At 39.7% G+C, this 288,358-nt stretch overlaps 4 protein-coding genes across 21 annotated transcripts; 1 reads left to right on the forward strand and 3 right to left on the reverse strand.

The window, feature by feature from the left end:
- Positions 1 to 45,905: 45,905 nt before the first annotated feature.
- Positions 45,906 to 70,316, reverse strand: PROKR1 (prokineticin receptor 1). Of its 4 annotated transcripts, none has more exons than XM_086326283.1 (3): positions 70,180 to 70,316; positions 59,424 to 60,068; positions 45,906 to 48,436 (listed from the first exon to the last, which is right to left on the reverse strand). In XM_086326283.1, the coding sequence occupies exons 2-3, from the start codon at positions 60,008 to 60,010 to the stop codon at positions 47,740 to 47,742; spliced, it is 1,284 nt and encodes a 427-aa protein (XP_086182409.1). In that variant the 5' UTR covers positions 60,011 to 60,068; positions 70,180 to 70,316; the 3' UTR covers positions 45,906 to 47,739. The 4 variants fall into 4 exon arrangements, with proteins under 4 accessions (XP_086182409.1, XP_086182408.1, XP_086182410.1 ...); XM_086326282.1 differs by lacking the exon at positions 70,180 to 70,316 and adding an exon at positions 64,256 to 64,439; XM_086326284.1 differs by lacking the exon at positions 70,180 to 70,316 and adding an exon at positions 63,712 to 63,841.
- Positions 70,180 to 205,722, reverse strand: APLF (aprataxin and PNKP like factor). Of its 14 annotated transcripts, none has more exons than XM_086326270.1 (10): positions 205,200 to 205,558; positions 190,194 to 190,265; positions 179,271 to 179,443; positions 172,569 to 172,713; positions 172,114 to 172,240; positions 163,633 to 163,817; positions 147,378 to 147,733; positions 140,997 to 141,122; positions 124,963 to 125,009; positions 70,180 to 70,406 (listed from the first exon to the last, which is right to left on the reverse strand). In XM_086326270.1, exons 1-10 carry the CDS (start codon positions 205,293 to 205,295, stop codon positions 70,333 to 70,335), a joined length of 1,401 nt encoding a protein of 466 aa, XP_086182396.1. In that variant the 5' UTR covers positions 205,296 to 205,558; the 3' UTR covers positions 70,180 to 70,332. The 14 variants fall into 14 exon arrangements, with proteins under 14 accessions (XP_086182396.1, XP_086182395.1, XP_086182401.1 ...); XM_086326269.1 differs by lacking the exons at positions 70,180 to 70,406; positions 205,200 to 205,558 and adding exons at positions 113,168 to 113,668; positions 205,597 to 205,722; XM_086326275.1 differs by lacking the exon at positions 70,180 to 70,406 and adding an exon at positions 113,168 to 113,668 and having other exon boundaries at positions 205,506 to 205,603.
- On the forward strand, positions 205,722 to 210,636 carry FBXO48 (F-box protein 48). Of its 2 annotated transcripts, none has more exons than XM_086326285.1 (4): positions 205,722 to 205,837; positions 206,514 to 206,656; positions 207,732 to 208,073; positions 208,646 to 210,636. In XM_086326285.1, exons 3-4 carry the CDS (start codon positions 207,768 to 207,770, stop codon positions 208,805 to 208,807), a joined length of 468 nt encoding a protein of 155 aa, XP_086182411.1. In that variant the 5' UTR covers positions 205,722 to 205,837; positions 206,514 to 206,656; positions 207,732 to 207,767; the 3' UTR covers positions 208,808 to 210,636. The 2 variants fall into 2 exon arrangements, with proteins under 2 accessions (XP_086182411.1, XP_086182412.1); XM_086326286.1 differs by having other exon boundaries at positions 205,836 to 205,985.
- Positions 210,637 to 256,014: 45,378 nt separating this feature from the next.
- PLEK (pleckstrin) lies at positions 256,015 to 283,260 on the reverse strand. Its single transcript, XM_086326287.1, has 9 exons — positions 283,156 to 283,260; positions 271,897 to 272,052; positions 271,474 to 271,655; positions 269,563 to 269,654; positions 267,433 to 267,617; positions 265,670 to 265,774; positions 259,955 to 260,038; positions 259,053 to 259,122; positions 256,015 to 257,721 (listed from the first exon to the last, which is right to left on the reverse strand). Exons 1-9 carry the CDS (start codon positions 283,195 to 283,197, stop codon positions 257,585 to 257,587), a joined length of 1,053 nt encoding a protein of 350 aa, XP_086182413.1. The 5' UTR covers positions 283,198 to 283,260; the 3' UTR covers positions 256,015 to 257,584.
- Positions 283,261 to 288,358: the final 5,098 nt, after the last annotated feature.

Below are 288,358 nucleotides of genomic sequence, written 5' to 3' on the forward strand. Positions count from 1 at the left end.
ATGCTGAGAGTAGTGACTAATTCTGGACCACAAACCAGCACTGTGGTTTAAAGAGCTCCCCTCCCCACCACCGCACAGCAGCCCAGCACGTGGGCAAACAATGACACACCCAATTCTACCAGCCTGGACACATTGGAGGAAGGAAGTGGTGTTGTGGGGAGGGGGTAGCGTTCTAATCCCAACACCGAGATGAGAGAAAGGGATTCCAGTCGCAGAAAGGTAAACGTGTTGTCTCTTGTCTACCTGGAGCTTTGCCACCAAGAGGAAATCTAATCCAACAGCTGGGCAGCTACATTGTTAGGCCCATCCTCTGTCAGCCAGCTTCTAGTTCCCGGAGATCACAAGATGTTCACAGGGTGCTGCCAGAACAGGAAATGACAAGGGCAGCTGATTTCATTGGTGATATAAAACCCGTGGTTCACATTGAGAGATTAACACAGTACAGCCAGACCCTGCTGCTGAGGGAAGGGAAGAGTTGGTGTGAGCATGGAACTTTAACTCCACACGTTGCTGATGAGAACAGTTTGACTTTCACACCCATTGCAAACCCATTTTCCCCTCATGATTTTCATAACAAACTTGTACAACTCATCCCATTTTACAGATCAGAAAGCTGAAGTATGGACTAGAGAGCTAACTTGTTTAAGAGTAAGGTCAGACATGTATGTGTTGTCCATGAGTTGTTGCAAACCTTAATAATCCCAAAACATACAACATAATCCTTAAAAGAAAGTATAAAATGCAAAATAAAGCAAGGGACTCATTTCTTTTTCTTAATTTTAATTTTATTTATTTTTAAAAACTTCTGTTGAAATATGGTTAATATACAATGTTGTGTTAGTTTCAGGTGTACAGCAAAGTGATTCAGTTTTATGTATATGTATATGCGTATACTAATACATATAAGAACATATGCATATTCTTTTTTTACATTCTCTTCCCTCATATGTTATTATAAGATATTGAGTATAGTTCCCTATGCTATACAGTAAGTCTTTGTTGGTTATCTGTTTTATACATAGGGATTCATTTCCTTTTTAAAGTATTTATTTGGCTGCTTGAGGTCTTAGTTGTTGCACCTGGGATCTTTCATTTTCATGGTATATGGAACCCTTAAGTTGGGGTACTCAAACTTTTATTGTGGTATGTGGGATCTAGTTCTGCAACCAGGGATCCAACCCAGATCTCCCGCATTGGGAGCATGGAGTTTTAGCCACAGAACCACCGGGGAAGTCTCAGGAATTCATTTCTGGTTGCTAGTTCTGATGGTAAAAAGAGGAGTTCAGTAAAATGTCTGAGTTTTGGCCAGTCTTAGAAAAAGAGTCGACATACTTTATATGCTATTCCAAAAAAGCTTTGTTTATGAAATTTTACATAGCCAGCACAAATTAAAACTTGGACACATTTTGAAACATCACTCTTTTCAGTGTTAATGGAGAGATGGTAGTAAAGTTGTCACCAAGGAATTTCATGTGTGGTTCCAGACACTTGGGCAGAAAAAAGAATGAAGACTTAAACCCATGGTAAGACCTTGGAGCTTGGGCATATGGTAAGTGTTTCTGCATTCAGTCTGTAAGCACAGCTGGATTTCTACAAAAGCTTATTTTAGGTTTGAAAGATAATATTGCTCAAGCAGAGGAGTCTAACAAGATCACCTTCAAATATTCCAGAACATCTGGTGGGGAGTGGGGGTAAGTGTATCAGAAAAGAGCCTACACATTTTACAGTCGCATAGATTTTGCCTACCTTTGCCAAAGGATGTTTGAATCTGGGGGATGGGGCAATCCTGAAAGCAAACTGTGGTCCTTGCCCTTTAAATGATCCCAATAACAAGGTGATTATGGCCACATATTGAGAGGAATTTGACCTCTGCCCATAGTACAGCTTCCAGAGCAAGTGTAAGAGAAAAACAAACTTTTTTTGTTTGAAAAAAATTTTTTTCTTAGAAAAACAAACAAATTGAAACATCTCCATGTCTGCCACCTCTGTTCTGTCCCAGCTTCATTTCTCTGCCCACAGTTTGCCTTGGAAGCTCATCAGAGTGGCATCTCACAAGTTGCCTCCTGCCAAGGGACAGCATTTCTGACTTCTGCAGTTTTAAGGATGGAACCTTTCCTGTCTAGGTGTGTGATTTCTAGAAATGGGTTGATCACTCAGTTGATAGCACACAGGAAGTCATTTGGGCTTTTCACCAAAACCATCACTTTAGTCTTTGAATAACATTTCAAAATTTCTTCTCAAAATTAACATGTGCTTTAAGATCAGTGGGCATAAAAGGGAACTGGTCAAGCCTGGATTCATCACTTGTGCTGAGTTAACAAGCCAGGTACCAAGGGGTGCTCGGTAGGTCTGGACTCATGAGGGTCTGGGTAACAGTCTCTGTGTTACTGTGATGTCTGAATCCCAGATTCTCATCTACAAGGACCAGATAATAATATCTACTATGGATAATTCTTGTGAAGCTTAGGCTTCATGGATGTACAGTGCCAGGACATAGCAGCATTGTTAAATAGTGACTTCCCAGGCGATGCTAGTGGTAAACAACCTACTTGCCATTGAAGGAGACATACGAGATACAGGTTCAATCCCTGGTGGGGAAAATCCCCTGAAGGAGGGCATGGAAACCCACTCTAGTATGCTTGCCTGGAGAATCCCATGGACGGAGGAGACTGGCAGGCTATAGTCCACGGAGTCGCAAAGAATCGGACACAGCTGAAGCGACTTAACATGCAGCATGCCCACAATGATAATAAGGCTGCCGCTGCTGCTGCTGCTAAGTCACTTCAGTCATGTCCGACTCTGTGCGACCCCATAGACGGCAGCCCATCAGGCTCCCCCTGGGATTCTCCAGGCAAGAATAGTGGAGTGGGTTGCCATTTCCTTCTCCAATGCCTGAAAGTGGAAAATGAAAGGGAAGTCGCTCAGTCATGTCCGACTCTTAGCGACCCCATGGACTGCAGCCTAGCAGGTTCCTCCGTCCATGGGAGTTTCCAGGCAGGAGTACTGGAGTGGGTTGCCAGTGCCTTCTCCGGATAATAAGGCTAACTTTCCCTAAAACAATGTCTGACGATGTGGAAGGCTGAATAATGGTCAGCCTATAGATTCCACATCCTAATCCCCAGAAACTGAAAATATGTGAAAGGACTTGGCAGGTGTGATTAAGTCAAGGATCTTGAGATGGGAACACGATCCTGGACTAGCCAGGTGGGCCCAGTGTCAACACCAGGGGTCTTCTAGGAAGGAGACGGGGAGATTATGTGAATATGGAAGCATGGTTGGAGTGAGGTGAGAAAGGCGCCACAAGCCAAGGAATCCAGGTGACCTCTAGAAGCTGGAAAAGGTAAGGAGACAGTCAGTCTTCCCTCAGAACCTTCAGAGGGAACTAGCTCTGCTGAAAGTGAAGAAATTGCAGGTCACTCAGTCGTGTCCAATCGTTTGCAACTCCATGAACTGTGGCCCACCAGGCTCCTCTGTCCATGCGATTCTCTGGGTGAGAATACTGGAGTGGGTTGCCATGCCCTTCTCCAAGGGATCTTTCTGACCCAGGGATTGAATCTGGGTCTCCTGGATTGCAGGCAGATTCTTTACAGTCTGAGCCATCAGGGAAGCCCTTCTAAGACCTTGAATTTAGCCCAGTGAGACTGGTTTTGGAGTTCTGATCTCTAGTATTATTCAAAATAAATCCAGGTTAAGTTACTGCGTTTGTGGTAATTTGTCATTAGAGCAAGCAAAAACTCAAAGATTCTAAAACTGATTTTCTTGGGTGGTTCATAAGCTAGCTTGGGCCAGGGAGGCAATTTCCAGTAAAACAATCTTTCCGTTTTTTTCAGAACAAGATTATAACCTATCCATGACATAGCTTTTACAGTATGGAGAGTGGGAAGAACAGATGCGTTAAAGCAGACCACGGAGCAGTGATTCTCAGACTTTTCTGTGACTTTGAATTATCAGGGTTCTTGTTAAAGTGAACCTTGTATGCCCCCCGCACCAGACCAGTAGATCTGCTTGCCCACTTCCTCTGGACCTCAGGCCTCAGCTCTCCTCCCGAGGGGCCCCCAGCGCTCCTGTCCACTGGCAGCTCCTGCACCCGAGGGGCCTGCAGTGCACCTCCTGCAAGGAGGGCTGCTACTCCTGCTGCCCTGGAGGCTGGGCGAGTGTGCCCGGGGCTGCTCTGCCTGATGTCGGGGAGAGCCTGCCGCAGGTGTCAGCAGAGCAACCGCAACAAATCTGCATTTTATTGTTTTCTATACACCCTGATTGTGTGCTACATTCCTTCTTCTATGAAATATGTGAATTGTAAGAAAAGTTGTTGGATTAAAAATAAATAAAATGAACATTCCGATTCAGGTTTCGGATGAGGCCCGAGATGCTGCGTTGCTAACACTTTCCAGATGATGCAACGTTGTGGGTCCCCAGATCAGCCTTTGAGTAGCCAGGCTCTCTAGAGGAACATGTATTTTTAAAAACTGAAGCATTGTTGATTTACAATAGTGTGTTGGATTCAAGGGTGTGGTAAAGTGATTCAATTATCTATATATTTTCAGGTTATTTTTCATGATAGGTTATTACAGGGTGTTGACTATATAGTTCCCTGTGCTATATGGTATTTCCTTGTTGCTTATCGATTTTATTACATAGTAGCTTATAACTGTTAATCCCATACTCCTAATTTAGCCCCTGTTCTCTTTCCCCTTTGGTAACCACAAATTTGTTTCCTATGTCTGTGAGTCTGTTTCTGTTTTATACATAGATTCATTTGTATTATTTTTTAGATTCCACATATATTTGTCTTTTTCTGTGTGACTCACTTCACTAAGTATAATGTTTTGTAGGTCCATTCATGTTGCTATAAATGGCAATATGTCATTCTTTTTAATGTGTGTGGGTGCATATATATGGCTTCCCAGGTGGCTCAGTGGTAAAGAATCCACCTGCCAATGCATGAGCCACAGAATGGCACCCTAGTCCAGTATTCTTGCCTGAGAAATCCCATAGACAGAGGAGTCTGGCAGACTACTCCATGGGGTCACAAAAAGTCAGACATGACTGAGTGACTGAGCCTGCACACGTGTATACACACACACACACACACATATATATATGTGTGTCTATGCATGTATGTGTATTCATATATATATACATATATGTGTGTGTGTGTATATATATATATATATATATATATATATATATATATATATATATAATCTTCTTAAGCCAATTGTCTGTTGATGGGTGCTTGGCTATGTCTGGGCTATTGTAAATAGTGCTACTACGAACTAAGGAGAATCTTCTCAAATTAGAGTTTTTGTCTTTTCCAGATATACACCCAAGAGTAGAATTGCTGGATCATATGGTAATTTTATTTTTAGTTTTTAAGGAACCTCCATATTGTTTTCCATAGTGGCTGCACCAATTTACATTTCCACCAACAGTGAACAAGGACAAAGGGAATACATTTGCTTGGCACCTTCCCAACTCTGTCCAGTCCTCAGACACCTCTTTGACAGGTGTCTGAGGCATGCCCAGGGCAGGTCGCATCACTCATTTCCACTCCTACCAAGTATATTCTACATATAAACTCAGTTGGCTCTGTTCCCAAGTGAGTGTGTCCCAAGGCAATACAAGCTGTACTTACTATTCTAATGATAGGATTAAGTTGATTACCTAAACCAATGAAATATGAGTGTGAAGAAAAAAGCAGAACTCTTTTTATGAAAATTAAGTTAATGGCTTTGGAAAGAGAGAGTGAATGTATGTCACTATCAAATACATCAAATCACAGATGGGTAAATGCAAGGGAGAATCATAAAAATCTCTACACTGAGTGTTTTAAAATGTGCCTTTAAAATTTCACTCTTATTTTAAAGAAACCACAACTTTTCTGCCAGTGCATTATAGACAAGATTTAGACAAACAAATATGCATCAGGAATATCCACCTACTTTTTAAGTGAAAATTTAAAAAATCAAGTGATTGTTGCCACTCTCAGTGGTGGGGATGGTGTACTTACTTATACTTCAGACCTTTGATTTTTCTTACACAACATTGCAGTCAGTTTTATCTACCACCCCTGTCAAGCCTCAGAACCATAAGCCTGTCAGAAGCTGCGGTTAATCTCTGTCTTTTGCAGAGGAAGAATCTGAAGGTCAAAAAGAAAGGCATATATTGACTAAGTTCTAGAGTCAGAAAAAGCCTCTCCATCCTGGCCAATCCTCAACAACCCAGGGTCGCTCTTCTAAACAACAGAATGTCACATTCTGACCTTTACAGAGAGAAAAAGAATCACATGTATTACTCAGTTAAGATCAAAGCGTAAATTGAAATAGCTGTGGCAAAACCACATCAGATTAAAAGAAGTATAGATTGGAAAATTATTCTATAAAGTAGAATACAGATGCCTATCCAAAATAGCTCTAGAGATCCCATGGCGGTTTCTCACCAGTGTAAGTGCTACTTCAAGATTACATCGTGTGATAATCTGTATGGGGAAAGAATCTGAAAAAGAATGACTATATGTATATGCATAATTGATTCACTTTGCTGTACACCTGAAACTAACACAGCATTGTAAACCAGCTATACTCAGTAAAATTAATAAATAAATCAATGTATGCTAAAAGAGATTACTTCATGTGGTTGAGGGTTTGGATAAAACTATACACACATTTTTTAATCCTCTTGTACTAGACAGTTGAAACTTCAGTTTCAATTACTTCTGGGAGGGAAGGATGTTGTCCCAAGCTCCAGGAAACGGTAGAAGCCACACAAGACGAGCTCAGGAGCCCTGCCGGGCTTCTCTACTGCCACACTGACTCACTGCAGTAGTCCTGTCTCTCTTGAAGGAGCCACATTTTGGGAGAAGCCACAGCATGAAAAAGTTAAGCATAATTTCCACATACGGAAATGCCTCACAAGGGTTACATGGATGTCCCAGAAGAGACCACTCTGAACAGCTCTCCTCTTTCTCTATGCACTTCCTCTTTCTTTCTCCTTTTGAAATGGGTTACCAGGGAAAATGGGTGTCAAGTCTCAATAAGAGCAAGCAAAAAAAACAGGACTTCTGATTCAAGTTGGCAATGCTAAGTATATTCCTTTTCTTGCTCTGCTCTCCTCCAATCTCATCTAAATGACAATATAAAGAAAACCAGGAAGAATGGAGAGCATAGGAGAGGATTAGCAGACTGAGAATTTTCATGACTCTCTGGAAGCGAGCCGATAGTTAGAATTATACAGAGGGATAGACACTGGCAGAAGGGATGTCAGCTCAGAACATGTCCAAGAGAAGCCTGCTGCAGAACAGGGGTACTGGACTCAGGGATGAAAATGATTGAACAAATGTTTATGAAATAAACTGCAGAGTAGGTCCATTCTCCTGTCCTCTCTCCTGTCCCATGCATACAACAAAAAGTCCACGGGAGGATAATTTCAGGATAGTTAATTTCAGAGCCCCAGAATATCATTAGGACATCAGATTCTTTCCACCTCTCAACTCCGCCCTGTTCAGTCTGTCACTTCACCCCACCACCAATAGATGCCACGGGAGTTCCACCCTCTCTCCTGGTAGAAGGACCAAGGATGCCTCCCATTCTTTCATGCATTCCTTTTAAGAGAAAGCACTCTTTTCCCAGAAGCCCCTCAAACAAACTTACCACATCTCAGTAACCAGAACAGGGTCACATGTCTATCCTAAGCCAATCGTGGACAAGAGGAATGTGATGCTGTGGCTGATTTAGGGCAGTACCTCTCAAACTTGAGTGTGCATCAGAATCGCCTGGAGTATGTGTTAAAACACCCATTGCTGGATCCCACCTCAGAAGTTCTGGTTCAGTAAGTGTCGGGATAGGGCCAAAAACTTGCTTTTCTGAGAAGTTCCCAGGTGATGCTGATAGTGGTGGTTACTGGGTTTGAGGAAGCAACCAACAGTGAAAGGCCCATCCTCTTTCAGCATTTTAAGTCGTTCTAATCTGACTTCCTGCCCACACGTTTTAAGTTAAGCCTTCTAGTGCTCACAGTACACCCTCATGCTTAGAGCTTAGTCATCTCTCTCATTCAGGGAAGTTATGATTGTAACCATCAGATGAACTAAAAGCAGAAATGGTCAAAAGTGGCTGCCCCTGGGGAGCAGGTGGGAGAAGAGGGGGTGGGAGGAAGTGATGAGATATTTTATTATGCTTATGTGCCCATCTGAACTGATTGGACTTTTCATCTATATTATTGCTTTATTAAGAATGCTTTTGTAACACATGTCTTTCTTACTAAAGAACATTTTCCCTCTCTTCTTTTTTCTAATCATCCATTTCTATGTATCAACATCAAGGTTGTGAATGGAGCTTAATGTAGCTTGGAGTAGCTATTGAGTGAGTTAAAATCATCATCATGAGCTTGAAAAAATATTTTTTATCATTTTTATTTTATTGATTTACTTTGACTGCACTGGGTCTTTGTTGCCGTGTACAGGCTTTCTCTAGTCATGGTGAATGTGGCTACTCTCCATTGCAGTGTGCAGGCTTCTCATTTTGGTAGCTTCTCTTGTGGAGCACTGGCTCTAGGCACATGGACTTCAGTAGTTGTGGTTCAAGGGTGCTAGAGCACAGGCTCAGTAGTCTCTAGCTTAGCTGTTCCAAGGCTTGTGGGATCTACCTGGACCAGGGATCCAATCCATGTCCCACGCATTGGCAGGGGGATTCTCAACCAATGGACCATGAAGGAAGTCCCGAGGTTGACAACATATTAACCTCTGGTTTGCACCAAAATTCATCTGAGGAAGAAGACTCTTCCCCTTTGGAAAAATAATTTGAAAAGAACCTGAGGAAAAATATCGCCTCCAGTGCTACTCAGCGTGAGTAGCTCCATCAAGGCCAAAATGAAGGCTCAAGAGAAAAGGGCTGAAATGACTTACAAATGAAAGGAGAAGTCATTGGACCTCCTCAGGAAATCCACTGGAAAGCAGAGAGGAGGAGAGAAAGCTGGGTGCCATTGAGAAGGAGGAATTGCATTTTGAGCTGTGAACTCTCACTTGGATCTCCTTCATCATTTCGCCAGGTCCTTCTTTCTGTTAAGAGTCTTACACATGCTTGTTTGAGTGAGTTTTTGCGGTGGAAACTAAAGCAGCTCTGTTTCACATTTGGCATGGGATGACCCAGACAACCCAGGAGGAAGCAGAAAGCCAAAGAGGCAGAGGGGACTCAGAGAGCAATGTAAGACTGGTCCACCCTAGGGAAATGTAGCAGAAATCCTGTTTTACTTTCCACAGGCCCAGTTACTAGAAGGTCAAAAGTAATTTAACCTATGTCTCGAGAGGAAGGTCAGCCCCTAGTTGACAACCCAGTTCGTTATGTAAGAACTAGAAAAAACCACTGAGTCCATATCAGGGAACAAATGTTTCACCCAGTTGACTGAGGGCTTTGACTTTAAGAAAACTGTTACCTGCTGCAGGGACATCTTCCAGAAAGAAAGAGTGGTCTGGGGTATCAAGAGTCACCTGAAATGGGAGCGAATGACCAAAAACTGATCAGGTCCTTCAGATGAAACAACTCTGAGCAATCCTAGGCTGATGTTCATCTATGCAAAAATCAGAACGCCAAGCCTGACTTATCACAGGGGCTAAGATAAAGTCCTACAACTGTTTTTAGCCTGATTTACTCTAGATCATTATCCCATTCACCATCTAATGAATAGGCTCTCCTCTTCCAATAACACTTCTGTTCTATTGGTTCTGGTCATCATTCTCCACTAATACCCAGAAAATATAATCTGAAGTTCTGCCACTAGAACAAAATTATTGTCATTATTCCATTTACTCAAGAACTTAATGGATTCTATTCAACAATAAGTCAATTCAAGTTTTGTATTTTTTTCAAAGTATTTCCATTTCTCTTTACAATTGCAAGGCTAGATTGAATTATATTTTTTCCTCCCTATATATGGCTGATTCTCTTCTTCCTTTATAAATTATCTATTTAACTCATTTGTAGACCTAGCATAAAATCAACCTCATGCTATCTGTCCTGAGTAATTAACTGTTCTTTTTTAAGATTAATGGAAGGGCTTGCCATCAGACTTTTCACTAAGTGCAGGCTGGTTCCAAATTGGGAAAGGAGTACGTCAACCTGCTTATTTAACTTATATGCAGAGAACATCATGTGGAATGCTGGACTGCATGAAGCACAAGCTTGAATCAAGATTACCAGGAGAAATATCAATAACTTCAGACATGCAGATGACACCACCCTTATGGCAGAAAGCAAAGAGGAACTGAAGAGCCTCTTCATGAAAGTGAAAGAGGAGAGTCCAAAAGCTGGCTTTAAACTCAACATTCAAAAAATGAAGATCATGATATCAGGTCCCATCACTTTATGACAAATAGATGGGGAAACAATGGAAACAGTGACAGACTTTATTTGGGGGGCTCCAAAATCACTGCAGATGGTGACTGCAGCCATAAAATTAAGCTTGCTCCTTGGAAGGAAAGCTATGACAGATCTAGACAGCATACATATTAAAAAGCAGAGACATTACTTCGCTGACAAAGGTCCGTCTAGTCAAGGCTACGGTTTTTCCAGTAGTCATGTATGGATGTGAGAGTTGGACCACAAAGAAAGCTAAATGCCGAAGAATTGACACTTTTGAACTGTGGTGTTTGAGAACACTCTTGAGAGTCCCTTGGACTGCAAGGAGATCAAACCAGTCAATCCTAAATGAAATCAACCCTGAATACTCCTTAGAAGGATTGATACTGAAGCTGAAGCTTCAATAATTTGGCCACCTGATGTGAAGAACTGACTCATTGGAAAAGACCCTGATGCTGGGAAAGATTGAAGGCGGGAGAAGGGGATGACAGAGGATGAGGTGGTTGGATGGCATCACTGACTCAATGGACATGAGTTTGAGCAAGCTCTGGGAGTTGGCGATGGACAAGGAAGCCTGGCGTGCTGTAATCCATGGGGTCACAAAGAGTTAGACATGACTGAGTGACTGAACGGAACTGAAATTATAACCTATTGGCTACCCACTCCAGTAGGTGGGTGGAGCCTGGTGGGCTGCAAACCACAGGATCGCAAAGAGCCATACACGACTGAGTCACTAACACTCATTCTAAGAAAAGAGCTTCTTCATCCATAGCCACAGGAATATTTGGCAAGAGGAAAGCCCTTGTTTCTCAGCTCCCTCTGCTGGCCTATCAGAAAACCACTTGTCCCCTTACTACCAGGGGTCCTGTGGTTTGTATGTGTGTGCTCAGTTGCTCAGTCATGTCTGATTCTTTGAAGCTTCATGGATTGTAGCCCACCAGGCTCCTCTGTCCAGGGAATTTTCCAGGCAAGAATACTGTTGCCATTCCCTACTCCAGAGGATCTTCCTGACCCAGGATTGAGCATGTCTCTTGTATTCGCAGATGGATTCTTTACCACTAGCGCCACCAGAGGGCTATTTTCTTGCCACACATGAGCTGATAGGGAAGTTAGATTCACATCAGCGGGGATCTCAAGAAGCCCAGTGCACCAAAAGATGAAGATAGGAGAGGGGTCTTCCCAGTGATAAATCTAACTAAAATGGAGATTCTCCAGCCCACCCTACAAAGAAGTAATCCTGAGATGGGCTCAGAGATATTTATTCTGAAAAAGAATCCAAGATGATTCTATTGGACCTCCTGGTTAGGAACCACAGGTTCTAAAAGTTCCCTTTTATGTTTTACATTTATTCTGGTTGTTACAGGTCAAATTTATATCTGTTTTACAGATTTAGTAGAGGTGGGGAAAGGCTAAGCATTAACCTGACCAAATATGCTTGGTTTTTAAAATGGTATGTACAGCCTTGCTTCCTTAGGCTGCTGCTGCTGCTGCTAAGTCGCTTCAGTTGTGTCTGACTCTGTGCGACCCCATAGATGGCAGCCCACCAAGCACCGCCGTCCCTAGGATTCTCCAGGCAAGAATATTGGAGTGGGTTGCCATTTCCTTCTTCAATGCATGAAAGTGAAAAGTGAAAGTGAAGTCGCTCAGTCGTGTCTGACTCTTAGCGACCCCATGGACCACAGCCCACCAGGCTCCTCCGTCCATGGGATTTTCCAGGCAAGAGTTCTGGAGTGGGGTGCCATTGCCTTCTCCGTTCCTTAGGCTAAAAGCCCTAATTACATGACCCTGTCTTCACAGTTCCTATTCTCCTGAAAAATTCTCAGAAACTAATCATAGCAATTTGGGGAAGCATTCAGCACTGCATACACCCAAACTTCTGAAGTTTTGCTGATTTCTTATCTTTGGTTTTCTCATTTCCTTTCCTTAAGGGTTTTGCTAGTATCAGTGCATTCCTCCTGAAGCTGGTGAGGAGTCACCCAATGACAAAAAGGTCATATCTCCCAACCTGTTCAAGCTGTTTATTGTTCATGATGACCAGGAAAATGAGGTGCTGAATGACACACACAGCATCCTGAGCCCACAGAACTGAGGTCTATACATCAATCCCATCCCTGGAAAGAGAAGAGATCTTGGCATGTCAGCTCAGCAACTGAGAGGCTGCTTCTCACTGATCAGGGCTTGACTTATGCTCAAATCTATCAATATTTTACCTCAGAGCTGCTATGAGAAAAACAGTTTCAAGGTTCCAGGTATACCCCTGACCTTAGCTAGATCCCTTGCAAATGTATGGTCTTGGTTATTTCCTACCAAGGGAAATAACTCAAAATTTGCCCCAATAACCAAGGGTTAGTCAAAGTACACACAAAACAAGAGAAAAAGCATGTCCATAATTTGCTTTATCTAGGAAAATATTATATACACATAATATAAAAAGGAACCAGCCAGAACCAAAGAATAACATACCTGAAATGAAAAACACATCAGAAGGAACTAACAGCAGAGTAGATGATACAAAAGAATGCATAAGTGATCTGGAAGATAGAAAAAAAGGAAATTAACCAATCAAAACAGAAAAAAAGAAAAGCAAATTAAAAAATGAAAACAGATAAAAGCCATCACAATATTGCAATTATCCTCCAATTAAAATAAATAAAATTTAAAAATGAAAACAGTTTAAGGGATCTCTAGGATGACATCAAGCATACCCACATTTGTATTACAGGGGTCCCAGAAGGAAAGAGAGAGAGAAGTGGTTCAAAAGTGTATCTGATGAAATTGCTGAAAACCTCTTGAACTTGAAGAAGGAAACATACCCAGGTACAGGAAGCACAGGGAATCCCAAACAAGTGAACCCAAACAGACTTACACCAAGACACAATCTAATTAAAATACCTATAGCAGGAGTGACTGGACCTGGTATTCTTTCAGAAAGCGTTGAGTACTACTTTAGAGGGTAGTTGAAAAGAACTGGAAATCTGGAACTCTGGAGTTTATCACAGTTATATTATCAAATTCTCAATGGTGTTTTTAAAATTGTCTTGTAAAATAAGGATTTTTCTCTTAGTGGTATAAAAGTTTTCCCCCAGTTTGTAAGAAGCATCTTTAGTCTTTAAAAAGACTAAAAAAAAAAAAAAAAAAAAAAAAAGATAAAGACAAAATGCTAAAGGCAGCAAGAGACAAACCGACAGTCATGTACAATGGAACCCCCGTAAGACTAGCTGACTTTTCTGCAGAAGGGCCTTTTTAGGCCAGAATGGAGTGGCATGGTATATTTTAAGTTCTGAAAGGGAAAAAAATTTAAACTAGGATAAGTAAGCTAGGATACTCTACCCAGCAAGAATATCATTTAGAATCAAAGGAAAGATGAAGACAAGCAAAAAAGAAGAGTTCAACAGTATTAAATTGAGCCTAAAAAAAGTTAAAGGGTCTTCTCTAAGAGGAGAATAAAAGGCTACAAAAAGAAGGAAGCCTCTCTAAAAAAGGAAAAATCCCTCTAGGAAATACAAATATATAGTAAAGGCTGAAGAACAGCAACCTCTTAAACAAGCTAGTACAAACATTAAAAGACAAAAAAAAAATATAAAATCAGCTGTAACTATAATAAACAGTAAGGGATAAATATAAAAAGGTAAAATATGACATCAAAAGCATAAGATGTGGGGGAGGGGAGTAAAAATGTAGATATTTTAGACTATGTTTGAATTTAAACGACAACCAGTTTAAAACAAGTAGATATAGTTAGAGGTCAACATGTATGAATCCCATGGTAACCACAAATCAAAAATCTACAATAGATACACAAAAACTAGAGAGAAAGGAACACTAGCATACCACCAAAGAAAATCATCAAATCACCAGGGGAGAAACCAAGGAAGAAGAGTACAGGGAAGAAGTACAAAAACAACCAGAAAACAAATAAGAAAACAAGTAAGTTTATTTCCTAAAACAAATAAGGAAAATAAGGAAACACCTATCAATAACTATTTTAAATGTCAGTAGACTAAGTGCTCCCAAGACAGAGGGTGGTTGATTGGATAAAGAAACCAGGCCCATGTATATGCTGCTTACTGGGGAGATTTTGGGAGAATAGCATTGAAACATGTATAATATCATGTATGAAAAGAAAAATCTGAAAGTCAAAAAAAAAAAAAAGAACTGTGAAGAGATTCACCTCACACTACAGACACAGGCTGAAATTGAGGGAGTAGAAAAGATATTTCATGCAAATGGAAATGACAAGAAAGCAGGGGTAGCAATATTCATATCAGACAAAATAGACTTTAAAATAAAGTCTGTAACAAAAGACAAAGAAAGACATTCAGTTCAGTTCAGTTCAGTCGCTCAGTCGTGTCCAACTCTTTGCGAGCCCATGAATCGCAGCCTGCCAGGCCTCCCTGTCCATCACCAGCTCCCAGAGTCCATCGAGTCAGTGATGCCATCCAGCCATCTCATCCTCTGTCGTCCCCTTCTCCTCCTGCCCCCAATCCCTCCCAGCATCAGAGTCTTTTCCAATGAGTCAACTCTTCGCATGAGGTGGCCAAAGTACTGGAGTTTCAGCTTTAGCATCATTCTTTCCAAAGAAATTCCAGGGCTGATCTCCTTCAGAATGGACTGGTTGGATCTCCTTGCAGTCCAAGGGACTCTCAGGAGTCAATGATAAAAGGATTAATACAAGAAGAGGATATAACATATATTAACATATATGCACCCAATAGAGAAACACTGAAAAATATATGCACCTAATAGAGAAACACCTAAATATGCAAGGAGCTTCCCCGGTGATTCAGTGGTAAAGAATCCGCCTGCATTGCCCAAGATGCAGATTTGACCCCTGGGTCAGGAAGATCACCTGTAGGAAGGCACTGCAACCCATTAGAGTGTTCTTGCCTGGAAAATATCATAGACAGAGGAGCCTGGCAGACTCCATGGAGCTGCAAAGAGTTGAACATGACTGAAGTGACTGAGCATACATAAATATGTAAAGCAAATATTAACAGACATAAAGAAATTAACAATAATACAATAATAGAAGGGGACTTTGACAGCCCACTTACATCAATGACATATCCGGGCAAAAAATCATTAAGGAAACAGTGGTTTTAAATGACGCAAGGTTGGACTCTTCATAGATACCTACAGGACATTCCATCCAAAAACAGCAGCATATACATTCTTTTCAAGTGCACATGGTACATTCTCCAAATGTTCCAACTAAAATGGAGAATCTCCAGCCCACCCTACAAAGAAGTAAGCCTGAGATGGGCTCAGAGATGTTTATTCTGAAAAAGAATCCAAGATGATCTTCTGAAAAAGAATCCAAGATCCAAGATGATTCTGTTGGACCATTTGATGTCTATTAAAATCATAAGATCACATGCTAAACACAAGTTTCAACAAATTTAAGAGGATAGAAATTATACCAAGCATTTTTTCAATTACAGTACGAAACTAGAAATCAATTTGATACTGAAAAACCAATGGGTCAAGGAAGAAATCAGAAAATAGCTCAAGACAAATGAAAATAAAAACACAACTCCCCAAAACCTATAGCATGAAGCAAAAATATTTCTAAGAGGTAGGTTTATAGAGATACAAATCTACCTTAAGACTGAATCAGGAAGAAATAGACAATCTGAACAGATTGAATGCTAGCAATAAAATTGAATTTGCAATAAAAAAAAATCCCAGCAAATGAAAGTCCAAGACCAGATGCCTTCACAGGTCAATTCTATAAAAAAACATTTAAAGAAGTATTAATATTTATCCTTCTCAAACTATTCCAAACAATTAAAGAAGAGGGAACACTCCCAAACTTATTCTATGAGGTCACGATTACCCTGATATCAAAACCAGATAAAAACAGTACAAAAAAAGAAAATTACAGGTAAAAATTATATTGCTTAGTTTTCAATTATTTGAAGGTGTTTCAGACAGGCTTTTATTTTTTTTATTTTTATTTTTAGTTAAGTTCAATTTGTTCAAAGGTATTTGTTTATACCTTATGTAATTTGAATCCTTTGTGTACACAGAGAAATCTCTCTCCCATGGTGTCTTCATGACTCCCTAGGCATGCACCATGATCTCTGCCCCGTGGTCTCTCTTCAGATCTCCACTGGGCACAGCAGTTTCCCCACCTATGGCTGTCATTACTCCTCCAAGCAGATCCTGCTCCAATGAAGCTCTGCCAGAGATGACCATCACTACCATTCCCCTAGGCTACCTGCTGTGAACAATGAGCCATGGAGCACCAGAGTCATGCAGTGTTCTAAAGAGGAATGAGACAGAATGAGTCCCTCTCTTTTGTGTTATGTTTTATATGAAAGATCTCAAAACAGGATTATCTTACATTTCTGTTCTCTAACAAACTAGATCCTCATAATAGAAATGACTGCTGGGGAGGTGGAGAACATGGTCAAAGGTAAATGCCAAGTCAACAATGCTAGAATTTCCAGAATTTTCCTTGTGGACAAGGAGGGTCAGAGGTTGAGTATTTATGCCTTCTTTGATTTCACCTGTATAGTACAAGGAAGACAGGATCTCTGGGAAAGGATCGAGGTTTTTGTTTTGTTTGATAGAGAGGAAGATCCCTCCACTACTTTTGTATCTGGTAAGGGGCTTTATTAAAAAAAATTAAAACAGGAGTGGTATTTCCTGAGGCTGGCACTAACAGATCTCAGTGGCCCTTCTTCATTATAGCTATGAGAAAACCCCTTCTGCTAGAAGTGGCCACAGTGATGACAGCCTTAACCTAGACCATGAGAATCCTTGGAAATGTAAGAACTAATGTGAAATCTCTGAGCAAGTGGTCTCAAAGACCTTGAGTGGCTCAACTCATCAATACCAATGACTCGGGAAAGGTCTGGCCTCCCCTATCATTTGCTGTTTGCCGCTCAAATTTCAGTAGGACTTTTATGTAACTGTCCAGAACGATCACCCCCACCTAGACAAGAATTTCCAGATCAGGTCCCTGTGAGAGACAAGAGTGAGATCGTCCTGCTCCAGCTATTGATAGAGTCAGGCTCATTCATTTACTCCTGCTGCTTAAAGCTTAAGGACTCACAGGCCAGGTGCAGAGAGAAGGTCCCAGTCAGCGACACATTTCTGTGAAAGCTTTGTTCTCAGTTGAGCACCTAGGGGCTTACCCCAAATCCAACAATACTGAAGATCTGGCTTCTCTCCCAAAATGCTTTACCCCTGTGGGTTCTCAGGACAGTAAACAAACCCTTTGCTGCACAGCAGCGCCCAGGCCAGCTGTACTGGGAACAACACAGGCCCCTGATAAACACCCTCTGAGGGGGAGAGGCATGTTTTACTGACCTTTATCTTAAAATCACCATTTGTTGGGAGGCACATCTAAAGGGCCCTTCATATTAGACATGTTGGTGTCAATTCCAGATGGGGTCTGCTTGTATCACACTCCTACAAGTGATGAAATATCTGTTTGGAATCAAAATGCAGTATTCCGATTTTAAAACAGAAGAACAAATTAAAACATTAACTCAGATTGGTTAATAGTTATATGGTCTTTTGTCACCTTTGAAGCCAAATATATGCTGTATTGGGCTTTATAGGGTCTTCCCAGGTAGCTCAGTGGTAAAGAATCTGCCTGCCAATGCTGGAGACACAGGAGACCCAGGTTAGATTCCTGGGTCAGGAAGACCCCCCTGAAGGGGGAAATGGCAACCCATTCCAGTATTCTTGCCTGGAGAATACCATGTACAGAGGAGCCTGGTGGGTGACAATCCATGGGGTCGCAGAATTGGACACAACTGAATATGCATATTGGCACGCATTTGTGCTTTGGTACTGCCACGATACCAGGAGCTAACAAACATTGAACACATGCGTGTGTCAGACATATAATATGTGATTTCATCTAACCCATGGCCTGCTCCTACTGGTCACTTCCTTCTGCTTCCACTGCAACTCTCCACCCCAGATGGGTTCAGGCCTCCAGGGAATGGACACAATGCAGTAGGCAGAAAGTAGCCACAGGCTTTGTTCCAGGCCAGTTGGGAATACACTTCTTCTTTATGAGCATTTATGCAAATACAATTTAAATGAAGCCTGACTCAATCACTCAATGGGAAGGCAAAGCAAGAAGAATTCAAAAAAAGCCTTGCAGAGAGAAGCTGGAGAGCCATGAATGGTAACTGGCCATCTCATTTCCTGCCAGAACTTTCTCATCACAGCACACCACTTCTCTGTCTTTCTGCTTTATCTATCATGAAATGAGAGCCTCATGACAGTTAAGCCCATAGCCCAGAGTTGATGATTAGATGCAATATTCAAAATCAGCTTCAACAGAACTAAGCTCTCACAAAATGGAAGAGGAAGATGGCTTAACTGCTCTGGTTTCAGTTCTTTTCCTGTGAAATGAATTGCTGGACTTCATTTTCTCTAGATCCCTTAATATTTAAGCCCGTTCCCACCCACCTGACCTAAACCTGCACAGGAGACTGTGTTTTGTGGCAGAAGGACAGAAGATGCACAGTTTGACTTTTGAGGAACACAGCTTCTGGAAAGCTCTGTAATTAACGTGTTCTCCCCAGGTGGCTCAGTGGTAAACTATCTGCCTACCAATGCATGAGGCACAGGTTCTATCCCTGGGTCAGGAAGATCCCCTAGAGAAGGAAATGGCAAACCACCAGTATTCTTCCTTGGGAAATCCCATGGACAGAGGAACCTGGCAGACCACAGTCCATGGAGGTCACAAAAGAGTTGGACACGACTGAACAACTGACCACACACACACCCCAAAGCGAACAATCTGTCCTTCCACCCGACTCCAGCCCCTGACCATAAGCCATTCACAGTATTTCTCTTCTCACTTACTTGAAGTAGAGGAAAGAACGATGAATCAAGGGTTACAAAAACCAGATTCTTATCCCAAATCTCAAGATTTATTTAAAATTAATACACAGAAAATAATAGCTCATATTAAATAAATGAATAATATGAACAACTGATATTTTCTAACCAGTCTATTTCCTACCATTTGTATGGGTTCCTCATGAAAGTAATCAAACTCAAAGTAATCGAAGGTTACGATGCCTTATTATAGTCTAGAAACTGTATATACTAACTTCTAGAGATTCAGAAATGAGAGATCACAATCTATTTTGAAAAGGGAGAAAACAGAATAAATGGTGAAAAGCAATGCAGTTGTAGTCAGCTTTCCTTTAAATTGCTGCTAGTTCAGTTCAGTTCAGTTCAGTCGCTCAGTTGTGTCCGACTCTTTGCGACCCCATGAGTTGCAGCACACCAGGCCTCCCTGTCCATCACCAACTCCCAGAGTTCACTCAAACTCATGTCCATCGACTCAGTGATGCCATCCAGCCATCTCATCCTCTGTCGTCCCCTTCTCCTCCTGCCCCCAATCCCTGCCAGCATCAGAGTCTTTTCCAATGAGTCAACTCTTCCCATGAGGTGGCCAAAGTATTGGAGTTTCAGCTTTAGCATCATTCCTTCCAAAGAACACCCAGGACTGATCTCCTTTAGAATGGACTGGTTGGACCATCATCAAAAATTCCACAAATAAATGCTTGGGAGAGTGTGGAGAAAAAGGAATCCTCTTACACTGTTGGTGGGAATGTAAACTGGTGCAGTAACTATGAAAAACAATATAGAGGTTCCTTAAAAAGCTAGAGTTATCATAATCCAGCAATCCCACTCCTGGGCATATATACAGAGAAAACTCTAATTCAGAGAGATACACACACTCCAATGTTCATAGCAGCACTATTTACAATAATGAAGACATAGAAGCAACCTAAATATCAATTGACAGATGAATGAATAAAGAAGATATGGTACATATGTACAATGGAATATTACTCAGACATAAAAAAGAATGAAATTATGCCATTTGCAACAACATGGATGGATGCAGAGATTATCATACTAAGTGAGGTAAGTCAGAGAAAGACAAATATCACATGATATCATTATATGTGGAATCTAAGAAAAATAATAGAGATGAACTTATTTACAGAAATAGACTCATAGACATAGAAAACAAGCTTATGGTAAATGAAGGGGAAAAGTAGGAAGGATAAATTAAGAGTCTGAGATTGTCAGATACATGCTACTACATATAAAATAAACAGCAAGGCCCTACTGTATAGCATAGGGAACTATTTTCAATATCTTATAATAAACTACAAAGCAAAGGGAAAAAATAGAATTCCTTATCTGAGGCTCCCACTCTTACCTTCTGTAGGGTCGGGAACCAGGCAGGAGGAGCCTATGGGTGGGGGGAATGCTGTTTGGTGCTCCTTCTCAGAGGAGCTGGGGAAGGTGGGCTAGTGTGGATGTTCTTATTTTCTGTATTGCTTTCATGGACAATTTCTCCAGGATCACCCAGATCCCTAAAAAGTACTGATACAAATCTGGTTATATTTTAATGGAAATTTCACATTTTTCTGGCAAATACAGAGTAACAAAAACATTCTTTCTTGTGTGTGTGTGTGTGTGTGTGGTGGGGGTAGAGACAGGGCACCATGAATAACTATGTGCCTAGACAGGCTCAGTGGCCCAGATGGGACATTGGTTGTATTCAGGGGGATCATTTCTATGGGAAACTGTAGAGAAGGAACACAGAAGTCAGCATTTTGTTGGAGGAGCTATATCATTTTGCATTGCCACTAGCAATGTAAGAGAGTTGCACCTCTTCCACATTCCTGCTATGTACATTGACTGAAAAAAAAAAAAATATATATATATATATATACAACCTAAACATTGAAAATTACATTTTATTTTATTCCACAGACTTACTGAAGAATTGAACCCAGGATATAGCCTCTCAGATAGCTCTGAGGGACTGTCCCAAAAAGGTAATGAGAAGCCAGGATATATAGGAGGTTCTGCAAAACAAAAACAAGTCAAAAAAAAAAAAAAATTAAAAGGTAGGTAGTGGAACATTGAAATTTTACTGCTAATTAGAGAAACAGACACCTCAAGTTAATGAATTTAAGTGCTTTGCTATGTATGGGAATATGTCTGGGCTTAATGAAATTACTCCTTTGATATGTACCTTAACGCCAGTATCTGGTTTTTCTCCATCCTGAATTCACTCAAGGTGCACAGTTGGGAGTGGTGGCAGTGGTTGATGGCATGGTGGCCACAACATCCTTTGTTTAGTGAATTGGCAGGTGAAGTTCTTTGTCCACATGTATAGTATTGTCCATTTGACTTCACGCTTCAGGATGTCTGACTCTAGTTGAGGGACCACGCCGTCACGGCTATCCAGGTCATTGAGAACTTTTTTGTATAGTTCTTCTGTGTGTCTCTTGCCACCTCTTCTTAATCTCTTTTGCTTCTGTTAGGTCCTTATTGTTTCTGTCCTTTATCGTGATCATCCATGTATGAAATGTTCCCCTGGTATCCCTAATTTCTCTAGTCCTTCCCATTCTATTGTTTTCCTCTATTTCTTTGCCTTGTTCTTTGAAGGCCTTCTTATCTCTCCTTGCTATTCTCTGGAACTCTGCATTCAGTTGGATATATCTTTCCCTTTCCCCATTGCCTTTTGTATTTGTAAAGCCTCCTCAGACAACCACTTTGCCTTCTTGTATTTCTTTTTCTTTGGGTTGGTTTTGGTCTCTGCTTTCTGTACAATGTTATGAACCTCCATCCATAGTTCCTCAGGCACTCTGTCTACCAGATCTAATTCCTTGAATCTATTCATCACCTTCACTATATAATCATAAGGTATTTGATTTAGGTTGTACCTGAATGGCCTAGTTGTTTTCCCTACTTTCTTGAATTTAAGCCTGAATTTTGCAATAAGGAGCTGATGATATGAACCAGTCAGTTCCAGGTCTTGCTTCTGCTGACTATATAGAGCTTCTCCATCTTCAGCTGTAAAGAATATAATCAACATGATTTTGGTATTGACCATCTGTTATGTCTATGTATAGAGTCAACTTTTGTGTTGTTGAAAGAGGGTGTTTGCTATGACCAGTGGGCTCTCTTGACAAAACTCTGTTAGCCTTTGCCCTGCTTCATTTTTTACTCCAAGGCCAAACTTGACTGTTGTTCTTGGTGTCTCCTGACTTTTACATTCCAATCCTCTATGATGAAAAAGGACATATTTTTTGATATTAGTTCTAGAAGGTGTTGTAGGTCTTCATACAACCAATCAAGTTCAACTTCTTTGGCATCAATGGTTGGGGCACAGACTTGATTACTGTCATGTTGAATGGTTTGCCTTGGAAATGAACCAAGATAATCTGTCATTTTTGAGATTGCACTCATGTACTTCATTTTGCTCTCTTTTGTTGACTATGTAGGCTACTCTATTCCTTTTAAGGGATTCTTGCCCACAGTAGTAGACATAATGGTCATCTGAATTAAATTTGCCCACTCCTGTCCATTTTATTTCACTGATTGCTAAGGTGTTGACATTCAATCTTGCCATCTCCTGCTTGACTACGTCCAATTTATCTTGATTCCTGGACCTAACATTCCAGGTTCCTATGCAATATTATTTTTTTACAGCATCAGACTTTACTTTCACCACCAGATACATCCACAACCAAGTGTCGTTTTTGCTTTGGCCCAGCTACTTCATTATTTCCGGAGTTAGTAGTAATTGCCTTCTGCTCTTCTCCAGTAGCATATCGGACACCTTCTGACCTGGGTGGCTCTGTGAATACCAGAAGAACTATACAAAAAATGTCTTAATGATCTGGATAACTATGAAGGTGTGGTCACTCACCTAGAGCTGGACATCTTGGAGTGTAAAGTCAGTGAGCCTTAGGAAGCATTGCTATGAACAAAGCTAGTAGAGGTGACAGAATTCCAGGTGAGCTATTTAAAATCCTAAAAAACGATGCTGTTAGTGCTGCACTTAATATGTCAGCAAATTTGGAAAACTCAACTGTGATCACAGGATTGGAAAAGGTCAATTTTCATTTCAATTCCAGAAAGGGCAATGCCAAAGAATGCTCAAACTACCATATAATTGTACTCATTTCACATGCTAGCAAGATTATGTTCAAAATCCTTCATCAGTATGTGAACCAAGAACTTCCAGATATACAAACTGAGTTTTGAAAAGGCAGAAGAACCAGAGATCAAATTGTCAACATTTGCTGGATCATGGAGAAAGCAAAGGAGCCCCAGAAAAACATCTTCTTCTGCTTCATTGACTGCACAAAAGCCTTTGACTGTGCTATTGTTCAGTTGCTAAGTCATGTCGGATTCTTTGTGACCCTGTGGACACCATGGTGTCCCTTTGCACACTAGGCTTAGCTGCCCTTCACTATATCCTAGAGTTTGCTCAAATTCATGTCCATTGAGTCAGTGATGCCGTCCAACCATCTCATCCTCTGTCAACCCTTCTCCTGCCCTCAATCTTCCCCAGCTTCAGGGTCTTTTCCAGTGAGTCAACTCCTCTCATCAGGTGGCCAAAGTACTAAAGCTTCAGCTTTAGCATCAGTTCTTTCAATGAATATTCAGGGTTGATTTCCTTCACTGTGAGTATCATAACAAACTGGAAAATTCTTAAAGAGGTGGGAGTACCAGACCACTTTACCTGTCTCCTGAAAATCCTGTATGCAGGTCAGGAAGCAACAGTTAGAACTGGACATGGAACAACTAACTGGTTCAAAATTGGGAAAGTAATACAATAAAGCTGTATATTGTCACCCTGTTTATTTAACTCATATGCAGAGTACATCATGCGAAATGCTAGGCTGGATGAATCACAAGTTGAAATCAAGATTGCTAGGAGAAATATCAATAACATCAGATATGCAGATGACCCCACTATAATGTCAGAAGAGCAAAGAGGAACTAAAGAGCCTCTTGATAAGGGTGAAAGAGGAGAGTGAAAAAGCTGGCTTGAAGCTCAACATGAAAAAAACAAAGATCATGACATCCAATCCCATCACTTCATGGCAAATAGAAGGGGAAAAGTGAAAGCAGTGATAGATTTTCTTTTGGGGCGGGGGCTCCAAAATCACTGCAGATGGTGACTGCAGCCATGAAACGAAAAGTCACTTGGTCCTTGGAAGGAAAGCTATGACAAACTTAGACAGTGTATTAAAAAGCAGAGACAACACTTTGCTGATAAACTTCAGTATAGTCAAAGCTATGGTTTTTCCAGTAGTCATGTACAAATGTGAGTTTAACCATAAAGGAGGCTGAGTGCCGAAGAATTGATGCTTTTGAATTATGGTGCCGGAGAAGACTCTTGAGAGTCCTTGGAGTGCAAGGAGATCAAACCAGTCAATTCTAAAGGAAATCACCCTGAATATTCATTGGAAGGACTGATGCTGAAGCTGAAGCTCCAATACTTTGGCCACTTGATGTGAAGAGCCAACTCATTGGAGAAGACCCTGATGCTGGGAAAGAGTGAAGCCAGTAGGAGGAAACAGCAGAGGACGAGATGGTTAAATAGCATCACTGACTCAATGGACATGAATTTTAGCAAACTCTGAGAGGACAGAGGAGCCTGGCGTGCTACAGTCCATGGGGTCGCAAAGAGTTGAACACAACTTAGTGACTGAACAACAACAATAGTATTGCTAATATTTTTTATTTTACCCATTCCAGTTGGTGAGAATTGACATCTTGTGGTTTTAATTTTCATTTTCTTAATATTTGATGATGTTTGAGAACACTTTCAAGTGCTTATTAGGACATATGAATCATATATTTTCTTTGGTGAAGTATCTATACAAGTCTTTTGTCATGTTTTATTGGGTTGTTTGTCATTTTTATTGTTAATTTTAGGAGTTGTTAAATACACTTTGGATTCAAGTTCTTGTCAGTTTTCTGTATTGCAAAAATTTTCTCCCAGTCTGTAACTTGCCTATTTCCTTAATGATGCCTTTAAATGTGCAAAATGTTTTGTTTTGATGAATTCAACTCATCAAACTTTTATTTTATGTTACTCTTTTCATGTGCTAATAAACATGTTTCTCAGAAAGAGACTCACAGACTTAGAAAATGGACTTATGATTACTGAGGGGTAGAGACAGCTAGAGACTTTGGGAAGGTCATGTACACACTGCTATATTTAAAATGGAAAACCAACAAAGACCTGTTGTGTACCACATGAAACTCTGCTCAATCTTATGTGCCAGACTGGATGGAAGGGAGGTTTGGGGGAGACTGGATACATGTCTTATGTTTTTTTTTTTATTTTAATTGGAGGCTGATTACAATATTGTGGTGATTTTTGCCATACATTGACATGAATCAGCCAGTGTACAGGATACATGTATATACATGGCTGAGTCCCTTCACTATTCACCTGAAATTACCACAACATTGTTAATCAGCTAGACTTCAACACAAAAGGGGTTTTGGTGTTAAAAAATTAAAAAAATTTTTTTTAGAAAGTCTGTTTCTGCCCAGGATTTTGAAGATATTCTACTGTCTTCTGGTTGAAGTCCTGTGGTTCTTGCTTATATTTTTAAGTCTTTGATCATCCAAAATTGAATATATATTGTTTGGACATTGATGGCTCTAAAATTTCTATCTCCAACTCCAATTTTTTTTGTGTCCTCTAGAGTTGTATCAGAGAAGGCAATGGCACCCCACTCCAGTACTCCTGCCTGGAAAATCCCATGGATGGAGGAGCCTGGTGGGCTGCAGTCCATGAGGTCGCTAAGAGTCGGACCCAACTGAGCGACTTCACTCGCACTTTTCACTTTCATGCATTGAAGGATATGGCAACCCACTCCAGTGTTCTTGTCTGGAGAATCCCAGGGACAGAGGAGCCTGGTAGGAGGCCGTCTATGGGGTCTCAGAGAGTCAGACACAACTGAAGCAACTTAGCAGCAGCAGCAGCAGCAGCAGAGTTGTATATCCAAATGATTTTTAAACTTCTTTATTCTGTATTAACACTTAAACTAAGTCTTTCCAAATGCTCAGTTGACTACCATCCCCAAACCTGATCATCCCCAGTGATTTCATCACATAAAATGTCATCATTTGCCCAGCTTTTCAGGAAAAAAACCTGCTCGTATGTCCTTCTATACCATATCTGATACTGATGAAGTCTGATTAGCTTTGTTTTCCAAAATATAATATGAATCCATCCATTTCTCCCCCTGCCTACCATTACCATCCTCGTCTATGATACTTTTATAACATATTTGGACTACTGCTTCCTAACTGGTCCGCCTGCTTCTACCTTTGTCTACCACAGTCTATTCTACACACAGCAGTGAGGCCAACTCATGTTGGTTATTTCCTTACTCAAATCTTCCACACACTTAAAACCAATATTCTTCATTACCTACAAGATCCCGTGAACTTGCTCTCTGGCTGCCCTGTTCCTAGCACCCGTTTCCCCCATCTATTCACTCGGCACCTCCACCATGGCCTTCGTGCTGTTCCTCACACACTCCAGCCTTTTTCTCCCTTGCAGGGCTTTTACACTTGCAGTTCCTTCAACCTGGAATGGTCTGCCCTAGATATTTCCACAGTTTTTTTCCTTTCACTTTTTTAAGGTGTCTGGTCATGTGCCCTTCCTCAAAGAAAACTTCCTTGACCGTCAATCTAAAATAGCCATCACCCCCTGCTCACTGTCAGCCTTTTTTTTTTCTTTCATGTTTTGCATCTTATATTCAATCATTTGTTAGTTTATTCCCTCTGTCAATCCCCACTAGAATATGAGCTTCATGAAGCTGAAACTTTAGTTGATGGTTTACCCCAGGAGTTCCAATATCCATGGCACCACTTGCCATATAGTTGGCCTGTAATGAATATCTGTTGAAAGAATAAATGACTTTCAACATCCTCTGCATCCCTGTGTGAAGGGGAATTAAGTTTTTCTAAAATTCCACTATGAGTTAGTTACAGAACCTTAAAGGAGATCCAACCAGTCCATTCTAAAGGAGATCAGTCCTGGGTGTTCTTTGGAAGGAATGATGCTAAAGCTGAAACTCCAGTACTTTGGCCACCTCATGCGAAGAGTTGACTCATTGGAAAAGACTCTGATGCTGGCAGGGATTGGAGGCAGGAGGAGAAGGGGACGACAGAGGATGAGATGGCTGGATGGCATCACTGACTCGATGGACGTGAGTTTGAGTGAACTCTGGAAGTTGGTGATGGACAGGGAGGCCTGGCGTGCTGTAATTCATGGGGTCGCAAAGAGTCGGACACGGCTGAGCGACTGAACTGAACTGAACTGAACTGAAGCAAATCCCTAGGACCAAATTCCTTTACTATTAATATAAAACATGGATTAAGTAATTGCTAGGGTCTCTTCCAGCTCACATACGGTCTAATGATAAGCCCTGAGATTTCTGTAAAGATTTTCATTCATTTAGGTGTTTTTAAATGGAACCATTCATAGCAAGTGGGTAGCAGGGGTGGAACCTGGGTTTACGGAGATTAGGCAATAATTGCTGAAATGGAGACCCAGGTCTATTGGATTGTTGGTTTCCTGCAGTTTTTCATGTACCAGGAGTGGTTCCCTCCAGGGTCATGTTCAGGGGTTCATGGGCTGGCAGGTAGATACTGATAAAATATCAAACATTGTAGGCACCTATTGTTCTGAATTACAGCAGACTCCAGTTAACATTTTGACACATATTATGGCAAGGTTTTCTCTTTTATAGTTAGGATAGTCACAACCCCCAAATATAAGAACTTCAGCAGATAAAACTTTCCAATTTCTCCTCCTCTACCACACACCAGCCCATCCTGTTATAAGACTCATCTTAATTTTCCTTATTTGATCCTAGCCCTGATTGGGTGCCATTTCCCCCTCACCCCAACTCATCCTCTATATTATTTCACATTCCTTTGTCTTATACACATAAGTTCATTGTCTAGTTGTGTTTCAACTTGAGAGGAAATATCTATCATGTCTATCATTTTGTCGGTCTATATCTCATTTTATTGGGCTCCAAAATCACTGCAAAAAGAAAAGCTATGACCAACCTATAAAGCATATTAAAAAGCAAAGACATTACTTTGCTGACAAAGGTCCATCTATTCAAAGCTATGGTTTTTCCAGTAGTCATGTATAGACATGAGAGTTGGACCATAAAGAAACGTGAGCACTGAAGAATTAACCTTTTGAACTGTGGTGTTGGAGAAGACTCTTGAGAGTCCCTTAGACATCAAGGAGACCAAACCAGTCAATCCTAAAGGAAATCAGTCTTGAATATTCATGGGAAGGACTGATGCTGAAGCTGAAGCTCCAATCCTTTGGCCACCTGATGCGAAGAACTGACTCATTTGAAAATACCCTGATGCTAGAAAAGATTGAAGGCAGGAGGAGAAGGGTTTGACAGAGGATGAGATGGTTGGATGGCATCACTGACTCAATGGACATGAGTTTGAGCAAGCTCCAGGAGTTGGTGATGGACAGGGAAGCCTGATGTCCTGCAGTCCATAGGGCTGCAAAGAGTCGGACATGACTGAGTGACTGAACTGAACTGATCTATCATGTTGCTTAAAATTCAGGGGAGTTTCACCATCTTTACGAAAATTAATTTCTAAAAAGGAGGAGCCTCCCTCAGGTATTAGCCCACTGTGAGGGAAAATAGTTGCTCTCCAAAGCACAGATGACAATTTTATGGGTAAGAAGTGTGGGTAAGAAGATGGGGCAGAGGTAGAATCAAAACTTTTCAAGCTCTAATAACAGCCTGGAGGCCAGATTGGGCTCTTTGATCTTGGCCATTGAGATCACAAAGGGAATTCGCTAAGCTTTATCAAATCAGGTCTCTTGAGGCTATTCAGAGTTAGGATGAGGTAGTAGTGATGTTATGTTCTGCAAGTTTGTGTCTCCCACAAAATTCATATGTTGAAAACTAATGCCCCATATGATGATATTAGGATGTGGAGCCTTTGGGAGTTCTTAGGTCATGAGGGTAAAGCCCTGATGATGGGATTACTGCTCTTATAAAGGAGACCCCAGAGCTACCCTCTGCCTCCTCCTTCATATGCAGACACAGTGAAAAGACAGCTGTCTATGAACCAGGAATTGGGCTCTCATCAGACACTGAACCTGCCAGCACTTGGATTTTGGACTTCCTGGCCTCCAGAATCATGAGAAATAAATTTCTGTTCTTTCCAAGTAACCTTGTCTATGATACTCTTTTATAGATGCCAGAACAGACTAAAACAAATAGAAAGAGCATTTGGCCCCAACCAAAAGAACCCAATCCTACCTGAATGTTGTCTCCAACCAGCTTTGTAGCCTACCTGTACCTCAGGCTTCAAGTTTCCAAAAGAAAATAATAATAAGGGGCTGAATATCTAATTACAAATAACAGATTGAATACTTATATGTATCTCTGATCCTTCCTAGTGCCCATGAAAACAACTGCAAAGGAATTTTTAACAAAGAAAAGAAAAATGAAAGAGGTAAAATAGCCATAGTATTTGGAAATTGGAAAACAGGTAGAGTTAGGTGTTCAAGAAGCCAAAATTCCCCAAATCAGTGAAAACAGCTTGAGAAAGAGCCCTGTTTGCACCACTGAATCCCCAGAAAATCCAGGAATTAGTAGGCTCTGGCACTTTGGAAGTGAGAGTAAAGATGAGGCTGAAAACAAGGAGATGGAAAGTGTGTGGAAGAGAAAATTGAACTCCAGATTTTCTCCCAACCTTAGACAGTTAAATGTCTTTCCCAGCTTATCCAGGAGAAGACCTGTTCTTTGGAGATCATTAAACAGGGAACTCTGGATTTATGGCATAAAGCACAGCTGATGGATGAATGGATAACACTCATTTGGCACCACTCGCAAACAGGGGGATTAGATGAAAGTTTATAGCCTGAAGGTTGAGAACTCTAGCTCTTTTTCATAAGATGGCACAGCTCAGCCTGTAATCTCCAAACTGGAGAATGGGAGATCCTTCTCTATGAACCTGATCACTCCGAGAGAAAAGAGCAAGTTAGATTTTTTCCCCAAAAGGTATAAGTTAACCAGGGATGCTAGAATCATGCCTACAGTAGACAAGCCTTTCCTCTGTGCTTATAAGTTTGCACAGCGAGTCAAGAATTCCCAGAGAGTTGAGGCAACCATCTAATGTAACAATTAGACCAAAGCAAACAGAGAAAATAAAAGCTGACCGTTATTGAGCATATATGTGACCTAGGCACTATTCTATACTTTATATGAATTTACTCATTTAAACCTTAAAATCAGCATTGGAGTTAACACTGTTGTTATCTCCATTGAAATAAAGAAACAGAGGCAAAAAGACAGTAAGTAACTTGCCCAAGGTCACACAGGTAATAAGTGGAGAAGCTGTTATTTCAACCAGGCAATCTGGCTTAAATCTATGCTGTTAACCACAAACCCAATAATAATAATAAGTTAGACATACGTTTTAGTAATAAAGGCAATTATTAGAAAATGAAACTTCAAAAATTAACAGTAATATAATCCTGAAGTTTTATCTAAGAAAATAAGAATCCTGAACAAGAAGAGAATGCTATTAAAATGGAATACTAAGAGAACCAATGAATCTCCTTAGCAATTAAAAATATGGAAACATACTCCTTGGAACGGAAGTCTTCCAGAAGCTAGAGCAAGTCATAGCTCTGCAGCTGGTCTCCAAGCTTCCAAACTTGGACCACTTACTCCAAGTTATTCTCAGTGCAGTGGGCAGAATGCTTAATTTTAAACCCTAGTTTAGACCCATATTAATTCCTTGCTTAAAGCTCTCCAGCTAACTCCCCTCACAGTTAGGATGAAATTCACACAGTTACTGTGGCCTGTGAGGTCCTGCATTGTCTTATGAATTCCTCACCAAGGGCAATTCTGGTCTTTCCCTCCTGACATTCCAGCCACACTAGTCTCTTGCTGTTCCACATCACAAGAACTTGCTCCTTCCTCAGGGGCTTTGCACTTGCTAGATCCTCTGCTTGTAGTAAAGCTCTTTTCCCAGATCTTGACAGAGCTCACTCCTTCATTTCATTTCAAGTCTCCAAGAAGCCAAGTAGACCTCGAACCTAAACCACCTCCAATTCCTTCAGACTTCATTCCATGAATTGTCACTTGCTGTCCCTTCACCCCACTGTACTTTATTTTTTAAATAATGGTTACCACTATCAGAAATTATGTTTATGCATGTGCTGTTGTTTGTTTAATTGATTGATTGATCTAGACTATAAGCAGCACGAGGGCTGGAACTTGGTCTTATTCACTGCTGAATCCCCAACACCTACATGGTCCTAGTACAGAGTAAGCATTAAATGCAAGATTTGTTAAATTAATAAATAATGTCAGATGGTAAAAACAATGATTCCAACTGCAATAACTTTTTATAGCTTCTCTGATTTTCGATCTGAAAAATAATAAAGTAAAAGTTTTTGCAAAACAAAAGAAACTGGTTTCATCTTTGTTAGGCCCTCAAGCCCTCAAGGGAGTAGCTGCAGACACCATATTTAGACTAACAGCATGCTCTGACACTTCTTCTGTGAGCCCCAGAGGCACCTCCCTTCTGTCAGAGCCTCAGGCACAGAAGAGGAGCAATATAGCACCTCTGTTAGCCAAGTATATAAACAAATCAGCTGCCGCCTAGCTTGTTATCTGCATATAAATAAAATGCTTTCACTGGGACACACCAAGGGAGAAGCACTCTCAGTCCCAAGTGAGCTAAATTCTCCAGGAAAGTGATTCTGTTTTTTTAAATTGAGGTATAGTCGATCTACAATATTATATAAGTTTCAGGTATATAGGAGTGATTCACAATTTTTAAGGTTATACTCCATTTACAGTTATTATAAAATATTGGCAAAAAAAAAAAAAGAAAAAAAGAATATTGGCTATATTCCCTGTATTGTACTGTATGTCCTTGTAGCTTGTTTATTTTATATGTAGTAGTTTGTACCTCTTAATCCCTATCCCTATCTTACCCCTTCCTATTCCTTCCCCACTGGTAACCATTAGTTTGTTCTCTACATCTGTGAGTCTACCTCTTTTTTTGTCATATTCACTAGTTTTATTTTTTAGACTCCACATATAAGTGATATCATACAGTATTTGTATTTCTCTGCCTGGTTTATTTTACTCAGCACAATACCCCACTCCAAGTCCATCCATGGTGTTGCAAATGGCAAACTTTCATTATTTTTTATGGCTGCTGCTGCTGCTGCTGCTAGATCACTTCAGTCGTGTCTGACTCTGTGCGACCCCGGAGACGGCAGCCCACCAGGGTCCCCCATCCCTGGGATTCTCCAGGCAAGAACACTGGAGTGGGTTGCCATTTCTTTCTCCAATGCATGAAAGTGAAAAATGAAAGTGAAGTCACTCAGTCGTGTCCAACTCTTCACGACCCCGTGGACTGCAGCCTACCAGGCTCCTCCGTTCATGGAACTTTCCAGGCAAGAGCACTGGAGTGGGGTGCCATTGCCTTCTCCATTTTTATGGCTGAGTAGTATTCAATTATACAAACATACATACATATATATGTATATACCACATCCTCTTTATTCATTCATCTGTTGGTGGACACTTAAGCTGCTTCCATATCTTGGCTACTGTAAATAAGGCAGCTCTAAACTTTGGAATGCATGTATCTTTTCTAATTAGTGTTTTCGGATCCAGGAGTGGAATTGCTGGGGCATATGATAGCTCTATTTTTAGTTTTTTGAAAAATGTTGATACTGTTTTCCATAGTGGTTGCACAAATTTACATTCCTACCAAAGATGGACCAAGGACCTACCAAGGAAAGTGGTTCTTGACTGATGGTTCAAGGAGAATCCTTTGGAGGAAGAATAGATCAACTAATCTGCCTTTTCACAGCTGGGACTGTTTCTCTCATCTCCAAGACATGAGGAGGAGCGGGGAGAGGAGAAGGAGGGGCGGGTGAGGAGGAGGAAGGACGGACTTTACATCACAAAGGAGGCTTTTCTAAGAAGAGCATTTATTCATTTAGACTGTCAACTCCTATGGGCTATCTACACTGTAATAAGGGTAAAGAGAGGACAATGAAAAGAAATTCAGTGGTAGTCAAAATATCTCATTTACCACAATAATAATCTCACTCTCTAAAAATGCAGTCTCCCAAGGAAGGCCTTGGCAGGCATTTTCAGCTTGACAAGGCAGATTTGGCAACTGGAGCCTGAAATCCAACAGCAAAAGGAATCCAGATTTGAGGGCTTTGCATGAAGGCAAGACCTACCCTGGAGTTCCCACAAGTGATTCTAGAGGCAGATGTGAGAGGGTTGAAAAGGAAAGTCTCAGGCAGCAATTTTAAGTAGAGTTTGGTGTCATCTAATCGTTCTGAAGGCCAGAAGTCCAAAAATCAGTTTCACTGGGCTAAAGTCAAGGTGTTGGTGGGGCTGACTCCAGGAGAAAATCCATTTCTCTTCAGCTTCTAGTGGCCTTGGCTTGGACCCCCTTCCCCATCTTCCAAGCATGTGACTCCAACCTCATCTTCCATGGTCACAGGGCCACCTTTCCTCCTTCTGTTTCCCACTTATAAGGACATGTGATTACATTTAGGGTCCACCTGGCTAATCCAAAACTACCTCCTCATCTCACAATCTTTGACTAAGTCACATCTGTACTGTCCCTTTTTATATAACAAAGTATTCAACAGGCTCCAGGGATTTGGGCCTGGGTATCTTCAGGGCCATTATTCAGCCTATCACAGTATATAAAGTAAATTCTATATACTTGTTAGAGGAAGGAAGGGATGAAAAGTGTCCATCAAACCAATCTTGAGACCAAAAAAAAAAAAAATTGAGGAAGCTAGCTCTATAATCAATGGATTCATTTATTATAGGGTTACTTACTTCCAGGGTGGGATCAGGATCCCATGGACGATGATCTGGAAGCACTTGAAGCTACACTCCACATAGCTAAGGAGCCGTGGGGACAATTTTATAGTTAACCTAGGAGATGGCAGTAGATGTTATGCAAACAGAAAGTACATTCCTAAGTGAAAAATTAATGAATGGGGGATTTCCCTGGTATTACAGTATATAGGAATCTGCCTGCCAACGCAAGGAACATGGGTTCAATCCTTGATCCCTAAAGATTCCATGTGCCATGGAGCAACTAATCCTGTGAGCCACAACTGCTAAGCCTGTGCTCTAGAACCCACAAGCTGCAACAAGAGAAGCCCCATATTGAGAAGCCCATGAACAGCAAGAGAGTAGTCCTCACTCACTGCAACTAGAGAAAGTCTGCACACAGCAGTGAAGACCAAGCACAACTAAAATAAAATGAATTAATTTTTTAAAAAAGTCATGAATAGGTAACTAGTCTCTCAAGTGCTGGGAATATGTCAGTGAAGGTTTTCATCATTGTTTGGAGATGATGGGCAGAGAGGCCACCTGATTCTAATGATTAAACAGTTATCTATTACGTGCAAAGCCATTGACCACAGAGAAGTGATTTATTACACAGTACAGTCCCTGGTAGGGTCAGCGAAGGACAGGAGAATCTGGAAGAGCCCAGGATGGTGTTAGCTCATGCAGTACTATATATGTATTGCATATATATTAATAATAACCACTCCTTGTTCACTGTTCATGGAGAAGACACCATTACATGATTGTTGATACTTCAGACTGAGATAAATTTGGCTTTCACAATGTAATTCCATATATCATTGGTGAGACTATGTCCTTACAACCAAAAGCAACCTTCTTCTCCCCTGTCAACAGACACACCCCAAGTGTGGATTGTGAATAATCCCTAAAATTAAGAGTTCATTTTTAGTAGAGGTGCACGTATATTTTTCCCAAAGATTTACTGACTGAATAGCACGTTCTCAAGACCACACATTAGGGCCAACTGCCCCTTACCTCCCTTTGAATGGAAGACATTAGACTTCCTGGCACAAGTCAGCTGAGGTGGACTACTGGTACCCACACTCCACCCCATGCATTAAAGACTAAAACCTCAGATTGTAAGTGAGTACATGCAAGCACACTAAGTCACTTCAGTTGTGTCCAGTTCTTTGCAACCCTTTGGACTGTAGCCTGCCAGGCTCCTCTGTCCATGGGATTCTCCAGGCAAGAATGCTGAAGTGGGTTGCCATATCCTCCTCCAGGGGGTCTCCTGGACCCAGGGATCAAACCCGAGTCTCCTGCAGCTCCTGCATTGCAGGCAGATTGTTTATCGCTGAGCCACTGGGGAGAGAAATATCAATAAACCCCTGGGTGAGAGATGAGAAAATTGTGCCAAAGGAAATGCATGCAGCCTGGTCCCAGACTGGATGAGCCTCTGTCTTCTATGTTGAAGGACCTCAGGAGAGGCAGACAAATGCTTACAACATGCAGGCCATCTGGAGCCCCCTTGTGGAGGGCACAGCCTACAGACTCAAGCAACAGCTGGTGCAGACTGGGCATGAGAGCCTGGCTCAAGTGATGAGCAAAAACCAAGAAGAAATTTGTGGGAGCTAGACCTTCCTTGGGAAGCCTCAGTAATACTTGAAAAGAGAATCACACATGAGGACTTGCTACTGTTATGGACAGGTGACAATGAAATGACAATTACACTAAGCAAATGTGATATTAGTGCACTCTCACAATTGGGGGAGGGGTATATTTGTTTGGTTTGGAAATAGGTTGCCATGGATACACTGACTCACTCCTAAGGACATTTTATCTAAAGACCTGACCTCCCCCTCAGGATCCAAAAGCTTTTTAACATGTCTGGAGGTACACGAAGAATAAGGTGTGGTTTATTTAACAAACTGCCATTTTCAGAGTCTACAGACTTTTTTTTTCTTGGTGGAACACAAAAATAACTACACTAAAACTCAAATACCTATTTCAATCCAAGGAGTCTATAAACTTCCGTGGATGTTTACATGAAGACGACCTTCTTTGTCCCATGCTTTTTCAATGCTGTTAAAAAAACAAAATGTACTCATTAGGTTGTGCATTATTTATTGATGCTCAGACGGCTCCTCCTTGAAGTTCATAGAAGACTTCGGTTGGCCCACTTCCTAAATAAAAAGGTCAGAGCTAGAGACATACATTTTAATGCCTCATACTGAGAACTGTTCTAACCCTGGGTTTCTGTGAGCTTACCTCTCAACAACAACAACAAAATCTATTAATTTTAGCTTTCTGGTACTTCAGAGAGCCCAATTTTGAAAAAGAATCACAGGTGCTCCATTATTTTCTCTCCACAGCCTCAGAGATCCCAACTTAGTGGTCAGTTTGAGATCTTTTCTAATTAGCAGTGTGGAGAAGCCGAGAGTTCCACTGGACATTGGAACCAGCAGACCTGTCTATGGTCTTTCAGCTTTAGAGTCAAGGACAAAAATTCAGAAACTTTGTATGCTTAGATAGAATTCTCATTACAAGATAACTAAATGGGGGCATCCTTGTCCTCAGACACTCCTCAACACAAAGGTAGTAGAGGGGAAAATGGAAGATCAGATAGGGTAGTTCCATCTCTCAGCAACAATATTACCACCCATCTTACTGGGTTAAGATGTGAAATAAAATCATGCTTGTAAAGCGCTTAATAGAGTCGCAGAGACACTTGATTAACTAGAAGCAATAGTATAATATATTATTATTATTATTACCACTACTACTATATTCCATAGCATAATAGCTGAAAAGAAAATTTAAAAAATTCTTTTTCTTACAAAGAAAAGCTTAGCTATGATAAGGAAGCATCTTAAGGTCAGATGAAAAATTTTCCTCATGTGTGTGGTACAGATTCAATTAGAATTGTTCAGATTCTGTTTTTATTAAGGTACTAATACACTGGAGAATGCTGAAATCCTGTTCAGGTAGTTGCATAACGTAACTTCCATTGAGAAGACAGTCATTGGAAGACAAATGTAGTCAGGCTAGTTGATACTGAGCCATTCTGGATACAAAGTTAGGTAGAAGCAGACCTCCTTAAATAGTAACATAAGGGACTTCCTTGGCAGTCCAGTGGTTAAGACTTCCTATTTCTACTGCAGGGAGTATGGGGAACCTACAAGCTACTTGACAAAAAAATTAAAATAAATTACTTTCACCTCACTTAGGAGAAATACAGAGCTAGTCAAGTGTTGGAAGGGATACCACAGAGTTACTACGGGCCCATTATCCTTCCAGGACTCCGGTCCTCCAAGCTTATACTGCAAGCCTTATTTTCATTGTACAAGATCGCTGCTGGAGCCTTCACATCTCATTCTAAATAATGAGATTTTGAAAAGGAAAGAGAAAGGCACTTTCCCCTGTTTAGGGAAATGAGTTTTCTACTTTCATAATTTTTCCCCTAGGTTTTACTAGCCACACATTCATCCTTAACGGCAAGGAAGACTGGGAAACATAGTCTTTACTCTGAAATAAAAGATCATTTTACTATGGAAAAAGGGGATATTAATGAGTTAAAGAAGCTAAAATTCCCAGTCACACTAAATTCATTCTTCTCTGAATATTTTCTCTCTCTTTCCCTTTTCATTCCTGGTTTTCCTTCTTTTATTTCTGAATGATCATTCTACTTTTCTGTCTATATTCTGTATTTCAACTTTATCCATTTCAAAGGCTTGAATTGTCGAGTTTGAGGCTAGGAAGGTGTTAAACCAGCTGGTTTGTGGTCCATTTCTCTCCATATTATCAGGGGGGTGTTCACAGGTGAGAAGGCAGATCGTTCAGTCTAATCTCCTTTTAAATCTCTTGATCACTGGATCTTCTATAATCAATGAATGATTTCATATGAAAAGAGTCCTCATCAGTAAAATTCTCTTAGCAGGATAACCCTGTTTCAGGATTACTTATGCTAAATGAAAATACAGTTTGTGCATTTATGCGTAAAGACCTCTAAAAAAGTCACAAAATCCCTGTGATGATCTGTGTAAAAAAAAAAAAAGAATTATTTCAGATTTTAAATATCCCCTACCCAATGAAATGACCCACAAATCTCAGTTAGAGACCTCATCTTTTATTTGGGAGCAAAGGCAATGTTGATATAGGAAGGATGTAGGTAGTCACTAGATTGTCCTAGAAAATCCCTCCTTGACCTAAGCCTCTGGATTTCTTGAGACTTGAGATCATTAGTAAACCTTGGTACTGAAAAGGAGCTCTAATTTGTGAGTCTAATTTGACAATTTGATCCTTTGTGATAATTAAGTGTGGATGGTAGCCACACTAACTTCCAATTTTCTCCTATATTCCTCATCAATAAAAACTTGATGGATATAGCCAAATATTTTACCAGTACCTCAAAATCAATATATTTAATAATAATAAAACTTATCTGCCCCCCCTTAAATCAGTTTCTTCTCCTGAATTTCCAGTCAGCCAAACTCAAAACATCAGCATCATCCCTCCCTGCTCCCCTTTCCTTACCTCCAGTAACACTTTAAAACCTTCACTCCATCCATGTCTTCCTCTGTATTTTTAACTCTCCTGTAATGATCTCAGATGGTAAAGAATCTGCCTGCAATGTAGGAGACCTGGTTTGAAGATCCCCTGGAGAAGGGAATGGCTACTTACTCACTCTAGCATTCTGGCCTGGAGAATTTCATGGACAGAGGAGCCTGGCAGGCTACAGTCCATGGGGTCATAAAGAGTTGGACACGACTGAGTGACTTTCATTTTCTTTAACTTTCTAATGATCTATCTGGTTCTAGTTCTTCTGGCAAAAATCCTTCCAACATACTAATCTTCCTATAGTACTCTTAACACGTATGATGGACTTTTAGGGAAATATGGTAAAGGAGACATAGGACCATAAAACCTAATGATATATATCACAACCATATATATATATATATATATATATATATATATATATATATAGTATATCTTTTAGAAGTGGTACCATGAACAAGGTGAGAAGATGAAATTTTGAAAAATAGTACAAAGGAAGTACATTCTGCGTGTGGGAGGTAGACATCTTAGAGGAACAAACTAAAAATTCCTTTCTGGGTTAAAAGCTTTTCCCACTACTATGGGTGATAACATACCAGAAATGAGAAAAATTGCAGGATTCACCATTTTGTTTTTCACCAACTGGGAAGAAGTCAAGAGAAGGTTTTAAGAATGACCACCCATGGTTAATATTTCTGAGAATGAAAAGTGACTTAGCAAAATGGAAAGAGAAAATTAAAAGTCAGATAAGAACTTGTTTTTAAATCTTACAGGGTGGGTAATCCATAAGAGATATGCATGATTGTCTTCTTTCACTAGAATTCATAGTGCTGTGATTGATACTCTACCAGCCAGGGAACTATCAGGAAAAATGGGATTGGGGGTTATCCTTAATAAAGGACAGGTTTGTAATGGTACAGATAGGACTAAGAAGTAACCAGGAGTAGTGAGCTACCTAAAGTCAGCAACAAAGGCAGCCAGGATCTCCCCCAGCCCTAAAGGAAAAGGGGAGGAGCAGTACCCAAGGGGACCAACAGCTATAGAATGTAGCCCCTGCGATCTGGAAAGTTGGGAGTCAACTGAATAAATTCCCATCTTTATTCTGTCTTACCCTCTGACCCTCTGCCAGTGTCTGCCATTGACTTAATCCAACAAGAAGCTAGAAGAAATACAATATATGGCTTATCAATGGTACAACCCCAAAGTCAATCTCCTGGGTTCTAGAACAGAGTAGAGGGAGGATTCAGAGAAGCAAAGAGGAAATTGTTGTTGCTTTTCATTCACTGTCCAACTCTAAAACCCCAGGGACTGCAGCACGCCAGGTTTCTTTGTCCTTCCCTATTTCCTGGAGTTTTCTCAAACTCATGTCCATTGAGTGATGCCATCCAATCATCTCATCCTCTGTCACCCCCTTCTCTTCCTGCCTTCAATCTTTCCCAGCATCAGAGTCTTTTCCAATGAGCTGGCTCTTTGTACCAGGTAGCCAAAGTATTGGTGCTCCAACATTGGCGCTCCAATATTCCAATGAATATTCGGGGTTAATTTCCTTTAGGATTGGCTGGTTTGATCTCCTTGCTGTTCAAGGGACTCTCAACAGTCTTCTCCAGCACTAATTTGAAAGCATCAATTTTTTGGCGCTCAGCCTTATGGTCCAACTCTCAAAGCCATACATGACTATTGGAAAAACCTTTCATGAAAGCCTTCAAGTTCTATTTTTCCACCAAATGACTAGTGCAGGAGAAAGAGAAATAGGAGGGGAAAAATAAGATGAAATTGGGAATAATTAATTTAGGGCAGATTATCATTGACTGAAGTGAAGATTCAGTGGCTTTCCTTGAGTTGAAGGAACAATCCCAAACCCAAGGTCAGGATGTGCACCTGTTTAGCAACAGTGAATCCCAGGATGCACGCGTGTGTGCTAAGTCGCTTCAGTCATGTCTGACTCTTTGTGATGCTATGGACAGTAGCCTGCCAGGCTCCTCTGTCCATGGGATTCTCCAGGCAAGAATACTGCAGCGAGCTGCCGTGTCCTCCTCCAGGGGGTCTTCCCGACCCAGGGATCAAATCAACGTCTCTTAACGTCTCCTGCATTGTCAGGCAGATTCTTCACCACTAGTGCCACCTGGGAAGCCTGAACCCCAGGATAGGACTTAAAATAATAGATAAAAGACGCAACCGACCAATCATGGCTATAAATAGTCCTGTCTTCCCATGGGGCTTCCCTGGTGGCTCAGACGGTAAAGCGGCTGCCTGCAATGTGGGAGACCCGGGTTCCATTCCTGAGTCATGAAGATCCCCTGGAGAAGGAAATGGCAATCCACTCCAGTACTCTTGCCTGGAAAATCCCATGGATGGAGGAGCCTGATAGGCTACAGTCCATGGGGTCGCAAAGAGTCAGACACGACTGAGCAACTTCACTTTTTTTCACTTTCCCATCCTAAGCAAAGCAGAACATGGAGCACATACTATCTAGCTGAAGCTCAAATGGAAGAAACAAACAGAGAGGACATAAAATCACTGTATTTGGCAGCAGAGCTGGTTCTGCCCAAGGTCAGTAAAATAAAAATTAAAAAAAAAAAACAAAACAGGACAACAATGCACATTTATGCAAAAAAGAAAGTAAGAAAGAAGAAAACAGAGGAAAAAGAAAGAGATCCTCCTAAAGAAAAATGAAGTCTACTATGGAATAAATAAATATCAAAGGAACAAAGAGAAACAAATACAGCAAATTTTGGAAATCTTAAACACATAGAGAGAATACGGAAACTCTGAAGAAAGAAATACATTTGTCAAACATAATGAAATAAAAAGATATATTTCAGAGATAAGGATACTCCACACTTTCAACCAAGAGTAAAGCTCTAAGGAGAGAAAGCTTGCTCCCTTAGTTACTTACAAGACACAGAAAGAATAAAAATAAAAGAAATGTATATTCAACTCAAGAATGTATGAAAGGGTCAACAATATTAAAATGAGGAAAATAGAAACAAAGTAAAACTATTGGGTTGGACAAAAGCTCATTTGGGTTTTTCCAGAACATCATGCAGAAAAATCCAAGGGAACTTTTTGGTCAACCCAATATAAGACCTAAAAGTAACAAAACAAAAGAAGCAAAGCAGTCATTTGATAGGTAAATCTGTCTCGTGTTTTCCATCAACCAAATGCCTGGTCTCTTTGAGACCAATTGCTAAAGAACAGGAGCTGAAATTGTGTTGTATTCATTTTTGTAACTTCACAGTCTAAGACAATATATGACTGTTAAATAATTTTATGAAAGAATGCTGAGTATCCAGGTTATAAGGAAAGAGACCATCTCTAGCTCCTTGAATGAATTTTTGCCACATGGATGAGGTTTGGGGCCACTGAGAAGGCACAGGACAGACAGTGGGTGAACCACAGAGCCTCTTAGAGGTGTTTTTTATAAGAAAAGTACCCCCAAAAAAGATCTGTTGATTTAATTCCATTCACATGCATGTGCGTCTTCCTTCCTGCCATGTCCTGCCATAAACACTGATGGTGGGCTTCCCTGGTGGCTCAGACAGTAAAGAATCTGCCTGCAGTGCAGGAGACCTGGGTTCAATCCCTGAGTTGGGAAGATCCACTGGAGGAGAGCATGGCAACCCACTCCAGTATTCTTGCCTGGAGAATCCTATGAACAGAGGAGCCTGGAAGGCTACAGTCCATGGGGTTGCAAAGAGTCAGAGACGACTGAGTGACTGAGCACAGCATAAACATTGATGGAAAAAATCCATTGTTACTCTCACTAACCTATAATTAAATTTTAGTAATGCCTGCTATTATGACATAAGCAACAAATCCCTTGAATATTAACATTCGCTGAAACTATTCCCAAGAGAAATGATAAGCTACTTTATATTACATTGCAGCTTGAAAAGAGAGCTCAAAATGTCATTCACATTCATCACTAATTCGAAAGCATGGTAGTTATTCAGTTCAGTTCAGTTCAGTTGCTCAGTCACGTCCGACTTTTTGCAGCCCCATGGACTGCCGCACACCAGGCTTCCTTGTTCATCACCAACTCCCAGAATTTGCTCAAACTCATGCCCATGGAGTTGGTGATGCCATCCAACTATCTCGGTAGTTATAACAACCATCATGGTAGTTAATAACCCTGATCTTAATCTGATAATTTAAGGCCTTAAATATTTAACTTAAAAAATTTAATATAAATATTGATGTTCTACTGGGGCTTCCCTGGTAGCTTAGATGGTAAAGCGTCTGCCTACAATGCAGGAGACCTGGGTTCAATCCCTGAGTCAGGAAGATCCCCTGGAGAAGGAAATGGCAACCCACTTCAGTATTCTTGCCTGAAGAATTCCATGGACCAAGGAGCCTGGTAGGCTATACTCCATGGGATTGCAAAGAGTCGGACACGACTGAGCAACTTCACTCAGCTATTATACTATAAATTTTAAAAAATATTTTGATAAGAGTATGTCCATATAATTTATTTTTTTGGCATACCTATGTATCTTATTTAATACCTTTTATCCATTACACTGTTTTGAGAAGGGGCTATGAACTTCAGATGTCAGAAGCACCCATGACATTCAAAGGTTAAGAACTCCATATCAGGGTCAGCTGCTAAGGGTAATAAAAACTTCTCAGAGAAGGAAAAATGAAGGTGGGATTTGGATTTTGAGAAAATCTGATTAAGAGATGATTTATCACAAAGGAGACAGGCATTTATTTGGTATACTAAAAGGCACATGGAAGATCATGCAAAGGCTGCAGTACAGACTGACCACAAGCTCGAGCTTGTGACCACATCGAGCTTGTGATCACAAGCCCAAGCTTGTGGTCACAAGCCAGAGCCCACGAGTGGAGCTTCTTGTGTTCAAATCTCAACCATTCACTCCTTGAGTGGCCTTGAGCAGCTCTCTCTTTCCTCATCTATAAAGTGAGAGTCATTCACACCCCCACCTTGGAGGGTCTCTTCTGAGAACTGTGCAAGATAATTCCTGTAACCTGCTCAGCTCAGCCCCTGACACATGGTGGATACCCCCCACTGCAGGTTTTTTAAAGTCAGCCAAATTTGTTTTCAACTTCCTCCTCCACATCCTTTCTGTACTTTTTCCGCCTAATAATGAGATACCTCTCTCACCCCATCATACAGACCGGCTTTGCAAAGCTGCTTTCTGTCTCTCCTTCCCTCCACCCTCTCCTCCTATCAGAACCCACTCTCAGATAAGCCCTGCACTATTGCTTATGTCTCTGTGTGTTTTTCAGCGCTTAGTTACCTCTTCCAGGGATGACAATCTTATCGTTGAGTGAGAAGCCTTTTCTCCCGGCAAAAGATCAATTTCGGTTTACTGGAGCAGATAAAAGTGGTTTCTCTTCCCATGTAAAGTGCTTGCCTTCTGCTTTTCTACACCCCACTTGTCCTGTTCAAGTCTGACCTTGTCCACAGTCTCTTTACCTCTCATCTTCACTTCTGATGCCACTGAATACATAGGCCTGCTCTTCATCTGGACACCAGACTAAGCCAGTCTTCTTTATCACTTTCCTCTGCTTTTCTAGGGCAAGGCAGCTATTCTCAGGGACAGGGGCCTCATACCTTTCTTTTATTTTCCTAGGGACCCCAAACTAAGCATTTAAAGAAAGAATGGCTATAAACGTTTTTAGGAGTTCTTCCCTAAAACCTCCTGATCTCCATGTCTGTGCTGAAAGTTCCCAGGGGTAGGATGAGTTAATCTTGGCTTGCAAAGGAACCAGGAATGTCTCTGTTAAACTCTTTAAGGGTCTCCAGAGAAGGTCTGGCTGGAGATGAACAGTCCTCTCAAGGGTTCTTGGAAAGGATCCTTCTCTTTCCAAGATTGATGCTCCCTACATTCATGAATACTGTGGTAGAAAATCTCTGGACTGGGCTTCAGGAGCTTTGGGGTCTAACCCTGGCTCTTACAGTTACCAGCTGAGTGATATTGAACTTCTCTTCCCCTCTCTGAACTTCAGTTTCATTACTTGCAAAATAAATCATTGGAATTTTATATTCTTACACTCTAGGAAGGGGAACTGGATTCATTCTTCATGAACACATTCCAAAATTAATCATATTTTTTAAGAAACAGGACGTGTGTTTATAATTTTCTGGCAATCTTACAATTTCTTGAGCATTCTTTTCCACATTGAGCATGGAACTTGTTTCACGCTTCAGGGCTTGCTATGCTGACTGCCATTTCATAATGTCTTTAAGAAATTATTCTTTAAATGTATACTCATTAGGCAAAACCTCTCAAAGTTTTACTCCAAACCTGCCCTCCTCTTTTATTTTGCTTAAGGAGATGGTTTGATTTTATAAAATCATGTGTTTATTCTTCTGTATGGGACAATGTGCGTATCTCTTTGCATACTGAAAGTATTTAGAAAATAGAAAAGAAATACACAAGTACAAGTGCCACCTTGTTGGATTTTCTACCAGTTTTTAGAGAAGCCATCAGCTGGACAGACCACTGCTCAGTTCAGTGACTCAGCCGCTAATCGGGAAGAGAGGTAGTACCTTAGGTTCATCTCCTGGCTCACTTTCCACGTGTGGACATTGAGCCTGTTCAAAGATTTAGCCTTAGTTTATGAGGACCAGCCGGAGAAGGCAATGGCACCCCACTCCAGTACTCTTGCCTGGAAAATCCCATGGACGGAGGAGCCTGGTAGGCTGCAGTCCATGGGGTTGCTAAGAGTCGGACACGACTGAGTGACTTCACTTTCACTTTTCACTTTCATGCATTGGAGAAGGAAATGGCAACCCACTCCAGTGTTCTTGCCTGGAGAATCCCAGGGACGGGGGAGCCTGGTGGGCTGCCGTCTTTGGGGTTGCACAGAGTCGGACATGACTGAAGGGACTTAGCAGCAGCAGCAGCAGCAGCATGAGGACCAGCATAAAGTGGTCCTCAGATTTCTAGTCTTGGCACTCAGGTGCTATGGATTTACCAAAGTAGATTTATAGGAGAAAAATTTAAACCAGCTAAATCTCTTTAGGATGGAGAGAAGTTCACAGGCAAGAAAAACATGAAATAGCATTGTTCTCAGAATTCATATGCGGAGAAGGCAATGGCAACCCACTCCAGTGTTCTTGCCTGGAGAATCCCAGGGACAGCGGAGCCTGGTGGGCTGCCGTCTATGGGGTCGCACAGAGTTGGACACAACTGAAGCGACTTAGCAGCAGCAGCAGCAGAATTCATATGATCATGGAATCAGCACCTATTCAGTGTTCACTCAGAAAACCATTACAGTGTAACTGGGAAAAGAATGAGGGAGGGAGGAAATTACAGGAATACTATGGTTAATAATTATATATATAGAGAGAGACTATTTATTTCACTTGATAATAACATTTTCATTCATTGTACAATCACAAATAGACATAATATCTAGAAATATTACAGACAGGCAAACAAGTGAAAATTTGATATTTTAGGCTGAAAATCAGGAAGAGGTTTGACTGTCACATGTAAAAAGCTCCCATTTAATATAGTCAACTCATGTTTAACATTCTTAATGGAAAAGATGAACATAAGGACAACAAATTACATCATTTTATTATTTTTCAGTTCAAAAATTAAACTTTCCTAGTTTTAGAATGCAATAGAATTGCCTTTCAAAGCAGACTGGCTTCAGGCTAATATTTTAATTAGTTTGCATTCTCTGAGAGTATTCTAGTTAAACCAGAGGGTAAATCTGCTGGATGATGAATAAAAAGAAACAGGTTTTAGAAATATGTCTTCCAGGCAAATATAGTAACTATTAAAAAAAAAAAACTTTGCCACCAAAACTCAAGAGTTGACTATATTTGGAGGGGGAAACAGCATACATACATCACTTAGATAGCATTATGTCAATAGATGTGCTGCTCTAGAATTATTTAATAAGAAGACAAATCCATTCCACGTCTATCCACCCCCATGAGATGAAACCAGACTGAGAAACAAATATCACACCCCCCAGATTCACGCTGGCTAGGAACAGGCATGACTGGTATCTCCATGATCAATCACAAAGATGCTCTGATTCTGAAGTTTCTAAAACTCTGAGCTCATTTTCTCACTGGAGACCTATCTACCATTTCTTTGCACAATTCCGCCACCAAATTTCAATCCCTTATTGTACCAATCTGTCATTAGGAACATAATACACATATAGAACTGCTAACAGGGGTAAAGGAATAATTCACACAAACAATATGAAAGGGGGAGATGGTGAGGATTCTAGATATATAAGCTGACAAGCTTTTCCTTTCCAGGGCACTACACATAGCTAGTAGTCCACTCTTGATTACTTGCATGGTTCAAAGAGTTTTCCCATATATTATCTCATTGGTTCTTCACAGTCACCACATTGGGAGCTGTCACAGGTATTATATCATCTTCATTGCCTCCGAGAGGCCTTACCCAGGCCCATACAGGTGATATATCCAAGGCTGGGTCGTATCTTCTGGTTCCAAATTTCCAAATTCAAAAAACCAAACAAAGGAGGTGGATTAAAAAGGCCCTCAATAAGCCTGCAGTCTCTGAATCTCACTGGTGCCAACCCCCAACCCCCACCGCCTATTTGTATGTTTCTTTCTTTCCTGGGTGCCCAGGGTGAGAGTCAGAACCAGAGATAGAAGGGAAGATTGCAGAAAGAGCCAGGAACCTGCTTTGTATTCTTGCCCCAGGCCAGCAAGTGTTAGGAGTGAACTCAAGCCTAAGAACAATCCCAGAGATAGGTTATCTCAGTGTCTGATGAGTAGCTGAGATGATCCAGAGAGAACTTCACCCTACAAACATATAGACCACAGTTTTAGGTGACTACTCAGGCTCCCTTCTGGAAAACCCATCATTCCACACTATGTCCCATCATTTTTTTGTGTTTGTTTAATCCCTATTTCTTTCTGCCAATCAAATATCATCAACAGATACAGATATCACCAGTGCCTACACTTTGCACAAATTAGATGTTCATTGAATGTCGGCCACTGGTGATGGTGTGGTCACACCAGTTTTAGAGATTCTGAGCTCCCTGAACACAGCACTGACATATTTGTCCATTTCTTTTGCCCTATGTGGCAAACCTAGAGTTCTTGGTTGATAGTGTGGGCTTAAGCACATTGTCAGGGGCCCAAAGGTCCTGTTCTGGAGTTATTTCAGCCCGATGCAGTCCACCTCTTCGGTGGCAGGCACCCCCGTGGTTTTGAGGTCAAGGTCCCCACTGGACTTGCTGCCATTGTAAGAAGCCTTCCAGTGGAGCAGCATAATCTTCTTGAAGTACTTGATGGTGTTATTCTTGACAGTCACGAAGCACACGGTGTTGATCATGCTGTTGCTCATGGCAATGCACTCGACCACGTAGAAGGCCGTGAGATAGTGTTTCTCCTTCACAAACACTGTGGGGAAGAAGTCCCGCACGATGGCGAAGCCGTAGAAGGGCGCCCAGCACAGCACGTACGCCGTTAGGATGCACATGAGCACCAGGACGGTCTTCCGGCGACAGCGCAGTCGCTTCCGGATCTGCTCCGTCTGGAAACCAGGGACGGCCTTGAACCAGAGCTCTCGGGAGATCCTGGCATAGCATAGGGTCATGGTGACCACTGGGCCCACGAACTCGATGCCAAAGATGAAGAGGAAGTAGGACTTGTAGTAGATCTGCTGGTCTACTGGCCAGATCTGGCCACAGAAAATCTTCTCCTGGCTCTTGACAATGACGAGGACCGTTTCAGTGGTGAAGTAGGCTGACGGTATGGCAACAAGAATGGACACCACCCACACCAAGGCAATCAAGCCCGTGGCTGTTTGGTACTTCATCCGGGGTCTCAGCGGGTGGACAATGGCCAGATATCTAGGATAAGGACACAGCTGGTGTCAACATGTAGTAAGGAAGTGCTGGAGGATATTATTTTTGCAACATTGAGACACAATCAAATGGCACCTATGGTACGTGGGCTTCCCAAAAAGGCAGACTTGCATGCCAGCTCCAGCCCCACATCTGACTAGCTGTGCAACCTCAGGCAAGTTATTTTTAATTGAAGGACAGCTGTTTTACAATGTTAATTTCTGCTGTATAGCAAATATACATCCCACTGCTATACAGTAGGACCTTGCTATTTATCCATTCTATATATAATAGTTTGCATCTGCTAACCCCAAACTGGTCATCTATCCCTGCCCCAACCCCCACCCCTTGCCCCTTGGCAAAAACAAGTCTGTTCTCTATATCTGTGAGTCTCTTCTGTTTCATAGATTAGTTCATTTAGGTCATATTTTATGGCAATCCACTCCACTATTTTCACCTAGAAAATTCCGTGGATGGAGGAGCCTGGTTAGGCTACAGTCCATGGGGTCGCAAAGAGTTGGACATGACTGAGCCACCTCACTTCACTTCTTAGATTCCACATGCAAGTGATACCTTATGATATTTATCTTTCTCTTTCCGACTTACTTCACTGAGTATAATAATCTCTAGGTCCGTCCTCGTTGCTGCAAGTGACATTTTTTTATTGTTTATGGCTAAGTAATATTCCATTGTATATATGTACTGCATCTTCTTTATCCATTCAGCTGTCGATGGCCATTTAGGTTGTTTCCATCTCTTGGCTATTACGAATAGTATGGGTGTGAACATAGGGCTGCATGTATCTTTTTGAATTAGCATTTTCTCCAGATATATGCCCAGAACAGGCAACTTATATTTAATCTCTCTGAATCTCGACTTCCTTATCTGCAAAAGTTTTTGCTTGTTTGTTTTTAAAGATTAAACATGCCAGTATATACACAATTTCTGGCACAGTTTTAAACATGGTATATACTCAATAAATGGTAACTATTATTATTAAATTTAATAATAACATGTCTTATTGGTTTCTAGCCTGGCACTATTCCCAGGTCCATGCTGTTTTCAGGGAAATTCATCCTAATTACCCCACAGTTTAGAGTTAATAGGACTTGAAAATTCTAAGGACTTGGGAAAATTTGCCTTTTCTGATAGAAATAGTGGGCAAGGTTTTGCTTTCATTCAACACTTTTAAATACATTAAAAACATTACATGCAAAGGTGAAAGAAACGCATGTGACCATTTATCTTATTCTTCAGGCTGGAAAATGCAGCTTAGTGAGAAATGACTGACTTTCTTAAGGTCATATACCATAGTACTCTCAATAGAAAACATTTAAACCTATCTCACATGGTTGATGTGAAAATCAATTGGGAATATACATGAACATGTTTTTTGAACCACAAAGCAACAGACAGTAAAAGATATTGCTTTTGTCCTTTCCCCCTAAACCACACTGCTGTTACCACAGTAGTCCACGAAAGAAAAGAGAGCATTTTCTGGGGGATGTGAGTCATTCGAGCAGTATGAAAGTGTCCTTCCCAGAGAGAGTGCACACACTTAGGCAGACAGCTTTGATTTCCTGGAAGACATTCTGTCTGGCAGGGGGTAGAAGCAGGAGAAGGAGAAAGATGGAAAGTGAAGTGGGAGGGAATGACTAATCAACACTGGAAATAAACATATCCTCACGCGTCCACAGCTTATTCCTGGTAAAACAAAGGGCAAACATGACAGGGGCCTAAAGAAAGCTAAACAATTCTGTTTGCTTTGCAACTGATCCCCTTGAGGTCATCTTACTTGGGATTCTGATTGGAAGAGGAGGTTCCTTCTTTTTTTTTTCATATCATATTTCTGCTGTTTCTGTCCACCCCATAACACAGACAGCCAGCCCCACTGAGTGTCACTTGGAGAGTTCACTGGCACAAGACTTCTGCTCTCTTCCAGATGTTAGATGAAGTTGGATGGGTTGGGTTCACCCTGGCCACCCAGCTGACTGCTTGACAGGTTCTACCACCAACAACAAACCCTGGCAGTCACCAGTCTCCCAGGCTGGATGCTGAGGGTGAAATGGGAAGGCCTGCAGCGTGTTGGCAGTGCCTTTGTCAGTGCATGCAGTGGACCTCCCAGAAGACCACATCACTCCTGCTGTTAGGAGGGCATCCCATCTGCTCTGAGTCATAACAAAAACTAAGAGTTTAGAGCTTTTGTTCTCATCATCTCTCTCCCTTATCTACCCCACCATGTTCTGCTGATTACTCTGTCAAAGAATGTTTTTGTATTCATACGTGCTTGCTATCTGAACTCACAATATACAATTCTATTCCTTCTTTTCCCACTAGTAATTTCCTAAGTTTTTATGATGTTTCAAACTCAGAGTGTTTTTTCAATGGCCATGTAGGAGAGAATACTGATCCAGGAATGAGAACATTAAGAATCTAATCCCAGCTTTGCCACAGACTTATTATGTGAATCTTAGCCCTGTGGACTCAATTTCCTTATCTGTGACATGGGAATATCAACTGCCTTTCCAAACTCACAGAGATACTGTGAGGCTCCAAAGTGATACTGCATATAAATAATAGACTATTAATATGCAAAATTGTTAGTATCCTAAAATGTATTTTTCAGAGCTATTTTATATAGCAAGCAATTTTCTTTCACCTGTTACTTGCAAATCCTGCATTTGCAAATTCTCTGCTATTTGGCTCTATTTTACTGGATCTACTTTATTGGATTTATTCATTTTTGCATCAACACTAATCTTCAGGGTAATCTGTGACTGTTCATCAGTTCATCCTGACATCACCCCACCTCCATCCCCAAGGTTAGCACCAGGAGGTGTGCAAGAGGCCTTCCAAATATATTTACCAATAAGGAAATTGCAGGAAACTTTCAAGGATAGCCACCAGTTCGGCTATGCTACACTCTGAACTCCATGATTAGTAAGTAAAAGTCACTCAGTCATGTCTGACTTTGTGACCCCATGGACTGTAGCCCACCAGGCCCCTCTGTCCATGGGATTCTCCAGGCAAGAACGCTGGAGTGGGTTTCCATTCCCTTCTCCAGGGGATCTTCCCAACCCCACGATTGAACCCAGGTCTCCTGCACTGCAGGCAGATTCTTTACTATATGAGCCACCAAGGAGGCATATTATTAGTAATACTTGCTTAAGTTTGTAAAGCAGCTTACAATTTACAGAGCGTTTTCAAATTTACTTTCTAGTTAGATAACCCCAACCCTATTGCTAAGGAAGAAAAGATACCCATCTTACAGATGAGCAAACTGAGATGGGAAGAAGTTAAATAACTGTCAAAAGCCATGCAGCTAGTAATTGACAGAACTAGGCTGTATATTGTCACCCTGCTTATTTAACTTATATGCAGAGTACATCATAAGAAACTCTGGGCTGGAGGAAGCACAGGCTGGAATCAAGATTGCTGGGAGAAATATCAATAACCTCAGATATGCAGGTGACACCACCCTGATGGCAGAAAGTGAAGAAGAACTAAAGAGCCTCTTGATGAAGGTGAAAGAGGAGAGTGAAAAAGTTGGCTTAAAGCTCAACATTCAGAAAACTAAGATCATGGCATCCGGTCCCATCACTTCGTGGCAAATAGAGGGGGAAACAGTTGCTGACTTTATTTTTCTGGGCTCCAAAATCAATGCAGATGGTGATTGCAGCCATGAAATTAAAAGATGCTTACTCCTTGGAAGAAAAGTTATGACCAACCTAGATAGCATATTCAAAAGCAGAGACATTACTTTGTCAACAAAGGTCTGTTTAGTCAAGGCTGTGGTTTTTCCAGTGGTCATGTATGGATGTGAGAGTTGGACTATAAAGAAAGCTGAGCGCCTAAGAATTGATGTTTTTGAACCGTGGTGTTGGAGAAGACTCTTGAGAGTCCCTTGGACTGCAAGGAGATCCAACCAGTCCATCCTAAAGGAAATCAGTCCTGAATATTCATTGGAAGGACTGATGCTGAAGCTGAAACTCCAATACTTTGGCCACCTGATGCGAAGAGCTGACTCATTTGAAAAGACCCTGATGCTGGGAAATATTGAGGGCAGGAGGAGAAGGGGATGACAGAGGATGAGATGGTTGGATGGTATCACCAACTCAACGGACATGGGCTTGGGTGGACTCTGGGAGTTGGTGATGGACAGGGAGGCCTGGTGTGCTGCGGTTCATGGGGTCTCGAAGAGTCGGACACGACTGAGCAACTGAACTGAACTGATACTGATGATGCAGATCCATCCATATCTTGTTCGAAATCCAGTGGGTTCTCCAGTGGGTATTCCATTTGTTCTTTCCATTTCCAACCAGAACAAGCAACCCTTCCTCCTTCCCTCCTGAAATCCTAGCAGCCCCTCTCTTCTTTTCATCATAGTCAGTTTCTACCTATAGATGTTCCAAAATGGAGTTAGATAGTTGGCAACTACTTTTCTTTGCTTAGGAGTATGCCATTGGCTTGACCAGTGTGTCTAACACTACAATGGCTCAGGTTCAGATCCACTTAGAGTCAGCATTTCCCAGAGAACAAAGAATAAAGGCTGCCAGACAAAGCAATGTCCAGCCACTAGCTGTGTGATGGCAGTGGGTTGTGTGATTAAGCAAAAAGGCTTGGAGCTCCTTTTCTGTCCCCGGGACTCAGCCCCAGATCTCATCATGGAAATGGTGATCACAGTGGCTACTAGGTGGCTCATGGGATGGGCAGCTAATGCACAACCTGCTCCTTAAGCAACCAATAAGCTCACCAGGAAGTATTTGTGCTTCCTAAGGCTGAGTGCTGTTCCTCCTGCCTTAGTTGCCTCATCCAGACAGTAGAGAAGAGCGGCCAACAGGCAGGCTGACTGGTAGCTTCCCCTAGATTCCAGGTAAAAGAAGGGACTCCAGTGCTCTATGTGCCTGAGATCCAAAGATACACCCCAAAGACTGTGCGGCTGTCTCCACATCAAAGGGGAAACCCAGACCTAGGGGACAGGGTGCTCTCAGGGTTTTTCTTAGTTCCCTGCTACCCTCAGGACTAACTCCCTGTACCCAGATTTTGTGATCCTGTAGAGCAAGGTCCTACTTTTTTTTTTTAATTTTATTTTTAATTGGAGGATAATTACTTTACAATATTGTGATGGCTTCTGCCATATGTCAACATGAATCAGCCATAGGTATACATATGTCCCCTCCCTCTTAAACTTCCTTCCCACTTCCCTCCCCACCCCACCCCTCTAGGTTGTCCCAGAGCACCTGCTTTGGGTTCCCTGTATCATACAACAAATTCCCACTGGCTGTCTACTTTCCATATGGTAGTGTATAATGTTTCAATGCTATGCTCTCAAATCATCGCACCTTCTCTCCCCCACACTGTGTTTAAAGTCTGTTCTCTGTGTCTGCATCTCCACTGCTGCTCTGTAGATAGGTTCATCAGTACCATCTTTCTAGATTCCATATGTATGAATTAATATACAGTATTTCTCTTTCTCTTTCTCACTTACTTCACTTTCTATAATAGGCTCTAGGTTCATTCACCTCATTAGAACTGATTCAAATGCATTCCTTTTAATAGCTGAGCAATATTCCATTGTGTATATGTATAATTTCTTTATCCATTCATCTGTCAGTGTACATCTAGAGTAATTCCATGTCCTAGCTATTGTAAATAGTGTTGCAATGAACACTGGAGTACATGTGTATTCTTCAGTTATGGTTTCCTCAGGGTATATGCCCAGTAGTGGGATTGTTGTTGCTAGTTTTATTCCTAGCGTTTTAAGGAATCTCCAGTCTGTTCTCCACAGTGGCTGTTTCAATTTGCGTTCCCACCAACAGTGTAAGAGGGTTCCTTTTTCTCCACACCCTCTCCAACGTTTATTGCTTGTAGACTTTTTGATGATGGCCATTCTGATGGGTGTGAGATGATACCTCATTGTAGTTTTGATTTGCATTTCTCTAATAATGAGTGATGTTGAGCATTCTTCATGTGTTTATTAGCCATGTGTATGCCTTCTTTGGAGAAATGTCTAAGTCTTGTGCTCACTTTTGAGTTGGGTTGTTTGCTTTTCTGGTATTGAGCTTCATATGCTTGTATATTTTGGAGATTAGTTCTTTGTCAGTTGTTTCATTTGCTATTCTCTCCCACTCTGAGGATTGTCTTGTCACCTTGCTTATGGTTTCCTCCTTTGTACAAAAGCTTTTAAGTTTAACTAGGTCCCATTTATTTTTTAGAGCAGGTCCCTGTTCTTTCTGATCTCTACTCTCTTACATTCTTTGCTCTGTCCCCACACCTCCTGTCCTCCCCGGATCTCACTCTCACCTCAAGCATTCTCACCTCTCAGCTTTTGCAAACACCATTCTACCCTCTTGGAAATCCTTTCTTCTTCTTTACTGATAGTCACTGGTTGAAGCCAAGTTAAAAATCTGCCTCCTGCATGAGGCCTCCTTTGACTCTTCTGGTATCGGATGATCTTCCCCTTTTCCAAATTTCATTTCAAACTGACGCTTTACTTCCCCTCTAACTCTTCCGTGTTAGTTCTCACCCCTCCCTGCGCCCTGGATGACAAGCTTCCCAAGAATAGGGATCATGTCTTACTTCTTTCATAACCTTTGCTGACTGTGAACTCCGGGTACTTAGAATCTTAATAAAACGTCACCCTCGACAAGTACCTAGCCCTGGATGAACAGAAATGTAATAGGCCACGGTGACAGTTCTCAAAAAAATTGCAACCTGTTTTTGAAAAACAAAACATCAATGTGTTTACCCAGCATGAGACTGGCAGGTGGTCTGGAGCTCAATAATAAGACATTGGAAAAGCAGATGAAAAGATTCCAGCCGTGTTCTGTAGACAATGGTGGTGTTAGAGGTCTTTCAAGCAAGAGAGGGAAGGGTGTATGAGGCAGAAGATGAATTTGGCTGTAGTCTTGCTTTCTTCCCTCAGTCTACAGGGCCCTTCTCACAATTCCTACAACCTTCAATTTTGCTCCCATCTTGAGGCCTTTGCACCTTGTGTCTGGAATACTCTTTCCCAGTCTTTACAAGGCCAGTTTTTTTTTTTCCCCTCCATCATTCAGAGATCTGTTTCAATATCTCTTCTGAGACACTTTTCCCGACTCCCACCTAGAGCATCTCCCACGCTCCGTCACTCTCAGTCTCTGCTTGTGTGTCTGTCTGTCTTATTGAAGAACACTTAATTTACAATGTTGCGTTAGGATCAGGTGTATAGCAAGGTGATTCAGTTATGCTTACATGTACTTGTTTTTTGGATTCTTTTTCATTATAGGGTATGTATAGTTTTGCTTTTACTCGGAGTATTTCTAATGTTCTGAAATTACTTTCCTTCTTTGCTTGCCTGACTGGTCTCTCTCCATCAAGCTCCATGAGTGCAAGGAATTTTTTTGCTTATTCACCATCATTTCACCAGTGTTTGTAATAGTATTTGTCACATTGAAGGCTCTCTATAAAAATGCATTGTTTGAATGAACAAATGAGTAAATGAATGAATGTTTAGGATAGATTGTGAGGGAGTAGGGTTGGCAAAGGGGCAGAGCCAAGAAACACTGGTGGCAGGAAGACCAAGAGAAGACTGTGATAGTTCAGCCCTTGCTGGAAAAGTGGGAGGTGGGAGCAGGGGCTGTGGGTGGGGGGTACTGTCAGGCCCTGGGAATAAAATGAATGGTGGAGAAAGGGAGAAAGCAGCAAGGACAAAAGGGATTTGCCAGGTTAGATGCCTGGGAGAACCATGGAACCAATAGTAGAGACAGAAAACAGGTAGGAGATAAATAGTTTTGTTCTACTATAACTTGAGAGCTGTATTTCTTAGAAACTTTGTAGTATTATTTCTTTAATCAAATCATAAAACAACCACTGTGATGAAAGCAAAAGAGGCGAGCCAATCAGAAATAGTCATAGGTTATCTGGTTCTGTTATTACTGTTCCTTTAAAGGGTAATTTACATATTATAACATCCGCTGTTTATTTAGTACTTACTCTGCTTTAAGCATTGTTCTAAAGAATTACAGAGTCCCTTGGACTGCAAGGAGATCCAACCAGTCCATTCTGAAGGAGATCAGCCCTGGGTGTTTTTTGGAAGGAATGATGCTAAAGCTGAAACTCCAGTACTTTGGCCACCTCATGCAAAGAGTTGACTCATTGGAAAAGACTCTGATGCTGGGAGGGATTGGGGGCAGGAGGAGAAGGGGACGACAGAGGATGAGGTGGCTGGATGGCATCACCAACTTGATGGATGTGAGTCTGAGTGAACTCCTGGAGTTGGTGATGGACAGGGAGGCCTGGCGTGCTGCAATTCATGGGGTTGCAAAGAGTTGGACATGACTGAGCGACTGAACTGAACTGAACTGAAAGAATTACATGTGTTATTTCATGTTATCTTTAAAGCAATCCAATACATTAAATTTTCTTATCATTCTTATATTATACATGAGAAAACTGAAGCAGAGAGGGGTCAAATAACAAAACCCTGAAGCCAATAGACAGTGCAGTAGGAGTTTAAACCCGGGCAGACTAACTTCTTGGGATTCTCTGGTGGCTCAGATGGTAAAGAATCTGCCTGCAATGTGGGAGAGCCCGGTTGGATCCCTCTTTGGGGAAGATCCCCTGGAGAAGGAAATGGCAACCCACTCCAATATTCTTTCCTGGAGAATTCCTTGGACAGAGGAGCTTGACAGGCTAGAGTCCATGGGGTCACAAAGAGTTGGACGTGACTGAACAATAGACTAACTGCTCATACCTTTCTTACAGAAATTTATAAAATTAAAGATATTTTTTATAACTGTGGGCATATTTGTTTTATCAAGATAAAAACTAGTTCCCAACAACAAAGTCAAACCTGAAAATCACTGATTAAATCCTGAATACATGAGGCCAAACAGGAATCTATTCATGAAACTGAAACTTGACATGTAAAAACACATAAAAATCTAAATAATTTGAAACAAAGATCACAATCATCACTAAATGAACTTAAGGCATTGGAGCAGTCAGTTAGTTGGCCAAGGCCATTGGATGGTCCCGTGCAGGTAACACCGTTTCCTCCAGTGTCTGGGTTCAAGTTTCCAATCACAACACTACTCTAAACAAGAGCAGTCCCCAGGATGCAAAGCATGCTTCCAATTAAAATCCCTACTGTAAAAGAAATGCCTGCAATATTTCAGACAAGCTGAGTTTCATATGAAAGTTGAATAAGAATTTGAAAGAGTTTGGTAGATGGAGGTGAGTTGATTGACATAATAATAGATAATATTATCTTACATGTTCAGAATAGCCCGATGTCCTGATTTTACCCTGGCTTCCATTCCCCTTGAAGCTGCTTCTTCCTTCAGTGTTACCCCTTTCCACCAGTAGGCCCCTCCCTGGTAAAATGGGTCTCACGCAGGCAGCAGGGGCCCACCCCACAGCAGGCATCTACCTACTCGCCCGCAGTGGCTGGGAGCACCCTCTGTGAAAAGATGTCCTACTAGAGCGAAACTTCAGGAAATGACCCCTTTGTTTTGTCCTGCTCGTGTGCTAAAAGAGATGGTGCAGCTTCCTCTTGCAGAAAAGTTCAGAGACAAGGTCTCTGGAGATCTTCCTCAACAGCTGTGAGGAGGACTTGGGAAGCAGGTGCTCCTTCCACATGTTCACCCAGAGTCTGTTCATGGGTGGACAGAACACCATGGGGCTCCATGGCTCACACTGAGGACCTCAGCCAAGCCTTCTTCAGGGATGACACTTCTGACACCTTCTACAGATGACAGACCAAGGGCTGATTAATGTGCTAATCCTCTGACATGCTTCTAGGTTTTAAAGCCAGGCTCCTTCTCAATCCCCTCTCAATCCCGGGATGTCCTGATTGCAAGGAGTGGGCCAGATGCCACCAGAGCCCTCAGGCCATGGGACACAGAGAGCATCTGTGGGTCAGGCCCTCTGGGTTAAGACGGAGAGGCAGACTGTTCAGATCCAAGTACACAGAGGCCCAGTCAGACCCTCAGGGTATCTGTCTCTACACTGCAACACAGTGTTTTATAATAAGAGTTCAACTTTGGGCAGAGGAGCCTTCAAAGACTGTCCCAAGGGCACAAAAACCACTCTGGTCCATTAGCACAGGTGATTATACTAAATGAAAAGCCTGAAGATATAAGATTGGCAAAGGCTGCTCTTACTGATTTTATTTATCTTACTAGAATCAGCTCTTCTGTACTGTTGCACACTAATGTATGAAAAGGAGCAAACTGATTATTGCAACAAAAACAAAGAGTAAGTAAGCATATGCTTTGTTTTGACTTGTTTTGTTTGTTTTTTCAAAACAAATTCCTCAACCTTCTTTAAAATCAACCAGTGTTAACACTGTTCATCTACTATAGTTGTAGTAGTAGTGTTAGTCATTCAGTCATGCTGGACTCTGTGTGACCCTATAGACTGTAGGCTCCTCTGTCCATGGAATTCTCCAGGCAAGAATACTGGAGTGGGTTGCCATGCCCTTCTCTAGGGGATCTTCCCAACCCAGTGATCGAACCCAGGTCTCCCACATTGCAGGCAGATTCTTTCCATCTGAGCCACCAGGGAAGCCCTAATCTACTATACCCCAATATAAAATTAAAAATTTTAAAATAATAATAACTATTAAAAAGTCAACTGGTATTAGTAGGGTGTCATGTTTAGTATAGTAGGTCTTGATGAGATAGAAACCTCCTTTAAGATTACCAAGTTGACTCAGGAGGTAACTGCCTGCAACTTAAACTTCTCCCTCCACACCTCCTGGTGGCTGTCTGCCTCTAGGCCTTGGACAGCACCTAGCAGCAAGTCCATAGCAGAGAGATCAGCAGCCTTCTGGCTACCCAACTCTAGGGGCCTCTACTATCTCCTGACTCCTTACAGCTAGAAAACTACAATTCTCACTTTCAGTAAATGGGCCACCTTTGGCCCCTCCATGCATCCACAGTTCTGGTGAACACAGATACCTCTCATCAGTCACAGCTGCCCTTCCTTGGTGGTCCCCACCCCCACTCACCTGTCGATGGCGATGGCCAGCAGGGCGTTGGTGGAGACGTAGAGAGAGACCGTGCGCAGGTAGTTGACAGAGGCGCACAGCACGTGGCCGTGCTCCCAGGAGAGCTGGCGCACCACGTAGTAGTCCATCTCGAAGGGGCAGCAGACAATGGCCACCAGGAAATCAGAGATGGCCAGGTTGGCGATGAGCAGATTGGTGAGGTTGCGTAGCTTCTTGTAGCGGGCCAGGGCAGCGATGAAGATGAAGTTGCCGATACCACAGACCAGCATAATACCCACCAGCGCCATGCCAATGACAATCTTGGCGGCAAAGAAGGTCCGGGAATTGGTCACATCCTCATCTTCATCCAAGGGCATATCATAGTCACCGTAGCTGAAGTTGAAGGGGAAAGAAGCAGCTTGGGCTCCGAGGGGGTCAAGCAGAGGGAAATAGTTGGTTGACGTATTGGTGGCATTCTCATCCATGACCCCCATGGTGATCTCCATCTGGCTGGTTGAAGCCTTGAGCCACACTCTTGGGAATTCCTCTGGGGTGATGTTGCTAGGCTGAGGTCTCCCTTTTCTGCTGAAACTCAGCTTTTCCTTCATGAGTCAGTGTGTCCCTGCAAACATCCATGGCATCCAGAATCCAAGCTTCATCCTAAGCCTTTGAAAGACATTACACACAAACCAGGCCAAATTTAAAACCATCGTGTAACCTAAGCTGGCCCATTAGGCACCTGCCCAGAGTGAGCACTGGGTTGGAATAGAGATAAAGGAACCAGGGGAAGAAAACAAAGGAATCCAAACCACATACCCACTCATTTAGGTAAGGTTAGATTGCTATAGAGACAAACAGGCACCAACTCAGTTTATTTCCATTCCACTGAAGATTCTGAATGTTGCACTTTTTCTCAGGGGCCAAAGTAAGGAATGTGGGGAGGCTGAAGAGAACCAAAGTAACCTGCTCCAAACTCCTTTCCTTGTCTCAACAGCCTGAACTATGTCCTTGTGAAATTGTCCCATTCTGTGGCTTAAAAGAAATTGTTCTGAATCCCATTGAAGAAGCAAGGCTTTGAGACAAACCTGACTACTCTCCATGAGCTGGCCTCCTTCCTTCTGGCAAAACACTGCTCTAAAATCACAGAGCCTATGTAGCAGCTGCCTGTCCCTCTCCTTACTGGGTTTCCTATTCCTACATCCAAGGCAGCTGAGACCCTAGAAGCCACACACAGCATTTACCAAGGCCTGTCCCCAGACAGGGGCTGCAGGGTGAATTCCCAGCCTAATCACCGAGTGACTTAGAAAGGGGACACCGGAGCAAAGTCCTTCCTGGGATGGTTGTGTGTCCTGAGATAAAGAGTTTAGACATCCTCCAGGCAAGAGCTCAATGATGTCTGTAAAGCATTGAGCTCCGTGGAGAGGGAGGGTGTTACACCCTGCTGCTAAGTCGTTTCAGTCATGTCTGACTCTGTGCGATCCCATAGATGGCAGCCCACCAGGCTCCCCCGTCCCTGGGATTCTCCAAGCAAGAACACTGGAGTGGGTTGCCATTTCCTTCTCCAATGCATGAAAGTGAAAAGTGAGAGTGAAGTCCCTCAGTTGTGTGCGACCCTCAGCGACCCCAAATGAATCAAGTTTAATGGTTATAAATGGGGTTGGGAATGGCACAATCAGACTGAATTTTAGAAATACCACTCTGATTACAAAGTGGAGAACAGGTTGGAGGCTTTTGGAATTTTGTGAGATCACAGTGATGGACAAGATGGACAGTAGGGGGAAGATGGAAGAGAGAGGGAAACAGAAAGGATTCAATGATAGACCATATGTGGGAGACTGGGAAAGCCAGAGAAGTTAAAAATATTTCCCAAGTTTCTAGCCTGAGCAAATATGAGGTGTATTTTTTTCTCCATCTACCCAATGTGGACATTAAGAGGTTATGTGACTAGCCCAGGGCTGTTCAGCTTGTAAAGATTGGAAATGTCTTTCTGCAATTATTGATAGTGATTTTTTCCCCTTCTATACAGTTTATTATGGCAACTTTCTAAACCCAATTGAAGTTTCAAACAGCCATTAATGTTTCATCTGTACTCCTACCTACTTCTCTCTGCCCCCTATTAGATTATTGTGAAGCAAAACAGATACAGGTATTTCACCTGTAAATATTTCAGTATATCCCTAGAAGATATAACTCTTGGGCTTCCCTGGTGGCTCCGTGATAAAGAATTTGCCTGCCAATGCAGGAGACACAGGTTTGATCCCTGATCTCGGAAGATCCCACATGCTGCAGAGCAATTAAGTCCTTGTACCACAACTATTGAGCTTGTGCTTTAGAGTCTGGGAGCTGCAACTACTGAAGCAGTTAGGCTCTAGACCAGGTGCTCTGAACAAGAGAAGCCACCACGATGAGAAGCCCGAGCACCACAACCAGACAATAGCCTCTGCTTGCCACAACTAGAGAAAACCGTGAAGCATTGAAGACTCAGCACAACAAAAAATAAATTAAAAAAAATTTAAAGTAACTCTTCCTTAAAAAAAAAAAAACCAAGATGATGCTTTAAAGAAACAACCATAACCACTGTTGCACCCTAGGACTGCAAGGAATTACTAGTGAGGACCCAAGCCTCCTCGGTCAGCTGCAAGGAAGAGGAGGGTCCACCTGACCCAGATGCTGTGGCTGGGGTATCAGGAGGGGTTGTCTGCTGCACCGATGGGGACAGAGAGCCAAGAGCTAGCCGGAGTCCCCATGTCCCCTGCACTCTCCCTGCAGACCCAGTCCGTCCCACAGTCTGCAAGAATCAGACCAGGTTGCTGGGATAGAATAAGAAGGCTGGAGTCTGCAGAGCTCCGTGGAGGGCAGGAAATCCGGAGAGGGAGGGGAAATGTGGGAGTCTGAGGTTCCTGGGACAGGGACACACAAGGAAGACTCCAAGGACCCCCAGGAGAGCTTGCTGTCCACATCCCTCAAAGGTGACACGCCTGGAGCCTACCTTTGGGGGTAGAATTAAAGCGCCTCTGCACCCTGGGGAGGCTCGGCCCCAGTTCCATCTCTCCCCCAACTCTTTGCCTCTATTTGCCTCAGATAGCTTTTTCCTCTTCTGAGCATCAGTTCTGCCCCTCTCAGGCCCTGCCCTTGGCCCCTGTCAGATGTAAGAAGCAGAATCCAGAGCCTAAACGGCAGAGGATGTCAGGCTTGCCACTCAGGCAGGAAGGACCCAGTCAGGGTGGGACAGTCCTTGTCCCTGGCGGGCCCTGTGTGTCTCCGAGGCAGGGCACCTCTGGAAAAGGCCCTGCAAGCTTGCTACCTGGAAGACTCAGTCTTTTTTAAAACAAAGAGCATAAAAACTTCTTGGGGAGACCGGGTGTTAGGAGCTTTGGGATTTCCCCCTTTATCCCCACCTCCCCAAGAGGAAGCCCACTGTCACACCTGGTGTCCTCTGGAGCCCTAGTGTTTAGCGCCCGCCCCCCTCCTCCCCAGACCCCTCCCATCTCTGGAAGCCTCCCTTCGCAGCCCCTGCTGGTAAGCCGTCTCCGGCTCGCAACTTTGTCCTCCGGAGCCTCAGAGGCCACACCTAAGGGCAGAAGGAGCGAGCAGCCCGGCTCCCGTGAAGATATGAGCACGAGTGTGAGTCTCTTGGAAAGCCCCCTTCCCACTCAAAAGCCCCCGCGCCCCAGAGGCCGGTGCCGCCTGGAATCCTTGGGGCATCGCTCCGGAGGGCGCGCTCTGTACCTGATTCATCCCGGAGTCCCCAGCCAGGCAGACGAGGTCCTGGGCTCTTTAGCCCGGGTCGGAGGGCACGAGCCACTGCTCACAGAAGCCCGCAGGAAGAGCACGGGCCCCGCTCGGGGCTTTCTCCTGGCTGGGCTCTGCAGGAGTTGCTCTCTCGCCGCCGCAGATCAGAGAACCGCGGCTCCGCGGCGAGGCCACCCCCGCCCCGCACTCGCTGTCTCCGCCCCGGGGGCCGCGGGGCGCCCGGGGCCCGGGTGGCTGGCTCTGGGAGGCGTGCTCCTCCTGGTCCGCGAGGCTCCGGGACACACCGAGGCTGGGAGGTTCGGGCTCCAGGCGGGGCCACGTCGGGGCGCCCAGGCCAGCGCGCGGCTGGGGACCCGGGAGTCGCCCCCGGGCCGGAGTGTCGAGGACGCAGAGGCGAAGCTGGAGGCGAGGACACGCCGCAGGGAGCGCGCGTTCCCTGGGCTCTCAGGCTCCGGAACGACCGCCCGGGGCGGGAACAAGGGCGGCGGCGCTGGGAGCGGGCTCAGCGCCGACTTCGAGGTACCCACCCTGCAGTCCCCGGGGCTCGGCCGCTCACCTGGTCTGCCCCGGAGCCACCGCCAGAGTGGGCGGTCGGGCTGATGAGCTGGCGAGATTTCAAAGAACCGGGAGGAGCCTTCCCTTCTGCCCACACCGCCCTCGCAGGACACACTGGGAGCGACTCAAACGTCGCTCCCCCGGGCAAGCCCGACTGGACGCGGGGGTCAGCTTCATTTCAGCCCTTTGACCCCGCTGTTAGAGGCTCAGAGAACTGCTTTCCGGAAAGCAAGGAAGTTGGAGGAGGGCAGCGGTGTGGATGCCGGAGAGAGAGGAGCCCCACCGCCCCACCCCCACCCATCCACCCATCCACCCATCCACCCAGGGATATCTGATCAAAAGGCTAGGATTCTCAGAACTAACTTACAGAGCACTGATCTCCTTCAAAAGTCTACAAATTTCTCAAGAACTTAAATATAAAATCACACTGGGTAGCCTTTCCCTTCGCCAGGGGATCTTCCTAACCCAGGTATCAAACTCAGGTCTCCCACATTGTCGGCAGATTCTTTAACAGCTGAGCCACAAGGAAAGCCCTATAAAATTACCTTATGATCCAGCAATTCCACTTCCAAAAATATCCAAAGCCGGGACTCAAATACTTGCACATGAATGTTCACAGCAGCGTTGTTTACATCAGGTGAAAGGGTGGAAACAACCCAGTGTTCATCAACTGATGAATGGAACTTTTTAAATGTGGTTATGGCAGAAAGTGAAGAGGAACTAAAAAGCCTCTTGATGAAAGTGAAAGTGGAGAGCTCAACATTCAGAAAACAAAGATCATGGCATCCGGTCCCATCACTTTATGGGAAATAGATGGGGAAACAGTGGAAACAGTGTCAGACTTTATTTTTTTGGGCTCCAAAATCACTGCAGATGGTGACTGCAGCCATGAAATTAAAAGACGCTTACTCCTTGGAAGGAAAGTTATGACCAACCTAGATAGCATATTCAAAAGCAGAGACATTACTTTGCCAACAAAGGTCTGTCTAGTCAAGGCTATGGTTTTTCCTGTGGTCATGTATGGATGTGAGAGTTGGACTGTGAAGAAAGCTGAGCACCGAAGAATTGATGCTTTTGAACTGTGGTGTTGGAGAAGACTCTTGACAGTCCCTTGGACTGCAAGGAGATCCAACCAGTCCATTCTGAAGGAGATCAGCCCTGGGTGTTCTTTGGAAGGAATGATGCTAAAGCTGAAACTCCAGTGCTTTGGCCACCTCATGCGAAGAGTTGACTCATTGGAAAAGACTCTGATGCTGGGAGGGATTAGGAGCAGGAGGAGAAGGGGACGACAGAGGATGAGATGGCTGGATGGCATCACTGACTCGATGGACATGAGTCTCAGTGAACTCCTGGAGTTGGTGATGGACAGGGAGGCCTGGCGTGCTGCGATTCATGGGGTTGCAAAGAGTCGGACACGACTGAGCGACTGAACTGACTGAACTGAACTGATGCATACGTTAGAATATATCTCATCCTTGAAGAAAGGAAGGAAGTATAAAAGCGTTGTTGAGGACGTGGAGAAATTGGACCCTTGTGTGCAGCTGGTAGAAACGTAAAGTGATGCGGCCACACTGGAAAACAATATGGCAGGACCACACACACAAAAAAAGAATTACCATATGATCCAGTAATTTCACTTCTGGGTATATCCCCAAAATTACTGAAAGCAGTGTCTGAAAGAGATATTTGTACACCCGTATTCTTAGCAAGGTTATTCACAACAGCCAAAAGGTGGAACCAGCCCAAATGTCTATCAACAGATGAATGCATAAATACAAATGTAGCTTGTATTATACATACAACAGAATATTTTTCTGACTTTGAAAGGATAGAAATTCTGACATATGATATGATATGGATTAACCTTAAGGACATTATGCTAATTGAAATGTCAGTCACAAAAAGACAAATGCTGCAAAATTCCATTTATCTGAGGTACCTAGATGCATCAAAATCATAGAGACCAAAAGTAGAATGGTAGTTGCCAGGGACTGGGGGGATAAGCGAAGGGGAGTTCCTATTTAATACAAATAGAATTTTAATTTCGTAACATGAAAAAAGTTCTGCTGGTGGATGGTGGTAATAGTTGCACAATAATATAAATGTACTTAATTCACTAAACTGCACACTTAAAACAGTTAAGAAGGTAAATATTATATGTTGTTACATTGTAACCCTATGGACTGTAGCCCACCAGTCTCTCTGTCCATGGAATTTCCCAGGCAAGAATACTGGACTGGGTTGCTATTTCCTTCTCCAGGGGATCTTTCCGACTCAGATATCGAAATGGCCATCTTCTCCATTGGCAGGCAGATCTTTACCACTGAGCCACAAGGGAAGCCCAAATATTATATGTATTTGACCACAATAGAAAAAAATGGGGCGAAAAAATGAAGTCTTGATATATGACACAATACAGGTGAGTCTTGAAAACATGTTAAGTGAAAAAAGCCAGACACAACAGGACACACACATGACTCCACATATATGAGGCACTACAGCAAGTAGATTTATGAAGACAGAGAATAGAATGAGGACGAGGAATAGCTAGTAATTGTTTAATGGACACAGAATTTCTGTTTGGGCTGATGACAAGGAAATGGATAATGGTAATGGTTGCACAACACTGAATACACTTCAGTTCAGTTCAGTCAGTTCAGTCGCTCAGTCGTGTCCAACTCTTTGCGACCCCATGAATCGCAGCATGCCAGGCCTCCGTGTCCATCACCAACTCCTGGAGCTCACTCAGACTCACGTCCATCGAGTCAGTGATGCCATCTGGCTATTTCATCCTCTGTCGTCCCCTTTTCCTCCTGCCCCCAATCCCTTCCAGCATCAGAGTCTTTTCAAATGAGTCAACTCTTCACATGAGGTGGCCAAAGTACTGGAGTTTCAGCTTTAGCATCAGTCCTTCCAAAGAACACCCAGGGCTGATCTCCTTTAGAATGGACTGGTTGGATCTCCTTGCAGTCCAAGGGACTCTCAGGAGTCTTCTCCAACACCACAGTTCAAAAGCATCAATTCTTTGGCGCTCAGCTGTCTTCACAGTCCAACTCTCACATCTATACATGACCACTGGAAAAACCATAGCCTTGACTAGACGGACCTTTGTTGGCAAAGTAATGTCTCTGCTTTTGAATATGCTATCTAGGTTGGTCATAACTTTTCTTCCAAGGAGTAAGCATCTTTTGATTTCATGGCTGCAGTCACCATCTGCAGTGATTTTGAAGCCCCCAAAAATAAAGTCTGACACTGTTTCCACTGTTTCTCCATCTATTTCCCATGAAGTGATGGGACCAGAGATCTTACCCATGTTTCACTCTTTCCAGGAAGCATTCCTTGATTCCCTGAAGGCTTTTCACACCTTTTCTTGCCACTTCATGCCTCTCTTTGAATGTACGGCTGTATACCAATTTGCTTTTTATCTTGAAGTTTCCTGCAGAAGGGCTCTGTCTCATTCTTTTTTTTTTTTTCCTAAATTGGGGTATAGTTGCCTTACAGTGTTGCTAGTTTCTGCTGTGCAATGAAGTGAATCAGCTACATACATATATATATACACATCCCCTCACTCTTGGATCTCCCTTCCCTCCCCACGTCCCACCCATCTAGGTCATCACGGAGCACTGAGCTTCCCATGCTATACAGCAGGTTCCCACTAGCCATGTGCTGTATACACGGCAGTGCACGAGCGCCAATCTCAGTCTCCCAGTTCACCCCCTCCCCTGCCCCATTCCCATGTCTGTTCTCCGCATCTGCGTCTCTATTTCCGCCCTGCAGATAGGTTCATCTGCACCATTTTTCTAGATTCCATATATGTAGAAATGTGGATGGACCTAGAGTCTGTCTTACAGAGTGAAGTAAGTCAGAAAGAGAAAAACAAACATCATTCATTTTTGAATCCTGTTCAGTATTGTTTCTCAGACTTTCCTGATCATTAGAATTATTGGGGGTGTTAGTTAAACATACAATTCCCAGTCCTGCCCCAAACAAAGGGAAGATAGAAAAGGCTTTTCAGACAATTGTTGACTTGTCATTCCAGATAACATATATGTGTTCATTCCACATAGTGTGTCTTCCCATTTACTCAAAAAATTAAAAGCAAAGCACACTGTGCTTTAGTTATCTATTTCCACATTCCAAATTATGCCCAAACTTCAGAGCTTAAAGCAACAAACAGGTATGTTCTCACCTAGTTTCTAAGGGTCAGGAATTTAGGAGTGGCTTACATGGGCAGTTCCAGGTTCAAGGTTTACCTTGGGATTGATGCCAAATTGTTGGCCTGGGTGATACCTTATCTGAAGTCTCAACTGGGGTGGAGGGGATCCACTTGCAAGTTCACTCACAAAGTTGTCAGGCCTCTAGGTTTCACTAGCTGTTGCTGGAGACTTTAGTTCCTCCTATTCATGTGGGGCTCACCACAGACTGCCCAAGTGACCTCACTACCTGTGGTTGACCTCCTCTTTTCTGCAGTATGTATTTGTCACACACACACCTCTTGCCACAGTGTGGGAGGGGACCTCACAAGTGCATGAATACCAAGAGGGGGATCACTGGGAACTGATTTGGAGGCCATCTTGGAAGCTAGGTACTAATGCAAAGCTAGAATTTTCTTATTTCCCCATCAAAAACCTGATAATGAATGGTTCTTGAGGCTAACAAAGTTAGCCACAATGAAGACTTTTTGACCTTCAGAGTAGGGAAGTACTGGGTGGCTTCTGGAGTTGGAGTCAGGAGGGCATAATTGGAATACCTTATTGGCCAGGACCCTGCTGGGGGAAATGGAAATATTAGAGGCAGACACAGTCTGGCAGGTTCTATGTACTTCAGGTCTTGATGGGGACTCCTTTGAAGGCCTTGGTCCCTACAGATCAGTCTCTGCCAAAGGCTTCAGGGGAGCTCCCTCCATCTGAGAAGCAGACATCCATCTGGCGGTCAGTTTTAATCATTCATTTCTGTGACAGAGTTAAACCCAGACTTATAGCAAAATCTGGAACTAAAAAGTTGTGTTTTTTTTGGTTCTTAAAAAAAAAAAAAAAAGCTAAGGAGAAGAAGGAAAGGAAAGGTGTTTTAAAAAATTTGGAACTCCAATAATGTCATTTTTTCCAAATTGGTGTCCCAAAGACACCAATGACCTGGAAGTTGTGTGTGTGTGTGATTAGAGTCTGCTGCCACAAAGGGCACGTGCTTTGCCTCATCCCGCCTACAAAGCAAGTCACAATACCTGAGAGAATGACATCCCGGGGAGCCCTCACCAAAGAAAACCGAAAGAAAGAACTGGTTTGGAAAGTATTTTTTTAGTGCTTTTAGGTGTCCCTCACCCCTAAACAATGTTCTTGAGCTACCTTGGATTTTTGTCTTCTCCTATTCCTGGTGGCTCAGATGGCAAAGAATCTGCCGGCAATGCAAAAAACCCGGGTTTGATCCCTGGGTTGGGAAGACCCCCTGAAGAAAGGCATGGCAACTCATTCCAGTATTCTTGCCTGGAGAATCCCATGGACAGAGGAGCCTGGTGGGTTACAGTCCATGGGGTTGCAAAGAGTTGGACACAACTGAGTGACTTACACTTTCACTTCACTTCATTCCACTAGTAGGAATCATCCCAAAGGCCCTTTGAAATTGCATTTCTTCATTGTATCATTCTATAATTAAGTTCCTTGGTTTAGACATGAAAATTTAACATCTTGGGGCTTTTTTCATGCAACTCCCATGATGCTCTAGCAAATGCCACTTAGAATCCCAGCTCAGGGAGGGCCTTAGAGGGCATTCTGTGAGCACTCATTTTGAGAAAGGAGCAAACCCATGCTCAAGAGGGAAGGCCTCTAGACCAAGGGAAAAGGCTGACTTCAGATCTCAGATTGGAATCCAGTCTTCTGAACTTCAGCTCAACCCTTGCTTCCCTGGCCAGCCATACCCACAATACACATCACTACCTATTCTCAATTTGCCCCTCTTTCCATGATCCTTGGCTCCAGGGTTCAGCCACAATTCCTCCTGTCTGGCAAATTTACTAAAACAGCTTATTTTCTGCTTTCATCAGATTTGTTCCCTGAGCATACACTCTCATTCTGTGCCATGAAAAAAATGAAGGATTCCTGGAAGACACCCAGAGCTGGCTCAGAACTCAACCTGCCTCCTTTTCCAATGACCTCCCCTATACTCAAGCCAGCAATGCTTGATCGGCTTCCCAAAGCCCACTCAGCAGGTCATTTGGACTGCTCTCTGCCTTCCTCTCCAGCTCCCCAAATCCCTCAGGAGGAGATGTGAAGAGAGATTCAGCTAGGCACAGAGACATGCTCTCATTCCCAAACACATCAAAGATGTCAAATCTCTTGTTAATTTAATTGGTTTGATGTCATCCCTGACAACTTTTAGTGGTTGACAAAACTATCATATGTTTATCTGGAAAAGTAAACAGATTATGGCATACAAACATGTTTTGCAAAAGAAGAGAAATAAGAGGAAATTTTACCTGTTAATATCAAAAATATGAAAGTTCAAGAAGGCAGCAGGTAATGAGTTTGAGCAGAAAGTGTGCCCACTGTGAAGATCTAGATACATCCCAGAGTTGCTGATGGACAGGGAAGCCTGGCATGCTGCAGTCCATGGGGTCGCAAAGAGTTGGTCATGACTGAGCGACTGAACTGAACTGAGCCTTGTCTTCGGGCTTCCCAGGTGGCCCAGTGGTAAAGAATCCATCTGCCAATGCAGGAGACACAAGAGACAGGTTTGATGTCTGGGTCAAGAAGATCCCCTAGAGGAGGAAATGGCAACCAACTCCAGTATTCTTGCCTGAGAAATCCCATAGATAAAGGAGCCTGGTGGGCTACAGTCCACGGGGTGAGCATACACACACACAGCCTTTGTCTTACTAAGTACACTGTACTCATATTGTCTACTAGTATTCTTTGTTTTAGATAGTTCATTCTTATAGTTTCTTCTAAGGAAAACAATAAATATTCATAACACTATAGAATAACAAAATGTTAGAAAAACGCCAAAGCCATCAAAACTGGGCCATCAGTCTCCTGGGGCTGTCGTAGCAGAGTACCACAAACTAAGTGGCTTAAAGCGACAGAAATTTATTCTCTCGTAGTCTGGGGGCTAATGTCCGAAATCAAGGTGTTGGCAGGACCATGGTCCCTCTGAGTCTCTAGCTGGAATCCTTCCTTGCCTCTTCCTAGCTTCCAGTGGTGACTGTCAACCCATGGTGTTCCTTGGCTTGCAGCTGCATCACTCTCATCTCTGCCTCCAGGGTCACATAGCCTTCTCCTGCACATGTCTCTGTCTTCATATGGCATTTTCCTCTTGTAGGGACACGAGTCATATTGGATGAAGACTCACCCTAATGACTTCATCTTAGCTTGATGACATCTGCAGAGACCCTATTTCAAATAAGGTTACATTCCCAGGCACTAGGGGCTAGGTTTTCAAAATATCTTTTGGGAGGACACAATTTAACCCAAAGCAAGTATATTTTGATGCATTTATGTATGATGGAATACATTTAGCTGTCAGAAATAGGACTGTGAAATGAATCTATGGTGTTATGAGTCAGGACAGAAGGACAGTGATTACCTTTGGAGAAAGAAGATCACAGGCAAGAGCCATCTTGAAGGTTTGGGGTGCTAGTAATATTCTTTTTCTTGATCTAGTAGCTGGCTACACAAATGTGTCCAGTTGTAAAAATTCAATTCATCCATAAGAACTTATGTACTTATGTCATGTACGTTTTTCTGAATGTAAAGTATATTTCAATGAAAAGTTACTTAGGACATAGTACTGTAAAAGGATATTGATTGACATGAAAAGATAGTCATGATGCATTACTGAATGGAAAAACATCAGGAGAAATATATGCACCCTCTAGAGAAGAAAATGTCTTTAAAATTGCTAACACTCAACTCAGAATAGAAAGAAAATACAAGTGTTCTATCCGTCATTTAAAATATTTTTATTTTTCTTATTTTTAAATGAATCTATATTATTTGTATAATGCTTTAAATTTTATAAATGAAAAAAGGGTGAATTAATCAATACAATGAATAGGAGAATCAACTATTAAGGGAAATCATTAATTTAGATCTTTATTTCACACTGTATTCTAAAATGCAATAAGTAAAGATGAAAGAGTTAAATTCAAAGAATTAAAAACTGAAAGAAAACACTGATTAAAAACATTTATGAAATTCATGAGATTTCAGGGTAGTGATGGTGAAGGCTTTATGAAGTAAAAAACAAAAAGGTAATAGATGATCTCCAAAGCAATGGATAGATTAAAAACATTTGAAAATCAGAAAAACTATAAACAAAAGTCAAAACTAAATGTCAAACTAGGAAAAATATTTATGGCAAATATTGCAAACAAAAGGTCAAGATTCTTGATATATGAAGTACTGTTACATTATAATAAGGAAAAAGCTGGTATCTAGAAAGAATAATGAGCAAAATATACAAATAGACAATTCATGAAAAAAAATGCCAATAACAATAAAAATGTATTTTAAAGTGCTTACTCTCACCAGTAATCAAAGAAATTTCATCTAAAAACAATGAGATGCAATTTTGCCTATCCCCAATTAGCCACAATCACAGACTGTAAAAATGGAAACTGGATCAGTAGCTTAATTTAAGAATTCAAATAAACCCTCTCACTTTGAGAATATCTTAAGCTTTCTCTGATTCTTCAGCCTTTCTTGCATTCTGCCAAGAGTTGCTTTATAATAAATGTGAGTTGATCCAGTTGATTTCACACAACCATTTTTCCCTCTTCTGATTTTCGATCTGCCTAACATTTGCTTGAACTGTAGCCACAGGCACAGAGCCAAGAAGATGATGTCATTCTAAGTCAAGTGTCAGAGTTCTGTGCTTCTTGTACTTGTAGAGAAATGCACAGGAGAAGGTGTAATTGATCTTTTACATGTTTTACTGAATAATGTACAAAACTGCCTTATATTCAGACCGTTTTCAAGTTATGTGTGTGTGTATGTGCATGTCTGTGTGTGTGTGTCTGTGTATGGTTTTGCAAGGGTGTGTAGAGGAGGTGGGAGACAAGTGACATACATGGCAACACCTGGAAGCACTTTTAACACTGGCCAGAAGCCAGACCGCAGTGCTAGAGTTCATCTAATGAAACTGCTCTTGATGTTAATTAACCGAAAGGGTGAAAGGAGTGAAGACTGAAACACAGTACACGACTTTTTGTAATTTAGGTAAAGTAGAGCAGACGTCATGACCTAGATGGAAGGGTCTGAGAAGAGTTGAAGCTGTTCAGACCAAAATGCTCTTTTGTATGGCAGAACTTCATCTCCTGTGGATGACATCGCCTCATCCAAGCTCAGGTGTGTCTCTAGACTCCATGCTCACTTGCACCTGCTCGTGCACTCTCTCTCCCCCCAACATCACATACTGTTCTCAAGAACAAAGAAATGTGTGTTCTCAAGAACACACATATGTGCTGTTTAATTGGGCATAGTACATAAAGTACATATTTTCAGGGTCTTTAAGTTTTGTCTGTGATCACAAAAGTAACATTTGTTGTTGTAAAACAAAATCTCAAACCATATTAAGTATAGAAAATGCAACTTCTCACACTTACCTTTATCCTTAATCCCATTTTTAGCAGTTTGGTGTAGGTATTTTCCTAAGAACAGAGTGTCTTAAAATCATTTTATACAGAATTTATTAATGCGATGCTAGCATATGTCAATATAGTTTAAAATACATGTAGACAGTAGACTATAAAGTCAAAAATGTTCAAAACACACACCTCATGGGAATTCCCTGGTGGTTCAGTGGTTAGGACTCTATTTCTACTGCTGGGGCCACAGGTTCAATCCCTTTTAAGGGAACTAAAATCCTGCTTGCCACAGGGTGCTACCAAAAAAAATACCCACCTAAGGGTCAGAGCATTAGTCTAACATTCTATTGGTGAGCATGGTTTGTTAGAAGACTCTCTATGTATATTTTTTAAATAAAGAAACCAGGTAGAAGACTGAGCAATCTGTACTTTGGTAGAATTCCAAGCTCAGACTATTTTCCCTGGAGAGACTGTCTCCTGGAAGCCGTGAAGAAAAGGCAGGAATGCAGCTACTCTGCATATCAGTTTTACTCAGGCATGAAATTGGTGAGCCTCGGACCTGCAGGAGGATAGAACTTGAAGCGTGTGGCCGGAGGCATGGAGAGGCCATAGGTAAGATCCAGTGGTAGAAGTGAACTGCCTTGGTCTTAGCCAAGATGGTTTTGTGGCCAGACCCTTCCTCCACTTTCCTCTGATGATGATGGGACTGACTGAGCAAAGGCTTGGTGGTGTGTTGGAGTCCCAGGTTCTAGGCAGCACGCCTCAGTGCCACCTCTATCCAAGACAGCAACTAGAACTGACCCTAGGCACCCAACATAAGGGAGAGATGCATTCTGGTACTGGAGGCAACAGTGAGGAAGAGAGGCTCCTGGTGAGTCTCTGAGTTTCATGGATTAAGCAGTGACAGTCACAGAACTCCTCCACACCCTGGAGGAACCACGTCGGGTAACTGTGTGGAGTCCTCCAGCCTCTAGGGGGCACATCTGAGTTCTGACTCCAGTAGCTGGACAGAAGCACACAGAAAAGGGCTTTGGATACAAAAGTATCCTGGGGAACCCTGGACTTGTTCCTGGAGGGAATGACAAGAAGGAAATTCTCATAAAGGACTGACATATAGGCTCACTGACATTTACTCTGAATTCTAAAAGGAATAGACCTCACTTTGGAGTCCAGTCTAATGATGTGAACATGTCAGGGAATTTACACATATATACTTCTATAAGATAATAATATATCTTGTATTCTGCTCTGCAATTTGCTTTATTCACTTATCAATGTGATCCTTTCCATGCCATTGTATATATAATAGATTTACTCCATCCTTTTTAGCTGCTGTATTGTGTTCCAATGAACGGATATACCACAATTTCTTTATATAATCCTTCACTGATAGATAATTCTGTTGTGTCCAGTCTTTCACTATTACAAACTGTGCTTGAACACATCACCTTCTCCAACACAGCTGTTTTATAAAGGATGTTTTCAATGTGTTATGGAGATAAAGCCACAAGCTTCATGACTGACCCTCTGTAATAGAATTTTAGTAACTTGCTAGTTATTGGGAAAGGTGTGTGGGGTGTAGACTCACCCTTCCTCAGACCCCAGAAACTGGGAAATAAGTCAGCCCCCTGACTTCCTGCACTATCCTTCCAGATCAAGGGCTTCCCTGCAACTTTTCTCCAACCCGCCAAGCTGCTGAGTGAGACTGTTCAGGGTGTATCCTACACAAAGTAGCTGGACAAGAGAGCACACAGAGACTGAAGCCCTGCCCACACACCTCATGCCAAGCTGATGGCCTTCCTGTGGCCCGAGTCCACCCAGAGGAAGGGGTGACTTTATGCAAATGAAATGCTAGCTGTGGCCCAGAGTCCGTCTACTGGATCAATCCTTGGTCCTTAAAAGTCGGCTTTATCAACTCAGCATGCCAGCTGGTCATCTGCATCCAAGTTTGTATTCCTCCATTCTACATTCTACATTGGAGAAGGAAATGGCAATCCACTCCAGTACTATTGCCTGGAAAATCCCATGGACAGAGGAGACTGGTAGGCTACAGTCTATGGGGTCGCAAAGAGTCAGATACGACTGAGCGACTTCACTTTCACTTTCTATTCTACATTCAGTTGGGTAAAGGGGCTCCAGGACTAGTGCATGTGTGTTAAGTTCTTCAATCATGTCTGACTCTTTGTGATCCCATGGACTGTAGCCCATTAGGCTCCTCTGTCCATGGGGTTCTCCAAGCAAAGATACTGGAGTGGGTTGCCATTTCCTTCTCCAGGGAATCTTCCCCACACCAGGGACGCAACCAGAGTCTCTTATTTCTCCTGCATTGGCAGGCAGGTTCTGTACCACTAACACCACCTGTCCAGAAGACTAACATGCTGTAGTTAGTTCAGTAGTTTGTACAGTAGTTCAAATTTCTACTTTGTTCTTGTCTGGGTGGTGGTGTATAGCTTGCCTACCTTCTCTGGGATTCTGCTTTGTCATAATCTCTAAGAATCCCCCAGGTCCCTTCAAGCTCTAAAATTACATGATTTCTTGTGGCATAGAGTTTGAGAAATTTGTTCTGCCAAATTTGTTCCAACTAATCAGATGATCTTCCTGGGCTTTGAGATCATGGCCCCCATCTCTGAGTGGCTGCTGGGAGAAGCCGGAGAGCACACATTTGTCAAGTCGACCACACTCTCACTGAAGCCATCCACCTTCACTTCCACATCCTTCAGACCCTGGTGCATATCCCTAAGATGTCCTGTGGTTTCCATGGGATCCTACCCTGCTCAACCTCCCAAAACTTCCAGGGGTACAAAACTTTTGTAGCTGGAAGATGCTTTGAGTAGATTTCTGGTTCTTCAAAGACCTGCTTGATGTGGGCGGTCTGCTGCTCATCTGCACTGCTGGAAAGCTTCAACTACTCAACAGTGTTGTCCTCTAGGATGTCTGTACAACCTCAATCCGTTATGTAAACTCCAGAATCTTCTGTCATGGGTGAGTGACAGCAGCTTTTGTGCACTGAGTATCTGGTAGTCTATCCATGGAGTCCACTGGATGTTGCCATTAGGGCTAGTGCAAGTCTGGGCAAGGCTACTTACTTCCAACTACTCCAATGACTCTTGGTTGACAGGCAGCAGCAACACAAGCTGTTTCTGCCATTGATGAGCTGGTAGAAGCATCAGTCATAGACAGAGACCTGGGCTGGCCTGACTATAACAACTGCCATCTTCTGGCCTGATACCTATTGATTTGGTGACTTCCCCTTGGGGTCTCTGGCTTGCTCCATCTGCTATGAAAATTCACTTCTTTCTTTGTTTGGGTGGCAGCTGGATCTGCTGTGGGACTTATTCAATGCTGCGAGGATGGTGGAGACACCATCAGTCTCAGAACGTGCATTCTTGCTTTCCAGATCCATTTCAGGCTCTGGGTCTGCCTGAATTGGCTGCATATCATGTGGAAACACTGAAGACCTCCTGCCCTGGCGCTGAAAGAGGTCCTTCAAGCCTTGGCCAATCACATTTTTGCTCTCCAGAAAGCATAACAGGTCATTTAAATAATGTATGTTCTGAGTCTGTCTGCCTTCTGGCCCCTTATCTGCAAAGCAGTAAATGTGGCATTTTCTACTTTGACAATTTTTGATGCTATTTTTCCTTTCTCTCTCTTCCCCTCATTAAAGAAGATTTGCAGCTAAGTCACCCTTCTCTGACTGGACACTGTACCAGTGGTCCAGGCCCTCCACCACCCTACCTTCCAAAACATACACTTTGGTTCTTTACAACACGTTGTGTCTTTGATACTGACTGCCAGCATGAAAGCTTTCACCTGACTCAATGAACAAGTACTCTTCTGCTCTTCTCAATAGACAGCTCACTCATTCAACAAGTACTCTTCTGCTAATGACTTAGCTGTGTGAGTGTGCAATTAGACTATACTTGGAGGCAGTAACAGGAAACAATAAGCCACGCTAATTGCAAAATTCTTTGGCTCTGTTTTTGATTCCATGGTAGTAGTATGGAGAAGAGCGGAAACTGAACTAAATAGAGGTCTGGCTCTAACTCTGCCACTAACTAGCGGTACGACCTTGAAAGTGCTACTTTACCTTACAGGTCTCAATTTTCTCACTATTCAAAAATATCTTTGTACCTTTCATGTGCCAGGTGGGGCTTCCCTGGTGGCTCAGACAGTAAAGAATCTACCTACAATGCAGGAGACCCAGTTTCAATCTCTGGGTCAGGAAGATTCCCCTGGAGGAGGGCATGGCCACTCCAGTATTCTTGCCTGGAGAATTCCATGGATAGGGAAGCCTGGTGGGCTACAGTCCATGGGGTCACAAAGAGTTGGACACGACTGAGCGACTAACACACACACACACACACATATGTAGTAAGTTTATCACAGGTAAAGAGAATAGTCCAGATTTCTTTGCTGATGGGTAACACAAAGAAACAAAGAAAATGATTTGAGAGAATGGCATTGAAATATGCATAATATCATATATGAAACGAGTCGCCAGTCCAGATTCGATGCATGATACTGGATGCTTGGGGCTGGTGCACTGGGACGACCCAGAGGGATGGTATGGCGAGGGAGGAGGGAGGAGGGTTCAGGATGGGGAACACATGTATGCCTGTGGCGGATTCATTTTGATATATGGCAGAACCAATACAATATTGTAAAGTTTAAAAATAAAATAAAATTAAAAAAAAAAGAAAATAAAGGAAAAGATGGGAGAGAGTATAGGGTGTGGGATGGAGAGATAAATTAGGAGTTTGGAATTAACATATACACTGTCAGTTCAGTTCAGTTCAGTCGCTCAGTCGTGTCCGACTCTTCGCGACCCCATGAATCACAGCACTCCAGGCCTCCCTGTCCATCACCAACTCCCGGAGTTCACTCAAACTCACGTCCATCGACTCAGTGATGCCATCCAGCCATCTCATCCTCTGTCGTCCCCTCTTCCTCCTGCCTCCAATCCCTCCCAGCATTAGAGTCTTTTCCAATGAGTCAACTCTTCACATGAGGTGGCCAAAGTACTGGAGTTTCAGCTTTAGCATCGTTCCTTCCAAAGAACACCCAGGGCTGATCTCCTTTAGAATGGACCGGTTGGATCTCCTTGCAGTCCAAGGGACTCTCAAGAGTCTTCTCCAACATCACAGTTCAAAAGCATCAATTCTTCGGCACTCAGCTTTCTTCACAGTCCAACTCTCACATCCATACATGACCACTGGAAAAATATAGCCTTGACTAGACAGACCTTTGTTGACAAAGTAATGTCTCTGCTTTTGAATATGCTATCTAGGTTGGTCATAACTTTCCTTCCAAGGAGTAAGTGTCTTTTAATTTCATGGCTGCAGTCACCATCTGCAGTGATTTGGGAGCCCCAAAAAATAAAGTCTGACACTGTTTCCACTGTTCCCCCATCTATTTCCCATGAAGTGATGGGACCAGATGCCATGATCTTAGTTTTCTGAATGTTGGGCTTTAAGCCAACTTTTTCACTCTCCTCTTTCACTTTCATCAAGAGGCTTTTTAGTTCCTCTTCACTTTCTGCCATAAGGGTGGTGTCATCTGCATATCTAAGGTTATTGATACTTCTCCCTGCAATCTTGATTCCAGCTTGTGCTTCTTCTAGCCCAGCATTTCTCATGATGTACTCTGCATAGAAGTTAAATAAGCAGGGTGACAATATACAGCCTTGACGTACTCCTTTTCCTATTTGGAACCAGTCTGTTGTTCCATGTCCAGTTCTAATGGTTGCTTCCTGACCTGCGTATAGGTTTCTCAAGAGGCAGGTCAGGTGGTCTGGTATTCCCATCTCTTTGAGAATTTTCCACAGTTTACTGTGATCCACACAGTCAAAGGCTTTGGCATAGTCAATAAAGCAGAAATAGATGTGTTTTTCTGGAACTCTCTTGCTTTTTTGATGATCCAGCGGATGCTGGCGATTTGATCTCTGGTTCCTCTGCCTTTTCTAAAACCAGCTTGAACATCTGGAAGTTCACAGTTCATGTATTGCTGAAGCCTGTCTTGGAGAATTTTGAGCATTACTTTACTAGCATGTGAGATGAGTGCAATTGTGCGGTAGTTTGAGCTTTCTTTGGCGTTGCCTTTCTTTGGGATTGGAATGAAAACTGACCTTTTCCAGTCTTGTGGCCACTGCTGAGTTTTCCAAATTTGCTGGCATATAGAGTGCAGCACTTTCACAGCATCATCTTCCAGGATTTGAAATAGCTCAACTGGAATTCCATCACATCCACTAGTGAATTTGGTGGTAGGGAGTGGAATAATAGGCTTCCTGGGGTTTTATTCTGTTACCTCTCAAAACATGATGTTTATTATCTGTTGTTCATCAGAATTACCAGAGGAGCATTTTCTTTATACACATGCCTGGAATTTACCCACTGGAAGATCTGGTTAGTAAGAGGAAAAAGTTTATTTATATTTCCTTATAATTTTTAGAAAAGACATCAAATAAAAAGAGTGAGAGAATGAATAAAGCTCAAAGGAAAAGTATTGAATAAAAAATATATTTTAATTAATTGGGGCTACCTTATTAGCTCTTAAAGACATCAGAACATCTCAGTAGGGTGGTACTCTGCTTTCTTGTTTGTAATCCTTGACTCAGACAATGTTGTCTGGGTCTCCATCAACAGTTGTATTTAAAGAGTTCTTTTTCCTGTCCTCAATTCAATTCAGTCATTTTTTATGAATGTCTGCTTTTTTAAAGACTACTTTTTTACAAGTCACATCAAGAAGAAAAGGTTAAATTCAACAATAAATTTAACAAGTATTTATTGATTGCTTGATGTATGCAAAGCCCCATGCCAAACAATGCAGATTTTGAAAGGAGAAATGAGGAAATGGAGGTGGGGAGGGGATTTCAGGACAATCAAACAAAGTGATGGCTCAGAGAACGTCTACAGATTAATACAAATATGACTGTATATATAGATGTAGATATATAGACATCTTGTGAAACAAACCAACAAGCTTATTTTAAGCCTGACTGTGCACTAGACAGCATTATTTGTTACTAATTGTTTGTTCATACCTGTCTAGGTAGAGTATACTTTGCTAACTCCATTAGGTACAAGCCCTGCCCCTCCCGGGTTGACTTTGGGCATGGTCTTAGGACTTGCTTTGGCCAATAGAATGTGCATGAACATATTATGACCACTTGCATGGTTTGACTTGGCCTTCTGAACTCCTATCTTCCACCTGCAAATAACATGTCTAAAAAGTGGCTACTTCTTCAGTCTTGGTCCCAAAACAAGAGGACAGAGAAATCTAGATCTTTCCCACATACTGTCAAGTCCAGCACAGCCCAGCAGCATCAAGCAATGCCACAGCCACAGACCCACAAGTGAAAAATAACTGTTTGGGATTTGAGCTACTGAGCTTTGAGGTACTTAGTAATGCTCCATTATTGCTGCAAACGCTGACTAATACAGTCTGTAATGGTTCACAAAGACAAACAGCATGAAATGCTGGGGTATCTAGAAATAATCCCTGAGAGCCCACCTAGGGCCAGTTTTCTACTGCTGCAGTAACAAAGCATCACGAACTGAGTGGCTTAAAAAACAGAAATTGATTGTCTTGCAGTTTCGGAAGCTCAAAGTCTGAGATCAAAGTGCAAAGTTGGTCCCTGCCGAGAGCTATGAGGAAGATTCTGTTGTGTGTTTCCCTCTATTTGTGGTGGTTTGCTGGCAATCTGTGATATTGTAGAACCATTGCCCTATTTCTCTCTTCATCTTTCTCATGGCATTCTCCTGTGCCCAAATGTTTTCATAAGCATGAAATTTTTTTTTTTAAGGACACCAGTCATATCGGATTAAGGGTCCACTCTGCTGCTGCTGCTGCTGCTAAGTCACTTCAGTCATGTCCGACTCTGTGCGACCCCATAGACAGCAGCCCACCAGGCTCTCCCGTCCCTGGGATTCTCCAGGCAAGAACACTGGAGTGGGTTGCCATTTCCTTCTCCAATGCACAAAGTGAAAAGTGAAAGTAAAAGTGAAGTCGTGCCTGACTCTCAGCAAGCCCATGGACTGCAGCCCACCAGGCTCCTCCGTCCACCGGGTTTTCCAGGCAAGAGTACTGGAGTGGGGTGCCATTGCCTTCTCCAAACTCCAGTATAACTTCATCTTAACTAAATACATGTGCAGTATCCCTATTTCCAAGTCTGTGGTATTCTGTGCTAGTGGGAATTACAGCTTCAATATCAGTCGAGGCGGGGACACAGTTCAATCCATAACAGTGCTTTTTTATAGTTACATTCCTTGAATGAGGGGGACTAGAGACTAAACACTATGGCTTACCCTCCCCACCCAGGGCCACTGGCCCTTATTACAATAATTCTCACTTTGAGAGGAGTGGGTTGTTCATGACATTGTGTGTGGTTGAGCTTTAGGCTTACAAACTTTGTAAATTTTGGAACCAGGCTTAGAATCCAGGTATCTGGCTGGATTTTAGAATATTTTTCCTATTCGATTATGCCTATTCAGTGGTCAGTGATCTGAGGAGGCAGCTAGAGCAAACAGAATAAAGGAATTAACAGTTAATGCTAGGAAAGCAAGCAACAATCATACACATTCAAATCACCTACAAACCTCATTTACCATTACCAAGGCAAAGTTTCAAAGGCACAAAATTTCTGAAGAAAATAGATCAGTGACAGAGGATAGCTTTAGCAATCAAAAAAGGAAGTAAATATGGTTGTACAGGATTTTTTAAAATATGACAGTAAAGTTTTATGAACTTGATAAAATGAATCATTTTTTAGAAATTATAAAAATTGACTCAAAAGAGGTAAAAATCACAATAATTATAGATTAGATGAAAAAGTAAAGTCTCTTCCTATGAAAGTTAACAAAGCCAGATTTATGTAAAAAGTCTACTGAAGGGTGAGTAACAAATGATGGAAAGTGAAGTGAAAGTGAAGTCGCTCAGTCATGTCCGACTCTTTGCGGCTCCACGGACTGTAGTCTGCCACACTCCTCCATCCATGGGATTTTCCAGGCAAGATGATGGAAATCCCCCCTAATTATTTATCCACGCTTCTTATGAACAAAGATCAAAACTTATGATAAATATTAGTAAAACTGGGTACAGTAGAAGAGTCACAACTAGGATATATTCCATGGTTACAAGCATGGTTCAGCATTAGACATTCACTATGTAATTCATTACATGAAGCAGCAAGTGGTGAAGAAACATACTTACTAGATGCTAAAGAATTTCATTAATTAAAAAACAGTTTTTCTTTAAAAAACTCTTCATAAGCTGTGAATAAAAGTAAACTTAACTAGAAACCTATCGTACAGAAAAAAACAGACCCACTATCAATAAAACTTCATGTCACATATTGCAGATCTTAACCTCTCAGCACAGAATTATTTGGGCTTTCCTGCAAGTGCAGTGGTAAAGAATCTGCCTGGAATACAGGAAGGGCAGGTTCAATCCCTGGGTTAGGAAGATCCCCTGGAGAAGGAAATGACAACCCACTCCAGTATTCTTGCCTGGGAAATCCCACAGAAGAGGAGCCTGGCAGGCAACAATCCATGAGGTCACAAGAGTTGAATTATTTAGTGTTTTATTCCTCTAGACCAACTTCATGATCTTTTTATAGATCTTCAGTGCTTTACAAACAAAACTTCATAAAATTCTAAGCCTTCTCCTTGAAAAGATGTGAGGGTGCCTTTGCAAATATTTTTCCGGACAAATAATGCATGTGTTATCAAAGATTTTTTTAAGCGGACCTTGGAAATAGATGAGGAAACAGTGGAAACAGTGTCAGACTTTATTTTTGGGGGCTCCAAAATCACCGCAGATGGTGATCGCAGCCATGAAATTAAAAGATGCTTACTCCTTGGAAGGAAAGTTATGACCAACCTAGATAGCATATTCAAGAGCAGAGACATTACTTTGCCAACAAAGGTCCATCTAGTCAAAGCTAACCCTAACCCACTCCAGTGTTCTTGCCTGGAGAATCCCAGGGAAGGCGGAGCCTGGTGGGTTGCTGTCTATGGAGTCGCACAGAGTTGGACACGACTGAAGTGACTTAGCGGCAGCAGCAGCAGTCAAAACTACAGTTTTTCCAGTAGTCATGTATGGATGTGAGAGTTGGAGTGTGAAGAAAGCTGAGTGCAGAAGAATTGATGCTTTTGAACTGTAGTGTTGGAGAAGACTCTTGAAAGTCCCTTGGACTGCAAGGAGATCCAACCAGTCTATTCTAAAGAAGATCAGTCCTGGGTGTTCTTTGGAAGGAATGATGCTAAAGCTGAAACTCCAGTACTTTGGCCACCTCATGTGAAGAGTTGACTCATTGGAAAAGACTCTGATGCTGGGAGGGATTGGGGGCAGGAGGAGAAGGGGATGACAGAGGATGAGATGGCTGGATGGCATCACCGACTCAATGGACGTGAGTCTGAGTGAACTCTGGGAGTCAGTGATGGACAGCGAGGCCCGGAGTGCTGCAATTCATGGGGTCGCAAAGAGTCGGACACGACTGAGGGACTGAACTGAACTGAACTAGAGTTTCTAAATTATGACATAAGTACCACTTTAATCTTCCTTTTTGAGTGTCTTGGGTCTTATCTCCCCCAATTTGATGTCATGAGACCCCTTTCCTCCTTGCTTAAAATAATGCAATTTTTTTTTGGCTGCCCTGGGTCTTCATTGCTGCATGCAGGCTCTCTCTAGCCACAGCAAGTGGGGGCTTCTCTCTAGTTGCGGAGTGAAGGCTTCTCCATGCATGGCTTCTCTTGTTGTGAAGCACAGGCTCTAGGGTGCACAAGCTTGAGCAGCTTAGGTCATGTTAATATTGTAAAAAAGACCCATTGATTTTTATGTGAAAAAGACTGAATTACTGTGTTTCCCTCATTTCTTTCTCTATACAATTATTTATACAAAGAATAAAAGCTTTGTAAAGTTCTAAGTCTATGATCTTTTAAATCTATAATGGGAGTGAGTCCCATACCTCATGGCGAAACCTTAGAAGCAATCCGTTAAAATCAGGAACAAGGTAAGGAATCTGCCTACAAGTTCCCATCATTCAACACTTAATGCAACAAGAAAAATAAGTGAAGTGCCAACATTGGAAAGGAATAAACAAAGCTGCCATAGTTTGTAGATGGTGTCATGGTCAAACTAGAAAATCTCTCAGAATGTGTTAAAAATATTCTAAAACTAATAAGGCTCTCCATTAAATTGGTCTGATAAAAGGCCAGCACAGAAAATGTGGGTTGTTTTCTTATTCACAGCAATAGCCATAACCAATTAGAAAATGCAAGGGAAATATATGTTCCCTTCACAAAGGCAATAATAATTGTGAAGTATTTAGAAATAAAGGTGATGAGAAATATATATGCAAGGCATTATTTTAAAAGCTATAATACTAAAGCATATAGAAGAACCAAACAGATGGAGGGACTGGTATGTTTATGGATGAGACTGAATTTTGTAAATATATTGCTGCTGCTGTTCAGTCACTCAATTATGTCTGACTCTTAGGGACCTCATAGACTGTAGCCTGCCAGGTTCCATGGGGTTCTTCATGCAAGAATATTGGAGTGAATTGACATTTCCTTCTCAAGGGGTCTGTAAATATGCATTACCCCATTAAATTATAAATTTTGTGTATTTCCATTAAAAATCAGAATAGAATTCCTTACTAAGTTTGACAAACTGATTCTAAAGTTCATCTGCAAGAATAGCCATGACAACTTTCAAAAAGAACAAGGAGGGCTGTGGAAGGAAGTTTCTAAAGTGACCTCCAGTGACCCCTGCTTCCTAGTATTCATGCCACATGTAACCCCTTCTGCTTAAGCAGGCCAGTCCTAATGCCTCACTTCTAATAAATATAACATAGCGAAAGTGATGACTTCTGAGATCAGGTTTTAAAAGACTGTGACTCTGTATTGGGCACACTCTCTTGCTCCCTCAGTTGATCTAGAGCCAGGAAGCTGTGATGATATGAGCTGCCCTTTGGGGCAACTGTTCATGGAGCAAGAAACTGATGTCTCTGGCCAATGGCCAGTGAAGACATAAGGCCTGACGCTGCATGTGAGTGAGCTTGGAAGCGGACTCTCCCAGCTGAGCCTTGAGATAAACACAACCACATCGGCCACTTTGGTGGCAGTCTTGTGAGAGCTCCTAACCCAGAGGCTCCCAGCTCAGACATGCCTAGATTTCTGACCCATACAAACAGAGAAATAATAAGTGTTTGTTGTTTTGGATAATTTTTATACAATAATCAATAATTAACACGCCCATAAATATTCAATTTCCTTAACCACAACTGCCTCAATCTTATTAAACATCCATTAAAACTTAAGACAGAGAACAGATGAGTCATGGGGCTCTGCCATCTCAAGGCTCCTCGGAACTCCTACTCTTATTCCCATGTTGAGGAGTTTTGTGTGGAGCAGCAGGTGCATTCATGGAAAAAATGGCCTGAAGGCTGGCTTACCCTCCCAGGGCAATCTTTAACTCCCTATGTTCACAACCACTCAGCTACAGTCCTCAGCAACCTGATTTTGTGGCCAAATAATAGCTGATCCATCTCTTAAGAGGGCTCATATTAGTCAACCATGAAAGACTGAAGAATAAAATTATTTCCATTTACAAATTTAAAAGGAAAACGAGTGCACACGGAATCATGAGTATACCAGTCTCCATGAATCACCCCTTCTCTCTGGGTAAGTTTCTTGGGCAGCAGCGGAAGATGAATAAAGTCGGGAAGTTGGTTAAAGGAATCAAATTAAACATTAATCATTTTAATTATCGATTGCTATATACAAATCACCCAAACCAAGCAACTTAAAACAACCACTTTGAAACTCTGAAGTGCTTCAGAACCTAAAGTGCTTACGATGGAACCTGGCAGCTCTCAACAAACAGGGGCTATAACAGTCATCCATTATCTCTGTTCTCACCAGGGTTTAGGTACGAGCCAGGCAGCACCGAGTCTTGGACGGAACATGGGCCTTGAAATCAGATAAATCAAGGTCCACATTCCTGCACTGTCATTTATCATCTGTACTTTCTACTTGGACTGCAGGAAAGGGAGCAGCACTTTCCATCTGTCAGAAGTACTTGAGAAAGTTAGTAGATGGATAGAAGAAGTATTTGAGACCATCTCTTGAATTTGTGCATGCTCACTCGTGTCTGACTCTGCAACCTGCTAGGCTCCTTTGTCTATGGAATTCCCCAGGCAAGAAAACTGGAGTGGGTTGCCATTTCCTTCTCCAGGGGATCTTCCCGACCCGGAGATTGAACCCGCATCTCTGGCATCTCCTGCATTGGCAGGTGAATTCTTTACCACTAGCACTGCCTGGGAAGCCCTAGATACCATCCAGATACAACAAATAGTAAATGAACCTTAGAGATGCAATGCACAGTCTTGTGTGACATATTGCACCATGATTACCAAACTTGCTAAGAGACCATAACTCAACTATTCCAACTCCTAAAAAGAAAGGAAAACTATGCAACGTGATAAAGTTGCTGCTGCTGCTGCTGCTAAGTTGCTTCAGTCGTGTCCGACTCTGTGCGACCCCATGGACTGCAGTTTACCAGGCTTCTCCGTCCATGGGATTCTCCAGGCAAGAACACTGGAGTGGATTGCCATTTCCTTTTCCAATGCATGAAAGTGGAAAGTGAAAGTGAGGTTGCTCAGTCGTGTCTGACTCTTAGTGACCCCATGGACTGCAGCCTACCAGGCTCCTCCATCCATGGGATTTTCTGGGCAACAGTACTGGAGTGGGGTGCCATTGCTTTCTCCTGATAAAGTTGCTAATTTTCACTAAAATGGCAATTAAATCACAATATATAACTGTATCAAATTAACATGTGATCCAAGTCAAATATGTTTCAATAATAAAAAATAAATTAAAAATAAAACTAGATAATATGCTGCTACAAGAAAAAGAAAGCAAAGAAATAAATCATCTAAAGAAATCCAAGGATGATAAACAAAAATACACCCTTCACAAGACTGAATGGTGAAAGAATTTTAGAACCAGGAGTGCCAAACTCAAACATCTGCCCGGAAGGAAGTCTAAATAGATGATGCGTCCAGGGGCAGATAAAACCAGGTTTGAGAGTCATATAAGTCCTTCAGGTCTTCACCATTTCTGTTCCTGCCAGCTCCTTGGTAAACCAGCCAGCTGTGCCATGGTCCATGTGCTATGGCCTGTGAGATGCCCCAAGCTTCCTGCCACCAGCTGTCAGGGGCCCTGGCAACCAGAAAAAGTGATAGACAGGACTGTGGGAACAGAGGCTGACTTGTCCTGCCTTGGAGTTTATAGAGAGTGGTCTGAATGCTTGTCTTATACTAGTTTCATTATTTTGGGGACAGTGTAAATCCAGATCTGTGTATTTATTTTTGGGTTTGTGTGTTGTAATAATTCTATTACTTAAAATGGATCTTTTGGCTAATCAGTGAACAGACACAGAATAACACCATAGATAGCCATGAATGTGCAAGAGATTTACGATGTTCACAGGTCCTAGAAGAGGTAAAGGCAGCACTATTGCAGGGGGCCACACAGGAGGAGTGCCAGGGGAGTGGGCCCACCCAAGCAGGTGGGGAGCCGAGAGAGTGAGGCCCTGCGGACAAGTGCCTGTACTGGGGGTTAAGGTGAAGTACATGAGTAAAAGCTGTGAGTGAATTGCACTGGGGTTATCGGAAGCCACTAGGTCACAGTCAGGGAGGGCAAGAAGGGGAAGATGTGGCAGGGACCAGTCTTATCTCCTGGTCACCTGGGCAGGGTGCTCACAGTCTATTTATGGGAATCTTCAGGCATCAGAAAAACATGAAGTTTTAAAATTTTACAATATGGTTTGGTGCCTTTAAAAAATTATTTTGCAATAAAACCTTTTGGTAGCAATGAAATTACATAAAGGAAAATACTAATTATTTTTTAAGGGAAATTGATCATAAATGTTTACTATGGGGGCCATAGTGATATCACTGACCACATGATACATATGGAAGATACATATCTCTTGGAAAAGCATCTGTATCTGCTACAAGAGCTAGAGATTAAGATTGTGTCTAATTTGCCATCACCAACTGCAGAAGCTGCATTTACCCATCATTCTGTGAAGTATAACTTTTCATTTAGATCAAATGATCAGTCTTCTAAGTTCTTACTTTCTAAACTAACTCTGCTTTAACTCAAGTTTTTTTGATGTGTAGAAACAAAGTTACGGCTGTTAGTACATAGGCAGGCCCCATTTATCAAAGAAAAAAATTTATGTATTTTACATTGATATCATCAAATGATTCTAATTGAAAATCAGCTGGATTGATTCCAATAATGGTTTGACTACTTTTTTAAAATACTCACAGAATCATAATAAAGCTTTTGGAACTTCATTCTGGCAAAGACAAACATTTGCCATTATATTTAATGCTACTATAGAATCACGTAATAAGTTCAACATTTATGATAAACTTGTTTGAGGGGGATGTGTGTGTTTGTGTGTGTGTGTTAGTAATCTGAATTTCAGTGGAGCACAGTGTTGTAATAAGAGCTATGTTCTTATTAAATGAAAAAACTTATGGGGAGAATTCTATCTCTAGAATTAGTTTTTTGCACACATAATTCATAATTATACTCAAGCTTTCAATATTCTACAAAACCATGTAGGAGCTGCAGTTGACAACATTTATAAGTATATGTGGAATAGTACAGAAAATTAAGTTACTGTTAAATACTGAAAAAAAAAAAAAAAAAAAAAGCCATTTTGGGATTTCCCTGGTGGGCCAGTGGCTAAAACTCCATGCTCCCAATACAAGGGGCCCAGGGTCGATCCCCAGTCAGGGAACTAGATCTTATATAACACAACTAAAGATTCTACGTGCCATGAAAATCAAAGGCCCTGTGTGCCACAACTAAGACACAATACAGCCAAATTAACTAATCAATTTAAAGAAAAACCTTTAGCTTGGCAGAATCTATTGTCTCTATTTTCTATTGTTAAACAGATCTTATAAAACTGGGGCCCTTAAGGAATAATTTTGTAAATTAAAGTGTCTTACAATTGTATTAAATTTAAAAAAATTTTAAATTTGGATGCATTTTAAGCATAAAATAATTTAAAATCTGCAAGTCAAGTGTCACTAACTATAATACCAACATAAGTCAAATTTTAAAGCTTTTAGCAAATTACAATCATTGAAAACAAAGCTTATAAACAGAAACATTGACATTTATTCCTATGTATGCTACAGGACCTTTAAAAATTAAATGAAAATTTTAACTGATATTTTCTAATTGTGCTTTGAAATGTTTCTGCTTATAAGAATTTTCTTTTTAAAAACATTTTTAATGGGGCCTAGTCCCACAGCCAAAATCACTGCAGATGGTGACTGCAGCCATGAAATTAAAAGACGCTTACTCCTTGGAAGAAAAGCTATGACCAACCTATAAAGCATATTAAAAAGCAGAGACATTACTTTGCCAACAAAAGTCTGTCTAGTCAAAGCTATGGTTTTTCCAGTAGTCATGTATAGATGGGAGATTTGAACTATAAAGAAAGTTGAGCACCAAAGAATTGATGCTTTTGAACTGTGGTGTTGGAGAAGACTCTTGAGAGTCCCTTGGACTGCAAGGAGATCCAACTAGTCCATCCTAAAGGAAATCAGTCCTAAATATTCATTGGAAGGACTGATGTTGAAGCTGAAACTCCAATACTTTGGCCACCTGATGTGAAGAATTGACTCATTGGAAAAGACCCTAATGCTGGGAAAGATTGAAGGCGGGAGGAGAAGGGGACAATAGAGGATGAGATGGCTGGATGGCATCACTGACTCAATGGACATGAGTTTGAGTAAGCTCCAGGAGTTGGTGATGGACAGGGAAGCCTGGCGTGCTGCAGTCCATGGGGTCACAAAGAGTCAGACACGACTGAGCGACTGAACTGAACTGGGTCCCAGAGGCTAGAGCAGGTAGTGGTGACTGCGAGTTGGGCTGGGAAGGCTGGTGGATGCTACCATTTGGGAATTTGGGGTTGGTGGGATTGGGGAGGTGGTTGAGAGGGTAGATGAGGTTGTAGTAGTGAGGCAACTGCAGGAAGGTTGATGTAGGGGGCTCCCCAGGCTCCTCTTCTCACCCCTGCCCTCTTTCTTTTCAATTGTGTTAAAAAATACATGTAATGTAATATTTACCATCTTAGTCATTTTAAAGTGAATAGCTCACAGTAATATTAAGTATATTCACATTGTTTTACAAGAAAATCTCAGATCTTTTTTATCTAGCAAAACTGAAATTCTATACCCATGAACAACAATTGCCCACTTTCTGAACCCTACCCCAAACCCCTGGCAAACTGTCTCTATGAATTTGACTCCTCTAATACCTCAAATAAGTGGAATCATAACCCTATTTGTCTTTTTATGACTGGCTTACTTCGCTGAGCACAATATCTTCAAGGTTCATCTATGTTGCAGCATGTGTCAGAATTTCCTTCTGTTTTAAAGTTGAAAAATACTCATTGTGTGTGTACAGCACATTTTGTTTATTCATTAATCTGTCAGTGCACATTTGAGTTTCTTCTGCCTTTTGGCTATTGTAAATGACACTGCTATGATCATGGGTATACAAATATATCTGAGTCACTGCTTTCAACTCCTTTGCATGTATACCCAGAAATAAAATTGCTGGATCTCGTGGCAGTCTTATTTTTAATTTTTTAAGGAACCTCTGTACTGTTTTCAACAATGGCTTCATCATCTTTTATCCAACCAACAGTGCACACGTTTGTGTGCAAATTTCTCCATATCACCATCAACATTTGTAATTTTCTGGGTTTTGTTGTGGTAATAGTTTGTTTTTGGAAAGTAACCATCCCAGTGGGTGTGAGGTGATATTTCACTGCAGGTTTTATTTGCATTTCCCTAATGAAAAGTGATGTTGACCATCTTTTTATAAGTCTGTTTGGATTTATCCAAAATACTTATTCTGCTAATGTTATTTTTTAATATTAAAGAAAACCTATAAGGGAATTTTAAATTTTGATCTTCTCCATACTCTTATGTATTCAAGTTTTTAAAAAGATTTTTAGTTTTGAAAAATAGTTTTGGATAAAACTCTTTTGCAGGTCTGCCAATACAATAAAACCAATTTTTTGGTTAAGTAAGTATTTTAAAAATAATTTAATTCTGATAATTTTAGCATCTCCATTCACTTTCAGAAGTGTTCCAGTGGGGTAGTATATTATACGGTCACTTTGGCTTTACATAACATGTCTGGACATCCTGTACCCCCACCACAGGCCTCTAAGGTTTATGGGCTTGTCCTTACTCCTCCTTAGACTCAATTCAGATGAGTTCTCAGAAATGGAATCACCCTTTCATTTACAAAGGAGGTTTCTTCCTTGGAGTCAGCTGAGTTCTTGGAGGTGGAATCTTCCAGTATTTGGAGAGGACTGGAGAAATTTCAGGGTAAGGACTAACCAAAGAAAGAGTCCCAGGATGTTCTGAAATAGCTAAACCAATGCTGATAAAGGAGAGAGGGGAGTTTTCACTCAAGAAATTGATTCTCTTCGAAGGATTTGAGAAATGTGCACAATTTTTTTTTTTTTAAAGGAAGGGAGACCACATACAGCAAGAGAAATCAAGGTCATAAAGAAGACTTTGGATATGTAAGAAAATAGCAGCAGTTACACGGATCCAGCACCTAACCACAACATGTGCCAAGCACTTGCTGGACACATTACATACATGGTTTGACCTCATCCTTTGAATACATCTATGAGATGGCTATTATTCTCTCTTTTACCCTTGAAATCCTGAAATTTACTCTTTAAACCAGAGGGCTCTTTACTGCTGCACCATCAGGTCTTCCCCAGTAGAGGGGTATGGAGAGCAACAGGGAAACAAAGGAAAGACAAGGTGAAGACAGGCAAGAAAACCAAGACTACAGCTTGACAAAACTATTTGATCATATGAACCAGCATGAACAAAGACCTTAGTAAAACATGAAAAATCTAGTGTTCAAAATAAATAGGTTTTGAAGGCTCTTGAGAGCAGTGGTCAGCTAGAGCCTTTATGCATCCAATCAAAAACAAGCATGCCCTCTCTTAGGTAATGAATGTGCAGATAGCCAAAGCTCAGAATTAATTACAGAGAGGCTACAATACCAGTCATCCTCTGGAAGTCTGCTGTGAAGTGGAATGTAGAAATAGCACAGGTAATCAGATCCACGGTTTGCTAGGGATGATGCAAACACATTATTTCCCCCAAATTAAAGCACTCTGTTCATGTCCAGAGCTTGAAGACTCATTTCTCAGTAAAGGTCAAGAAAAGCAAACACTCCTTGAATTTAATTATTAAGCCAGCTGTCAGTCACTGGAAGCGAGAGAGACAGGAAGACATTTCGAGGCAGGAAATTGGCTGAAATTAGCAAGACAGGGTCCCTGCATCTTTAATCAGAAACTCCTCTTTCAGAAATATTTTATTTATCACTGAAAGAATGATGCCAAGTTGGCACCTATTTTATTCTCTTATAGTGCTCATTCTTTTAAGTAGCAAATCTAGCAAACAAGACCTTAGTTCACTAAGAGAATGGATTTCAGTAGGGCTGATAATAGTATTAATCTGTCAATGACTGTCCACATCCTAAAGTAGTGCCCTGAAGCAAGATCAAAGCTTGAGATAAAAACCTGACACTATGGCTTTGTTTTGTTTATAAGATTAGGTGTGAGAGAGTTGGTTCAGGCATCAGGTGAACAAATTCTATCCCTAAACCAATCCACTACTACCTAGAGGGCACTTCAGAAGGTAGAAAGGACCCTAGGCTGGAAGGGAGAACTTGAACTATGTAGAGCGAATGACAAAAAGGCCTAAATCATCTGCCATCCCCTCCTAGAACTACCCTTGCTACTAATTTTTCATTTGTAACTTTGGAGGATTCACTTAACATCTCTAATCTTTAATTTACCAATTGTAAAATGGGAATAGGATACTCTGAAAGAGAGGTAGTAGAGATGGTCCGAGGTGGTGGTGGTGATTATGGGGGCCTTTTATGTTATTCTTTCTGCTTCTTTGTTTTCTGATTCTTTGGAAATAAAATCTTAAGCATATTATAAATTTAAATATTATTTGATCTTTACACATTGATATTACTAATATTTCCTTAGGGTAAAGTGACTGCCTCCCTACTGATGAATGTTCTATATTTTCTGATGGCTCTTCACACACAGGGTCATAACAGAGGAAACAAGCTCATCACTGTCTCAAATTATAGTCAACATTCTTCCACAGTCTACGTTGCTTCTCAATAAATTCTCAAGCTTTTTCCAGCAATAAAATTAAATGATAATGATACCTTAACTACTTTCAACCAGTACATATTCTCCAGTCATTACGGTGAAACAGAAACGCTTTCTGGGGTTAATGTCTGGCTGGGAGTTAATGAGCCCTACAGAAAAGTTCAGGAATATTAGCTAACCTCTCATCAATTCAAGAAACTGCTTTACAGAAAGGGCATGATTAGTCACATTTTCAATAGCTTTTAATTTTTTTCCAGCATAATGATGGCCAGAGAAGAAATTATGTTTTTAAGTTAGATCGAATTACAGACAAGACTTAGCAACTGAACAATTGGATAAAAATGATATGAAGGTTTTTCTCTTTTCCTTATGGAGGAAAACAAAAATTCAAATACACACTGAACATCAAAGAAGGTTTTAAGCTTAGTATCTCTTCTACACATATCAACACATGTATAATAATACATGATTTATTAACATGAATAAATATATCTTATACACATAATACATGTAAAATAATACATGTTTTATTAATATGCATAAAAGCCTATTGTTTTCATTTGAAGTGTTTAAATTTTTAATATTATGAGTGTTATTAATGGTTATAATAGAAATATTCATAAGGTTTCTTGTGTTGTGAATCTATCTTTCTCTCAGATATGGATTTGGATTCTGTTGTTGTTCAGTCACTAAGTCATATTCAACTCTTTGCGACCCTATGGACTGCAGCACTCCAGGCTTCAGCTTCTCTTTTCTTCACCATCTCCCGGAGTTTGCTCAGACTCATGTCCATTGAGTCTGTGATGCCACTCAACCATCTCATCCTCTGTTGTTCCTTTTTCCTCTTGCCCATAAACATTCCCAGCAATGTTTCCCTGATCAGCTCTTCAAATCAGGTGGCCAAAGTATTGGAGCTTCAGCCTGAGTCCTTCCAATGAATTCTGTTGGCTATAGTGCAAGTCACTTTCTGTTCTCGATTATTCATCTCAAAGTCACAAGATCTAAATTCAATTCACTGGAAAAAACACTTAGTGAAAATCAGCTATGTATACAGCAAGGGGCTAAGAAATGCATAAGAAAAAGAGAACATAGTTCTCACCCTCAAGGAAACTGGACCCGCATGACCATCCTTCCCTGCTGGGACTGGGCCTTCTGTTAGAAATAATGGAACTCTGATGAGTTCTGAATGGCCCTGGTAATATGCTTCCTCTTCCTCTCCTTCAGGACACCACAAAAGACTCAGCTGCCCATAGACAAAGCCTAATTGGAGGCTGCAATTAGAGCTAATTATTTTCCATCAGATCCATCTCATCATGCCCCACAGCCCTGTTTGCTACAGTCAGGTCTAAGATCACTTCTCAACTAGTATCTTATATCAACCTCACCTCAGTTCAGTTCAGTTCAGTCACTCAGTCGTGTCCAACTCTGCAACCCCATGAATTGCAGCATGCCAGGCCTCCCTGTCCATCACCAACTCCCGGAGTTCACCCAAACTCATGTCCATCGAGTCAGTGATGCCATCCAGCCATCTCATCCTCTGTCATCCCCTTTTCCTCCTGCCCCCAATCCCTCCCAGCATCAGAGTCTTTTCCAATGAGTCAACTCTTCGCATGAGGTGGCCAAAGTACTGGAGTTTCAGCTTTAGCATCATTCCTTCCAAAGAAATCCCAGGGCTGATCTCCTTTAGAATGGACTGGTTGGATCTCCTTGCAGTCCAAGGGACTCTCAAGAGTCTTCTCCAACACCACAGTTCAAAAGCATCAATTCTTCGGCACTCAGCTTTCTTCACAGTCCAACTCTCACATCCATACATGACCACTGGAAAAACCATAGCCTTGACTAGACGGACCTTTGTTGGCAAAGTAATGTCTCTGCTTTTGAATATGCTATCTAGGTTGGTCATAACTTTCCTGCCAAGGTGTAAGCATCTTTTAATATCATGGCTGCAATCGCCATTTGCAGTGATTTTGGAGCCCAAAAAGATAAAAAGTCTGACACTGTTTCCACTATTTCCCCATCTATTAAACCTATGTGTTCAACATATATGCAAATCTCAGTTTCTCACTCCTTCCCAACTCCAAAACGTACTCTCTGTAATTCACAGTCTGTCACCTCCCAGATGCCCTAACTGTTCACCCCTTCTCTGAACATCCCCATGATCTGGCCTTCCATGATCTGGCTCTGCCCTCTGCTAAAGGGAGAAGTCTCTACCCCTCCTGGCCTCCCACTCCCCTCAGCCTTGCTCATTCTACCTTAAGCACTCTGGTTTTCTTGATGGTTCTGGAACAACCAAAGCTCCTTCTTGCCTGTGGCATTTGTACTTGTTACCTCTGTTGGGAACACTCTTCCCCTACTGACCACTACCTTGCTTCACTCATTTCTTGACTCAAGTATCATTCCTCAAGGACACCTTCTTCTACCAATGATCTAAATGGTTTCACTTATATGTATATACTCAGAGATGATGCAAATATGGCAAAAATGTTAATTAATGTTGAATTTACATGGTGAGTACCCAGATGGTCATTATACTATTATTTTAACTTTTCTGTGTTTTTTTTTTTAAACTTTCTTTAAAATCTTAGAATAAAGGTAAATAAAACATGGGGGTAGTTTCTTAAATTACAAAAGAAAGTGATACATAGCTATCCTAGTTAATCTGAAGACAAAAGAATCCTGTTAAAAATATTATTTCACGCTGACCTCATTCTTTAAATTTTCTGATTTTCTGTTTTACAGTGCATATAATATATTATCATTTTATTATCTTTCCATGAGCCTTAGTTCCAGGAAACACTGCAGCCAGAGCCATAGGGAGCTCAGCTATAGGAAATTTCTTGATCATATTACATAGACTTCAAATTTCCAAGGGGTCAAATAAGTCATTGAAGACAGAGAAACACAGTCTAGAGAGCTCTCTGCAATTTTGCTTGGTACAGCCATAATTTTAACTTCTGAGGCTTAAGTGAGACACCCCTCACCAAACACTCCCAATCTTGATTGAAGCCCCCTAGCAAATTCTTGCTAATTGATTGCTTACTTTCTGCTCTACAAACCCACAAGCAGGTTATTCTACCTGCCTCGGTAGCAGTTCAAAATTTGACCTGAAAATATGAGTAATTTTAAGCATAGAAGTGGTCTCCATATGTTTTTGATTGCACATTGCATCAACAAGAAGCTTTGAGCATGTATATTTTTTAAATCAAGTATCCACATAAATACTTGACATAAAGTATTTATATGTACCACTATATTAATATATTAATTTTATATGCACTACAAAATACAAAAAAATGAAACATTTTAAAGGATGAGATCAACTTGAAATACTCCATATTTTTAACAGAATTCTTCTGTCTTCAGATTGACTAGGATAGAGCTATGCATCAATTTCTTTTGTAATTTAAAAAATCACCTCCATGTTGTATTTTCATTTATTCTGTTCTAAGATTTTTTAATTTACTTTAATTGGAGGCTAATTGCTTTATCATATTGTAGTGTATGGCATAAACCACTACAATATTCTGTTCTAAGATTTTTAAAGAAAGTTTTTCAAAACACAGAAAAGTTAAAATGATAGTACAATGAACATCAGGATATATATCACCTAAACTCAATATTAATTGACACTTTTGCCATGTTTGCATTATCCAAATGTTGTTCAGTCGCTAAGTCGTCTCCGACTCTGCAAGCCCGTGAACTGCAGCACACCTGGCTTCCCTGTCCTTCACTATCTACTGGATCTTGCTCAAACTCATGTCCACTGAGTCAGTGATGCCACCCATCATCTCATCCTCTGTTGCCCCTTCTCCACTTGCCCTCAATCTTTCCCAGCATCGGGGTCTTTTCAAATGAGCCAACTCTTGGCATCAGGTAGCCAAAGTATGGGAAGTTCAGTTTCAGCATCAGTCCTTTCAATGAATATTCAGGGTTGATTTCCTTTAGGATTGACTGGTTCAATCTCCTTGCTGTTCAAGGGACTCTCAAGAATCTTCTCCAGCACCACAGTTCAAAAGGATAAATTCTTCAGCATTCTGCCTTCTTTATGGTCCAACTCTCACATCCATACATGACTACCATGGCTTAAACTATACGGACTTTTGTCGGAAAATGATGCCTCTGCTTTTTAATATGCTGTCTAGGTTTGTCATAGCTTTTCTTCCAAAGAGCAAGCGTCTTTTAATTTCATGGCTACAGTCACCATCTGCAATTAATTTGGAGGCCAAGAAAATGAAATCTGTCATTGTTTCCACATTTTATCCTTCTATTTGCCATGAAGTGATGGGACCAGATGCCACAATCCTAGTTTTTTGAATGTTGAGTTTTAAGCCAGCTTTTTCACTCTCCTCTTTCACCTTCATTAAGAGGTTCTTTAGTTCCTCTTCACTTTCTGCCACTAAATGGTATCTTCTGCATATCTGAGGTTGATGATATGTCTTCTGGCAATCTTGAGTCTAGCCTGTGTTTCATTGAGTCCCGCATTTAGCATGATGTCCTCTGTATATAAGTTAAGTAAGCAAGGTGACAATATAGAGCCTTGACATACTCCTTTCCCAATTTTGAACCAGTCCATTGTTCCATGTCCAGTTCTAACTGCTGTTTCTTGACTTGCATACAAATTTCTCAGGAGGCAGGTAAGGTGGTCTGGTATTTCCATCTCTTTAAGAATTTTCCACAGTTTGTTGTGATCCACACAGTCAAAGGCTTTAGTGTAGTCAATGAAGCAGAAGTAGTTTTGGGGGGATTCTCTTGCTTTTTCTATGATCCAGATGTTGGCAATTTGATCTCTGGTTCCTCTTTTTTATATCCAGCTTGTACATCTGGAAAATCTTGGTTCACATGTTGTTGAAGCCTAGCTTGAACGATTATGAGCATAACCTTGCTGGCATGTGAAATGAGCACAACTGTGTGGTAGTTTGAGCATTCTTTGGCATTGCCCTTCTTTGGGATTGGAATGAAAACTGACCTTGTCCAGTCCTGTAGTCACTACTGAGTTTTCCAAATTTGCTGGCATATTGAGTACAGCACTTTCAGAGCATCATCTTTTAGGATTTGAAATAGCTCAACTGGAATTCCATCACTTCCACTAGCTTTTTCATAGTAATGCTTCCTGAAGTCCACTTGACTTCACATTCCAGGATGTCTGGCTCTAGGTGCGTGACCACACCATCATGGCTATCCCGTTCATTAAGACCATTTTTGTACAGTTCTTCTGTGTATTTTCACCACTTATTCTCTTCTGCTTCTGTTAGGTCCTTGCTGTTTCTGTCCTTTATTGTGCCCATCTTTGCATGAAATGTTCTTTTGGGATCTCTAATTTTCTTGAAGAGATCTTTAGTCTTTCCCATTCTATTATCTTCCTCTATTTCTTTGCCTTGTTTACTTCACTTCACTGTATAAATGGCAAAAAGTATAAATGGAACTGTTTGAAAATAAGCTAAATATTGATATATTATGCCACTTCAGCTATAAATACCTCAGCTTATATCTCCTACAATTAAGAACATTCTTCTTCAGCATCAAAATGTTATTATCACAGCCAAAGGAATTAAGAATTTTCTAATATTCAGGTCATATACCTGGGTCTCCTACATTTCAGGTGGATTCTTTTACAGCCATGCCACCAAGGAAGCCCTCAAATTTCTCCAATAGTCCTTAAAATATCTTTTATAGCTGTTTTTTTCCCCCAAAGAAAGGTACAATCCAGATTTGTGCACTGCTTGTGGTGCTCATGACTCTTTATTCTCTTTAAGTCTAGAGTGGTCCCCCGCCAATTGTTTTACAACATTGTCTTTTTTTAAGAGATCAGGTATAATGTCCTACATTTTGTGTTTATCTGACTACTTTATTGTGGTGTCATTTACCATGGTTCTCTATCCACTACATCTTCTGTATCCTGGGAGTTAGTTTCAAAGGCTTTATTAGATTCAGTAAAATATTGCGGTAAAGCACATCACTTCAGGAAGCACATAAGGTCATGCTGCTGGTGACACCTTACCTCCCATTGTAAAGCTATATTCATTCTCTCATTAGTAAGTTCTCTACAGGGTGATACTTTGCAGGATGTGTTGATTGTCCTTGACTGAATCTGTGATTACTTGGCAAGTCAGAAAATGGTGATTTCCTAGTTCTCTCATTTCTTCTCCAAGTATCAGCTGGCATTCTACAGTGAAACAAGATTTCCCTCCTCTACTGAGGATGAAATGCAGTTCCTCCTCAAAGGCAGGATAAATGTTGTTTCAAATTTCCAGAGCACAAAGTTAATGGAAATGACTTTCCCTTGTTTTAATTTGCAAACATATTTATTATTAATATTAGTAACAGTAGTATTTCTATGTAATCATAAATTCATATTTATGTAATGTTTTATTATGAAATAGAGCCACTGTTTTTTTTTTTTCTTTCGCTTCCAACTTTGGTAGTTTAAAGCTATTCTTAAATCTCTAATCAGGTGAATAAATGCTGGTGTACTGGGGCCTTCCTTTAAGAAGATCCTGTACATATTTGAGCTTAGGAAGCATTGAAATAGCACCTGTATAACAGAATACATTTTGAGACTCATTACTTGACAAAATGCCAAGAAGTTCACCTGAAAGCATTATGTCAGATGTTTTAAAAGACAGACAATATTTTTTTTTCAACATTTCTATCACAGCCTACCTCTTTAATCACTGACTTTTGAAGAAAACAGAAGAAAGATTGTAACAATGATTAAAATTCCCTTAATTAAATGAAAACTGTAGTTGACTACATAGCTTAATCACAATGTATAGGGTAATAATTAAAAGGATTTTTTTTTTTCTTCTTGCTGGATGCAGCACACATCAATTCCAGCTAGCTAAAAAAGACCCTGTGGCAGTTCAGTCAAAGGTCTGGAGACCCGCTCTTAAGACAGCCACAGTACCAATGCCCCAGCTCTGACTCTCCTCTCTGTCTTCATCCAGGACGAATTTCCTAGAAGGAGCACCTGATGGGCCTGGTGGGGTCTGAGTTCCCCCTACATCAGTGGCTGAGGTTAGAGAGGTAAGATCATAGAGTTGGGGTGTGGTCCCCTGAATCACTCCTGGGCACATTCTCAGAGCCTATAGACCATCACCAGTGGGCAGCCTCCACTAAGAAAACTTCCGATGTTCTTTAAAATGAACCAAGAATGTGTTGAGTAAAAATGTGGGAATTTCATTAACTTTGTCATTCTGATAGAGCTGATAGTTTTGTTTTGTTAAAACATCTTAGGTAACTTGGATTTTTTTAGTATTTAGGGGAATAGAGATAGGGTGCCAGTTTGGAAAAAAAGTTTGGGGGGAACAAACATGTGTCATTGATTAGGGAAAATTTATCCAGTCTGCTCATTTCAAACACTATTTCACAGACCAATCAACCTGCTAAGTCATAAAAGAGCCATCTCTTTACCAGGTGGCATGGTTAATATTTAGGCATAGATGATTTGCTCCAGGGGCTTCCCAGGTGGCTCAGTGGTAAAAGAGTCTGCCTGCCAATGCAGGAGACATTGGAGATGCCGGTTCGATCCCTAGATGGGGCGGGGGGGGGGGGGGGGGGGTGGAATCCCCTGGAGGAGGAAATGGTCAACCCACTTGGGTATTTTTGCCTGGAGAATCCCATGAACAGAAAAGCCTGGTGGGCTACAGTCCATGGGGTCACAAAGAGTTGGGTTACACTGAGTGAATGAGCACACACACAAGCTAGCATTAATACAATTAGGGAATATTCTGGACTTCTCACTTAAGCACTGGAAAGGGATGGAAATTATTTGGGGTCTTAATTAGCTCACATTCTTCAATGTGCATTTCTTCATCCAATGTTCAGGACCAAGAGGTTAACCCTCCTGGCTTTTCACCTTGCTCTGTGATAATACATAGGATATCAACGATTATGGGTGCATGCTTGCTGACCTAATGATGCTGACACAGTGGAAGAGCTCAAGCACCAAGACATCTAAGAGAATCCAGTCATTCAGTATTTATGATGGATGCTAAACACCATGGAATGCCAAGAGATTGCCAGGAGGAGGGGAAAAGATTCCTTCTAGGATGAGGATATAGCACTGAGCTGATTCATCCTGTCACACCTTACGATGCTCCTTCTTCGGTAGCTTCCTCCAAACTCCTCATCCAGGAGTTATATTGGTTAAGTGCTTGGAATTTGGAGGGAACTGGGAAAATTTAGCTTAGTTTTTTTGGTAAAATCTCTCATATTTCTTCATTGTTTGACACCCATGGCATAGAGTATACCTTGAATCTGTAAAAGCTCTTACATTTCTACTAGTTAAATTGCTTTTATTTGAATTTATATTTTGGTAAAACCTCAGGGGCCATGGGCATAGGAGAGATTTGTCCTGGTCATTAAAATAGCTTTCATTGACAGAAATGTTCTTGACAGCAGCAGAAATAAAGCATGTGTCTGAGGGCTTTATCTTGGGACTGCACCGCTGTCTCTTTCACTTTCACCCATGGGGATCCTCAGTAATGATCTTTTTTTTTTTTTTTTGACACAAGTGGTACTTGAATATATTCTTGTTATAATATAATAGTATATTCAGGCAATACATCAGTAAGTAGACCGAATTTGACAATCTACCCTTAATCGCCTTCCGTTCCCACATCCATTCCCAATCTCACAGGTAAGTACTATTAACAGTTACCTGTATCCTGTTTTTTTTTTCTATTCAAATGTACATAAATATACACAGTACTTCTTTGCATAAATGTGGTCATACTGGCCTCATTATTCAATTATTTATTTTTTTTGAAATAGCATTTCTTGGCAAGCTCTTCATATTTGTACAAAAGTCAAACACATTCTTCTTCATGGCTGTATAACACTCCATAATATGGTGGCTTCATAATTTATTCAACTATTTCCCTATTGATAGTTGGAAATAAAGGGTTTTTTCCTTTTCTTTTTTTTCTTTCTTATTAGTGACAAAACTGCAATGGACTTTGTGGAATATTCATCTTTACACCTGTTTACATCTTTAAATTTGTTACACAAATGTTTTTGCAGGACCATTTCCTAAAGTAGGAATATATTCAAAGGGCATGCATTTTAAATATTTATACTTATAACTACAGCTAAATTGTCTTCCAGAAAGACTTGACCAATGAACCATCCTCCTTATCACTGAAAGCTGTCAACATTTTTAGATTTTAAAACTTGGCAGTCAAGAACTCTTTCATCATATAAAATGATCTTAAAGGATACATCCATCCCAATGCTCATTACAACACTGTTTACAATAGCCAAGCCATGGAAGCAACCTAAATGTCCATTGACAGAGGAATGAATAAAAAAGATGTGGTACATATATACAATGAATGTTACTCAGCCATTACAAAGAATGAAATAATGCCATTTGCAGCAATTTGGATGGACCTAGAAACTGTCATACTGAGTGAAGTAAGTCAGACATAGGAAGAAAAATGTTATATGACGCCACTTACATGTGGAATCTAAAAAGAAATGATACAAATGAACTTACTTACAAAAGAGAAATAGTCTCACAGAGAATGAACTTTAAGTTGCTGGGGGGAAGGATGAGGGGACAGGATAGGGAGTTTGGGATGGATATGTACACACTGCTATATTTAGAATGGATAACCAACAAGGACCTACTGTATAGTACAGGGAACTCTGCTCAACGTTATGTGGCAGCCTGTATGGGAGGGGAGTTTGGGGGAAACGTGTGTATATGTATGGCTGAGTATGTGTGTGTATATATACAAATAAGTATATATATAAACACACGTGTTTATATACATATAAACATGTGTGTTTATATACATATAAACATGTGTGTGTTTATATACATATAAACATGTATATGTAGAGCCCTTCACTATTCACCTGAAACATGTGTGTATATGTATGGCTGAGTATGTGTATGTATATATACATATAAATATATATATAAACACAACATTTACATGTTTATATACATACACGTGTACATGTTTATACACACATGTACATGTTTATATACACGTGTGTGCACACACACATGCATATGTGCGTATACATATACACATGCATTGTGTGTGTACATATACATATGCATATGTGTGTTTACCTATACCTATGTATATGTTGTATACATATACACATGCATGTGTATATACATATAAACATGTATATGTAGAGCCCTTCACTATTCACCTGAAACTATTACATAATCAGCTATACTCCAATACAAAATAAAAAGTTAAAAGAAAACCTCATTAATTTGCACCCATGTACACTGAGGCTGAATACATTTTCACATACACATTCTAACTTGTTCCTGCATATAGAAAGGGAAGCTGTTAATTTTTGCTGACCTTGTATCTAGCCAATTTTTAAAATATCCTTGTTAATTTTAATAATGTTTCAATTCATGTGTTTCCTAAGTAGCCAAATATGTTGCAAATAGTAACAAGCTTTTTTTTTCTAGCCAATACCGAAAACTATTCTTTCTCTTCATTTCTATTACCAGGGGTGGAATACTCAGAACATGAAATTGTAGAGGTGATCATGGAGACCCTTGTCTCATTTCAAACTTCTTCTCTGGGAACACTTCTAATGCTTCCCTAGGAACTGGGATATTTGCTGTAAATTTTTAATATTGGGTTAGCAAAAAAGTTTTTCTGGGTTTTTCTGTAACATCTTACAGAAAAAAGTCAGAATGAAATTTTTGGCCAACCCAATAAGTACTTTCATCAGTTAAAGCGGTTTAATTCTACTCCTAGCTTTCCAACTGTTTTCTTTTTGTTTTCTGAAGAACAGTGTTGAATTACCAAGTACTTTTTTTGGATTTTTATGAGATCATAAGTTGTTCCTTTCTTAATGTGATCAGTGATATTAATGTGATGAATTACATTCATAGATTAACTGACACTGAACTACCCTTATATTCTCAGCATAAATCCTGCTACGTCATGATATCTTAATGCACTGTTGAAGACAAGTTGAGTAATAATTTAGGATATTTATGTCTGTGTTCAAATTGAAATAAATCTGTAAGTTTTTCAGTGATGTCTTTGGCTGATTTAAAGAACTGGAGAGTTATCCATGTCTTTCCACACTTTGTAATAGTTCTTATAACAGGAGAACTATTTTCTAAACAAAGATTTAATAGCCCTACTTGTAATCCCCAGCATTTAGTACCATACTAGGAGCAGAATTTTGAATACTTTCTATTTCCTCTAGAGCTATTGATCTACTCAGATTTTAAATCTATTTTAAAGTAAATTTTGATTATATTTTTCCAGAAAGTCATACATTTATCTAGATTTACAAATTTATTAACAAGAAGTTGTACATATTATATTATAAAAACTTTACATCATTCCTATGTATAGTTCTAACCCTTTTGGTTTCTAATATTTGTCTTTTTTCACAACAGGTCTATTTTATCAATCATTTCAAAGAATTATTTTTGTGTATTATTGACCAAGTCTACTGCTTTTCTGAATCTTTTATTCCAAGTTTTACTTTATTAATTCTGTCCTATTTTCTTTGGGTTTCTTTTGATGCTTTTGTCTTATTTCTTGAGAAAACTCTGTTCATTTTTAGTCTTTTATTTGTAGTCTTTTTCCTAATATGTATGTGCATGCGTGGCGTGCTAAGTCACTTCAGTTGTGTCTGACTCTTTGCAACCCTATGGACCGTAGCCTGCCAAGCTCCTCAGTCCATGGGATTTTCCAGCAAAGAGTAGTGGAGTGGGTTGCCATGCCCTCCTCCAGGTATCTTCCCAACCCAGGGATTGAACTCTCATTTCTTATGTCTCCAGCATTGTCAGGCAGGCTCTTTACCACTAGCACCAATTAAGGCTACATATAACTATATATTAAGGCTATATATAACAGAAGAATTATACAAAAAAGGTCATCATGACCTAGATAACCACAATGGTATGATCACTCACCTAGAGTCAGACGTCCTGGAATGTGAAGTCAAGTGGTCCTTAGGAAGCATCACTATGAACACAAAGCTAGTGGAGGTGATGGAATTCCAGTGGAGCTATTTCAAATCCTAAAAGATGATGCTGAGAAAGTGCTGCACTCAATATGCCAGCAAATTTGGAAAACTCAGCAGTGGCCACAGGACTGGAAAAGGTCAGTTTTCATTCCAATCCCAAAGAAAGGCAATGCCAAAGAATGCTCAAACTACCACGCAATTGCACTCATCGCACATGCTAGTAATGCTCAAAATTCTCCAAGCCAGGCTTCTTCCCTTTTTCACAGTTTATGTGAACTGTGAACTTGCAGATGTTCAAGCTGGATTTAGAAAAGGCAGAGGAACCAGAGATCAAATTGCCAACATCTGTTGGATCATCAAAAAAGCAAGAGAGTTCCAGAAAAACATCTACTTCTGCTTTATTGACTACGCCAAAGCCTTTGACTTTGTGGATCACAACAAACTGTGGAAAATTCTTCAAGAGATGGGACCACCTGACCTGCCTCCTGAGAAATCTGTATGCATGTCATGAAACAATAGTTAAAATGGACATGGAACAACAGACTGGTTCCAAATCAGAAAGGAGTACGTCAAGGCTGTATATTGTCACTCTGCTTATTTAACTTTTATGCTTATTTAACTTATAAACATCATGTGAAATGCTGGGCTGGATGAAGCACAAGCTGGAATCAAGATGGCCAGGAGAAATATCAATAACCTCAGATATGCAGATGACACCACCCTTATGGCAAAAAGTGAAGAAGTAAAGAGCTTCTTGATGAAAGTGAAAGAGCAGAGTGAAAAAGTTGGCTTAAAGGTCAACATTCAGAAAACTAAGATCATGGCATCCTGTCCCATCACTTCATGGCAAATAGATGGGGAAACAATGGAAACAGTGACAGACTTTATTTTGGGGGGCTCCAAAATCACTGCAGATGGTAACTGCAACCATGAAATTAAAAGACACTTGTTCCTTGGAAGAAAAGTTATGACCAATCTAGACAGCATATTAAAAAAGAGACATTACTTTGCCAACAAAGGTCTGTCTAGTCAAAGCTTTGGTTTTTCCAGTAGTCATGTATAGATGGGAGAGTTGGACTATAAAGAAAGCTGAGTGCCAAAGAATTGATGCTTTTGAACTGTGGTGTTGGAGAAGACTCTTGAGAGTCCCTTGGACTGCAAGGAGATCCAACTAGTCCATCCTAAAGGAAATCAGTCCTGAATATTCATTAGAAGGACTGATGCTAAAGCTGAAACTCCAATACTGTGGCCACCTGATGTGAAGAACTGATTCATTTGAAAAGACCCTGACGCTGGGAAAGATTGAGGGCAGGAGGAGAAGGGGATGATAGAGGATGAGATGGTTAGATGGCATCACCAACTCAATGGACAGGAGTTTGAGTAAGCTCCGGGAGTTGGTGATGGACAGGGAAGCCTGGCGTGCTGCAGTCCATGGGGTCACAAAGAGTTGGACACGACTGAGAGACTGAACTGAAGTGCATAACTGTAGGATCCAAAGAATGAAGCAGGGAGTCCAAGTTGCCAGCAGTGGAAGTTCAGATATAGAGTCAAATTCTGGATATATTCTGAAAGTAGATCCATCAAGATTTTGCTGAGTGTAGGATAAAGTGGGAGGTCAAGAATAATGTCAAGTTGTTTAGCCTGATCAGGAGAGGAAGATTTGCGGGGGAACAAAAAAGGCAAATAGAATTCAGTCCCAAACATGTAAAATTCGAGATGTCTATCATTCAAGTGGAGATGTTGAATAGACAATTGCATATGTAAGTCTGGAATTTAGAGAAGAGGTCAAGGCTTGAGTTAAAATTTTAGAATTATTGTTAAAACAACAACAAAAAACAGATTACATGAAGCAAATGAATGTAAATAGTAAAATAAAGACGAAGGACTCTGCTTTAGGGTACTCTGAGCATTAAGAGCTCATGAAAAAACTAAACACCCAGCAATGGACACTGGGAGTAAGGTAGAAAAAGCCACAAGATATTCTAATTTCCTAGAAGAAAAATGAAGTGTCTGAAGGAGGTAGGAGTGACTTGTTTCAAACAAGCAGAAAGTTCAAGAAGAATGAGGGTTGAGAATTGATGACAGGATTTAGAGGAGTGATCACAGATGCTCTTGACCACAGCAGTTGCAATGGAGAGGTGATAAGGAAAGCCTGACTTGAAAGACTTTCAAAGGAGGAAAAGCAGTGGTGACACAGGTATAGACAACACACGGGGAATTTTGCTGTTACAGGGAGAAGAGAAACGGAGTAGTGAAGCTGCAGGGAAAAGTGAAATTGGTGGGAAGATTTGTTTTTAGGATGGAAGAAATACTTATATGGTGATGGGAATGGTTCAATATATAGGGAAAAAAGGATGAAATGGGAGCAAAAGGGAAGAATAACCAGTGTGAAATCCATGAGAATGTGTAAGAGGTGCCTGAAAATGGGAGGTTGGCTTTAAATAGGAACACAGACAGTTCATCTGTAATATCTGGAAAGACAACAGAGAATATGGGAATAGCTGGGGGATAGGTAGACACAGGTGAGAGTCTGGGCAAGTTCTCATCTAATAGCCTCAATTATCTCCAAGAAGTAGGAAGTCGAATCTAACCTCAGTACTTGCATTTGTATCCATTCTGCAGCAACTACAATGTTTGCTGCTTTCTCTTTCAACAGTCCTCTACTTTTAGCTTCTGCAGCACAACAAGTTCCTGACATCCCTCTTTTTCCTCTAATTCCTCTGAAGTCTTCATCTTTCTACTACTTGAATGTTGACACTCAAGATCACGTCTTCAACTCTTTTCCCTATTTATCACTCACCCCTTTAGTGACTATAGACATTACTAGTGTTCACTCTATCTGGTTCTTGTCTTTTTTGGGCACCAAAACTGTATTTTTGAGGCCCCTTTCAGTGGGCAAGGCCATGTGACTTCCTCTGGACAATGGGCTGTGAGCATGAGGGACACTTCTAGCCAGAAGCATTTAATTAACAGGGTCCAACCCTTCACTTTCTCTCTTCCCCCTATAGTCATGATTGGTAGGTTTCATGTTCCAGTGGTGCAACTACAAGATGACAGAGCTTCTGAAATCCTGGAATGATGAGCTGCCAACATGAAAGACAGTGGCCTGAAGATTCACCCAACACAAAATCTTGGCTTAAGAAAACTTTCCTTGTGTTAAGGCGCTGTGATTTGGGGGTTAGCCCATCACAACTAGCCTAACTGAATGGTGGTTGTCGTTCAGTTGCTAAGTCATGTCCAACTCATTGCAACCTCATGAACTCTAGCATACCAGGCTCCTCTGTCCTCCACTATCTCCTGGAGTTTGCTCAAATTCCTGTCCACTGAGCCAGTGATGCTATCTAACCATCTCATCCTCTGCCACCCCTTCCACTTTTGCCTTCAATCTTTCCAACATTAGGGTCTTTTCCAATGAGTCAGCTCTTCACATCAGGTGGCCTAAGTACTAGAGCTTCAGCTTTAACATCAGCATCAGTCCTTTCAATGAATATTCAGGGTTGATTTCCCTTAGGATTGACTGGTTTGATCTCCTCGCTGTCTAAGGGACTCTCAAGAGTCTTCCCCAGCACCACAATTCAAAAGCATCAGTTCTTTGGCACTAAGCCTTCTTTATGGTCCAACTCTAATATCCGTACATGACTACTGGAAAAAACATACCTTTGACTAGACAGACCTTTTTTGCTAAAGTAATGTCTCTCTGCTTTTTAATATACTGTCTAGGTTTGTCACAGCTTTCCTTCCAAGGAGCAAGCGTCTTTTAATTTCATAGCTATAGTCACCGTCTGCAGTGACTTTGAAGCCCAAGAAAATAAAATCTGACACTGACTGGTATAGTGACTTAATTAAATGGTTCTCAAAATGTTGAGACTTAAGATTTAACTCATAAAAATTATTGAGGATCCCAAAGAGCTTTTATTTATGAGGGTCATATCTATAGATACTCACCTTTTTTGAAATTGAGAAATTTACTAATGATTTTTAAAATAATCCATTATATATAAACACAATTAATATATTTTATGATAATCTTTTAGTAAAATGAGTGGCACTGCTTCACATTTTTGTAAATTCTTTAATGCGTGGCTTAATAGAAGGCAGCTAGATTCTCATGTCCGCTCTTGTATGTTGTTTTGCTTGAAGTATATAGAGAAAATTAGGGCTTAAAAAGATATGTAATTGGAAAAGAAAGTAGTTTCATATGCTTTTCAGATAATTGTGAATATTATTTTCAATGTGCCACCAAAAATAAATAACAGCTTCTGAAATGTGTTAGGCACAATGTATTATCTGAAGTCACACACTAAGTTTCGTTGGCCTATCTTATGCTTTGAGTGGATCTTTTACCCATGCCTGATTTTATAATATGCGTTGGTCATTCAGAAAACATTGGCTTGCTCAGTTTTCAAGATCTTCCAAATGTTGACACATTTCATTGTATTTTATCACCAACAATATCTCAGAACAGTTTTTAAAATTTTGGAGAGCTAACAAGCTCAGTGACATATAGAAGTTTTCTAAAACTCTAATTTTTGTTTGAAAGCTCATTTTTACAATTATAATATATACTGTTTGTTGTTTTCCTTGGGGAAAAAAATAGGCTAAGTTCATTTTTGAGGAAATGCCAGCCACACACTCCATTCTGAATAACTGTAGTATGTCTGCCAGTCATTTTTGAAGATAAAAGTTGTGTTCCATGAAAAAATCTACAAGTTCAGCTTGCAACTCAATCAGACAAAGGCTCTTCCTCAAGAATGAGGCTGTATTTCAATACGCAGCAAGACAGGCCATTTAAATTATACTCCAGCATTCCTTTCTCGGACTATTGCGTTTCTACCCATTTTGTTATTTGCATATTTGCCTCACTGCCTTTGCAAGCTCTCTGATTGTAGAAGCTATGTCCTTTTCTTCCTTGTATTCTCCATAGTATTCTGTAGTCACTGTTGAATGAATAAATATTCCTATCTTCCCCAGTAGACTGTAAGGACATTGAAAACAGAAACTCCATGTTATTCTTCTTTGAATCACCAGCACCTAAGACGGGGTCTTGGGCACAACAGAGTACAACTGGGGTTGCTTATGATAATCAAATTTATTGTGTACATTATATCAGGATGGCCAGTAACGATCTTGGCAATAATTATTATCATTTTTCTTTCAATACCTACTGTGGAGGAGCAGCTTTGTAGGTTTGCAGACCGGCAGGAAGAACACACGCACACAGAGAGACTCTCTTACAGATTCCTCCTCAAGAAAGAGAAAGTAATGGGCACAAGAAGGTGAACTCAAAGAGCAGGGCTAGATGTAGATGCTGGTGTGCGGTTTCTGCCTCCATGGGATGTGTTGGTGACACTGAACTTCGCACAGATAAATCAGAGGAAAGTCTCTATCCATTTAACTTTACATCACCATTCTGGAAAAAGTATGCTCATAATCTATTTCTTTTCACTATAATGAATGTTTCCAATCATTAAGATCTTCTAATTCTGGAAATAGTATCAACAATGCCATCCTCAAACCTGGGTGAAAAGCAGAATCAATACCCAAGTGTCACTGAAAATCTTCATGACTCCAGCTTCCCAAGGTCCCAGAAAACCCACCTCACTTCAAGAAGTCGACAAAAAACATTTGCTTTTCGAATTAAGCACATTAGTGAGAAAAATGTATGTGACCATTCTTAGCTTGAAGGAGGAGGTTAGGATATAGTTTAAATTCTATGAATACCATGATAGGGATAGTTGTTTCTCAATCCACTGTTTAGGACAGCAACTAAATCAAGTTTTGTTAGCAATGCTTTTGAGCCCACCAATTTCATCACTTTTGCCTCTATTTTGAAAATCATACACTTAAATATAGTCCAAGTAGGAAATTTTCATTACAATGAAGTTAAATATTTATACATTCGTTATACTCAAAAGTGTCTCCAGGATGTTTATGCAAAGCACATCAAACTATTCTTAAAAATTAACATGAGCTATCACATAACTTCTAAGAAGAATATATTCTGATATTGAATGCCTTTCTTTCTAAAAGGCCAATGTCACCTTTTATATTCTTTATCATAGCCTTCTTGACACATATATAATTTATATGCCATAAAATTCCCCCATAGAAAGTATACAATTCAATGGATTTCAGTATATTTACAGAGTTTTACACCATCACCACTAATTTCAGAACATTTTTATCAATTCAGAAAGATACTCTTCTTCTCTCTAGACCCCGGCAACTACCAACGCACTTTCTGTCTCTACGGCTTTGCCTGTTCTGGCTATTTTATACAATTGAGCTTATACCATCTGTGGCCTTTGTGTCTGCCTTCTTTCACTTACCATAATGTTTCCAAGGTTTATCCATGCTGTACCATGTTTCAATCCTTCACTTCTTTTTTTGGCCAAAAAATACTTGGTTGTAAAAATAGACCACATTTTGCTTATCGACATTATCAGCTGATAAGACATTTAGATGTTTCCACTTTTTGACTGTTACAAATGATGTTTCTACGGACACTGTGTACAAGTTTTCATGTGGACACATGTTTTTAATTCCTTTGGGATATATCTATGAATGGATTAAGAAACACTTTAAGGATTAAGTTTGTGCAAAGTGAAAGTAAAAGTAAGTTCAAAGAATTTTTTTCACAGGTTTGTCAAGCCCGGAAGACTAAAGGGACATTAGAAGAGAAAATTAGCTTCTAAATAACAACAGAGAGAAAAATTAGAATAAAAGATAATAGAAAAATATTTATCTTTTCCTTGCTGTAATATAAGTAAATTTTAATATTATGCAATTATTTGAAAACAAACTTAAAAACACTAAGAAAACAATTACAAATCTGTCCTGCTCTTTTAAGATATACATTTTTAGGTCCTCGTAGAATATAAAATATTAGTGCTTAATGAGGAACTTTTAGTTATGATTTACAATTTCAAAGCTATATTTACTGCTGTTTGTACAAACCCATATTAAAGATTGTAAACTATATTTCAAAGATTCTAAGTCATGTAAAATGAAGAGTATTACATAGCCCAAAGGAATTTAAGAACAGAGATGCAGAAATATTATACTACATAAAACTGGAGAAGGGGTTTCTTCTTGAAATAAAAGGCCAGAATCTTGAATGCTGGCAGACAACTTGCTACTGTCATCTGAGGATAAAAGAACTAATATAATTTGAGAAAATTATGGTTAAAAATAATCCCTATATTCTTAAGAATAGCATATTGAGAGTTAAAAGCATCAGGCAGGACTTGTTTGAAAAAGAAATGGTCAAATTCTTTCAGGTTTTCTACTTTTAAACTCAGACATATAGTAAATTAGACTTGGGACATAAAATAGCATTCCCTGCATGGTGGACATTTCTGTAGTCTAGTTGAATCTATTTTCAGTATCCATTTTGTACTAATTTCCCCAAGTTTCAAAGAACGAAAGTAGTCAATGAAATTGCAAAGCTCACATCTAGGACATTAGAAACAATAATAGCCATTATATGATAGCTGGTATTTTTTAAAGTCTGGTTCTGCTTTAAGAATTACTTCAATAGGAATGAAAAGAAGCATGCTTTCCCACCAGTTACGTAATCTGCCTGGTTATATTTGCATAGTATTTTATCTAAAGACAGAATCTTTGGAAAAAAGAAAAAAAGACCTTTTTTTTGCAACCTATGATGTTTACTTTTTATTATAAAGTACATGAAAAATATCAATTATTTCTTTCTAACTCTCTGTCTGCTTATTATTTCCAGATGTTTGAAATAACATAGAAAAAGCAAAGCAACAAATTTCATCCACTACACTGAAGGGTGACATTTCAATGTTTCATTTGTGAAGAGTCAATAGTAAAGTCATAACCATAAAAAGCAGAAAAACAATTATCCCTTAAGTGCTTCCTGAATTATTTTTCCATAAAGAAATAGTAAATATGAGCCATATATTACTGCAGAGGAGTCACTTTTTTCTTTTCATAAATTTTTTTGCTTCTTTCAAAAGCCCTTCCATATCTTCCTTCTCTAGGTCTTCCTTTTCTGGTTCCCAGTCGGAATCTTCGTCTGTTGGCTCGTATTCTTCTTCCTCATCATCTATAAAGCTGTCATTCAGGTTGTATTCATTGGGTTGCCCAACATTGTCATCTTCATCTGAAATGCTTCTCACTGAAAAACAGTTTAGTATGTAGCATGTCAACTGTCACTCAACCTGGGTTTAGAAACCTCTAACTGTAAAATATCCCTGTCAAGAAGATTTTACTTAATACATAGCTAACAATTACAAAATTCTAGAAAGGGGGCTAAAGTTTTTTTTTTTTTTTTTTTTTAACATTTGCTTAAATCAAACTTCTCCTACTATGAGGCTTCCAAGATTAAAATGTCCTTAGATTCATCATAATGGTTCCTTAATAATATCATAATCAAGCTACACCACCTTCCATAATGGTAGAATATATTTCTGTCCCAGTTATTCACTGTCCATCCTTGCAATGTGATTCTATTTACCCATTCCCACTGACGTCAGACTTGGCCAAAGAAAAGTGAGCAGAAGTAGTGGCTTCCATGGAGAAGCCTTAAGGGCCTCTGTGATTCTGCTATTGCCATTTCCCCTCTGCTAGGAGAACAGTGTGCCCCAGATAGAGGTTGATCCTTCAGCCTGGATTCAGGATGAGACACATGTGAGACAGGGCAACAGCCAGCATGCAGCTACATGCATATTAACATGAAGGAGAAATGTACCTATTTATTGTTATAAGGCACTGAAATTTGAGGACTATTTGTTATCACCACAAAGCTAGCACAATCTGACACACCAGTGTGTGTGTGCTCAGTCGCTCCAGTCATGTCCGACTCTTGTGACCCCATGGGCTATAGCCCACCAGGCTCCTCTGTCCATGGGATTCTCCAGGCAAGAAAACTGGAGTGGGTTGCCATTTCCTTCTCCAGGTGACACACCAGAGTTGAGACCAAATGAGGAGATATAAGCTCACAGACTTTGAAAAATTTAGCTTTACAGATCTTATAGCTCACACTTTGGTAAGAATAGAATTACTATGGTAACAACCATCAGAATTTACAGGTTTCTAAATAATATCATAATAGTAGAATTACAATTCTAAAATTCTTCTGTCTCAAAACTAATTTCTTCCCTCATCCCAGTTTTCTTTTCATAGAGAGCAACAGAGTTGGTTTAAAATAAGGCAGTGAGAGACTCTAGGATGATGTGGAATATTTAAAGGTTAAAAATGTTTGTACTTTTGAATATGCTTCAGCGGGGGTTTCCTCAATGGCTCATCACGTAAAGAATCTGCCTGCAATGCAAAAGACAAAGGAGATGCAGGTTTGATCCCTGGGTCGGGAGGATCCCCTGGAGGAGGAAATGGCAACCCACTACAGTATTCTTGTCTGAAAAATCCCATAGACAAAGGGGCCTTTTGGGCAACAGTCCAAACGGCTGCAAAAAGTTGGGCGCGATTGAGCACACACATATGCTTCAGCTAGCTTCTTCCTAAAACATTCATATGGAACAGATATAAAAAAGAAAGTTAAGAAATTTGATAGGAAAATTTTTCATGGCAGAATGATGACAAAGAAAGTAACTGATTTGTCTTTTTAACTTTCATAGCCCAGACAGTTATTTCTTTCTTAATATCACTACTCATTCCAAGGGGATTTGAGACAGCTTATAATCATGTGCTTACTGTGATTAGTCGCTCAGTCGTGTTTGACTCTCTGCGCCCCCATGGACTGTAACCCCCCAGGCTCCTCTGTCCATGGGATTCTCCAGGCAAGAATACTGGAGTAGGTTGCCAATTCCTGCTCCAGGGGGTCTTCCTAACCCAGGAATCAAACCTATATCCCTTGGTCTCCTGCACAGATTCTTTATCACTAGTGCCACCTGGGAAGCCTGTACTATCATGAGATAACACAAATAAAAGTAGAAATTAAGAACAAAGAAAGCAGAATGTAAGTATATCAACCTCAATTTTTAACATAATCAATGTAGGCAGAGCATCAAATTTCTCCCTAAGTTTCTTGGTAACAAAAAGCCAAAAAGGCTACATAAAAACTTACACAATTCTCATTAGCATAAGAAGCACACCAGTTCCTTGAGGGAAGTCTGAGATTATATTTATTTGTGTACACGTTTTATCTGCCTCTTGAGGGCATGTTTTATGTCTAACTAACCTCAATTCCTCATGTAACTTTTATGATAGAAAACAATTAAAAACCATTTAGAGGATAGTTTGCAGACGGGAAAGGGAGTGAGGAAGAAAGAACAGCAATGTTTCTGATCTTGACCATTTTGCTCTTGGAAGTATCTCATATATATAAATAATGCCATCTCAATTAAGAGTCTCGTTTTAGATTCGGAAATTAGCTTAGCAGACTTACAAGGAAAATATATACAAAGCTGAAACTACTTCAGGTTCTCCTGCTTTATTGGCGGCTCCTTCTCCATCTTCTTTACTGGATCTTCCTCATCTTCTCAACCTCTAAATTTTGGAGTGCCCAAATTTCAGGCTGGGACCTCTTCTCTAAGATACTCCTTATGCTGTGTTCAGTCACCCAGTGGTGTCTGACTGCCCACCAGGCTCCTCTGTCCATTGGATTCTCCAGGCAAGAAAAATGGAGCAGGTTTGCCATTTCCTTCTCCAAATATAGTCCTCAGATGATTCCATCTAGTTGTATATCCTAAATCCCCAAATTTATATTTTAAGCTCTGACCACAGCATAAATTCCAGACTCATTTATCTCATTGCCTGTGTACCATCTCTACTTAGTGACTAACAGAAATGTGAAATGCAACACTTCCAGAACATAGCTCTTGAGGTGCTTCACCCAAATGTGGTCATTCTCTTTTCAATCTCGAACATATGTATGACTTCCAACCTTCCGATTGTTTTTTTTTTTTTTAATAATTTTATTTACTTTATTTTGGCTATGCTGGGTCTTTGTTCTACGCAGACTTTCTCGAGATGCAGTGAATGGGGGATACTCTCTAGTTGCGGTACAAGAGCTTCTTGTTGCAGTGGCTTTTTCTCATTGCAGAGCACAAGCTCTAGGGTATGTGGGTTTCAGTAGTTGTAGCACATGGGCTCAGAGGCAGCAGATCCCAGGCTCTGGAGCACAGGCTCAGTAGTTGTGGTGCATAGGTTTAGTCGTTCCAAGGCATGTGGGATCTTCCTGGATCAGGGATTGAACCCGTATCTCCTGCATTGGCAGGCAGATTCTTTACCACTGAGCTATCAGGGAAGCCCCTTCCAATTGTTTCGGCAAGAAACCTTGGAGTTATCCTTGAATATCCTCCATAATATTTAATGTCAAAAGATCCTGTTGGCTCTACCATCAAAATATATCCACCACTTCTCACATCCACTCTAACACCCTGGATCCAATACCACCATCTTCTTCCTGGTCTATTCCAATATCCTCCTACCTGGATTCCCTACTTCTACTCTTATCTGTTCACAAAGAAGCCAAAAAATCTCCCAATAGCTTTTTATCTCACTCAGAATAAGATCTGAAGTCCTCAATTGTATCTCTTGGCCTCCAGGACCCTACAAAACTGATTCACTAGCTTTTCTAGTCTCACCTGCCATTCTTCACTTACACTTTGTTCCAATCCTACCCTCTCTTCACTGCTCCTTGAATAAACCAACGGGATCATCTCCAGGGCTTCTGAAGCATCCTTCCCACTGCCTAACATAGCCATCCGTCAGAGAATCACCTGGCTAGCCTTCTGCTCTAATATCAAATTATCAGAGTCCTTCTTTTACTGTCCTATTTGAAATGGGACCTGCCTCCCACCCCCATACACATCCTTGCCCTTCTGTCCTCTTAAGTCGTTCAGTCATGTCTGATTCTTTGTGACGCCATAGACAGTAGACTACCAGGCTCCTCTGTTCATAGGATTTTCCAGACAAGAGTACTGGAGTGGGTTGCCATTCCTTCTCCAGGGGATCTTCCAGACCCAGGGATCGAACCTGGGTCTCCAGGATTGCAGGCAGATGCTTTACCATCTGAGCCACCAGGGAAGCCACAGCTTCCTTCCTTCTGTCCTCTTACACAGCTTTATTTTTCTTCTTAGCAGTTATCACTACATGACATCACATAATTGTTAACATGTGCACTGTCCACCTTTGTGAAATTCTACAAGAGCAAGGTTCTGTCTCTACTGTATCCTCAACTTCTTCAACAATGCCTAACACATAAAAGACACTTATAGACTCATATTTGCTAAATACATGAATGAATAAATGAACCATCTGCAAATCAACTGCTGAACACCTTCAGCAATTGATTTGAATAAATCAATAAAGAAATGCTTTATTATAACCTACACTTTTAATCACTAGCCTGCCTGTCAACACAATGAATTATACTACAGACTTTTATTTAAATCCTGATAACTGAATCAGCTTTAAGCTTCAATGAGCCCTGGGAATTTTTAGCAACTTACTGGATAGGTTCATTTGCTGAAGCAATAATGACATATTAATCAGAAGAATCCCACTCATTTCATCAAAAATTTGTTTTTATCTGTAAAATCATAACATCACACTCACATTCTTTTAGCAGGAGGTATAGAATCTGAAATAACAATATGTAACAGAACTCAGTGTAGCTGGTAGTCAAGTTCTCTCCCCTGTGCTTCATATGAACTGGCACTCTGTGCTTTAAGTGAAAGCACCTGAAGAACTCCTTGACATGAGCAAGCAAGGCAAAGTCATGACAAGGGCAAGTCGGTGCCAGAACTCAGCTCTATGCCCCTTCCTAGTGGTCCCAGGCCCACATTTCACGACAGGATTTTGAATGCTGACATTTTTTGTGGAACCAATTAAATGGACCCTCTTGTAGCAAATTCTGTAGTAGTGACTTCAAATATTCTACAATAGAAATGCCATCTAGATGGGAGGGCTTTTTTTTTTTTTTTTTTAAGTGCTTAAGGTATAACTGGGCCATAGAGATGATGAAACTTTACTAGAAAATGCTGAATCGGCACACTTGATCTGAATTATTTCATGATTTCCTGAATCAGGGAATATATGACTAGCACATAATTTAGGAATAAAATGTCTGTCTTTACCATAACAATTAAGTTTTATGCAAAGGGGCATTCACAGAAAGGAGGAATAGACACCCATGCATATATTCCCTGAGCAAGCCGAAGCATGGTATCTGGATTTAAAGTGATAAAGCCAGTAAAGTTCATATAAACCTTGCTATAACACTGTTTGCTACACAAAAAGTTCAAAGAAACCCTCTCAGACAAGGAAGCATGTTGTTTAGAGAACTCAGTCATGAGGAGTCACATTATAGATGATCCCAAACCAAGACCCCAACACTGTACACAGAACACCACGGTTAGTACAAAGCTTACTGAAGTACAACAGTGAGAGCCTGAGATGGAATAATAGCTGTTTAATATTTTTAAGCAACAGCAAAAAACAATTTTTGTGGCTTTATTTTTTGTAGTTGTGACTTCCAATAGGTTTCCACAGAATTAAACAGTATAATGCCATCTTTGGAAAAATAAGAGCCTACATTTAGCATTTTCTTATATTACAAACACTTTATTTGAAAGCTAATTGTTGAGCATGTCTAAGAAATTAGAAATAAGCATGTTTCTTCCAAGTCAAGGTGAGCTCGTAAACAGTAATTTTTTTCTCTATCTTCACTTAGGTCACTTTTAAGTTTCTAGCTGGCTAGTGACTGTTTATCTGTGATGTTCCATTCCCCTCATCAAATAAGAAGTCTTAAAAAATAACATGGTTTAAGAAAAAGATATATACTAGGAGGCTAGAAGTTTAAAGATCTGTGTCATATATCCCTTGTCAATGAACGAGGCATTTGGTGGAGTTTATCTTTTTATCTGTGAATCAAATGACATTGATTAAATGACTTCAAAGATCCTTTCCAACCCCAAAGTTCTAATTTTAAGAACAAAGCAGGAATCTTCATTTTCTCTACAGGAATATGAAACGTACAGACAGGCTGACAGCTTGACTATTTGAAAGCAGCACAAGAGAAATAAGCTGTCACTTATTTTTAAAAAGTGATGGATAATACTGTTCTACCATAATAATGAAAAATAACAAACTCTAGAAAAAGTAACAAACTCTTTAACATATTTGAAAGAACATGCTATTAACTGTTTGGCATTATTAGGATGTGGTAACTTCTGACTTTCCTTTTTTTGCAGAAGTATTTATAATATTTGTATTATATGAAATTTGTATCTTAACATTTCTTGTACAACTTAAAATTTCACCATCAAGTTCCTAGCCAAAGAACCAAGTCTGCAGAGCTACTAAAGAGTACACTGTGTTATATGCGTGCTGGAAGATGTTTATGTGGAGAAAAAAACCTTTCCAATCTGCTGATTTTCTCCAAATAGTTTTCTGGTAACAGGAAATAAGAAGACAGATGTTTCATAGCAGACTTACAGTTTAACATCAATAATTCTCCGGGTTTTATTTTCCTTTCTTGCCCAGTAAATCTTAGAGTTAGGATATTAATTTTCATTTAAGTGAAAAAATATTTTAGCCCAATATCTCTAAAGATGAAAGTTTACTACATACTACAAGAATAAAGATGTTTAAATGCCTCATTTTACTACAGAAGACTGATCTTTGTAATGAACCAAACTATTAGCTGGGTATTCATATTTTAACTTTGGAAAAGCAGTTTGTGCAGGTCTATCCACTTTATTATATTAATACATTAAGTTTATTTCTTTTTAAAAACACCACTGCATTTGCCTTTTTCATGTTCTAAAATCTCTCAGCTTTTCCCACAGTAAGCAGCAGTTTACAAAATCCCATTTAGCATCACTAACCTTACTTAATAGCTTACTTTCTAGATCTTTTAGTTTCTACTTCTGAAAAGAAAAAAGCCTATATAAGCATATGTATACAGATGATTGGAGAACTAGAGAAATACTGAAATAGTTATCAGATTGGTAGAACATTCTAAATTTCAGCCATGAACAGTACTGATCCCCTCGAATCATGACTGTCACATAATAATAAAAGCCAGAGAGAATGACTCCAATAATCAAGTGATATAACAATGATGACAATTTCTTTCAAATGTCAGCAAATAAGGTAGCTAAGAAAGTTTAAAATAAAAATTTCCTAGCATTGATTACTCTTTTATTCAATATGCTGTGCTAAAACTGTATGTAGCACTCTGAAAAAGTGTGGAAAATTAGTAAAACTTTAAACTAATTAGAGAGCTTAATAGTCAAACCTACAAAAATCGAAATATATGGCATAAATTGTTACATGTGTGGGAAAATTTTAGACTGAAGTGTTTTAGAAGTGCTACAAATCAGAAATTAAATGATAAAACTTTCATATAGTTATTTTATATTATAAAATTCTAGAGTAGTTGGTATATAGTATATGGGTCTCTATTATAACTTTTCGGAGAAGGCGATGGCACCCCACTCCAGTACTCTTGCCCGGAAAATCCCATGGATGGAGGAGCCTGGTAGGCTGCAGTCCATGGGGTCGCTGAGTCGGACACGACTGAGCAACTTCACTTTCACTTTTCACTTTCATGCACTGGAGAAGGAAATGGCAACCCACTCCAGTGTTCTTGCCTGGAGAATCCCAGGGACGGGGGAGCTTGGTGGGCTGCCGTCTATGGGGTCGCGCAGAGTCGGACACGACTGAAGCGACGCAGCAGCAGCAGCAGCAGCATTATAGCTTTTATTGTTTTATTATGGATTAATGACACCCCACCTCAAATTTAACATGTATAACTTAAAAAAAAAAAAACCAAACCCACAAACTACCTAGTTTTTCCTTCTGATCTCTAAGCTCCTGATAATTTGTACTTTAATTTTCATTCATTCTTATTTCCTTTGATTCATCCCATCCCCCACACCATGGCCAATCACTTGGAAATTCCTCACCACTCTTCTTTCAGAATCTCATTTGTATCAAATCCTGTTTTTCCATTCTCATGGCAACCTAGTTCTGGTCCTTCATTCACCATAAGGTTTCCTCTACTCTAATTTGGACAGCTCATCATTAGTTATTTGTCACCGCAACCACATCTTTGGTTTAGCTTTCAAGAGCTTCTACAATCTGACCTCAAAGCATTCCTCTAGTATCATCCACAGTCAACAGATGGATCATAGATAAAGCAAGACACTTCCAGAAAAACATCTACTTCTGTTTCATTGACTATGCAAAAGCCTTTGACTGTGTGGACCACAATAAACTGTGGAAACGTCTTAAAGAGATGGGAATACCAGACCACCTTACCTGTCTCCTGAGAAACCTGTTTGCAGGTCACGAAGCAACAATTAGAACTGGACATGGAACAACAGGCTGGTTCAAAATTGGGAAAGGAGTATAACAAGGCTGTATACTGTCATCCTGCTTACTTAACTTATATGCAGAGTACATCATAAGAAATGCAGGGCTGGATGAAGAACAAGCAGGAATCAAGATGGTCAGGAGAAATATCAACACTCTCAGATATGAGACGATGTCACCCTAATGGCAGAAAGTGAAGAGGAACTAAAAAGCCTTTTGATGAAGGTAAAAGAGTGAAAAAGCTGACTTAAAACTCAGCATTCAGAATACTAAGATCATGGCATCCAGTACCATCACTTCATGGTAAACAGATGGGACAAAAGTTGAAACAGTGACAGATTTTCTTTTCTTGGGCTCCCAAATCACTGCAGACGGTGACTGTCTGCAGCCACGGAATTAAGAGACACTTGCTCCTTGGAAGAAAAGCTATGACAAACCTAGATGGCATATTCAAAAACAGAGACATCACTTTGCTGACAAAAGTCCTCCTACTCAAAGCTATGGTTTTTCTAGTTAGTCATATACAGATGTGAGAGTTGGACCATAAAGACGGCTGAGCGTTGAAGAATGGGTGCTTTAGAACTGTGGTGCTGGGGAAGACTCTTGAGAGTCCCTTGGACTGCAAGGAGATCCAACCAGTCAATCCTAAAGGAAATCAACCCTGAATATTCACTGGAAGGACTGATGCTGAAGCTGAAGCTCCAATACTTCGGCCACATGATGTGAAGAGCCAGTTCATTAGAAAAGACCCTGATGCTGGGAAAGACTGAAGGCAAAAGGAGAAAAGGGCGGCAGAGGATGAGATATTTAAGAGAGCATCACCGACTCAATGGACATGAATTTGAGCAAACTCTGGGAGACAGTAAAGGACAGGGAAGCCTGATGTGCTGCAGTCCATGGGGTCACAAAGAGTCGGACATGACTTAGTGACTGAACAACTAGAGTATCATTCATTCACAGTAACTGCAGAGACTCTCCCTGTCAGTTAAACTGACCCACCTTCGAATTCCAAACACAACTTATTATTTTCTGCCTCAATGTCCTTGACCAACCTATTACCCAATTTGTCTGGGATGTCCTATACCCACCTACCCAAAGCTAAGAAACAAAGATAATTGAAATCCTACCACCTTAAAGACCAACTTTACTTAAAATTCCCTTACTAAGTTACCCTGATAAATCCAAACAAAAAGTACTCCATCTCTTTTCTCCAAGATTGTAGAGCATCTCACCACAAGCACTAGTGGTGAGATGCTAGTTTTCATGTATCTCTGTAGTTCTGTTCACTTGGAAGTCATATAATAAATGAATAAATGCGTGCATAAGTAAATGAATCATTACATAAATGAGCTTAAGATCTGGGTAATGTTAAACTTTAAGGATTTGGGAAATAATAAAAACACATATGTTAGAATTTTATGTCAGATATCACTAAGAAATATAGTGAGACTTATAAAATTTTAAATACCTCAGAGAGTTTAATTTATAGGTTCTATAATAAGAAGAGATATCCTGACTATACTGCCACATGACAACTCTTGAAAGTACATTAAATATATAAGGCTAAACTGTTATGTTAAAATATCCTATTTTTTTAAAAAGTATTTTCAATGAAATAAAAATTTTTCTTAAAAACAGTTAAATGTTCTAAAAATATGTTCTTCATTCAGAAGCTGCTTCAATGATAATTCAAAGAGATTTTTCGAAGAAAATTCAGATACTTTTCAACATGCCATATGATGTATATTGACAGTTTTCAGGTAAAAGGTTCCTAGTTCTACAAAGATAAACAAATCTGTCAAATGCTCTTTCATGGGAAAATGCTAAAATTTGTCAATAAAATAGAGTTTTAATCAAATATTATTATATTATTGTTCAAAATAATATTTTTGAACTTTTGAAAGTTAACTTAACAACCATAAATGCCATAGCTTCAGATACAGCCTCAGTAAGGAAAGTATAACATATAACCTCCATACCATATTAACTGAGATAAAGTAATCATATTTGTGTCTGGAGTATTAAAACACTAAAGTGTGTTTTAATAAGAAAACAGTAAATAGAATTCCCTTGTGGTGAAATTAATTATTTTAATCACTTGGTTTTATCACTTGGTTACAAGTTGGCTGTGTTTATACATATACAAACGCATGTGGGCATAACCTGGATATACAGTTAATTCCCTCACTCTGTGGGCAGAAATACTGATGCATCCAGAAATTTAGGATGCTGAATTGGCCACTGAGTTATATAAATGATATAAAGAAGCCAGAATTTATTAAAGGGAAAAAATATTAGAGTTCAGAAGCAAAGGAAACAGAAGGCAGAACAGGTTGATGTAAGCAGGACTGATGGTCATTCGATAGTTGTTTCTTTGGTGTTTGTCCCCTACTTCTCTTCCCCTAAAACAATAGTTTCTATTGAGGATCTCTGTGGTTTTGAAGAAAGAGACTCTACTTTGGTTCCAAGGGTAGAACAAACTAATTAGTGGTCACAGTGATTCATTCAAGAATAACAATGTGATTTAAACCAGTTTTTTTTAAAAAAGTTAGTTTCATGACTTTTCCTAATAGCAAGAATCAAAGCCATTTTCTCTCTCTCCTTAGGTGTAAACATGGATGCTTATCATCCCAGCTGAATAAGGATGCATATAGTTCCTTGCTGGGGAGAGCAGCCAGTCTTAGGATAAAAATCACTCCTCTAAGGACAGTATGATGGAAGGAAAGTGGGTTATTGGTGACATTATTGACATTATTAATGAGCTGAAGCAACAAATCTTGTCTAATCTAGCCCTATTTCTGGACTTTTCAGTAAAAGAAGTCAATATGCTCTCTTTATCATTCAGGCCAGTTTGAGATTTTGTTTTAAGATACCTGCAAACAAAAGAATTGTTTAACAGATACAAAGAAAAATATATATACACTGTTAGACAATGATTGCAGAAAAAATCTATATAAAAATTTATCATTTTTAAATCTAAGAAAATCATTAAAATCAATAATTCAACAAATTCACAGAAGCAGAGATTTTAAAATACTATTAAAATAAGTGGCAATTGTCTCTAGGTTTAACAAGAGAATCCATCTTAAGGTTTCATTTTGAGTTTCCTGAAGTAAAATCACTTACCTGGAAATGTACTATGTCTATATTCTATCTTGTGCTGGGGATTCTTCCTAAAAAGAAAGAAAGAAACGAAAGAAAGCAAATAGAAGGTCAGGTTTGACAATCACTAAAAATGAATAAGACTATTTAAATTAAACTAGAGCACTCACTAAACTACAAATTAGCAATAAGCCTCTTATTGAAAAACATTTGCTTTGTTACTGCTGTTAACTACAGTCACCATGCTGTACAAAGCATCTGCTTTTTAATTACATTTACTGAGTGCCTATTCCATGCCAGGTATAGTGCTAGATGCGAAGTGTGGTGAACCAAAGTTCTTCCCTCTTGACTTACATTCTACAGAAAGGCAATATGAAACAAATATAATACAATATACTGTATTCTTAAAATGTCACTATCATATATCACATAAAGATATGATGTAAATTAGTATATAAATATATAACTCAAAGTATCAAATTGTGTGTGTGTGTGTGTAATATCTGAAAGGATACTTTTAAGGCTCCTCTAGAATTCAAAACCAAAAGCATACAAGTCATGTCTCTCCAAAGGATACCAATCAACTGTTATGAGAAAATAAGAAAGTCAATATGCATTGAGAAACATATAACAACATATCCCAAAGTCAAACAGAAGCCACTGTTGGAATATCTACTTTTGATTATATATATTGACAATCTCTTCTATCATTTTATTAAACAAATGTTTGGGTACACTGTATACATATAAGACATTCTCCAGATAATGCAAAATTGCCCAGGCAGCAAAACTTCAAAGCATTAACTGGTTCATCATGCTCCACTGGTGGTTACCTTTCTCTCAGGGGACTAACAAAGGAGAGTTGGAAGGGCTGACAACAGACATACGCTGAGATGGACATATGAAGCTGTAGTGAGGATATCTTAAGTTTAAGGGCTTAGGAGGTGGTAAGTAATTAATGCTGGCCATTTGTTCTTTCATCAGTGGTTCAAGAAATAGTCGCAGGGCACTTATTACACACGAGGCTCTGTGTCAGGTGTCAGTGACATTTCTTATTGCTAATATCTCTTCTTTTGGGGTAACTTTTCCTACAATTTGAGCATAAACACAGTACAAGAGTGCAACCACACAATTAATTAGGGTCATAACTTAACAGTTTTGAAAAGTGGAGAAAGATTCACCAAAAGATCGTGTGTTTGGGGTAATTAACCCAAATCTGACCGTTTAATGAAAAAGAAACCTCAAGGTTGAAAGAAATAAACTGGACAACTTAAATGTGATGAAGGGAGCTGCAAAAGAACAAAGCTGCCATGATGCTTTGTGGGAAGATCTTTCCTTACTGAACACTCTGGCACAGGTCATTAACTTGTTTAATTCAATCTTTATTAAAGTACAATTAATGTTGGATATCAGGAGAGGTAGAAAAGAAAAATGAAAGAGATTAATACCAGAGGTAGTTTTCATCAATAATCTGGAAAAAATTGCTGATCCTCTGAGATTATTTTTGGTAATATTCTTAAAATCTTTTTGTTATTATTACTGTGATAAAATACTGGTAAATTTTTTTTTTTAATGTCAAACTACTGAAAAGTAGTTGATTGGTACACAGAAATTCCATATATCCTCACTGAAATTCTTCAAGTGTTAACATTCTACACAGATGCCTCATTATTATCTGTCTATAGTCATTTGCGATTTAAAGGCTTTTTCTCCTTCCTTTAATACGTTTGCTTTCAGAAAGCAAGCTGAAAGCAGTCCTATCTTTCCCTGCTTTACCCTGAACAGAACAGGATTACTGAGAAGTTCAATGTGATCTTAATTGTTTGCTACTGGAGTCTCCTTCAAAAGCTGCTTTAGAAACTCTCAAGCATCTAAAAACAAGCACAGAAATGAAATCAAGTGAGTTAATAGAGATAAGTACAGTTTGTGTACCAAATACCAGTTAAAAGACTGCTGACATCAGTTCTCAGGCTAGAAAGACTAAAAAGGAAAAGTATCCGTTTTAAAAGGCCAAATGAAGCCTGGTGGGGACAGGGGTAATGGTTCAACCTTGAAGTTACAGAAGGTAACTTGGGACACATCCACAGCTGCACTCACATACCGATCTACATAATCTAACCTCACATTCGACTTAGGAAAAGGCAAGCCCTTTCAGAATAAATGAACAGGGGGAAAGATTTACACTGGTATATTCCAAAAAAGAAGAACAGAAATAAGTGTTATGAAATTTTGTGCTCAGAAAAGGAAATGATTTTCAGCTCCACGTGCAGATTTTCATCTGCCTAAGAGGGGAAAAGGGTGTTTCTCTGAGGTTTCCTTAACAATTTCTATCCTTTTGTAGGAGAACTTGATACTATTTTCATTAAAAGGCAGGTATAAGACTGCAATGTAGACCAGAAGAAACTAGATGTGCTGGTGCTTTTCCACATTTAACTTAGAAGTTAAACTTCCAATTTAAAATAAAAGAATTAATATCAATATTCTGCTAGTTATTTCATTGAAAATGGAGAAAAAATATCCTCTGGGACAGGTTCAAAAGTTTCCTGTTCTAGGGTATTTTCAAATATACTTTACTCTTTCTTGATGATATAACTCACAGGATAGATGTTAATAAAAAAATAAGCCAAAGCAGAAACAAAAATGTATCATCACAGGCAAAAGCATATTCAAAATAAAAACAAATTTTAGACGTTTACATAGCAATTTAAATGTAAAAAAAAATTAAGTATTCTGAATGTTAAATTCCTTAAATTATCCTCTTCATGAAGGTCCCTCATAATCTCGGTCTGTACCTTTATTTGCAGCCCAATCCTTCATTTCTTCTTTGGGACAACAGCTTCTAATTTTTTGCCATTGATAGGCACTTGCTCACAGCTGTTTTGCCAAGAATATTCTTCTAAATCTATACTACTTACCTAAGCACCTTCATCAGGAAAACAACTCTGATAATTCCTGGGTATTATCTCCAGAATACATTGTTCGTATCTACTATTTAGTACTCACCACATAATTTCTTATACAGTTATTTAAATTTTCAACACAAATGTGAGTGTGTGTGTGTGTGTGTGTGTTCATGTGTATGTATTATCTCATCATCTGTCAAATGAGCTGCTGGAGGTCATGGCTTTTTCTTACATTACAAATATCTTTTACAGCTCCTACAAGAGTACCTTATACGAGGTGGCAGTCAACTATACTTTTCATAAATTACCTATTACAATATAATCAACTCTTTCCATTCAAAGAGTTTTTTTTAACTGAGCTTTTACATGAGTATCCAAAATGATGAAATATTTTCTATTTAAGAGGGAAAAAAAGACACCTATTTTTGCTACCTTTACTATTATTTCAAAATGATTATTGAATTTGCAAGAATCATTTGCAATACAAACCAAAGTTTAAAATTCTCATTGGCTGGTACAAAAAACAGTTCCAATCATTTCTAGACTGATGAGTTTTCTTATGTTTTTTTTCTTTTTCTAGTAAATCGTAATCTATGGATCCTGATGTTTTTAGAAGAATATCCTTTGAAAGGCAGTTTTTCTGTTGGATACAAGCCTATTCTCATTTTGTTGAAGAGAATGTTCATGTGCTGAAATTGCTCTGCGCTCACACCTACGAAGTTAATAATCAAAGTACTCACGGAACCTTTTTACACAAACCTAGGACTAAAATGTGTTAGAATTTCCTGCCATTAACAATTCATATTACCTCCCCAGGAAACAATGAAAATCTGACAATCACATTAAGCAGACTCCACTGCAAACAGGTTCCTGAGATACTGATTGCTCAGCATCACAGGACACTTAGCTCTAGTCAATCACTCCAGTCAACAGGAACACAGAGTCCTTCACATACGGTTTAGAAACAAATGCCATAGTGACTTGGACCTGTTCTCATCTGGCCTGTTAAAGTTTAAATCATCAGCATTATGCTGTAGAAGGGGCTCAAGGTTTCGAGATCAGAAGAACCGAGTCTGAATTCAAACTACATTGTTTACTGGTTTTGTGATTTGGGGCAAGTCCTGTGAACAAGTCTCCATTTCCTGATCTGTAAAGCATGGAAAATACTGCCTACCTCACAGAGAGTTGTTTGAAGTATTAAATGAAGTGATGTGCATAAACATTTGTGGACCATTAAGCATTTTACAGGGGTCAGCTATTTTTACAGAAACAAATCAATTTTACTTTAAGATAGGCAACAATGTCTGAAAACTCTATGTAAAAGTTGGCCAGTAAAAGTAACTACCAGCTAATATTAAAGAGCTGAATTTTTTCTTCAATAATACACACAATTACTACCCTTGAATATTTCCCCCACCGCACTTCACATATTTATAGAATATTTTATAACATTTGCCCATGCATATCCTATTTTAAAATATCAGTTATTAATAATACAGCAGAAAGTCTTTTTCATATTACCCTGGGTTAAAGTTAAGTGGCAATACTGTACAGCTCTTTGGGAACATATGAATATCTGAAATAACTTTCAAGGACAATGTAGCAAAATTCCACTCAGGACTTTTTCCTAATAGTGATTGGAAATACTTAGAGTTCATTCATAAAAAATTTACATCAACCTTTTTCACAAATAGCATTTTTGTAACTCAGCAGGCCTCAAAATCCTGTTGACATTTTTTTTTAATCTTTGGGTTTTTAAACACAGACATATACACTCATAACTACATCAGGTTTTTATGAGCTGCTATATTTTAAAATACACATTTTACAAAGCATTTGTGGTCTTATGAATGATGTGAATAACAAATATAGATCTGAAGGAAAAACATTCAGAAAGAGAAAATAGAAAACGTCTTCAAATTTGCTAAGATCCTTACGTGGGAACAAGCTAGAGTATGTGGACAAATACAAAAAGCTTGTATAGCTCAACAGGAATGAGGGAGAAGGAAAAGAGTAGGAAATGAAGTCAGAGAAGAACTTGAGCCATGGTAAAGAGTTTTGTGTGAGGCTACTGGACAATTTTGAATAAGAAATCAACATGATATGACATTTTTAGAGAACTGCTCTGATTGCTGTGTGGAAAATGAACTATTTAAAGGCAAGAAAAGAAACAAGGATGTCAGTTAAGAAGCTACTATTGTATGTACACCAGATCAGAGATGACTGCGGCTATGACTAAGATGACTGAGGCAGAGGAATTAAGAAGTGGTCAGGTTCTTAACATATTTTAAAGGCTGAAATGGTAAGAACTATTGATGAGTGATGTGAAGAAAAGAGAAGAATCAAGGTTGCGGTTTGGTTTGGGGCCTTGGTATGAGAATGGTGAAATCATTTACAAAGGTGGAAAACACTTGGGAAAGAGTTGTTTCATGACAAAAATCAACAGTTCTGTGTTGGATATGATAAGTCTGAGCTATTTTACAACCAAGTGGAGGCACTTAAACAAGTGAGTCTGGAGCCACTACACTAAATTAGCTAACCTACGGAGTAAGAGCAGAATAGCAAAGGGAAAGGTTCAGAGAACGGCACCCCGGGGTCCGGCAATAACCACAGGTAGGAAGAAGGAGACAGAAAGAAGACTGAGGAAGAGCAGCCAGGAATGTTAACTGACCTGACTTTATGAACTGGACTATATTTCTCTCTGTTCTAGATTTCCCTACTATTAAATGGAGGCCCCCAGAGCACAAATGTTTCAACCTTCTTGTTTTCATGAGGAACTAAGGCCCAGGAAAATCAAATGGCATGCAAAGTTTTGCTTCACAATTGGCATAACCATAACTAGAACCTAAGTCTGCTAATGTAAAAACCCATTATCTCTCCATCACAGAGATACCTAAAGATTAATTAGGCAGCGATAAGAACAGAATAATCATTTTTATTTTTACTTCCAAAAATTTGATAACTTAATACTAAACTTACCACTTAAAATTTTCAAATGAACCTAAAGTACTGTTTCACATCAACTTTTATAAAATGGACTTTTATAGAAGTCTTTTATGAAAGACTTTTTTATAAAGCATGTCTGATGCTCAATATTCACTCAATGAGTAAATGATGATACTATGCTTTTGTCTTCATTGCAAAATAATTTATCTTACACTAGTGAAATTCAACATTTATTTTAAAACCTAAAGCAAAAACATGAATCCTATGTTTTCAAATATTTAAGTCTCAAATTTAGGAGAAAAAGGAAAATTAAAAATATGATCTTACTGAAAGAGTAAGCCAACATAAAATAAGAGAAACTAGTCAATCTGCTATTTTAAAATCATTACAATTTTACTATCTCTGAAAATGTGTGTATATATATATATGTGCATGTGTGTGTGTGTGTGTGTGTGCAATTAACTAAATATAACAAAGAAAAACATTTATTAACGTATAATCAAATAAAGAAGAAAGAAAAACAAAACCACAGAAGACACTCCAGCACATTTTGTCAAGGCTACATGACACATTACATATCAAGTAGCAATGTTGTTACTACTATTTCTGTTTTGATGCTTTTACTGCTACTTCATTTATACTAAATGAAGTTTAAAAAAAAAATTACAGCCATGTCTCCAGGTAAAACTGTGTAACCAGTGATTAACATTTACTCTAAGATACTTTCTTCTAAGACTGTATTCTTAGAGGAAGAGAACATGTGAACATGGCAGGTTACTTCCTCTATATGCAGGTCCTATAAAAATGGGTGATGTTATCAGCTTTGATTATACTTAACTCGACAGCCTGACATGACTGATTCTGGGAATCTCAACTATGAGGCAATTAGAGTTTCCCTACGAAAACCCATTTATTTTGCCTCAAATAATATAGTATGAATTTATACTAAATACACATGTTCCTATTTTTATTAAGCAGCTTCTAAAAATCAGTGTTTTGTAGTTTAAGGTGTACATTTGCATACATGATTAGGATAACACTGCAAAACCAAACAAAAGAAAATACTGCAATAACTTGGAAAACTTTGAAAATAGAAGAGAAAATAGCAAAAGATTTTGTATGATAGTTGGGCTTCCCTGGTGGCTCAGCTGGGAAAGAATCTGCCTACAGTGCAGGAGACCTGGGTTTGATCCCTGGGTTGGGAATATCCCCTGGAGAAGGGAACAGCTACCCACTCCAGGATTCTGGCCTGGAGAATTCTATGGACTGTATAGTCCATGGGTTGCAAAGAGTCAGACATGACTGAGCGACCTTCACTTTCACTTATATGATAGTTAAAAATCTGGATCAGCAAATAACAAAAGATAGTAATTTTAACATCAAATATATCCTTTTTAAAATGAATTATGCTTGTGGCAAAAACATTGTGTTCTTTCACAGCATACAGATCATGTCACAGATTCATTATAATGAGAACACTTCTATGGTGACTGATACACTTCCTTACGTCATCCCTCTTAGAAGGTATTACATTTTTTTTAAAAAAGTGGAGCTTTGGCTTCTGGAAAATATGAAGGTACCAACACTTTCATTCGTATAATACATGCCTTCCTAAGGTTTTGTAAATCTAAGGCAATATATGTAAGTTTGACTTTACATGTTGATACTAAGCTGGTTGAAGATGGATTCTGCTCATTTTAGTGTATATGCATTTTAAGTTTAGTGCTTAATTTAACAAATAAAAACAGGAGTAATACATTGCATAAAATCCTATTATGCACCAGAGGAAGTGAGTCAGTGGCAAGCACAGCAATCACTGGGTTATCCTGGACAATAAGTGTCTAATTTAGACAAGTACCTTAAGCTAATCAAATGCATTAAACTGAACGAGTCTTCTGACAAATTGCAGCAGATAGCACAAAAGGGAAAAAATCAGTTAAATGGGCAAGATATTGAAAATGATACCATGAACTAGTTCCTTCAAATTATCAATTTTCAAGCTGATTTAATTCTGTTATATTTTTTAAAGTACAATGTCAAAGAAAATGTTAATAACGCCTATAGTTTTAGGAAAAAATAAAATTTAACAATTAAGGATGGTTTTTTCCAACATCAACTTCCTATATTATATGGGAATTTTTATTTTTTACTACATAATATATTTATTAACATGTGATCCATATCTGTCTTACTCATTGAATGAAATATCTGAAAATTAAGTACATCCATCTACATACAGTTTTATGTTTTCATATTTGCTCTATAGTGATAAAAACTTTGACCACAGATGATAATACTTGCAAATACAAAACAATACCACATAAATTTAAGTAGCTGATGCAGTATAACATTAAGATTATTTAGTGTAGAATACAACATTTGAGATCACCTAGATTTACCAACAAGAAACTGACTTGGACTCATTCAAGGGATTAGAAGGTAAGACTGAGAAGCAAACAAATTAAAAACCAACCTAATATTTCACTTGAGGGAATACTTGTTTTTTACCTGAGAATAATTCTTATCCTGTTTTGTGAAGGCAAATTTTTAAAGATAAAAAGCAAAGATATTTTAGCTCATGAATTTCACCTCTTTCAAATGTATCAACCATCACAGAGTACAGGCATATTACAACTTTACTTTTAGAACACATATATTGATATATATTTACTTTTCTAAATATAATAATTTCTGGCTGATTTTGTGCTTTATGATCAGTGAGGCTTCAATATTTTTCTTCTGTGGCGACAGGAAAAATCTGACATGCATTTACATAAAAACTCTTTTAAGCAAGCTAAATTAGAACATCTTTCTCATTCTGAGTCAACAGGCTTATAGTCTCACACTGCTGAAATAAACATCTAGACCCAAGATGGAGCTGCTTCTGCCTAGGGTGCCATGCCAGCAAACTGAAAGTTAAGGTAACTTTCAGGTCCCTGTGAATGCTCTGCCTGATCAGAGACACAGTGGGTCCAATCAGCCAATCCCCACAGGCCAAACCAACTCTGGGCTCTATATCTATTTCCTTGTTCCTTCTCACCCCAAACAAGGTTGACTGTGTAGCCCCAGACAGTCAGATATTTTCTCTTTTTCTCTACCTTGTTCTTTATTCTTCATCCTTTAACAGCTTCCTGTCTTCTGCCCTATTCACACTTCTCCAAATGGAGACTGCTTCATGAAGTGTTAAATAAAGTTAATTTGTATCATCCAAATTGTCTTCTTTAAATCATTTTTTAACAGCATGAAATGTGTGTGTGAGGCCAAAAAAAACCCAATAGTTTATTCTTGCAAATCAAGATTGTTAAAGAACAAACGGTTCATAATACTGTATCAATTTAGTTATCAATTTAGCAATGATACAAAATGAATCTACTAGATCCTGTTTTCTGCCTAACTAAAATTATAATGTAACAAGAAAGGGTATACAAATATATATCATGCTTCTACAATCTGGTTTCTAGGATCTTGTTGATTTGAAAAATTCACAATTTCTTCAATCAAAGTACTTTATCTGGTTTTTTCTTTTTTTCAGCTCCAAAATATTATTTTGCCATCGGGCTAAAAAGACAAAGACTAGCAATACTTTAGAAGCCATGACTAGCCACGGTGGAATCAGGCCACAGCCAGAGAAAGGCTGAACTGGAAGAGAGAAGAGACTTGGTTTTGAGCTCACTAGCTTTGGCATCTTACCCAACTAATTTAACCTTTCTTAGTCTCCATTCCCTTATCTGTAAAACAATAGTCAGAGTAAGTGATAACATCTAACATTCTCCAAGAGTCTCTCTAAACTGTAATTAAAATTAATGAGGGAAAAAAACTTAAGATTTTATCTTCAAGTAGAAACAAGGACACCAAGCAGCTCAACAGCTAAAGAAGAAAAGCACAATGTTCATACATATAAATATATTTAGATACAGACATGAAAGTTTTTGCTATTACATGTGAGTCACTGGCCTCTGAGTAATTTCTCTTGACTACTCCCTACTCTGTCCCCATTTAAAGTGATTGATGAAATAAAGGGTGATGAAAGAAAGGCTGCAATTTTTTTACATCATTATTCTTAGCAAGGCTTTGCATTTTGTTTTTATTCTCCTAAAGAATAGGCATACTGCATTCTACTTCTGAAAAGGGTGTAGGACATCACGGCAGACAAATACTCTTGTTTTAACAACTGGGGCGGAGGGGAAACAACCCTGATATATTGTTAAAAAATTATTTATGAGAGAATTGTGGGAACAATGAGAATTTTATATTATCTAAAATTCCAAAGAGAAAAAGTCCTTCTTAGGGGAACTGACAATAACTCGTGCTTCTCTTCCGAAGAGAGCTTTGACAATTCTTAGCACAGGCTAAGGATAAGATTTGGACCAAATGGAGGCACACTATTTGAGGACAGAGAAACTAGTAGAGCTTATCATGGTCTCACGGGGTTGTCACCACAACAGTCTAGAAACTCAGGGAATTCCAAACACAAGGCAGATTTTTCCCATGAAATATTTGCTGAGTTCCTAGGAGCTCTGAGAGGCTTAAGGTCTGAATTTGAATTTTGAAAAATGCAGAGTAAAATTTCTAACCCAGGTAGTATCTCAGAGACAAAGTACCACTAGAAGGAAGAGATCTGTAACAAACACATAACTAGTCTCTAACCAACAATTATTAGGAAATGCAAGGGAATATAATGAATGACAATCTGGTAATGCAGTCAGCTAAATCCTGACTAAGGGATGGATACTCCTCAAAACAAAAGTCAGCTTTCTTCAACAAACGCATTGCAAGGAAAAGAGAAATCTATTAATTAAATAACTTAAGAAAAATGGCCACTTTTTGTCATAGATGGACCTTAACTGGATCCTGATATGGAGAAACAAAAGGAGGGAAAAAATGAGACTATAAGGAAACTGGGATACCTGACAGAATATCTAAGACAACTATGGATAAAATGGGATGAAAAAGATACAATGACTTCAACATAATCTAGGAGTAGGGATAAGATGGAGGGAAAGGTGATATGTATGAAAAAATACTGGCCATGACTTGATAATTATTGAAAATGAGTTACAGCTTCATTGGAACTCATTCTACACTCCCCCTCCCCCCCACCACCACTTGTGTATACATATAAAATCCTGCATTACAAAAGTTTTTTAAAAATGAAAAGGTCTATTATCATAGTGCCACAAATTATGACATGAGTTGTGAAAGCTGTTTTGTTCCAAAATATAGACAGACATAAATGCATTTGTTCTACAAGCAATCTCACTCAACATTGCTTCATCAGTCCTTGATATTTAATGATTCTTTGGGAAATGTTTGTTGAATAAGTGGGAGCAACGAATTAGTTACTTCAAGGTTGTGTGTGTGTGTCTGTGTGTATGCATGTGTATGCAAGTGTGTGAAACTTCCCTGATTAGTAATGATACTGAGTGTTTTTTCATAAGTTTATTCATTCTAGATGTTCTTTTGGGCAAAAAACCTGTATATGTCACTAAGAGAAAAACAATAGCAATTTATAAGTCTACTTTCAGGATACAGAACAGTAGGATATAAGTCTGTTGTCAATATGTCACTGTAAATATCTTTTTCTCACTCTGTGGCTTATTTGTATTTATTAAAAATAAATAAATTATTTTAATTTTAATGCAGTAAATAATTGTTTTCCATTTTAATTACTGACTTTTTATTGAAATTAAGTGATTCAATTTTATATACTTTTTTTTCAGATTCTTTTCCATTATAGGTTATTATAAGATATTGAATATAGTTATCTGTGCTACACAGTAAATCTTTGTTGTTAGTTACTACTTTATATATCTTGTCTTAGGAAACAACTCCTACTTTGGGATTGTGAAATTATTCTCTTTTATATATCTTTAAAACTTTATTGTTTTCTTTCACATTTAGTTTTATGATCCATCTGGAATTCAGGTTTTGACTATGGTGTGAATTTTCTTTTTTTCGTTAAACACTTGTATCCCAATAAAATTAACTGAAAAAATTCACTCTTTTCTCACTGCCTGAGATGACTCTTTTCATGAACATGTCACCTGTGTATGCAGAGGTTTGTTTTTGGGTTCTATTCTGCTCTGGCCTTCTTACTTTATCTTTGAGCATATACTGACCTGTCTTAATTACAGTAACTGTATAACAAGTTCTGCCAACTTTTTTTTTTTTTTAATTGGAGGCTAATTACTTTACAATATTCTAGTGATTTCTGCCATACATGGACATGAATCAGCCATGGGTGTACATGTGTTCCCCATCCTGAACCCCCTTCCCCATCCCATCCCTCAGGGTCATCCCAGTACACCAGCCCTGAGCACCCTGTCTCATGTATTGAACCTGGGCTGTCTGCCAACTTTCTTATTTAATATTGTCTTGGCAATTTTGGGCCCACTGCCTATTCATATAAATTTTAGAATCACATCATAAATTTGTATACAAAAACTTTTGTGATTTTGAATGGCCTTGCATACAAATCACTTTTGGGGGAAATTGCAATTTAAACAATATTGAGTCTTCTAATTGTGAAAATTTCAGTCTTTATATATATTAGGCTTTTCTAACAAATTTTTTCTTTCACATCTTTTATTAGATTTATTCCTAGGAACTTGATACTTTTTGATGCTATTATAAATAAAATATTTCAAGTTTATTTTCATAATTGTTGACTGAAATATAAAAATATAATTGGCCTTGTATATTGATATTTATATCAAACAATCTTGCTAAGAACTTATTAATACTTACAATTCATTAGAGACTATTTTGCATTTTCTATCTCTATAATCAAAACTATTTGTCGACAATAAAAGTTTTACTTCTCCTTTCCAATCCTTATCCATTTCCTTTTTTTGGCTCATTATACTATCTTGATCACTAGGAAAACATTGAATAACATTAGTAAAAAAAGGCATTCTTGTCTTATTTCTGTTATCAGAAAGAAATGTTGAATATCTCACTTCTAAGTAGAAATTTGTTGTAAACTTTTTTATAGATAACCTTTTATTATATGAAAGACATTTCCTTCTGTTCCTACTTTAAAATGAATTATCATAAATGAATGGTCAGTTTTTTAAAACACCTACTGAAACAATTATATGATTTTATACTTAGTGTGATATGATTTTCTATTTAGTCTGATGTATAGTAAATTAATTACTTTTTAATATTAAAGCAAGCATTCCTTGAATAAAACCAATTATTTAATTCACTTAATGAATCTGTTTTTTTTTAATTTACATCTAAGATACAACCAGTCCATTCTAATGGAGATCAGTCCTGGGTGTCCTTTGGAAGGAATGATGCTAAAGCTGAAATTCCAGTACTTTGGCCACCTCATGTGAAGAGCTGACTCATTGGAAAAGACTCTGATGCTGGGAGGGATTTGGGAGCAGGAGGAAAAGGGACGACAGAGGATGAGATGGCTGGGTGGCATCACGGACTCAATGGACGTGAGTTTGAGTGAACTCCGGGAGCTGGTGATGGACAGGGAGACCTGGTGTGCTGCGATTCATGGGGCCACAAAGAGTCGGACACGACTGAGCGACTGAACTGAACTGAACTGAAGATCAAAAGTAAGTTTTCATTCTTATATTATTCTTGCTGGGTTTCTGTATCATAATATAAGTTGGGGAATATATTCTCTTTTACCTTTTTTAGAATATTAACACTCTATATAAAAATTGAGTATTTCTTCTTTAAGTGTTTGTGAAAGTGTTACTCGCTCATTCATGTCCAACTCTTTGGAGCCCCATGGACTGCAGCCTGCCAGGCCTCTCTATCCATAGAATCCTCTAGGAAAGAACACAGGAGTGGGCTGCCATTCCCTTCTCAGGGGTTCTTCCCAATCCAGGGATTAAACCCAAGTCTCCTGCATCGTAGGCTGATTCTTTACCATCTGAGCACCCAGGGAATTAGCCATTAGCTATTAAAGTCATATGGACTTAGAATTTCTTTAATGGAAGCCTGTTATTTTTATATACAATTTTTCTAATGGTACAGGATTATCCCATTTTCTTTCTTTTCTTGCATCTTTTCTACAAGTTGTATTTTCTACAAATTTGGTCATTTTCTCCTAAATTTTCATATTTATTGACATAGTTGATGACAACATAGTCATTATTATCTGTAGGATGCTCTGCTGGAATGGAACACTTAATTTTCAAATGGTAAGGTACAAGCTTTTTGATTTTTCTTCCAGCCTCAGAAACTTACTCTGCTTTCTTATTGAAAACCAAGTCACAGAAATAGTAACAATTTCAAAAAGGCCAGCGGGTTCAGTTACCCATATTCGAAAATCACCTAAGAAAAATAGCTATCTAGAATTACAGCTCTCCAAGAATGGAATCCTACTTCTTTCCTTGGTGGTTTCATTTATTTCAAGTTCATTCATTCATTAAACAAAGTTTCAGATAGAAAAGTACTTTCTGTCAAGGAACTTACATGGCCTGGAGGAGAAGCCAATCCAGGAAAGAACCAACATAGTCTCATGAGATAAATTCCACTGTGCATGACACAAACGAGCACAAGACGCTATGGAAGGAGGGAGGGGGGGTACTGTTTTCTTTGAGGGTTGAATTTCACATGTTCACAAGAACGGCGGAGTGGTAGGAGTTGAGGGAGCAGAGATAACATCCTGAAATGATTTATGTCAAACTAAGGAGTCACTAGTAAAGTAATGCTCAAAATTCTCCAAGCCAGGCTTCAGCAATACGTGAACTGTGAACTTCCAGATGTTCAAGCTGGTTTTAGAAAAGGCGGAGGAACCAGAGATCAAATTGCCAACATCCGCTGGATCATCGAAAAAGCAAGAGAGTTCCAGAAAAACACATCTATTTCTGCTTTATTGACTATGCCAAAGCCTTTGACTGTGTGGATAACATTAAACTGTGGAAAATTCTGAAAGAGACGGGAATACCAGACCACCTGACCTGCCTTTTGAGAAACCCGTATGCAGGTCAGGAAGCAACAGTTAGAACTGGACATAGAACAACAGACTGGTTCCAAATAGGAAAAGGAGTACGTCAAGGCTGTATATTGTCACCCTGCTTATTTAACTTCTATGCAGAGTACATCATGAGAAATGCTGGGCTGGAGGAAGCACAAGCTGGAAGAAATATCAATAACCTCAGATATGCAGATGACACCACCCTTATGGCAGAAAGTAAAGAAGCACTAAAGAGCCTCTTGATGAAAGTGAAAGAGGAGAGTGGAAAAGTTGGCTTAAAGCTCAACATTCAGAAAACTAAGATCATGGCATCTGGTCCCATCACTTCACAGCAAATAGATGGGGAAACAGTGGAAACAGTGGCTGACTTTATTTTGGGGAGCTCAAAAATCACTGCAGATGGTGATTGCAGCCATGAAATTAAGACACTTACTCCTTGGAAGGAAAGTTATGACCAACCTAGACAGTATATTAAAAAGCAGAGACATTACTTTGTCAACAAAGGTCCATCTAGTCAAGGCTATGGTTTTTCCAGTAGTCATGTATGGATGTGAGAGTTGGACTGTGAAGAAAGTTGAGCGCAGAAGAATTGACGCTTTTGAATTGTGGTATTGGAGAAGACTCTTGAGAGTCCCTTGGACTGCAAGGAGATCCAACCAGTCCATCCTAAAGGAGATCAGTCCTGGGTGTTCATTGGAAGGACTGATGTTGAAGCTGAAACTAACACTTTGGCCACCTGATGCGAAGAACTGACTCATTTGAAAAGACCTTGATGCTGGGAAAGATTGGGGGCAGGAGAAGGGGACAACAGAGGATGAGATGGTTAGATGGCATCACTGATTCAATGGACATTGGTTTGGGTGGACTCTGGGACTTGGTGATGGACAGGGAGGACTGGTGTGCTGCGGTTCATGGGGTTGCAAAGAGTCGGATATGACTGAGCGACTGAACTGAACTGAAGGAGTCTGGATAGAATGTATAATGGGGTAGCATTGACAGTTTTTAAATTATCTGATTTGCAGTGTTAGAAAGTCAGGAAAATTTTCAGGCATTTCTAATGTTAATAATTTCAAAAATTTAGAATTCTCTAAAGGAAATAATATAATTCTACCTAGTAATAAAATAAAAACCTAATACCTATGGAAGCTTAAAAACTAAAAGTTAAAGGCTTGAGATGAGAAGCTTACCTGTAGTTTCTCCTGAGTAAGTTAACAGAGATTAAACAGAAAAGCAATGTAATCAAACATTTCAGGTTTACAAACCTATAACAAGATGCTCCATAGGGACATTCAGGCCGGTCATCAGCTTCATCTTGACACGTGATGTTTACACCTCCATAATCACTATCACCAGGGTGACTGAAGTGTTGAAAATGGACAGGATTTTTCCTATGAGAGTGACAAACATACTGTCAGAAAAAATAATTAATAGGGTATACTAGATTTCTAGATAAACTAGAAAACATAATAGCATATAGCAGAAAATCAAATAATACATATCAGATTATTCCAGAGCATGAACAACTAACATTACATTGTTAAAAATAAAGCTCATGATAACTAGTCAGTGCAGAACCCTAATAATAGCAAAATTAATTTCTGGTGACATGGAAAAAACCATGATTGCAAACATTACTTTAAATAGGATATATATAACAGACTATGTTGACTAATATATATGTAGGATAAAAGTATTATAAGCACATATAGCTTTTAAGGGTTTTCCTGGTGGCTCAGATGCAAGAATCCACCTGCAATGCAGGAGCCCCATGTTCAATCCCTGGGTCAGGAAGATCCCCTCCAGAAGGCATTGGCAACCCACTCCTGTATTCTTGCCTGGAAAATCCCAGGGACACAGGAGCCTGATGGGCTACAGTCCATGGGGCTGCAAAGAGTAGGACATGATTGAGTGACTGAGAACATTTAATCTATTAGAAACTAAAAATGAGAAATTTTTAAAAATATATTCACTTTAAAATAGCAGCAAACCCTTTACACATTATCATAAAAAGCAAATCTTAACATAAATACCTATCTTCCAAAAAAAAAATTGATGGAGACACTGTTTTATACTTCAGAAATTTCTTTAATATCTGGCTTAACGGAGGGCATTTGGATTCTCCTATCTGCTTCTGCATTCAATCATTAACACAAATCATAAGCCATAAGCCTCTGGGAAATTCTACTGTACACTTGTGAGTGAGAAAATCAGAGTAGAAAGGCATATATGAACAATGGTTATGCATATATGCACAATGGTTATTATGAAAATGGTTTGGCCCAACAGTTTTCCTAAAAGCATCTTGGGGACCAGGCCCTGAAAGGGCCTCTGGACCATACTTTGAGAAGCAATGTTATAAAACAGTATATTAGTTAAGAATCTGCCTGCAATGTGGGAGACATGGGTTTGATCCCTGGGTTGGGAATATTCCCTGGAGGAGGGTATGGCAACCCACTCAAGTATTCTTGCCGGGAGAATCCCATGGACAGCGGAGCCAGGCAGGCTGCAGTCTATGGGGTCACAAAGAGTCAGACATGACTGAAGCGACTAAATACAGCACAGCACAGAATTTAGTGAAGCTAATTTATCAACATAAGTTGGAAAAGTGGTTGGGACAAAAGAATGAAGATGTCTCAGGGGAAGAAACACCAGCAAAAATCTTCACATTAAAGAAATTATCAGAGATATTTCACTATGAAAGATAAAATACTGGAAGCTAAGGAAAACTTCAAAAGGTGTATAACAATTTTTTTTTAATTTGTAGCACACCAGGCTCTTCTGTCCATGGGGTTTCCATGGACAAGAATGCAGGAGTGGGTTGCCATTTCCTCCTCCAGGGGCTCTTCCCAACCCAGGAATCAAACCCGAGTCTCCTACTTGGCAGGCAGATTCTTTACAATGAGCCATCTGGGACACCCCAATTAGCTCAGGCATAGAGATGATCTTTGTTTCATATAATAAGTTATGTGAAGAGAATGGGACAAGTACTGTTCAAACTACTCTTGATATATTGTTTTTACAAAGAAATAAAACATCTTAGTTCCAAAAAAAAAAGTATATTAGTTTCATCTGTACTTGAATTAAAATGGAAATATATAGTATGTACTTCTTTGAGAATGACTTTTTATGTTTATATTATTACTCCATACTGTTTCATATAACAACAGTATACGTTTATTACTGTGCAATGGTCCACTGTATGATTTTTTTGTCCATTCAATGAAGATGCCAAGACCATTCTAAAAGGAAAGAATACTCTTTTTAAAAAGACAAATGGTGCTGGGAAAACAGGATATTCACATGCAAAAGAATGAAGTTGGACCCTTCGCTCACGCTATATACAAAAGCAACTTAAAATGTATCCAAGACATAAAAATATGACCTATATAAAACTTTTAGAAGAAAATGGGAGAAAGCTTCAAGACATTGGATTTGTCAAAGATTTCCTGCCAAATGCAAAGGCAAGAAATGTAAAACTAGGCAAACTGGACTACATCAGAATTTAAATTTTCTTTGCATCTAAGGATGCAATTAATAAAATCAACAGGCAACCTACAGAATGGGAGAAAATATTTACAAGTCATGTACCTAATGAGTGGTCAATAATTAGAATATATACAAAATTTGTACCACTCAATGACCAAAAAAAAACCTTGAATAACAAATGAGCAAAGGAAAGTCTATAATCCAAAGAAATTTCTATTCAATACACAAATGAGCAATAAGAAAAGATGCTCAAAATCAGTAATCATTATAGAAATGCAAATCAAAATCACAATGTATCATGCTTAATATCCATTAAAATGATCACCACCAAAAACCCAGAAAATAGCAAGTGTTGGTGAGAAAGTGTAACACTTTGAGTATTGTTGGCAGCCAATGGAACAAGTGTGGAGAAACTGTAATGCTTTGTGCACTGTTGGTAGAAATATAAAATGGTATATCTGCTATGGAAGATAGTATGATGGTACCCTGCAAAATTAAAAATAGAATTGATCCAGCAATTTAACTTCTTTATTTATATCCAAAAATAAATGAAAGTAGGATCTCAAAGAGTTGTTTTCATACCAAAGTTCACAGCAGCATTATTCACAATAGCCAAGAAATGGAAGCACCCCAAATGTCCATTGAAAGATGAATGGATAAACAAAACAAGGTATATACATAAAATTGAATATGATTCAGCCTTAAAAAGAAGAGAAATTCTGACTCATGTTACAATATAGATAAACTCTGAAGACCTACATAAAGAGTCATGTCTGACTCTTGAGACCTCATGGACTATACAGTCCATGGAATTCTCTAGGCCAGAACACTGGAGTGGGTACCCTTTCCCTTCTCCAGGGTATCTTCTTAACCCAGGGATCAAACCCAGGTCTCCCACATTGCAGGTGGATTCTTTACCAGCTGAGCCACAAGGGAAGCCCAAGAATAATGGAGTGGGTAGCCTATCCCTTCTCCAGCAGATATTCCCAACCCAGGAATTGGACTGGGGTCTCCTGCATTGCAGGTGGATTCTTTACCAACTGAGCTATTTATTAGGGAAGCCCACATAAAGTTAAGACAGTCACGAAATAACAAATATGGTATTCTTCCACTTATGTAACTACAGCCAAAATTTACTTGTTTTAATCCCTGACCACTTCGGTACTATTTTCATATATTTTAATTTCACAAATATGTTACATAACACAAAAGTTATTAGTGCTTTATACAGTCATATTCAATTTTATTATGCTTCTATTTTTCCTTCCTGAATGTCTATAACTTCCATACAGGGTCTCTCCTGCTTGGCAAATACTAAACTCCATTGTTGTTGCCTAAGCTCCATGAGACTGCCCAAAGCTCTGCCTGTTCTCTTAGCCCTCAGCATGAAACATTAAAAATTTGTCAAATGTCACAAAGGAAAAAGAAGCCTTAAAGTGTGACTGCCTCTAATGTTCTCAAACATGTGTGTTCAGCTTTGCTAGTTGTTCTCAGTGGGAGGTTTGGTCCTCAGTGAGACACTGCACATGTATTAGAGATAAAAACCTTATTTTATATACTATTAACTCATAATTTTTATGTTCTTATTCAGATAAAACTATTTTAATTAAAGCATTAATTTCTTACATGCTAATAACAGATCTTTCAATTTCTGTCCAATTTTTAAAATAAGTTTACTAATGGAACCATATGCTATTAAACAAGAAAACTACATGACCCCAGAAGAACAAAAGCTTTCAAAACAAGTTTTTTGGAAACAACAGTTTCTACAAAGTTAAATGCTGTTTTGTTGTTTTCAGTTTCTCAAAGGATTGAAAGAAGATGTGACTGCTTTAGACAAGGCTGAACTTGATGTGTCTGTGATATAAACAGTGATTATCTGGATCTAAAATTTAGTACAGAAATCTCTGTTGGAGATACAGACTTGGGAGGTAACAGCATAACATCAAGGGGTTGAATAAGACTTCTCTTGAGCAATAATTTTCTATTATGACAGAACATGTAAATAATCGGTGGTGGTGATGGTGTAGTTGCTAAGTCGTGTCCTACTCTTGTGACCCCATGGACTGCAGCCAGCCAGGTTCCTCTGTCCATGGGATTTTCCAGGTAAGAATACTGGAGTGGATTGCCATTTCCTTCTCCAGGGGATCTTCCTGACCCAGGAATCAAACCCAAGTCTCCTGCATCACAGGCAGATTCTTTACCTAATGAACTATGATATTAAATATCAGATCTAACATCACACATTAGAAACTGTACTAGGAAAAAAGTTGTGTAGGATAGAAGCTGAGCAATGTAGGGAAGAACAGGCATATCAGAAAAGGATGCAAAAAGGAACTGAACGAGTCTTTCAGCAGGACAGAAGGGAGGAAAAGGGATCAGCGCATCCAAAGGACACAACAACAGCCTGACGGCATGGTGCATCTGAAGAATCACTGGCAGTTCAGGGCCTTCTGGACTCTGCTAAGAAATCCAGCCTTTAGACACTGAAGGATTCTGTAAAAGAGAGTAATACTGTCAGATTTTTTTCTCTCTTCTTTTTTATCTTTGTTTTTATTTTCTCAGTCAGATCATTCAGTCAAGAATGAGGAAGAAATCTGAACCTGAGGGAAAGTGTGGAGACTTGGGAGATTATTTACTAGCTCCAGAGGAATCATGGCATGAGCTGAAGCAGTGGCATTGAGGCTGGAAAAAAGATACATTTAACTGACTGCTATGATATACATATATAACAAGAACTCAATGTAGGGGGTTTTTTTCCCCTTTATTATAAATATAAGTGTTCAGTCTTCCAGATTTCAGTTGCAAATATTTCATGGGTATTAATTATGTATATCAAAATGAGTGAAAAAGTAAAAAAATATTCACAGGCTATGACTGATTAATGTGTCATCATCAAGTATGACTGAATTCATTATGATCTTGATAGAACATTAAATCATGTTTAACAAAGACAAATACCAGTTGAACACTGTCACAGACTGAACTGTGTGCCCCACCCTCAAACTTATATATTAAAGCCCTAACCCCTAGTGTGACTATATATGGAGGCAGGGCCTTAAAGAGATAATTCAGATTAAAGAAATTCATAAGGGTAGGTCCTTTAATCCCAAATGAATGATGTCCTGATAAGATGAGGAAGAGACTCCAGGGATGTTTATTCACAGAGAAAGGCCATGTGAGGACACTGAGAAGGTGGCATCTGTAAGCCAATGAGAGAGACTACAGGAGGACTCAACCTGCCAACACCCTGATCATAGGTTTCTAGCCTCCTGAACTGTGAGATAATAAATTTCTCCTATTTAAACCACCTAATCTATTTATAAATTATGTTCCATATGCGGGACTAAGGCCATCATAAATAAGACAAAATTGTGAATAAATGCATAAATTATAATTGTTAAAATTGGTTATTCAAATGTTAAAATGGCACTGCACTTTAAAGAGATATGATGAATGAGAAATTAACAGAATATGTGATATACATATGCTATTGCATAGAAGGTAAACTATACTAGAATGTATTTATAAGATATTTAGTTTGATAAGTTGCAATAGCAAAGAAAAACTTCTGCAATAGGGCTATGAAACATAGAGAAAACACAGTATAAACATACAGCCTAAAACTAATTCACAAAGTATGAAATTAGAAAATATAATACAATATAATCAAATGAAGTAAGTAGAAGAGTTACCAATCAATCCAGAAAATATATATTCAGTTGTTTTAGAAGGCACCATGGTGATTTAAAAACATTTTTAGAAAAATATAAAAGAAAAGGCATAAGTATAATAAGATGCCTAAACACAACTTAGAATTCTGAGAGTTATACTGTATACATAAACTACTTATGAAGCTATCTTTCTAACACCTAAATAAGACATTAATAAGCAGGTATTTAGGTCTGAGTGATCCTGTTTTCAAGTCTGTATTCCCCAGTTTCTTGTAGTAGTCAGCGTATCTACAATGAAACATTTAATTCCCCACTATATTTTAAAAGCCTCTAGAAGGATTTGCAAGAACACATACTGAAAAAGTACAGACCAGCAGAAACACAAAATGGGTCTTATTAGTCTTTTAACACATGATAGCATATATTTACATGCTACATGCTATGAAATACTGGAATTATATGCTACCTGTAATTTTGCTTTACCTGTAGCAGTTTGCCCCATACATGCAGGATGTTCTCTGTACCTTGTTTTCTTCAGAACCATTTGGAACTGAATCGGTTGCCTTCGCCTGCACACATTCAGGACTGGGCGGATTAGAGCTGGGCTCAGGATGAGATTTTTGAGGCTTGTCACAGAAAGACTTGCTCTGGGTACTGGAATAACTCTCAGAACAACTTCTCGCCATGCTGTCTTCATTTGAGCTTCCCTTAGCGATGATTTTATGTTCAGAAACCTTACCAAGTGCCTCTACTGGGACTTTGCTTCTCTGTGGATTAGTCTTAGTGTTATCTATCTCTGTGTTATGTAACGTGGCTGCAGAAAATGACTGTGGCATTTCCTATAAGAAAATCAGGAAATAAATAATAAATAAAAGCATATTTCAAAGGAAATGTGTAAGTTTAAGCATAAATGCATGAAACTGTAAGATTCATGCAATATGTATATTTTAAAACTTTAAGATCCATATTTTAAAGTTATTAAAAATGTCATTGTCTATATCTCTAGTTTAATAACTTTGAAATAATCTACTGTTATTAGAAAAGGAATTTACAGTTATGTCAAACCTTTACAATCATGTCAAACATTCAGTGAAAAATAACCAGAAAAATACAAATGAAACATGAGAAAATCCAACATTTGCTCATTTGAATATAGTCTTCCCCTCAAAACCTACTTGGCTCTTAAATTTCCTGTTCAACAATGTGCCACACTCTTCTGCACTGTTCTTATAATTTCTTATAAGTTACTGTAATACTTTATTTCTACCCTCTAAATCAAGATTTTTCCCCCTTCAGCTGAATGATGAAATTGATCCTCCTTCACAGAAAAATTCACATGAAAGCTATCTTATGATTAACTTAGAAAATAAGATTCCTTTGAAGTGGTATGAATAACAGTTTCAGTTTAACGAATTAAAGGTATTTTGAATCAAGTAAGTATTCTCATTAGCATTACAGAACCTTTTTAATATGTACTTACCACAAGTACAAAGAGTAAGCCTAGTCTTATCCTATTAAAAATGACCTCTTAATTACTTATACTTCCTGTGCAGTGCAGACATTGCTCAGATAAACTCCAGTCCTCAGGGTAAGGATGTGATGAAAACATATTAGATACACACGAATGTTCACCCCCACGTATAACAAGAACTCATGTATGCTGGCTGCCTTCTGGAAAAAGCTGGTTTTAATGTTATTTGATATCCAACAGCTCAAATTTCTTGAAGATATTATCAACATGACTTTTTTAGACTAATTCCTTAGGTGTTTCCATAGTTTTTTCATTTTTAAGAAACACAGTAGGCCAACTTTCAAATGTTATCCAAACTGACTAAAGACCTTGCAAAAAGAACCTAGATCAAATCATGGTTCTTGTATAGCAATAGATAACCAGGTGGAGTTGGCCCTCAGTTGATGGCATTTGTACCACATCCTGCCAACATATATACTCTTTCCCAGCAAGCTGCTCAAGTACACTCCAATCTCATCTCCCTTTACTATAGGACCCCAACTAATCAGGACCTACTGTGGGGTGGAAACAGAGCAATTCTGACGCACCTCCTTATCTGCAGTCCCCTACTGGCTCAACTCTCACCAATTTTCTTTTTCTCTGTTCAGGTAGTACTGGGATAAGTGAGCAAATCTTTATTGGCTAAGCAGGGCCAGTAAAATTTCAGTCTCTTGTTCCTGTTGGCATCTCAGAACTCCACAATAAACGCTCTCAGAGCCCATCTCTTCTCTTAATTTTAGAAAGGGACAAAATAACTTCTTCCACCAAACACAGCACTCTCCCAAATCTTACAACCTTTTTTTGTCTCAGTTCTCTAAGTATAAAGCCTGGGGGAAGGGACAGTGAATTTCTCATCCCTTTCAAAAGATCCCATAGGAAAAAGCCTAGCCCTCACTGCTGGGGGCTCCTTTCAAATATGAGATGCTTACAATTAGTACTTCTGCGCTGGGTGTTGGGCCTCAGCAACAGTATGGGGACAACAGGGAAAAATATCCCACTCCTGGATTTATTATAGGGGAAAAAAGGACACAGGTAGGAAAGGGTTAAATAAAGGAGAATACTTTCTTACCATGAAACACTGGGCAGAGATTGAAAAGAATGAGGTAGATCTCTCTCTATATATATATCTCTAAGGATTTTTAAAATTAAAAATATATATACATTATATACAAACACACATACACACACACAATGATTCCATCTAGGTTGTAAAAAAAAAAAATTCCCTACGTATCTATTTGAGTACTTACCTATGTAAATCCAAATGAAAAGATTTAGAAGGGCGTAAACCAATGTATTAGTATGCAATGAGATGGAAGGAAAAGGTGAATCAAAATTTTCATTTTACTTTAACATGCGTCTGAATGCATTTTTGACAACAAGCATCTACTATATTACCATTTAAAAAAATGAAAAGCAAACCAAGTAATACAAGAAAAGATATAAAGTATAAAGCCATCATATTTCAACTCGCTCTACTTTTATGAAATGTAAAGAAGGATTTATTTTTTAAATATCTTTACAAGGAATATGTTTAACATGTTAATTTATTCCAAAAGAGAAAGGAGTAATAAAGTCACAGATATCAATACTATATGGATCAGGGGTTCTCAAATATTTTAAGAGGCATAAAAGCTGGAATTCATAATGTTCATTATGGAACTCCATGAAATATTGATATTCAGTAGGCCCTTGGCATTCAAGAATTTAACATTTGTGGTTTCAATTATTCATAAATGGTCCCAAAAACCCATTACATGCAGTAATTTGTAAGTTTGCTGAGATATAAATTCATAGTATGCCAGTTAAAAAGCTCATGAGCCAGAACAAGTCACTGAACTGGCAAATGAGAGAAGAGGAAAGATGGAGGGTGCTGTGTACTTGGAAGAAGTAGGGGAAGGCAGAGAGGTCCATTTTTTATTTTATATCTGAGACCCACATGGCTTATGTCCCAGATTACATGAAAATGTGAAGAATAAAGTGTAGGAGGCTAGAGATTCATGACAGAAGAGACAGATCTCCTACACTCTCTATAAAAATACATGCTATAGACCTCAGGAATTGAGGAGCATGCAGCTGGTGGAAGGTGACCTTGGTGCTTGAAGTTGGCTAAAATGTATTATATTAAGGCTATTTGGGTTTCCCAGGTGGCTCAGTGGTAAAAAAAAAAAAAAAAAAAAAATCTGCCTGCCAATGCAAGAGACGTGGGTTCGATCCCTGGGTCGAGAAGATCCCTTGAAGAAGGAAATGGCAGTTCATTCCAGTAATCTTGCCTGGGAAATCCATGGACAGAGGAGCCTGATGGGCTACAGTACAAGGGGTCACAAAAGAGTCAGACACGACTTAGTGACTGAACAACACACTTAACAACAAGGCTATTAAAGTAGACTGTTAAGTTCCCCCAATAAGTCCTCCCTTATCCCTCAACTCTCTGAAGGTTTCTTTTTCTTTTTCTAGCTTGTGAGATATTAGCTCCCAGACTAGGGATTAAACATGGGCCCACAGCAGTGAAAGCACTGAGTCTTAACCACTGTGTCTAGACCACCAGAGAATTCCCCATCTGAAGTTCTAATATACTTCAAAGGAGAGAATAAAGAACTTCCCCCGAAACAAAGATTCCCTGGAGAAGGAAATGGCAACCCACTCCAGTACTTCTTGCCTTGAAAATCCCATGGATGGAGGAGCTTGGTGCAGGCTACTATCCATGGGGTCGCAAAGAGTTGGGCACGACTGAGCGACTTCACTTCACTTCCTGAAACAAGGTCAATGAAGCAATTTGCTGTTGTCTCCAAGCTGCCCTTGGAAAGAATGTTTGTGCTAATGAATTGTCTTAAAAGTGCTGTATGAATCCATTAGTTCCCACAGGTTAAGAACTAAAAAATTCTAAACTCCAGCCTTAACTTCACTCTTGAACTTCAAACTCATTCATGGCATACATGAACTGTGAACTACCAGATGTTCAAGCTGGATTTAGAAAAGGCAGAGGAACCAGAGATCCAATTGCCAACATCCACTGGATCATTGAAAAACCAAGAGAGTTCCTTGCTTTTATATACTGCTGCTTTATTGACTACGCCAAGGCCTTTGACTGTGTGGATCACAACAAACTGTGGAAAATTCTGAAAGAGATGGGAATACCAGACCACCTGACTTGCCTGCTGAGAAGTCTGTACGCAGGTCAAGAAGCAACAGTTAGAACTGGACATGGAACAACAGACTGGTTCCAAATAGGAAAAGGAGTACGTCAAGGCTATATATTGTCACCCTGCTTATTTAACTTATATGCAGAGTACATCATTAAAAACACTGGGCTGGATGAAGCATAAGCTGGAATCAAGATTCCCGGGAGAAATATCAATAACCTCAGATATGCAGATGACACCACAACTTATGGCAGAAAGCGAAGAAGAACTAAAGAGCTTCTTGATGAAAGTGAAAGAGGAGAGTGGAAAAAGTTGGCTAAAACTCAACATTCAGAAAACTCAGATCATGGCATCTGGTCCCATCACTTCACGGGAAATAGATGGGGAAACAGTGGAAACAGTGGCTGACTTTATTTTTGGGGGCTCCAAAATCACTGCAGATGATTTCATGACTGCAGCCATGAAATTAAAAGATGCTTGCTCCTTGGAAGAAAAATCATGAAAAACATAGACAGCATATTAGAAAGCAGAGATATTACTCTGCCAACAAAGGTCCATCTAGTCAAAGCTATGGTTTTTCCAGTAGTCATGTATGGATGTGAGAATTGGACTATAAAGAAAGCTGAGTGCCAAAGAATTGATGCTTTTGAACTGTGGTGTTGGAGAAGACTCTTGAGAGTCCTTTAGACTGCAAGGAGATCCAACCAGTTCATCTTAAAGGAAATCAGTCCTGAATACTCATTGGAAGGACTGATGCTGAAGCTGAAACTCCAATACTTAGGCCACGTAATATAAAGAACTGAATCATTGGAAAAGACCCTGATGCTGGGAAAGACTGAAAGTGGGAGGAGAAGGGGACGACAGAAGATGAGATGGTTGAATGGCATCACCCACTCAATGGACATTGAGTTTGAGTAAACCCCGGGAGTTGGTGATGGACAGGGAGGCCTGGTGTGCTGCAGTCCATGGGATTGCAAAGAGCTGGACACGACTGAGTGACTGAACTGAACTGAACAAGTCCCATTACTTCATGGCAAATAGGTGGGGAAAGAGTGGAAACAGTGACATTAGCGACTGAACAATAACAACAGCTAGACATTTCTTCCTCAATATTCTATACACCTCACACTCAAAATGTCAAATTCGAAATCCACCCTCTGTATTCTGTACCATAGTTTTGGCCAAAATAATCTAACCCACTTGTTTTAGCCAGAAGATGTGGATAAATTTCTTGGATGACTATCTTTCATTCCTTCTTTACTTCCCCCAGATCTAAACAACAAGTGTTGCAGTGTGTTTCTTAAATATTCCTCTAATTCATCCCTACCATCCTTAATATTAGTGCCTCAGTCAGATCCTCTTCATAACATCGTCAATGACCTTATCCCCCTGTTTTTAATCTTATTCTCTTCCAATTTCTCCTTTGAAGAGCGGATAAGATTATCTCTGGCTGAAAACATTTCAAGGTCCTCCTTCACACTACCGGCTTCATCCTCATCTTGCCCTGCCGCCCAGCTCTGCACCAAGAATGCTAAGAACAATTGTCCGCAGCATAGTCTTTGTATCCTCTCTGCTCTTATACCTGTTGCCTCATCGACCTGGGATGGATTCCTACACCTGGTTCATGCCCGCTGCCCTTAGGATTGGCCCAGGGTCACTTCTTTCAGGAACCCCTCCCTAGAAGCTGGTTTATGGAGTCCTCCTCAAGACTGCCATAAAAATGAATGTGTTGTCACTTTATTTTAGGATTTGAATCATGTGCCCCACGAGACTATTTGCTCCTTATCAACTATGTCTTCTTCATCTTTATGCATTTAACCCCACATTCCAGCATACTGCCTTACATATAACAGAAAGACTGCTTAGTGTAATGATTATTAGAATGGTCTTTGAGCTCAATAAATGGTTTTGGGTAATTTTTCAGCCATTGTTGTTAACATGTATTACTACTATTTGTTTAATGAATGCTTATTAAATGAATGAATGAATAGATGCTTCTGTGGGACTGATCAGAGACATGCTATAAATGGTACAATCCAAATAGCCAATCAGAAGCAAAGGATATAAGATTCCTTGATGTAGTAAACCAACACTAAGGAGCTCTGGGGATACAGTCTTAATTAAGAGAGAGCTATGTAAATAAGAGTTATATTCCTTACCTCTCCTGTTATTTTGGTCAGTCAAGGCAAGAATCTAGTGTACTGGAGACAAATGAAGATACTCTTAAAATATCACCTCCCTACCAGCTTTCAGGAATAAACAACCTATTTTTGGTAATGTTTCAAAGATTTTATTGAACATCTAGATCTTCTGATATTCCTGATAACTTAATATTTTTCTTTCTGAACAGCCCTGATTACAGCCTTTACAGCTGGCAGGAAAGGCTTGACCTTTCTTAAAAGTTTCACTTGTGATTATCAAACTTTATGTGGTTTAAATAATACTGTATTTATGGTTTAACTACAGTAAGACATGCCTACTACAGATTTTCTTCTGGAAAAAAAATGTCTCTTCTTAGGGAAAAAAAGGGAGTTGTATTGCTATTGTAAAAAATCAATAAAAATAAAACTCAGTTAGATAGAAGATGGAGCTCTCATGCCCTGCAATGATAGCAAAGCCCAACAAGAAGAAGACTCCTCATTTTTCCTGGCAATGATTCAGCCAATAAAAGACCACAGACTCTTAGTTGACTATAGTCCTGACAACCTCCTTTTCCTCTCTCTAAGAGTTCTCCTAAGAGTTCTCCTTCTCTTACACTGAGGGAGCTTCCAGCAGAGGCTTGCCAGGGTTCAGTTCAGTTCAGTTCAGGCACTCAGTCATGTTCAACTCTTTGCAACCCCATGAACTGCAGCACACCAGGCCTCCCTGTCCATCACCATCTCTCGGAGTTCCCTCAAACTCATGTCCATCGAGTTGGTTATGCCATCCAGCCATCTCATCCTCTGTCGTCCCCTTCTCCTCCTGCCCCCAATCCTTCCCAGCATCAGAGTCTTTTCCAATTAGTCAATTCTTCTCATGAGGTGGCCAAAGTACTGGAGTTTCAGCTTTAGCATCATTCCTTCCAAAGAAATCCCAGGGCTGATCTTCAGAATGGACTGGCTGGATCTCCTTGCAGTCCAAGACACTCTCAAAAGTCTTCTCCAACACCACAGTTCAAAAGCATCAATTCTTCAGCGCTCAGCTTTCCTCACAATCCAACTTTCACATCCATACATGAAAAACCATAGCCTTGGCTAGATGAACCTTTGTTGGCAAAGTAATGTCTCTGCTTTTGAATATGCTATCTAGGTTGGTCATAACTTTCCTTCCAAGGAGTAAGCATCTTTTAATTTCATGGCTGCAGTCACCATCTGCAGTGATTTTGGAGCCCAAAAAAATAAGGTCTGACACTGTTTCCACTGTTTCCCCATCTATTTCCCATGAAGTGATGGGACCAGATGCCATGATCTTTGTTTTCTGAATGTTGAGCTTTAAGCCAACTTTTTCACTCTCCACTTTCACTTTCATCAAGAGGCTTTTTAGTTCCTCTTCACTTTCTGCCATAAGGATGGTGTCATCTGCATATCTGAGGTTATTGATGTTTCTCCCGGAAATCTTGATTCCAGCTTGTGCTTCTTCCAGCCCAGCATTTCTCATGATGTACTCTGCATAGAAGTTAAATAAGCAGGGTGACAATATACAGCCTTGACGTACTCCTTTTCCTATTTGGAACCAGTCTGTTGTTCCATGTCCAGTTCTAACTGTCGCTTCCTGACTTACATATAGGTTTCTCAAGAGGCAGGTCAAGTGGTCTGGTATGCCCATCTCTTTTGGAATTTTCCACAGTTTAATGTGATCCACACAGTCAAAGGTTTTGGCATAGTCAATAAAGCAGAAATAGATGTTTTTCTGGAACTCTCTTGCTTTTTCGATGATCCAGCAGATGTTGGCAATTTGATCTCTGGTTCCTCTGCCTTTTCAAAACCATCTTGAACATCTGGAAGTTCATGGTTCACATATTGCTGAAGCCTGGCTTGGAGAATTTTGAGCTTTACTTTACTAGCGTGTGAGATGAGTACAACTGTGTGGTAGTTTGAGCATTCTTTGGCATTGCCTTTCTTTGGGATTGGAATGAAAACTGACCTTTTCCAGTCCTGTGGCCACTGCTGAGTTTTCCAAATTTGCTGGCATATTGAGTGCAGCACTTTCACAGCATCATCTTTCAGGATTTGAAATAGCTCCACTGGAATTCCATCACCTCCACTAGCTTTGTTCATAGTGATGCTTTCTAAGGCCCACTTGACTTCACATTCCAGGATATCTGGCTCTAGGTGAGTGATCACACCATCCTGATTATCTTGGTCGTGAAGATCTTTTTTGTACAGTTCTTCTGTGTATTCTTGCCACCTCTTCTCAATATCTTCTGTTTCTGTTAGGTCCATACCATTTCTGTCCTTTATCGAGCCCATCTTTGCATGAAATGCTCCCTTGGTATCTCTAATTTCTTGAAGAGATCTCTAGTCTTTCCCATTCTGTTGTTTTCCTCTATTTCTTTGCCAAGGTTAAAGACCTCAAATTGCTGATCCCAAATAAACCCATCTTTGCTGGAGAAATATCTGGAAGTCCATTTGTTTCAGGTCAACAGTTTGGTGATCTGTACAGGGATCAGAGAAGACCTTCAACAGCTCCAGGGCTGATGAGCAAACAGGTGCAGCATCCACAATCAAGTCCACTGTGATCACTGATTTTTCTCACAGATCCTGGAGTTTGAAGGTACATGTTTCTCCAGGATGTGAGCCCATACCCTCTCTGCATTTGAAGCTCTCTTGGCTTTGTTTGGAATCTGTTTTGAGTTTTAATCTTCCAGGTTAAGGCCTTATTCTGCATGAGGGTACTCATTTGGCACTTTGGTCTGACTTTGAGATGAGACTGTTTCAACTGAAGCTGGCTAAGAAGCCTTTAGCTTGGCTTTTCCAGGACCAAGTTATTTCTTAGAACTGGCTGTTACTAGGCCTGCAAGTTGTTTGAGTTGTAAGCTGTTTGAATTGAGCTGTTTAAGTTGTAAATTATTTAAGCTGCTTGAAAATTATTATTTTATTATAGAAGAAAACCTCTGAGAAGTAAGATTCCAGTTACCTAAATATTTTGAGGCTACCTCACCCCCCACAATAGATACTTCAACTGATTCTATGCTTAAAAACTAGTCCTTCTTCATGTGCATTTCCAACTGGACTAACCTGACCAAAGGCAATTTAGAATATCAATGGCCATTGTGGGAAACTTTTGAAATCCCCAAATTTAATTCTCTTAAAGCCAAGATGGATTACAGTAACTCAAAAGTTTCTAGGACTGAATGGAATGACGATTTTGATTGATATTTTGAAGCTTCCCAATGTTATCAGAAGTTTAAAATTGCCTCTCTGCAAAATAAGATTTTAAGATTAACTGAGGCAAATGATTAAAGAAAAATAGAATGGTTTCTGAAGCTTCAGGCTCTTCTTCCTTAGCTTCTTTTTCTCAGATTCCACATCTGGTGCCATCTTGCCTCTTCCTTAGCCCCTACGCCTCCAGCACAATCTTCCTCTTCCCTTCGACACTGTCAACACCTCCTCTCTATCCTCAATGACCCCACACTCATTTTCCTGCCAAACTTCCCATTTTCTCTGAAACTCTCCCTACTCTCTTCCTCTGAAACTGCCAGAACCTGTCCCTTTAAAATTAGGCCTTCTGAGAATCCAGATGTTAAACTCTTAGTTTCTTATATTCCTTGGACTAAAGCTGAACTGTGAGCCATAGTCAAAGACCTTCCCAAAGTAACAGAAGATCCTCATTGATTTGCAGAGGAATTTAATATAGTTATTCAAACTTACCAACCTTGTTTCTGACTTATATCATCTAATTTTATACTTGTCAGTGAAGACTGGGCCCAGCACTGGATAAAAACATTTAGTTGGGAAAATCCTGAAAGGTCTCTAGAATTACAGCTCAGTGACCAGACCACTAACTTATTATATGATCATGTGTGCATGCCTAGTCTTTTCTAACTCTTTGCGACTTCATGGACTACAGCTGGCCAGGCTCCTCCATCCATGGGATTATTCCCCCAGGAATACTGAAGTGGGTTGCCATCTCCTACTCCAGGGGATCTTCCAGGCCCAGGGATCGAACCTGTGTTTCCTGTGGCTCCTGCATTGGCAGGTGGATTCTTTACTCCTGAGCCACCTGGGAAGCCCATTATATGATCCACTTCAGCAATAATGAGGCAATTTCATCAGGTGATTTCTATGGCTTTCCCAAAGCCTGTTGATTGGAACAGAATTCAGGCCTGCACACAAAAATCTGATGATCCTATTCATGACTATTACAATCAACTTCAGATTGTTTTAAAGGAAAATTCTACTCTTCTTTCAGATGTTGATTCTACCTGGGTATCTATTAACCCCATGTTTATTAATGGACTGAACTGGGTCCTTTCTTTTCTAGTAAAAAGGACCAGGATAGAATGGGAAACTATGTCCACTCCATATTTAGCTCATCTGGCAAGCCAGCTCACTCAAACTCTAGATGGATCACCCAAAAGGAAGACTACTATCTTCAAACCACCAACTAAAGACTCCAAACAAAACCCAAACCCTCCTAGTTTCTGCTATTATTGCGAAGAGCCAGGACATTCAAAAGAGATGCTACAAATGTACTGTTAAGTACTTCAGATGCCTTCAATCCTCTAACTAGCCTTTCCAACATCTGCCCAATTCTCAATGACAGTACTCTGAGAAACAACAGGGGCTCTTCCCAGTCTCCCCTCTCCGTCAACCTGGAGAAACATTTCTCCAGATTGGGGACAAGTCTGTTTTAGTCCTAACTGACCCTGAAGTCATACTCTCAGTGCTCAACCCCACTACTATAAAGCAGTCTGAACACAGCTCAACTAGTGGGATTTCTAACGAGCCTCAAGAGGTTCCTGTCTCTGAACCTATTTCCTTTCACTTAGGCCCTTTGAGAGATGCATACCCCTTTCTCCTTAGTTCCTCGGCCCCCAACTCATTTATTAGGCTGAGACTTCTTAAAGAAGTGTCATGCTGGAATTTTTTTTTCCCAAAAAGGGGAAATAATTCTAAAATTTGACAACAGTTATCAAAGTAACAAACCAGGTGAATGAAATGATCCTTTGACATCTTTTATTTGGTTTGCCTCTGATAGTACTAGAGCTAATACTGATCTAGAAATATTGATCACTTGTCTGTAGTGAATCAGTTACCACTCCCCTTATGGGTAAAATCTCCAGCTGATACTGGCAAAACTCACAGCACACATCCCAAGATTCAAATAGATCCCTCAAAAACCACTTAACCAGACTTAATTAATATTCTATAAGAAAAGAAAGCCCTGAAAGGCATAAAGACCATAAAAGAACGTTACAAGGCTCAAGGTCTCATTAATCCTTACGCCAGCCAGGTGAATAAAACCTAGGGGCTGAGGGTGGAGGTTCCTCCAGGATCTCTAAGCAGTAAACAACACTGTTATCCCTTGACACTCTGTTGTTCCTAATACCCATAATTACTAACATCCATTCCAGTTGACAAGGCTGACCAATATCCTTCTGCCCTCACTTAGGAAGAAAAGCAATTCATCTGGACAGTAATGACTCAGGGTTTTGCTGAGAATCCTTATTTCTTACAAATACTAAAGGCTGATCTGGATTATGTAAGGTTCCCTAGAGGTTCTACTTTGTTGTAATATGTGTTTCATTTGCTTCTTTGCTCTCCTTCTCAAGCCTCCTCACAAAAAGACAGTATCCACTTGCCAAAGCTTTTAGGAACATATGGTCATCAAAGAAAAATTACAGTTTACTCGAACCCAGGTTTGATACTTAGGGCATCTGATATCAGCACAAAAGCTTTAAGGAGATCCAGATACACTTCATGATATCCTAAGCTTCCGCAAACCCAAGACTACATGCTATATGCTAAGTCTTCTCAGGCTGGTTGGTTATTTCCAAAGCTGAATTTCAAATTTCTCTCTTATGGCCAAACCTATGTATATGCTTTATTAAACAATAACAACCATGACTCAAACTTATAGAAAGAACCAAACAACGCAGCCTTTAAAGCCTGAAAGTTGTGTCTCATGAACCCACCTGCCTTTGAGAATCCCAATTATCAGATTCTCTTTTTTTTTTTTCCTTTTTATATATGAAAAGGAAGAAAATGCCCTTGGGGTACTCACCCAAAACCATGGGTCCACCATCAACCCACATTGCATTACAGCCAGAAACTGGACTCTGTGGTATAGGGATACCTTGCTTGCCTTAAAGCCATTACAGCTACTGCTCCTTTGGATATGGCCACCAAGAAAATCATGGGATCCCCTTAAGCAACTTTGTACATCACGCAGTAGAAGCCCTCCTGAATTCTCATCACACTTAGTACTTCTCAGTCAGGTGCCTTACGTCCTAAGAAGTAAGTCCTTTCATTAACTTCTCCTCACATAACTCCTTTATGCTATACCTGCTACTCTTCTCCCCTCTGTCACCAAAGAAGTCCCTAACTGACCACCAAAGAAGACACTGACTGACCACCTCCTGACTCATAATGATTTACAGGAAAGACCTCCTGGTAACACTGACTTCTCAAGGTTCACTGATATTCTTATTTAAAAGGTAACAATGGTAAATATGCCAGGTATGCTTTGCAACTCCTTTTGATGTTGTTGAGGCAGCTTTGGCCAAATAGGTGGAATTATACACTCTCATATGGGCTTGTATTTAAGCCAAGGGCAAAGCTGCCAATATTTATACTGATGGTATACACTTTTACAATATTATACACAAACATAATATTTACACACTATACAGTAGCTTAGGATTTTGTAATACTATGAAGCAACGTGACTTCTTTACTCCCTGCTGAAATAAAATTTTAAGTGACCCTTATGTTTACTGGATGTAATATTTTTATCTGCCACTTTAGGTATTACTAATATTCTGGGACATTCTACACTTGACTCTCTGGAAACTGAGGGAAATAACTTTGATGACACTTCTGCAGGGAATGTTGCCAATAGCAAGGGGCCTATAGCAACGGGGCCAATAGCAAGCTGTTGGTCCAAAGAGAAATTTTCCCAAATGATAACTTAAAAAAACAGACTAAAGAAGCCTAACAGCTGGCTTCAGAAAAGGAAAAACAACATTGGAAATGGAAAAATTGTTGGTTTGATAAAAGAGGAAACTCTGGTTTAGACTAACAACCCAGTCCTCCTGGACACTCTAAAATCCCCATTCTTCAGCACTGTACATGCATTAAACCACAGGTCTACTGAAAAAAAATGATAGCATTCATCAATCAGTGTTGATCTGCAAACATTAACAAGGCCATCAAAAATATTTACCTCACTTGTCCCACTTGTCTGAAATACAACCCAAGAAAGCTTGTTTATAATGCTCCCAGACAATTTAAACAGCCCAATGAACTATTCAAGGTCTCACAACTTGCTCTGGCTCATGGATACAAATATGTTTTAGTAATGGCCTGTGTGTTTTCACATACAGACAGGCATCCCTTGCAGACATGCTACTGCTTCTGTAAAGTCCTTTTAGAAAAGATTATCCCTATCAGGGGAATTCCTCTCAAATTTAATGGCCATCAAGGAACACATCTTATTGGTCAGGTACTACAAGTGGACTTCCCTGGACTTTACCTCAGACGGTAAAGTGTCTGCCTACAACGCGGGAGACTTGGGTTCGATCCCTGGGTCAGGAAGATCCCCTAGAGAAGGAAATGGCAACCCACTCCAATGTTCTTGCCTGGAGAATCCCATGGATGGAGGAGCCTGGTGGACTACAGTCCATGGGGTCGCAAAGAGTCGGACACGACTGAGCGACTTCACTTTCACTTCAACAAGTCTGTGCTATTTGGCCAATTTTCAACACTTTCACTGTGCTGAAAGTGATCCCTGTTTAGTTGAATGCACTAATGGTATTATTACTACTCAGTTGACAAAATTAGTAAAGGCCCTCTAAAAATTTTGGCCAAAATGCCTTGTCATTGGTCATTCTGAATCTCAGATCCACCCCTTTCAGAACTCATAAGCTCTCGTACCTTAAGATAGCCACAGGATGCTCTTGCTTCTTTTGACTCACAACTGGTAAAAGGAGAGATACTCCAATATAGCAAAAGCCTAAATGCTATTAAAAATAACTGTGTTTTGGTAGAGCAATCTGTTCACAGTGTACTCTTGGGGGATGATGACCTAAAATATACCTGACAACCTGGACATTTTGTCTACTGGAAAGAAGCACCTCCAGAAGAACTCTCTTCAGCCTCACTGGAAAGGCCCCTATCACGTACTGTTAACCAGCCTTTGTGCCACCAAACCCCAAGGAGACTCTTGGATTCACATAACACATATAAAAATGTACCAAACCCTGACTAGATCTGCACATTATCTGATGACCTGAAAGAGAAGATTTCCCAGAATTGAAGCAGATGACATCTGATGAGACAGCTTTCTGAAGATATCCAGACCAGGCCTGTTGGCAGCTTGTTTGTCAAACCTTTGATGACGACAGAACACTTCAATATCCTCCAATCTCTATGATTTTGATAACATACAAACTTTAGATTAAAAGTGCCTGAAAATTCTTCCTCCTACCTCTCCTTGATACTTGAATGTGACTTCAATAGGTTTCCATCTGTGTACTTTCTCTCCAGTGTGAGATGCCACACCCAGCAAAGGTCCCTCCTGGCACTAAAGGACATAAAGTCACTGAAAACCTGACTCTTGATTAGCAACGCTTTCAGAGAAAAATCCTGACCAAAATGAGGAAGTGTAAAAAGTTAAACAGAGTTGGGAGACCAGAAAGTACAGTTCTCATGCCCTGAGATGACAGCAGGGCACAACTGGAAGACGAGAGTCCTCTTCCTTCATGGCAAAGACTCAGCCAATGAAAACCATGAAATCTGTTTACTATCAGCTATAAAAGTATTCTTTTTCCTCTGCTGTGCAGGAACTTGCACCCATGGCTGAAGACTCCAAAATACAATTCTCTGCTGATCCCAAATAAACTCATCTTTGCTGGAGAAATATCTGGAAATCTATTTCCTTTAGGTCAATAATATGTTTAGAGAGTACAGCAGAGAATATTAGGGCTCAAAATTCACATAAAATTTATAGGTAAGTTTTTATGGTCAATATATGTGAGTTAGAATACATTTTGTTTTCATTTATTAAGCTTGACTCCATAAGTAAGCAGAAGAGTTGAGCCTATAGTGATTAGACCCTGCTTTCTGGCTGGAAGAAAGGATCCTGTTTCTCACTAGAAAGGAGGCAGGAGTGAGGGGAGAACTATAAAAGACCTGATTCTCTGGAATAGTGGCTGAAATTTCAATTAATCCAGTCCATACAATTCTAAAAGCAATCCTATTCCTTTGGCTCTCCCTGAGACTAAACAGATGGAGACCCACACAGCGTAGCCACAGGACTACAAGGATCATGAAAATGATCTTTTAAAGCCACTCTTCTCTTGAAAGGAAGAATACCTGACCTTTTTGTCCTAGAGTCATATCTCTCCCTTTTTTTCCCCTTTCTTTCTTTTAAAATTCATCCAATAATCTCATTTTCTTAGAGTACCCAGTATCAAAGAATGCTTAAGTCAGCCATACCATTCTAATGAATTAGCAAAAACTGAAAGAGAATAGAAAAGATTTATAAATACTGCAAGTAAACCCAGAAGTAATTATGCAACAGGCTGTTAAGAACTACTCATTAATTGTTCCTCTCTTAATACTTAGCAAGAGAAAAGTAGTGAAAGGCAGCTTGAGAATGACCAAAAACCCAGAGTTTCAAAAGGAAGGTACCAAATTATGACCAGGGTCAAGTGGTCTCCACCTATTTTTCAGTTTGAAAATTTCTAAATTAAATAGCTCTTCTACATTGCAAGTGCTATATTAAAAAGCCAAACAACAAAATCAAACAAAATAACAAATCTTGAGAAACAATATAAAAAGCATTTTTGGTTTTTCATTGATATATATAGCATATAATTATCTTAACTAGAACACTTGTCAGAGAAAATAAACAACCAAATAATGAATATTTTAAAAATCACCTTGGATGAAATGATAGACTCTTCCTGATCATCATTTTTGCACTTTTTTCCTGTGTCTTGCTCTGCTGATGTACTTTCTGAACTTTCTGATGAAATTAATCGCTTTTTTCCTGGCTGTGTTATGTTTACTTGGGTTTTATCTTTGCAGACTCTTTCTTTTTCACTTTCCCAGGTTACGTTATTACCTTAATCATACACAAGCACATAAACACAAGGAAAAAGAAGAAGAAAATTATCTCCCGTACCTTCAAATGTCAATAATTCATACCCCCCCAAAAAAAAGAAATGAAAGCAAAAATAAAAATGATAAAAGAGCAAAAACTAAAGTTCTATCTATATTAAGGCCAATCTGAAAACACATATTTCCCAATCTCAAGAAGTATTAAGCAGCACCATGGCCAAGAACTCCAGCCCTGAAGATATATATCCAGGCCAAGATGCTAATGTGGACAGGCACCATCCTTTAACTGTTTAACCTTACCTCTCTGAACTTTGGTCTCATCATCTAGAAAAAGGGAATTATAATAACTCATGGAGTTATTAGGAGTAGTAAATCAGGTAAGATACATAAATTATCAGAGTATCACATGTACATTAGTGATATACATATATGGATAGTTTCTTAATTTTAGCAGTGAATTTCTTTAACAGAAAATCTGATCTATAGAAACCAATGAATTTTACACATACTTACTGAGCCCCTACCACCCACAGTGAGAAATGCAACTTAAATTACCTTAAAACAGATTACCTTTAGATACCTTACCTAAAGACAGATTAAAAACCTAAAATAACTGAAAAGGGAAAGCAACCTCTACAAACTTAACTAAGAAAACAAATCTCCAATAACAATGGATACTGCATTGTCATAACCCTTATTCAAGGTTCAGTGTAGTGGAGAAACTTAAGTCAGTATCATATTTTGTTTAAAAATTCATGAACTATCTAATCAGAAAAGAAAAAAGATCTAAAGAAGGAAATCTTCATGGTTGTCTTTCTTCTCTAATTTAAGAGGGCAGAGGCTTCCTGTGCCTTCTTCACTATTCCTTACTTTGTGCCTCCAGTATCTAGACCTGGACCTAACACAAAGTTCAGTTCAGTCGCTCAGTCATGTCCGACTCTTGGTGACCGCAGGACGCCAGGACTCCCTGTCCATCAACAACTCCCGGAGTCCACCCAAACCCATGTCTAACGAGTCAGTGATGCCATCCAACCAGCTCATCCTCTGTCGTCCCCTTCTCCTCCTGCCTTCAATCTTTCCTAGCATCAGGGTCTTTTCCAATGAGTCAGCTCTTCACATCAGGTGGCCAAAGTATTGGAGTTTCAGCTTCGACATCAGTCCTTCCAATGAACACCCAGGACTGATCTCTTTTAGGATGGACTGGTTGGATCTCCTTGCAGTCCAAGGGACTCTCAAGAGTCTTCTCCAACACCACAGTTCAAAAGCATCAATCCTTCAGTGCTCAGCTTTCTTTATAGTCCAACTCTCACATCCATATATGACCACTGGAAAAACCACAGCCTTGAGTAGATGGACCTTTGTTGACAAAGTGATGGCTCTGCTTTTTAATATGCTATCTAGGTTGGTCATAACTTTCCTTCCAAGGAGTAAGCATTTTCTAATTTCATGGCTGCAGTCACCATCTGCAGCGATTTTGGAGCCCAGAAAATAATATCTAGAGTTGGAGTTTCTGGACCAAAATATGTCTGTCAAATTTTCCCTTATTCTAGGCTTCCCATCATCTTAGCAAAGTCTCCCAGAAGTAATAGAAAAATGTTTCCCCAAATTTTCTTCAAATGCCTTAGTTTCAATTTTTAACACTGGTTATTAATTCAGTAGAAGCTTATTTATAAATGTGACATGAGCAGTGAGTGCTCTATTATTATTTTCTTCCAGATGGAAATCTAATTCTCCCACGTTGTATTTAACAATGATGCATCCTTTCTCCACCAATTTGAACTGATAATTCCTTGTACATTAAATGTGTGTCATTCTAATTTGCTTTGAGGTGTTTCATTCTTTTTTACTGGTCAACTTAACCTAGTCCTATGGCAGAACTATCAACTACTAGAAGTAGGCACCAGGCCCAGACTGTGATAAAGAAAAGGCACAGAGATGCCAATTTTATCCATTTTTATTTAAAACTTACAGGATCTAACTTATAAAATAAGAAATGCTTTTAAAAGCAATAAATAGATCAGAAGAGCTGAAATTATCATAATTCTACAGATATGACTATACATCTAGAAAATCCAAGAGGCTAAAAACAATCAGAATTAGTTAAACCACTTAACAAGGTTGCTTGAGATAAACAGAATAACTAGTACTTTAAGTAAACACTGAACTATAATCAAACTAAACAATGTCAGTTAAATATTTATCATCTGTATTGTCACAGAGAAAATACTCAGTGTACAAAATTAAATGTAAACCAAACGGTTTGGGGACTATTTACTACTTCAACCTTTATCAGAATCTGTCACTTTTCATTACTTCATGTTGGAGGGTTAGAAGATGGGGAAAGAAGAGTACTAAAGGGTAGTATAAAGCCAGTGAAAATATAAAAGCTCCTTTTAATCTACCAAGAACATCAAACCCTAGGAGTTACACCTTGTCCTGGGCCCTAGAGACCTAAGGAAGCAGACATAAGCAAAGAAAAGGGGAAGCTCTGATAGTCTTTGCCCAAATATACTCACTTACCAATCACTAAGGGACATGGAAACAATTTTAGCTCAGGTCTAAGAAACTCATGATAACATCCAAGGGATAATACCTGGGGACCCAGAAAACTAAATAAACTAGAAGTATATTAGTTGAAAAACAGAAAGGATAGCCTGATCACAGCAAACATTCATGTACATATGTATGGCAAAACCAATACAATATTGTAAAGTAAAAAAATAATAATAATAATAAAAAATACATAAAATAAAAATGGAAAAAAAATTAAAAATAAAAGAGTTAAAACAACAGTTAAACTGAGAAAAGATCTAGAAGAGAATGCAAGGGCATATTAATAAAATAAAAAGCAAAAACAAAACTAAACCTCCAAAACATACAGAGGGTAAATTTAGGTGGCTATAAAGTGATATGGTTCAGAGCATGTGCCTTACAGTCAGGCAGAGCTACATCTCAATTATATCTCTGCCATTTATTATGATCTTAGGTAAGTCAAGTCAGTTAACATCAATTAACATTATTATTTGTCCTGTATTTAAAGACACAGATGGTTCAAAAATATCAAGATGGTTTCAGGTAGTCTACATAAAGATCAATGAACACAATATAGTATTAAAGCTGTAAAAGATTTAAAGTATCCTATACCTAAATGAGCCTAAAATGCATCCTGGAAATTGATTTTTTAAAAATCACTAGCACTGGTCTATTGACCTGGATGATAAACTACTTAAACGAACATAACAACAACAATAAAAACTACAAAGCAGAAAAAGTCAAAGTACTCCAAACTTTAATTAGCTGCATTCAAGTACTAAACTGTTATTTCCTTCTAAATCTGTCTTTAAAAAAGTTAAGTAACCTACCTTTTTTCTTATATTTCCCCAAAGTAGGAATTTATAAGAAATGCTTAAATGCAAAGACTTTATTTTGAAGCTTTAGCTTTGTGCACTATATAATGGGGGCTTCCCAGGTGGAGCTAGTGGTAAAGAACCTGCCTGCCAATGCAGGAGCCATAAGAGATAGGGGTTCCATCCCTGGGTAGGGAAGATCCCCTGGAGGAGGGCATGGCATTCTTATCTGGAGAATCCCATAGACAGAGGAGCCTGGCAGACTATAGTCCATAGGGTCACAAGGAGTCGGACCTGACTGAAGCAACTTAGCGCACACACACTATTTAATATTCCTGTCTAAAGCAATGTCAAATTACTCTCATTTGTGTTTTCAAGGTGAGATGTCCAAAAAAGTGCTTCATATTTTATATGGTACATTTACCAAGTGAAAATAAATGAATATATTCATAATTGGAAGCAAATATATTTTGGACAATTATAATTAATGTAATAATGATAGTTCAGTTCAGTTCAGTTGCTCAGTCGTGTCGACTCTTTGCAACCCCATGAATCACAGCACGCCAGGCCTCCCTGTCCATCACCATCTCCCGGAGTTCACTCAGACTCAAGTCCATCGAGTCAGTGATGCCATCCAGCCATCTCATCCTCTGTCGTCCCCTTCTCCTCCTGCCCCCAATCCCTCCCAACATCAGAGTCTTTTCCAATGAGTCAACTCTTCACATGAGGTGGCCAAAGTACTGGAGTTTCAGCTTTAGCATCATTCCTTCCAAAGAAATCCCAGGGCTGATCTCCTTTAGAATGGACTGGTTGGATCTCCTTGCAGTCCAAGGGACTCTCAAGAGTCTTCTCCAACACCACAGTTCAAAAGCATCAATTCTCAGCTTTCTTCACAGTCCAACTTTCACATCCACACATGACCATTGGAAAAACATAGCCTTGACTAGACGGACCTTTGTTGGCAAAGTAATGTCTCTGCTTTTGAATATGCTATCTAGGTTGGTCATAACTTTTCTTCCAAGGAGTAAGCGTCTTTTAATTTCATGGCTGCAATCACCATCTGCAGTGATTTGGAGCCCAAAAAATTAAAGTCTGACACCGTTTCCACTATTTCCCCATCTATTTCCCATGAAGTGATGGGACCAGATGCCATGATCTTCGTCTTCTGAATGTTGAGTTTTAAGCCAACTTTTTCACTCTCCACTTTCACTTTCATCAAGAGGCTTTTGAGTTCCTCTTCACTTCTGCCATAATGGTGGTGTCATCTGCATATCCGAGGTTACTGATCTTTCTCCTGGCAATCTTGATTCCAGCTTGTGCTTCTTCCAGCCCAGCCTTACAGAAGCAATTACAGAACAAAACAACTAGGAAAGAAAAGAACTTGCCTGCAAGGAAGAAATTCACACTGGTCAATTTTTGGTTAAGTAGTTATTCTTTCTATATTACAGAAAATGTTCTAATGAGAGGAAGTATCTGCCCCCTCTCCACTACCATCCCCCATTCCCACTCCCTTCCAGCAAAAGGAGAGGACCCGCACTTAATGAGAAATGTTACTGATAAAGATATACATGTAATGATGTGGGGAGTAGGGAATTCAAAACCACTGTCCTGGAATAAATAAAACCCTTACCAGGAAATCTTAGATTTAAATGTGAAAATGCTCTGGATTAAATCACATCTCCCTCAACACATAATATATAACCTATTCTTGCCACAAGATCGTTCTGATCCTACTATTATCCAAATTAGCATTTTAAGTAAGGAATATTATATACAGATCCCTGAGTTGTTAACTGAGAAGGAAAGGAAGGAATGGGTTGACAAACTTAATGAAACTTCCATCAGCTCTGATGCTTCTTTCCTTTCTGGGACAATGTAGACAGAGCTAAAAGGAGTGGCATGGCCTATATGCTGCCCCTTCCACTTCTGCTGCTGCAAAGCTGTGATCGAGGCTTGCAATGAGCTAGGAATAATCCTCACTCACATGAATCTCTGGCTCTTCCATCACTGACTTCATCACACATTATTTTATACCCTGCATTTGTGTAGGTGAAAAATCATATTAAATTTTGAAAATACCTTTTTTAAAGTAAAGCATAAGATTTTCATAATCTTGGTGGGGGGAAAGAAAACAGGAAGAAAATTTCCTATTTTCTATTAGGACAAGTTAACTGCCTATTAGAATAAAAATATTTATTCAGAAGGATATAAAATCAAAGTCTCTATACTGTATCATTTATAACATCCAACATCCAATAGCACAACAGGAAAATGTGACCACATAAAGGAAAACAGGCAACCAACAGAAATTAAACCTCAGATGACTGAGAAGTTGTACATGAAATGCTGACTGAATAATACAATGTAGCAAAAAGTTTAATAATCTTTAATCAATGGGAATATCCAGAAGATGACTGTGGTATCTGCCACGACTACAAACTGTGCTAGAACACTGGTCTCATCATCTTTGACTCTTTCAGCACATAATATTGTGTGCTTGTAATTTTTTAAATTAATTTGAAATGTTTTTACTGTGCTTGTCTTTTATCATAGGCATGACCCTAATGGATTAGTTTGAAAATCTATTTAATGACATCTGGAACTAAAATTAGTATAAATCAAAATACCAGCAGAATTTAAAATAAAATAATAATAATAATTAGCAGAATTTGCAGAGGAACTAGGATTCAATCCCTGTCATTTGGGCTCCAGTGAATTCCCTCACTAATGGGTGTACTACTGCCTCTACATTTACTTTTACTATTTTTCTTACATATATAAATGGCACATATTGTTATGGGTGAAACCTAGAGTTGACAGGAAACAATTTTTCAAAATGGTTTTTTTTCACTGTAGTACAAAGGGAGTATTTTAGTAACATGTCATGATCCTTTAATACTTGTAGTTTCTGATCAAGTAATTTCCTTTCTACAATTTATACCATAATAATAAAATAATGGTAGACATTATTTTAAGACATTTACACAGTTTTTAATCACACTTAATGACACTATAATTTGGGACAGTGACAAAAGTTAAATAATAAGATATTGCTTAAATTATGATATATTAATATGAGGAGAGTGGACAAGTAAAGAGACATTAGTGTGGTCTGCAGAATTGTAAAATGAACCCTCCCCAAGATTTCCTGTCATAATCCCCAGGACTGTGAATGCAATATTATGCCCATGATTGTGTTTGGTTATATGGCAAAATAAATGTTGCACCTATTTTTAAGTTTACATATCAGTTTATCCTGAGTTAATTAACTGGAAGATAATGTACATGGGCCTGATCTAATCAACAAATTCTATAAGCAGAGATTTCTCAGTTGGTCACCAAGGAGAAATTAGATGCAAAGCAGAAGAAAGGTCTGTTGTGCCATGCTAGCCTTGAAGATGAAGTTCAGAACTGAAAAATGCCCTCTAGTAGCTGAGAGTGAGCCCTGACCAACAGTCAGCAGGAAAACAAATCCTCCGACTCAGTCAGTCAGTCAGTCAGTTCAGTCGCTCGGTCGTGTCCGACTCTTTGTGACCCCATGAATCGCAGCACGCCAGGCCTCCCTGTCCATCACCAACTCCCGGAGTTCACTCAGACTCATGTTCATTGAGTCAGTGATGCCATCCAACCATCTCATCCTCTGTCATCCCCTCTTCCTCCTGCCCCCAATGCCTCCCAGCATCAGAGTCTTTTCCAATGAGTCAACTCTTCGCATGAGGTGGCCAAAGTACTGGAGTTTCAGCTTTAGCATCATTCCTTCCAAAGAAATCCCAGGGCTGAGCTCCTTCAGAATGGACTGGTTGGATCTCCTTGCAGTCCAAGACACTCTCAAAAGTCTTCTCCAACATCACAGTTCAAAAGCATCAATTCTTCGGCGCTCAGCTTTCTTCACAGTTCAACTTTCACATCCATACATGAAAAACCATGGCCTTGACTAGACGGACCTTTGTTGGCAAAGTAATGTCTCTGCTTTTGAATATGCTATCTAGGTTGGTCATAACTTTCCTTCCAAGGAGTAAGCGTCTTTTAATTTCATGGCTGCAGTCACCATCTGCAGTGATTTTAGAGCCCAAAAAATTAAGGTCTGACACTGTTTCCACTGTTTCCCCATATATTTCCCATGAAGTGATGGGACCAGATGCCATGATCTTAGTTTTCTGAAGGTTGAGCTTTAAGCCAACTTTTTCACTCTCCACTTTCACTTTCATCAAGAGGCTTTTTAGTTCCTCTTCACTTTCTGCCATAAGAGTGGTATCATCTGCATATCTGAGATTATTGATCTTTCTCCCGGCAATCTTGATTCCAGCTTGTGCTTCTTCCAGCCCAGCATTTCTCATGATGTACTCTGCATAGAAGTTAAATAAGCAGGGTGACAATATACAGCCTTGACATACTTCTTTTCCTATTTGGAACCAGTCTGTTGTTCCATGTCCAGTTCTAACTGTTGCTTCCTGACCTGCATATAGGTTTCTCAAGAGGCAGGTCAGGTGCTCTGGTATTCCCATCTCTTTCAGAATTTTCCACAGTTTATTGTGATCCACACAGTCAAAGGCTCTAACTACAAGGAAGCAAATTCTCCATAAAAACTGAAATGATCTTGTAAGTGGATATCCCATGATGCCCAGGTCAGAGCCCAGCTTGACACTTGGATTTGTCTCGTGAAAATCTCAACAGACAATTAAGTCAAATCTGCCCAGACTTTAAAATTGTGAATTAATAACGGGTATTATTTTAAGCTGCTAAAAGATTAAAAAATTAAAAAATAATAGTAAGTAGTAGAACGGTGTTTGATAAATGGCACAAAATAATAATTTATGATTTAAATTAAACTTCATGAAGACTCCTTCCTAAAGAAATGTTATGCTAAGTTACATACATATATAACTATAATTTTATCTTCACTTGTTCAAAAACTTTCAAATTCTGTCAAATATTTCTTGAAACAAAACCTACCTCCACTGATGACTGAAAGGTTCTGATCACTTGAATTTTCTGTTAACATCCATGCTGGGAGGATTCTTTTCCTCTCGGAAGGATTTGGCTGTTGCTTACTCAAGTCTCTACTTTCACCTATGAAAGACTAAAAGGCATCTACGTATTAAGTGCTAAAAATAATCCTGCATCCTTAATGAAACTTCACAATGATTTACTTTGAAGAAAGCTACCATTAAAAAACCCATCTGCAGCTGTGGACTGAATTAGTTAAATTTCTCAAAGGAAGAAATTCAACATTTCTATTAGCTGAAGTGTTGGTCTAGTGTGACCTTCTCTAGAGCTTTACTTAAAAACAGGAAAAGCAGATCAATGCTAGCAATTTTGTCAAGATATGTCTAATATCAGTTGTCTTTTCTCTCCTCAATACAACTTAAGTAACGTGTTATAAATGGGTGAGATCTTAAATTTCTTACCACGTTATTTGCAGCGGCCTGGGGCTTTGCTGTTTCTGTACTTCTTTCCCGCTGTGGGGCACTGGGTGTTTTATCAGGCAAATCAGCTGAGGAAGATTTTGGTATTTCATTCAATATATCATCTTCATCAAGCATTTGACTATTTCTATAAAATACAATTGAAATTCATTTATTAACCATTTAAACTGAAGACACTTCTATTACCTACCATGACACTATGTGAGTCTCCCAAGTATATCTAACTAATGAGTCATGCTACTTTTATCAGACTTAGGAAGACAAAAGCAGATTATGGTATACCCAAATAAAATACATAGACTAGAATATGTTCTTCATGTTCTGCCCACTGCATCACCATCACATTAATCTTCCCAAAGGATGGGCCTAGAAACCACAGCTATTTATAAAATGGGCAGTAGCCAACTCTATGAAGGATGAAGAGCTACTTACTTATTTAGTAAATAGGCAAATAAGTCCAGGTTGTCTACAAAAGTTAAGATCACCTCTAAGTTTCCAAAGAGAAAATGCAAACTGTAAGAACATCAGCTAAACTACTTAGGCTCTTGAAGAAAAAACAAAACCCTGAGGTCAAGTTCACACACAGCTGCGACTGGGTCCTGGCCATTACAGCCATTTGTGAAATCTCCCAACTTGTAGTCCAACAAAGGAGCATCCAAGGTCATATGTGGAACATACTAGAAGAACTAACTGCCTCCTACTTGCTGCAAAGTGTGGTGAGATTATCCAAAGTTCTAAATCATTATTCTTTATGTATGCATAGACAGGAATCAATAAACTTACTTTTGACAATGTGAAAATGCAGATGGAAATACTACTCAGAAATAAAAAGGAAAAAAGTACTGATTATACAACATCCTGGGAATTTCAAAGGCAGTTTGCTAAGTGAAAGAAGCCAGACACAGAAGTATGTATCACATGAATCCATTATGTGGCATTCTGAAGGCGTAAAGCTGAAAGGACAGAAATCAGATCGGTAGTCTCCAGAAGCTGGGATGGGGGGAGAGGAATGACCACAAACAGGCAAGAGGGAATTTTGGGGGGAAATTAAAATGTTCTATATCTCATTGTGGTGGTTCTTACGTGACTATATAAATTCGTCAAACTACATCGAACTGTACATTTAAAGGGGGTAAATTTTACTACGTGTAAAATGTTTCTCAGTAAAAGGGAAATTTTAAAAATTAAAGATATAAGATTTTTAAAATTTGTCTAGCTGAGAAGAGAATAATTAGTGGCTTATCTTGTTTTGTGTTATCTCCTAGTAATAACCTCCCTCAAAGGCAGACTTGAATTCATGGCAGGAATCAGCCAAAATAAAAACTTAGACCAAGTTTATGTGTAACACCACAGTTTTTGTTCATTCAATAAATATTTTAAAAATACCTAGGGTATGTTAGATACTACACCAGGTATAGGGGATTTGGAGTTGAAAACGTATGATTGTTCTACCCATAAAACTGCACTCCCACAAAATATTCAAATCCATTTTACTTACAACACACAGGTGTGCTTCCAAATTCTAATTTTTTCCCTCAAATTTTCTTAACATTTTATTTGAAAAATATTAAGAAACACTCTAGAGAAATGTTATGGCTTTTCACAACTTACACTGTTAGAAATTGAGCAACATCATCCATTCCATTTCTAGTTTTTCTGTTCTGGCATAAATCCACTAATATACATCCTATGGCCATAGGGAAATTTTTTAGTATTTACCAAGAATAAATATGACAAAAAAAAAACCCTAACCCCCTCCCCAAAATTCTATTTAACATTTAGTTCCAAATAGGTCAAAATACAAATGATTTTAGTACACTTTTATTTAAATATAAATATTGCCACTGTAATACGAACATCTTCCTATTTTTAGCCTCAAATATTAATACTTCCTCGAGCAATCAACTATCACAGATTTATAATACAGTGAACTAGAATTTGTTAAAAATTAAAAACTTGGAATTTAAATACAAAACAAAGATAAATGAATTCTCCTTTTCTTTGGCAATAGCTATCAAGACATAATTTACATAATCATGAAATTCATGCTTCTAAAGTATAAAATTTAGTAGTTTTCAGTATATTCACAAAGTTGTACAATCATCACCAATATCTAATTTTGGAATGTATTCATTGTCTGAAAAAGAAATTCCATATGCATTAGCAGTCACTTATTCTCTTCTCCAGCCCTGGCAACTGCCATCTACTTTCCATCTCTAGGCATGTACATTTTCTGACACTTCATATAGATAGAATCATACAACTTTTTGTGTACACAGTTGTTTTCAGTTCTGACACTTCATATAGACAGAATCATACAGCTTTTTGTGTATACAGTTGTTTTCAGTTCTTTTGTGTATATTCCTAGGAGTAGAATTACTGGGTCACAAGTAACTCTACATTTAAAATTCTGAGGAACTGCCAGAATGAGTTCCACAGAGGCAGCAGACTTACAACCCCACTACCAAAATATATGAGTTTCAATCTCTCCACAACCTCACCAGCACTTCTTACTATCTGTCTCACTTATCTTATCCTTAACTTACTATCTTATCCTAATGAATGCGAAATGGGAGCTCATTGTGGCTTTCATTTACATATCATGTTGAGCACTTTTTTCATGTGCTTATTGGCCAGTTGGGTACCTCCTTTGAAGAAATGTCTACTCAAGTCCAGTATGGATTTTGGAAATTGGGTTCTCTTATTACTGAATTGTAAAAGTTCTTTATATATTCTGGATAGAAGTCCCTTATCAGATACATGACTTGCAAATATTCTCTCTCATTCTGAGGGTAATCTTTTTACATTCTTGATGACATTCTTAGAAGTACAGAAGTTTTTAATTGTGATGAAGTCCAATTTATCTACTTTCTTGCTTGCTTGTGCTTTTGGTGTTATATCTAAGAAATCACTGCCTGATCCAAGTGTTTTTTCCTAAGGATTTCATAGTTTTAGCTCTTTTAGTTAGGTCTCTGATCTATTTTTATATGGTGTGAGGTAGGAGTATTTTGCATTTGTCTCAGCACCATTTGTTATTCTTTTCTCCATTTAATTGTTTAGGCACTCTCATTGAAAATTAATTGGCCATAGTGTAAAGATTTATTTCTGGACTGTCAATTCTATTCCATTGATCCATATGTCTTTCCTACACAAGTATCACACTGTCTCGATTACTGTAGCTTTGAAGCAGGTTTTGAAATTGAGAAGTGCGAATCTTCCAACTCTTTTCTTCTTTTTAAAGACTGCTTGGAAGTCCAGTACTTGCATGCTGCAACTACTGGAGCCTATTCATCTAGAGCCCGTGGTCCGCAACAAGAGAAGCCACCACAGCATGAAGACCATGCACTACAACAAACAGCAGCCTGCACTCACCGGAACGAGAGAAAGCCCACACAGCAACAAAGACCCAGTGCAGCCGAAAATAAATACATAAATAAAAATAAAGACTATTTTGGCAATTAAGTTATTTTTAAAAATATAGTCTGTTATATTTAAATATAAGTTATATATTTTGTGTTTAATACAAAATATATTAAGGTGAATGAGCTAGACCTATAAGTTTAAAATAATTATAAATAAATTATAAACATGCATGTTTTCATACTACAATGGCATTTTCATCAACATTTCATTATTTTGTCCAAAATTAAATAGTTATTAAAAGTACCTATTTAAATGGAAACTATTAAGCACTTTAAAAATTTGAAAGAAAAAATAATTTGGTATAAATGATTTACTTTCCTTTCTTCAACAGTGTTTTAAAGAAAACAATCACTCCAGAGAGCTAATGTTGTACTTGCTTATCAGCAATGAGATTCAGATGAGGAAAGTATTATAGAGTATTTCATTCATCTATTCAAGACACCAAGGAGGAGAAGGTGGCAATAAAAGATGAGATGGTTGGATGTCATCATCAACTCAATGGACATGAGTTTAAGCAAACTCTGGGAGACAGGGAAGGACAGAGAGGCCTGGAATGCTGCAGTCCATGGGGTCACAAAGAATCGGACACACCTGAGCAACTGAACAATAACAGCAACAAAATGGCTGCTAAGCACCCACTGCTGGGAAGGCAACAGGAATGCAAAATTAATGCTGGTCCTTCTATATGAAATACATCATAATTTAATTAACTAAAATATAAAACTTTTTTTTTACTTTCTCTTACTTTGACTTCTGAAAAAAGTACAGCTTTTGGTACAATAATTTCATAGAAACATATACAGAGTGAAAAATGAACACACCAGAGCTAATGTGTATATACCCCTACGCTCTAAGTCAATTATGAATGGGCTTTATTATACAGACTCTAAATACTACATGAAAAGCATGCTGACATGAGTAAAATGAGAACTTGAAGAAACGACAAGCTTTTGCACTGTTATTTTGTTCTTCAAACCTCTTTCTTAAATTCATAGCTGGTTGGAAGAAAAAAATTTATAATGAAATCAGGTCCTCATAACTTACACAAAGCACACAGGTTTTTTATTCTTATTCAAATTTTAAAATATTTCAACATGTATTATAAAAGTATAGAGAGATTAACTGGAGTGAGGTATCCCAGAGGTCCACATCTCCACACCCAACTGCCTGCAAACTCTACTGCTGGAAACCTCAAGCCAAAGAACTAGGAAGACAGGAACACAATACCGTCCATCAAAAACAAAAAGAAATAAAAGGCAAAAAAAAAAAAAAAATATATATATATATATGTTACAGATGAAGGCGCAAGGTAAAAATCTACAAAACGTAACACATAGAGAGGAAATAGGGAACCTATCAGAAAGAATTTAGAGTGATGACAATAACATCATCTGCAAATAAAGACAGTTTTGCTTCTTTCTTTTCAATAGGATGCCCTTTGTTTCTTTCTCTTGATTTACTGGATTGGCTAGGACCTTCAGTAAATAGATATTTCTGTTTTGCCCCCAACAGTAGGCAGAGAACTTTCCAATACCTCACTATTAAGTATATTTTTATAGGATGGAAATTTCCTTCTTTTCCTAGTTTTCTCTAAGGTTTTTAAAAATTAATCATGAACATGTATTAAATTTTGGTCACAACTGCTTTTATCCATCTACTGAAATGACAGTTCTTTAATCTGTTATAGTAAATTTCATTGATTTTTATATGATAAACTCACCTTGCAGTTCTTAAAATTTCACTTGGTCATAGAATATTAAAATCCTTTTTACACATTGCTGGTTTTGACTTGTAAATATTTTCTTATAATAACTTTGGGTCTATATTTACTTCTTTTGTAATGTTCTTATCTGATTTTGCTATTAAGATTATAAAAGCTTCATAAAATGAGTGGTGAAGTGTACTCTCTTCTATTTTGGAGGAAAAAGTATAATAGCGGTATCACTTATTCTTTGTAAGTTAAAAGAATTCACTGGTGAAGTTCCTTGTGGGAAATTCTTAAATTAGGAACTCAATTTCTTTGATGAATATAGGATTCATCAGATTTTCTATTTCTTCCTGTGTCAGTTTTTGTAAATTGTGTTTCTCTAGAAATGTTATGTATTCATTTAGGCCATCAATTTTACTCCCATAGAATTTTAAATAATAATTTCTTCATCTTCTTTCAAGGTCTGCAGGATCAGTAGTGATAGCCCCTGTTCCATTTCTGGTATTGACAATTTGTTTTCAATTTGTTTTCAGCTTTTTTTTCCCTTAGGAAGCCTTACTAAGGTCTTATCAATTTTATTAGTCTTTTCAAGGAACTAACTTTAGGCTTTGTTGATTTTCTTTGTTATTTGTCTATGTTCTATTTCACTGATTTCTAGTCTTATTTTTCTTATTATTTCTTTTTTGGGATTAATTTACTCCTGATTGTCTATCTTCTAAAAGTAGAAGCATATAGCATTCACTTTATAGCTTTCTTCTCTCCTAATAAAAGCATTTAATATAAATTTTCCTCAAATGCCTACTGTCATAAATGTTTCTGTTATGCTTTCAGTATTATTTTGTTCAAAATGTTTTCTAATTTCCCTTGAGATTTCTTTTGAACCCATGGGCTACTTAGTACATGCTACTTAATTTCAAAACACTTAAACATCTTCCTAGATATTGTATTTTTATTGATTTTTAATTTAATACCAGTGCAATCAAAGAACATACTCTATATAATTCTGTCCATCTATTTCTATAGGTCCAGTTTAAGTATTCTATAATTTAAAAGCTAAACAAAGGCAAATAATCTGCTAATGACTGCCTCAATAAAACTCACTGCATTAATTATAACTTTACATCAGCTATTTATTGTAATACCTCATTTCACCAGTTTCCCTACTTTATATTTTCTATTATTCTTATAAGAAAGAGGAATTACACAAATATAATCTAAACCAGAGGTTAATACCTTAAGAAAATTTTAAAAGTTAAAAAAAGAAAAGATTAAGAAAATATAGTCAGTTTCATATTAATTATCCTGATTATTATTTGATGGAAAAAGCATTCTAAATACAATGTTTGTAAAAGATGCAACATATAGAAGCAACCACTACTGAGGCATAAGTTTCCAAAACCATATGTTTTCTAGAAGCACACTCACACACACACACCCCTACATCACCACTATATTTAAATTCTAGAGTGGTTTCAACTGAAGCTTTTGTGCATGACTGAGGAATTAGATTACAAATATCATTACTTTAATCACACTTCATCAGGCAATCTTACCTTAAAGTACACTCCATTTCCATTTCAGAATGTGTAGACAAGACACAGAAAATGTATTTGTCAACTAATAAAGAAAAGTGATCTCCAGGATTCAACCAGCACCATATATTTGTCTTCAATGGTAAGAGCTGGCTCTTCTCAGAAGACTGATAATAACATGGATTTCTGTGTAGCTAACAAATTTAAAAAACAGAATACAGTGATGTTGTAACTCAAAATCAAGATAAAAATACAACTAAATATGAACTGATTCAAAATGTTAGTGTCAAAACAATTTTAAGTATAAATCTACACTTAAAAGTCTAATAAATTTGGCACTTCAAGACACCATATAATTATAATCTAACCATACAAAAAAACAGTTGTATTATACTTCTGATTTCTCTAGGAATCAAAGAAAAAAGCAAAGTTATTAATTAACTGGTTAAAAGAGGCTGTGCTTGAGAGATGACTAGACACTGGAAAGAGAAACATGATAAATAATTATCAGTACGGAATCAGTATGGAAACTGAGTCCCCCAATTTTTATCCAAAATTCACTAATCCCTTGAAAATTCAATTCTGTTCATTTTCCCCTAATAATTACTATAATTAAAAAATGAGAATCTATGGTAAGGAAAATTCTGACCAAATTTCTCAAGCAAACAACATACCTTTTTATAAAAAAAAAAAATCCTCACAGAAGAATCTTATTTTGTTTCAATGAAACTCCCCTCTGAAGATCATCATTCATATTCAAATTGCAAGAAGTAAATATATATCACTGTCAAAACTATTACAATAGCCATTATTTTGAATTATGTTTCCACTAATTACCTCGTGTTAGCAAAGACAACATGAGCTGCCTTCATGACTAAGACCTATTGAAAGGCACCTTAAAAGTTCTAACTAGAATCAAACTGAAAGTAGCCACTTTCAGATAGCCTTCTTGTCATCCATACCATTGGGTCTTTTAAATAAATAAGCTTTAGCATATAACAAAGAAATCCACATTAATGCAGATTTTCAGGTTTATTTTTCAAAGAATTTTATATAGAGCAACTCCCCCCTACCACCCATCTGTCTACTTTATCAGTTTAAATGACATTTTTTTTCTGGAGACATCAATCATCTCTCCAGCATAGCAACATAAATATCACCTTGAGACTGACATATGCTGAACGCTCTCAATTTTTCTATTTATAATTCATTAATGTATCTTGAGACAGAAGTATATTTTCATTAATACATCAAAACCTTTTCTGACCCCAACCATTTAAATTATCTGTAGGTGTTAAGATATGTCTTATTCACCTTGAGTTTGAACAGACTTGAACTGAGTATAAATTCAAAAGGTAAAACCTTCTGTTACTACTGTAAAAAAAATTAATTACAGAAAAATTAAGGAAGCTTGTAATAGGCTTCTTTTTAAATGTATTTTGAAATTTTAAAAATGCATTAGTATTTTTTTTCTTTTTACCCTTCAAAAATCTTTCCATTGGGAAATTCAGTTTAAAATTTTTGTTAAATACAGTTACTTTCTTTTTTAAAAAATCTTAATCATTTATGGAATACAAACTAAGTAAAATATAAGTAAGTTTAGAATATTATTATAAACATGAAGCAAATACTGTTATTAACTTTGGTATATTACTTTGCATTATATTTTTCATTTGTTATTTTTTAAAAATGTCTATTTCTATGGAAAAAGAATAGGGTATTTAAAGGGTAAATATAAGCTATTTTGATTTAGTTTCTATATTAAGCCACAGCAAAATATCCACAAACTTTTATTGAACATCTATAACCTTTTTTCATTCCATTCAAATGTCAAACCCCAGATCCTTTTCCTCTAAAGTATACCAGGTCCATTTCTCTTACCATTAGCAGTCATGGCCCTAGTTCAAACTCTGACCCACTGCGTGCATTTCTTACTTGTGCTAACATCACATCAAGTCTCCCAGTCTTCTATCACCTACTGCTTCCCAGGTTACTTTTTACATTTTTCTACATAAGGCCTCTGATGCTTCTCCAATATAAAAAAGCATAGAAATGAAGGATCTTCATAAACCTACAATGGTTTCCAACCCCAACTCCCACATTCACCAAAATCTTCACCTTATACATACAATCTTTGGTCCAATCATTAAGACCTACTCAAAAATGCTCTATTGTTTACTACAGCCTCAGTAATGTCTTGTCCCAACCACCTTTCTGCTTGAACTATTGGAACCAGTTTCTATCAGTCAAAGATTACCTACAATCATCTGACAAATCATCACTAGACTCTAAGGTCCCTGGGCGAAGATAATTATCTACCACAGTTCTTACAGTCTATGATTAAAATGACTACAGGAGTCTCTAGTAGCAGGAAGAATCAATGGTATTTCAACTGTCAGTCATTACATGAATAATCTCAGGAATGGTTCCAAATAGTTTACTATAAGAAGTGAGGCTGGAAATCCAAAATACTTACTAAAAATGCTACCTGTTGAGTCACTTAAATAGATTCACCCTAAAATGTGTTAATTCCATTTTCTACAAGATACCATATTGTATGATCTTAAGAAATTATAATCTATACAATTAGGTAAACTAAATTTTAAACAGAATCCACTTTCATCCTCTAAAAAGCTCCTGGTAGCCAACAGCTCAGCACATGAGCTTACTTGCTTTCAAAATCCCACGAAAATTACAAGAAGCTCTATATAGTCAGCAAACACAAGACCGGGAGCTGACTGTGGCTCAGATCATGAACTCCTTATTGACAAATTCAGACTGAAATCGAAGAAAGTAGGGAAAACCACTAGACCATTCAGGTATGACCTAAATCAAATTCCTTATGATTATGCAGTGGAAGTGAGAAATAGATTTAAGGGACTAGATCTGATAGAGTGCCTGATGAACTATGGACGGCGGTTCGTGACAGAGACAGAGATCAAGATCATCCCCTTGGAAAAGAAATGCAAAAAAGCAAAATGGCTGTCTGGGGAGGCCTTACAAATAACTGTGAAGAAAAGAGAAGTGAAAAACAAAGGAGAAAAGGAAAGATATAAGCATCTGAATGCAGAGTTCCAAAGAATAGCAAGGAGAGATAAGAAAGCTTTCCTCGGCGATCAGTGCAAAGAAATAGAGGAAAACAACAGAATGGGAGAGACCAGAGATCTCTTCAAGAAAATTAGAGATACCAAGGGAACATTTCATGCAAAGATGGGCTCAATAAAGGACAGAAATGGTAGGGACCCAACAGAAGCAGGAAGATATTAAGAAGAGGTGGCAAGAATACACAGAAGAACTGTACAAAAAAGATCTTAATGACCCAGATAATCACGATGGTGTGATCACTCACTTAGACCCAGACATCTTGGTATGTGAAGTCAAGTGGGCCTTAGAAAGAATCACTATGAACAAAGATAGTGGAGGTGATGGAATTCCAGTTGAGCTATTTCAAATCCTGAAAGATGATGCTGTGAAAGTGCTGTACTCAATATGCCAGCAAATTTGGAAAACTCCGCAGTGGCCACAGGACTGGAAAAGGTCAGTTTTTATTCCAATCCCAAAGAAAAGCAATGCCAAAGAATGCTCAAAGTACCACACAATTGCACTCATCTCACACGCTAGTAAAGTAATGCTCAAAATTCTCCAAGCCAGGCTTCAGCAATACGTGAACCGTGAACTTCCTGATGTTCAAGCTGGTTTCAGAAAAGGCAAAGGAACCAGAAATCAAATTGCCAACATCCATTGGATCATCAAAAACGCAACAGAGTTCCAGAAAAACATCTACTGCTGCTTTATTGACTATGCCAAAGCCTTTGACTGTGTGGATCACAATAAACTGTGGGAAATTCTGAAAGAGATAGGAATACCAGACCACTTGACCTGCCTCTTGAGAAACCTATATGCAGGTCAGGAAGCAACAGTTAGAACTGGACATGGAACAACAGACTGGTTCCAAATAGGAAAAGGAGTACATCAAGGCTGTATATTGTCACCCTGCTTATTTAACTTCTATGCAGAGTACATTATGAGAAATGCTGGGCTGGAAGAAGCACAAGCTGGAATCAAGATTGCCGGGAGAAATATCAATAATCTCAGATATGCAGATGACACCACCATTATGGCAGAAAGTGAAGAGGAACTAAAAAGCCTCTATGATGAAAGTGAGAGAGGAGAGTGAAAAAGTTGGCTTAAAGCTCAACATTCAGAAAACGAAGATCATGGCATTTGGTCCCATCACTTCATGGCAAATAGATGGGGAAACAGTGGAAACAGTGTCAGACTTTATTTTTTTGAGCTCCAGAATCACTGCATATGGTGATTGCAGCCATGAAATTAGAAGATGCTTACTCCTTGGAAGGAAAGTTATGACCAACCTAGATAGCATATTCAAAAGCAGAGACATTACTTTGCCAACAAAAGTCCATCTAGTCAAGGCTATGGTTTTTCCAGTGGTCGTGTATGGATGTGAAAGTTGGACTGTGAAGAAAGCTGAGTGCTAAAAAACTGATGCTTTTGAACTGTGGTGTTGGAGAAGACTCTTGAGAGTCCCTTGCACTGCAAGGAGATCCAACCAGGCCATTCTAAAGGAAATCAGTCCTGGGATTTCTTTGGAAGGAATGATGCTAAAGCTGAAACTCCAATACTTTGGCCACCTCATGTGAAGAGTTGACTCATTGGAAAAGACTCTGATGCTGGGAGGGATTGGGGGCAGGAAGAGAAGGGGACAAGGATGAGATGGCTGGATGGCATCACTGACTCGATGGACGTGAGTCTGAGTGAACTCCAGGAGTTGGTGATGGACAGGGAGGCCTGGCATGCTGCAGTTCATGGGGTCGCAAAGAGTCGTACACGACTGAGTGACTGAACTGAACTGAACATTAGCTGTAACTTCATATGACTTCATCTGATCAAATACCATAATATACTTTTAAATTAACCACAGAATCATAGAATTTGGGTAGAGGAATCAGAAAGTATTTAGCTAAATTGAGAAAGAAAATGATTACATTTTACAAGCTAAACCATCCAAACAGTACATTTAATCCAGGCCTGTGGTTAGTGTGGGGGGTAAGGGGTAGGGGAGTAGAGGGGTAGGTAGGGTGGGGAGCAGACCTACTACAGAATTGGGAGTATTAAAGTAAAAGCTACCAGGAAAATAAGCACTGCTACCTATAAGCTCAATTCTAAAAAAAAAAAAAAAAAAAAACTCTGAAAGCTGCAAGGAATATAATTTATCTAGTTCCAGCAACTGAATTTCATGAGGATCTAGCCTTAAGTCCTTCCCAGGTGTATCTGCAAGGGAAAACATTTCTATTTCCTGTCTGTGTTGAAAAAGATAAAAAAGCAGTAAAATAAAATTTGGAGGAAAGGATAGAATTAGAAATTAAAAATAGAGGATATATAAATTTGGTGTATGTGTGTCAGTCGCTCAGTCGTGTCTGACTCTTTGCAACCCCATGACTGTAGCCCACCAGGCTCCTCTGTCCATGGAATTCTCCAGGCCAAGAATACTGGAGTGGGTTGCCATTTCCTTCTCCAAGGCATCTTCCTGACCCAGGGATTGAACCCAGGTCTCCTGCATTGCAGGGAGATGCTTTACTGTCTGAGCTACTAGCTGCTGCTGCTGCTAAGTGACTTCAGTCGTGTTTGACTCTGTGCAACCCTACAGATGGCAGTCCACCAGGCTCCTCCATCCCTGGGACTCTCCAGGCAAGAATACTAGAGTGGGTTGCCATTTCCTTCTCCAATGCATGAAAGTGAAAAGTGAATGTGAAGTCGCACAGTCATGTCCGGCTCTTAGCGACCTCATGGACTGTAGCCTACCAGGCTCCTCCGTCCATGGGATTTTCCAGGCAAGCGTACTGGAGTGGATTGCCATTCCCTTCTCCTTTGTGCTACTAGGGAAAGCCCTTAGATTTGGTAGGTAATTATTTCACTGGGCTTCTCTTGTGACTCAGCTTGTAAAGAATCCACCTGCAATGAGGGAGACCTGGATTTGATCCCTGGGTTGGGAAGATATCCCTGGAGAAAGGAACAGCTACCCACTCCAGTATTCTGGCCTGGAGAATTCCATGGGGTTGCAAAGAGTTGGACACAACTGAGCAACTTACACTTTATTTCACTGGGTCAGAGTCATTTTACAAACTATAATAATATAAAATTTTACAAACAAGATGGCATAAGAACAGAGATGCAGTGTCATTTATGCAATATTATATTCCTAAAAAGAGCTGTGAATGTTTGATATTTTCTAAGTTATAATTTAAACTTAACCTTTCATTATGTTATCAGCCACCCCTAATTTCTCTCTCAATGTGGCACTCTGGTATACGGTTAGAGCTTTTGAGTGCTTTTGCACGTTGCTGGGCTTAGAAATGTTCCCTGTTATTCCTCAGCCTTTTAAGTGAAGCCTCCCCTTTCTTGATATGTCATGGTCACCAGTGAGGAATGCTGGGTAGCGGTAAAGGGCAACAGTCAAAACAAGAATATACAGAGTTTCTGCCTGAACTCTGAGGTTTCCTTCTCATAGGTTAAGATAAGATGATGTTCTTATTCATGAGCATTTGAAAGATTCAGATGAATCTATAAACAATATTAAATAATGATACAGCCCTAAGTTTACAAAAGTAAGATGTTAAATACAAAAGCATAAAATTCTAAGAGAAGAAAAGGTTAAATATTTAAGAAAGGAAAGTGATTATATTTCTTTAAAAAGACATAAAAAACCCAAAGTCAAACAAAAGTCAACTTGAGTATTTTTCCTCAGCTGAAAGCACTTAATACGCAGGTGGTAAAATGCTAAGCATTTAGCAAATCCACCCACAAAGAAAGTGGGCCAAGCTGTGTGGTCCATCATCACCTTCTTCTTTCCCTAAAAGTATCCACGCCAGGAGATCCCCACTAAGCACAAGAGTGACATCGCAAGAGGTCTGATGTTTGATCCTATAATTTACATCTAAATAAATATTACTCATTCAGTCAGCTAAAATAAAAAAACTATGTCAAACTATGTACACTCCAACTAAAAAGCCATGTATACAAGAAATCCAAAAGATAGTTTTTTATAAGTAATAAAGTAGACAAAAATCTAGTGATATTAATAAAAATGGAGAATATATATGGAATATTTGGAATGAAAACAATGACATAAGTACTCATAAAATGAAACTTTTAAAAATTAATAGAACACTATAAATACTTTAATATCAATATATTTATAAATACGGCAGAAATTGACAACTATCTTAAATATACACTAAACTGACTTTTTAAAAAAAGCATGTATGTTATGTGCATGTGTGGCCTGTTTAAAAAGTGTTTAATAACAAAAAAAGACCGAATTAGACTTATATTTTAAAAATATAATCAATAACTAAAAATCTTTCCAATTCTTCCCCAAACCTTAAAGATTCTTTTTAATATTCAAACTCTGAGACCAAAAAAAGATTGAAGGCTCTGATTCCTTCAATGAGGCTAGCAGAAAAGGGCAAGGAAAATACTGGCAAACCCAAACCCACAGTAAATAACAGATGCAAGCTACCTGTATGAGAGGTACACATGAGGTATGTGCCTTTTCACAGATCCATGTGACTATAAGTATGAACTTAAATGAATATGCTATGTTCTTCAAAGTGATACAAAGGATGCATTATCCCTGAAAGAACAGAACTAAAATACAAATCAATTTCCTATAGCTTGCTCTTGGAGTTATCATTAAATATTAAAGAAAGATTAATGTGTCACAAAAAAAAGAGCTCTTCAATATTGTGTGATTGTTTTTTTAATTTAGAAAGTTGTTTGTTTTTTAAACTAAATGAGTTGTGGAAAAGCTACTGTAGTATCTTACAGCTATTTTACAAGTACACTCATAATTTCATGGGACGAAAACAATCACAACTCAGAAATTTCACTGTGCAATAGAAAAAATACACTTAAAGCTATATATTTTGAGAACCAATATGAAATGGCAAAAAATAAATATCTTTTGCAATTTAAAGTTATAGAATTACTCCTTCAGTCATCCAAGAACCAAGAAGTAAGTTTTTATTAAAATGAAATAAAAGCACCGATAGCTATGAATTCACCCGGAGGATATAACTAACCACTGGTGATACAGTCATTTATAGAGAACATTGTCATTTTGCCTTCATAATGCATTTTCTCCCTGCTGATACCAGACTGTAGATTAAATGACACACAAAAAAGCTAACATCATCTCCTCATGAGTTAATATTATCTCCTCATGCACTATTTCCTAGAACTACTAAGTGTTACAGCCTTTTCTAAAGGGAAATATTAGAAGAGGAAAAAAGAGACAGATTCATCTAATCTAAAAGTCTAAATTAGCTCTTGCCCTAATTGCATTCATGTATCACTGGCAAAGCTACTGTTTTATTTAATTTGAAGGAAAGCAAAAAAATATTTAATTACTTAAACATAACACTACAATATTTAATTACATAAAGATAACTGTGAAATATATAACTTATGGAAGGGATCATAAAAAAATATTTGCTATATTTACTTACGCAATGTTACAAAGATTTTAAACTAAAACTTCTCTCAACATTTTATTATATGCATATATAATCTGCTTTAGTAGATCAAATAATTTGTAATTGACTAGGAACAGAGAATAAGTGATATTTAGCATTATGATAAAGACTAGAAGTTATCTGTCCATCTCGCACTCATTACTACTGATCTTAAATTTCATTACCAAAGTCTGCATTAGAATTCCTCTAAATTTCTCTCCATCACCCCTTGAAGGTACAGCAACAGTAAGAGGCCGATTAAATAAATCAATCTATTTCCAGGGGATAGTTATTTTATTGACACTATATTAATATAAATAAGAAATCAAGCATTACATAAAGCAAAGAAACTAGACATATATCACTAAATCTAAGAGTCAGTTTTCCTTCAACTAATATAATGTGAATTTAATAATTGTGGGAATAAAGCACAAACCCAATTAAATATTTTTCTAAAAGAGGAATCAAATTCTAGTACTAAAACTGCAGATTTCCTTAAAAAACTTTTCTTGTGTCTTCCAATGTTTGGTAGTCTGGCATTACAGAAATAACTGCTGTAGTATTCATAACTTTGTTCATGTTATAAATATTCCATAATAATTTTTCAGAGAGGTAACTAATGTGAGATAGTATGTATAGACCCACCACCCAGTTTAAGAAGAATATTACCATTCCTTTGACGCTCCCTGTCTTTCCCTATTCACTCTCTTCTCAGTTCCCTCAGACATAGCTACCCTGACTATTGTACATTCTGGTTCCTATTCACCACCTATGTCTGACCACAGAATATATTGTTAATTTTGCAGGAGCCATACTATATATATATTCTTCCAATGCATGCTTTCATCATTCAATACTTTGTTCCAGAATTTAATCTATATTTTCTCAGCTTTCACAATATCTTCACTGTTGTACTGTATTTCATTAAATGAATATATCACAATATATTTATTGATTTTACTGTTGGTGGAAATTTCTGGTGTTTTGCTATCATACAATTTTGCTCTTCGGGCTCTTGTATATATCCTGTGTACGTGTGACATCTGGCTTGGAGGGAACACAAGCCTTTAACTTTTAGAAATAACACCAAGCTATTTTTCAAAGTGGCTGCACCATTTGAGCTCCCACCCACAGTTCATCACTACTGCACTTGTTCTACCTCCTCACCAACACTTGAAGTTGTTAGTCTTTGCATTTTGGCCAATCTCTTTTGTGTACAATGGTATCTCATTGTGGTTTCATTTATTTCCCCAGCTAATAAGAAGACTGTATGCCTGCTTTTCATTTAATAACCATCAGATTTTCATTTCTGTAAGGTGAAACTCAAGTCATCAGCCCATTTTTCTACTGGATTATCTTTTTCTTATTGATTCAAAGCATTTGCTGTAAATTTTGGATATCACTCCTTTGACAATTTTATGTGTTTTAAATATCTTCTCCCTGTGGCATTTTTCATTTTCATTATATTTTGATCAGCAAAAGTTCTTAATTTTCATGTAATTGGCTTTTTCTTCCAATCTTTCTTTTACAGTTTCTGCTTTTTATATCTTATTTAAAAATATTTCCCTACTCTAAGGTCATAAAGGTTTTTTCTTATATTTTCTAATAGTTTTATAATTTTGACTTTCACATTTAATCTAGCTGGAATTGATTTTTATGTATGGTTTGAGGTACAAGGTCTAATTTTGTATCTACCACAATTTGGTGCTCAAAAAACAACTGTTTACTTATATAAGCACAATCTAACTAAAGACCAAGTAAGGTGAAGAATGTTTTCTAAAAGGTGTCTTCTTTGATTAAGCATTGATTAAACTCCCATACAGATATTTGACCCACTTTATAACGGATCATGTTTAACTCAAAGAAGAAATTTTCCATTAATAAAATCACTTTTATGTATTTTACATTATCAATACTCTTTTAAATAGTCATAGAAGTTCAGAATATATCTGAATACTTTTCATCCAAGTATGGACAACTCCAACTAAACATCTTTTTTAAGCCAATTTGGAAAATATTCTAGGTCTAGAAATCCATTAAAACAAGCCTAAAACACTTAAGTGACTTTGGTTGCTGCCCCATCCCCCAAAAACTAACCATTATACCGTAGGTGCTTTCTTATAGAATCTTCTTTGTAATATCCACTTATGAACAAAATCGTAATGCATACATGAACTGGTAGTCACCTTTCATTAAAATTCTAACTACTTAAATGTAGCACTGCCCCATGTGAAAAAAAGGAGCTTAAATAGTTTAGATCTTTGTCTCCCAGTTATCTTCTGGCAATAAGGGAAACACACTCTAACATTAATTCCCTATTTTCATAACTTTAAGAATAAGCCGCTCCAATCAGGAGCTGGAAAAAGGTGAGAGAGAAAAAGTTAAAATAAATCATTAATGACATATTTACCGGTTTGATTCGAAGCTTACCACCCACCACTTCAAGAATGGCATGTCTTCTGGACACTCTCTTATCTGTTATCTACAGGGGGAAAAAAAATTAACATTTCAAACACAGCCACCTTCCTTAAAACAACAACAACAACAACAACAACAAAAAACCCCACAGCAATGTTTCTGAAATTAGTAGACTAGATATGAAATCTATTACTCATTTGTTGACTGTACATTGAAACGACTGTCCTTGCTGAATACATATCGAAAACAACTCAGAGATTAAGGACCTCCCCAGAGTCACAGAAAAATAAATAGTGAAGCAGAGACTCAAGCTTGGAACTTAATAGATCCCAAAACCTTTCACGATCATTTCAAGACATATCTTTAGCAGGAGTTATCAATAAAATTCATAAGATGAGAAAAAAATCTATATAATATGTATCAGGAAACATTTCAAATACAGAAAATATACCATGTGTTATAATGAAAAAAGGTCTTAACAAGCAGCAGTCTGGTAAATGTAAAAGGTGTGCACTTTTACATTTGGTGTGTACTTCTGCACACCAAAGTTTAAAACTTGCTTGCACTTTAAGTGTTGAAATTGCCAAGCAAGCCTTCCCTACATGGCTATTAACTCAACAGTTAAGAAGATTATCTTCATGATTTGTAGTTTTATGTAATGAAAATGTTTCAATCATCAACTTTACTTAATAGCATAATTATTTGGCCTATCTCTGCATTACCTTAGTATTTATCACTTCATCTCTAACCTTATCCACATCAGGACCAAAATTATCAGTAAAAACAGACTGCAGCAAGGCCTAAATTCAATTAAATCCACTCAGTTCAGTTCAATCCCATTAGTTCTGCAAAAACTTGCAAAAATATGAAATTTCCAGGAATCACTACTCATTTTTTTAACCAAAGAGCAATTCCACACTTATGGCTGTTCAGTTCAGTTGCATCCAATTCTTTGAGACCTCATGGACGGCAGCATGTCAGGCTTCCCTGTCCATCACCAACTCCCCGAGAATATTCAAGGTCTTGGCCATTAAGTTGGTGATGCCATCCAACCATCTCATCTTGTCATCTCCTTCTCCTCCTGCCTTCAATCTTTCCCAGCATCAGGGTCTTCAAATGAGTCAGTTCTTCGCATCACATGGCCAAAGTACTGGAGTTTCAGCTTCAGCATCAGTCCTTGCAATGAATATTCAGGACTAATTTCCTTTAGAATGGACTGGTTAGATCTCCTTGCAGTCCAAGGGACTCTCAAGAGTCCTCTAACACAACAGTTCAAAAGCATCAGTTCTTCAGCACTCAGCTTTATAGTCCAATACTCACATCCATACATGACTACTGGAAAAACCATAGCCTTAACTAGATGGACCTTTGTTGGCAAAGTAATGGCTCTGCTTTTTAATATGCTATCTAGGTTGGTCATAACTTTTCTTCCAAGGAGCAAGTGGCTGTGGTCACCATCTGCAGTGATTTTGGAGCCCCAAAAAATAAAGTCACTGTTTCCATTGTTTCCCCATCTATTTGCCATGAAGTGATGGGACCAGATGCCATTCAGATTTCCTGAATGTTGAGTTTTAAGCCAACTTTTTCACTCTCCTCTTTCACTTTCTAGAGGCTCTTTAGTTCTTCTTCACTTTTTGCCATAAGGGTGGTGTCATCTGCGTATCTGAGGTTATTGATATTTCTCCTGGCAATCTTGATTCCAGCTTGTGCTTCATTCAGCCCAGCATTTGTCATGATGTACTCTGCATGTAGGTTAAATAAGCAGGGTGACAATATACAGTCTTGGGGTATTCCTTTCCTAATCTGAAACCAGTCTGTTGTTCCATGTCCAGTTCTAACTGTTGCTTCCTGACCTGCATACAGATTTCTCATGAGGCAGGTCAGGTGGTTTGGTATTCCCATCTCTTTCAGAATTTTCCACAGTTTATTGTGATCCACACAGTCAAAGGCTTTGACACAGTCAATAAAGCAGCAGTAGACGTTTTTCTGGAACTCTTTTGCTTTTTCGATGATCCAACAGATGTTGGCAATTTGATTTTTGGTTCCTCTGCCTTTTCTAAATCCAGCTTAAATATCTGGAAGTTCATGGTTCACATATTGTTGAAGCCTGGCTTGGAGAATTTTGAGCATTACTTTACTAGCGTGTGAGATGAGTGCGATTGTGCGGTAGTTTGAGCATTCTTTGGCATTGCCTTTCTTTGGGATTGGAATGAAAACTGACCTTTTCCAGTCCTGTGGCCACTGCGGAGTTTTCCAAATTTGCTGGCATATTGAGTGCAACACTTTCACAGCATCATCTTTTAGGATTTGAACTAGTTCTGCTGGAATTCCATCATCTCCACTAGCTTTGTTCATAGTGATGCTTCCTAAGGCCAACTTGACTTATGGCTGTGACTATACAAAAATAGTAACATCCAGCATCACAGTGAAACAAATTCCATATATGTGACTTTTCCACAAAGCTACAGTTAACGTTTAGGACATTTTCTAAAATAAAGTATCTTACAGGTGTGTGTTTGTTCACTCAGTTCTGTCTGACTCTTTGCAATTCCATGAACTGTATAGCCTACCAGGTTCCTCTGCCCATAGGATTATCCCAGCAAGAATACTGGAGTGGGTTGCCATTTCCTCCTCCAGGGGATCTTCTGGACCCAGGGATCAAACTGGCATCTCCTACAGCTGCTGCATTGGCAGGAGGGTTTTTTACCACTGAGCCACCTGGGAAGCCTATTTAAAATACACCCATTATTAGCTACAAAGGCCATTTCTGAAAATTAAATATAAACTGTTAGCCAATCAGAAAAGAGAGGATAGAAATTTGGAGGCTCTTATATTCTTCCCATAATGCATCTTAGTGGGCCCAAAACAGCAGTCATCTGATAAGCCACTTCACCATTCACACAGATTTTATGATTTGCATAGAACTTTCACTTAAATGTTGAGCTACACCATAATGCTGTCATAAATGTTATTCACATTTTACATATTGGAAATTCAAAGTCCAGAGAATTTTAGTTGCTTGTGTAGGTCACTCTTCACACAGTAAGTATTCCAATTCCATAATTAACAAAAATAAATACGTGAGAAAAAGTCATGTATTATTACTCTACACCTACATGTAATCATTCAGAAATAGTTTCAAGAACTGCAAATTATTCTGAGGCGAGGAGTAAGAAGTTTCTATATATAACTTGGGGAGTAATATCTTATTGTTAACTTCAATTATACAAATTGATCTTCTAACCAACAGAGTAACAAACTGTCAAATATAAAACCATGATATATAATTATAGTTCATGTAATAGTCCAACTTGGGTTTCTTTCATTTTCAAGCCATGTTTTTGCAGAAAGCAATGATATAAAGGTTTAATGACCTCTAGTGGACACATGTTTCTTCAACAGTGTGATTTCACTGCAAGCTGTGTATTTCTATAGTACCCACAAAAGTGCTTTAAAGAGTCTCTGAAATTAACATCATTCAGGCATTCAGCTACAACTGTCCCTTTTATGCCACACCTCTAAATAATGAGTAAGTTACAAAACAATCAGTTCAGTCGCTCAGTCGTGTCCGACTCTTTGCGACACCATGGACTGCAGCATGCCAGGCCTCCCTGTCCCTCACCAACTCCCGGAGTTTACTCAAACTCATGTCCATTGAGCTGCTAATACAAAACAGTAATTTATGCTTTTTCAATAGAGAGCTTAAAGGTTTAACAAATGATGTTTAAAGCTTATTTTAATTTCAGGATCGGGGTGGTAAGGGGCTTAAAGGAGTAAGGTCATAAACTGATCCTAAAGATCTGATGACCTGCTTTATGTAACAGCAATCACTGCTTTTTGTGCAGAGTAAATATCCACACATTTTTATTAACATACAAACTGTAATGGCAATTATTTATCAAGACCACAGCATTGTTCTATATTTATCACATATATTTTTTCCCATCACAAAACCTGTGGAAGATACTACCATCTTTATTTTACAGGTGAGAAATGGAACGGCAGAGAGGTTACAGAGCCAATAAGCAGAGGACAGGGGCCAGGATTTGTGATTTAAAGACACCTTCGCTCTTAGTGCTGTACTGCTTCCCTCATTATCGTTATGTAAAACATCATTTTTAGATGATTTAACATCAGCTTAACTGTCTAAACTAGAACATATTAAAAATCTAGAAATAAGACAAATGGCTATTTATTAAGCAAGTAGACATTCTGGGAAAACTCAAGCCCTAAATAAAGTTTCAAGATGCCTTCAGACTTTCATATGGTCCTGTTTATTCTAAGAGCACACCCAAGTCTAATGAGTCATGTGAATTTCCAGTTGTCTATTCACAGTAGACAATAAAGTGCATAGAGTTTAGTAGGCAGTGCATTGACAATGGTGTTGGTCTGCAAGTGGAAAGAGGTTAAAGAAAATCCAAGAAATGTAAGGACTCAAAGTAGTACACTGGTTAGAGGCTACTGAGAGTAGGTTGAAAGACGTAACATCCTTCAAAAGGTACTAAAGGCTTACTATGGAGAACACTATGGAAGATCCTTTAAAAAATAAAAATAGAGCTACCCTCAGACTCTGCAATCCCACTCCTCGGAATATATCCAGAGAAAAACATGATCGGAAAGGATACATGCACCCCAGTGTTCACTGCAGCACTATTTACAATAGCCAGGACCTGGAAGCAACTTAAATGTCCATTAACAGGAGAATGGATAAAGAAAATGTGGTACATATATACAATGGAGTATTAGTCAGCCATTAAAAAGAGTGGAAAATTGCCATTTGCAGCAACATGGATAGATAGTGTTATACTGAGTGAAGTAAGTCAGAGAAGGAGAAATATCGTATGACATCCCTTATATGTGGAATCTAAAAAGAAATGATACAACTGAACTCACAAAACAGAAAAAGACTCACAAACTTAGAGGATGAACTTACAGTTGCTAGAGGGAAGGATCGGGGAAGGAACAGTTAGGGAGTTTGGGATGGACATGTACACACTGCTATATTTCAAGTGGATATCAACAAGGACCTACTGTTTAGCATATGGAAGTCTGATCAATGGTATGTGGCAGCCTGAATGAGAGTTTGGGGGAAAATGTATACATGTATACCTATGGCCATCCCTCCCTGTTCACGTGAAATTATTACAACACTGTTAGTCAGCTATACCTCAATACAAAATAAAAAGGTTTTCTTTAAAAAAAAAAAAAAGATACTTACAGCTTCTCTGTTGCTAACTCACTAATTTGCAACAGAGAAAGAGAAAGTAAATGTGGCAAAATGTTAACAACTAATCTAAGATTATGTAGCCTTAATCTAAGTTAAGGCTACATAGGTACTTTTGTACCAGCCTTTCAACTTTTCAACAGGCCTGAAATCTTTCAAACTAAAAAGTTGAGAGGAAAATAGTTAATATTTTTGAGGTGTTGATACATTTTTGTTTGGTACTAAAAGGATTATCATTGGGTTATTGAAAAAGCAGTAAACATGATAAAAGCAGTGTGACATGATAATTGAAGTATGATTTAATTTACAGCTATGCCACTGAAATTAATAAGCTTCTATTAGTTGTATCTACTTTTTCTCTTAAACTTCTTTGATTTAGACTAAGCACCACAAACTGGTAGCCAACACAGGAAATCACTCAGTATCTTTTTTAAATTTGTGCTCTGAAGAGTACACGTACCCTCCATCTCCTCAGAGTCCCTAGCACTCCCTATAATCTTCCACTTAGGCCACTCCACTCTTCTGCATATCTGGCTCTGCAGGCATTTCAATTTGTAACTCATGATTTAAACTACACCCAAACTTTTTAGATGCTAATTCTTGACATGTATCATGTATACAAGTTGCTACTAGTTGCTTAATCAGTATCCATTCACTTCTTCTTTTACACTAATTTTACTTAAATTTTGTTTAGGGTAACATGATATCCAGTTAAAAACATCCAAAAGCCGAGAATTCCTCATCACTGTAGATGGCTCAGATACTTAGTTCGAGCCAAGCACAAACAAAAGACTGTGTATGAACCATGTTTTCTAGTTTCTATACCTGATGCTTTGGTATCTAAGACTGCTGACTAGAGAAAGACTACTTCTAAAGAGACAGTAAAAGACTTACCTGCAAGTGCAACCTTCATATGCAAATGAACCCATTCAAAGCCATACCCCAATCTTGGCTTTACCTGATTTTTACACTGTCCTAACCACTCTGGCTAGCATCAGACAAGGAGAGGTGGCCCTCATAGCCCAGAGTCCCATATAATTATTTAAATTAGATGATACTCTGTTTCCCTGCCTTGCCCATTCATTTCCAAGAAAACCACAAGAAAGGCTTTCCTGCAGTTCCCCTAGCTCTGCCTTCTGCCCTCCACCAATCCTGTGTGGTCCTGTGTGGCGCAGTGTGCCCTTATTTCTCTCTGGAATTTTAATTCTCTCTTCAACAACTATCATCTCCTGGTCCCTGGGCCTCACCATACCTAACGAAACAACAAAACTACATTTCAAAACAGAGTAGAGCTTCTAGGAAGACTCACGTGTTCCTGGTAAAAAGGAACAGGCTCAAACGGCCTACACCTTTTCCCGTCTGCCTTTCTCCTTTTCTTCCTGCTCACATGCATACACCTCGAAGTACAGCAGCTGTCTTATGAGTACAGACAGGAAGCCATACGCAAAGCACGACCAAGAAGGAGCAGAGAACAGGGGTTCCTTGAACAGCTGCACTAGCCCTGGACTGACTGCCCCTGAGATTCTGTTACAGAAGAAAAATGAATTTGATTACACTGCTGTTTGTCACATCTGTTACTTGTAGCCAAAGTAATTATGATTAACACACACTACTCTAACAACTGTTATATTGATACTGGACACTGACAGTAAATTTCTTTATACTCAGCCGGTCAGAGAAGGAATATTAGAAAACAAAAAAGTTAACTAAACTGAGCATTCAAGTACAGGTATATTTTATTATTAAAAGAACTGCAGAGCACACAGCAGAAGCTTAGAAAAGAAATTCTGAAGAATACAATAGAAGAATACACTGAAATCACTCCTATCCTTTGTTAAACCACTTCTATCCTTTGTTAGCAACAGCCAAAATGATGGTAATTTTTCTTCAGATACTATAAAAAAACCCTTTTGCTTAAATTCTTCATGCTGTGTCTTGAATGGGGACAAAGCTCTCTGTTTTTGTTATCACATTTGTATTTTACAGTGTGGATCCCGTATCTTTGATTTTTTGGTTTTGAATTGTGTATTTCATGTATTATGATGAAGTTTTCTCCATTTATAAGACATGGTGTTTGTGGAGGGAAAAAAGACATGAAAGCTTAAAAGAACCATTTGTGATTTCTTTGCCAAATATTTATTTTTGGCATTTACTGAAGTCAAACAAAATGAAGAGCTCCTTATGCTACCAGCAGAAACGTTTAAGTGTTTTGAAACAAGGTCTCTGAACTATTTGTTTTTTCCCAAAATTCTAAAAATAAAAAACAAACCTGAATAAAGCAAAAGTAGAAGTAGAAAAGCTACTGGACCTTTCATTTTATTTTGTCCATATATAATATTTACTGACATGCTACAGTCCATGGGGTCACAAAGAGTCGGACACAACTGAATAACAACAGTATTGACTGAAAAATCAACAGCATTTAACTTTTCTGACAATGTTTCCTAGAGAAATTTCTGAATATCATAGACAGGAATAATATACCTCATGAAGTCAATGTTACCATTTAGCCTGGTTCCTATTAATGGAAGAGCAGCGAAGGGGCAAAATTAGTTTTTTCAGAACAAACTACATAGCAAACCAAGGACTGAGATAATAAAAATTTTCTTGTACAATGCTTTATAATTTCCAGTACTTTCACATAAGATTATCTGGTTTGTTCTATCAACAACAGACAAATTCAAACTATCATGGTAGAAAAATACAGGAAATCATCTGCTATGAGATTTGAGCCTGTATTATGAGAAAATACATAAACCTAAAGAAGCATGGGATCTAGTTAGGCATAATTGGCATAAAATTCTTTCCCCAAATTTAAATTGTGTAGCAAGTAAGTAAAATGTAAAATTAAGAGCCAAACTGAAGACAGACTGGTTACTATAAACCAGTCGACACACCATAAACTCTTCTTATCTAGAGTGCTTCCCAGTATCAGGTCCAACACACACTCCAGAGCTCACACATCCACACCAAGCCTGCCATATATTAGATGATAAATGGACCTTATTTCTCAACAGAGCAAAAGCTAGTTGATAGAAGATGTTTAATATCATTGTACTTGCTGCATCAGAGTCCAACTTCTGAAACTAAGAAAGGACAAGTTTGAGAAAATGGACTTGATTTTAGTCAGAGGCAGACTCCAGTTTATGAATGATCTCTCTTTAAAAAGGTTATTACTATATTGCACGTGGGCTTTGAAACCTGTCAACATACTTTCTCCAATGACTAATGGAGTAAATTAGAGTTAGTTTATCAGGCTACCTCACAAACACCTGCGTAATCCACAATACTAATGAAATATGGATCATTTACATTTTTAAAAGTAAAATCCAATACTTTCTGAGCTCCTAATTCAAGACTGCTGAATTGTTAGCCAATATAATGGAATTGTGCTGACTTGCTGCCGTTGAAATGTCAACTCACTCAACCTGTTTGGCTTGCAATTCTGCTTACACAGTGAATGCTATACAAATTTGAGGACATCATCCTCATCTTTAATATATTACGATAGAGGCAACACAGTGAATAAAAACATAAATACAGCTTAGTAAGATAAAACAGGGTCTAAATTTCCACTTGGGACTTTGGTAAAACATCTGTTAAAGACTATTCTGTGCAAAGCATTCTACTTAGTGTGTCTAGAAGCAGTTTTCAAATCTGGTTTCTCAACAGGATCATCTTCAGAGCTTTAAAAAATACAGATACCCAGAAACTATCTACAGAATCAAATAACCAGAGAAAAGTGTTTGGACAGAGGTCTGGATGCAAGTGAGAAGGCAGCGTATTCACATCCAATAGTACATAGGGGATGATAATTTAAAGACACTGACTTAGAAATAAACACATATGAAAAGCAATTCACTACACACTTATTAGAATGGCCAAAATCCAAACCACTGACAACACCAAATGCTGACAAGGATGAGGAACAATAGGAACTCTCATCCGTTGATGGTGGGAATGAAAAATGGTGCAGCCACTTTGGAAGGCAGTTGGCAGTTTCTTACAACACTAATATTTTCACCATACTACCCAGCAATTGTGCTCCTAATTATTATTTAACCAAAAGAACTGAAAACTTGTGTTCACACAAAAACCTGCAGACGGATGTTTATAAGAGCTTTAATCATAACTGCCAAAATGTGGGAGTAACCTAGATATCCTTTGGTGGGCAAGTAGATAAACTCTGAAACATCCAGACTGTGGAACATATTACTCATCATTCAAAAACCATGAAAATACATGAAAAGAAGCCAATCTGAAAAAAAGTCTACATATACATTCTGTGTGATTCCAACTATATTATATTCTGCTAAAAGGTAAAACTGTGCAGATTGTTAAAGTCCAGTAGTTGCTAGGAGTTGGGGAAGGAAGGAAAGATGAGCAGACAGAACATTAAGAATTTTTAGGGCAGTATTCTCTAATACTACAATGGTAGATACGTGTCATTACATATTAGTCAAAATCCATGGAATGCACACCAAGAGTGAACTCTAGTGTAAACTGGGCTTTGGGTGATAATGACATGCCAAAACAGGTTCACCAAATGCACCACCATGGTAGGGCATGCTGACAGAGGGGAAGATGGTACATGCGTGGGGGCAGAGGGTATATGAGAATTGTATTTTCTGCTCAGTTCTGCTGTGAACTTAATAGAGACTATTTTTAAAAAGAAAGAAAACTAGTACATACTGTTAAATGTTTGTAAAAGTTAAACAGAATCACTGCTGTAATGTGATCATCCCACAAGTCTACTCGCTCTTATCCAATTATCCAATATGCCATACACTCTCCAAACTCAGAGCCTTAAGTCACACGTTCATTTAGCCTGAAGGGCCCTTCCCTTCCTACCACTCACTCTCCACCTACCAAAACTCTAGCTGTTCTATCACTTCAAAGTCAGCTCAATACGTCACTGATTTCACAAAGCCTTCTCCGACCTCATCTAAATTGTGGGTTCCTTCCTCCATCTTTCTGTAGGTGTAGGATTCTTCTGTTTGGCTCAAGGTACTGAAAAAACTTTTAATGTGACCTTTTAAAAATCAGAGGTTATAGTGCAAGTTCAATGCATGAAGCAGGGCACTCAAAGTTGGTGCTTTAAGACAACCCAGAGGGATGGGAACCCACTCCAGTGTTCCTGCCTGGAGAATCCCAGGGACGGGGGAGCCTGGTGGGCTGCTGTCTATGGGGTCGCACAGAGTCAGACACGACTGAAGCAACTTAGCAGCAGCAGCAGAGGTGCAATGGGGAGGGAGGTAGGAGGGGGGTTCAGGATGGGGGACATACATACACCTGTGGCTGATTCATGTCGATGTATGGCAAAAACAACCAAAATATTGTAAAATAATTAGCCTCCGATTTAAATAAATTAATTTTTTAAATCAGAGGTTATACCTAAAAATCTAGATTTCTTAGTACCTTTGAGAAAAACAATGACTGTTCCCAGGTACCAACAGTTACTCCAGTACCAGGAATGGGGACAAGTAGCACAAGCTACATTACAGGTCCCTCTCCTTGTGGCCTCCCCAACCCCAAAGCAGTGCCATTCATGATACTGCTGTCATCTGTCATTGTCTCCATGTCATTTTCCTTACTGTCTTCCACTCCACTCACTGGAAGCGTCTGTCCAGCTCCCCTTTCTAGTTACTTGCTTCTGTATCTCTCGTACCCACTAACTGTAAGTTTCCTGAAAGCAAGGACTAACTTCTCTTCATTCTTCCCATCTAACTAGAGTAAATATTCATGAACTATTTTCTGAGTTTGCTAATTAGTCAACAAAATAGGAAAAATGTAAACAATCCATCATGACTGTTGCTCCTTAAGCTTTAGCGGTTGGCAGCACTGCCTCTTTACTATATTTATATCCACTTCAAAATTCTATGCTGTCCTTTTTATACCTAAGTTACGAGTAGGCTCTTTATGAGGTTTGGAAGAGTGGGTTTGAGAAATAGAAAAGAAAGAAATCATGTGTTGAAGGCCTATTATGTGCCAGGAATTAACTAGGCTCAATAACTGAGGGAGGGGCAAAAAACCCTGCAGCTAGAAGTGCTTGGCACCTCCCCAGGGACAAATCTTGTTGGACCAAGTAGAACTAGCATTCCAAGAGAGTGGGTGAGGTTTGGCAACAAGGAAGAACAGTGCAGGGGCTGCCCACATGGCACTAGTGGTAAAGAAACCACCTGTCATTGCAGGAGACGAAAGAGACTGGGGTTCAATCCCTGGGTCAGGAAGATCCCCTGGAGGAGGGCATGACAACCCACTCCAGTATTTTTGCTTGGAGAATCCCACGTACAGAGGACCCTGGCGGGCTACAGTCCATAGGTCACACAGTTGCACACACACAAAGGAACAGTGCAGAGTTGCCAGGCTTGGGAGTGGTTACTTTGTATTAATATAAACTTTGTGGAACACTTACAACAGTAGTCAACTGATGCCTGGTGAGCAGTCTGCACTAGAGCCCAGGATTATCCCCACACCTCACTGGGCGCCCCTTCCCTTTTTAATTAGAGCAATAGATTCAATTACATCTGCCTTCAGGAAATCTCACTAGATACCTGGTGCTGTCCTATTTCCTTGAAAGAAAATAGATCATTAAGGAATGTGCCCTATAATCCCTGCTATCAAATAAGGAAAATGTGAAACCAGAAAGAGTAGTTTTCATTAAGAGTATAATCAGATTTAATTAAAGGAAAACCACAAAGCAAATAATTTGGTCTAATGGTATTCTGCTGAGATGCTGTAAAATCTTTAACTAATTTTTAATTTAAGATAGTTGTAGGTTCATGGTGATAAGATACTATTACAAAAAGATCTCTTGTACTGCTTACCATTTCCCCCAGCAGTAACATCTTGCAAACCTACAGTACAGCAGCACAACCAGATATTGATATTGACACAGTGAAGATACAAAACAAATTCCTCATTGCTGTTTTACAGGCACACCTGATTTGCTTCTTGCTCCCCTCACCTCTTCAGTAAGCCCTGGCAACTACTACGTTAGTCCCCATTTTTATAATTTTGTTATTTCAATAACATCATGTAAGTGAAATCATACAATATGTGACCTTTGGAATTGGCCAGGATAATTCCCTGGAGATTCATCCTGCTGCAAAACCTTTTGTTTGGTGATCAGGAACCAGAATTACAACTCAGTAAACAAAGACCTTGGGTTCCCTGAGGATTCACACTAAAGCAAAGGGCACGAGAAATTGAAATTTCACTGTGTTCTATTATCTACAAGAGTTCTAAGCTTTCCCTCCACTGTAAAAACATGAAGACATTCCCACTGCCAAATTATTTTACCACAAAGAATGTTTAACACATTGGAATTACAAACGTAACGGTTGTAACCATGAAGGTTTGTGAAATTTGTTTCCAAAAGACATGACTAATTAAGAGAGTAAAAAAAATCATCTTATTATTAATCACTTATGATAGATATGAATTAAACTCCCTGAGTTTTCTGACTTAGAACTATGTGCTCTCTCACACACCATGAAGACAAAAAAAAAAAAAAACCTTCACTGGAATTGTTGTTTGAAACTGCAGCCCTCGTGTGGAGTTTTAAACCACTGCAGAGACGAAACACCTGTCAGCTCCAAAATCTTGAAAACCACAAGGTGATTTGTTTGTTCTTCAAAGTTTTCCTTCAACACATCTAGTATCATTCACTTCTAATACCCATCAAACTTGGCAACAGAATCTCATCATTGAATGACTATTCAAAAAGGAAAAGCTTAATCCTGACCAGATAATTGACTTCCTATTCCTTACCATTTTAAAAAACAGAAATCAAATAAGCTTGTCTCACATTAGCAAACCTATTAGCAAACAGCAAGCTACAAATAATGAAGGGTCTGTGACCTGGTGCCAAGTTTATAAAACAGAGGCCTAAAATTCACCCATCATTTAACCCAATCCATAGTACTCTACGTTAGTTACACGATTTGTTAAGTAAATTAAAACTCATTAGTAACCAGACATAAGATTTCTAGATGAAGCAGATACTCTATTTCTAATTGAGATGAAATGAGAGAGAGAAGTAGGGAGGGAGAGCGAATGAGGAATAGAGGGGGAGGGAGGAGAGCAAAGGACAGATGGGAGGAAGAAAGGAAGGAAGACTGGAAGGAGAGGGAGAAAACCTCCCAAGCAGTTCCTCCAAAGGTTTGTATATAATAGACTATGGAGAAAATACTATTACTGTCAATTACTATTGTGATAGTATAGTATACTATACTATTACTATGTACATAATATACTATTATGTATATAATAGACTATAGAGAAAAGTAATACACATTTAAGTAAAAAAAAAAAAAAACCAGCAAGTAAACTTGAAGTTTCTCAACAATCCCACTACATATACATACACTCACACTCCTCTAAAACTAATTTCCCCATCACCACCTTGAACCACCTTTCTTTTTTCTGCTCCGAGAGGGGTCCTAAGTCTAATACCAAAGTTCCATTTAGACACTGGTGGTTAATCAGGCTAAGTGACCAGACTCCTTACTCCCTGGTATAGGCTCACTGACACAGCTTTGTTCAGACAGCCCAAGAGAAAACTGAAGGGCAAGTACCCATTTTATCTATGTGTGCCCCGCAGTGCTAGGGTCTGCAGATGCGCAGCATACAGTGGCCAGTAAACAAGACACGTCGAATGTAGAGAAAACAATATATATGTATTTAGTGAGAGATCTACAAATTTCCAGAATGTTACAGGCAAGTTTTCTAACTCCTAAACACCCCAGAGAAAGAATACATAACCCAGTTGCGCTCTGTTACCCAAAATCTTGTTGTGTGTGTCCTTTAAATAACTCGATTTTCTCATTTGAACAATGACGATAAGAGCACCTAACTCAAAAAGTCTGGAAAGGTTTAAAGAAGCTGGTACAGGATCAATGCCTGGAATTCTACACACTATATAACGGTGAGTCACTGACGTTACTAAAAAAGATTTTTACAATAAAAGTAAAGCCCAAGCAGTACCACCAGATGGACCAAAGCTTAAAAGAAATTATTCTAGAAAAACTAACATCAGAGGTTGGCAGACTTTTTCTGTTAAGGGCCAGAAACTACCATAAATATCGTGGCTTATCAAGACAACAGGCAATATTCCCAACCCTTAGAGAAAATCTTCTCCCTGAAAGGCTAATATAGGTTTTTTTGTTTACATTTTAAAATCTGAGAAGCATTCTTAGTATGTGGGTCCCAACAACTGCAGGCTGGATTTGGAGCCAGGGCCACAGTTTGCCGACCTCCGGGTAAAACGCTGCTGCTGCTAAGTCACTTCAGTCGTGTCCGACTCTGTGTGACCCCATAGACGGCAGCCCACCAGGCTCCCCCGTCCCTGGGATTCTCCAGGCAAGAACACTGGAGTGGGTTGCCATTTCCTTCTCCAATGCATGAAAGTGAAAAGTGAAAGTAAAGTCGCTCAGTCGTGTCCGACCCTCAGCGACCCCAGCGACCGCAGCCTTCCAGGCTCCTCCGTCCACGGGATTCTCCCGGCAGGAGTACCGGAGTGGGGAGCCATTGCCTTCTCCGGGGTAAAAACACTAATGACGATAATCCAGGTCAGTGCTTTTTAAAGGCAGCAGAAGGAAACGTCTGCGAGTTAGTTCAAGTTGACTGAAAAACGTGCTGCCTTCAAACTTCTAAAATCCAGAAAGGCCTGGCCGGAGCGGTGGGGAACCTGGGCAGGACCCACAGTAGGGCCTCAGGAGCCCGCCAGGACCTCGCGGTTCTCCGGGGCCGCCGAACCCCCGCCACACTTACTCCCAGAAGCGGCCCGCGGCCGATGACCGTCTCCCCGGGCGCCAAGGCCACCCGGGGGCCGCCGTCCTGCGGCTGCAGCTCGAAACCCCCGGACATGGCGGCGAGGATTAAACAGACCCCTTCGCAAGAAGCGAGACCCTGCAACCGTTTCCGCCTTCCAACGACAGGCGCTGGGCCCAGAGAGGCCCCAAGAAACACAGGGGGAGGTAGAGCAAAGACTGCCCTCGAGTATGCCCCGGCTGCGCGGAGATGGGGCCCCACCAAGGGGGACCGAACCCCGCCCTTCCACTCCGGCCAGTGACGTACTCAGGGAATCCCTTTTCACACCGCCTCCAATCTGTTTTTTAAAAGCCCCGGTTACCCAACCCCCCAACCCCAGCCCTTCTCAACCGCCCACCCGGCTCGGAGGACGCCGGTCCTTGTAGTCCATGACGCCTTCCCTTCTCCTCCACTGACGATCTCAGGCGCCCTGAGAAAACTACCAATCCCAGGAGGCAATGCGCTCCCCTCTCTGCGCCTGTGCGAAATCCGAGTCAGCAAGGCGGGGCTAGAGTGGGTGGGAAGACAGGGACTAGAGGGAAGGATTCGAATTCTGGACAATTTAAATCGCGGATCGAGAGGTAGCAGCTGCCCAGTAGGTAGGAGACGGGTCTTCCCTTTACGCTGAGATCTGGCAGGCGTGATCCGGGGCGCGGCCCTGGCGCTCGCACAGCCTCTGTTCGGCCGACCGGAGCTGCGGTGACAGTCGGTGCTGACAGTTGTTATTGTTTACCTGTCAATGCCCAGGTATTTGGACTCCGACAGCTGCTGTCGGCTCCGGGCATGCCAGGAGGGTGGTTCACATGAGACGTGGGGTCATTCCTTCCGGCCTGTAGTGTCTGCCTGGGGTGGAGGCTCCCCGAGAGCCGGGCGTCTGCCCTGCTTTACGATTCCTCCCTCCGTGTGACACCTGAGAGAGGGATGACCTGTCACCTAATTAGGTAATTTAGCAAAGTTTGGTTTAGAAAGAAGAGGATAGGTTTCTAAACATCCAGGCAAAATGGGACTTAGAAGAAGAAACATAGTGGGGTTTAGGCACCCCCATCTGTTAAATTCAAATTCTTTCATCTGCCTCGTGGAATAATTGTAACGGGAGGACGTATTTTATCTCCAGTGAGATCTTAGGAGAAATAACAAATGTGCGTTTAAATGCACAGTAACTTTTTCCTAGTATGAGATTCTTTTCAAGAATAGAGTAGTTTGGCTTTAGTTTATATTGATGAGGGCTAGAGGGTGGAAGGGCAAAAACTTGACTTATGAACTTATTTTTTGCAGGTTGCTTTCTTACTTCCCCAAACTCTCAAGAGGAAATCTTATGTTGAACTCAGACATTAAAATTCCGACCACTGTAGCCAACTTGGATCCATAACCAAATGAACGGGAGCATCTGTGGTCTTGGCAGGTTTAGAAATATATAGGTGAGTAGCACATCTAGAAAGGGGAATTTTTTATTAGCTAAAATAAATGAAGTATTAGCTGTATCTGAAACCCCTCCTGCACCAACACCCCTCACTATAAAAGGAAGTACAAACCGGAATAAACTGATCTTAAGTAAATATGAACTGTCTTTATATGCCAAAATACCTCCATGCTTTCAACTAATATCAGGAGCCTATACCACTCACCTTAGGTAAATTAGCTCAAACTGGACTTTCAATCTTTAGTCATGTGCTTTACCTAGATGTCATAAATATTGTTTATAGTTGTTAGTCACTGTTGTTTGATGGCTTAATGACTAGTTATCTTAGTTCATAATTAACTATACATGTGGAATAGCCTCAAGAAGCTATTTCTAAAACACAACTCTTATAACTGATTGAATATTAGAGATTTTGTCAGTATAGCCCAGACCTCAACCTCTTAGCCATTTCAGACAGCTTTTGTGTCAAATGTGAGCACCTACCCATTAAGTGCAAGTAGATAAACAATTCTTATATAAACTATTAAAAGTTCATCAGGTTTGTCTTTAAGTCATAAGTTATAAGTGAAAAACTTAAAGACAAGGCATTTGTTCCCACAGACTAGTATTCAGTGTGTTGAGTAGAATTGAAACATATACATTTTCAAAAGTTTTTTCAATCAATACTTGGAATAGAATGTGTTCTCACAATAGTTATTTCTACTACTAAAAAGAAATTATAGATTGAATGTGAAGAATCACGTCTCTTTTTCAGATAATTTTCTTTGGGAGTAGAAAAATGTTTAGAAACAAACGCATTTACCAAAAATATCTAAAAAGAAGAAAAGGAGTAGCATGTGTTCGGTTTCTCCTGCGTGCAGTTCAGATGTAGGGCTAGATTCTTCACTCATCATCTCTGTTCATCTTTGTAAGAAGACTCACCAGAGAAGCATCACTGGCTCCATTTGACAGACTGAAGAGCTCAAGTCAAGAAAGTTAAAGTTCATTAAATCTAACCACGAAAGTATCTAACTCAAAGCGGGGTCTACAGTCTGATCTAAAGGCAGTGAATATTTTTAACCTTTGCCTTTCAGGTTATATATGAGGATAATTCACTAAAATACCAAGCTATGAAGAAAAACTCCAAGAGAAACCATGCTTCAAGAGTTTCTGACATAGAATGGAACTCTGTGGATGCCGAAAGGGAAAAAAAAGAGTGTCCAAATAATTTTGTTGAACTGCTGCCTCCAGAAGTTACTTTTAAAATTTTCAGTCAGCTAGACATCCGGAGCTTGTGCAGGGCTTCAGTGACATGCAGGAGCTGGAATCATGCAATAAGACACAGCGACTCCTTATGGAAACCTCACTGCCTGACTGTAAGAGCTGTATGTCAAAGAGAGATAGACGACGATCTAGAGAGTGGTTATCCCTGGAGGGTAAGTTTAACCTTTGAAATATGAAGTCCTCTTGACAATACGGTGGTCTGTTTGAGCCACACTCTACCTTCTGGCTTGGAGAGAGGATTTCATATACAGAATGACATACAGAGTGGGTTGGCTTTGGGAGAATGGGTTGGCTTTGGGAGTTAAAGTCCAATTATATTCTTTTCCTGCAAAAAGGATATCTCCCATCTATCCTTCTGAATTTGGGGAGCATTTACCTCATAAACCACAATGGCTACATTTTACTCCACATATCCAAAATCCCCAGCAAACTGTGTTACTCACACTGTTCTGTACGTGCGCACTCACACACACATTTAATAGACATGTGTATCATTGTAAATACTTAATCTTTTCAGCCTTTCAATCAGCTTCTCTAGCTTCAAACAGACTCACTCACCAATCACTGACTACCTTCTTTAACAGTGGTGGTAGTAGTAGTAGTAAATAGTGTTAGTCGCTCTTTGCCATGGACTGTAGCCTGCCAGGCTCCTCTCTCCATGGAATTCTCCAGGCAAGAATCCTGGAGTGGATTGCCATTAACAATGGTGGTTTACTTCTTTCAGGTCATACTACTGAGGAATTACCAGAAGAGTAAAGTGAAACATGAATGGCTAAGTGGCAGATACAGCAACATATGTTCTCCTATCAGCCTACCAGAAAAAATCATGTACCCAATGGATGCAGACACGTGGGGGGAAATTCTAGAAGCAGAACTGGAAAGATAAGCAGAAAACTCTCCTAACTTTGAGAGTTTAAAACTAAAATGACTCTTAGATTATAAAAAGTATGTCTCTAACCGCCCATTTTTTTTGTTTGCCTTTTTACTATTTAACATTTAAAAGAAAACTAAATAGAAAATATAAAAAATAAAACTTTGTTTTTATTTTGCACTTTAGGTAAAATAATGTTTTACCTAAATGTTTCTGGTTTTACTGTAATGTGGAAAAACCATGAAATGTTATTTATTTAAAAATACTATACTGATAGGGTGATTTCAAAATGTATTATTTCATGTATTTGTGTTGGTCTGTTGCAGTACTTCAGCATTTTAATGATTAGAGAGTTTTATTAGTGTTCTCTGCTTAATGATAATTTGAAAATTCAAGAAACCATGTGAAGGAACTGATTTAGAGATTTATTAATTGTTAGACATAGGCTCATGGGCAAAATCCCTAAATGAAATTAATAGCAATATGTTTAAATGTATAATAAATGTATATTTTAATAACTTAAAATTTTCCATTTCAGTGCAGATTGAATTGTCAAACACTGAAAACATTTTGTGTTAAACATGTGGTTTAATTTTAAATGAGTCCAACCAGACTCATTTGTGAGATTAAGTTCCCCATTACTTGCCTACAAACCTCAGATTACTCTCAGGGGCTGAAATGTATGGAAAGTGCCATCAGAAACTCCACGCTGTTTTTCTTGGTAAAACTTATCTTCTTTCTGACATCTTATAGCACCATCTAGTGTACTCCTTGTAGATAACCAAGAAAAAGGACCAGCTCCTTTTTGGTTTTCCACATTTAAAAGAAAGGAAAATATTATTTACAAGAAACCTATATACTTGAATTTGTTAGAGTTTATAGCTTTATAGGAACCTTTAACTTTTGTTCTCTTTTACTTAAAAGTAGATGACACATTACTTGCGCTACGAGATTGTTCAGTCTGAAACTGTGATCAGCACCATAGGTAACGTGACTACAAAACATTTTAGTTAGTATGGGATTTTCTTCTTAAATTATGCTCTATTGCATGAAAAGTAAGAGTCCAGGAACTCAATATTTAACAAGTAGAAAAATATGAGGAATATGTCCCGCTCTATACAGATTCCCTTTGTTGAATCAAGTAGGTGATGACTGGTTCAGTTCAGTTCTGTTCAGTTCAGTCACTCAGTCATGTCCAACTCTTTGCGATCCCATGGACTGCAGCATGCCAGTGTTATCTCCTACTGTCTTCTTGGGGTTGGAAGGGACCTTGAAGATCAGGCAGTCCAGTCTCTAGGATTATTCAGTAATCCCCACTATAGGAATGTTCTTCTTTTCACTCATCAGCAATTTTCTTCGTAAATTCTTTTGTGCAGTGTATCATCCTAACCTGGAAACCATTCCTACTTTCTACCATTCTGCATTAAGTGACCCTTTTAAGGTTGTGTAGTTCTTTGTACATACCATTCTCAAAGCTGTCATACTACATTAAATTTCTGTTTGATTTGTGTATCTCCCCCATTAGATTGTGAGCCTCTTAATGGCAGGGACCATTTATTTATTTTTGTGTTCCCAAACCTGGAATATAGTAGATATTTCATAGAATTGTTAAGTTATTTTTACATTATTTATTTTAATCCTACCCAGAATGTAAAATAAAAATAAATCAACATATTTTAGTAGATAATATTGTATTGAAATACAATGTACAAACCCATAAGATATATGGGATGCTTAATATTAATGCTAATATATGAAGAATTATTCTTGTTTTCTTAAAAGCTGTAAGAGAAAAATAGTAAAGAAGAAATATTTTTTGAATAAACACTTGAAAATATACTTCACCCAAAAGTATCATTCATTTTTACTTATTGTATCACCCCAGTTTTAAATATTGTTATATGAATAATCTTTGGTTTTTGTTTTATACCATTTTTATACCATTAAAATAATTCTTTGTATAATAAGTTATTACTGTGATTACAGTCTACACTGAAAGGAAAGTTTTGGAACTTAATGATAAATATATGAAACGGGTTTAGAATGAATTGTGCATTTATCAGATCGAGTCATTAGCATCTGAGAAGGTGTGTGGGTGGATTCAAATGAAAGGAGTGCTTTAACTCAGAAATTAAAAAAACATATATATACAATCTATAAAGAGGAATTTCCCGTGTTTCTTAATGTTTGATCGGTTCAAGATCTAGTTTTGTTGTTGTTGTTGTTGTTGTTTATAGAAACCTTTTCTCAGTTGCTTCTAGTTTATAACTCAGTCTTCAGTTCAGTTCAGTCACTCAGTTATGTCCGACTCTTTGCGACCCTACAGACTGCGGCATGCCAGGCCTCCCTGTCCATCACCAACTCCCAGAGTTTACTCAAACTCATGTCCGTTGGGTCAGTGATGCCATCCAACCATTCAACCATCGTCCCCTTCTCCTCCTGCCTTCAATCTTTCCCAGCATCAGGGTCTTTTCCAACGAGTCAGTTCTTCGCCATCACGTGGCCAAAGTATTGAAGTTTCAGCTTCAACATCAGTCCTTCCAATGAATATTCAGGACTGATTTCCTTTAGGATGGACTGTTTGGATCTCCTTGCAGTCCAAGGGACTTTCAAAAGTCTTCTCCAACACTACAGTTCAAAAGCATCAATTCTTTGGCACTCAGCTTTCTTTATAGTTCAACTCTCACATCCATGCATGACTACTAGAAAAACCATCTCTTTGACTAAATGGACTTTTGTTGGCAAAGTAATGTCTCTGCTTTTTAACATGCTGTCTAGGTTAGTCATAACTTGTCTTCCAAGGAGCAAGCGTCCTTTAATTTCATGGCTGAAGTCACCATCTGCAGTGATTTTGGAGCCCAAAAAAATAAAGCTGGTCACTGTTTCCATTACATCCTCATCTATTTGCCATGAAGTGATGGGACCAGATACCATTATCTTCCTTTCCTGAATATTGAGTTTTAAGCCAACTTTTTCACTCTCCTCTTTCAAGAGGCTCTTTAGTTCTTCTTCACTTTCTGCCATAAGGGTGGTGTCATCTGCATATCTGAGGTTATTGATATTTCTCCTGGCAATCTTGATTCTAGCTTGTGCTTCATTCAGCTCAGTGTTTCTCATGATGTTTCTGCATGTAAGTTAAATAAACAGGGTGACAATATACAGCCTTGACATATTCCTTTTCCTATCTGGAACCTGTCTGTTGTTCCATGTTCAGTTCTAACTATTGCTTCCTGATCTGCATACAGATTTCTAAGGAGGCAGGTAAGGTGGTCTGGCATTCCCATATCTTGAAGAATTCCACAGTTTGTTGTGATCCACATAGTCAAGGGCTTTGGCATAGTCAATAAAGCAGAAATAGATGCTTTTCTGGAACTCTCTCACTTTTTCAATGATCTGACGGATGTTGGCAATTTGATCTCTGGTTCCTCTGCCTTTTCTAAATCCAGCTCGAACAACTGGAAGTTCTCCGTTCACGTACTGTTGAAGCCTGGCTTGGAGGATTTTGAGTATTACTTTGCTAACGTGTGAGATGAATGTAATTGTGCGGTAGTTTGAAGAATAAAGGGCTGAGTTTGAATTAACCAGAAAATGACTGGAGAATACCAAGGTTGAGTCTCGTAGTGTGTCCCATCTCCACTCCCAACTCCACACCCCTCACTGAACACAAAATCGTTGCTGACTGAGTGTGACACCGTAAGGTAATCCAGCCTCTCCTCAGCCCCCCTTGGCCTAAATACCCTCAGCATGCCCCTTTCCACTCTGCTGTGGCTGCCTTGTGCGTCCCATAGAATGTTATAAGACGTCCTTCTCCCATAGAACATTCCCATAGAATGTTCTACCATGAAGCCCCTCAAATGTGTCTGGGGGCTTCTACTCTCCAGAGGGTAGGAGAAGGGTGCTCAGAGGCACCCCCCTATGACTTCCTTAGACTTCTCTGACTTTCTTTCTTCTGTTAGGGGACCCACGGCCAGGAACAGCCAACCCTGGCCAAGCACCATAGTAACCATTTGCCTGAGTTGTTTTAGGATAGGAGGTCTTGGTAAGGAACATGAAACTAACAAGCCACTATCAATCAGAAGGACTCAGGAATGATCAAAAGCAAAGAGGAGATGCCAGTCCATATGTCCTACCAACTTCCCAGAATCCTACTTGTTGGAATCCACCCTGGCCGAGCAATGTGCTCACCACTAGGGAAGACCCTGAGTCAGGATGATTGGCCAGAGACAACCCGGAAACTAACCCCATCACCATAAAACCTGAGACAGCGAGTCACATGGCAGAGCAGTTCTGGGTTCCCTTGACCTCCAGCTCTCCCCCCAGGCACCCCTTCCCAGTGAAGTCTCTTGCTTGGTCAGCATTACTCTGCAGCCCTAGAAGAGGTCCCCCTTCTTGCAACATTTCCACCAGCTGGCAAACACCTCAATCGCTTTTTGAAAGGGAATGCTGAACTTTAGTTGTATCTTATATCCTTCCTATTTTATGGTAGTTCAGTTAATAAACAATGTTTTTGATTTATTTAAAGTGAATCTTTTGGAATTCAGACGACCCTTTTCTCAAGTACCTGGATCTTTGCATTCAAAGCTGGCTTATGAAAACTTTCATTTCTTCTGTGATTTTTTTTCTTTTTCTTTTAGTCCTTGAAATTCAAAACAGCTCTGACTTCTTTATTCTTAGTCATATGTTCCATCCTTCCTACAAAGACTTGGACAGGTGCCTTCACAGGTGGAGAAGGCAGAGAAACAAGACTTACTGGGAATGGAAAGTACAGTGGGAAGTGATACCAAAAAAATCAACTCATTCTATTGTTACTTTTCATGATAAAACAATCTGGGAAAAGAAGGAACAGTGAGAACAGCAGAGACTGAGATGAGCCCGAAGAATGTCAAAGTACAAATGAAGGGTGCAAGTCAGATCTGGTTAGAGCTCAGCATTTTTATAGTCAGCTCTACTATAAATAACCACCCCCTTTTTTGTAGACTCATTTCACACTTTCCAACACCTTCCTAGTCCCTGACATCTGGGCAGAATGGATGATAAAATAAGATAAAACTAGAGGTTTGCAAACCACACCAATTATGCTGTTACCATAAACATTAACCTGGCAAGGAAAAATTTTTAAATAACTGTTTTCTAAGGTCTATTTTTTAGCTATGGGTCTCTGAGCCCAGTAAGGAAGAAATTCACTGCTGGTTTCCCAATTTGCTTGTTTTGATTTAGTTTTAAAAGGACAAAATCATCTACTTGATGATCAGTGAAAACCTAGGAGAAAATATATACATTATAAAAGAAGCTTTATAAAAGCCATGCTTGATAATTTTCTCAACTTAAAAGACACTTGCTCCTTGGAAGAAAAGCTATGACAAACATAAACAACATACTAAAAAGCAGAGAAATTACTTTGCCAACAAAGGTCCGTATAGTCAAAGCTATGGTTTTCCCAGTAGTCATGTATGGATGTGAGAGTTGGACCATAAAAAAGGCTGAACACCAAAGAAGCTGAGCACTGGTACTTTTGAACTGTGGTGTTGGAAAATTCCCTTGAGAGTCCCTTGGACTGCAAGGTAATCAAACTTGTCAATCCTAAAGGAAATCAATCCTGAATATCCATTGGAAGGACTAATGCTAAAACTGAAGCTCCAGTACTTTGGCTACCTGATGCAAAGAGCCGATTCATTAGAAAAGACCCTGATACCGGGAAAGACTGACGGCAGGAGGAGAACAGGGTGACAAAGGATGCCCCAGACTTCGAGGCCCATTTATATGATCCCCTCAGACTCTCCACAGTGCGGGTACAGTTCTTCGAGGCACTAGATTGTTGTATTCTCCCCTCACCTGGATGAGGATTAAAGCCATCTTTCTATTTCCTGCAAACTCTGTCACATATTTTTTATTCGGCCTCAGTGGGCAGAGAAAGCCAAGATTTTGGCAGCAATGTCAGTTTAGCAATTCAGCTTCTTTTTTTCTTTCCTAGACGTCTTTTATTACACAATTTACCTTTTCCCTAAATGTTTTGCTTAAAAATTTTCAAACATACAGAAATTTTCATTCCAACCCCGAAGAAGGCAATGCCAAAGAATGCTCAAACTACCGCACAATTGCACTCATCTCACACACTAGTAAAGTAATATTCAAAATTCTCCAAGCCAGGTGTCAACAGTACATGAACCATGAACTTCCAGATGTTTAAGCTGGATGTAGGAAAGGCAGAGGAACCAGAGATAAAATTGCCAACATCCATTGGATCATCAAAAAAGCAAGAGAGTTTCAGAAAAAAATATCTACTTTTGCTTTATTGACTATGCCAAAGCCTTTGTGTGGACCACAACAAACTATGGAAAATTCTTAGAGATGGGAATACAATACCACCTGACCTGCCTCCTGAGAAATCTGTATGCAGACCAGGAAGCAACAGTTAGAACTGGACATGGAACAACAGACTGGTTCCAAATAGGAAAAGGAGTATGTCAAGGCTGTATATTGTCACCCTGCTTATTTGCCAGGAGAAATATTAATAACCTCAGATATGCACCACCCTTATGGCAGAAAGTGAAGAAGAACTAAAGAGCCTCTTGATGAAAGTGAAAGAGGAGAGTGAAAAAGTTGGCTTAAAGCTCAACATTCAGAAAACTAAGATTATGGCATCCCGTCCCATCACTGCATGGTAAATAGATGGGGAAACAGTGGAAACAGTGGCAGACTTAATTTTTTTGGTCTCCAAAATCACTGCAGATGGTGACTGCAGCCATGAAATTAAAAGACGCTTGCTCCTTGGAAGAAAAGTTATGACCAATCCAGACAGCCTATTAAAAAGCAGAGACGTTACTTGCCAAAAAGTTTCATCTAGTCAAAGCTATGGTTTTTCCAGTAGTCATGCATAGATGTGAGAGTTGGACTATAAAGAAAGCTGAGCACCGAAGAATTGATGCTTTTGAACTGTGGTGTTGGAGAAGACTCTTGAGAGTCCCTTGGAGTTGCAAGGAGATCCAACCAGTCCATCCTAAAGGAAATTAGTCTTGAGTGTTCATTGCAGGGACTGATGTTGAAGCTGAAACTCCAATACTTTGGCCACCTGATGCGAAGAGCTGACTCATTTGAAAAAACCCTGATTCTGGGAAAAATTGAAGGCGAGAGGAGAAGGGGACGACAGAGGGCAAGATGATTGGATGGCATCACTGACCCAATGAACATGAGTTTGAGTAAACTCTGGGAGTTGGTGATGGACAGGGAGGCCTGGTGTGCTGCAGTCTATGGGGTCACAAAGAGTCAGACACGACTGAGTGACTGAACTGAACTGATACAGGAATTTGAAAGAATAGCATAATGATACAATCACCTAGAATACCCAACTGTTAACTTTAGGCACATTTGCTTTATCTATATCAGGTTTCTAAACATTGCCACTATTGACATTATGGGTTGTTTAGGGGGTGTCCTGTACTTTGTATGCTGTTTAACAGTATCCCTGTTCTCTACTCATTAGATTCCTAGAGCATCCCGTTCCCAAGCAGTGACATGGAAATATCTCCAATCATTGCCAAATGTCCCTGAATCAGAACTAGTCTATAGTAAAAGCACACACTGCTTCCACTGAGCTGAAATATTTGAAACTAAATTTTCAGGCCTCATATCTTACCCATAAATACCCAAGAATATTTTTTCCTTAGGACATGTAAACATACACTCCTTCATAACCACAACCCCATAATCACATCCAAGAAATTTAGCTTTCGTACAATAAGTTTTTTCTATAAGACGTTATGGAAAAACATGAATATATCATCTAATACCCAGCTCAGTTCCAAGTTTCACTCAATTGATCACTGAAAAGTATGATTTCATGCTTTTGAATGCTTGCCAATCTGTCAGTAAGAAGTGATATCTTCATGTGGCTTTTTGAAATGACTTATTATGAACTTTTTCAAGCAAAGAACAAGGTTGAAAGAACTTTCTCATTGTAGATTTGATTTGCATTTCTCATCTCATAAATAAAGTTCATATGTTTAAAGGAGCTTGTATTTTTTGGTACTTATAAATCTTTGCTTTTCTCGGTGTTTGAGTGCTTTGTAAATACGGAAATTAGTTCTTTATCTACAGTATATGTTGCAATTACATTTTTCCCCGTTTGTCACTTTTGATTTTGCTTATAGTCACTTTTCATAAAATTTATTTTTATTAACATAGTCAACTTTGTTGATATTTTCCACTATTGCATCTGGATGATGAGCATATTTTAAAAGATTTTCTCCACCACAAGACTATGAATAAATTAACTTGGTTTTTTTTTTTTTTTTTTCCTAGTACATTTCTGGCTGATTTTTCCATTTGGAAATTTTCTTGAAATGTGAAGTATGTTATGGATCCAAAGAAAATTTTTTTTCGAATAGCTGTGCAGTAGTCCTAACACCATTTTTTAACAAGTCTGTCTTTAACCTCGTGGTTTGAGATGCCACTTTACTCATTAGAAAAGTTGACTTGGTTCTGTTTCTGAGTTTTCAGTTATGCCCCAGGTCTACGCATCTGTTCATGCCACACGTTTTCGTTATAGAAGATTTAGAGTGTATTTGTACTTAACAAGATTGTGTTTGTGTGTATGCTCAGTTGTGTTCAACTTTTTGCAACCCCATGAACTGTAGCCCCCTAGGCTCTACTATCCATGGGATTTTCCAGACAAGAATACTGGAGTGGGTTGCCATTTCCTTCTCCAGGGAATCTTCCTGACCTAGGGATCAACGCCAAGGCTCCTGTGTCTCCCACATTGGCAGGAGGATTCTTTACTAACTGTGCCACCTGGGAAGCCCTTAATAAGGTTATCTCTCCTCAGTGACTCTTCCCCGCCGCCCAGCTTCCCACATATGCATGTGTGTTCACTTTTCCATGCAAACTGCCACACGGCCCAGCAACCCCACTGCTGGGCATGCACACCGAGGAAACCAGAACTGAAAGAGACACGTGTGCCCCAGTGTTCATCACAGCACTGTGTATAATAGCCAGGACATGGAAGCAAACTAGATGTCCATCAGCAGACGAATGGATAAGAAAGCTGTGGTACATATACACAGTGGAGTATTACTCAGCCATTAAAAAGAATACATTTGAATCAGTTCTAATGAGGTGGATGAAACTGGAGCAAATTATACAGAGTGGAGTAAGTTAGAAAGAAAAACACCAATACAGTATACTAACGCATATATATGGAATTTAGAAAGATGGTAACAATGACCCTATATGCCAGACAGCAAAAGAAACACAGATGTATAGAACTGTGTTTGGACTCTGTGGGAGAAGGTGAGGGTGGGATGATTTGAGAGAATAGCATTGAAACATGTATATTATCATATGTGAAACAGATCGCCAGTCCAGGTTTGACTCATGAGACAGGGTGCTCAGGGCTGGTGCACTGGGATGAACCTGAGGGATGGGATGGGGAGGGAGGTGGGAGGGGGGTTCAGGATGGGGAACACATGTTACACTCATGGCTAATTCATGTCAATGTATGACAAAAACCACTAAAATACTGTAAAGTAATTAGCCTCCAACTAAAATAAATTAATTTAAAAAATAAAATAAATTCATCTAATTTCAAGAAAAATACTTGTTGAAATTTTATGGAAGTAGTGTTAATTTAGGGATAAGTTACATCTTTATGATATCAAGTCATCTTATCCAAGATCAAGGACTTTATCTTTCAGGGATGTTTTACATTTTTCCTCATATGGGTTTTGAACATTTGCTTTATTTTTCAAGTATTTTTATCTTTTATGCTGTTATTGTAAATGTGATTTTCTCTTCCTTTATCTTCTAATTGGTTACAAGTATAAACACACACACTATTAATTTGTCTATGTTAGTTTTGTAGCCTGTTAGCTTACTGAAGTCTTTTGTTCATATTAGTGTTATCACTGACTCTCTTGGGTTTTCCAAATGTATTATCATATTACTTGCAAATGGAATTTTCCTTTTTTTCAATGTTTATATTTTTTCCTTGAATGAATATACTGACTAATGCATCCAGTATGTTGTTGGTACATAGTGGACATTTTTGCTTTGTTCCTTACCTTAGTGGGAATGCTTCTAGCATTTCTCCATCATAACATTCCCTCACTCTATCATATATATATATGATATATGAATATATTCTACATATAATATATATATGCATAATCATGTTAGGGGAATAGCCATTAATTTATATTTTATCTAATGCATATGTATTTTATTAAAGGATATTTTATTATCTAATGCATCTGTATTTTATTAAAGAGCTGTTTGGCATCTATAATTTAAGTTAAGCATTTCTCACTGACAATTTTTAAGAACTTTACAAATAACATGTTACTATTCTACATTCTTTAAGAATAGCGTCCTAGGCTGACATAACACATGTATGTTTTCTCAAATCCAGAAAATCAACAATATTGAAGATCATATGTTACAATTTTGAAAAGCTTGATGAACAAGCTGGCCTTCTCCTTATATTGTGATATTATCTTTCATTTATTAAGGACCTTTTATGTGGCAATCTACTCATAAAGCAGTCTTGAAAAGTAGTTTCTTTAACATTGATATTTTAAAGATGCAAAAATTAAGACTCATAAAAGCAAAGTCACTTGAATAATATCAAACAGCTTTTACAAGGAGAGAAATCCTGACCCCAGGTCTGACTCAAAACTGTTTCTGCCACACCATCCTTGAGACCTGGTGATAGCTAACTGTTGCCAGCAGAGGGAGCAATGTTCCTATTGAAACAGAGCAGGAGCGAGACTGCAGAGTTCATTTCACCTGTGTTTGCTGATTCGAAATTTTCAGATGTCAAACTTTGCCCAAACCCATTTAGTTGCAAATGACAGAATGGAAACTAGTATTGCCCATCTCAGGTGAGAGGGATGGGCTGAGAGTGAAGTGAGACTTTCCTGGAAGAGAGCATTTGTCCATCCAAAAATGACAGACTCTACAGCTCGAAAGCTAAGATGTCAGGAAATAAAATACTCCAACGAAGAGAATTCTTATCCGCACCACCCTCCGTCCTGGCCTGACCATCCAAGAGTTGGGTCCAAGGTTGGAGATTAAGGGTTTCTACCTTAATCTCCAAAGGCACAATTAAGAACATCTGAATTTTTTTTTTTTTTGTCAAGGAAAAAAAAAGTCCAAGTCATTATTCTGTGCAGATGTTTTTCCAAAGGGGTATTATTTCATTTTCTATGAGTTTGTTCTCCAAATCTCCAGCTCAATGCCTCCACTGATTCTGTAGCTCTTTAAGGTTGAGCTGTGAGTGTATTCTACTGAAGTAATGAATGCAAGTTCTGAGTTTGTTGGCTCCAAGAGCTTAGAATTAGACATTTATGGTTTAACAGTCTTAAGGTGTAAAGAAATTTCTCACCCTTTTACTAACATGATGAATAAATCCCACTTCTATATATGAAAAGACTATAAAAGGGATTTACCCAGAGGTCAAGACACTTCTAGAATCGTATTTTATTCTTTCCCTTTGAAACTCATTTAGGCAGAAAGATTGATCCAGGAACCTTGAGGAATTGAGCAAGGTAATAAGAATTCACATGTAAGATTCCATTTCATCTGAAAACACACCTGTCACATGTAAGTTTTGAAATTCATCTCCTGAGTTACATACTTTGTTATGTAAGAAATAGCCACATCTCAAAAGGGAAAACAAAGTGTGCCCAAGTGTGATGTAGAGTTTTGTCTCAATATGACTTAGCTTTGACTCAGTATGACTACTTTCCTGACTTTGTCTAAAGCACAGTGTATTTCTGATACAAGAATCTCCACTCCAGGCTTCCCAGGTGGCGCTAGCGGTAAGGAACCCATCTGTAGATGCAGGAGACCTCAGAGCTGCGGGTTGGATTCCTGGGTTGGGAAAACCCCGGAGGAGGGCATGGCAAAAATTACCACTCAAGTTGAACGTATAGATATTTGTAGCTACCCTAAGTTGAGTGCTTACTATGGAGAAGACGTCTTTCCGACAAGCCTTGGAGATATTTCATTCCTGCTACAATTCCTTATTAACTGTGTGAGTAAGTTGTCTCTGCCTCTGCTTTTCATCTGTAGAATGAACAAAAGTATTCAAACTCGTGGAGCTGTTATGAGGATTGCCAGTCATGTCCCATCTCTCATACCTCCTCCTGCCTTGCCTCAGCCACCAGTAATCTACTTTCTCTCTCTATAGCTTTGCCTATTCTGGAAATTTCATTTTTAGTTCATTTCTTTATACAGTTAACCCATAAACAACACGGGCTTGAACTGTAAGGCTCCACTTATACTTGAATTTTTTCACTAAATATTCACTACAGAATTGCATGATCCCGGTCAAACCCAAGGATATGGAATACAGAGGGCAGACTACAGCGTTTGGTGTGGATTTTGGACTCTGTGGAGTGGGCAACCCTAACTCTCACGTGCAAGGCAACTAGATAGTGTGAATTAAGGAACTTCATTCTTTTGCATGTGGCTCTCCAGTCATCCCGGCACCATTTGTTGAAAAAATTGTTTCTTCCCCATTTGAATAGTCTCAGCACCTTTTTGAAAATCAGATGACCGTAAATGTATGGGTTCATTTCCGGACTCTTAACTCTACTCCACTGGTCTATCTATCCTTATGCCAACACTGCATTATCTTGATTACTCTAACTTTGTACTAAGTGTTGAAATCAGAAAGTGTGAGTCCTCCAGTTTTGTTCTTTTTTAAAGATTGTTTTGGCTATTCTGGGTTCCTGGAGGATAGTGGTGGTTTTGTTCTTATTTATTTGTTTTTAACATTACCTTAGTTGGCCGAGTGTTTCACAAAGAGGAGAGAGAAAAGTGTCCCAGAAAAAAAAGAGTTGGTGATTGGACTATCTCTCCTGCCAATCTCTACCTCATTTATAACTCTTTTATAGCTGAAGTTGCAAAGTTGTTAACAATTCGTTGATACTCAAGGAATATTGTGTTTCTGGTATTGTCTGTATTACACACTTCTGTGTAGTAAAAATAGAAGCAATTAGGGCCATAGAAATATTACTAACACCTGTTAATAGTGACTCTCCAGGCTGATTACTTGCTATTGACCTGTACTGGCATTAAAAAGGCACTTGAAGAATCACAGACCCTGGCATTTCAAGCCATCTCTGCCCTCAAGCTCTGCTGGAGCTCCCAACCTGTGGGAGTTACTTCAGTCCAGAGATCACTCTGAGTAACTTTGTTAGCTTCAGTCTTCTTTCTGTTTTTAAGTAACAGGTTTTACAGAACTTCATTCCACAAATGTTTGAGGACTTGGAGAATTGGAGTTCAATTTGAACAAATTTTAACATTTTGCTTCTGTACACTTCTTTCTTTTGCCACCTCCTTATTTTCGCACTCTATATTTATCCTCTAGCTTATTTTAGCTTTGTCATGATTTTACTCTTCTAAATCTTGGGGTCAGAATTTTTACTCTTCACCATATCTGTTGTTGACTTCACAGTGTATATTTTATCCTTTTTATATCCTAACCTATAATTGTAGGCAGGATTTATGGGTCTAGAAGTAACACAGCTAAGGTGAGGTCTACACCACAAACAGAAATATTGAGTACCTTTTTCCTTCTAGCCATCTCCACGCTTACCTCTTTGGCTCTGCTTGGCAGATCATCTGTCTTAATCAGTGTTTTCCTCCAAAAATAAATGTTAACTAGGTTATACCAGAAACTCAGGAATGACAACAACTTCATATGGCTCTAAACTTCCTACTTATGTAAAAAAAACATATTTGAAATGCTGGAATGAGTGCCCTTTATAAGGAGTTACATGTTCTAAAAATCTAAGGTCTATAAGACACATAGCTAGCCAATATAAGGGGCAGAGATTTAAACAAAAAGTACCACATATTCCTCCAATTTTCCCTTTTGCAGCTAACCAGGTATCAGCTGCTCAAACTAGAATCCCAGGATACACCCTGTAGTAAATTCTATCCATTCTACCCGTGTATATCCCATCAGTTCAGTTGCTCAGTCGTGTCCAACTCTTTGCGACCCCAGGGACTGAAGCACACCAGGCTTCCCTGTCCGTCACCAACTTCCAGAGTTTACTCAAACTCATGTCCATTGAGTCAGTGATGCCATCTAACCATTTCATCCTCTGTTGTCCCCTGCTCCTCCCATCTTCAATATTTCCCAGCATCAGGGTCTTTTCCAGTGAGTTGACTCTTGGCATCAGGTGGCCAAAGTATTGGAGTTTTAGCTTCAGCATCAGTCCTTCCAATGAATATTCAGGACTGATTTCCTTTTGGATTGACTGGTTTGATCCCCTTGCAATCCAAGGGACTCTCAAGAGTCTTCACCAACACCACTGTATATCCCATACTTGTCCCCTAGTCTTCAGTTTCACTGCTCACCTGGGCTACTGCCTTATCATCCCAGCTTGACTTCTAATGCTGACCCCTCCGTACATAAAACAGCCAAAGTGATGTGTTAATGTATCAAACCATATCACTCCCTGAGTAAAACTGTTCGATGTCTCTCTGCCCACTGTACCTCAAGTAAGTCAGAACTCTTTACCAGATCTCCACGTAGTGACCTGGTCCCTGCCTGTCTCTTTCTCCTCACCTTGCTCTTTGAACTTCCTCCCTGCACTGACCCTTCCCTGATATGGCAAGGTCTTTACCACCTCAGAGCCTTTGTATCAATACTGATGATTCTTTCTTCCTGGAGGGCTTGTTTCCTACTCTTTGTAAAGCCAGTGCCGTCTCATCCTTCAGGTAGGGTGACTGACCTTCAGGTAGGGTGGTTTGCACAGGTCTAAAGGGATTCCAGGGATGCAGAACTTTTAGCTTTAAAACCAATAAAGTCCTGAACAAATTGAGTTGGTCAAATAGATCACTAACTTTCAATTCTCAGTTCAAGTTTGGTTCCTCAGGAAAGCTTTCCTAGCCCGTGATGTCCACAGTGGGTTCCCCATTCAACCACCACTCATTGTTCTCATTTCAGCATCCTGTTTCTTTTCCTTCATGGGGAGGACTTACTACATATAATTTGCACTTACTCTATATATTTCTCTATTCGCTTTCTCTTTGTCTTCTTCCCAAATGCCTAAATATCATGAGTACCAACATACCCATCTTATTCCCCATTATTTCCCCAGTGCCCAGAACTGGTCCTGGCAATATTTGTTGAAAGGAGGAAGGGAATAAGGAAGGATGAGAGAAGGAAGAGGAAGGACCCCTTAATGAAACACTCAGGCTTACCTTTGTAAGGAACTATAACCTTCTTGCAAACCCTTGTGGAATGAGGCAAACATATTCCTCACAAGCCTACTTCTGTGAATTTTAATTGGATTTGTGTCCATTGTTGGGGAATTTCTTAAAGAATCTTTTAATGTCTGAAATCTACTTACTGTATGGATTTTCTTCACTCTCTACCCTTTGTATTCTTTTCAGGGTCAAGTTGTTCCTGGAGAGTGATTTGATTTCTTTAAATACAAAATTATAAAAGCAAATACCTTCAGAAGTCAAATCGGCAATATATAGGAATGAAGTAGGCTGAATGTAGAAGTCAACAGAAGAAAGACATAGTTAAACTTATCTTGTTTTGATTCAACTACAGATTAAGCACACAATCTCATATACATTCATAAAATATTGGAAGTTTTATTTTGAAAATGAAATGGAAACCCCACCCAAACAATGAAAAATAATAGAAATATAATGATCCTAAATACTATCACAGGTTTTATACACAACTTACATACACATAGAAAGGTGTTTTTCCTTTATTAGCTGATATAACTGTGCTCCTTGCAAGCCCATAACCTCTGAGTTTCAGAAGGAGAAAGATTTACTATTGAATTCATTTCAAACCTTAGACCAATCCAATGACAGAAAGCATTATTAAATATCCAACTTTTGAGAACAATGTTCACTACCTTGAACTCTGTTGCCTTATACCCTACTATCATTCAAAAAATTGTAAAAAGCTCCCAGGGACAGAGGGATTTATGTGATTTCACATCAGAAGAAGTCATATGACATTCATTCCTCTATCATCATCTGCTCTTATGGCTGCTGGAAGCATGGTTGACTGGTACTGTCCAAGGGCCCTCTACTGACGTCAACTGCTGACTGACATCTGATGGATATGTGGTCTTTTCTGTGCAGCCTCAAGCTACTCCAGTTTACCCTTGGCTATCGCTTGGCTGTAGACCTGAGTCTCTTCCAGGTCCACCATGCAGTCACATAGCCAGTTGGTCTTCCTCCAATATCTGTTGTGGAGCAACCTGCTCCTACCAATGGCAGGCATGATGACAAGCCCTCTGGCTGTCAGCATGGAACCAAGGGAGACTTGGTGTCTAAACTACAGCTGCTCTCTTCTTGACCATGTCTAACAACTCTCTTGCCTGTGCTGGTTGGCCCATATTGGCATGGAGCCTCTCCCACAGAATCTCAAACTGAGAGCAGGAAAAGCCACTCTCCCTTCAACTTACCTGTCTCTTCCTACTGTCCACACCAAGAGTCAAGAGGGCAATTACAACACACTCCTTCTCACCTTCCTGATTCTTTCTCTCTGCCCTTCCCCACGATCCCATAACTAGAACAGACAGGTGGGTTTCCATAATCACCAGCACTTCCTGTGCTTTAGCTTCACCACCTCACCATCCCTACTGGGGTCCCTTCTTTACAGTAACTCAGTGTTCAGGCCTTAAAAAAAACTTAAACCCTCTCTCTCACCATTAACTGCAGTTTAAGCCTACTGTCTTGCTGTAAATTTCAAAGAATGTCAGAAAAGAAGTATTACCTTGTTCTTACTCTCACACAGCTTCTGTAATAGATTGAAATCTCCTCCAAAACCAACCAGGGAGATAGTCATATACTAGAAAAGGCATAATGATACTTAGAAAAGGCATAATGGTACTACAAAAGACATAATGATACTCTCTAAATATCACTTCTATCAAATCAAGTTTTTAAAAAAGTGGTTACCCCTTCAATTTGGAACTGAAATCTCAAACATTTCCTTCCTCACTAAGATGCCGCTGTCGGGTGGTGGGGTTTTTTGTTTTTTTGCTCCAATTTGCAATGCAGGATTTAGCCTTAAAACAAAAGGGATACTTATCTTCATTTATAATAAAATCTGCTGATCGCAAATATAGTTATTTCCAAATATGGATGCAATCTTTGCACCATGGTTTTTGTATCTTGACTTACCTCTCAAGATATTTGTAAAATTCTCCCCTTCTGAACTCCCCTTATTTCTTCTTTATGATTTTGTTTAACTGCAATTTCATAGACTCCCTTTGTAGCAATTTTCTATATACTCAATATTCAATTAGATGGTAAAAAGAATCTTAGCTCATTTTCATAAAGTTTTAAATCAGAGAACTTTTTGAAGTTTAGTTCTTAGTTTTCACAATCATACTTCATATGACAATTTCTATTTTTGGAGACTGACTTCAGTGTAGCAAAAGTGGGTCAGGTTTTTATGTGCCAGTTGAGTTTCCTCAAGAAAGATTTTTCCAGGAAAGAGTAGGTTACATAATATATTTATGTCACCACTTAAAGATGCCCAGGCAAGATGATGTTCAGAGTGATGAGCTGAAATGACAACTAAAACAAACCTTTGATCCAACCTTGCTGGTTATCTAAGGTAGGGATTCTTTTGTAATAGCATGAAACAAGTTGGTTGTTTTGTTTTACATTTCAAGAAATCTCTTCAACATTTTGCAGAACTAAGTCATTCAATTGCTGCTGCCACATTGTGCAGCAAATTTATTAAACCGAGTATAAAATCATTTGGGTATTTCAGCAATACGTGAACTGTGAACTTCCAGATGTTCAAGCTCATTTTAGAAAAGGCAGAGGAACAAGAGATCAAATTGCCAACATCTGCTGGATCATCGAAAAAGCAAGAGAGTTCCAGAAAAACACATCTATTTCTGCTTTATTGACTATGCCAAAGCCTTTGACTGTGTGGATCACTATAAACTGTGGGAAATTCTGAAAGAGATGGGAATACCAGACCACCTGACCTGCTTCTTGAGAAACCTGTATGCAGATCAGGAAGCAACAGTTAGAACTGGACATGGAACAACAGACTGGTTTCAGATTGGGAAAAGGAGTACATTAAGGTTGTATATTGTCACCCTGCTTATTTAACTTATATGCAGAGTACATCATGAGAAACGCTGGGCTGGAAGAAGCACAAGCTGGAATCAAGATTGCTGGGAGAAATATCAATAACCTCAGATATGCAGATGACATCACCCTTATGGCAGAAAGTGAAGAGGAACTAAAGAGCCTCTTGATGAAAGTGAAAGAGGAGAGTGAAAAAGTTGGCTTAAAGCTCAACATTCAGAAAACAAAGATCATGGCATCCAGTCCTATCATTTCATGGAAAATAGATGGGGAAACAGTGGCTAACTTTATTTTTCTGGGCTCCAAAATCACTGTAGATGGTGATTGTAGCCATGAAATTAAAAGACACTTACTCCTTGGAAGGAAAGTTATGACCAACCTAGATAGCATATTAGAAAGCAGAGACATTACTTTGCCAACAAAGGTCCGTCTAGTCAAGGCTACCTTTTTCCAGTGGTCATGTACGGATGTGAGAGTTGGACTGTAAAGAAAGCTGAGCACTGAAAAATTTATGCTTTTGAACTGTGGTGTTGGAGAAGACTCTTGAGAGTCCCTTGGACTGCAAGGAGATCCAACCAGTTCATCCTAAAGGAGACCAGTCCTGGGTGTTCATTGGTAGGACTGATGCTAAAGCTGAAACTCCAATACTTTGGCCACCTGATGCGAAGAGCTGACTCATTTGAAAAGACCCTGATGCTGGGCAAGATTGAGGGCAGGAGGAGAAGGGGACGACAGAGGATGAGATGGTTGGATGACATCACCGACTCAATGGACGTGGGTTTGGGTGAACTCTGGGAGTTGGTGATGGACAGGGGGGCCTGGTGTGCTGCAGTTCATCGGGTTGCAAAGAATCAGACACGACTGAGTGAAGGAACTGAACTGAAGCAACGGTGTCATATTAGTTCATAGTGATGCATCCATGGTGTTTTCTATATTTTTCTAATTTTTAGAACCAGTTTTTTCTTAATATTAATTTATTTGGCTGTGTCAGTTCTTAATTGTGGCACACAGGCTCTATAGTAGCAACACTTGGGCTTAGTTGCTCCGTGGCATGTGGGATCCTAGTTCCCTGACCAGGGATCAAACCCATGTCCCCCGCATTGCAAGAGGGATTCTTTATCACTGGACCACCAAGGAAGTCTCTTCTATTTTATTTTAAACACAGTATTCTTGGTGACCCTGTAGTGAACACGTGTATGTATCAAATCCTTGGGAAATATTTGTCTTTGAATTTAAGTTTTTTAGTAAGTCCAGCATCAATACCAACCATTGTAGAAGCATAATATTTTGATCAGCTTAAATTAAAAAGTGTAAGACTTTTTACAGCACAGGATTAAGTAGATAAAGTCCGTGGACTGAGCCTTGAGACACCCCATGATTCAGAAATGAAAATGATGAAGAAGAGTCAGCAAAGGAGACTGAGAAATGAGGTAGAGGGAAAACTAGGAAGTGAAATGCTCTAAGGAGGCAGGAGAAATCAATGACTGCAGGTGCCACTGATAAGTCAAATAATAGGATGACTAAGACCATTGATTTTAACAATGTAGAGGTCATTTATGTGTACAAAAAATTAACAAGTACCATTTATTGCATATACAGATTCAATTGGAAATATTGTTGCTCACGAGTTGAGAAGATGCCTGAGAACTTGTAGGACACATTACAAGGAAATTTTCTAAGTGGTCCCATGTGACCTAGACTCCACAGATGCTTGATCTTACTTTCAGGACCTTTTTGTTCTCCTTCCACTCATACTTTGCCTTTCCTGTACTGGCATCCTTGATGTTCCTCAAGCACACTCCCACCTCAGGGCCTTTGTCCTTTCTGTTCCTTCTGTCTAGAATGCTTCTCCTTCCAGATAGCAACATGGTTCAATCTCTTCCCTTAGGTCTCTGCTCCAGTGTCATCTTATGGAAGAGGATTTCCCCAACTCCTTTCACTAAAAGAGCACCACTAGGCACTGACCTTCAATCCTTTATTCCTATTATCTTTTTGTGTAACAATTATCATATAATTTATTTGTTTATCAAGAATATAAACTCAATGAGATTAGCAGCCAAAACAGTGGCTGACAGTGATTATCCAATAAATATTTTGAATGAACATTCATTAAAAAAATGAATGAAAAACAACTGGCCAGGATATTTTCAGAGCAACTAGATGCAGCATAATTATTCATTCACCAAGAAGGGTGAAAACCCCAACTTTGGTTAAGGGACATATTTTTAGAGTCCACAAGGCAAATGTCTTGCAAACATCCCCACCCTCACGTTTATGTCTAACAAGATATAAATGGCTACCTGAGAGCATTCTCTTCAAAGCTCTAATGTGGATTCTTTCCTCTTCTCTAAATACCCTCCAGTAACAACAGTTTCTGAAGTTTTTTCATTCAATTTGGAATGAATAAAAAATATATACTGTATAAGCTTTTTTTTTTACACACTAGTTAATAGAAGAATTATACAGTTCCCTAGTGGCTCAAGTGGCAAAGAATCCACCTGCCAACGCAGGAGACAGGGTTTGATCCCCAGGTCAGAAAATCCCCTGGAGAAGGAAATGACTACCCATTTTTTGCCTGGGGTATTCTTGCCTGGAGAACCCCATGGAGCCTGGCACAGTCCATGGGGTCACAAAGAGTCGGATATGACTTAGCAACTGAACAGCACAGCAAATATATTACTTTAAAGTTTCTTTCTTTATAAATGATAATTTTCTCAAGTTAGCTTTTTAATAAACTACATATACCATATTTTATTTTGAGGCTTCACTTTTTAACTTTAGCTTTATCGATGTTAGAAGTTTCAGGTTTGTTTTTTTTAAAAAAAAACCTTCAAACTTTGTAAAAGAAAGTGCACAAAGCTTTCAACCAATTAGCATTTGTATCCAACAGCTGCATGTCCAGATGGAGCAGAAAAGAAAAATAGGTGCTTCGTATGTGCACACCATATGCCACATGTACAGACACGGTGGACCTCAGTACAGCATCTCTGGCATTGATGCTTCAGGATCCCACTGAAACAAGTCATACAAAGGGACATTTACATCTTTGCTGACTCATTTGACAAAAGACAAGAAATTCATAGATAAATCCAAATGAAGAGTGAGGATAGAGAGGATATAGGATGGGGTGTGAAAATGTACAAGAAACAGGATAGTGTTCACAATTTGAATGTGTTTTATTCTTTTGCCTTCCTGAGAATTAAAACCTGACCTAGTCATCTACCTGTGGGCTTCCCCAATGGCTCAGCTATAAAGAATCCACCAGCAATGCAGGAGTCACAGGAGACTCAGGCTCAGTCTGTAGGTTGGTGAAGATCCCCTGGATGAGGAAACGGCAACCCACTGCAATATTCTTGCCTGGAAAAACTCCATGGACAGAGGAGCCTGGAGGGCTACAGTCCATGAGGTCACAGAGTTGGACATGACTGAGTGACTCAGCACTACCTAGAGTCATCTACCTGCATGGGAAGAACAGGATGGAATTAGAATTGCCAATAGGTTGTAATAAAGCCATTAGGAGCTTACCTTTGTTTTATTTTCTCAGGCTTGCTGGAGCAGCAATCAGCACCTGCTGAAAGACTGAATAAGTAGTACAAAGAAAAATGAACTTTCCATCTCAAGGAAGGAAGGCAAAGACTTATGGGCTTTCTTGCAGATTACCCCAAAACAAGAAGAAGTGAAAGAAACAGCAATACAAATTGCATCTTCATTAAGACTACATGAAGATATGGTATGGTTGAGTAGGAAATGGCAACCCACTCCAGTATTCTTGCCTGGAAAATTCCATGGACAGAGGAGCCTGGCAGGCTACAAGAGTCCATGGGATCTCACAAGTCATACACAGCTAAGTGAATTTCACTTTCAAAAGAAAGAATGAGAAAGGAAAAACAATCATCAGCTAACAGTCACATATTCGGTTCTGAAGGACAACTGTTATTTGATACTGTTTTGATTTCTGGAGATCACATTTTTTAGTACTTGCGTATAGGTTTTCTCCTTTCCTTTAGTATTAAAGGACAAAGCTGAAAGAGTATTCTATATATCTATGAAAATTAAAGTGCATACCAAATGAATATTCGATCCCACAAGGATCGATTTATTAGTATTTGCACAGCCTTGTGAAAAGTGCATGATGCACCAGGTCCCTTGGGGGCACATTCAGTTTCATAGAAAAGAGTAGTATTTTAAGGGTCAGGAACTGCAGTTTCATGGGGAGAAGTTCTATAACTGACATCAAAAATATTTTGGAAAACAATTATGTTCAAAATTTAAAAATAAATGGGAAACGTATGCCTTAAAAAGACACAAAACCAAAGTCTACAGTCACAACATAAATCTTTGTTTGTGTGCTGTTTTTTCAAACAAATTAATTCAATGATGTGTAATAAAGATTTTCTCAAAGGGAAAAAAAGAAAAACCTGGTATGGGAACAGAAAGTAGCTAGAGGAATGTGAAATGCTTTAGCAGAGGAAGAGGAGGAGGGATCTTAAGTGCCTGCAGGGGGAGATACCAGAAAGAATCTGAGTGAGAAGCATAGTGGAAATCCAGAATGGCTCAGAAATTGAAGGTACAATGCCTTAAGGGAGACAAATATAGAATTCCAGGTCAAAAATAAACTCCACACAGAATTTTGAAGGCATTGATCCATTGTCTTACAGTTTCAATGTTGCTGTTGAGGAATCCAATAACATTCTTATTTCCAGTTCCATCTGTGTGCCCAATTTTTTTTTGTTGTTGTTCCTCTGATGTTCTTGAATTTCACAATGATGGGCCTAGAAAAATTAATACTACACTCTCTGTTTAAAAGCTTCCATTTTTATACCATAAGCTCTTTTTTTTTTTTTTTTTTTTTTAAGTGTAAGTCAAATCCAAGTTTAGGATTTTTTCAGTATTCATCCCATTGCCTTATTTGTGATGAAACTTCATGTTGATTTTTTTACCTGTAAATTCCAGAGGATTAAAAAATTACCAGAAATTATAGAGGATTGCAAAATTAGAGAAATTACAGAGGATTACAAAATTATGAGAAATTACAGAGGATTACAAAATTACCAGGTAGGGGACTTCCCTGGTGATTCAGTGATTAAAACTCCATCTATCCACTGCAGGGGGCAAGAGTTCAAACCCTGATCTAAGAACTAAAATCCCACAAACGATATGGCCTGGGCAAAAACAAAACAAAAACAAAATTACCAGGTAGTTTAGCACCATCCACTCCAGCATCATAACTGCAGTGCTTCAACAATGGAATTTAGAGATCTTATGTAGTTAAGAGAATGAGGACTCACCAGTCAATCTTGTTTAAAATTAAAGCCATATAAATCACCTTACTTCATGCTTTGTCTTACCCAGAAAATATATTTTTTCTAAGTACTGTGTAAAATTTTGGAAAACTTTCCATGCATGCTGGATCATTACCACTGAAGAACACTTGCTGGACTGTCTCTCCAGGAGACAGGGGTAACAGGTAAAGTGCAGAACTCTCAGAAAACAAAGGCCCAATCAACACCAACAACAGAGCCAAGTTTCTGGGAGTGGTCAAGGCGGTCACACAGCCTCTGCTCCTTGAGGGGTGAACTGACTTTCGAGCTCCTTGAGAGGGAAGTCACAGCTGATTTTTTTTTTCTTTCTTGATATGTATTTTTCCATGTTTTTCCCCACAGAAACCTGTGTAGCTCATTCTTTACAGCTAAAATTTTTCTGTTATATTTCAAAGAATTGCCAGGACAAGAGATTGGATCATCATGAGGCATGTTATTGACATGGGAGCACTAGAGTCAGAGGACTCTTTTATCCAAGAGTAACTGGTACTGCTGCTGCTGCTAAGTCACTTCAGTCGTGTCCAACTCTGTGCAGCCCCATAGGAAAAGTCTATTTAAGGAGATGCCACTTGAAAATGCGATCAAATATGATAGTGAATAGTTAAGAAACTTTTTTGATCAGGACTTCATCTTGAAAACTTTAATTGTAAAGTAAAGAAGTTTCAGTCAGTTCAGTCAGTTCAGTCACTCAGTCATGTTCGACTCTTTGCGACCCCATGGACTGCACCACACCAGGCCTCCCTGTCCATCATCAACACCCGGAGTTTACTCAAACTCATGTCCATTGAGTCACTGATGCCATCCAACCATCTCATCCTCTGTCATCCCTTTCTCCTCCCGCCTTCAATCTTTACCGGCGTCAGAGTCTTTTCAGACGAGTCAGTTCTTCACATCAGGTGGCCAAAGCATTAGAGTTTCAGGTTCAGCATCAGTCCTTCCAATGAATATTCAGGACTGATTCCTTTAGGATGGACTGGTTTGATCTCCTTGCAGTCCAAAGGACTCTCAAGAGTCTTCTCCAACACAATAGTTTAAAAGCATCGATTTTTTGGCACTCAGCTTCCTTTATAATCCAACTCTCACATCCATACATGACTATTGGAAAAACCATAGCTTTGACTAGATGGACCTTTGTTGGCAAAGTAATGTCTCTGCTTTTTAATATGCTGTCTACGTTGGTCATAACTTTTCTTCCAAGGAGCAAGTGTTTTTACTTTCATGGCTGCAGTCACCATCTGCAGTGATTTTGGAGGCCCCCAAAATAAAGTCTGTCACTGTTTCCACTGTTTCCCCATCTATTTGCCATGAAGTGATGGGACAGGATGCCATGATCTTGGTTTTCTGAATGTTGAGTTTTAAGCCAACTTTTCACTCTCCTCTTTCACTTTCATCAAGTGGCTCTTTAGTTCTTCGCTTTCTGCCATATGGGTGGTATCATCTGTGTATCTGAGGTTATTGATATTTCTCCCAGCAATCTTAATTTCAGCTTGTGTTTCATCCAGCCCAGCATTTCGCATGATGTACTCTGCAGAGAAGTTTAATAAGCAGGATAACAATACAGCCTTGACGTATTCCTTTCCCAATTTGGAACCATTCTGTTATTCCATGTCCAGTTCTAATTGTTGCTTCCTGATCTGCATACAGATTTCTCAGGAGGCAGATCAGGTGGTCTGGTATTTCCATCTCTTGAAGAATTTTCCACAGTTTGTTGTGATCCACACAGTAAATGGCTTTAGTGTAGTTAATAAAGCAGAAGTAGAATTTTTCTGGAATTCGCTTGCTTTTTCTATTATCCAATGGATACTGGCAATTTGATCTCTGATTCTTCTGCCTTTTCTAAATCCAGCTTGAACATCAAGAAGTTCATGGTTCACGTCCTGTTGAAGCCTAACTTGGAAAATTTTGAGCATTACTTTGCTAGCATGTGAGATGAGTGCAATTGTGCAGTAGGTTGAACATTTTTTGGCATTGCCCTTCTTTGGGCTGGAATTAAAACTGACCTTCTCCAGTCTTGTGTCCACTGCTGAGTTTTCCAAATTTGCTGGCATATTGACTGCAGCACTCTCAGAGCATCATCTTTTTAGGATTTAAAACAGCTCAACTGAAATTCCATCACCTCCACTAGCTTTGTTCATAATGATGCTTCCTAAGGACCACTTGACTTCACATTCCAGGATGTCTGGCTCTAGGTGAGTGATCAAACCATCGTGATTATCTGGGTCATGAAGATCTTTTTTGTACAGTTCTGTGTATCTTTGCCACCTCTTCTTAATATCTTCTGCTTCTGTTAGGTCTATACCATTTATGTCCTTTATTGTGCCCATCTTTGCATGAAATGTTCCCTTGGTGTCTCTAATTTTCTTAAAGAGATCTCTAGTCTTTCCCATTCTATTGTTTTCCTCTATTTCTTTGCATTGATCACTGAGGAAGGCTTTCTCATCTCTCCTTGCTATTCTTTAGAACTATGCATTCAAATGGGTATATCTTTCCTTTTCTCCTTTGCCTTTTGCTTCTCTTCTTTTCACAGATATTTTTAAGGCCTCCTCAGACAGCCATTTTGCCTTTTTGCATTTCTTTTTCTTGGGGATGGTCTTGATCCCTGCCTCCTATATAATGTCACGAATCTTCGTCCGTAGTTCTTCAGGCATTCTGTCTATGAGATCTAATCCCTTGAATTTATTTGTCACTTCCACTGTATAATCGTAAGGGATTTGATTTAGGTCATACCTGAATGGTCTAGTGGTTTTCCCTACTTTCTTCAATTTCAGTCTGACTTTGGCAATAAGGAGTTCATGATCTGAGCCACAGTTAGCTCCCAGTCTTGCTTTGTCAGGGTTCTCACAAAATGTGGCCCACTGGAGAAGGGAATGGCAAACCACTTCAGTATTCTTGCCTTGGGAACCCCATGAACAGTATGAAAAGGTAAAAAGATAGGACACTGAAAGATGAACTCCCCAGGTCGATAGGTGCCCAATATGCTACTGGAGATCAGTGGAGAAATAACTCCAGAAAGAATGAAGAGACGAAGCCAAAGCAAAAACAACATGCAGTTGTGGATGTGACTGGTGATGGAAGTACGGTCTGACGCTGTAAAGAGCAATATTGCATAGGAACCTGGAATGTTAGGTCCACGAATCAAGGCAAATTTGAAGTGGTCAAATAGGAGATGGCAAGACTGAACGTTGACATTTTAGGAATCAGTGAACAAAGATTGACTGGAATGGGTGAGTTTAACTCAGATGACCATTATATCTACTACTGTGGGCAAGAATCCCTTAGAAGAAATGGAGTAGCCATCATAGCCAACAGAAGAGTCCGAAATGCAATACTTGGAGGCAATCTCAAAAATGACAGAATGATCTTTGTTCATTTCCAAGGCAAACCATTCAGTATCACAGTGATTCAAGTCTATCCCCCGACCAGTAATGCTGAAGAAGCTGAAGTTGAACGGTTCTATGAAGACCTGCAAGACCTTCTAGAACTAACACCCAAAAAAAGATGTCCATTTTTTAAATAGGGGACTGGAATGCAAAAGTAGGAAGTCAAGAAATACCTGGAGCAACAGGCAAATTTGGCCTTGGAATATGGAATGAAGGTGGGCAAAGGCTAATAGAGTTTTGCCAAGAGAACGCACTGGTCATAGCAAACACCCTCTTTCAACAACACAAGGACGCCTATAGGATAATAATTATGGTAGAATAACAAGCCTCTCAATTACATTCATATCCTATCCCCTGGAACATGTGAGTATATCAGGATACTTGGTAAGAGAGAATGAATGTTGTTAACCAACTGCCTTTGTTTTTCAGGTTTTTTGCTTGTTTGTTTTGGAGGTTTTGGTAGGTAGTCCATACCACATAGCATGCAGGATCTTAGTTCCTCCATCAGGGATTGAACCTGTGCCCCCAGTGGAAACACAGAGTCTTAGCCACTGGACTACCAGGGAAGTCCCATTAACAAACTGACTTTTTTTTTTTAAACTTTACAATATTGTATAGAAACTCTACTGGATTATTCGAGTGGGCCCAGTGTAATCACAAGGGTATTAAATGGGGGAAGTGGGAGGCAGAAGAGTCAAAAACAAGCAGATGGCATCATATGGCCATTTTTGGCTTTGAAAATGGAGAGAGATTCTGAGCTAGAGAATGTAGGAAGCCTCTAGAAGCTCATAAAGGCAAAATAAAATACAACTCTCCCCGACTAGAGCCTTCAGAGGGGAGCACTGCCCTGCCAACACTGTGATTTTAGCCCAGTAAGGCCCATTTGGACTTCTAACTTTCAGAATTAAAAGATAATAACTGTGTGCTATTTTAAGTCATTAAACTTGTGGTAATTTATTACAACAGCAGGAAATTAATATAATAAATTTTTATTGAAATCCTGCATACAATTAAATTTATAAAGCATCAAAATTTTGTCTTCCACATATTAATACTGTCTGAGCCACCAGGAATGGTAAAGAATCTGCCTAAAATGCAAGAAACCCAGGAAGATCTCCCTGGAGAAGGGAATGTATTCTTGCCTAGAGAATTCCATGGACAGAGGAGCCTGACAGGCTATAGTGCATTGGATCACAAAGAGTCGGACACGACTGAGTGACTAACACTTTCACATATTAATATACACAACTCCTAGTTATCGAACATTCCAGCATCCTACAAATTTCCTTCCTGCAATTTCCCATATTATATACCACACCCCTTAAAGTAATCAATATTCTGACTTTTACAGTCATTCATTTTGCCTGACTGTATCCTAAGGGAAAAGGCAGGCATTTTGAATATTTAGAGCATATGAGAAAAGAATCCAGAGAAGATTCTTTTTCTAAGGGCCTAATTTTTGTGACTTAATAGTATGATTCCATAACACAAGATCATTCTTTTCAGTGTGAACTTAAGTTATTTTGTAGAAATCTTTGGCTTTAACATCTTGATCTTCAGATCATGTTCCTTTGAAGTGACTATCTCACATCACCCTGCTGATTTCTGCTTCTTCCTAGATAACCTTTATCATTGGCTTTCATATTCTTGGAGCTGCTATTGAAACACTTGTATTAGTCTCTTAGAATCCCACATCCTTTGGAATTCTTGTAAACTTTTTCACCCTATTACCAGATGTTTATCCCAGACAACATCGTGGCTACCAACAATACACTCATGTGGTGGCAGGACATGGGTATTCGTTTAAGTGGGAGGGATGTTTGAGAGGGGCAAATTTTTTTTTAAACAGTCTGCTTTTCAGTAAAAATTTTTGTGTTGAATTGGTTTTCTATCCAATAGAACCTTCTGGATTTGGTGATTGAAATCATTAGTGTTTGACTAAGGTGGACTCCCTATAGTTCATGAGTGTTCATTAGAGTTTAAGCAAGGGATGGTTAGAGAGGAGGGCTGATATTTGTGAAATACATGGGATTAAATCCTCGAGTCCTTCATCCCAGGTGGAGGAGTTTAGAGTTAAAATATTTGACTCTGTACAGAAAATACGTTGAAGGGAGCCAATAATAAGGCAAGAAAAAACAGTTATGAGGTTTTGACAAAAAACAGGCATTCTTTTCCTATGGCTGAGGAGTATTCCATCATGTGTGTGTGCAGACTAAGTCACTTCAGTTGTGTTTGACTCTTTGCAACCCCATGGACAGGCTCCTCTATCCATGAAATTTTCCAGGCAAGAGTACTGGAATGGGTTGCCACACCTTCCTCCAGAGGATCTTCCTGACCCAGAAAGTGAGCTGGTTCCCTTGGTCTCCTGTATTAGCAAGTGGGTTCTTTTCCACTAGGACTACTTGGGAAGACCCACATCTTCTTTATCCATTCATCTGCTGATGGACATTTGGGTTGTTTCCATGTAGTTGGCTATTGTAATCAGTGCTGCAAGGAACATTAGGATGCATGTATCTTATTGAATTATGGTTTTCTTCACACACATCTGTATTTCCCACTTCCAAACAGGTATACATTCTTTTTTAAAATCAGAAAAACATCAGATCAGATCAGATCAGTCGCTCAGTCGTGTCCAACTCTTTGCGACCCCATGAATCGCAGCACACCAGGCCTCCCTGTCCATCACCAACTCCCGGAGTTCACTCAGACTCACGTCCATCGAGTCAGTGATGCCATCCAGCCATCTCATCCTCTGTTGTCCCCTTCTCCTCTTGCCCCCAATCCCTCCCAGCATCAGAGTCTTTTCCAATGAGTCAACTCTGCACATGAGGTGGCCAAAGTACTGGAGTTTCAGCTTTAGCATCATTCCTTCCAAAGAAATCCCAGGGCTGATATCCTTCAGAATGGACTGGTTGGATCTCCTTGCAGTCCAAGGGACTCTCAAGAGTCTTCTCCAACACCACAGTTCAAAAGCATCAATTCTTCGGCGCTCAGCCTTCTTCATAGTCCAACTCTTACATCCATACATGACCACAGGCAGAAAAACATAGATATATTTAAAAGTAAAATATGTTAATCTCTAAGAGATTAACAGATAACCATTACTGTATCTACTACTATGGAAAAGAATTCCTTAGAAGAAATGGAGTAGCCCTCATAGTCAACAAAAGAGTCCGAAATACAGTACTTGGGTGCAATCTCAAAAATGACAGAATGATCTCTGTTCATTTCCAAGGCAAACCATTCAATATCACAGTAATCCAAGTCTATGCCCTGAAGAAGCTAAAGTTGAATGGTTCTATGAAGACCACAAGAACTTCTAGAACTAACACCGAAAAAAGATATCCTTTTCATCATAGGGGACTAGAATGCAAAAGTAGGAAGTCAAGAGTTACCTGGAGTAACAGGCAAATTTGGCCTTGGAGTACAAAATGAAACAGGGCAAAGGCTAACAATTTTTCCAAGAGAATACACTGGTCATAGCAGATACCCTCTTCCAACAACACAAGAGAAGAATCTGCTCATGGACATCATCAGACAGCCAATACCAAAATCAGACTGATTATATTCTTTGCACCCAAAGATGGGGAAGCTCTGTACAGTCAGCAAAAACAAGGCCGAAAGCTGACTTTGGCCCAGATAATGAACTCCTTATTGCCAAATTCAGACTGAACTAAAAGAAGGTAGGGAAAACCACTAGACTATTCAGGTATGACCTAAATCAAATCCCTTACGATTATACAGTGGAAGTGACAAATAGATTCAAGGGACTAGATCTGATAGACAGAGTGCCTCAAGAACTATGGTTGGAGCTTTGTGACATTGTATAGGAGGCAGGGATCAAGACCATCCCCAAGAAAAAGAAATGCAAAAATACAAAATGGCTGTCTGAGGAGGCCTTACAAATAGCTGTGAAAAGAAGAGAAGCAAAAGGCAAAAGGAGAAAAAGGAAAGATATACCCATCTAAATGCAGAGTTCCAAAGAATAGCAAGGAGAAATAAGAAAGCCTCCCTCAGTGATCAATGCAAAGAAATAGAGGAAAACAATAGAATGGGAAAGACTAGAGATCTCTTCAAGAAAATTAGAGATACCAAGGGAATATTTCATGCAAAGATGGGCACAATAAAGGACAGAAATGGTATAGACCTAACAGAAGCAGAAAATATTAAGAAGAGGTGGCAAGAATACACAGAACTATATATACAAGATCTTCACAACCCAGATAACCACGATGGTGTGATCACTCACCTAGAGCCAGACATCCTGGAATGCAAAGTCAAGTGGTCCTTAGGAAGCATCACTATGAACAAAGCTAGTGGAGGTGATAGAATTCCAGTTTAGCTATTTCAAATCCTAAAAGATACTGCTGTGAAAGTGCTGCAGTCAATATGCCAGCAAATTTGGAAAACTCAGCAGTGGCCACAGGACTAGAAAAAGTCAGTTTTCATTCCAGCCCAAAGAAGGGCAATGCCAAAGAATGTTCAAACTACTGTACAATTGCACTTATCTCACACGCTAGCAAAGTAATGCTCAAAATTCTGCAAGTTCAACAGGACATGAACCATGAACTTCCAGATGTTCAAATTAGATTTATAAAAGGCAGAAGAACCAGAGATCAAATTGCCAATATCCGTTGGATCGTAGAAAAAGCAAGAGAATTCCAGAAAAACATCTACTTCTGTTTATTGACTATGCCAAAGCCTTTGACTGTGTGGATCACAACAAACTGTGGAAAATTCTTCAAGAGATGGGAATACCAGACCACCTGACCTGCCTCCTGAGAAATCTGTATACAGGTCAGGAAGTAACAGAACTGGACATGGAACACCAGACTGGTTCCAAATCGGGAAAGGAGTATGTTAAGGCTGTATATTGTCACCCTGCTTATTAAACTTCTCTGCAGAGTACATCATGCGAAATGCTGGGCTGGATGAAGCACAAGTTGAAATTAAGATTGCTGGGAGAAATATCAATAACCTCAGATACACAGATGATACCACCCTTATGGCAGAAAGTGAAGAGAAACTAAAGAGCCTCTTGATGAAAGTGAAAGAGGAAAGTGAAAAGACTGGCTTAAAACTCAACATTCAAAAAACAAAGATCATGGCATCCGGTCCCATCACTTCATGACAAGTAGATGGGAAAACAATGGAAACAGTGAGAGACTTTATTTTATTGGGCTTTAAAATCACTCCAGATGGTGACTGAAGCTTGCTCCTTGGAAGACAAGCTATGACCAACCTAGACAGCATATTAAAAAGCAGAGACATTACTTTGCTGACAAAGATCCATCCGGTCAAAGTTATGGTTTTTCCAGTAGTCATGTATGGATGTGAGAGTTGGACTATAAAGAAAGCTGAATGCTGAAGAATTGATGCTTTTGAACTTTGGTTTTGGAGAAGACTCTTGAAAGTCCCTTGGACTGCAAGGATATCAAACCAGTCAATCCTAAAGGAAATCAGTCCTGAATATTCATTTGAAGAACTGATGTTGAAGCTGAAACTTCAGTACTTTGGCCACGTGATGGGAAGAACTGACTCACTGGAAAAGAACCTGATGCTGGGAAAGACTGAAGGCATAGAAGAAGGGAATGGTAGAGGATGAGATGGTTGGACGGCATCACCGACTCAATGGACATGAGTTTGAGTAAGCTCCGAGAGTTGGTGATGGACAGGGGATCCTGGTGAGCTGCAGTCCATGGGGTTGCAAAGAGTCGGACACGACTGAACGACTGAACCTAAGAGAGATCTTCTGATCTTCAGCAGAAACACACAGGTCTTATTTTTAAAGATATTTAACCTTTGCAAGCTCATTCCCTAGAGCAGCTTATTACCAATTGTAATATGCATAGGACATCATCTGATGAATCTAGTTAAAACTCATGCTCTGACTCAGAGATTTGACTGGAACTCCAGCTTCTGTGTTTCTAAGAGACTTCCAGGAGGTGCTAAGGCTGCCAGTCTGTGGACCACTCTTATAGCCATACTTTCACATCTCTGTCCCACAGTGAACCCACTCCATGTTGGCCTACATCATGAACCTAACTGGTTCCTCACCCCATCTCAGCACATATGGCTTTTCTGGTTACTCCAGACCCCCTGCTCAGATCCCATGCATGCCCTTCATCTAGTCTACCAACATGTGCTTGACCTCCTGCTAGTAACTCACCCAACCTGTGTGCCCAGGTTCATTTCCATTGGATTCCTCATTCTTACTTTAGGATCTTAGTGACAGAACTCCTGAAAGAGGTCAAAAAGACTTTCTTCATCCTTGCACTACATAGAGATGGATGCTCTTTATTCTCAACCAAGTCTCCAAAACATCTGTTCCAAACCATTCTCCTCAAGCTCCCCAAGAATTCCTCTCACTCAAACTCCCTTTGCAGTGACTTCCTCTCTTGCTTTAGAGAGATGTCAAGGGCAATCAGCATAACCTCTTCCCTCGTTCTTCCTCTCAACTTCTAAAGAAATCTATTTCTACGTCTGTCTCTATTTCCTTGTTCATGTTAGTGGTATCACTCCTGTTTCTCATGAAAATGTTCTGTCTGGCCCCATGATACAACCCTTCATCACCACCTCCATAACCTTCCTTCCTCATTTCATCCTTTCTTATCGTCTCCAACGTATTCCTATCCTCAGCCTACAATTTACAAAGATTCAGTGTTCCACTTAGAAACAAAAATCTTTCACTTGTTTTTGACCAGTCCTCTGGACCCCAGCTCTACTTGGATGACTCAGAACAGGCCACTGTGAGCAAAACAAAACCCCCGATGCTAACATCCTACCACACCCCACATCTGTACTTCCCCCAGGCTCCTCATATCAGCAAATGCTCTACCATTTGTCCAGTCACTCAGGTCAAAAACCTAGGAGTCATCCTTCATTTGTCTTTTCCTTTTATCCCAACTTGTTTAGCAGATCCTAATTGATCATTCTACCACTAAAACATATCCTCATTCTAACTCTTTCTCTCCATTTTCAGTGCTACCAGTCTGGATAAATCAACCTTACCCTTTGCCTGAATGAGTCAGCAACTTCCCATGTTCCCAAGATTTAATTCTTTCCTTCACAGTCCATTCTTGAGGAAGCCAAGGAGAATTTGAAAGCTGTCAATCTGAACATGTCACTTCCTTAAAATCCATCAATGATGTCCTCTTGCGCTGAGAATATAACCCAAGTTCCTTCCTTGTCTCTCTGATCTCTCCTATCACTTTCCCCCTAGTTTATCAAGCATCAGATACAATGGGCCTGTTTTTGTTCCTTGATCATGCAACACTCAATCCTGCCTCCAGATCTGTGCATTTTCTCTTTCCACAGACTAGTATGTACTTATTTCTTGCCTTGTTTTATTTTCATCAAAAGCACTTTCAGTATCTGAAATTGTCTTGACTGTTTACATACTATTCCTCTGCACTAGAATGAAAACTCCCTAATCCTGGGGATCTTACCTGCCTTACTCACCTAGCAGTGAACAAGCACTCATAGACTCTAATTAGTGTGGGTTCATTGAACAAATAATGAATGAGTTAATGTGAGTTAGTATACTTCTGGAAGCTACAGCCCAACTGTCTACCTTATAACGCAATGTAACAAAGTTCTAGAATGAATCATCTGCAACCACTGCTTCCCTTTTTTATTAATACTACCCACCCCATTTTCACTCTGTTGTGACTTTTCCCCTCACCATCCTTTTGAAACTTCACCACTGTGTGCTTTCATGACCACACCCAACTGGCTTCTAGAGGCGTCAGCCTTCTTACCCACCAGGCACCCACCATGCCTTTGACACTATTGACCACTTCCGTTTTCTTGCAGAATCGTGCTTCTCCCAAGGCTTCTGAAAGCCTTCTTCTGTTGACCGCATCTTGACCAACCCCTTTGCTGGATCCTCTTCCTGCTCCTGAACTCCATCTATAGGTAGTTCCAGTTCTTCAACATAAACCTGTGTTCATATCTTAATTCTACACGTTCTCCTTTGGGGAACCCATCTCCTAAGACTGCAACCCTTCTTTGCCTATAAGTCTAAGTAGACCCCTACATCTCCACTCTCTTTACAGCAAATTCATGTCCCAAACCCACCCTCATGCTATGATTTTCCTTTTTCTACTAAAGAGCTGCTGTTCTCAGAGGATTAAAATACTACAGTTCTAAGTACTTCTCAACTCTCACCACCTTATTCAGTCTGTACTACCTGTGGATCCTTCCTCTGAAATGGTTATCTTCATCCTTATTTCTACTGCCTACACTCTTAATACCAGCAATTCAAATAAACAAAAGTTCACTACCTAATTTCCTAGTCTGTGAGTCACCTTCTCCCAAGTTACCTCCATCCAGGACCCCTTGAACTCCCCATTGCCTCCAAAGAAAGATGGAAAGCTCAAATTCCTTACTTACTAATTCAGTATAAATAGAGCCACAAGCCAATTTTCTAGATTTTTCTTGATATGTCTGCTTTCTTACTTTTTATGGTATTAAGTTCAACTGTGGTCTCATCACAGGGATCATCTATACAGTGCACTCATGTTTAGCTTTATAAACAGACGCTATGCCCCAGAGGGCATGATTGGGTCTTGACTTTTGTGCCTCTGTGAAGAGCCGGACACGACTGAACGACTTCACTGTCACTTTTCACTTTCATGCATTGGAGGAGGAAATGGCAAGCCATTCCAGTATTCTTGCCTAGAGAATCCCAGGGACGGCGGAGCCTGGTGGGCTGCCTCTATGGGGTTGCACAGAATTGGACACGACTGAAGCGACTTAACAGCAGCAGCAGCAGCATGAGACCTAGCTCAGGAGTTGGTCAATTAAAGGTGGTCCAGCCAGTTTCTTTTGAAGCAGAAGTCTTCTGTGCCCATGTGCAAAACAGAAGAATCAGAAAAAGCATAGATGTAAATGAATTAATTACAATCATTAATAAAGGTTATTGGAATCTCTGCACATTTAACAGTATTAACACCTATGTGTACAATCAATTAAAATTTTTAAGTTATATTCTCTCACTGGCAAAAAATTTTTTCAAGTGTAGGTTATATTCAACTTTTCAACTCCATAAAGTCTATCTCATCCTTAAAGAGTGTTCTCTTGGTTTTCTCTCCCATCCCTAATTATCAGCTATTTATCTATTTCTCTACACTATCAAGAACCTTGAAAGAAGAGTCTAAACTCTTGTTTGTCATTAAAACACTGACCCAGGTTGATCTCACAGTTCTTCAGTTACCACACAGTGGGCACACAGTAAATGTTGAATATATGAGTGAATGAATACATGGACTCATGTTCTCCCTTATTACTACAGCTTCAAATGCCCACAGACAAGTTCATGACTCCAAAACCTCAAACTCCACTTTGACCCTTCTTCTTTGCTCCAGTCCTGTAGATTCCTAATTCCTACTAAGCAGTCACTCCTAGATTCCTAACTAGGACTTTAAGTTCAATATTTTTCCATCTAAATGCAATATCCTTTTCAGGAACTAGGCTGCAGATTTTTGTATTTCTTACACTCATTAACAAAATGGTCATCAGAATTCCAGGTTGCTATGTCAGAAACTGGAAATCATATTAGATTTCTTAATGAAAAGATTGAGTCTTTCTCCTAAAAGTATCTGTCAAATCTGTCTCCTACACTCTTTGCCTTGGTAAATCTTATCCATCTTTCAAGGTTTCACTCAGTTATCACCACCTCCAGGAATTCTACCCTAAACAGCCATTTTCCCTTCTTAATCTGCCCATCAGAACACTCAGCAGTCACAGGGTATTGAAATCATTAGTTCATGAGCTCTTTGAGGGCAGCGAGTAAGGTGTAGGTACTTCTCTTTCTAGCACAGATCCAGACATAAGATGCACCTTCCATAGATATTTATTCAACTGTTGACTGAAATGGACTCTCACCTGCCTCACCTTGATGGCTGTGATTCTGTTACCTTTCACCTGGATTACAGTAATGAGCCTTACTGCCACTATTCTCCCAAAGATGCTCAGTCAGCTCCAGATACTCACACTGTGGTCAGAATGACCTTGTAAAATGCTAATGCAAACCATTCACAGAGAGGCCTAGAGAGCCAGAGGAACAGGAAGGAAGGCATAAGAGAAAGAGCAACTGTTTATCCAACTGGATCACTCACTGTGGCAGGAAGCAAGTGACCAAACTGGGTCACTTGTCTTCCGTTTTTATGTTGACTCATTTACTAATCCAAAGACAACTGGAAAGTTATCTTCCCATGTGTCAAGATACTGCCAAAAAAGGAAAATCCACAGTGATGTTGGATCTGCTGCTCTCCTTTTGAATGACTACTAGAACAAAACGTAATGCAGTTTGCTGTACAGCAGAAATTAACACAACACTGTAAATCAACTATTCTTCAATAAAATAAATTTTAAAAAACATAAAGCAAGTAGTATGTACATTTAAAATTTTCTCATAGTCATATTTTAAATAGTAAAAAGAAACAGATGAGATTAAGAATGTTTTCATTCAACCCACTGCATTCAAAATAGTATCTTTTCAACAAGTAATAAATGTAAGAATTATTAGTGAGATATTTACAAGGATTGGGGAGTACTAAGTCCTTGAAATCTGATGTGTCTTTTACACTTATACCTCAGTTTAGCCTAGCCACTTTTGAGTGCTCAGGGGCTCCATGTAACTACACAGTGGCTACAGGGTGGATCTGGACACTGATAAGGGAAAAGAGAACCCTTAAAAGGCTTATACCACGTTGAAATGCTTAACCCAGAACCTGCCACATGACAACACCCAACCCTGAGGGACTGAAAAGTACAGTCCTTCCAGGTTTCCGGAAGAGAGAGAGTTGAACCGATAGAGTGAGCAGCCTTCAGGACTGCCACATATGCCTTCCAGGAATAACGTCTTCCTGTCATAACCATAGCTACTGTAACCATTATGTTGGAAAGCTGGTCTCCTAGGAGGCAATCATGATAAGCCCCAGTCCCATAACCCATTTAAATCAGTTCTCTGGGACTACATCTTTCTCCACTCTTGATGGACTATCAGGCAGATTCCATCATATTTTCAGTCTCCAGGGTAATGAAAAATCCTCCAGATACTTCAAGTCACAAAACCATCTCAACTGGGTAATTAAAATGCAGTGTTCCATACAGTACTCCAAAACTCATCTCGAGGTAAGGAGGCTGCCTTCACAGATCAGTCCTGGGGGCTTGAGAACTCTGCAGGAGAAAGGGTGATGGTGGATGAAGTCCTCTCCCTTTCCTTGCCCTGTACCCCTGGCCCTGCTTCCTCCAGCTCCTCCAGAAGTAAAAAGGGTTGGGGAAGGAAGGAAGCAAGGGAAGGAAAGGTTTCGCATTCTGGTTACCAATCTTATCTTGTGTTACTCTCCTCTCAACTTGTACAAGTTCAAAGCTGCCTCTTCAGGGAGGTTTTGGTGGGTTCCCAAAGACACTGCCCTCATAGACACCCCCAGCAACATTAAGATGAACTTTTCATGAGGCCTGCCACATGTGTTCCCATGGCTGTCTGCCTACATTTCTCGTTTTGCCCATGAGAATCTGATGGCCTATTCCAATTGTTGAGGTCATGTTCTTTCCATTCAGGCAGTCCTCTCTGGCAGAATTTTATAAAGCTCCACATGGCCTTCTCCTACCTGTGGCCCACACTGGGAAAGTTCTGTTCAGTTCAGTTCAGTCGCTCAGTCGTGTCCGACTCTTTGCGACCCCATGAATCCCAGCACGCCAGGCCTCCCTGTCCATCACCAACTCCCAGAGTTCACCCAGACTCACATCCCTCGAGTCAGTGATGCCATCCAGCCATCTCATCCTCTGTCGTCCCCTTCTCCTCCTGCCCCCAATCCCTCCCAGCATCAGAGTCTTTTCCAATGAGTCAACTCTTCGCATGAGGTGGTCAAAGTACTGGAGTTTCAGCTTTAGCATCATTCCTTCCAAAGAAACCCCAGGGCTGATCTCCTTCAGAATGGACTGGTTGGATCTCCTTGCACACTGGAACACACTCATTCAAATAGCCAGTGCCCCAGCAATCCAGGAGCAGAGCCCAATTCCAGTGTAACTTTTGCTCCTTGCTTCTGCCACCAGGACACACCAGTCACAGCCTCTGGCCTTAGGCTATTTCCAGGTGTGATCTGCCATCAACTTCTGGGCTACACAGATTCCACCAGATTCAGGTCAAGGTGAGAGTCTTCTCAAAGCCTTTCACGGTCTACTTGGGGTGAAGGGAAGTACCCTCATGGAGTGAAAAAGGAAACTTCCATTGCACTGCAAGTGCTTTCCCCAAAGAAACAGTCTCCTTGATTTCCAAATGATATTTTTAAATTCTTCCTATTTAGATCTCTTAGATGGGAGAAGGACAAAGAGTCCTACATCTGGCTTTTGTCTATCTTTTGCAAGTCTAGCGTCGTTCTGACATGGGAGTACAATACCAGGACGTTTTAAGGGCATCACCCAAATAGAAAAAAAAAGGTCCTATTTTAACATGTTGCTAAACTACTATATATTGACCATTCATGCCCACATAAGTCATTTAACTTCCATGGTCTTATTTAATTGTCATGTGAATGGTGCAACGTCAGTGTCAACCTCTCCACATTACAGATGTATATGCAAGGCTCAGAGAGGTTAGTATTTGGTGAAGGAAGTCTGGCATTTGATCTGCCTACTGACTATGGGTAAAATCCCTTTTTGTAGTAGGGGTAGAAAAATTCACAATTATTTAAAATTATTCAACTTCAGTGGGTTGATCTATTAGATGTGTGCTGTTGGGAGGAACTTCAGGCTTCCTTGTCTGATCATGAAGCCAAACACACTTCAATTTTAATGTGTGCTCACCAGCTAACTCAACATTTCTCTGTCATTCTGGCCTTTCTTGGGAGTGTGTTCAGCTTCAAGATTTGTGCACATCAGACAATCTATTTCCTCTGAACTGCCATTCAAAGGGAACTTGATTATTGAAATTACAGGAAAAATTGACTGAACAAAACCCAACTGACCAGAACTTCAAACTAACAGGAACTCTCTTCTATATTCCAATCGAAAATAAAGCAGCAAGCCACAAGACAGCAGGTCAGTGTGAGAGATCAGGTGCAGAGCAGGGGCAGGGGAACTTAAGAGAGTTTCCTAGTAGTTGCAGTGTGCGGGCTTTTCATTGCCGTGGCTCCTACTGTTGCAGAGTACAGTCTGTAAGTGCACAGGCTTCAGCAGTTTTAGCACACGAGCTCAGAAGGAGTAGCTCATGGGCCCTAAAGTGTGTGGGCTTCAGTAGTTGCATCACAAGGGCTCAGTAGCTGTGGCTCATGGGCTTAGTTGCTCCACAGAATGTGGAATCTTCCCAGACCAGGGGTTGAGCCTGTATCCCCTGCATTGGTAGGTGGGTTCCTAACCACTGGACCATCAGAGGAGTCCAGTAGGTACACTTTTTTGTCTGGCTTTTTTCACTCACCACAATTTATTTTTACATTCACCCCATGTTGAATGTCATGGCTTCCCTCATAGCTCGGTCAATAAAGAATCTGCCTGCAATGCAGGAGACCTGGGTTCAATTCCTGGGTCAGGAAGAATCCCCCGGAGGAGGAAATGGAAACCCACTCCAGTATTCTTGCCTGGAGAATCCCATGGACAGAGGAGTCTGGCAGGCTACAGTCCTTGGGGTCACAAGAGTCAGACACAACTTAGCAACTAAACCAACACCACCATGTTGAATATTCATTTCTTTTTATTGCTGAGTAATATTCCCTGGTATGCTGCTGCTGCTGCTGCTAAGTCGCTTCAGTCGTGTCCGACTCTGTGCGACCCCATGGACTGCAGCCTACCAGGCTTCTCCGTCCATGGGATTCTCCAGGCAAGAACACTGGAGTGGGTTGCCATTTCCTTCTCCAATGCATGAAAGTGGAAAGTGAAAATGAAGTCGCTCAGTCATGTCTGACTCTTAGTGACCCCATGGACTGCAGCCTACCAGGCTCCTCCATCCATGGGATTTTCCAGGGAAGAGTTCTGGAGTGGGGTGCCATTGCCTTCTCCCATTCCCTGGTATAAGTATACATAATTTGTCTCTCTATGAACCTTTTACTGTGTATTTGGGTTGTTTCCAGTTTTCGATTATTACAAGTAAAGCTGTTATGAACATTCATATGTAAATTTTGTATAGTCATATGCGTTCATTTCTCTTAAAATATATCCAGGAGTGGAATGACTGGTGCATGTTCAAGTTTTTTTAGGAGCTCTCAAACTGTTCTCCAAAGTGGTTGTAATAATTTTACTATCCCACCAACAGCATATGAGAGTTTCAGTTCCTCTGCACTTTGCACACACTTGGAGTGATCAGTCTTTGTAATTCTGGACTTTCTACTAGAAATGCCTTGGCATCTCATTGCAGTTTTAATTTGCATTTCCCTAATGATGGTAAGCATCTTTTCATGTGCTTATTTGCCAACCATACATCTTCAGCACAATGTCCCCCCTTTTATTATATTTTGAAACTGCAAGTCAGTCAGTCGTGTCCAACTCTTTCCAACCCCATGGACTATACAGTCCCTGGAATTCTCTGGGCCAGAATACTGGAGTGGGTAGCCCTTCCCTTCTCCAGGGGATCTTCCCAACCCAGGGATTGAACACAGGGCTCCCACATTGCAGGCAGATTCTTTACCAGCTGAGCCACAAGGGAAGCCCAAGAACTGGAGTGACTAACCTATCCCTTCTTCAGTGGATCTTCCGGACCCAGGAATCAAACTGGGGTCACCTGCACTGTAGGCGGATTCTTTACCAACTGAGTTATGTTTTAATTTCTTATTATTGGCAAAACATGGCTTTTGACCACATAGCAATTTTTCATGTGCATCCACCCAGTGATATCAGTAGTTAGGTTTAAAAACTTTAAATAGGCACATAAGCATACAAATAAATATATATACTGCATATGTGTCCATATATAGGCGCATACACAGTAATCAACTCGGGAAATGTTTTGCCACATGTAACATTAAGAATACAATCCTCAAAAGCCTCAAAACCAGTATCAGGAGGGCAGAGCTATTTGCATAGCTGTATCTAACTGTAGAGGTTTTCCTTAAGAAAAGCCTAGAAGGTAGCCGTGGCCTGACAGGAAACGTGGGCTGCAGCTGATAGGGCAGGCGGGTGGGTGGAGTAAGCCAGGTGTTCCCTTGGCAACAAGATAAAGAGCCGAAAGGCAGTGAGAGCGAGATCTATCCACTACAGAACAGAGCACTTAAGCACGGGGATTCAGAAGCCAGGCTGATCTGTGTTTGAATCTCCTTGGGCGACCAGCTTGGGGCCCTTCCCCAGTATGACTAAACTCATTTCCTTCATTTGCAAACTGGGGACGCAACCCAATAAATACCTAACCCATTTCCAATCATCCCTCCACTCTGTGCCACAGGGAACACTTCTAGACCATGCAACTTCTCTCTTCTTTCCAAAGGAATGTCTTCCCTTACTTGTAGATTGAGTATAAAGAAGCTAATTTTTTTTGATAGCTTATCAGAGCAGTTTGAGAAAGATGATGCAAAATAGCATTCACTTAGAAAAAGGCAGACAGGGAGTCACAACATGCTTGGGTTAATTCAAAGTGTGGCCATTCTACCATAAACTGCTATTAACTACAGTGAAATGATGCAAGTTAAAATCAAAACCTGGACTCAAATGTATCTCCGAATTTTAGAAAAAATGAATTGTACAAATTAAGTGGAAAACTCGTGTGGTATGTAGCCAAGTTCCTAGCATTCATAGTCAGCGCTAATTAAACTCCAGCTCTTATGAAGGGGAAATTAAAAGTAGGGGTTAAAAGCATGAACTCTGGGCTCAGCCCAACCTGGCTAGAATTTCAACTTGGACAATTCTTAGCTGTGTGTCCTTGGACAATCTCGTCACCATTCCAGGCACAATTTTCTCATCAATAAAATGGGAATAATATGAGATAAACCTCCTAGATTTATTATGAATATCAGCTGAGTTCATGTGTGCAAAGTCTTTAGAAAGGCGGTAGCAAACAGGAAACATTTGCTGTTACAGCTGCAGTGATCTCTCTAAGCTCAAGACAGTGTATCTGGAGCCTCCTAATTGTGTCTAGTAATTCATTCATTCACATTACTTAACTAACAGCTATTTATAGTGCACCTTCTACACAAGTGTTAGGAAGGATTGAAAGAGTTGTAAGACACAGGTACTTTCTCTGACCCCAAAGAACACAAACCCTAAAACAGGAAGCAGAGTTAGTAACTTCAGCCAACACAGTATGCAACTGTTCATAAATGCCTGATGCAAGCAGATAATGGAGAAGTTCAGAGGTGTAAGGTCGACCACAGCTGTGGGGAGAGGAATATGAGAGAAGGGTGAGGCGCTAAGGAATCCAGCTGGACCCTGAGGATGAAGAAGAATGAGAGGGCCAAAGAGACAGGGAGCAAAGAGTGTTCTGGGCCTCAAGGGTCCCATGGTGGTGCCGGTCTCTCCGAATCAGAGAGAGGGCAGGTGTCCGGAGTTGGGGGCAAAGAAGCAATTACTTAGGAAAGGTACTGGGGGCCAGCTCTTGAAAAGTCATTAAAAGTCTTTAGTCTAAAAAGTCTTTAAAGCTAGCTACACTAGAAGCAGCGGGGATTCAAGCACTTTATTGCTAGTTTTTAACTTTAATGTTGATTAAAATTACCAGTCTTGTTTTTGTTAAAAAGCAGAAATGCAAACATATAGATCCCACTGCACACTTAAGAAATCAGAATTCCTGACACAGAGGCTCAGGGAAAGAATTCCACAGGCTGTTTTGATAGAAACCAGAAGTTGAAATCCATTGCTACAAAGCCTTAAAAACTTGGATTATCATGACAATTTCTCTGGCAGAGGGGTCAGGAGGAAGAAAACTAGGATTTGCTGAGAGCCCACACGTGCCAGGGGACTGACAGATATTTTTCCATTGAGTCCTAACAACAGTCCAGTGGGGGGGTACTTTCTGATTCTCATGTTAGGGATAAAGAAGTCAGTACTCAGATGTGTAAATCACAGAAGTGAAGTGAAAGTCGCTCAGTCGTGTCTGACTCTTTGCTAACCTATGAACTATACAGTCCATGGAGTTCCCCAGGTCAGAAAACTGGAGTGGGTAGCCACAACCTTCTCCAGGGGATCTTCCCAACCCAGGGGTGGAACCCAGGTCTCCCACATTGCATACGGATTCTTTACCAGCTGAGCCACAAGGGAAGCCTATAAGTCACAATGAGGGTGTTCAAAGTCAAGTCCCAGGAGTCAGAATGACTATACTTTGTTCCGTATCACCTTGTTGCCCCAGAAACACCCGTCATCCTTCCCCTGTATCTTAGTGCAGTTCAAAGTCCAGTAGCAAAAGTGGCATCATAATCACTCACCCCCATCCCCATTTCTCTCCTCCAGTGAAATCTGAGTTTACCTTCCCTTTGCCCTGAAGCTGAGCCAAAATCACTGAGGGCCATCATTTCAAGTGGAGTTTATTTTTATAGAAGAGACAGAAGTCACTCAGTTGTGTCCGACTCTTTGCGACCCCATGGACTATAGCCCACCAGGCTCTGTGGTCCATGGGATTTTCCTGGCATGAATACTAGAGTGGGTTGCCATTTCTATAATCAAGTTTATTCCAACTTTCTTTTTCTTCCACCCTCTTCTCTGTGACACCTCCTAATCTATTCTATGCAGTTTTGTTTTGTAAAGTTTCTGGTGTACAGCGTTATAGTTCAACATCGATATACACTACAGAATAATCACCATGAATCTAGTTACCATCCATTACCATCCAGCTGACCCTCTTCACCCATTTTATCCAACCCATGACCCACTTCCCCTGTGGTGACCACTAATCTGACCTCTGTATGTAAGAGATTTTGTTGTATTTTGCTTTTTTTATTTTAGATTCCACATATGAGTAATATCAGACTGTATTTGTCTTTCTCTGACTTATTTCAATCAGTGTAATACCCTTAATGTCTATTCATGTTATTGCAAATGACAAGATTTCACTCCTTTTTATGACAGAGTAGCATTTCATTGTGCATATACATCATATCCTCTTTATCTATTCATCAATCAGTGGACACTGAGGCTGCTTCCAGATCTTGGTTTTTGTAAATAATACTGCAGTGTACATGGGAAAGCACCCTATGCAGTCACAAAACTTCTTATTCAGAGCAAGACACAAACGGAACATGAAATCTTAAATAATTCTTTTCGTGGTTTTCTTTTTACCCTAAGGGTAACATGGGTGGTAGCTGGGGATCGGAGGGGGTTTGTCCAGAGGGGACTTCACCTGAAATCCACAGGAAATGATATGGATGCGCTGTTTAGCTCTCTCACATGTCTACCAGCAAGCACTGGGAAACTGGTTGTTATTTTAATCTAAGCCTGTTCCTCATTCTGGTTTTGAAAGACAACTCCTGTTGGTAGGATTTTAGCCACTCTGTGTGTGCCTATGTGTCTGCAAGAGACACTTAACATCCTTCCTTAAATTAGTCTTGGGTTTTCCACCTGCGTGTAAGATTCTCACCTCACAAACTAAAAGTCTCTCAGTTGTGTCAGACTCTTTGTGACCCCACGGACTGTAGCCTGCCAGGCTCCTCTGTCCGTGGAATTCTCCAGGCAAGAATACTGGAGTGGGTAAGCTGTTTCCTTCTCCAGGGGACCTTCCCAACCCAAGGACTGAACCCAGGTCTCCTGCATTGCTGGCAGATTCTTTACCAGCTGAGCCACCAGGGAAGCCCAAGAATACAGGAGTGGGTAGCCTATCCCTTCTCCAGGGGATCTTCTGACCCAGCAATCAAACTGGGGTCTCCTGCATTGCAGGCAAATTCTTTACCAGCTGAGCCACCAGGGAAGCCCTCACCTTACAAGTTCTCCTTCTATTTTTTGTTTCCCAGAAGGGTGTTAGATTTAGCAGACTTAATGTTTTATTTTTCTGACTTGCTGTCAGTTACATGATGTGAGAATCCATTTTCCCCCTTTATATATATTCTCCTAATTCTCTTATAAATTATTCTTTTCCGATTTTTTTTCTCCCCACTCTAAATTGGAATCCTGGATAAATGCTGAGCAGCCCTTTCCTAGCTTCTAATGTCCTTCAAATGGAATGACAGGTAGTACACTCCTTCACCCACATCACTGAGGGCAATATTCATCACTGGGGCTCTGCCCTGTGTAGTTTGCTTATTTCTGCACTGAAAGGCCGATTGTTTACTAGTAGTAAAGAATATGTCTTCCAATGCAAGAGATGCAAGAGACTCAGGTTGGATCCCTGGGTCTCTACTCCAGGGATCAGGAAGATCCCCTGGAGTAGGAAATGTCAACTCTCTCCAGTATTCTTGTCTGGAAAGTTCCATGGACAGAGGAGCCTGGCAGGCTACAGTTCATGGGATTACAAAGAGTCAGACATAACTGAGCCACTAAGCATGCTCACACAGGTGATTTCTAAGCCAAAGCAATTCAGACATAACATCTATGCATGCTCAGTCACTCAGTTGTGTCTGACTCTTTGCGACCCCATGGGCTGTAGCCCACCAGGCTCCTCTGTCCATGGGATTTCCCAGTCAAGGATACTGGAGTGGATTGCCATTTCCTACTCCGGGATAATATCTATACCTATACTCTAAATATCTACTTTGGCAAGTGATACCTTCATTCCAGTTGCCCCCATTAGGAAGCCATAATGATGCTTTGAATTCTTTGCAGACCACAATATTCAAACATGTAATGCAAATTGTGTAATGCAGATTCCAAGGGATGACAATCGCCCGGATACAGAGTGAACAAGGCCCCCTGAAGTTGAGCAGTGCACATCCTGCTCAACCATACTGAGCAGCCTTTCAGTGAGAAACTTCTTTCCCCCTAATGTAAGCAGTTTTCAGCATTCTTAATAGGTAATGGCCATGTATGGACTCTTTTGCTTGCCTAAACATTATAAGTTCTCATAAGTTAAAAATTACTGGGACTTTGCTAGTGGTCCTGTGGTTAAGAATCTGCCTTGCAATGCAGGGGACATTTGTTCAATCCCTGGTTGGGGAACTAAAATCCTACATGCTGAGCAGCAACTAAGGCCACAGCTAGAGTCTGAGTGCTACAATGAAAGATCCTGTATGAGGCAATGAAGATCCCACATGCCACAACTAAGACCCGATGCAGCCAAATAAATAAAAAAAGAAAAGAAAAAAGTGTATAATGCAAGTAACTCATTTTTTTAATCACTGATAAAGGTTTAGGGAACAGAAAGTTATGCTGTCCATATATCTTTCTATTCCCTAAGCCTTATCTTTATTTTCCCTATAATCTTGCTCCTTAGAATACACGGACTTTGTTTTTAAAACAATTTTAAAACCATTGGGATGACTTCATAGATGACAGATGGTGTGGAAATCAGTAAGGGAATGTAGGTGGTAGAAAAGCAGAGTCACTAGCAACAGGCAAAACGTCAGTCATCACACCAAGATGACACACAACATGGTAACATTTATTTCAAAACTTAAAATTCACTCCACATTAATAAATACTTCTAACACTGAATGTAGAAAAAGTACTGTGCATGTTCTAATACAGTTTACTAAAGAATCACAGAAAAGTAGTCTTTCACCTCTTGGCCAATGAGAAAACAATCTGGGGGTAAGAGTAGCCTCAAGGATATTGTGTGGAATTGGGGGAGGGGAAAGGAGCTGCTAAAATCAAGAAGAACTTTCTACTCTTCTTTTCTCACTAGGGCCTTAAAATTAAAAATCAAAAGTTGGAAAATACACCTTCGCAAACATATTTAATTTCTTTCTCAATTTTGGTTTAGAATCATTAGTTGGCAGACAGGATAAAAAAAAAAAAACTGAAAACCAGTACACAATCTGAATCTAGATCAGACCCCTCTGAATGATGATGGGCCCATGAGGCCCCTTGTTGGCTAAGCAGGAGATCGGACAGCTTGTGCTTAAAGCACATGCTTTAAGGTGTGACCACAATCTCAACAACTCGAGCACTGAAGGCACAGTGTGATGTGACAGCCACATCCATTTGCAAGCTAAACGTTAAGTCCTTTCAGAGCTGTCTTTGTATAAACTCATTATCCCATCAGCTGGCCCGTGATCTAAGTCCTCCACCCTCTGGAGCTGGGGTGGGGGGTGGAGGAGGGGACATTTGAATCAGGCAGCTGTCCAGCCCCCTCACCCAAGCAGAGACCTCATAGAGAAAACCCGTCTGGCCACTTTTCTCTGTAAACAGTCAAAAGAAACAGAATCTCACAAATTTGGAGTTCCTGCTCCTAATTAGAAATGCTCTCTGGAAAGAGGCAAAGATAGCTTCTTGTCTGACCAGCCCCCAGTAGAGTGCAACACGCCTGCTCTGGGAAGCCTCGGGAAGAGGAGAGGACCCTCAGCTACCCCTGGCTTCCTCGGGTCTTTTTCTCAGAAGACAAAACTTTCCAGACTGAAGTCACAAGGCTTCAAGCTAAAAACCACGACTGCAGTATACTGGCTGTCAGGAAGTTTCTGGCGAGGGCAAAGGAAGAAGAGGGTTCTCTTTGGTGTTGATACATGAACTTGTGCCAAGAGCAGGGGAAGGCAGCAAAGGGGAACAAAAGAGGTTTGTGCTAGTGCTCTTAGTACAGATGGGCAATGGCTTTAACAGGAACAGTTGTCTCAGGTTCTGAAGGCCAAGACCTGGTCATGGAGGGACTTCAGCTGCCCTGCCATGGGTATTAGATTGGCAGGCTTTTGAAGCTAGGGAGGACAGTTCTCCTCTAGTTCAACTCCTTCATTTTCCAGAGGAGGAACCTGAGGTCTGAGAGGGTAAGCAATGTCCCCAGGCCACACAGCTTGGCATGTCTGCCCAGGGAACACAGAAAGTGGCAGAGAGGCTTCAGCGACTGATGTGGTCAGTGTGGGCAAACATCACACGGCATGAGGTTAGTTACATTCAGGACCCCCGAAGATGACAATATCCCACCCCTGGGCCTTCTGTTGCAGAAGTGGCCAGGCCCTGGACTGAGCTTATCCATGTGGTTCCCTTGGAAGGGAGTGTCTTCACTTTCCTGTCCGGGAGGCCACCTGGATGGCTTTGATCCACTCAATGCGCTCCTTGGGGGTGGCTGCTTGCAGGAAATAGTGAACTTCATCAGCCGTGATGATCTCAAAGAGGTTCTCTTCTTCACTCTTCTTGCCTGGTGAGAAAGAAATTGATGACAGTGAGCGTGGGCACCAGAAAGGCCACCTAGCTTGCCCTCCTTCTGCAAGCAATTTTCCAAGTGTTCTAAGGAAATTAAATGCGATTTTCAAACTTACCATTATTGTATGCTTATACATTTATATATGTATGATTAATATATATATATAGTACTTATACAGACAGGTGTGCAGTATGATTGTGTTTGTGTGTTTAAGAAGTAAGTTAAAAACAGTCAAGGAAAAACATTTTCTTTTGTAAACAAACTAAATTTCTCATTTTTGCATACAGTGTATAATGAGTAATCTGTAATAGTGTCCAGTGAGTGAAAGGTACTCCACTCACAATATAAATCAAAAGCTGGCCTCAATATTAGTTTTCTTAAAAAAGAAATTAAAAAAAAAAAAGATGCGCCACCAGTACCATCGGTGCAGTCTAAACTAGTTTTTATCAAGCGCTAAGTGAGCATCTCTACTGAAAGATCAGAAGGCAGAAAACTGGCCAATACTGTGACAAGGCTCAAAACACATCCATCGCAGATCAAAAAGAAGCACACTGTCCACCCTGACAATGAAGGATGACTCTAAGGGGAGAGGGGAGGGAGCAGATCCAGGAATAGTTAAAATCTAGGCACTTGCAGCTGCAGCATTTCCAGTCCACCTCTATAGCATCACTAGCCCAAATGACAAGAGAAACCAGGGTCTGGGGGTCTGAACCACATCTTCCTGCTGACACTACTCACTCATTCCTACACCTGAGAAGATGGTCATTTCATCACCGAATCATAGAGTTGTGATCAGGACCCAAGGGTCAGCTGGTAGGACTCCATCATTCTCAGAGAAGGAACCAAAACCCAGGTTAGGCAACTCACTCAAAGTTGTGCCCCTAACTAAGGAACCTAGACCTAACATAACCCCAGAGCACTTCCTGTTCCCCACACTGCCTCCCGGCACAAATGTTCCTCTTGTTGTGGGACGTTTCCTATTTTGTAAAGGTGCACGTTGAGGAATGTTGGGCTCCATCACAGGCATCAGGAGGTAAAAAGTCTCCCCACCCATGCCGGTTCTGAGGTGATGGGTTTTTCTCAGCATTGTGCTAGGATTTATTCAAGGCATCCACAAAACCACTACAGCTCCCCAAGACCCAGACAGCCAGGACAGCAGTTGAGAGAGAACAGCTTTGGGTCTCTCTGAAGTTTTCAGACAGTGAACTTATTCATGCCTGAGTAAGGGAGTGAATGAGGGAGTGATTGCTGTTGGCTCAGGGTGCACAGGTGTGGGAAGGGAGCCCGGGGAGACACACCTCTCTCCCCCCAAAATTCATTCTTACCATCTGGGTGGCTCTCCACTGAGGTCACCACACAGCCTCTCAAGCGAATCGCTCCCAAGGGATCTTCCCCCTAAAGGAGAAAGGAGTCCTTCATTATGTTTCCAAAGTAAAACATAGGCGTATACTTGATCCTCTTGGTGCAAAAGCCACACAGACTCACTGTGGTTTAGAGAAGAGCTGAAGGAGATTAAAGGGAACCCGTTCTGGATCCTCCACCCCTCTTCCCACTTCACACAGCGGGGAGGTGGGGAGCTGGATGAGGAGACGCAAGTCAACCTGAGCTTCATGTCTGGAGGAAAGTGACAGCTGGGGGAGGTAGGGAGGCCGAATCATCTCCCCGCGGGAGAATGGCCAGGTGTTTCCAGAGTCCTTTGGCCCCAAGCAACAGACATAGTAGTAGAACCCTCATAGGAGGGAATCAAGAGAGCCCTGCAGAAGCTGAGGACCCAACCCAGATAGACATGACTCAACTTATTAAGGAAAAAGCCCTCTTCTGAATAGTCAACAGCCTAAACGGTTGGGCTCAAAAGATGCTCTCATTCAAATAGGCCTAGAAGAGGGATTATCACTTTTTTGCACATTAAACCAAGAGCACAGTGCTAGGTTGGTTGAGTTCCTCTGAAAATATCAGCTTGGAATAAATAATAAAAAGTTGTGTTGTGTTGATCAAATAAATGGCCATATAATGATATTTTCTTCCATCCCCTGAGATTCTGCTGGCCTCAAAGCCTAAGGTCTCAGATCTTTGCAATAAGAAGGGGTTGGAAAAGGTAGAGGAGGGTGAGGAAAAAGAAGAGGGAGGGTGAAGATGAAGGGAGCAGAGTAGGAAGGGCCCGGGCAGCCCCGTGATTAGGAGCAGCGCAAGCTTCTACTGGGAGGGTTTATGGAGCACAGTTTCTCACCCCAGCAGGGTCATAGTAGTGCAAATAGGCAGGGTCTTCTCTCAGAATGAACTTCCTCACTTTCCAGTTCTTCCGCCTATGGCCCTATATCCAGGATGAACATAGAAAAAGGAAGGATGAGTTTTTAGTCTCACTCAGTACACATAGTCCCTACAGGATAAATCTTGTTGAATTGAAAGAAGAAAATAATAAAGATGATATTCTATCTCCAGAAGAATTCAGGCCACAACCCAGGCCTTGTCAGAGATAGCACTAGAACCAACGAACAATTTAGATGTTATTAAATTGTGGGTTAAATTATTTCTAAGATCATCTCGCAGCTTTAGCATCATATAAGACAGCACTATGTATAACATACTATGTTAGGTAATGTGGGGCTATCAAGAGATTTAAGACATGGCCCTGCTCTTCAAAGAGTCTATAATCTATGTGTAAATATAAAATAGCAAATGTCCAAATCAAATAATCTCTATAGATAAGGGTTTTTCAAAGGATTTTTCATTTTATTTTACATATGATAATGTAAATTTCCATGGTACCCTGTCCATACATCTCACCCTCTCCTCCCCTCTCCCCATGTCCGTAAGACTATTCTCTATGTCTGTTTCTCCACTGCTGCCCTGCAAATAAATTCTTCAGTACCATTTTTCTAGATTCCATATATACAGATTCAAAGGATTTTTTTTTAATTTACTATTTATTATTTGGAAACTTCATTTGAGGTTTTTTTTTTTCATTGAAATATAGTTGATTTACAGTGTTGTGTTAGTTTCCGGTATACAGCAAAGTGATTCACTTATACACACACACACGTATATTATTCTTTTTTAGATACGTTTCCATTATAGGTTATTACAAGATATTGAGTATAGTTCCCTGTGCTATTAAGTAGGTCCAGTTTCAAAGGATTTAAATGAAAGATATATAATTGTGGTTTGGCATGTCAAAGAGAGCCTCATAAAAACCTTCACTTATCCATGTGGGACACACAGGAGTTAGACGGGTGAGAAAGAGGTGGGTGGGAAGACCATTGACAACAAAAAAACCGTGGTGGGAATGTCTAAGGCATATTCAGACCCTGATGAGTAAGACCATCAGGCTAGAAGGCAGGTATAGCAGAGGCAAGTTTGGAAAAGTGGAAGGAGACAGTAAAAATAAGACACAGGGGTTGTTGTCACTCACAGCTTTTGAGTTGGAAGCAAAAAGATTACTGTAACACTTTAGGAAGATTAATATGGGGACAACATACAGGGTGGATCAGCTAGGGATTAAAGATAAAGCCAGGGGAAATATAATAAGGTAGAAAGAAGACCATCAAGAAATGATTACAACAATCCCAGCATAAAATTAGTAGGGACTAACAACAGGGAGCCAGAGAAGGCAATGACAACCCACTCCAGTACTCTTGCCTGGAAAATCCCATGGACGGAGGAGCCTGGTGGGCTGCCGTCTATGGGGTCACACAGAGTCGGACACGACTGAAGTGACAGCAGCAGCAGCAGCAACAACAGGGAGCAGCAATGGAAATTGGAAGCAATAGTGGTTGTGACAGACACGATGAGGAAGAACAGGACTTGGCCCTTCTCAATGGAAGAGAACCATTGACTCTTCCAATGTCAAACACTGCCATTGTCTAGACTGTGGGTTTTGAAGCAGGATTTGTGTCTGTTTCTCTTTGTTCCTCCCAAGCCCAGCACTGCGCCTGGCCTGTGGGAGCCACTTCGTATGTTTGTAATTGCCTTGAATTGCCCAGTTATTTCCATTAGCTGATAGTAGTTGTTTAAAATGTTGTGCTAAACCTGATTCTATGATTTCCTACAGTAAATTCAAGTGACTTTTAACTCCAGAAGTTAAAAACCTTAGATTAGAAAATATATAGTTTCCATGTTGCCAACATGAAGAATATTATGTGTTATTTCTGAAGCAGCATGTATTAAGAGGCACATACAGAAAGCTTCCAAAGTTTTTCTCTGTGTTTGTATAGAAAGCAATGGAACGTCTGCGATTTTAGCAAACGATGTCTCCTTCATAAAGCCAGGTCAGGGCACTTTCAAGAATGGGTTTAAGTTATTTGGCAGAGCATTTGGTCAAGGAGCTCATCTCCAAAGAACACTTTCCTTGCCTGAAGGATGGAGCCAAGAACACTGCAGAGTCATACGGGAGAAAACAGAATATTTCTATCTGCAATATTATATGGCTTTTGTAAAGCATCAACTTCTAAAATTCTTGTCAGGAGTCCCTGTTCTTTGCCTTAATTGACGTTACCCATAGGCCAAGAGGACTTCCCTGGTGGCTCAGATGGTAAATTGTCTGTCTACAATGAGAGAGACCTGGGTTCGATCCCTGGGTTGGGAAGGTTCCCTGCAGAAGGAAACGGCAACCCACTCTAGTACTCTTGCCTTGAAAATCCCACGGACAGAGGAGCCTGGTGCAGGCTACTGTCCAGGGGGTCGCAAAGGGTGCTGCCCCACACCATTTTCTCCAGATCTACAGGCACACAAATCATGTTCTCGTACACAATCAGTGGGTGAGTATCAAGTACTCAGGAGTCAGTGGAAGAGGAAGGCACAGGAGGATGTGAAATCAGCCAGCCCTGGCCAACTACCACATTGTCTTGAGGTCCTCACTGGCACACGATGTGAGGCACTGAAGAGTTGTCTTTCATTGAATGAGTGTTTCCTGAGGCACTTTAAGGAATGCATGCACAGCTGGGGTTTCCAAGAATTGTTGCTGCTCTGTCAACATCTATGTGCTACATCATTTTATATAAGGGATTTGAGCATCCATAGATTTTGGTATCCATAGCAGGTCCTAGAACCAATCCTCTATGGGTACTGAGGAACGGGTGTACCTACATTCAACTTAATTCACTCTAAAAAGGTTTATTGTCTATTACAGACTAAGAAGGATGCTGAACTCTGCAGCAGATACAAGAAAAATATGTATAACACATTGTCCTTTCTCATCAAAGAACCTACGTGTGGTTGAGAAATGAGGTATTTTATTCATTATAGTCACGGAGAAGGCAATGGCACCCCACTCCAGTACTCTCGCCTGGAAAATCCCATGGACGGAGGAGCCTGGTAGGCTACAGTCCATGGGGTCGCTAAGAGTCGGACACGACTGAGCAACTTCACTTTCACTTTTCACTTTCATGCATTGGAGAAGGAAATGGCAACCCACTCCAGTGTTCTTGCCTGGAGAATCTCAGGGACAGAGGAGCCTGGTGGGCTTCCATCTATGGAATCGCACAGAGTCGGACACAACTGATGTGACTTAGCAGCAGCAGCAGCAGTAGTCACAGAATGAATTGTATAAAAAGGATTATGTTGAATATAATCCAGTATCATTCATCCTCAAACTGGCTATGTCCCCCAAACTGAATTAATGCCTCTGGAACCAGTGAATGGGGTAGAATGAGGGTAGGGACTGACCCCCAAGTGGATCCATCTACTTCCCACCTATGAAGTGTGGAGCACAGGTACCCTTTTTTGAGATAAGGCTTCTGCCAGGTAACCCGGGCTAACTCACAACAGAAGACATAGGGTGGATTAGTTTTTTTGGTACTTAAAAAGATTTTCAAAAATCTCTCAGATGATCCTGCTATGAGCTAGGATTATACACGACTGAGATAAGGGACAGAAAACATTAAAGGGGGACTATCAATTCAAGTAGAAGAGGTTTTTCTTCCCTCTCCCTCCCCTAGAAATTAGAGATGGGGGGAATATTAAAAAAGAACAAAATTCCTGAATGAAAAAAAATTGTTTTCTTCATGTTAAAAGGAGGTTTATGACTATTTAAACAGTGATATTTTGATAATAGGATAAACTAACTTTTAAGAAAAGGGTTAGCTCTGTAATTCTTTACATTGGCCACATACCAGAATCTCTTGGGGACCTGTAACATATAGAGACTCTGATTTAACTGGCCTGGGGTGCAATTTTAACAGATCCCTGGAGGGTTCAAATGTACACCACCTGAGCTATTGAAGGCTGACCTGTACCTATCAAAAGCCACGTAAAGAAGATGAAGAAAAATGGAAGGGGAAGCCTACATCTAGTCCCACTACTTTCAACACACACTCACACCACAACTCTCAGCTGACTTTTGAACATCCAGCATCTCCATTGCATCCGTTGCCCAGACCTCACTCCAGTCCAGCCTGGACTTCATCTATCCCTATTCAACCTTCACGTTCAGTCGGATCAACTCACTCAAGAAAAGACATTCATGGCTGATAGTAACATAGAATTATAGAAGATATCATAAGGAAATAATGGAACTCCTTTCCAAGTGACTCCTGCCTTAACAGCCTATGATCAGAGCCATATACATACAAACATTTGCCAGAACCAAAGAGGAAGCAGGTGATATGCAAACTCTGCCTATGGGCAACCTCCAGAACCTACCCTGTGTAAGGCTGACCCTGCTCCTTTGCTCATTCTTTAATCTAGTCAGTGGGCATACAAGTTATTAGAATAGTCTGGAATTCTTTCTTTCTTTTTTTTTTTTCTAATTTTATTTTATTTTTAAACTTTACATAATTGTATTAGTTTTGCCAAATATCAGAATGAATCCGCCACAGGTATACATGTGTTCCCCATCCTCTTAGGACCCTGTTCTCTCAAAATATAATGGGAAGGTAAGTTTTCCGCATTAATGCTCTACTTCTAATGAAACTAAAAAATGTCTATCTATACTTAGTCAACCCAAAGTTCTCCTTTTTAAATGTAAATATATGCTCAACTTTGGTTCTTCCCTCTTTACCCAGAAGTTCAGGCTTCTATCATGAGATAAGTCAAATCTCTCAGTCCCATGAGATCTATATACAATGCACAGAAATCTTGCAGCAGCCAGATCCTCTCTTTTATTAACAGGTACAGAGCAGTGCCTTTGAGACAGCTCATGATGCAATCACAAGGGGCAAGACCTTGGCCTCATAAAGCAGCTTAGGCTTCTATGACAACATATACCAGCATCAGTTGTTTCACTCTGAATATTCCTGTTTTCCAATTGCTTCTTCTCTACCAGGTGCTGACCCTGGCTTCCTCACTCAGCTCCAGCCATCGGGTTCTCTTACCTCTTGGTGTCCCATGCCTTTGCACTTGGTAACTGACCAGAGCTCTTCAGCTCACCCCAGCCCCTGTCTCCCAGACTGACAGTGGCCAGTACCTGATGATACCTGATAATGACTGAGTCTATGCCCTCTGACCGGATTTGACCTTCATCTGTTGCTGCTCCTGCAGAGCTGGCCTGGGTATGGTCTCATTGTGACCTACCCACAGTCTGCAATGGTACTTCCTTGCTCTCAGTGGTTTATGATGCTCCTCTTCTGGGTGCAGCTTGTTTCTATTTCCTGGTTACTTTGTAAGGAGGAAGGATAGGCCAATGGAAGAACTTTCATTGTGAAACATCTCTGTCTTTTGGATGGCATCTCTTGGCCAACTGATATCCTCCAACTAATGAAAAGTTCAGCATTTTCCTGAAACACTGATAGAAATTTCCCTATTTTTAGGTGCTTCTGCCCTGCCTGCCTCAGTCCTCCTGACCTAATGCCACTTTGATCATCTACTTAACTATTTGTCTCTCTTTCACTAGGTCAGTTTCATTCTCTAGTTGACTATTCACCAAACAAACAAAACACCATTTGATCCTATAGAATACAAAGGGCCTGGTTAGGGAGAAAGCCTAGAGTAGAATATAGTGACCACTCACCTGCTTCAGTAAACATCCCTGCTTGATAATGACTCCTCTGAATTCTTCTTTCAAAATCACATCATCATCACTGGAATTCTCTTCACAGAAGAACCCACTGTCTGGCTGTTGGGGAACCAAAGAACCAGTTTATTTTTCCAGTCTTAGGCATAGTGCTAATTATACCACCTTCCTCTCCCCTCTTCCCTCTAGCCACTCCTTCTCCCTGTGATTCGCATCCCAACCTGAACGTTAAAGGTTATCCTTGGTTAGCTTGTTCCCCCTCCCCACTGTTCTTGTTTCTAGATGCTTATTTCTTCTTCTTTTTTTGTTTTGTTTTGTTTTGGCTGCACCATGCAGCATGTGGGATCTTAGTTGCCTGACAAGGGATCAAACCAGAACCCCCTGCAGTGGAAGCATGGAGTCTTGACCACTGGACCACCAGGGAAGTCCCATCTAGATGTTTATTGTTGCTGGATGCTCCCTTGTCTCCATGCAATTATGATCTTGTCCATATACTTTCATTTTCCTGGGTTCCCCAAGCTGTATTGGATGTCTAGCTCAGCACATCTCTCCCTTCAAAGCCTTCCTTCTCTAGGGACCTCATGGCCACATTGCTGAAAGCGAGCTGGCTGGTTTATAAGACACTGTCCATACAACATAACCTCCATATGCCCCCTGCTCCTCGGCTCCCCCACTTTAAGAAACCAAGAGCCCAGGTCCAGCCACATCCTTTGAGTTCAGGCAGGAACTGGGCCTTGCTCAGCTAAACGAGACCAGTGAATCACACAAGCCACTGTGCTCGGTATTTTTAGACCTACATTTTTTTTTTAGAGTCCTACATTTAAATAGCTATAAACAACCAGGTTAAAATTCTGAAAAGAAAAAAATATTCTGGTAGAGGAAATTCCCCAAAGTGAAATGAAACTCTCTTTGGTACATTCACTTCATTTATATAAGTAGCTTCCTTACTTTTGTGTTCTGACCCCAAATAGAAACAAAATTGCCAGAATCCCCCTAGAAATCCACTGTTGCCAGATGTTCATGTGACCCAAGATTTAAGTCCATGTTGTACCATACAGTGTTTCCCAGCCTGTGGGAAGCATGCCACTGGAGGTACCCATGATGACAGAGGGAAGGAATAAGGATGAACACACTTGGTATTGAGTCACGTATTTCAATGTATATTTGGGCTCCCGGGGGCCATAATTTTGCTGGTTATTTTTCCTTCCACTACTGGATCTACTTTGACTAAATGGGTGCCTGGCACGTGCTCAGTCCCTAAGTCACATCCAACTCTTCGTGACCCCATGGACTGTAGCTTGCCAGGCTCCTCTGTCCTTGGGATTTCCCAGGCAAGAATACTAGAGTGGGTTGCCATTTCCTTCTCCAGGGAATCTTCTCGACCCAGGGATGAACCCTCATCTCCTGCACTGGCAGGCAGATCCTTTACCACTGAGCCACCAGGGAAGCCCCACCAGGCATGTACTGGGGCCTAATAAGCTTTTACAAAAGAAATTCTTGCTTAAAATAGAAATAAATATAGCAAATTTTTAAACAAAAATAAAGAAAACTATTCAAGTAAACAGTATTTTCCTTTAGACTAACTTACTGGATGTGATAGGCATTATGGAGAGGGACAGCTGTCAAGTCAAGGACATGGACCAAAGCTGTAGGGATAGGTGCTTTCTTTCACATCAGCAGATATTAACTGAAATCAACCTAGAACGCACCCAGGTCAACCCCCATGCCCGGAGGAGTAGATGGGTAGCTCCCTCACTCACAAAGTAATAGAAGGCATCAGGGTTGTCCAAGAAAGGGTTTTCAGCAGTTCCATCCACCGCGTTCTTGGAGAGGTCTCCAGCGGGCTGCAGGTACCCTTCGTTGAGCAAGGAGGAGGCGATCACAAGGCCTTCCTGGCGGTTCCGAACAGACTTATTGGAAACAAGCCAATCAATGACACAGTTACCTGGATGGGACCATCAGAAAGAAGGTTAATTCTCTTTTTCAAAGAACAAGGCACAGACAGTTGCCCCTAGAGAGCTGCAGAGCACCCAGCTTTCTTACTTGTTTCATCTTCCCTGTTACTCCAAGAAGGAAAAATGTAATTATTGAGATAGATACCTGGAAACAAAAGGAACCATGTAAACGGTTTTAAAAAAACATCTACATGCTCCTTAAGCAGCAATGCATGCGTCTTCCATTAATGACCCAGAACTTCTGCTGAGAACTAAGTTCAGTAATGGCTACTGGGGAGGCCCCCCGGGGGAAGTCTAAAAGGAAGATCTGGGTAATGAGTAAGTGTTGTAACAAGTGCCTTGCTGTGGGGTCAGCACAGTGGAGCTGCTGGGTCAAATCTGTAGGAAGGTGTGGAGGGGTGGCTGGGGCAATGGGTACTGTTTCACAGAGGAAGTGACAATGTTTATCAAGCATTTACCTAGGCAGAGGCCGAGGGAGAAGCAGGAGCTGAGGGAGCAGCAGTGTGAACAGACTCAAACAGGCATGAGGGATCCCTTCTGGGTGCTGACGGGAGAGGGGCCGGTGGAAAGAAGACAAAAGAAGACAAGAGAGAGAGGAAGTCATGGGGTGGGTGGGGAGAGCTTTGATGGTACATTAAGAATTTGGCAATGAGGAGCTGTTGCAAGTTTTTAAGCAGAAAACAACATGTGCTAGTATGTGTATGTCCTAATTTAGAATTTTATGCCATCCCTTACATCGAATGTCACACCTTTGCAGGGTCTAGCAGGGACCTTGAGAAGTCATTCAATCAGCCTTCTGAATCAAGGGAAGACTGTGAGGAGAATAAAATGAAATTGACCCACCAACTGGATTATTAGCAGGCTACAATGAAGCTCTGTATTAAAAATATTTTGTACAACCAACAAGGACCTGTTGTATAGCACAGGGGACTATACTCAGTATTTTGTAAAAATGTATAAGGGAAAAGAATCTGAAAAAGAATATATATATGTATGTGTGTGTATGCATAACTGAATCACTGCACTATACACCTAAAATTAACACAATATTGTAAATCAACCATACTTCAATAAAAGTAAATAAAACAAATTTCTTTCAAACATTTATATATATGTATAAATTTATGTTATTAAATATACTTATACATTATTACACAATACTGAGTATAGTTCCCTGTGCTCTACAATATATACTGTACAAATATAGCCAACCAAAGAGCCAACTTAACAGGCCCCAGGTCATCAAAGCAGTAAGGTATACCATCTTTGAAACAAGAGTGGAAGCAGTTAGTTGATAAGAGCACCTTTCATGAATTTCATATACAAAAGGCTTTGCCCAGTTTTCTTTCTCTGAAAAGAAAAACTAATTAATACTGCATTTCTGCTTTTAATCCTTGCAGTGATCCTGTAAAAGAGGTAGGGAGGTAAGTACAGACCTCTTTTAAGAATGACTAAATGGACATGAATTTGAGCGAACTCTGGGAGATAGTGAAGGGCAGGGGAGCCTGGCATGTTACAGTCCATGGGGTCACAGAGAGTCAGACACAACTTAGTAACTGAACAGCAACAAAACACTATGCAGCCTCAGACATCCCTAATTTGTCACTTAAGTCTAACATTAGGTGTCTTGATTCTTATTTATCATCTTGCTCAACTCTGTGTCTATTTCAACATCCTGCCATTTTCTGGCAAAAAATGACCCTTTGATTGATATAGCTAGAACTTCTAAGATTTTACCTTGAACCACAAAGTATGGGCCTACCTTTCTTTCTCTTTCCATGCTGGGGAAGTCCAATGATCATGTCCATCGGTCTGTGTTCCATGAGACCAAACCCCCCACCTCGCTCCACATCCCCCTACACACACTCAAGGCTGAGCAAGACCTCCATATTGCCTGCCCCAGAAGCCCCACATCAGACCCACAAGGCCTTTTACCTGTGAAGCAGTGATTGAAAATCTTCTTGTCCTTCTCTAGGTTCAGTTCTTTTACTCCTTTTTCAGTGTCTTTCATGGACAAATACAAGGCACTGCACAGATGAAAACACATGGATGAGCAGGAGCGGTTCAGTATAGCCCGTCCTCTCTGGGACTCGCCAGCTTGGAGGGGCTGGCCCTGAGCACAAGCTTCCCCCTCCCCAGGTGAAACCTGAGCCTAATCTCTCCACTGGATCATAAGTAGGTCATTAGAAGGCAGAGCTCATACTTGAACTCTGCGGCCTGCACAGCATTCAGCAAAATGTACTGGGAAGGTATTTAATAGCCCTTGAATTCACTAAATTTTGTTGATTTAACTTTTAGTATCTGAGATGGAGAGTTGTCCCCAGTTAGGTGTCAAAAGATTAAAGGTTCTCAGGCCTCAATACTCATGTCCCAGTTCTTTGTGCCCTTTAAGAGACCATCTGGTGTAGACATTTGACTCCAAGAAAGTGAACGTGTTTTGGTGGGGTGGGCTGCCGTCTATGGGGTCGCAGAGTCGGACACAACTGAAGCGACTTAGCAGCAGCAGCAGCAGCAGCAGGGGGGAGTTGCAAGGGGTTAGAGTTTTTTGGTTTGTTTTTTTTTTTAATGTGGACCATTTTTAAAGTCTTTATTGAATTTGTTACAATATTGCTTCTTTTTTTAACATTTCGGTTTTTTGTGGTATCTTAGCTCCACAACCAGGGATCAAACTCACACCCTTGATATTGGAAGGTGAAGTCTTAACCACCGGGCCATCACAGAAGTCCCAAGAAAGCCAATGTTTTGACTAAACTTATCCTTTATCCTAAAATTTATAAGAGATAAAACAAAATAGTGAGATGTTCTCATTTTTATCCTTGAATAATAAAGATAGCCTTATCAGAAAAATTGCAAGCAGCAATTTTGTGTGTCTTGTGGCTCCATGTAGCACAAACATCATTCCCACTTAGCTCTGACAGTTGTGGCCAGAAATGCAGTCACTGGACCACCCACCCAGCAGCTACAGCTGGACTAGGCAACTCCTCTTGGGTCTTTACCAGAAAGCTTTCTTAGTGAGAAAAAGCGCTCATTCTCTCTAAGCTCAATGTGCAAACTTCATCAAACTCCTATGACCTGCCAAATCCTGCATTAGGTGTGCATGGGGCTTTTTCTATTCTCTTCCTAGGGACTTCCTGCATTTGGTAAACAGAATCCTGGATAGATGCTGTAAGTAGTCAATATGAAATTCTTCCTGATAGAGCTCCTGTTACAGGGTATGTGCCACATAAAAGCAAAAACCAGTAAAAAATAAAGACACTCCTAAAGAAAGGACTTAAGTGATATCAATCTTTAGGCAACAACTATCACCTGTCAACTATCACCAGTCAACATTAGAGGTCACTAAGCTAGGTCGGGGCACAAATGGTTTCTGCCTAGGAGAGATATTCACTCTTGCTGAATATGTGAACTTGAACTTGAAAAACCTTACCTGCATGAACACATAGTTCCTATCTTTTCCTACCTATGTATAGATCCCAAAGCTTTCTTTTAAGAGTAATTTACTATAGCTACTTTATAAATGCAATGATGTATTATCTCTTTCTCTCTTCCCTCCTTTTCCTCTATCTCTCCTTCTCCCCGTCCGTCCCTCTGCAAAGATTACGCAGACATGAGGGAACTCCCATGCCTCCTCTCCTCAGCTGTTAGGCTTTGAAGATGCCATGACCACTCCTTCAGAGCCAGGTAAACATCTTAGTACATCAAGTGAAAGTACTAAGGACTGGTAAGGGTGTGTACAGCCTTCAGAGGTGCCCAAAGCAGGCCTTGGAGTAGGGCCTGCTGTGGGATTGCCTCAAGGAGTGGGGTGGAAGGAAGAAAGAGTGAAGGAAAGTAGACATAGAAAGTCACCTTAAGTCAATCGTTTCCGGCAGTCGAATGGACCTCCTGGTGGATTTTCTTGCAAACTTCTGGCCTCCTTCAATGCATTTAGTGGCCTTCTTGATGTCCCGAACCCAGGCATCTCTCTCCTCCAGGAAGGCTGCCTGGAAGAAGTGGTCCTGCTGTTTGGTCGTAGTGATCTTAAACACAAACTGAAATCAAAACACATCCCATTAGGAACGACTCCTTTCAAGGGGGTGAGGGCTTTTATGAAGCACAGGAGTTGAGCCAACCCTGTTCTGGAAATGCTTAGCCAATAAAGACCCAAATGCCCAGGGTTCAGGATGAGTGGTGGGCAGAGGGACTGGCCCAGGGAGCTCCATTCACATTCGTAGGCTATGCAAAGGTCAGCACCTGAGAAGATGTTCGTCACAGTTAATGACATCAACTCACCATCCTTTTTCCAAAGTCCTGACAAGGGCTGGTCAGAGCGCTTCCTTTCAAGGGAATCATTCCTTTGGGGCTGTTGTCACTCTTCTTCTTATAGAATTCAATTCCGTCTTCTAACAATACAACCCACATGGGTTTCCAAGAGTTGAACATGCTCCCCTGTGATGCCAACAGAAAGATTCGGGTAAGGATGTTTTCTAGAGCTCTTCTGTAGATGCCACAGGGCTCGGTAAACAGCCTACCTTTGGCCAGCGTGGATGCAGGAGACCCACATTTGTGTGACCAGGGGAGAAGGGCAATGCCATTCTTCTGGAACTTCTTTAAAAATTTTAATATAAAATGTATACACATCTATCAGTAGCCCATAAGCCTCTCCTGGGCCATTACCAAGGGAATATGGTATGGATCTCAACTCTCCTTCTTGTGCATTTCAGACTGACTTTCTGCAGCATATTTTCTGCTCCTAACCCTGCCCGTTGTTTTCAGTTCAACTTAAGTAAGGATGGCAAAAGAATCTACCTCAAGTGCCAACTCAGACTGCATAGTAGCTGGTGCTTGAAGCTGGACTCCCTGGAAAAGTGCCATTAATGGCAGCATGGAAGCTCCACTTACTTCCATCCTTTGGTCTAATCAGATTTTATCTGGGTATGAATGTCAAGAAGAGACTCAGAGCACAGCCTTGTGTATAGGCATGGCTAGGAGGGATGAAAACCACGTTCAGAATGGTCTCTGATGCCAGCACGGTGCTATCATGTCAGTTCTTACTTTAAAAGTTTTCAGTTTGGGTTGATGCCAACTGTGCCTTTAGTAACAGATAACCATTCTGACTAGGAAGTCTTTCTTTCTTGTCTGTACTTTATGAGGACTTTGGAAAAAGAAGAGAATAGCGTTCTTTGCCTCTCATCTTTGAACTCCTGATTGTCACCCTGTCATGATTACCACAAAAATGGAGTTATCAACCAGTTCCTAGAAGATCCTTCTGCTTATCTTAAAATACCAAGAGCCTCTATATAAAGGTCCGGTTGCCCAAAAGGAAGACTATTTATGCATTGAAGATAAATACTCATGGAACTATCATTTTGCTGGTCCAAGTGTTTCCTTTGTTTTAGTTACTGAAAAAAAAAGTTTCTAATTAAAACACACTGTCTATTTTCTGTACAGGCAGAATAACTATTCATGCTAACACTGGATTATTTCCCTTTTTTTAAAAAAATGGGCAAGGTCGGACACTATGCCAACACATGAAATAATTTCAATCAAATGTCTTTCTGTTTTACATCTACTCAGAATGTAAAACACTCCTGCAAATCAATAAGAAAAAATACAAATTATCTATTTTTTTAACAGGCAAAAAACTGGAAGAGGCATTTCATTAGAGATGGTATCCAAAAAGACTCTGAAAATATGTTCAATATCACAATCCATCAGGGAAACTCAGATTAAAACCACAATGAAATACCTCTGCACACACACTAGAGCAGCTAAAATTCTGAAAGATTGAGAAAAGCAAGACTTCACAAAGACAGTAACTGGAACTCCCATACATGGCTGGCAGGAGAGCAATATGGTACATTCAATTAGGAAAACTGTGGAGAATGTTCTAATTCTCAGAATATATATGTTGATACACTTAGACACAAGGGAGCAAGATGTCTGAAACTTATTGTCAAATATCCCAGCAAAAAAATATGTGTATATATTTATATAGTAATATGGAGTGATAGGCAAATGTAGCCATGAATTAACAATTAATAAATCTAGGGAAAGAGTATATAGCTAATTGCACTATTTTTTCCAGTTCTCTATGAGTTTGAAATTTTTCTAAATAATTGGGGAAAAGTAATAAATAAATTAACAATATGACACTAATTAAAACACACTATCTCTTTTCTGTACAGGCAGAATAACTATTCATGCTAACACTGGATTATTTCCCTTTTTTAAAAGAAATGAGCAAGGTCAGACACTACATATTGAAATTTGGGATGTACTTTTAAGGAAATATACAGACAAGTCTAAAAAAACCAAGTATCTGAAACAAGTAAAAGATCTACTCACAGAGCTAGGAGTAGAAGCTGGACTAGATGACTGCTGAAATGCCTGTCAAGGCTCAAATTTTAGATTCTACTTCATGCCTATCAAAGATTTATAAATGCCAGAGTCACTCAGGGCTTTTGACCTTGGAACTGGCATAAAATGAGAAGTCAGCCAACACTGCATTCCTTCTGTAGACAATTTAAATAAAACTACTATGCAGCCAACTGTTCAAAATGAGCTTGTGCTCTCCTAATTCAAATGTAGCCTCAGGGTCTGTCTGCTCACTCAGAGGAGGGTGTCATTTGGGATTCGGGGCCTTTGTGTTCATTGAGGAGGCTGATATTGGTAAAAGCAAGAGAAATCCCGAGAGCTTATAAAGTGGGGACTTTCTTCCAGGCTTGGTGGTGGTTAGTTAGGTTGCTGCTGCTGCTGCTGCTAAGTCGCTTCAGTCGTGTCCGACTCTGCGCGACCCCTGAGACGGCAGCCCACCAGGCTCCCCCGTCCCTGAGATTCTCCAGGCAAGAACGCTGTTAGTTAGGTTAGGATGATGGAATTCTGGGTCATCACTCTCTGCATCTGCCAGCTTCTCCCTGGAGTAACCTGAAAGCACCTCCCTCCACCATCCCTGTATTTACCCTTCTCTGTCCTTAACTCTCTTGGTGCTCACACAAGAGCAAACCCTGAAGTGTGATCACAGAGTGTCCATGCTGGAAGGACATTTAGTATCATCTACCATCACCCTCATCACACAAGCAAGAAAGTTGAAGCTCGTTTAAGTAACTGGGGCTAGTATACTCGACCAGTTAATGTGAGACCAAAATTAGAACCCAGGTCTACTGATACCCAACTTTATGTTCTTTCTACTTCCTCTTAGATGCCATCTCCATTCTGGGTCTCACATGAACTTCAGTTATATTGGAATCTAAATCAATTTTTAGGTCACTTAGCCAGCTATATATATGTGTGTATGTGTATAAAATCGTGTGTGTGTGTGTACTTAGTCATGTCTGACTCTTTATGACTCCATCAATCATAAAACATATCTAAATCATAAATCATGTCATAGCATGATCATATATAAAAGGTATGTTTTATGATACTGTACATATATAAGGTTTATACATATAAATAAATATATATGTGGCACATGTCTGCTTTCTTCCATTATAGGCCAAAATCTATACAATTACGTGTCAGAACCAGCAAGTTTTAGGTGCTAAATCAAATTTAAAGTTTCCAAGTGAGTCACTGTACATCACCATGGAAACAGCTAGTTTCGTGCATAGAAGTCTGACACTGAATGACACGAAAAGAAGAAAACTTAAAGGTCAAGATACTTGACCATATAAAAAAATTGAATTTCTGTACAGTAAGAAAGCAAATGAACAAACAGCAACAATAACAACAAAAGTGCTGAACAACTGAAAAACAAATTAAAAGGTGTGGATATTTATAACAAATTATCATATAATTAAAGATTAATATCCTTAATATATTTTTAACCCTTTAGAATCAATAAGATATATACAAACCCTATCAATTTTTTAGATGGGCAACCGATATAAGCAGGCAATTTTCAAGAGAAGAAACATCTGGGTCCAATAAATGTAAAAATGCATTGCTTCAACAGCATTCAAACAAATGCAAATTAAATAAAATATAGTCTTGTTCTTTAATATGTTTTTTTAAAAGATTTATAAAAATATGAAGATTTGGGGAAATTGGCATGTGGAGGACAACAAAGAAGCTCTATGAGTCAGCACTTTGATGTGGGATGTCAAAATGAGTGAAGTCATTTGTGGGCTGTATAAATAGAAGCATAGGAAAGTAAGAAAGGTTCTAACTTTAAATGGAGCCTAACCAGTAGTGACCATGGAGATAGGTGGCCCAAACTCAAATCCCAGCTCTGCCTCATTCTAGGAATGTGACCTTGAGGAATGTTTAAACCTCATTTGCTACGTCTGGCAAATGCAAATAATGCTACTACATATTTCTTAGGATGATTGGGAGATTAACTAAAATAATCCATGTAAATTGCTAAGGGCAATATCCAGAACATAATAAGCACCCAATAAAACCTACCTAGTCTCTGTAATTCTGTGTTTATAGATATACCAATAAAACCTACCTAGTCTCTGTAATTCTGTGTTTATAGATATACCTCAGGGCTTTCCTGATGGCTCAGTGGGTAAAGAATTCACCTGACATCAGAGACACTAGTTCGAACCCTTGGTTGGGAAGATCCCCTGGAGAAGGAAATAGCAACTCACTCTAGTATTCTTGCTTAGGAAATCCTATGGACAGAGGAGCCTGGAGAGCTACAGTCCATGGGGTCACAAAAAAGTCGGACACGACTGATTGACTAACCATATAGATATAACTGGAGAATGAAACTGAGTTCAGGAAGCCTCGAAGTTGCAGATGAAGTGAAGCCTGTTCTATAAGCCAATGAAAAATTTTTTTAAAAAAGAGAAAAAATGGCATCTCTCTTGGGAAATTATTGGAACTCACAAATTTGGGCTCAAAAGGGGACAGACAGAGTAGATGAGGGCTGTCTCCAGAGGTGTGAAACACTGAATTGTTTTGAAGTCCCAGCAGGTGAAAGTTTCAGGAAAAAAAAACAGTTTGTTGCATAACTTATGGGAGAAAGTCAAGTTAGTGAGTTCCCTGGCACAAGAGGTCTTCTAGCATGTTTGTGAACAGATTAGTAAAAGAAATGCAGGCCACAGATGAGAAGTTCAATTAAATACTTCACATTCCTTTCAATCCTCAGATTCTACACATCTGTTCCAAAAACCTGTTGTCCCTATTGTGCCTTTAGTCTCCTAATTCCTTATCCTCATCTGAACACTTGGGCCTCATCTGCAAGAAAAACAATGAAAAAAAACCCCCACAAAACCCACAAAAACCTGCTTAACATGAATGTCTAAAAATGACTTCATTAGAAATTTTTTAAGTTACTATAATATGAACCCCTGACATTTTGGTTTCTCTACAGTTTAGTTCAGTTCAGTCACTCAGTCATGTCCTATTCTTTGTGACCCCATGGACTTCAGCACACCAGCCTTCCCTGTCCATCACCAACTCCCAGAGCCTACTCAAACTCATGTCCATTGAGTTGGTGATGCCATCCAACCATCTCATCCTCTGTCGTCCCCTTCTCCTGCCTTCAATCTTTTCCAGCATCAGGCTCTTTTGAAAATGAGTCAGTTCTTCACATCAGCTGGCCAAAGTATCAGAGTTTCAGGTTCAGCCATCAGTCCTTCCAATGAATACTCAGGATTGATTTCCTTTAAGATGGACGGGTCGGATCTCCTTGCTGTCCAAGGAATTCCCAAGAGTCTTTTCCAACACCGCAGTTCAAAAGCATCAATTCTTCGGGGCTCAGCTTTCTTTATAGTCCAACTCTCACATCCATACATGACTACTGGAAAAATCATAGCTTTAACTAGACTGACCTTTGTTGGCAAAGTAATGTCTCTGCTTTTTCACATGTTGTCTAGGTTGGTCATAACTTTTCTTCCCAGGAGCAAGCATCTTTCAATTTCACGGCTGCAGGCACCATCTGCAGTGATTTTGGAGGCCAAAAAAATAAAGTCTGTCATTGTTTCCATTGTTTCCCCATCTATTTGCCATGAAGTGATGGGACCAGATGCCATGATCTTCGTTTTCTGAATGTTGAATTTTAAGCCAGCTTTTCACTCTCCTCTTTCACTTTCATCAAGAGGCTCTTTAGTTCTTTGCTTTCTGCCCCAATTTCTAGTCCCAACTATTTTTCTCCGGATGTTGGCCGGTGTTGACGATCTGATTTCTGGTTCCTCTGCCTTTTCTAAATCCAGCTTGAACTTCTGGAAGTTTATAGTTCACATCCTGTTGAAGCCTAAGTTGGAGAATTTTGAGCATTACTTTGCTAGCATGTGAGATGAGTGCAATTATGCAGTAGTTTGAGCATTGTTTGGCATTGCCTTTCTTAAGGATTGGAATGAAAACTGACCTTTTCCAGTCCTGTGGCCACTGCTGAGTTTTCCAAATTTGCTGACATATTGAGTGCAACACTTTCACAGCATCATCTTTTAGGATTTGAAATAGCTCAACTGGAATTCCATCACCTCCACTAGCTTTGTTCATAGTGATGTTTCCTAGGGCCCACTTGACTTCACATTCCAAGATGTCTGGTTCTAGGTGAGTGATCACACCATTGTAATTATCTGGGTCATGAAGATCTTTTTTATATAGTTCTTCTGTGTATTCTTGCCACCTCTTCTTAATATCTTCTGCTTCTGTTAGGTTCATACAATTTCTGTCCTTTATTGAGGCTATCTTTGCATAAAATGTTCCCTTGGTATCTCTAATTTTCTTGAAGCGATCTCTAGTCTTCCCATTCTATTGTTTCCTCTATTTCTTTGCATTGATCACTGAGGAAGGCTTTCTTATCTCTCCTTGCTATTCTTTGGAACTCTTCATTCAAATGGGTTTATCTTTCCTTTTCTCCTTTGCCTTTCCTTTCTCTTCTATTCAATTTGAGCTGGTGGCTCAGAGGTTAAAGCATCTGCCTGCAATCCGGGAGACCTGGGTTCAATCCCTGGGTTGGGAAGATCCCCTGGAGAAGGAAATGGCAACCCATTCCAGTATTCTTGCCTGGAGAATCCCATGGATGGAGGAGCCTGGTGGGCTACAGTCCATGGGGTCGCAAAGAGTCGGACACAGCTGAGCAACTTCACTTTCACTTTCTCTTCTATTCACAGCTATTTGTAAGGCCTCCTCAGACAACCATTTTGCCTTTTGCATTTCTTTTTCTTGGGCGTGGTCTTGATCCCTGCCTCCTATACAATGTCATGAACCTCTCTATCCATAGTTCTTCGGGCACTTTGTCTATCAGATCTAGTCCTTTGAATCTATTTGTTACTTCCACTATATAATCGTAAGGGATTTGATTTAGGTCATACCTGAATGGTCTAGAGGTTTTCCCTACTTTCTTCACTTTAAGTCTGAATTTGGCAAGAAGGAGTTCATGATCTGAGCCACAGTCGGCTCCCGATCTTGTTTTTGCTACTGTATAGAGCTTCTCCATCTTTGGCTGCAAAGAATATAATCAATCTGATTTCGGTGTTGACCATCTGGTGATGTCCATGTGTAGCGTCTTTTCTTGTGTTGTTGGAAGAGGGTGTTTACTACGACCAGTGTATTCTCTTGGCAAAACTCTATTAGCCTTTGCCCTGCTAACTGGTTTCTCTACAAATGATGATAAAGCAGCCTGCACATTTCAGACATTTGCCTTTGTACTGCGGTAAAAAAATAAACAAAATGCTATCTTTACTCTCAAAATGCTCATAGTCTAACCGGGGAGAGAGTGACCTTGACCTGAAACTCCAGGTCAGAGTGATAATGCACAAACTGAGAGAAGCCTTCCTACACATGGGCAGTTTCACAGAAAGAAGTCATGACTCATTGCTGAAGGTGGAGAAGCTTGATTTTGTGTGGAACCCCCTCCCAGACACCTCCCTTCACTTCTCCTTTTCCTCAAACTTCTCTTTTCCCATGTTGACATACAGCTAGAATTCAAAGGAAAACTATTTGATGGTCAAAACTACGTATTGAACTAAAGCAGAATTGTGAGTCAGTATCATCTATTCTCCCATGCTTGTGGGAAATGTTATTTTAAGTTTGGTGTTACAGTCAATGAAGTCCTTATTTCTGCTACATCCTAGATTGCATCATTTAGTCAACCAGTCTGATCCATGACATCACGGGTATAACATCCCAGATCAATGGTCATTTTGTTCCTGTTTGAACACTTTGAAGGCAAGGAAACTAATTTGTTCAGCAGTGTATTTTTTTATATAAATATAAACTTTTCCAGGTTGGACAATTTCTCAATGAAAACATATTATGTTAGCAATAGAGAGATGACACAAATGTTTAACAGTATGGTTTCTGGGGTCTTAGGGATTTAGGTTCAAATTTCAAGTTTGTCTCTTCCGGGTTCCATGACCATAGGCAAGTTACTTCATTTTTTCCAAACCTTAGTCTCCTCACTTGTAAAATGAAAATAATATAGTACCAATTTCCCATTACTACAATGATTAAATGAGATAATACACTTTAAGGGCTGATAACTTACATCTAGCTTATAGTAGATGCTCAAAAAATGGTAACCATATAGGCAGATAAGATAGCACAGTTTTGTAGGCAGTACTGTGAAGTCATTCTGGCCTAAGGTTCTCCTGGGTACCACCCGTCACAACAACAGCTCTTTGGAAAAGAAAAATCGCTGCAGTCTGGGCCCATGAGGGCCACATAAAACATGGCTAGGCATGGCTTTCTGTGACACTGGATCACACTGCTGGGTTCCAGTCCAGATCTGCCACTTAATAGCTGCGTGACCTTAGGCAAGGCCCTTTACCTCTCTGTACCTTACTTTCTGGTGGCTCAGTGGTAATGAATCTGCCTGTTTATGCAGAAGATGTGGGTTCAATTCCTGGATCAGGAAGGTCCCCTGGAGAAGGAAATGGCAACCCACTCCAGTATTCTTGCCTGGGAAATCTCATGAACAGAGGAGCGTGGCGGGCTACAATCCATGAAAGTCAGATCTTACTTTCCTCTTCCATAAAGTAAAGGTAATAGTTGTACCCATTATATGTACATAAAGTGCATTAAATGGTTAGATCTGTTACTGCTACAAAGTAAGGGCCACATATACTGGCTACTCTGACAATGATAATTCAATGGGTGCAGATCATAGGGGATTATTTCATGGCATCTGGAAGACAAGGTTTGGAAGAATTGTTGGGCGGAGACCACCGAGTCCTGCTCTCTGTTTTGCCCCAGGCTTTTCTCCTTCTGCTTCCGTCTTTTGCAGCCATTTTCTTTCCTTAAAAATCCCTTGTCCTCTCTCTCACCACTCCTATTCTTGTGCTTTCCCCAGCCTCTCAGGCCACCTAAATTCCTAATACACTCTTTGGATCAGTCCTGCCATTCAACATGATGGTGGAATGGTTGTCATAGAAACAACAGCTGATTCCATAAGTTGTGTAGAAATGAGGTTAGTTTGGGAGGTGACTTGGTGGAGTCTAAGTTATTGGTTGCATATAACCTGCTTCTCTCTCTTCTTTTAAGCTATTATTACAAACATATTCAAATCAGTGGTCTGCTTTCAAGGACCTCCAAAATATGTTTATGCTTATTGTCTGAAGTAACCCCCTAATCAGAGACAAAGAGAGGTTGAGGTCACTGCACACACTCTTACCCACAGTCCAGTTTGTCCAGACCCCACTCTGGCTCTGCAAAGTTCATCTCACCTCCCTTTAGCTGGCTGGGGAAACCTGCCTTTCAGAAGGCTGCCTGGGATCAACGAGATGGTGGTAGGCTTTGCAGTTAGGCAAGCCTGGGTTTTAATCCCAGGTTGTCCACTTATCAGTTGTTGGATATGGGCAAGTCACTTATTCTCTCTGATAAACTAATTTATAGAGTTAAAAATACAAGTGTACAATATAAGAGCAATTTTAATTACAAGATGCTTAAATTGTTTTTAAAACAAACAGAAAACCTTTGCAGAAAATGTTTCCATTCATCTGCTCTTGTCAGGATACTAGCCTAAGCAAGCAGGAAAGAAATAGCAACATTAATTATTACTGGTTCTCAAAGAGATTATTAGGGCCTACTGCAAAGTATCTACATACACCTCTGTGTGTATATGTGCATCTTTTCCAAAGGATGTTTCAAAATATGGCTAATGAGACAGAATACCTGCTGAGGGTTCATTTATTCTCTGGCACCTACTTGTAACTCTCACAACCACAGACACATTGCTGCTGCTGCTGCTAAGTCGCTTTAGCCGTGTCCGACTCTGTGCGACCCCACAGATGGCAGCCCACTAGGCTCCCCCATCCCTGGGATTCTCCAGGCAAGAACACTGGAGTGGGTTGCCATTTCCTTCTCCAATGCATGAAAGTGAAAAGTCAAAGTGAAGTCGCTCAGTCGTGTCTGACTCTTAGCGACCCCATGGACTGCAGCCTACCAGGCTCCTCCGTCCACAGGATTTTCCAGGCAAGAGTACTGGAGTGGGGTGCCATTACACATTACAAACCCTAATTTAGGGTTTACTCTGAAATTTACTCTGAAAATCCCAGTGTAATGGAGACAGGCAGTGCCAGGAGACAGGGAGTACGTTTCTGATCCCAACACCGTCACAGCCATGTGACTTTGAGCAGTCACCAGCTTCTGGGTCTCAGCTTACTCTTGTGGAAATGAGGGAATGAGGTCAGATGGTCTAAGGTCCCTTCTAGATTTAAATCAAAACAGAATCAGGCAGCAATGTGAGCAGTTTGACCCCCTCTTAGTAGAACACTTCAGGCTAAAATTCAGGTTAAACCATGAATGGCCTAAACAAAGTCCCACTATGCACTCCATCAATTAAAATACGGGGCCTCTAAAGGAATGTACTGACTCCAGTTCACTTCTAACACCCTGAGCTCACTTGGGTCAGTGTGAGCTACTTGCTCATAAAAGTGTCGTCCACAGGATGCTAACAAGCCTATGTGAGAACTCACCCTCCTGGGAAGATTCACAGTGGCGCGGCACACACCCACCATCAGAAGATAAACCAGCAGTGCTAATGAAATTCAGTTTCCTGATGCCTAACCAGTGAAACTGAGCTTTTTTGAGTAAACTCCTGTCTCTATTTTCTAACCTTTAAAATGGTGTATCTACCTACCATCTTAACAGCATGTTATACAAATTCACTAAGAACTACAAATAAAGAGATTTCAGTCCAGTAAAAAAAGATAAATAAGCTACCATTACTGTATCAATATATCAGCTCATCTTTAATCATTTGCTTCTTCTTCCTTTCCAAAAAAGTAAAAAGGGGAGGAAGAATTTAACTAACAAATGAGTAGTTTCTCCTAATAACCTCTATAGCAGGAGTTTGAGTCTTCTGGCATAACACACACGCATACTCTTGAAAAGGATGCTCTAAATCATGAAGGATTTCCAGACCCCGCATTCTGGAATTCTCAGTCCCACATAATCAAGCTATGCTGACACCTGAGGTGGAACCTTCCACCTTTAAGAACCAGAAGGCAGTGGAATACATACTGGCTTCTCCCCACAACCTTCCACAACCTGCAGTACTCTCCTATTTCAGCAGTAGAGAGTGCAAAGCTGGACCCCAATCCTCCCCCACCCTATGCCCAGGGTCACCGATGCAGGTGACTCTTTGCTTACCTTCTTCACTAGATAGCCCTCCCTGATCCGCTTTGGTTCCATGTCGGATGGACAGACAGCTGGGGGCCCTCACAAATGAGTCGTCTCAGAAGCTCAGCCTCCTCTGAGAGGTGGGGCAGTTGTGGGCTGCTTTTCTAGAGTTAGGTCTCTTTCACAATTTCCCCTCTGCGGGCAATCTCGTGATCACATCCTCTTCTCCTCACTGGGGTGGAAGATCAGAATAAGGAACTGCAGCTTGAAACAACCCATTCTTTGCTAATGTTGGAGACTTACCATAAGTACAGTTGGGTTGAATATTTACCTGAGGGTCAATTTTTATTACCAAAAACGAAAGCGTTCTCCTAAAGGGAGAAAAATGGGGAAAGGAAGGTGAAAGTGAAAAAGAAAACCCTACTCATGGAAATTGTCCTGGCTTAGGAATTATTCCTGAGAGCCTCAAAATGCTTAATAAAAATGCCAAGAAATTCAAAACTGGTGAACATAAAGGCAACCAGTATTAAGTGAAGGTCTCTCCCAGGTATTCTCCGAGGTGTGTTTCGGCCGGCCTCATTTAATGTAGCTGTTACAAGAAACCCATAGGGGACAGTATACTGTTCCTTCTGTAAAACTCAAGATGTAAGGACACTTGTGCTTAGAGAAGAAAAGAGTTGTCTTGAGGATACACAGCAGGTAAGGGCCAGAAGAGTAGGGAGCGTCCTTACCAGGGCGCTGGGTCTCCTATCTGGCGCGAGATGCGTGTGTCACACAGAACGTTAATCCCACAGTAAAAAGAAGCCAGTATTCAAACATGTTTGAGAAGCTGTACAAATTAAAGACCCCCCCCCCCCGCAACACACACACACCCACAAGTATTACAGCCAAGAATCCTGCTGTCATGGTGTTTAAAATGTGTTTTTCAAATTCATTTGACCACAGAATTCTTTTTTGAGCAATTTCTATCAACATTCTTGTTATAAGTTGAATTGAAAAAAAAAACTCAAAAACATATTTAACATGAATATCTAAAAATGACCCTCAACCGCAAAAAAAAGTCCTAACCCCCAGTACTTTAGAATGCGACCTTATTTGGCAATAGTGTTATTGAAGATGTAATTGGTTAGGATGAGGTCATACTGGAGTAGGTTGGGCCTTAATCCAATATAACTGGTTCCCTTAAATAAGAAGAGTAAGGGGACTTCCCAGGTCACCCAATGATTAAGACTTCACCCTCCAATGCAGTGGGTGCAGTTTTGATCTCTGGTCAGGAAGCTAAGATCCCACATGCCTTGTGGTCAAAAAACCAAAACATAAAACAGAATATTGTTACAAATTCAATAAAGACTCTTAAAATAGCCACATCAAAAAAAAAAAAAAAAGGAAGAGGAGTGAGACACAGAAAGAAAGCAGTTACGTGAGAGCAAAGGCAGAATTGGAGTGATATCTCTACATGCCAAAGAATGTCAAGGACTGTCAGCAAATATCAGAAGCTGGAAGAAGCAGGCAAGTTTCTCTTCTACAGCAGTCATAGAGAACATGGCCCTGCCAGTTGATTTCAGACTTCTAACCTCCAGGATTGTGAAATGATCAATCTCTGATGTTTTATGTCTGCTGCAGCCAGCACAGCAGGTAGGGATCAAAAGTGATTGACGCACAGTTTGGGGAAAAGAAACTAGAGACAGAATTAAAGTTTTAAAAGATGGGACCAGGAGACTCAAGACCTCTTGAGTCAAGAGCCCCGTTCCTCAGAGCCACATCACTTTTACTGAGTGTCTTGGCAAGCAGAAAGTATCTGTTGTGCTACAATGAAGTCATCAGCCTCCTGTGTCCCCGGTCACGTCTCCAATTTTATTGATTACTTTAAACCATCTTTGTTATTTTCTTGTACATAGACCTGCATATGCCTTGGGAAAACATCTTAGGGTGTACACAAGCAGTGTTCTGAACTTATGCTGACCTGGCATTCCAAGGTCCTCACTATGTTTTTCCTTAGCTTAACAGGGCATGACAACCCCAACTGATCAACCCAATGTACTTTTATTTGGGTTATGTTGTATTGCTATATTTTGCTTTTATTCTTTTCCCATGGTGATTTTCTCATGGCTTGGCCAGAACAACACGTGGCTTGACTATTAACCCCTGCATACACCCTTTTTTGTTTTTGTAGCTGAAGATATGTTGCTCTTGCAATTTCTTTCTTCATTGGTTCTCAGAGGGATTTTTGCATGTATCTGAGGACTAAACAGAAGATTATAGCTAAAACAACAAACAGCAAAACAAGGCTAGTGTTTCAATGAGACCACCTCCAATGCCTTTGATCCATCGAGAGGACTCAATGAATTAAGGCTCTCTTCTATTCCTTGAAGTTTACCTATACCTGTTAATAGTCTAAGAGAACCATGCTGCATGCCAATGATTTTTGCTTGTAGCTTTTTAATATCTAGAGGAAGGTTGTCATCTGTATGGCCCTGCAAGTGCCATCTAACTTTTTCCCAGGAGTGTTCAGATTGGTTATATTCCTGGGGGGTTACACAAAAAGTAGTAATGTTCCAATCACACTTTAAACGTATTTATAATTTACGACATTGTACTTCATCTTCTAAGAGTAGCATTGCATTTTTTTAAATCCACCAACCTGTTGTTAATCTCATCTATATGAGTTTGGGTTCCCAGTATACTCCGAGATTTTTGTATATGTCTGGAGACAGTCTTTTTTACCTTGATGAGGCTGTTCAGAACTCATGTGTATTCAATTTCTGGAGGGATGAGGCAGAGAGAAAAGAAAAATGTTTTAATTTTACCCACAGGTGTAAATCACTAAATTGTTTTAAACCATCAGTGACTTGAGGAGAAAAGATTTTTATATCTGAAAACAAAGATTAGAAGCCAGTAATGCATCAGACAAAAAGTCATGAAAATTGTATTTATATTTAGCAGTCTGTTTAATCTCATGTAACCAGTTCCTTTGTTCTGTGGTCCTTGCCTGACAACAAAGGACATCAGTGAAAGTGATGGTCTCCAAGAAGCTCATGAAATTTTTGCCAGTGTCTGTATGACCTGACCAGCAAAGTGGGTGCTCTGATCACTGGAGATTGCAGAAAATGTATTTTAACCATTTTTTTTTTCATTGTGAGATTATTAACCCCACACCCAGGAAAGGCTTCATCCTATCAAATTAAAGTAAGGTTGTTCAGGGAGCAGGGAAAAGCCAAGCAGCCATCTTGGATTTCCCATAGCCCTGACTGTTTGGTTTATAGCCATTGTTTATCCATTTTAAATTTCCTGATGAGGGGTTAATTTTGTAGAAGCAGAATGAGCTTTGTCTATGTGTGTCACAGTCTTCATAGATCATTGTGAAATAACACTCATTCACTTTATCAAAGTAACAAAAGATTTTAAAAGCAAATATGACTTACTTAAAGACAAAGAAATTTACACAGTCTGTTATCAAAAGCCATATTCCAAGAAGACTTTGTTTTTTTTAACAAGAAAAGAAAATCAAATTCCAGATTGGTACCAGCTTAAATTCATTGTGAAACAATAGTTATTCATTTAGTCATAGTAACAGTAAAAGATTTCAAAGGCAGTTTAATGTCTTAAGAAACTTGTATCATGCACAAAACTCTCTTTCACTTGCCACACACCTTTTTTACACTTCTATATTCATCACTCTATTTGCCCATTCAGAAAACAGCCACCTGCAAGTTCAGATGTACTTCCTTTTTCGTTAATAGAATGTAATTCCATTCCTTATACCTTTTTATTAAAAACACAGCTTACTTTCCTTTAGCAACCATGAACTGTACCTTATATCATCATTCTGTAGATTGGTAAATATAAACCACTCAAAGCTATGTCATTTGCAAAAGTATCTTCACAGAGTCAATAAATAAACATTAATACCAGGTATCAAATCAATAGTGAATATTTCCCAGTTTACACAAGTCTGAAATTCATTTTAGTTTAATTTTTTTGAATTTAGAATTGATTCGTAAGCACTTATTTCTCTTTAGGCCAATTAAATAGAGCTCATTGACCAATCAGCCTTTAGCAATTTTGTCCAAGGACAAAGACACACACTGAGACTCATAAATTTTGATAGCCATATAGACAGAGATCTCATAGTTTTCTGCTTGATATTTAAAATGTCTCTTTTTCCTATTCGATATTTAAAATGTCTCTTTGCCCCTTCTCTTTTTCTTGGTTTGAGTTCTACCAATTTGTTCATGGCTGGAGTCCCAGATAGAGTGGGCTGTGCATCCCAAGCACATGATAAGACTTAACTTTAGGTTTTTGCCTAGGCCTGTTTTTGTTTCTCAGGTAGAATTTGAGCTCCAAAAAAGTATTTTAACAAGCCAACATTTTTATTTTAATTACATGTGCAAGAAGAACCAGTTTTGCAATTTCAAAAGGCTTCATTTTAACCCGTTTTCTCTGGAGTCTAAAGAATATCATGGCCATTCAGTATCAAAAATGTCATCTTTCTTTTTGTAGTCATAGTTTCATAGTTAAAAATCACACCAGAGAATGTTCAAATTGGCTCTGATGACAGGACTGGACAGACTAATAAGAAGTTGTCCCAGCAGAGATTGTCTCTCTGGGCAGATGAGGTCTTCTCTTAAAGTAAAGAAAGCCTGTCCTTTAACCTCTATTTTCTCCCAGGCTCTTATGCAGTATCACCTCACCTGTTCTATAGCCTGATCTTCCATAAGCACTTGATCTTGAGTTTCCCCCCAATTTCCACTGCCTATCAATTGATCTAAAGTGATGGGGATTAGCAAGAAAACACAAACTTTAAATGATACAATGGACCAATCAGACCTAATTGATACCTAAAGGACATTTCACCCCAAAACAATGAATTTCACCTTTTTCTCAAGTGCACACAGAACATTCTCCAGGATAGATCACATCCTGTGCCATAAATCCAGCTTTGGTAAATTCAAAAACATTGAAATCATTTCAAGCATCTTTTCTGATCACACTGCAGTAAGATTAGATGTCAACTACAGGGAAAGAAACTATTAAAAATATAAACATATGGAGGCTAAGCAACATGCCTCTGAATAACCAACAAATCACAGAAGAAATAAAAAAAGAAATCAAAATATGTATAGAAACAAATGAAAATAAGACAACCCAAAACCTATGGGATTCAGTAAAAGCAGTACTAAGGGGAAGGTTCCTGGCAATACAAGCTTACCTCAAGAAACAAGAGAAAAATCAA

This window comes from Bos grunniens, chromosome 11 (assembly GCF_055505025.1).
Source record: "Bos grunniens cultivar Pamir isolate PY7600 chromosome 11, Bosgru_T2T1.0, whole genome shotgun sequence".
Lineage (NCBI taxonomy): Eukaryota > Metazoa > Chordata > Mammalia > Artiodactyla > Bovidae > Bos > Bos grunniens.

Excerpts from the sequence above, each read along its gene's own strand:
- PROKR1 (XM_086326283.1), bottom strand. The coding sequence starts at position 60,010 with ATGAAGGAAAAGCTGAGTTTCAGCAGAAAAGGGAGACCTCAGCCTAGC. Across the intron at positions 48,437-59,423 it reads CTGGCCATCGCCATCGACAG|ATATCTGGCCATTGTCCACC; the intron begins GTGAGTGGGGGT and ends TCCTTATCCTAG.
- APLF (XM_086326266.1), bottom strand. The coding sequence starts at position 205,295 with ATGTCCGGGGGTTTCGAGCTGCAGCCGCAGGACGGCGGCCCCCGGGTG. Across the intron at positions 163,818-172,113 it reads CCTTTCAGTCATCAGTGGAG|GTAATAACGTAACCTGGGAA; the intron begins GTAGGTTTTGTT and ends TGTATGATTAAG. Across the intron at positions 141,123-147,377 it reads TATGGGGCAAACTGCTACAG|GAAAAATCCTGTCCATTTTC; the intron begins GTAAAGCAAAAT and ends TCACTCTCATAG.
- FBXO48 (XM_086326285.1), top strand. The coding sequence starts at position 207,768 with ATGAAGAAAAACTCCAAGAGAAACCATGCTTCAAGAGTTTCTGACATA. Across the intron at positions 208,074-208,645 it reads AGAGTGGTTATCCCTGGAGG|GTCATACTACTGAGGAATTA; the intron begins GTAAGTTTAACC and ends TACTTCTTTCAG.
- PLEK (XM_086326287.1), bottom strand. The coding sequence starts at position 283,197 with ATGGAACCAAAGCGGATCAGGGAGGGCTATCTAGTGAAGAAG. Across the intron at positions 272,053-283,155 it reads AGGGCTATCTAGTGAAGAAG|GGGAGCATGTTCAACTCTTG; the intron begins GTAAGCAAAGAG and ends TTGGCATCACAG. Across the intron at positions 265,775-267,432 it reads CTGATGCCTTCTATTACTTT|CCAGACAGTGGGTTCTTCTG; the intron begins GTGAGTGAGGGA and ends GTTCCCCAACAG.